Here is a 243,080-nt window from a genome sequence, read left to right as displayed (position 1 = left end):
ATTGCGAATGACCTGGCAGCAAAGTTTTTGCGTTTGACGTCAGGAACATTTAGTGTTTAGCGACACTAATTATGGAGCGAATGCTATATGGTGACAGCAAAATAACTTAACATATGCCTCAAATCCCTCCCCTCGTCCACTCCAACCCTGGTAAACCTAAATATCCCTGTGAATCTAATCATTCTCTCTCTCTTTGGAAAAAAATTCTGGACCCGCACATGAAAACTTTCCTTTAAGTCAAAGGATACGTTTTCTCCAAGTTGCGTTTTCTCCGGGGTACGATTTCGACAGGTACCTCTTTTCGCCCATCTAGCGTTTACTCAGTGCATGACTGTTGGTTTTACATCGGTGGTCGTTTGATTTGCATTGGTGTCTGTTGATTTTGCAATTGAGGCTGTTGGTTTTGTTTTAAGCTCATTTGTTTATTTTAGTTTGTTTTTAAAAATTCGTTGTTCGTTTTGCATAAGCGTCTTTTTTTTTTACCCTTTTCGCCGTCCATAGACGACTTACTTTTAAAATATATTTAAATATGAAATTAGTGCGGTTCTCAGAAAAACATCTTTTCGGTCCAATCAAGGAACTCATAAACAAACATTGCCGTTGACTTGAGTCGATGCTTTGGTTCGGGGTATGTAACTATTTTTTCGCCCAAAATGAAAGCAACGGGACCATTTATGCTGTACTTATTGTACACCACCTGTCGTCGAGACTCAATTATAAAAAGTAAGAATCTTTAAACTGTAATTTATTTGTTTGGTATCAATAGCACACACAATTTAATAACAAAAATTAAAAATAGAATATGTAAACGCAGGGTTCAATATGATAACAGAAGATGAGAAAGAAAATTTAATGCTAGTTCACAGCGTAGCGCATTTGGTAAGAACGATAACTACAAATCTGTAAGTCACGAATTTGCAGTCTGCTGGGGCTTTCATTAAATTTTCCCTTTCCTAAAAGTTAAAAAACATTTTTTGGTCAAATATTGTAAAATATGGTCATTCTAAAACAATGGAAATTTATTCAAAATGTACTTTTATTTACATTGAAATGAGCCATAATACCATCTTATTTTAATTTCGTAGTGCTGTATGTTATTCTACGGATGTTTCATGTCAGTGTGTGTGTGTGTGTGTGTGTGTGTGTGTGTGTGTGTGTGTGTGTGTGTGTGTGTGTCACCTTGCTAGGATTGTTTTATGATGTAATTCACTAAGTCTTGTCATATTTGTAAAATTTATCATGGTTTAAAGTATGATGAAAAAATGACAATAACAAACCGTCAACCATCTCAAAAATCCATAAAACGAATATGAAATACAAATTCAAAGCAGGACAACACGGACCTCCAAATAGATAGAAGTGGGATCAGGTGCCTAGGAAGAGTGTGCATCCTTTGCTGACCGGTCACACCCGCCGTGTGCTTTTTGTCGTAATCGGAAGAAAAACCGGAAAAGTCCGAAGTCAATTAGGTGATTAATTATGATCTAACAAATAGTATGAAAAACGTCAGTCAGCATGCGGCCCAGTGGAAGATTGTATTTGCTGACAATGTCGTTGTATCGACCATAGAAAAGATGACTTCAAACGAGACTGTTGATAGTCCTGTTTTATTAACTTGTTTGTCAGCAGCTTGCCTCGCCTTAGAAACTGTTCATACGAAGAGCAAGCCCTTGCGTATCGATTCAAATGAAGGACAAAAACACCATATGCAGGTGATGAAGGTATACTGCTACATAAGTAAGGAAAGTTGACTATAGAAAAATTGAAGTCATCGCGTTTATCATAAAGTTTTGTTGTTAGGTTCCAATCAATGTCCAATTCCAGTAAAATATCTAAATATGAAACAGATGACGCAGACTCTGTGGTATTCACTGGAATATATCGAGTCGACGTCGTCGATATACCTAAATGTTGAGTTGAAGGCCACAGCGAGTGATTTATTTTTTTAACGTACAAGTTTTTGAATAAATTCTGCTTCATAAGAATACAAAAATAGGTCAGCTAACAATGGAGCACAATTGGTACCCATGGGAATTCCAACGGGTTTCCAAACTCAAGAATCCTTTTAATGTCAACTTCAGAGTACTTGTGTGTGCAATCAGAATGGTTTTTAACAAAATAATTTTTAAGATTTCCAATGACAAGGTAAGCATTTTTATTGAAGAAACAACTGTCAATGATATCAAAAAGCCTAGATTTTAATTTGTCTTGGGGAATGGTTGTATAAAGCGTTTTAAAATCGTACGTTTTGATGTTATTGATTTTGATCCACATCTTATTCATACCACTTCTGGAGTATATTGAAGTACAGTACTCTTGAAGTTCTACTTCACTACTGTTAGAATTTAGTCAACAGAGAGTTTTGGTAGAACATTTACTGGAATCTGCTATATATCTCTGTTTGTAAGGACTTTTGTGAAGTTTTGATATCCAGTACAAATCAGGTAAATCAAATTCATTTTGTTTATTGAGGATATTTAAGATATCCATAATCGATTTATGATTTTGAAGTATTTCAAAAATTTACAAGTATTTGTTTCTCCGATAGGAAGTAAATGTCTCAATAAATGTCAACCAGCACTCGTGACGATACTAGTTAAGATGTACCTCATGTAGAATTGAATTCAATGATCAAAATCTTAATTATAAAAAGCATTTTCAAACGGTGAATTGTAAATACAGTTACATGTAGGTATTAACATGCAGTGCATTTATTAATATGATAAGAAATTCATAATAAGAAAAAGTTCAATGTCTCAGTTTTTGTTATTTTCTTTTCTCATAAAACTCTCCTCTGCATCAGCTAATTTTTTAAATCTAACTTACTCTGGGGTATCAAATATCTTGGATAAAAGAATAGAATATGAGATAATTAAACGCTTTAAATTGCTTTATTATTAATTTTCCAAAATACAGGTCATGGTCTACCGGGTATATCACCAGATTGGCAACCTGAAAAAAAAAAGAAATATGTAATGGATGAAAAATAAAATACAGGTCACTTATTTGACTATAAAATTTTTAAAACATATTAACAAATTCTTGCCTTTGTTTGACGATCATGCGCAGAGTTCCGTGAGCACAGCTTCGGAGATGGTGTCTAGAGCAATCAGTTCATTCACAAAGAAGACATTTCTTGGTCTACTGGCGTAGGTCTCCAGAGCATTGCGATCGGCTCCTTTCACCCCTGGAAACCGTCAAAGTAAAGATTTATCTTACTTAACAAGACACATTATCACCTTAAGTTTTCTTTGTGTTCATAGTAAATCGTGTCGATCATACGTATATATATAAAAACATCTAATTGTCTATAATTTTATGATTTTAAAAGGTCTTTTGACAACGGATAAAGATTTAAAATTGACAAGAAAACAATGAGGCACAACAAATGAAGTGTTAATGGTTTGTGGGGATTTGAGATATATATCGAATTAAGCTTTACAAATGTATTGAACATTGGACAGTCAATCAAACATCAAATATATCAGATTAATTGGGATGCTGAGCGCAATTGCAACGTATTGACAGTTGATGACTATAGATAGATCGATGTAATTTATTTAACATTTTAAAAATACACTCATAATATACATAATAGTACATGAAGCTATTCATGTTTTCTTACCTTTGTTGAAAAGTAAGATGGTGATGGCTTGATAAATGATTTTATATCTTACCGATTGCAAATATTTCGACACCGTTATTTTTCAATTTGTTGGCTTCAGATTCTGCTGTATAAGGATCGGTTGCCGATCCATCTGTTATCAATACAGCAATTTGGGGGACTAAACCTGGCCGACCGCCTTTTGCTGGAAGAAAACCCTCCCTCATGTCTGCAAAAGCTTTATCCATGTAGGTATTGCCTGTGTCCCATTTGAACTTGTGAATGGTATCAACAACAGAGTCGCGATTGGTGCCATCTCTGAGCTCCAGGCGTCGCTCTGAGTTGTCACTAAACACGACAGCGCCAATTCTAGTTTCATCAGAAGCAACGGCTAATTCTTTGATTAGATTGTTGACGAAATCAAGTTCAATGCTAAAATTTTTCTGGGAACCGATGCTTGTTGATTGGTCAAGGGCAAATATTATGTCAGCCTTTTTTTTCTCGCATTCTGTAAAAATATTATACCGGTATTCAGATATTACGGCAAATATACATCACATGCAAAATGTAGCTTTAAACTTGAACAAGTTCTAAAACAGAAGTCAAAAGCCTGGTTTCTCTAACATAAATAGTAAAAATGTAGCTTTAAACTTGAACACGAAAAGCCTGATTTATCTAATATAAATAGTAAAAGGGAAGATTGATTTTAGCATTAGTTAGAACAGGAATAATTTAAAATCTTGATTCCAGCAGGTTAACATATATAGACGATCGTGAATTTTCCACCTTATGCACACTTGCTTTCTTTTGGAGTAGCATTAAATACATATATTATTAAAAATAGCATATTCTTTATGGTAATTAGGTATATTGCACTCTTTTTAAATGGATTTATATCAAAGGAATTGTCAGGTACTTTGTAAAGTAAGGGAAACCTCAGTTTGTAAAAGGAAAGTAATTTGTCTATGTTTCTATTCAAATCCGCAAATGACACGTTCTGAAGCTTCTACCTCTCCGGCGAGAGATGACCTAAAAGCTATATCTTTTTATCGAATTATGTATGATACTGTCCTGATTTCACCTATGTGTACGTCTTACCCTAAACACTAAATCCATTATCTCTGAATCTGGTAACAACACCTTTAATATAGTGCAACGGCGTGCTATTTTGCTCCCTTTCCAATCCAGAGAAAACGTTTCCATAGAGGACATTACAGCATTTGTAAAGTTTAAAACACAATGCATGTTATAATTACTGGCGCTCTCGAGTAATTGTAACTCCATTAGTTTATATTTCTGGCGTATGCATGCTCGACTTCACGGTCAGGCATAATCGCAACTTCTTTGGCCTTTCCGGCAGAGCCCGGAAAAAACTTCGAATTCTATGACATCCCCACTTTTGATAAAACTTAATTTAAATACAACACAAATTACGGTCTGTTGAGATATGAGCTAGATTTTATTTAAAGCAATATGACCTGTATTTTTTTAAATTCTATTTTGCTGCAAAAACCTGCTAATATAATAAGTCTGCATGTATCTTAAACTTTTATGATAAAAAAAAATTGAAAGAATCTTGAATTTCGTCAGAAGAAAGATTTCTCTTCTGAGGAATATATAGAAGATCAATTTTTGTACAGGACGACAATAATTCAATTTTGCTTCAATTAAGGATTCTTTACGACTTTAGTAGAAAATAACATTTTCGTAAAAAAAAAATTCAGCATGAAAATTACAGCTCATATTGCTTTAACTTATGGTCTTTTATTAAACTTTATTATCGTTTTCCTTGCAATTGGAAGGCAGAATATTGAAATAATTTACAGTCTCCGGGTTGTGCACTTCCCTCCTTTTTTTACATGATTTGAAAATATACATTTATTTTATTGGTTGAAAAAGCTTGGCGTGAAGGAGATATATTTCTGATGATCTTTAAGCGTACAACTTAGCAATTTTTGTTGATTTCAAATCTTAAAAAGTGGGAAAACGAAAAAACAATCAAAATTGCTATAAATAAAATTCAGACTTTAATTTTTCAGTAGAACTAGTTGAAAACAATATTCTAAAATATCTATTGAAATATTTTGTTCTCTTCTTTTTGTATTGTTCATGTTAATACAAAAAAATGTGAATATTTGATACGGTATGACTAATATCAGTAAACAAGTTGAATATTAGATACGGTAAAAGTAATATCTGTAAAAAGATATGCTGAATGCTGGGTATAAACTTTATTCTTATTAAAATAAAACGACCATTTCTAAGATCTTTTTTCCCGACTTAGTCGATCTCACCAAACAAGCATGTGATACGCATTTCTTAATTTTAGGCACGCATGAAAAAGTTCCGCGTGATGAGAAATAGCCGACATTTAAATAAAAAAAATCAATTTTCTTTGATAACTTAATGCTGTTTAGAATTCGTTCTAAAGACGGTAAGCTAAACTTGTGATACAGTATAAAATGTATCAGAATTGATGGGAAGCGAATTCGATAATTTTTTTTATAAAATTCTACTACTCGGTAATGTTAATACATTGGAGATGTTTTTTTCTTAGCTCTGTCGAAAAGGTCAGAAAAGTTACGATTGGGTCGGTCCCTGTTAAGATAGACTGTACAATGACTATTTCGTTTTATAGGTAAAATAGGTATGATCCGAATTCTAAAGTTTCTTAATTTATCGTCCAACTTACACAAAAAAGTATCAAAAAATCATATGATGCCAATATTGTAGAGATCAATTGGTAAATCCTAGCTTTCCTTACAGTTATACCACCTTTCTATATAATGTAGCAACGCTCAGAAAAAAAACGGAATTTTTTTTCAGAGTATGTCAGAAAGTCAGGAAGCGATTGATAAAAAATAAAAGCAGAGAGAGAGAGAGAGAGAGAGAGAGAGAGAGAGAGAGAGAGAGAGAGAGAGAGAGAGGTGGTTTGAATGCCTCTTCTTTCAAAGGTGTTTTGCCTCTGCTGACGTGCCATGCACGATTTCTTACGGCTAATGGTTACGATGGAGGGTTGTAATTATTAAAAACTGTAAATATACTATCAGATCATGGGCTGTGTGCAGTCCATATTTTAAAAAATGATTTATATATATTACTTTAACGTCTTCAAACATTAACTTGGATGTCATTGCCTACCACATTTAGCCCCTCCCCTCAACTCGTACAGTACTACATACTTAAAAGTTAAAAAAATCCAGTTGAGTTCGAATCTTTCTTTGTGTGTATAAAAATGGCTAAGGTGCTAGTTAAACTAACTTTTAAATATAAAAGAAAAGTCTGTAGATTGTATTAATATAATTGCAATCAGAATCCTGGGACGTCAACTATGGAACCTGGGTCTAACGAGCTGTTTGCTGATGATAATATTTCTAGAATAAGTATACTTTACACATATATGGATTGGGATTTTCCTAATTCTTTAAGCGCAAATTGAATATAATTTAGTAATGCATTGAAATAAAAGAAATGGCATTATGCTTAACAAACAGAATTATCTCTTAAACTCTCCCTTGGAATTTTTTTCTTGGTCTACCCGCCAGTGGCGTAGTTATGCATATCTATTAGTCGTGTGGAATCAAGTATAGAATCAAATAAAAATAAATATTTAACTTACGAACATTGGGCGTGACTGGTGGAAGTGGTGTTTTCTCCCCAGCTAAAAAAAGAACAAATATAGTTAGAGAGAGTGGGGTTCATTTAAGTGTAAATCGAGTAAATTAAATTGTAGCAAGTTTTTAGTGAAGTGCTAATTATGGTTGTTGTTTCTTTAAATTCATATTCGACCATGAAAGTACAAAAGAAAAAAATCAACAAAATATACTAATAGTAGTACCTTCACATGTCAAATCTATCAATTTATCCTGTAGCTCGTTTTCTCTTAATTCTTCATAGGTATCCACCTTGATGACAGATTCTGGTCCACTGGCTATTCCCAGGAGTTCCTTAACAAGTCAAACCAAAGTATGCATTCACTGAACACAATTGAAGGGATTCAAAAATATGTCCAAATATTGAGTAAACCATAATATGAGCTGCAATTTTCGTGTCAAAAATTTCATTTGTGATTTTGTTATGTACTAATTCAATGATAGTTAGATAAGGTTTAAACTCAAAAGTATAATTGACTTTTGACGGAATAGTCTATATCTTATATTAAAAAAAACCAGAAATCTTTTTTTCTAATAACATATTAACTGTTTAATTTTATTACGAATAAATTATGTGCAGAAGTAACGTCACATTGGTTTTATTTTTGTTCTTTATACTCAGCACCGACTAGATCAAACTTAAATTGGTCACACGAAAATTGTGCAATGCTGGCATAATTATTATACTACTTTTAATCATTAAAATGTGCCCGCATAATAACAATAGGAATTTTATCAGAAAACAGTGTTTGTTCCTAGACCGAATACCTGGTCATTGACTTTTTGCCCAACTCCCACAGCAAAGACATAAACACCATTGTCTTTAGCTCGCTGTGCCTGTAGTAATGTCATTCTCTTTCCTTCTTCCGCTGTATAACTATCAGCGCCACCTGGGTTTGTTTCTCCGTCTGTGGTCACTACGGCAATTTTAATTGCGTCATTTCTCGCACCATTTTGAGAAGTAAAAATTTGATCGTTCATGTATTCCAAAGCCTTGTAAGTTCTAGTAGCATCGCCTTTTGTGTGTATGATGTTTTGTGTTGCACCGAGAACACCGGTTTTGTTTTTATATGTGTTGAATTGAAACTGTGGTGTGATGACGTTACTGTACGAAACGGCCGCAACCTGGGTTTTTGTTGGAGAAATATCAAAAGGGCTCAAGATATCGTAAAGAAAGTGGACCTGCGTATCAAAGTTAGGCGGCCAGATACTGCTTGAAGAATCGACAACAAAAGCTATATCTGCTTTTTTCAAACATTTTCCTGCAAAACAAATGTTTGTAGAATTTTGAATGTTACATGGTTCATTTATCAAGTTACGGGAAACTAATAATATCAAGTCCCATCAAGCTCGATGAAATATAGAAGGGATGGGTATAAATTTACTGACACGTCATAGGTACTAAAATGATTTGATTACTGCCTGAGTCAACTTCTGAATTCACATATAAATTTATATTTTACACTTTTTGATTAGGCTTCGGTGCAAAGAATTATGCTCAACATAGTGAAGATTGGCAGGGAGCAGAAAGCCGAATGAACTGTACAACAATATGCACTTTAAAATTATACTCACTTTGACAAAGATATCCTGCCACAAAACAGCTCTGCAAAAAAAAAAAGAATACTGGTAATTCCTTATTCTACGCGAGTACTTATTTACGCGATTCCGCCGTTTTGCATCAAATCGCGAGAATATAAAATCGCAATTACCAGTTTTTGTTATAATTTCCTATAGTTTAAAACTGTCTAAAATATAAAAGCGAGATTTTAAATTGGCAAGGATTGCCTCCCGCTACTTTACGCAGAAGTTAATTCCTCGTGTTTAATTAGAAATTTACAGTATAATGAAATACAAATCAATGAAGAGAATCTTTGCTTATATCTGTCTCGATTTTACCAAATCATAATGTAGACCTGAAAGCGCATCTTACCAAAACCAAAAGATGTAGAATCCTCATCTTCATGGAGAGACACAAGGAAAGTCGTGGACTAGTCGCACTACACTGTATAGAAACCTTTATAGAGAGCAGGTTATATAGGCCGTTTTACCATTGTTTATCGAGAAACATCAAAGAATAATAGCACAAATTTCATGATAATTTCATATTCAATTAACAATTTTGTCATTTAAAACTCCTCTTTCTTTATGAAAGTGGGCGAAGAATTTGGAAAATATTGCCGATAATCGCAAAACGAATATTAGTCATTGTTTTTACATGCATGACTCACTAATTATCAACTGTAATAATTCGACAATGTTTGAAAGGTTAAAAAACTCTTTATACCAAATACAACATTTTTCTCATACCATGCAATATGTAAATTGCTTTTAGCTGGTTAAATTCAACGTGGTTTTTTACGAGTACTGTAAAACTTAAATAGGAACATATATGTAAGCGTCTATTTTAAGTCACTTGGATAAAACCAAATACGTGAGTTGTATAACAGCGTCGCCCCAATAGTAGCTGGTCCCTCGAAGACTATCTATATATTTAAGGGAGAAACGCAACTTAGTCTACTAGTATAAAGTATATTCTCCGCATTATTAAGATTTCCATCCTACTTTTTCAGCTTGTTTAGATTTCTTCCCCAAGATTTTTGAAAATGTTTATTGAAAGCCAGTTAGAATTAAAATAGAATTAATAAGTTTGTGATAAAAGGTCTTTTTGAGATAACTTAGATTTTTTAGATTGTCATGTAGAGCTTCTGATGCTTACATAAATGTCCCAAAGTTGGAGTTTATGTGTGTAGGTTAAGGAAGATTATTGGAAGATGAAAGAGAATTAATTAATGTCACATAAACAATTATTTTGAAAATTCTTATCTTTTGGTAGAAAAAAAAGAGTGGGAAAAATTAAATTGAAGTTCAAAATATTTAACAAATCCTTTTATATAAAAAAGATAAACTATACTGTGTGTTATCTTGCCTACTTAGGTCTTACATGCCAATTTTTTTCTAAAAATGTAGCAAATAGCTTGATTTTCTTTGCTAATTCAAGCTCATTAAACAACATCGGATATGTTTTCGGAGTTTACCTGAAAGGCCCGAGAAAATACAATATGTACAAAACAGTACCGGTGGTTATATTGGTCTCTTATCTTTCACTTCAAAATTAAAAATCACAGTAAATACAAAATAATTAATAAAAGCACAATTAACGAGCTATGCCATTGCCGATGTGAAGCCCACTCTAGATTCACCATTCTGAATCAAGAGAATCCAACCCCATCCCAATACAATTCCAGTGCACCACCGTGTCTTCCTAATACTAAGTATTAATAAATCGATTTAGAAAATTATATCAGTTGTTTTGAGGTCTACTTTTGTGTTTGATGATGGCTACAGCGCTAGCTCAGCAATCTATTTAAAAGATAAGCTTGTTGTCATATAAAGCAATTGTTGGGAAAAATAGGAAATGGTGATTTAAGATTGATGACAGTAATTTGAGAATGCTGTCGCATCAATTTAAGTTTTTCAGCAAGTATTTGAATTAAATTTTTTAATTTAGAAATTATTATTTAATTATCATTTTATATTGAAATGTTTAGTGCATGGTATGCTTTGAAGGATAATATTAATTACAATGAAAATAGATACGATGTTTTTAAATACTGGTTGTTTTTCAATCCTAAAATTATTAAAAAGAACAAAACAATGTTATGGGTGTATTTTATAAGCTGTCATGTTGTAAATTTTGTATTTACACCCACCCAGTAAATTCAAATTTTACAACATGACACAATACACATATTAGAGACTTTAAATTTCAAATAAAGTAAAACCAAGGACTTTGTCTGAATTTTGTATGCCAGAGATGATACATGAATATAATAGGATGAAAGATGATTATGCAGCATCTGTTGTACCAGAAGAGTGTAAAAATATTGCTCACAAATATGTTTATGTTAAAAAAGCATTGCTTCCTTTTCGCTTTGTGTAGAAAAAAACCAAATATAGGTTTTTTTTATATACAGTAAAGAATTTTTATTAATTTTTAATACCCTCCAATATCAGACGAACATGGAAGACAAATTGCATAAAGATGATATTAGTACACTAGATGATACATGTAGATGGATTGTGCTGAAAGGTGTTGGTAAACCTCCAGATGTTGAACTTGATTTTAACAAGGCCGTGTCTAATTATTTCTACTCCAGATATTTTGATAAAATTTCTTTTATCTAGTTTTACTTCTAAATCAATTATCTTAACATCTAAAAAAATTATTATTACCACCCCGATTTTTCAAAGGGGTCGTCTCGAAAGTTAACAATTTTTACTGTTGACCCTTGTAATTTGTTAGAAATGTTGTAAATTTTCATATTTTCCCTATAATTTCTTTATTTTTGCCACAAGAATTTCTTTATCTTTTAAATATAAGACAAATATTGTGAAAAGTCACCAAATGGTGAAATTTAAAAAAAATGTTAACCTCCTGGTTTGGTCAGGGGTTGTATGAAAGTTGACCCCCCCCCCCCCAAAGTTTGCATATTGCAGTATGTATCAGCTGCGACATGAATGATTTTTAACAAAAGAATATTTTTGAATGCCCAGATGTTTCTTTTCATGTCATGTCAATAAATTCCTATTAAAAAATGCATTTTCGCCTCGAATAAATGAGCGAGTTCTGCTCTTTTTTTTGGGGGGGGGGGGGGTTGTTGCATAGTTTTAATAACGGGAAACGATAACACGTAAGGATCATAATAACATTTTACCCTATCGTGTCATAAAATTACAATTTCTCAACGCATAAACGTTACGTATAATGTTAATTTTATAGAAAGCCACAATAAAAAAGAAAATTATAACTTTGCACCAGATACGTAAAGTTAGCTACTAGTAACTGGCTACTAGTAATTGGCTACGAAAAGTAAGAAAAGCTAGCTACTAGTAACTGGCTACGGGATGAAATCAAAGTTGGCTACTTGTAACTGGCTACTAGTAACTGGCTTTGAGAAGTAAGAAAAGCTAGCTACTAGTAACTGGCTACGAGATGAAAGAAACTTGGCTTCTAGTTCCTAGTTACTGTCGAAGTGAGAAAACATACCTAGGATTTCTATTTGTGTTCATAAGATGTACATTGCACTATATTTATATTTACCAAGTATAATTTCCTCTATTTCTTACGGAAAGTTATAGTTAATTCATAGCTCTATAGAAACAGCCAGACTGAAATCTACACGCCCCATTTATTGACTGGTCGAAATCTACAGCGGCTGAAACTGATATGAAAGTGACAGGACTGAAATTGATACGCCCTGTTTATCGATTGGTCTGAACCTACAGCGACCTAGGAAATAATCATGATGATGTCAGACTCAAAGTCTCACAGAAGACGATTTGGTTGTTTCTTTTAGCTAACGTACTTATGTACGTTAACAGCAATTAAGTGAATTTTACTAACTTTTCATAATCAATTTATTAATTAGTTAAAAGAAAGATGTTAATATAAATAATAAAATGCTTTCTTTGATGATTCATGCGGGTTATGAAGGTAGCGTTCATTGCAGGAAAAATTTACATAACCCGCTAACGCGGGTTATGTATTTTTTCAGCAATGTCGCTACCTTCATATCCCGAATAAACCACCAAAGAAGGCATTTTACTGTTTAAATATCATTATTTACTCATATTCCTCTCATACTCTCATCGATAATTGGTACGTTTCGTTTAAAATATCTCTATTTTTGACAATATTGTCCAGTTGACTCAAGAAGCTGTACTTATAGATTGAAAATATCAACAAATGTTAATTAATTAATTATAACAATCTATCATGTCATCCGCTTAATATTACAACAAAAATACCCAGATCTTGTAGGCTACCAGTGCATTTCGTTTCAACAATTTCCATTTCAAAGACAATTTTTCATGCAACTCAAGTAGCCGTACATAAAGATTGAAGACATCTTCAAGGGTTGTTAATACCAACATTGTAACAGGTCACCTACAAGATAATACGATAGAAGTACGAAGATGTCTCTCTTTATGAAGTCAACTACAAATGCATTTTGTAACAAATAAAAAAAATAAAGATATTTTTAACAAAATGCACTAGTAGCTGACTACATTAAGAGAGATATCTGAGTAATTGTGTTGTAATATAATGTGGATGACTTGACAGAATGTTGACATTAGCATGTCTGGCATATATCTTCAATTTAAATATACAGCTACTTGATATATATTGACAAAACCGCCAAAAATTAAAGATATTTGTAACAAAATGTACAAGAAGCTGACTACATAAAGAGAGAAATCTGAGTAATTGTGTAGTAATATTATGTGGATGACTTGAAAGAATGTTGATATTAGCAAGACTGGCATATATCTTCAATATATATATATATATATATATATATATATATATATATATATTCAGCTACTTGAGATATAATGACAAAACCGCCAAAAAAAAAAAGATATTTGTAACAAAATGCACTATTAGCTGACTACATAAAGAAAGATGTATGAGTACTTGTGTCGTAATATTAAGTGGATAACCTGATACAATGTTGATATTAACAACTCTTGAAGATGTCTTCAATTTTTATGAACGGCTACTTTAGTTCCATGAAAAAATTGTCTTTAAAATAGAGATACTAAAATAAGTAGTTGAAACGAAATGCACTGGTAGATGACGAGATTAGAGATATCTTAGTAATTTTGTTGTTCTAGCATGCGATTAAATTGATAGATTGTTCAAAACAATTAAACTTGTTGATATTTTGAATCTATAAGTACAACTACTTGAGTCAACAATATTGTCTAAAATAGAGACATTTAAAACGAAATACATCAATTACCGATGAGAGTATGATAGGAATATGAGTAAATAATGATATAGTGCAATGTACATATTAAGAATACAAATAGAAATCCTAGGTATCTTTTCTCAATTGGACAGTTACTAGTAACTAGAAGCCAAGTTTCTTTCATCTCGTAGCCAGTTACTAGTAGCTAGCCTTTTCTTACTTCTCGTTGCCAGTTACTAGTAGCTAGCTTTACCTATTTCTTTGCACCTATGGCTGCATGAAAATAAAAAGATGTACAAAAGCATGCACACTAAAACTGTACTCGCCGTTGTAATAAAATTCATGATAGGATTTTACATATTTTGAAAAACTGTTCAAGAATGGTAAAACAAGTGTTCATTATGTAAAACAGAATGTAAAGATTCGTTGCACATGTTTGTAAAATGTGTAAGAGTACAAGCATTAAAAAAAGATTTTATAATATATCATTTGAAATCGTCCACAGGGATTTTATATTGCAAACGACACACAAGTTCCCGGAGAGTTTTTGTAGGAACAATTAATTGTGTGAAGTGTTCTGGAAATTTTCGAATGAATAAAGATGATTTTTTTTACATTGTGAATCACCTTATTAAGACTTGCCTATTTCTTAGGCTGGACGGGACATGTCAAAATTTTTTTTACAATGATACAATTCATCACTGGTCCTTTAATTTTGAAATTATTACATCAATAATAGAAGAGTAAGAGTGTTTATTTACCTCTTTATTGTTAAAGTATACAAAAATTCATTCTATATATGGTGTAGCGGCTTAGGTCAATATTTCAGCAAGATATTTCACTTGTGGATACAAGCATCAAATTTTGCATGAAGGTTTCTTGAACATTACTTGATCAAAAAATATCGTTGGCCACTCAAGTTTTGGTCATTTTCAAGATGGCCGCCTCTTCATTCAAAATAGCGTCTTTTTTCATAATGTTTTCATGATATTTTAAATATTTCTTGGTAATGTTTTTATTTTCTGTGAAATTATGAAGAAGAATCTGTTGTATGATATAATTTGATGTTAATTTCATATATGAACACTCTGCGCATGCGTTTAAAACATGCTGCAGCTCATTTTTGAATGTACATGATCTAATCATCTAAGCAGTTGCACTTCAAAGAGCAGTGCAAAATAATTCGGACTTGAAACATTTGCATTCCCCAGAACAACTAATATTACATCAACATTTCAGTAGTTTTTGAAATGAAGCCGCAGTTGATGGTAAGGATGTCCCGTGAGAAACCGATAAACCGCAATCTTATCCCAACCCTATCTGGAAGGGGATGCTGTGTTTTTTTTTTTGCTTATATAGTAACTGACCCAATGTATGTCAAGCTTGCAATATAAATCTCTTAATATGCTCTACAAGAGCAGCTCTTGAATGATCGGGGGATACCATTGTATGGAAGCTGGTTACGAGCAAAGAGGCCAAGGCGCGTGTCATTTACTCTATTGGTAGTGCTAGACCGAACGTACATGATGACTACAAATTCTGCTAGTTTATCAATTATATGTTCTGTCACACTGTCACAAGGAGAACTTAAGAATCTGAGTACCTCTGTTACGTTCTCAAACACATTTCAGCCTGCCATTCTGTCATTTTACCTGTCTCAACAAATGCGAACTCTGTATCCAAGTCCGTGAATGCACGAAAGAATGACAGCGCTTTGATATTGGACCCAGTGATCTAACAATGTCATGAACTGGTATACATCGCAAATGTCACCCATAACTCATCAACTTTTAAATCATCAAAAACAACCACACCTATAACAACAACAATCTGTATCCGAACTTACTACGATGATGGAATTACTACCCAAGGTTGCATGCTTTGCATTTGCATTTTGCATTGATTTGCATTTTTTCCTTTGTTACAACTATAGTAGTTTCTGTCGTAATAGTTGCAGATACGATTTGGTCTGCTTAAATCCAGATGGTCTTGTTTTGTTCTCGTTACACCGAAGAAAAGTGTTCCAAGAGTTTGGCGGTCTAGTGTCTCTAGTTATCTTCCGTCTAGATCTTATGCCTCGTTTTCTTCTTGTTTCACCTTTATGACTATCACCTTTGTAAACATCGAAGACAATATCTACTCTCCAATGGCCTTGCGCAAGATTTGATATTGTTCGGTTGTTTTGAAAGGACTAATGATGGGCCGTCAATAGCAAGTGAGGGAGCTGTCGGTACACTGTTGTGGAAATACTTGACTAGCTTCCAAAATAGGCATCGACTGAGATTTCACACCAGTATTAAAAAAACATTTTGAGAGAGCGAGGGGTAATTTCTGATTTTCATCTTCCAAAAATTCTTGTAAATCACATTGCTCTGACAGAAAATAAAAGTTTAGATAACAGGCTACAGTCATCTTCTAAATTTGCTAACTATGTCTTTGAAGAATCGGCTTTTTGTTTAGAAACTTTACCATTAGAAAAACTGAATCACTGAATTTTTCAAGCATAGCCATTGCAAAAGCCCATGAGCAGAACAGTGCAATTGTAAAAGGTGATGATGGTGCGATATTGTACGTTCGGTCTAGCACTACCAATAGAGTAAATGACACGCGCCTTGGCCTCTTTGCTCGTAACCAGCTTCCATACAATGGTATCCCCCGATCATTCAAGAGCTGCTCTTGTAGAGCATATTAAGAGATTTATATTGCAAGCTTGACATACATTGGGTCAGTTACTATATAAGCAAAAAAAAAACACAGCATCCCCTTCCAGATAGGGTTGGGATAAGATTGCGGTTTATCGGTTTCACACGGGACATCCTTACCATCAACTGCGGCTTCATTTCAAAAACTACTGAAATGTTGATGTAATATTAGTTGTTCTGGGGAATGCAAATGTTTCAAGTCCAAATTATTTTGCACTGCTCTTTGAAGTGCAACTGCTTAGATGATTAGATCATGTACATTCAAATATGAGCTGCAGCATGTTTTAAACGCATGCGCAGAGTGTTCATATATGAAATTAACATCAAATTATATCATACAACAGATTCTTCTTCATAATTTCACAGAAAATAAAAACATTACCAAGAAATATTTAAAATATCATGAAAACATTATGAAAAAAGACGCTATTTTGAATGAAGAGGCGGCCATCTTGAAAATGACCAAAACTTGAGTGGCCAACGATATTTTTTGATCAAGTAATGTTCAAGAAACCTTCATGCAAAATTTGGTGCTTGTATGCACAAGTGAAATATTTCATCCACTATCCGCTACACTAATAGTATGTACAGTATTTTCTTAGCGTGTTCCACTACTACACACACTCTTAGACAGGCGACTAACAATAGAAGACAGTCCCTCCAAACTGTTTACATCGAACACATGCTGAGACTGCGGATCACTGGACAACGCGTTCATTCCGACATCTTGGCGTCCTTCACACCTGGAATTTAATTAAATAAAATACCAGCATACCTATAAGCTACAAACTTCTACACCCAGGCTCTTGAGTATTTTCGCTTCTCCCACAGCTTTATACGGGTCTGTAGCGACCCCGTCCGTAAGAAGCACTGCAATTTGAGGAACCTGACCAGAGCGACCGCCATTTTCTTTTGAAAATCCTTCTCTCATCTTAGCAAATGCCTTGTCAATAAACGTGTTTCCTTTACCCCCACGTGATATTTTTGACGCGTTCCAGTGCGGCATCTTTCGACACTCCCTCTTGAAGGTCAAGGACACGTTCAGCCTCGTCACCAAACACTACAGCTCCCACGCGGGTCTCCTCCACACCCACGTCAAACGTTTTTAACACCTTACCAACAAAATCTAGCTCCAGATTGAAGTTGTTTTGTGTATCGATACTAGTTGATTGGTCAATGGCACATATTATATCAGCGACTAGTTCCCAACATTCTGAAAATTAGAAACAGTAAGATATGGACTTGGCAGATAAGGACAAAATTAAATGGTCTGTTTAAAGTGTTTTCATATGTAAAGTTAAATATATTTTGATATATACTTACCCTTTTCTTGTGGTTTCGGGGTTGTTGTTCGGCCAGCTGAAATAATAGAATTTATGAATAGTATAAAATATATTTCCTTCATTTTTACCAATTACAATTTATGCACTTATTCTAAAATATTCGTCACGATTTTTTGGTGGGGTCCAACATTCTTATGATCATGAGATTGAAGTCTGTCCGATCACATCAATCAAAGTCATTTTTTTTTTACAAGATAGCGCCTTTCTTATTTTGGTAGACTGAAAAGGTCAAAGTCACAAATCGATGACTTATTTATAGGTCAAAGTTCAAACTTAGTTCCAATACACTTGGTCTATTGTTTAAAAATGAATTCCTTACTGTTTTGATTTTACGACATTATAGAAATCTTCATTCTATTTTTAGCAGTCTCGTCACGCTCAAGTGACTTGGCGCGTAGCATAAACGTTTTTAATGTGTCATTTTAGTCCATTTCTACAGGCCCTATACAGTGCACTACATAATTTACATATCTGTCTATTTGTTATGTGATAATGTTATATGTATGTTTTGTTTCGTCATATACGTAATGTAATTAAATGCGATCTTGTAACGAACGTAATTCTTTAATAAAACAGCCCGTTCTATATACAATCAAACCCATTCCCTAAAAATAATAAACCAAAACAATGTACTTTTTATAATGTTCTAGCACTAACACGTCTGATTTAGTGGTCCCAGGTCCATTTCCATCTATACCTGACGATCGATGGCCGTTAAGTCACCTTTTACATAATGTTGGCCGTTTTCACACCTTTTACCTGATGATGGCCGTCATCTCACCTTTTACCTGATGATGGTCGTCACCTCACCTTTTACCTGATGATGGCTGTCAATTCACCTTATACCTGAGGATGGCCGTCATCTCACCTTTTACCTGATGATGGTCGTCACCAAATTTTTTACCTGACGGTGGCCCTCAATTCACCTTTATACTATCGCCAACACCAAGAGCAAACTTGTACACCCCGTTGCGTTTGGCTATCTTTGCCTTCATCTGGGTCTATTCTTTGACCTCTTCTGATGTCAGTTCGCCGTCATATAATCCGGGATTTGTTTCTCCGTCCGTCATTACTATTGCAATCTTGACGACACCATCTTGGGCGCCATTTGCTTTTGTAAACATGTTTTCGTTAGCGCTTTGTACATTCTTGTGGCGTCACCCTGTGTGTACCTGATCCTTTTTATGTCAGTCAGAACTCTGTTTAACTGCTGAATGTTTTAAAATGAAATTCGGGATTTATGATACTACCGTAAGACACTGCAGCGACCTGAGTTTTAAAGGGTGAAATGTCAAACGTGTTCAAAATGTTGTACAGAAAATCAATCTGAACTTGAAAGTTTGTTTTTTCCAAATACTTCTCTACGAATCAATAACAAAGGCGATGTCGGCCTCTTTGATGCACATTTCTTAAACAAAGCAAAACAGTTTATTTTTATAACATTCACAGATATATTTTTGAAAAGTTGAACAGAGTTCATTCTCAATTTCCCAAGTCGATAGTTTCTGGTCCACGCCGCTCTTTGAAGATGGTTCATCCTGACAACAACCGAGTATATGCCTCGCTTATAATAATACAGACTATAAGTCATTGGCCTTCTGTTATTTCCACATACCTTTGGCAATAAAACTTGAAAAACTTGAAACTTGAGAAAAAACTACAAAAATACATAAACTGATGTTATGGCAATAATTTAACGTTTTATTTTTCACATCTCAGAATGCGACAAAATTGAACAAAGGGGTTTGAACTGCAACTTTGACATATTTATTTATGCAGGTATTTATATTATTAGCTGAAAAATGAAATGTTTGTTAACTTTATTATGTGCTTATAATTCATTTTCAATTTTCTTTTTTCTTTTCCGAAAATGCAAAGGAAAAAAGCATTTATGCTCTTATGAGGACAGCTGGTTGTTGTAGGAAATATAGAGCGACAGTATAAAACGTATGCAAACCTATAAACATTACAAGACCAGCATTGAATATTGCATTATGATACAATATCAACACAAAAATAAATATCGTCTCCATAGATAAGTGGGTTAAAATAATTTAATCTATAATTCATGGACCCTACAACGCCATCATTATAACTACGTAGCTGTGTGCTAATGCTACACTTTGAGTAACAAGATTTCAATGATATTATATTGTGAGACTTTCATTCATTATATCATTTTCACTATTATATGCTTTGGTCTTTAATTGGGTATTTCTTGGTTTATCCTTTCAATCGTGTTTGATAATACGACTTAAATATAATTTGATATTAAAACTATATTGGTGCACCGAATGAAGTAAAAAGCGTTGTTTTTCGTTTGAAACCACAGCATTACTAAATCATCTCAAGCGCTTCGCCGCAACTAACTTCGTGTATCGATTCCGTAATTGCTCGAATCTATTGAAGAACAATACGTTTGATTTCTTTACTGTTAGATATTTAACATTATTTTACATTAAAATTTCTCGAAAGAGAGAAATATTAAATTATGTTCAGTAAACCTAGTGATACATGATACTAGTTTTAAAAATCTGATAAGATTTGCAGAATGTTACCGAGTTCATTACTTCCAGCTGCAAGAACAAACCAAAACATGTATACCATGGTAATCACTTATTGTGCAATTTTATTACATTTCAAATATTGTTTGTCCGCTACATTATATCACAAACATTTTCGTCACCCTTCCTAGCTCTGAAGGTGGAAGGGTAGCTATAAAGTGAGCTGATTGCAACTTCTAGGGCTTCCCCGACAAGCAAAAAAACAGCTCTGCCAGAAAGGCCAAAAAAATTTGTAATTGTACAATGAGCTTTATCCCAGAAAGGATATCCAACTGTCAAGCCTAGCTTACGTTGAAAAATTGCTAAAAGGGGGTGGGTGGTCAGTATATAGGCGGTAGTATCGAGATTACAAAAAACAGAATCATGTTCTGTTATATCCACCTCCTCCAGTTTACAAAAACATTCTGACAGTGTTGTACTGAAATGGGTTTCTATACAAAGGATGTGCTCATTTCATGAAAGGTAAACTGCTCATGCCAGTTTTCCTAAAAAGAAATTGTCTCTAAGTAAATTAACCAACTAAGTAATAATACACCAAAATCTATAGCCATCACATCCATACACGTACGCACGAACATGTGTACAAATGCTCTTATTCATTAATAGTTTATACACAGCATATTTAAAGAACATATCCCGCAAAACATCTTCCTCTGCTCTGCATAACTTTGATTAAAACTTGTACAAAACTGGAAACAAATTAAAAATACATACGCAAATCAAAGCAAGCTGAGTGAACACGGTCATTTCGTTCTATACCCCCATCAGAGAAATATTTGAATGTCTACAGATGCGGAGAAAGTTATATATGTAATCCCCAGCTTTTGAGCCTTGTGTTACTAATTGATTCTCCCAAATGAAAGTTATTTTGAGCAAGTTGATAATATGTTGCATATCTTAAAATCAGTGTTAAATATTAGAAACAATTGAAACATGCTACTAGATTGCCATGAAAAACTCAAAAACAAAGGCGCTAAGTTTTGTCTGGTAAAATTTATGTTTTAATTCTGCGTGACTAATATAATTCTTGCAATAAACATGTAATTGCACCTTCATAAGTGACAACTATTTCAGATATAAAGTAGGATAAATGTTTATTGTATTTTTTAAAGTTTTTATTTCAATATCATTTTACATTTATGATGAAGCTCTGACATTTCAAAGGAAATTTCTTCCCCAATTTTACATATGATCGTACAACAACTAGAATTATTAGGTTATACATTAAGTGCCGTCAATTACCATCAATCAGCACTGGATATACAATTACGTGTCTGCAGTGTTATTTCATCTGATAGACTATTTTTTTTTAGTTTTTGCTACACTTGTTGACTTTCGGCAGGCGCCTGGTCTGATTCATTGGTCAAACACCGGCTCTTCCATGACATACTGTATCTCAACCTCTCACTGGGCAATCACCGTTCAATATCCATACGTGTATTTGAATCAGCCTACATAATTCTAATAACACTCAAGCTTTTATGGGACTGTGTGACCATGGTGATAAGGATGTCAATATTTTCCACAACGCACAGTACCCACAAACATTTCCCTAGCACCCTGTGAGTTGAAGGGCCAGACAAATGCATGAGATTCTCACATATTTAAAAAAAAATACTTTTGTATGTTTTTGAGAGACCGAGTCTAGTCCAAATAAAACAATGCGGACAAAATGGATAAATTTAATGGTTTCGAGATATAGATACTTATGATTCAGTTTATCATAAACTACAGTACATAATAAAACATAAACCTACACATGGCCTACATTGTAAAATATACATTTTGAGATACCTTAAAATGTACATTTTCCCCATATTTTCTAGTTCAAATAGTTCATACATGTAACAAATAACGCTATCACAGATAAATATTTTCACAAAAAACATTAAAATTCATAACTAACTAAGCTAGTCTTTGCTGAAATGTATGGCTGTTTCATCACAGCAGCCACCAGTTTATCTGTATGTCACTGGGGACCGTCATTTGGAAATCCTGGGATCATAGGGATCTCTAACATTTGTTGAACTGTTTCCTGACATAATCTCCCTCTCTGAAAGTCACTTAAAGTTTACTTAAACAATAGTCTTCAAATAAATCACTCAATTATCGGGATTGTTATACTACAGTTTTTGTCAGATAATCATGTTAGATTAATAGATTCCAGAAAATTCAAATCTCTACAAATGCTGACACCCTATGAAATGTGTTAATTCCACCGTTATTACCTAAGTATCCACACAGACATGTCATACACATATGTTTACATTTTCAACTGTGTCTGTCTGTGATAACATTACGAATCAATTTTGAAGCCTATTGCTCAATAATTTCGTAAAAGATGAGCGACACTGAATGGTAGTCTTATGGCATAACCGAAAAAACAGTTCTGGCTGCTCCTTGTAGTAATACATACATGTAGCATGTGCTACATGACAAAATAGTGGTTTTAAAATGTTGTTTAAAAGTGTAGAAATTGGAAATAATAAAATTATAAGTAATAAGGAATCATTCTTTGAATATTATGAAGTGATAATTTCGGTCGGAGCATGGTCAATTCTTTCATAAAGCACTTTGGGCTTTATTGGATTTGACCAACCCCGACCAAAATTATCCCCTCACAATATTCAAAGAATGACTCCTTATTCCTTAAATATATACATATTTAGACTTACTGGGCATGGTAAGATTTGTTTTCCTGAGTCCTGCACTACCCCAATAGCAGTCATTTCTTCTCCTTTCAGCCTCTAATAAAGCAATAATTTAACACTGATTGTATTGTGCAGAAAAACAGAATATTTATTCCCTGCTTGATAATTTTCGTGTCCATAATAAGTCAAGTATATTGAAAAGTTATCACTTTACTTTGATAAAAATTACAGACAATGTATATGACCCTAGAACATTGAAATATCAGTGAAAGGATCATCAATGCTCATGTTATAAAATAAATGTCAGGCTTCTAGGCCCAACGTCATCACATATTGTAGATTCCTTATTACCTCCAGTATGTACTTAATTTCATAATTCTGTCGTTTTGTATTAAATACATGTAGCAAGAAGAAAAAGATGCAAGAAGCGCAAAATTTTCATTACGATTTCAAAATGTTCATATTCTCATGGAAATAAATACAAGATTTCAAAATCCGCGTTGGGTGCTTCCTACAAATTTACGCAGACATTAATTCCTCACATTTATTAGTAATCAACAGTAATGAAAAGTCATTGAAAAACTTTATTTATCCTTCAAATCTATGACCTCCATGATTTCTATCCAATTTTTGTACCATAATATATTCTATAATCGTATTATGTTATTCAATTTATACCTCTCACTAAAGTATATAATAATGTATTTTTACTCTGCTGTAACTCTCGTACCAATCTAATGGTATGAAAGAACATTATACTGGATTGAAACTGAGTACCTTAAGTAACTTTGTTATAATAAGATTGAATTTCAATAGATCTTTTACACATAGCACTATGGGGTGTTTATATACAAACCTGGTAAATCCTCTTTCTTGATATCCGATCTGAAAGAGTATGCTAAATCCTTGAAGTTCCTTAAGGCACAGGGATAACACACGGTTCTTTCTGATGTCAGATTCAATCGCATTTGGTCTATACAGAGAAAAGAAAGAGAGGCGCGTAGCAAGCCTCAGTTTATCTAGTCTTAAAATTCATAAACTCTAGATTAACCTGAACTTTTAATTAAAGTAATAAATGTAAGATATGACAGTAAGATATGATAATTTAATTATCATAATTTTAAATATGGTTGTTCTCATGATATAACAAATTGAAAATATTAAGCCTTAGAAAATAAACCATGATATACAAGAACAATACAGTATACACGCTTACAGCAAACATACCTATACTGAGTTGACTTTTATAGTGAAGTGATTTTCAGTCCCCCGGGGGTTTTAAACATATTTGAAGTTAACGGATATAATGAATTACGTTTTGAACGAAGCAAAATTACCCGTCCCCGGCACTTCGTTATAAGTGTGTTTTACTGTACTTGAAAGTGTAAATCGTTAAGTGTAAACATCTCATACTAATCAAATAATGCCTATATATACACACATTTGGAAGTAAATGTAGAATTCAGTGTAAGATTGTTATTTTGACATAGCAAATTCAGTGACCAATCTCATCTTTAATACAGTTACGGTATCATGACATCTAAACAATTTTAAAATTATCAAATATTGCAAAAAGTACTTACAATTGCTTTATATTACAATATATAACAGGAAACATTTTGTATAAACCATATTTACTGAATAATCAGACAGTAAACATCAATTTCATTGTCCCTTCCTCCCCCCTTAAGGTTGTCCTATACTTGGCACTAAATGGGCTTAATCATGGAAAGCCTAACTTAAAATTTTAGATATGTATTCTAATAATACATAAAAATGAGAAAAATTATTTGTTTACATGCAATTTATTTTGTAATCACCTCTCAAAAATGCGTACCCCCTTGCAAAAAATATTGACAGTGATAAGTCTTGAATTTCTAGAAATAATAAAAAAAAAAGTATTATTGATATTTTAGAACAATTTATAAATTATATTTATAAAATAAAGAATAAACAATAACACACTGGATTACTTTTTACAGCCAGTAGACCTTGAAGAAAATATTCAATAAAAATCATATTTTATTACATAGTTTTCCACTTAGGTCTGTCAACAATGTCGGAGTCTTTTAAACAATAGTTGATAAATGATTTATTAAATACCAAATAGCATCTGTCTCTAAAATTAAACTGGTTTCAGTTTACTGATTGAGCTAAAGAAGAGGGGGGCACCAACCTGTCAATCTAGACAAAGATAATGTTCATTTGTAATCGTGAGCCAGCTTATAATTAAGTTTGGTCAATTATGTATCGGGGACCATTGTATGCTAGAAATTTACAATAATCAAATCACTTACATCTTACTTCCAACAATGTATATTATGCAATTCTTATTTATACACACGAAGGGGTAAGGGTCATTACACTATGAATATACCAATTGAATGATACACCTAATCAATATTCAAATGTTAGAAATGATTCAATTTGTCATTTATTCTCCTTAAAGGGGCATGGTCACGATTTTGATCAAATTCTATCTTTCTATCTTTCTTATTCATAATGCTTTAGGAATGCATTTCTAGTTCTCAAGTGAAATTTGAGAGCCAGTCGTAGAGTTATTTGCAAGATACAGGGCTCACAATTCCTATTCATGTAAACAAGGCTCGTGTCCTGATTTTGTTTACATAGATTCAACATACCAATAACAATCTTTTTAAAGTTGATTGTCTGTCTTTTTATTTGTTTTAAGCATTAATAAACAGTTCTTAACATTTAACACATTCGTTTTAGGTCTAAAACTGGAATTTTCACTTTTTTTCATTTTTACGAGTTGACTTTTTGTATTCGACATGAACTATGTACGAAATGGACTCTGTGCGACTTGAATGGACACTGCGCATATTGCTACTCCAAAACGCATCCTTTCGTTTTTGTGCGTCTGCTTGTTTTATGTTGATGTCTGTTCGTTTTGCATGTATGTATGTTGGTTTTACATTTTGTTTGTTTGAATTGTATAAAGACACCTTTGTTGATTTTATGTATACTTATGTTGCAAAGAAGAAAGTTGGTTTTTCATTTATGATCATTGATGATATTAATTTGCATTGTTGAATTTAAATTATTGATTTTGTAAAAATGTATTTTTTTACCTTTCCGCTGCCCATAGCAATGCAAACTCTGTAACTCGCGTATAACTCAACAAATGGCACTCAAATTTTAAATGACTATTAAAAATGCTTTAGTGAAACATTGTAAACGTTAAGAAGGAGAATTTTTGACCAAAATCGTGACCATGCCCCTTTAAGGGAGCTTTATGTTCCAAGTTTCAACTATACATGTAGGTCTCAAATTGGTTGTGCAATGAAGCATACAAGTGGAGTTTTGTGGAAATGATAGTAAAACCATGTGTTGTAATTATCTGTAAGATTTCTGCTTCATAAGGATTTTCCAAGATAAGGTTCACAAGGTACTTTCTTCCTAAATTCATGTCTAGAGGAGAGAAATCGTGTAATTTGTATATGATTTGACAATTTACATTATTTCTAATATAATGCCCATAAACATTAATTTGTTTACAATATAATGTTAAAAATTTCATCGTTTTGATTAAAAAAGAAAAATGTTGTTTCTGTAAAAATGTGTTTAAGTGTGTACTGACAAGAAATTCTAAACTATTTTTATGTTAGGATAAGTCTTAAATACTTTAATTAAAAATGTTAAAAAAATATTAATAGTGATACATGTAATTACCTTTAAATCTTCCAATGCAACCCAGACATTCAGCTTTTTTACATCCCCAGTAGACATGGCAGAATGATCTTAGACACAGACAACCTATACATATCAATGACCATAACATTAATGATAATCCCACAACCGCTACTGTATAACAAGATAGCCGCCTGGTAGGCCATATTGTTGAGGTAGCAAGGTACAGTTTCGGATAAAATACCTGTCAATATTTGTGTAAAATTGAGAGTTGCTGTACTTGAAGGCTTATGAGTGTTGCTAAAATTCATGAAATGATTTTTTCTAATAATTATCATTAGTTAGAGGGATGGATGTCTCTTGTTGAAATTGATATGCAATATCTAGGCCCCATTTGTTAGGTACGTGAGAATCAGAAGTAAAATGCGAAACCTGCGGCTATGACTGTTGTGGTGACTTTACACAGTGAAATTGCAAGTTGCAGACGGGAGACAAAATAACACGAAAAGTAGGTGGATGGGACATTGTAAACTATACACCGGAAAGTTTCTGACATGTGATAGTGCAACATGCACGCGGTACGGAAGGTCAACCCTTTGCAGGGAATTAGCTGGGGGAGGTCTAAAAAGCTGAAAAATCATGAAAAATTAGCAAAAAATGAAAGGGTCAAAATCTCATAAAAACCAGTATGTAGAGAATTTTACAGGGTTTGACTAGTAATTTTCTTCAGAAATTGGTGATTGGCCTTATAAAGAGTGAATTAAAGGTATTTGTACTGAATGGGAACTGAGGAAAATCTAGTTACAGAGTTCCGACGACATGCATCCTTTGGCTACAATGAATTGTATCAAAAAAACTGTTCCGTGCCACCTGAGAAAAAGAGTTGCATCTGATAGAAGATTAAAAACATAGACTACAAAATTGACAAACCCTTTTACACTTTTTATTAATTAAAGTTATTTAAATTGACTAATATAAAGCAATGTCTATGTTTTACAAAATGGGGCAAACAGAGCAAAAAGATCCAAGTTTCATCTCAGAATGATGAGATGGAGAAAGATGCCTTGGTTGACTTCTTTAAATAACAAATCAAATAAAGAAACTGTTAATCACATTAACATCTATGTCTGTCTTTGTAAAGACTATTTAGCACAAAAAGATGGAGTTTTGTACAATTTATGACCCCATTCTGATAAATTAAAGAGTTAAATCAATTGTGAGTGAATATTTTTTAACTAACACATTTGAATAAGGCATTCAAGATTTATTCATGGCAATGAAGGTTTGCATTCCATTTGCATAATTCAAAAGAAGGTCTTTAATCTAAAATACTCATGTATACCCCAAATATTTCCACACATTGTTACCTATCATTGTCTATATACACATGCGTATGATACAATAACACACCATGGATTAAACCCTGTCTACTTACACTTCTTGCGCGTCTCCGGCAAATTCTGTCAGTCCGGCATTGGTTGTAAACAACACTAACATAGAATGTGGTTTTTGTTCACCGCACAGACATATTGCGGAGCTACAACCTCTGGTTTCATGTCATCTTTCTTCTTTCTCTCTTCAAAATCTAAACAATAAAAAGAACTCTCCAACATGTGATGATTCATAAACGAATAATCAATGTCTTGGCTGTGGATGAACTACTGTAGATTCTTTATTCAATGAAAGGAATAACAATCCGCGTAAAACCGCGAGAAGCACATCTCGTGAGTGTTAAAATCTAGCTTTTATTTTTTTGAAATAGTAAACTACATGAATCTATGATAAAAATTCGGCATTCATGAATATATGTTCTTGGGATTTGATGGAAAACGGTTGAATCGGGGAATTAAGTACTCGTGTAAATAAGGAATCTACAGTAATTTGGCTGTTTCATCTCTCTTTATCTAATCCTATATACAATCTTCTGAGGAGGTGGTGGGCTGGGTAGCCTCATTGTCATCTCCTGCGGTGTCTGGCTGGTTGGCAGTGGATGGCCCCGATACCTAGAGCAGTCAAAAACTGAAGAAATAAAAGATAAATTAGTCTGTTCATTGCATGTATTTTAATGAATATAAAAAGTATTATCATCATTTGGTCATTAAATCTTAATATTTCACTTACCCGTTCTTAAAACACCTGTCCCAGGTGTGTTTAGGTCACGGTAATTGGGACACTGACGACAGACAAATCCCACAGGGTTTCTAGTACAATGAAATGCACATGTATCTGATTTTAACTATTTGTTCACCAAGAATGAAAGCATCGGAACCATTTAGGCCGTACTTATTGTACGCCACCTGTCGTCGAGACTCAAATATAAAAAGTAAGAATCTTTAGATTGTAATTTGTTTGTTGGGTATCAATAGCACAAAAATTTTATTCACAAAAATTAAGAATACAGAGAATATGTAAACGCTGGTTTCTATATGATAACAGAAGATGAGAAAGAAAATTTAATGATAGTTCACAGCGTAGGGCAATTGGTAAGAGCGATAACTACAAATCTGTAAGTCGTGAATTTGCAATCTGCTGATTTTTTTCCCTTTCCTAAAAGTAAAAAAAAATATTTTTGGTCAAATATTGTAAAATATGGTCAGTCCAAAACGATGAAATCAATTTATTTAAAATGTACTTTTATTTACATTGAAATGTGCCCTAATACCGTCTTAATAATTGTCAACCAGCAGTCGTTACGATACTCGTTAAGTTGTACCTCATGTAAAATTAAATTAGATGAACAAAAATTTAATCTTAATTATAAAAAGTATTTTCAAACGGGGTAAATACAGTTACATGTAGGTATAAAGATGCAGTACATGTATTTCAATAGTACTATAAGAAATTCATAATAATAAAAAGTTCAATATCTCCGTTTTTGTTATTTTCTTTTTTCATAAAACTTTCCACTGCATCAGCTAATTTTTTTTAACTAACATGCTCTGTAGGTATCAAATATCTTGGATAAAAATAACAGGATATGATATAATTAAAATGCTTTATTATCAATTTTCCAAAAATACAGGTCAGGGTCTACCGGGTATATCACCAAATTGGTAACCTGAAAAGAAAGAATATTAATGAATGAAAAAGGAAAACAGGTTACTTATTTCACAATAAGATTTTTAAAACATATTAAGCTAAAAATTCTTGCCTTTGTTTGACGATCATTCGCAGAGTTCCGTGAGCACAGCGCCAGAGATGGTATTTAGAGCATTCAGATCATCCACAAAGAAGACATTACTTGGTCTACTAGCGTACCTCTCCAATTGTTTGCGATTGGCTCCTTTCACCCCTAAAAACCGCCAAAATACAGAGTAATCCAACTTAGCAAAACACATTATCACCTAACGTTTTTGTGTTCATAGTACATTGTGTCGATAATACGTGTATACCAATTTAATGATTCAATAAGACCTTTTGACAAGGATAAAGATCTAAAAATTGACAGGAAAACAATGAGGCACAACAAATGAAGTGTCAATGGTTTTGTGGGGAATTGAGGTATATATCGAGTTTAGCTTCACAAATGTATTGAACATTTTACAGTCAACATCAAATATATCAGATCAATTGTGATCCTTAGTGCAATTGCTACGTATTAACAGTAGATGACTAGATAGTTGTATTATATTTAATAATTTTTAAAATTCACTTATGATATACATAACAGTACGTGTAGCTTTTCATGTTTTATTACCTTTGTTGAAAAGTAAGATGTCAATGGCTTGATAAATGACTTAACATCTTACCAATTGCAAATATTTCGACACCGCTATTTCTCAATTTGTCGGCCTCAGGTTTTGCTTTAGTATTTTGATCGGTCGCCTCTCCATCTGTTATTAATACAGCAATTTGGGGGACTAAACCTGGCCGACCGCCTTTAGCTGGAAGAAACCCCTCCCTCATGTCTGCAAAAGCTTTACCAATATAGGTATCGCCAGTGCCATATTCAAACTTTTGAATTGTATCAATAACAGTCTCGCGATTGATGCCATCTCGGAGCTCCAGGCGGCGCTCTGAGTTGGTGCTAAACACGACAGCGCCAATTCTAGTTTGATCAGAAGCAACGTCCAGTTCTTTGATTAGACTGTTGACGAAATCAAGTTCAATTCTAAATTGTTTGTCGTCACCGATGCTTGATGATTGGTCAATGGCAAATATTATGTCAGCCTTTTTTTTCTCGCATTCTGTAAAAATATTATACTGGTATTCAGATACTAGTATTACGGCAAATGCATGTACATTACATGCAAAATGTTGCTTCAAACTTGAACGTTTTCAAAACAGAAGTCAAAAGTTCGGTTTCTCTAATATTAATAGTAAAAACCAAGATTGTTTGTAGCATTAGTTAAAACAGAAATAATTTAATATCTTCAACCCAGTAGGTTAACATATATAGACGATCATGCATTTTCCACCTTATGTACACTTGCTTTCTTTTGAATTTGTATTATATATATGTAGTACAGGAAAAAAGAACATATTTTGTGAGGAAGTAAGGTATAATGCACTTTTTTTTACAATGGAATTGTCAGGTACATTGTAAAGAAAAACTCAGTATGTAAAAGGAAGGTAATTTGTCTATGTTTCTATTCAAATCTGCAAATTACACGTTTTTAAGCTTCTACCTCTCCTGCGATAGATGACCTAAAAGCTATACCTTTTTTCAAATCATGTATGATACTGTCCAGATTTCACCCATGTGTACGTCTTACCCTAAACACTAAATCCATTGTCTCTGAATCTGGTAACAATACATTTAATATAGCGCAACTGCGTGCTATTTTGCTCCCTTTCCAATGCAGAGAAAGCGTTTCCAAAGAGGACATTACAGCATTTGAAAAGTTTAAAACACAATGCATACTATAATTACTGGCGCTCTCGAGTAATTGCAACACCATTAGTTTATATTTCTGGCGTACGCATGCTCGACTTCACGGTCAGGCATAATCGCAACTTCTCGGACCTTTCCGGCAGAACTCGGAAAAAAACTTCGAATTCTGTGACATACCCACTTTTGATAAAACTTAATTTAAATACAACACAAATTACGGTCTGTTGAGATGTGATCTAAACTTTTTTTAAAGTCTTATAAACTTTATTACCGTCTTTCTTGGAAGGCAGAATATTGAAATAATTTACAGTCTCATGGTTGTGCACTTCCCCTACTTTATGTACATGATGTGAAAAATTACATTTATTTCATTGGTTGAAAACTGTTCGGCGTGATAGAGATATATTTCTGATGATCTTTTTACGATCATTTAGCAATATATCTATAATATCTATTAAAATCTTTCGTTTTTTTCTTTTTGTATTGCTCATGTAAATACAAAAATGTGAATATTTGATACTGTATGGCTAATATCAGTAAAAAAGTTTTCATATTAGACACGGTAAAAGTAATATCTGTTAAAAAAGAAAAAAAGATGTTGAATGCTGGGTATAAACATTGATTTTATGAAAGTAAAACGACCCTTTTTACGATCTTTTCTCCCCAACTATAGTCGATCTCACTCAACAAGCACATGATACGCATTACTCAATTTTAAGCACGCACGATTTAATATTTCACGTCTAAAAAGTTCCTTGGTTGAGAAACAGGTGACATTTAATTTAGGTAATTATCCATACGTCACAAAAAACGTCATTCACGCGTTATTACGTCTTGTCCGTGCCCGATCTAAATGAGACCCAACGTTACAAGGCGTATTTCAAAACAAAAAAACCAAGCTGACGTAACATTGATTCAAAACAAATCTATTTAAAAACCTGTCAACTGCAATCCTTATTTTAAATTGATTAATGGCGTTTAGGGGTTAATAATATCAATATTTCAGAAAATTCTGTACGTAACTAAAATTACAAGAGCTTGAATTCTCTTTGAAAATTTATTTTATTTTATCTCATTTGTAAGCAGATTTATCTATTTTTTAAATAAATAAACGAGTGTAACATAAAATTATTCGTTTTGAAATAATGATTCCTTCATTTTAAATACAGTGTAGGATATAAGTCAGAAAATGGTTTTATGAAAACCAAATTTCCGGCTAAGGCTTATATTCTTTATGTATGAAAAAAGCGCCATTTTCCGAAATCGGTTCTTTTTTTAGCAACGGCCCGAGCTTTTACAATACCTATGGACCAGCCAACTAGATAAAATTTGATAAGAACATATCCTAAGATACATGTTTGAAAATTATGAAAAAAATTCTGAGTATATTTCATTTATCTAGTGGGTATGGACCATTACCTTAAATATAAAAAAATAAATTTACTTCGATAACTTAATTCTGTTTGGAATTCGTTCTAAAGACGGTAAGCTAAACTTGTGATACACTTAAAAAATATATCACGATTGATGGGAAGATGTTTTTCCTAGCTCTGTCAAAACGGTCAGAGAAGTTGCGACTGGGTCGGTCTCTGTTAAGATAGACTGTACAATGAAAATTTCGTTTTATAGGTAAAATAGGTATGATCAGAATATTTAAGCTTTTTAAGGGGGATGTGCGACCATCTTTTACATTTGAGGATAAAAATGTAAACATTTCTTGAACTGGCTTGTTTCTACCCAATATATATGAGGTCCTACATGTCATTTTGTTGGAAAAAAAACAACAAATGGTTGTAGACAGAACACCAATGAACCACATTCATATTTTTTTCAGATTTTTAAATCTTCAAAATACGTCTGTAGCTGTGCAGTTCGACAGCTGCTTTAAGTGATTAAAAGGCATTGTTCTGTTCTTGTTTTCATAATTTGCATACAAAAGAACATGTAGAATCTCATATTCAGCGCTTTTATATCTTTTGGCAACAGTGCAGTACTAAATATTTAAAATTAAACGTTTAAAAAAGCCAGTTAAGCACGAATCTTCCTTTGAGTGTATAAAAATGGCTAGGGCGCTAGCTCAACTATCTTGTTTTAATGACAAGTCTTAAGATTGTATCAATACAATTGCAGTCAGGATCCTGCTTCAAGTTGTCGACGTCGACGGAACCTGGGTCTAATGAATTGTTTGCTGACGTTAACATTACTGTAGACATATATGGATAAGGGTTTTCCTAAATCTTTAAGCGCGAATTGAATATATTTCAGTAAGGCATTGAAATAAAAGAAATCGCATGGCATTATGCTTAACAAACAGAATTATCTCTTAATCTCCTCTGGAAATTTTTCCTTGGTCTGCCCGCCAGTGGCGTAGTTATGCATGTCTATTAGTCGTGTTGAATCAAGCAAAGAATCAAATAAAAATAAATATTTAACTTACGAACATTGGGCGGGGCTGGTGGAAGTGTTGTTTTCTCCCCAGCTAAAGTAATAAACAAATATAGTTAAATAGTGTGAGGTTCATTTCAGTGTAAATCAAGTAATTTGTAGCAAGTTTCTAGTGAAGTGCTGATTATGTATTTTTTAATTCATATTTGACCATGAAAATACAAAAGAAAAAAACAACACAATATACTAGAAGTAGTACCTTCACATGTCCAATCTATCAATTTATCCTGTAGCTCGTTTTCTCTCAATTCTTTATAGGTATTCACCTTGATGACAGATTCTGGTCCACTGGCTATTCCCAGGAGTTCCTTAACAAGTCAAACCAAAGTATGCATTCACTGAACATAATAGAAGGGATTCAAAAATACGTCCCAAGTATTGAGTAAATCATAATATGAGCTGCAATTTTCGTGTCAAAAAATTCATTTGTAATTTTGTTATGTACTAATTCAATCATAGTTAGATAAGGTTTAAACTCAAAAATATTATTGATTTTTGAAATAATGGTCTATATTTTATATCCTTTAAACACAGAAATCTTTTATCTAATAACATTAACTGTTCCATTTTATAACGGATAACGAATTAGTTATCTACAGAAGGAACGTCACATTTGTTTAATTTTTATTCTTTATACTTAGCATCGACTAGATATATCTGTAATTGTTAGAAAAATTCGAAAATTGTGCAATGCTGGCATAAATATCATACTTCTTTTAAAACTGAAATGTGCCCGCATTATAACAGATGGAATTTTTAAAAAAACGGTGTTTGTTCCTAAACCGATTACCTGGTCATTGACGTCTTTTCCAACTCCCACAGCAAAGACATAGACACCATTGTCTTTGGCTCGCTGTGCCTGTAGTAATGTCATTTTCTTTCCTTCTTCCTTTGAATAACGATCATAACTACCTGGGTTTGTTTCTCCGTCTGTGGTCACTATGGCAATTTTAATTGCGTCATTTCTCGCACCATTTTTAGAAGTAAAAATTTGATCGTTCATGTATTCCAAAGCCTTGTAAGTTCTTGTCGCATCACCATTTGTTTGTGTGATGTTTTGTGTTGCACCGAGAACACTGGTTTTGTCTTTGTATGTGTTAAATTGAAACTCTGGTCTGATGAAGTTGCTGTACGAAACGGCGGCAACCTGGGTTTTTGTTGGAGAAATATCAAAGGGGCTCAAGATATCGTAAAGAAAGCGACGCTGCCTAACAAAGTTAAGATACCAGATACTGCTTGAAGAATCGACAACAAAAGCTATATCTGCTTTTTTCAAACATTTTCCTGCAAACCAGAAATATATGTAAAATTTAGAATTTTACATGGTTCATTTATCAACTTTAGGGAAACTGAATATAGTTTGTTTATGCAATCAAGTTCCATCAAACTCGACAAAATTTAGAAAGGATGGGTATAAATTTACTAGCTGCAATAATTTAGCCCTTTCCGAATTTTTTTTATATCTGATTGTTACTGGAGAGGAATACAATTCCATAGGATCGCTGTAATGGTGCAAAATTTATGTTTTAATGCGGCTGACTTCGGTCTGTATAGATCGCTTTTATATCTGACTTCCTTTATATAAAATGTTCTTTTTTATGGGATCTACACTTGGTGTTTTGATGGGCTTGATAACGTGACTGTCAGTGTAAATGAGCGATCTTACCGCGTTCTCTCACTTAAGCCTCTTTCACAATTGGCGTACGAGCAGAAGCGACAAAATATTTGTGCAACCAAAAAAATAAGATAAAGCCCCTTTCACGATTGGTGCACGAGCACTTAACAACACTTTGCGATCGGAATGTTATAGCTTCGCACGAGCACTCACATACGACGCGCGAGCCCTTGCTTACGTTGCACGAGCTCTCGCATTCGTTGCATACGTTTTACTGGTCCCATCAAGTCTCCTCAAAATAGTAGACATACACACTATTCAGACGCGACCGAATGCGATCAAAACTTTCGCAGTGCAACGCACAACCATTAGTACGAACGTTTTACAACGTTTTTTGTAATCGTAAGAGTGATGCACGATTTATAAAGATCGTAAGATAATTCGCTGCTGTTGCATGCGTGTGTTTTGTGACCATGAGACTGTTGCTCAAAGTGTCTCATGTAATCTTGCAACGGTTTACTATCATTGCACGATTTATAAGTTTTAGTTTGTAATGCTTTGCCTCTTGTATATATACACCGTATAAGCATACTTGTTTCACACCTTAATTGACCATGAATGCTGTTGCACCAATACCTCCTCGCCGTTTGCTAGGTTTGCTGAATATCCGAGCATAACTCCAAGAACTCCAGCAAAGACGTATTGGCGTGCTGGCGTCATTCATTCGTCGTCCACAAAGGTATGGAAGACGTCGGTGGGTCAAGCAATGTATTGAGAGGCGCATGTTATTTGACCAATATCACACATTGATGACGGAGATAGGGAGAGAATACCAGGGGGACTTTGTGAACTACATGAGAATGCCATCAGCCATGTTCTACGAGCTACTGCAGCGTATTACTTCAAGAATTCAGAAGAGTGAACGTAACAGACGGCAACTAGAGACAGGAATCACCCTTAGATATATAGTAACAGGGAATAGCTTCATGAGCCTCCAGTATTCCTTCCGTGTAGCTCTCAATACCATAGCATTGTTCATCAAGGAAGTGTGCCAGGCCACCATTGACGAGTATCAAAACAAAGTATTTGCCATTCCCACTAACCAAGAAGAGTGGCGAGATGTAGCACAGAAGTGTGGCGAAAGATGGAACTTTTACCACTCATGCAGAGCCTGGACGGTAAACGCTCATCGTCATGGCAGCCATATGCCTGCATAACCTGATGGCAACTATATCCCCGGGGTATGCAGAAACGACCGAGTTTTTCAAGATGTGGAAGCAGTTGGCAGAGGCAAATTGCCAAATCGGGAGGGCAAGAAAATCCGAACCTACCTGAAGCATTACTACAACAGCGTGGTTTGGAGCCTGCCGTGGCAGCAAAATATGATATTGTCTGTGATATTGATAATACATATGTGTCGATTTCTTCATATAAGAATGTAATTTGTACAGCAATAAAAAAACATTTATTTACTAAACAGTATAATGGGTTATAATTATCATTTATAACTAGTTTCTTTTTACAATACACTTTATGAAACTTTAATAAAACATATATACTAGTGGCAAAGCATGGAAACTGAAACCGATAAATATTGCAATGATAGTAAAACGTTGCAAGATTACATGAGACACGTTGAGCAACAGTCTCATGGTCGCACAACACGCATAATTAGGTGCGATTTATTTTACGATTTTTAAAAATCGTACAACACTCTTTCGAGTACACGAAACGTTGTAAAATGTTCGTACTAATGTACATGCATTGTATTGCAATAGTTTTGATCGCATTCGGTCGCGTCTGAATAGTATGCATGTCCACTATTTTGAGGAGGCTTGAAGCGAACACGAAAATGCATGCAAGGAATGGGAGAGCTCGTGCAACTTATGCGGTAGCTCGTACGAAGCTCAAATATTTCGATTGCTAAGAGTTGTAAAGTGCTTGTGCGCCAATTGCAATTCTGAAAGGGGCTTAAAACAACATTTAGAGAAATGTTATATAATGGAAAAGTCATACTAGTATTTACCGGAATAATTATGTTAAAAATAGGGGAATTCCTATATTCAGTTCAAGATCCGCTTCTGAATTCTCATTGGTTGTCCCAAAATGAAACCGATCAAGGTCAGTAAACACGGCGGACAAATTCAACTTATGTTGTTGACATACACGAAAAATCACCGATTTATGGATTATAGTTGATACTTTTAGCTAACCAATGCCATACAGAACTAAAATGTTTGAGTTCGGTAAGAAATGCAGATGTTATTGTCATTTATATACAATTTGAGCGGAAATCGTTGCATGAGTAAATCACTCCTGCACTTGCACAATTACGGAGATCCTATGGAGTTGTAGCCCTCTCCACCCCCCCCCCCCCAAAAAAAAATCTAGAGGGCTACATTATTGCAGCTAAAAATTACTGACACGTCATAGGTACTAAAATGTTTTGATAAAAGCTTGAGTCAACTTCTGAATTCACATATATTATATTTTACACTTTTTGATTAGGCTTCGGTGCAAAGAATTATGCTCATCATAGTGAAGATGTGGCAGGGAGCAGGAAGGCGAATAAACTGTAAAACAATATGCACTTTAAAATTATACTCACTTTGGCAAAGATATCCTGTCACAAAACAGCTCTGCAAGAAACAAAAAGAATATAATACAAATACAAATCAATGAAAAGAATCTTTGCTTATATCGATTATACCCAATCATGATGTAGACCTGAGAGCGCATCTTACCAAAACCAAAAGATGTAGAATCTTCATCTTGATGGAGAGACACAAGGAAAGTCGTGGACTAGACTCACTACTCTGTATAAAAACCTTTATAGAGAGCAGGTTATATAGGCCGTTTAATCATTGTTTATTGAGAAACATCAAAGAATAATAGCACAAATTTCATGATAATTTCATATTCTATTAACAATTTCGTCGTTTACACTTTCTCTTTCTTTATGAAAACGGGCAAAAAATTTGGGAAATATTACCGATAATCGGAAAACAAATATTAGACATTGTTTCTGCATGCATGACGCACTAATTTGTTTGAAAGGTTAAAAAGAATCATTATACCAAACACAATATTTTTTCATACCATGCGATAAGTAAATTGCTTTTAGCTGGTTAAATTCAACGTGGTTTTTCTACGAGTACTGTTAAAATCAAATAGGAACATATATGTAAGCGTCTATTTTAAATCACTTGCATAAAACCAAATACGTGAGTTGTACAACAGCCTCTCCTCGATAGTAACTGTTCCCCCGTAGACTATCTATATATTTAACGGAGAAAAGCAACTCTAAAGTATATTTTTTGGTTAGGTTTTCCCCCAAGACTTTTGAAAATGTTTATTGAATGCCTATCGAATTAAAATAGAATCAATAAGTTAGTGAGAGAGGTCTTTTTGAGATGATTATTAATAAGGTTTTTGAATTTAATGGAAGAGCTTCTGATGCCTACCTAAATGTTCTGAAGTCTGAAACTATGTGTGAAGGTTAAGGAAGATCATTGGAGGATGAATAAAACATAATTAATGTCACAAAAAGAATTATTTTAAAAGTTCTTGGACTTTCTTTTGGTAGAAACAAAAAAGAGTGGAACAATTTTAATTGGAAAAACAAAGTTTAAAATATTTAACAAATTCTGTATATGAAAAATATGGAACGCCAAATTAACATATATTCAAATATTTGTACCTATCTTCAAATAATTGTACCTATCTTCAATTCAATTGTACCTATCTTCAATTCAATTGTACCTATCTTCAAATTGAATTAGAGATAGGTACAATTCAATTATACCTATCTTTAATTCATTTGAAGATAGGTAAAATTGATTTGAAGATAGGTACAAATGCAATGAATTGGAGATAGGTACAATTGAATTAAAGATAGGTACAATTGAATTGAACCTATCTTCAATTACTAAAATATTGGCAATAATGAATACTCCCTGTATAGTACGCCATTTCCGTTACGTCACAACTGGCGCGAAAATTTATCAGTATACATTCTTTGATAAAATTATGGAAAAAAATAATGCCAGTTTTTTATATAGGTATATACTGACCCTAACTACGTCACTACCCTAACTCCGTCACTTTTGGGGTATTCGGGTATACATGTTTTTGGCTTACTTATTGATATACATGTATATTTTAATAATTAAATGATGCCTTTTGTAAATATATTGCACACACACACACACACACACACACACACACACACACACACACACACACACATATATTTCTTCTTTCATCTTCGTTGTTGGTGCTTCCCTCGTTTCCCTCCATGTTGAAATGTCTTCAAGGGAGCGTTCATTATTTTCAATAATACACAAAACGAATTGAACCTAGGTATAATTGAATTGTACCTATCTTCAAATCCTTTGTAGATATGTCTGAATTGAACCTATTTTCAAATCAATTGTACCTATCTTTAAATGAATTTTACCTATCTTCAAATGAATTAGAGATAGGTATAATTCAATTGAACCTATCTTTAATTGAATTGAAGATAGTATAATTCATTTGTACCTAGGTATAATTCATTTGTACCTAGGTATGATTATTTAGAGATAGGTATAACTATTTACACCTATCTTCAATTCAATTGTACCTATCTTCAAATAATTGTACCTATCTTTAATTCAATTGTACCTATCTTCAAATGATTTGAAGATAGGTACAATTAATTGAAGATAGGTACAATTATTTGAAGATAGATACAAATATTTGAATATATGTTAATTTGGCGTTCCATAGAAAAAGATAAACTGTACTGTGTGTCATCTAGCGTACATAGGTCTTATACCGGTATGCCACGTTATATCTAAAATTGTAGTAAATAGCGTGCTTTTCTTTGCAACTTCAAGATCCTAAAACAACATCGGATATGTTTTCCGAGTTTGCCGGAAAGGCCCGAGAAAATACGATGTCTACAAAACAGTACGGGTGGTTATACTGGTCTCTTATCTTTCACTTCAAAATTCAAAATCTCAGTAAAAGCACAGTTAGCGAAGAATGCCATTACTGATGTGAAGCCCACTCTAGATTCACCATTCTGAATCAAGAGAATTCCATCCCACCCTAATGCAATTCCAGTGCACCACTGCGTCTTCCTATTACTAAGTATTAATAAATCGATACAGAAATTATACCAATATTTTAGAGGTCTACTTTTGTGTTTGATGATGGCTACAGCGCTAGCTCACTAATCTTTTTAAAAGATAAGCTTGTTGTCATTTTAAGCAATTGTTGGAGAAAATAGAAAATGGTGATTTAAGATTGATGACAGTAATTTGAGAATGCTGTCATATTCATTATTTTATTATCAATTTATATTGAAATGTTTAGTGCATGGTATGCTTTGAAGGATAATATTAATTACAAAGAAAATAGAAACGATGTGCTTAATAACTGGTAGTTTTCCAATCCTAAAATTGTTAAAAAGAACAAAACACTGTTATGGGTACATTTTATAAAAGCAAGCATGACACATATTAGAGACTTTTCATATGAAGAAGTACCTGGGACTTTGTCTGAATTTTGTAGGCTAGAAATGATACATTAATATAATAGGATAATCAATTAAAGATGATTATGCAACATTAATATCTGTTGTACCAGAAGAGTGTAAAAATATTGCTCACAAATATGTTTATGTTAAAAAAGCAATCCTTCTTAATTTTTCGCTTTGTGTAGAAAAAAACCAAATATGGGTTTTCTTTATATACTGTAAAGAATTTTAATAAATGTTTAATCCCCTCCAATATCAGACGAATATGGAAGAAAAATTGCATAAAGATGATATTAGTACACTAGAAAATACATGTAGATGGATTATGCTGAAAGGAGTTGGTAAATCTCCAGATGTTGAACTTGATTTTAACGAGGCCGGGTCTTATTATTTCTACTCTTGATATTTTGATGAGTTTTTTTTATCTAGTTTAACTTCTAAATCAATTATCTTAACATCGAAAAATAATTTTATAACCACCACGATTTTTCGAAGGGGTCGTCTCCAAAGTTAACATTTTTACTGTTGACCCTTATGGTAAATTGTTAGAAATAATTTCATATTTTCCCCTTATTTTCTGTATTTTTACCACAGGGATTTCTTTATCTTTTAAATATAAGACAATTATTGTGAAAAGTCACCAAAAGGTGAAATTCAAAAAAATGTCAACCTCCTGGTTTGGTCCAGCGGTTGTATCAAAGTTGATCCCCCCAAATTTGGCATATTGTGGTATATATCGGTTGAGACATGAATAATTTTTAACGAAAGAATATTTATTTTTAAATGCCCAGATGTTTCTTTTCATATTATGTCAATAAATTCTTATTAAAAATGCATTTCCGCCTCGAATAAATGAGCGAGTCCTGCTCTTTGGGGGGGGGGGGGGGGTAATGCATAGTTTTAATACCGGGAAACGATGACACGTAAGGGCCATAATAACATTTTACCCTATCGTGTCATAAAATCACAATTTCTCAACTCATAAACGTTATCTATAATGTTAATTTTGTACAAAGCCACAATACAAAAGAAAATTATAACTTTGCACCTACGGCTGCAAGAAAATAGAAAGATGCACAAAGGCATGCGCACTAGAACTGTACTCAGCGTCGTAATAAAAAAACATGATAAGATTTTACATACGAAAAACTGTTCAGGAATGGTAAAACAGATTCAAACAAGTGTCAATTATGTAAAACGGAATGTGAAGATATATTGCACATGTTTGTAAAATGTGTAGAAGTACAGGAATTTAAAAAAAGATTTTATAATATATCATTTAAAATCGTCCACAGGGATTTTATATTGCAAACGACACACAAGTTCCCGGAGAGTTTTTGTAGGAACAATTAATTGTGCGAAGTGTTCTGGAAATTTCCGAATGAATAAAGATGATTTTTTTACATTATGAATCACCGTGTTAAGACTTGCCTATTTCTAACGCTAGAAGCGGCATGTCAAAAAAGAAAACTGTTACAATGATACAATTCATCACTGGTCTTTTATTTTTGAAATTATTACACCAATAATAGAAGAGTAAGAGTGTTTATTTGCCTCTTTATTGTGTAAATATACAAAGAATCATTCTATATAGTATGTACAGTATTTTCTTAGCGTGTTCCACTACTACACACACTCTTAGACAGGCGACTAACAATAGAAGACAGTCCCTCCAAACTGTCCACATCGAACACATGCTGAGACTGCGGATCACTGGACAACGCGTTCAATTCCGACATCTTGGCGTCCTTCACACCTGGAATTGAATTAAATGAAATACCAGTATACAAAATTAATTTTTTTTATTTAAATGATATTAAATCTAATGATGATATTCGAGATATGAAAGAGCTTATAAGCTACATGTAATTACCTATAGTAAACACTTCTACACCCAGGCTCTTTAGTTTTTTCGCTTCTTCCACAGCTTTATACGGGTCTGTAGCGACCCCGTCCGTAAGAAGCACTGCAATTTGAGGAACCTGACCAGGGCGACCACCATTTTCTTTGGAAAATCCTTCTCTCATCTTAGCAAATGCCTTGTCCATAAAAGTGTTCCCTTCACCCCACGTGATATTTTTGACGCGTTCCAGTGCGGCATCTTTCGACACTCCCTCTTTAAGGTCAAGGACACGTTCAGCCTCGTCACTGAACACTACAGCTCCCACGCGGGTCTCCTCCACACCCACGTCAAACGTTTTTAACACCTTACCAACAAAATCTAGCTCCAGATTGAAGTTTTTCTGCGTATTGATACTAGTTGATTGGTCAATGGCGAATATTACATCAGCGACCAGTTCCCAACATTCTGAAAATTAGAAACAGTAAGATATGGACTTGGCAGATAAGGACAAAATTAAATGGTTTGTTTAGAGTGTTTTCATATGTAAATTTGGATATATTTCGATACATACTTACCCTTTTCTTGTGGTTTCGGGGTTGTTGTTCGGCCAGCTACAATAATAGAATTTATGTATAGTCTAAAATATTCTTCCTTCATTTTTATCAATTAGAATTTATGCACATATTCTAAAATATTCATCAGGATTTGTTGGGGGGGGGGGGGGGGTCTAACATTCTTATGATCTCGAGATTGAAGTCTGTCCGATCACATCAATCAAAGTAACATTTGTTTTTTACGAATAAGCACATTTCTTCTCTTTTTTTGATAACTGAAGGGGTCAAGTCACAAATTGATGACTCATTTATAGGTCAATGTTCAAACTTAGTTCCGTTGGACTTGGTCTATTGTTTCGAAATGAATTTCTTAACGTTACATTACAGAAATCTTCATTCTATTTTTAGCAGTCTCGACACGCTCAAGTGACTTGGCTCGTAGCATAAATAGTTTTTCATGTGTCATTTTAGTCTCTTCCTGCCCTCCCCCTTCCCCTATACACTGTACTGCCTGATTTACATATCTCTCTATTTGTTATGTGATAGTGTTGTATATACGTTTTGTTTTGTTATATACGTAATGTGATTAAATGCGATCTTGTAGCGAACGCACCTACCAACTTTCATTAGTTGTTTTTCAAAGACGAGAAAAGATTTATTTTCGGAGGAGTAAAACGAGGGAGAAAATAACGATTGTTTCCTGCATGAACAAACACATAAAAAATGGAACAACAAGAATTACATGTTATCTTGTTTAACATGAACAATGTACCTGCACATGTCCTGTTTGTGAGAAGATCCTTGAGTTTATCCGTTTGAAATTCTTTGTATTCAGTAACCTTGATCATGTACTCTGACTTGGGTTCACTTGCGATACCATTAAGTTCCTAAAAGCAGTCAAATGTTTACATGATTCTGATAAATCGTTTTTGTCGCCATTTCAAAGCTAATTTTGCTTCAATCAGTACTTTTATTTGACATTTAACGTTAAATCTCGTTAATTAGAAATGAACAGTACCACACTGAAGATTCGTTAAGTTTTTTCCCCCAAAACTGTATGACAAAATACATAATGTTAATACATGGTTATTAATCAAATTCCTTAAAAATTATAGATCAATTTTAATTTCTTTAATAAAACAGCCCATTCCATATAAAATCAAAGCCATTCCCTAAAAATGAAAGACATAAAAAATGTATTTTTTATAACGTTCTAGCACTAACACGTCTGATTTGATAGTCTCGGGTCCATTTCCATCTATACCTGACGATCAATGGCCGTTACGTCACTTTTTACATAATGACCCTTTACCTGATGATGGCCGTCACCTGACAATTCTCTTGATGATGGCCATCATCTCACCTTTTACCTGATGATGGTCGTCACCTGACCTTCTACCTGATGATGGCCGTGACCTCACCTTTTCATTTATACGATCGCCAACACCAACAGCAAACAAGTACACCCCGTTGCTTTTGGCTCTCTTTGCCTCCACCTGGGTCCATTCTTTGGCCTCTTCCGATGTCAGTTCGCCGTCATATAATCCGGGATTTGTTTCTCCGTCCGTCATTACTATTGCAATCTTGACGACACTATCTCGGGCGCCATTTGCTTTAGTAAATATGTTTTCGTTCATGTACTTGAGTGCTTTGTACGTTCTTGTGGCGTCACCCTGTGTGTACCTGATCCTTTTTATGGCAGTCAGAACTCTGTTTTTACTGCTGAATGTTTTGAATTGAAATTCGGGATTTATGATATTACTGTAAGACACTGCAGCGACCTTCGTTTTGGAGGGGGAAATGTCAAACATGTTCAAAATATTGTACAGAAAATTAATCTGAACTTGAAAGTTTGGTTTCCAAATGCTGCTCGACGAATCAATAATGAAGGCGATGTCGGCCTCTTTGATGCACATTTCTTAAACAAAGCAAAACAGTTTTATTTTTATAACATTCGCAGATTTGTTTTTCAAAAGTTGGAGAGTCCATCCTAAACACAACCGAGTATAAGCCTCGCTTATTATAAAGACATATTATAAGTCATTGGCCTTCTCTTATTTCCACCTACCTTTGGCACATGTCAGTGAGAAAACCTACAAAAATACATAAACTGATATTATGGCAATAATTCAACGTTTTATCTTTTACATCTTAGAATGCGACAAAATGAACAAGGGGGTTTGAACTGCAACTGCTTCAATATTAAAACAAACTAAATATCGTCTCCATAGATAAGTTAGTTGAAATAATTCCATCTATAATTCATGGACCCTACAACGCCATCATTATAACCACGTAGCCGCGTGTTATTGCTAAATTTTGAGTAACACTTAAATTTTAATGATATTATATTGTGAGACTTTCATTCATTTTATCATTTTCACTATCATACTCTTTGGTCTTTTATTGGGTATTTCTTGGTTTATCCGTTCAATCATACGATTTAAATATAATTTGATATTAAAACTATATTGGTGCGAATGAATTTTAAAAAACCCTAGTTTTTTGCATGAAACCACTGCATTACTAGACAATTTCAAGCGCTTCGCCGCAACCAACAACTTCGTGTGTCGATTCTGCTACTAAAGTACATTGTATTGCTTGTTTGCTGTATTAAAGAACGAACTTTAATTTCTTTTCTGTTAGATATTTAACATTATTTTACTATAAAATTACACAAAAGAGAGAAATATCAAATTATGTTCAGTAAACCAAGTGATACATGACACTAGTTTTAAACATCTGATAAAATATTGCATAATTTTACTGAGCTCATTGGTTCCAGCTGCAAAAACAAAACATGTATACCGCGGTAATCACTTCTCGTGCGATTTTATAACATTTCAAATAATGTTTGTCCATTACATTATATCACAAACATTTTCGTCACCCTTCCTAGCTATGAAGGTGGAAGGGTAGCTATAAAGTAAACTAATTGCAACTTCTAGGGCCTCCCCGACAAGCGAAAAACAGCTCTGCCAGAAAGCCCAAAAAGTTGTAATTGTACAATCAGCTTTACCCCAGGATGGATATCCAATATTCTCTTTTGAGAAGTGGACAGGCATAGCCTACATCTATGTAGTTGTGGATGTAGGCTATGCCTGTCCACTTCTTAAAAGAGAATAGATATCCAACTGTCAAGCCTGGTTTATGTTGAAAAATTGCTATAAAAAGGGGGGGGGGGTCAGTATATAGGCGGAAGTATCGAGATCACTATAAAAAGAATCATGTTCTGTTATTATATTCACCTCCTCCACTTTCCAGCCATAGCTTTCCCTAACGAAAAACGGGCCTAGAATAAATATTCCCTTGACCTGAGAACAAGTCTCAATGCATTTAATATGTTTCCATTAGCTCAAATAATATACTCTTGGCAATTGCTGCAAACTAGTCAATTCAGTTCTGACAGGAAAAAAAGGATAGTGATATGAGACCTCAAATACATTCACATAAGATGTATAGGCTGCATGTATCATCAAAAATGAGATCTGTCTTTTTTTTTAAATGAAAAATAATAAGATATACATCCTTTCGGCAAATATATGTATCGCAGACATTAACAATTTACAAAACATTCTATCGTATTGAAATTGGTTTCTGTACAAAGGGTGTGCACATTTCATGAAACTTTAAGGTAAACTGCTCATGCCAGTTTTCCTAAAAAGGAAATCGTCTCTAAGTAAATTAATCAATTAAGTAATAAAACACCCAAATCTATAGCCACCACATCCACACAGGTACGCGCAAACATGTGTACACATGCTCTTATTCATAAATAGATTATACACAACATATTTAAAGAACACATCCCGCAAAATTAACATCTTCCTAAGGGTTTCTGATCCGCTACGCGAGTAGCGGAGCGGTTCCAAAACCCTTGATTTTGGAAGAAGCCCGCAAAATGGACTGTTCTCTTTCATTAATGTATTCACATTACTTTGATCAAAACTTGTACAAAACTGAAAAAATACACTCACGCAAATCAGAGCAAGCTGTGTAAACATGGTCATTTTGTACTTTATCTCCTCTCCGAGAAATGTTTGAATGTCTACAGATACGGAGAAAGTTATATATGTAATCCCCAAGCTTATGAGCCTTGTGTAACTAATTGATTCCCAAAATTTCCGTCCCTCCCAAATGAAAGTTATTTTGAGCACGTTGATAAAATCTAGTATATCTTAAAATCTAACCAGTGTTTAATATTAGAAACGATTGAAACATGCCACTAGATTGCCATGAAAAACTCAAAAACAATGCGCTCCATTTTAATTGGTCAGATTTATATTTTAATTCTGCATGACTAATATGATTCTTGCAATAAACATGTAATTGCACCTTTTTAAGTGACAATTATTTCAGATATAAAATGAGATAAATGTTTATTGTTTTTTCAAAGTTATTACTTCCGTATCATTTTACATTTATGATGAAGCTGACCAGATTTGACATTTCAAAGGAAATTTCTCCCCCAATTTTACATATGATCGTACAACAACTAGAATTATTAGGTTATACATTAAGTGCCGTCAATTACCATTAATCAGCACTGGATATACAATTACGTGTCTGCAGTGTTATTTGATCTGATAGACTATTTTATATTAATTTTTTTAGTTTTTGTTACACTTGTTGACATTCGGCAGGCGCCTGGTCTGATTCATTGGTCAAACATCGGCTCTTCCACGACCTACTGTATCTGAACCTCTCACTGGGCAATCACCGTTCAATATCCATACGTGTATTTGAATCAGCCTACATAATTCTAAATGAACACAAGCCTTTTATGGGGCTGTGTGACCATAATGATACAAATGTCTAAATATTCCACAACTCCCCCCCCCACACCCCCCTCGCAAATTAAACAAAATTAAACACAAAATAAGTTCCCTCATAAACTCCTCCTATTGTAAATATTCATACATGTATAAGCATACGTGTGGATGTTGGATGAACATCTATGGTTACAGAAGGAACTTTATTCTTCGGTTATGAAGAGTAGAGTGTTTAGATTAATTAAGAGATCAATTTAGATCAAATAGACATCACAGTACCCACAAGCATTCCCCTAGCACCCTGGAAGTTGAAGGCCCAGACAAATGCATGAGATTCTCACATATTTAAAAAAATACTTTTGTATGTGTTTGGAAGATCGAGTTTAGTCCAAATAAAAAAATGCGGAAAAATTGGATAAATTTAATGGTTTCTAGATAAAGATACTTATGATTCAGTTTATCATACGCTATAATAAAACACAAACCTACACATGGCCTACATTGCAAAATATACATTTTGTGATACATTAACATGTACATTTTCCCCATAATTTCTAGTTCAAACAGTTCTTAAAAGTAACAAATAACGCTATCACAGATAAATCTTTTCCAAAAAAAACCATTAAAATTCATAACTATAACTAAGCTAGTCTTTGATGAAATCTATGGCTGATTTATCACAGCAGCTACCAGTATAGCTGTATGTCACTGGGAACCGTCATCTGGAAATCCTGGGATCACAGGGATCTCTAACATTTGTTGAACTGTTTCCTGACATAATCTACCTCTCTGATTGAAGGTCATTATCCCAGTCACGCATCACTGACTCGGGTCACTCCCTTCTGCACACACATAACTAACCAAAACTGAAAACTGCCTTATCACATGCACATGGTTGGAATGTTTAGACAATAAAATTCCCCCAGTTCTATGATGTCCTAGTTTGTTCGCATATGTGGTTAAAATTTCTGGAAAAATAACAAAACATGATTTGTAACTATTGTAGTCTTCTTAAAGTTGTGACAAATGCTTCATTAAGTACATTTGAATTTATTATCTTTTTAATTTGTGGAAGTCAATTTTTAGGTTGCCAAAGACTTGCAGGTTTGTAGGGAATTTGTTAACTTAAACAATAGTCTTCAAATAAATCACTCAATTATCGAGATTGTTATACTACAGTTTTTGTCAGGTAATCATGTTAGATTAATAGATTCCAGAAAATTCAAATCTCTACAAATGCTGACACCCTATGAAATGTGTTAATTCCACCGTTATTACCTAAGTATCAAAACAGACATGTCATACACATATGTTTACATTTTCAACTGTGTCTGTCTGTGATAACATTACGAATCAATTTTGAAGCCTATTGCTCAATAATTTCGTAAAAGATGAGCGACACTGAATGGTAGTCTTATGGCATAACCGAAAAAACAGTTCTGGCTGCTCCTTGTAGTAATACATACATGTAGCATGTGCTACATGACAAAATAGTGGTTTTAAAATGTTGTTTAAAAGTGTAGAAATTGGAAATAATAAAATTATAAGTAATAAGGAATCATTCTTTGAATATTATGAAGTGATAATTTCGGTCGGAGCATGGTCAATTCTATCATAAAGCACTTTGGGCTTTATTGGATTTGACCAACCCCGAACAAAATTATCCCCTCACAATATTCAAAGAATGACTCCTTATTCCTTAAATATATACATATTTAGACTTACTGGGCATGGTGAGATTTGTTTTCCTGAGTCCTGCACTACCCCAATAGCAGTCATTTCTTCTCCTTTCAGCCTCTAATAAAGCAATAATTTAACACTGATTGTATTGTGCAGAAAAACAGAATATTTATTCCCTACTTGATAATTTTCGTGTCCATAATAAGTCAAGTATATTGAAAAGTTATCACTTTACTTTGATAAAAATTACAGTCAATGTATATGACCCTAGAACATTGAAATATCAGTGAAAGGATCATCAATGCTCATGTTATAAAATAAATGTCAGGCTTCTAGGCCCAACGTCATCACATATTGTAGATTCCTTATTACCTCCAGTATGTACTTAATTTCATAATTCTGTCGTTTTGTATTAAATACATGTAGCAAGAAGAAAAAGATGCAAGAAGCGCAAAATTTTCATTACGATTTCAAAATGTTCATATTCTCATGGAAATAAATACAAGATTTCAAAATCCGCGTTGGGTGCTTCCTACAAATTTACGCAGACATTAATTCCTCACATTTATTAGTAATCAACAGTAATGAAAAGTCATTGAAAAACTTTATTTATCCTTCAAATCTATGACCTCCATGATTTCTATCCAATTTTTGTACCATAATATATTCTATAATCGTATTATGTTATTCAATTTATACCTCTCACTAAAGTATATAATAATGTATTTTTACTCTGCTGTAACTCTCGTACCAATCTAATGGTATGAAAGAACATTATACTGGATTGAAACTGAGTACCTTAAGTAACTTTGTTATAATAAGATTGAATTTCAATAGATCTTTTACACATAGCACTATGGGGTGTTTATATACAAACCTGGTAAATCCTCTTTCTTGATATCCGATCTGAAAGAGTATGCTAAATCCTTGAAGTTCCTTAAGGCACAGGGATAACACACGGTTCTTTCTGATGTCAAATTCAATCGCATTTGGTCTATACCGAGAAAAGAAAGAGAGGCGCGTAGCAAGCCTCAGTTTATCTAGTCTTAAAATTCATAAACTCTAGATTAACCTGAACTTTTAATTAAAGTAATAAATGTAAGATATGACAGTAAGATATGATAATTTAATTATCATAATTTTAAATATGGTTGTTCTCATGATATAACAAATTGAAAATATTAAGCCTTAAAAAATAAACCATGATATACAAGAACAATACAGTATACACGCTTACAGCAAACATACCTATATTGAGTTGACTTTTATAGTGAAGTGATTTTCAGTCCCCCGGGGGTTTTAAACATATTTGAAGTTAACGGATATAATGAATTACGTTTTTAACGAAGCAAAATTACCCGTCCCTGGCACTTCGTTATAAGTGTGTTTTACTGTACTTGAAAGTGTAAATCGTTAAGTGTAAACATCTTATACTAATCAAATAATGCCTATAAATACACACATTTGGAAGTAAATGTAGAATTCAGTGTAAGATTGTTATTTTGACATAGCAAATTCAGAGACCAATCTCATCTTTAATACAGTTACGGTATCATGACATCTAAACAATTTTAAAATTATCAAATATTGCAAAAAGTACTTACAATTGCTTTATATTACAATATATAACAGGAAACATTTTGTATAAACCATATTTACTGAATAATCAGACAGTAAACATCAATTTCATTGTCCCTTCCTCCCCCCTTAAGGTAGTCCTATACTTGGCACTAAATGGGCTTAATCATGGAAAGCCTAACTTAAAATTTTAGATATGTATTCTAATAATACATAAAAATGAGAAAAATTATTTGTTTACATGCAATTTATTTTGTAATCACCTCTCAAAAATACGTACCCCCTTGCAAAAAATATTGACAATGATAAGTCTTGAATTTCTAGAAATAATTATAAAAAAAAGTATTATTGATATTTTAGAACAATTTATAAATTATATTTATAAAATAAAGAATAAACAATAACACATTGGATTACTTTTTACAGCCAGTAGACCTTGAAGAAAATATTCAATAAAAATCATATTTTATTACATAGTTTTCCACTTAGGTCTGTCAACAATGTCGGAGTCTTTTAAACAATAGTTGATAAATGATTTATTAAATACCAAATAGCATCTGTCTCTAAAATTAAACTGGTTTCAGTTCACTGATTGAGCTAAAGAAGAGGGGGGCACCAACCTGTCAATCAAGACAAAGATAATGTTCATTTGTAATCGTGAGCCAGCTTATAATTAAGTTTGGTCAATTATGTATCGGGGACCATTGTATGCTAGAAATTTACAATAATCAAATCACTTACATCTTACTTCCAACAATGTATATTATGCAATTCTTATTCATACACACGAAGGGGTAAGGGTCATTACACTATGAATATACCAATTGAATGATACACCTAATCAATATTCAAATGTTAGAAATGATTCAATTTGTCATTTATTCTCCTTAAAGGGGCATGGTCACGATTTTGATCAAATTCTATCTTTCTATCTTTCTTATTCATAATGCTTTAGGAATGCATTTCTAGTTCTCAAGTGAAATTTGAGAGCCAGTCGTAGAGTTATTTGCAAGATACAGGGCTCACAATTCCTATTCATGTAAACAAGGCTCGTGTCCTGATTTTGTTTACATAGATTCAACATACCAATAACAATCCTTTTAAAGTTGATTGTCTGTCTTTTTATTTGTTTTAAGCATTAATAAACAGTTCTTAACATTTAACACATTCGTTTTAGGTCTAAAACTGGAATTTTCACTTTTTTTCATTTTTACGAGTTGACTTTTTGTATTCGACATGAACTATGTACGAAATGGACTCTGTGCGACTTGAATGGACACTGCGCATATTGCTACTCCAAAACGCATCCTTTCGTTTTTGTGCGTCTGCTTGTTTTATGTTGATGTCTGTTCGTTTTGCATGTATGTATGTTGGTTTTTCTTTTTGTTTGTTTGAATTGTATAAAGACACCTTTGTTGATTTTATGTATATTTATGTTGCAAAGAAGAAAGTTGGTTTTTCATTTATGATCATTGATGATATTAATTTGCATTGTTGAATTTAAATTATTGATTTTGTAAAAATGTATTTTTTTACCTTTCCGCTGCCCATAGCAATGCAAACTCTGTAACTCGCGTATAACTCAACAAATGGCACTCAAATTTTAAATGACTATTAAAAATGCTTTAGTGAAACATTGTAAACGTTAAGAAGGAGAATTTTTGACCAAAATCGTGACCATGCCCCTTTAAGGGAGCTTTATGTTCCAAGTTTCAACTATACATGTAGGTCTCAAATTGGTTGTGCAATGAAGCATACAAGTGGAGTTTTGTGGAAATGATAGTAAAACCATGTGTTGTAATTATCTGTAAGATTTCTGCTTCATAAGGATTTTCCAAGATAAGGTTCACAAGGTACTTTCTTCCTAAATTCATGTCTAGAGGAGAGAAATCGTGTAATTTATATATGATTTGACAATTTACATTATTTCTAATATAATGCCCATAAACATTAATTTGTTTACAATATAATATTAAAAATTTCATCGTTTTGATTAAAAAAGAAAAATGTTGTTTCTGTAAAAATGTGTTTAAGTGTGTACTGACAAGAAATTCTAAACTATTTTTATGTTAGGATAAGTCTTAAATACTTTAATTAAAAATGTTAAAAAAATATTAATAGTGATACATGTAATTACCTTTAAATCTTCCAATGCAACCCAGACATTCAGCTTTTTTACATCCCCAGTAGACACGGCAGAATGATCTTAGACACAGACAACCTATACATATCAATGACCATAACATTAATGATAATCCCACAACCGCTACTGTATAACAAGATAGCCGCCTGGTAGGCCATATTGTTGAGGTAGCAAGGTACAGTTTCGGATAAAATACCTGTCAATATTTGTGTAAAATTGAGAGTTGCTGTACTTGAAGGCTTATGAGTGTTGCTAAAATTCATGAAATGATTTTTTCTAATAATTATCATTAGTAAGAGGGATGGATGTCTCTTGTTGAAATTGATATGCAATATCTAGGCCCCATTTGTTAGGTACGTGAGAATCAGAAGTAAAATGCGAAACCTGCGGCTATGACTGTTGTGGTGACTTTACACAGTGAAATTGCAAGTTGCAGACGGGAGACAAAATAACACGAAAAGTAGGTGGATGGGACATTGTAAACTATACACCGGAAAGTTTCTGACATGTGATAGTGCAACATGCACGCGGTACGGAAGGTCAACCCTTTGCAGGGAATTAGCTGGGGGAGGTCTAAAAAGCTGAAAAATCATGAAAAATTAGCAAAAAATGAAAGGGTCAAAATCTCATAAAAACCAGTATGTAGAGAATTTTACAGGGTTTGACTAGTAATTTTCTTCAGAAATTGGTGATTGGCCTTACAGAGAGTGAAGTAAAGGTATTTGTGCTGATTGGAAACTGAGGAAAATCTAGTTACAGAGTTCCGACGACATGCATCCTTTGGCTACAATGAATTGTATCCAAAAAACTGTTCCATGCCACCTGAGAAAAAGAGTTACATCTGATAGAAGATCAAAAACAAAGACTACAAAATTGACAAACCCTTTTACACTTTTTATTAATTAAAGTTATTTAAATTGACTAATATAAAGCAATGTCTATGTTTTACAAAATGGGGCAAACAGAGCAAAAAGATCCAAGTTTCATCTCAGAATGATGAGATGGAGAAAGATGCCTTGGTTGACTTCTTTAAATAACAAATCAAATAAAGAAACTGTTAATCACATTAACATCTATGTCTGTCTTTGTAAAGACTATTTAGCACAAAAAGATGGAGTTTTGTACAATTTATGACCCCATTCTGATAAATTAAAAAGTTAAATCAATTGTGAGTGAATATTTTTTAACTAACACATTTGAATAAGGCATTCAAGATTTATTCATGGCAATGAAGGTTTGCATTCCATTTGCATAATTCAAAAGAAGGTCTTTAATCTAAAATACTCATGTATACCCCAAATATTTCCACACATTGTTACCTATCATTGTCTATATACACATGCGTATGATACAATAACACACCATGGATTAAACCCTGTCTACTTACACTTCTTGCGCGTCTCCGGCAAATTCTGTCAGTCCGGCATTGGTTGTAAACAACACTAACATAGAATGTGGTTTTTGTTCACCGCACAGACATATTGCGGAGCTACAACCTCTGGTTTCATGTCATCTTTCTTCTTTCTCTCTTCAAAATCTAAACAATAAAAAGAACTCTCCAACATGTGATGATTCATAAACGAATAATCAATGTCTTGGCTGTGGATGAACTACTGTAGATTCTTTATTCAATGAAAGGAATAACAATCCGCGTAAAACCGCTCGTGAGTGTTAAAATCTAGCTTTTATTTTTTTGAAATAGTAAACTACATGAATCTATGATAAAAATTCGGCATTCATGAATATATGTTCTTGGGATTTGATGGAAAACGGTTGAATCGGGGAATTAAGTACTCGTGTAAATAAGGAATCTACAGTAATTTGGCTGTTTCATCTCTCTTTATCTAATCCTATATACAATCTTCTGAGGAGGTGGTGGGCTGGGTAGCCTCATTGTCATCTCCTGCGGTGTCTGGCTGGTTGGCAGTGGATGGCCCCGATACCTAGAGCAGTCAAAAACTGAAGAAATAAAAGATAAATTAGTCTGTTCATTGCATGTATTTTAATGAATATAAAAAGTATTATCATCATTTGGTCATTAAATCTTAATATTCCACTTACCCGTTCTTAAAACACCTGTCCCAGGTGTGTTTAGGTCACGGTAATTGGGACACTGACGACAGACAAATCCAACAGGGTTTCTAGTACAATGAAATGCACATGTATCTGATTTTAACTATTTGTTCACCAAGAATGAAAGCATCGGAACCATTTAGGCCGTACTTATTGTACGCCACCTGTCGTCGAGACTCAAATATAAAAAGTAAGAATCTTTAGATTGTAATTTGTTTGTTGGGTATCAATAGCACAAAAATTTTATTCACAAAAATTAAGAATACAGAGAATATGTAAACGCTGGTTTCTATATGATAACAGAAGATGAGAAAGAAAATTTAATGATAGTTCACAGCGTAGGGCAATTGGTAAGAGCGATAACTACAAATCTGTAAGTCGTGAATTTGCAATCTGCTGATTTTTTTCCCTTTCCTAAAAGTAAAAAAAAATATTTTTGGTCAAATATTGTAAAATATGGTCAGTCCAAAACGATGAAATCAATTTATTTAAAATGTACTTTTATTTACATTGAAATGTGCCCTAATACCGTCTTAATAATTGTCAACCAGCAGTCGTTACGATACTCGTTAAGTTGTACCTCATGTAAAATTAAATTAGATGAACAAAAATTTAATCTTAATTATAAAAAGTATTTTCAAACGGGGTAAATACAGTTACATGTAGGTATAAAGATGCAGTACATGTATTTAAATAGTACTATAAGAAATTCATAATAATAAAAAGTTCAATATCTCCGTTTTTGTTATTTTCTTTTTTCATAAAACTTTCCACTGCATCAGCTAATTTTTTTTAACTAACATGCTCTGTAGGTATCAAATATCTTGGATAAAAATAACAGGATATGATATAATTAAAATGCTTTATTATCAATTTTCCAAAATACAGGTCAGGGTCTACCGGGTATATCACCAAATTGGTAACCTGAAAAGAAAGAATATTAATGAATGAAAAAGGAAAACAGGTTACTTATTTCACCATAAGATTTTTAAAACATATTAAGCTAAAAATTCTTGCCTTTGTTTGACGATCATTCGCAGAGTTCCGTGAGCACAGCGCCAGAGATGGTATTTAGAGCATTCAGATCATCCACAAAGAAGACATTACTTGGTCTACTAGCGTACCTCTCCAATTGTTTGCGATTGGCTCCTTTCACCCCTAAAAACCGCCAAAATACAGAGTAATCCAACTTAGCAAAACACATTATCACCTAACGTTTTTGTGTTCATAGTACATTGTGTCGATAATACGTGTATACCAATTTAATGATTCAATAAGACCTTTTGACAAGGATAAAGATCTAAAAATTGACAGGAAAACAATGAGGCACAACAAATGAAGTGTCAATGGTTTTGTGGGGAATTGAGGTATATATCGAGTTTAGCTTCACAAATGTATTGAACATTTTATAGTCAAACATCAAATATATCAGATCAATTGTGATCCTTAGTGCAATTGCTACGTATTAACAGTAGATGACTAGATAGTTGTATTATATTTAATAATTTTTAAAATTCACTTATGATATACATAACAGTACGTGTAGCCTTTCATGTTTTATTACCTTTGTTGAAAAGTAAGATGTCAATGGCTTGATAAATGACTTAACATCTTACCAATTGCAAATATTTCGACACCGCTATTTCTCAATTTGTCGGCCTCAGGTTTTGCTTTAGTATTTTGATCGGTCGCCTCTCCATCTGTTATTAATACAGCAATTTGGGGGACTAAACCTGGCCGACCGCCTTTAGCTGGAAGAAAGCCCTCCCTCATGTCTGCAAAAGCTTTACCAATATAGGTATCGCCAGTGCCATATTCAAACTTTTGAATTGTATCAATAACAGTCTCGCGATTGATGCCATCTCGGAGCTCCAGGCGGCGCTCTGAGTTGGTGCTAAACACGACAGCGCCAATTCTAGTTTGATCAGAAGCAACGTCCAGTTCTTTGATTAGACTGTTGACGAAATCAAGTTCAATTCTAAATTGTTTGTCGTCACCGATGCTTGATGATTGGTCAATGGCAAATATTATGTCAGCCTTTTTTTTCTCGCATTCTGTAAAAATATTATACTGGTATTCAGATACTAGTATTACGGCAAATGCATGTACATTACATGCAAAATGTTGCTTCAAACTTGAACGTTTTCAAAACAGAAGTCAAAAGTTCGGTTTCTCTAATATTAATAGTAAAAACCAAGATTGTTTGTAGCATTAGTTAAAACAGAAATAATTTAATATCTTCAACCCAGTAGGTTAACATATATAGACGATCATGCATTTTCCACCTTATGTACACTTGCTTTCTTTTGAATTTGTATTATATATATGTAGTACAGGAAAAAAGAACATATTTTGTGAGGAAGTAAGGTATAATGCACTTTTTTTTACAATGGAATTGTCAGGTACATTGTAAAGTAAAGAAAAACTCAGTATGTAAAAGGAAGGTAATTTGTCTATGTTTCTATTCAAATCTGCAAATTACACGTTTTTAAGCTTCTACCTCTCCTGCGATAGATGACCTAAAAGCTATACCTTTTTTCAAATCATGTATGATACTGTCCAGATTTCACCCATGTGTACGTCTTACCCTAAACACTAAATCCATTGTCTCTGAATCTGGTAACAATACATTTAATATAGCGCAACTGCGTGCTATTTTGCTCCCTTTCCAATGCAGAGAAAGCGTTTCCAAAGAGGACATTACAGCATTTGAAAAGTTTAAAACACAATGCATACTATAATTACTGGCGCTCTCGAGTAATTGCAACACCATTAGTTTATATTTCTGGCGTACGCATGCTCGACTTCACGGTCAGGCATAATCGCAACTTCTCGGACCTTTCCGGCAGAACTCGGAAAAAAACTTCGAATTCTGTGACATACCCACTTTTGATAAAACTTAATTTAAATACAACACAAATTACGGTCTGTTGAGATGTGATCTAAACTTTTTTTAAAGTCTTATAAACTTTATTACCGTCTTTCTTGGAAGGCAGAATATTGAAATAATTTACAGTCTCATGGTTGTGCACTTCCCCTACTTTATGTACATGATGTGAAAAATTACATTTATTTCATTGGTTGAAAACTGTTCGGCGTGATAGAGATATATTTCTGATGATCTTTTTACGATCATTTAGCAATATATCTATAATATCTATTAAAATCTTTCGTTTTTTTCTTTTTGTATTGCTCATGTAAATACAAAAATGGAATATTTGATACTGTATGGCTAATATCAGTAAAAAAGTTTTCATATTAGACACGGTAAAAGTAATATCTGTTAAAAAAGAAAAGAAGATGTTGAATGCTGGGTATAAACATTGATTTTATGAAAGTAAAACGACCCTTTTTACGATCTTTTCTCCCCAACTATAGTCGATCTCACTCAACAAGCACATGATACGCATTACTCAATTTTAAGCACCCACGATTTAATATTTCACGTCTAAAAAGTTCCTTGGTTGAGAAACAGGTGACATTTAATTTAGGTAATTATCCATACGTCACAAAAAACGTCATTCACGCGTTATTACGTCTTGTCCGTGCCCGATCTAAATGAGACCCAACGTTACAAGGCGTATTTCAAAACAAAAAAACCAAGCTGACGTAACATTGATTCAAAACAAATCTATTTAAAAACCTGTCAACTGCAATCCTTATTTTAAATTGATTAATGGCGTTTAGGGGTAAATAATATCAATATTTCAGAAAATTCTGTACGTAACTAAAATTACAAGAGCTTGAATTCTCTTTGAAAATATATTTTATTTTATCTCATTTGTAAGCAGATGTATCTATTTTTTAAATAAATAAACGAGTGTAACATAAAATTATTCATTTTGAAATAATGATTCCTTCATTTTAAATACAGTGTAGGATATAAGTCAGAAAATGGTTTTATGAAAACCAAATTTCCGGCTAAGGCTTATATTCTTTATGTATGAAAAAAGCGCCATTTTCCGAAATCGGTTCTTTTTTTAGCAACGGCCCGAGCTTTCACAATACCTATGGACCAGCCAACTAGATAAAATTTGATAAGAACATATCCTAAGATACATGTTTGAAAATTATGAAAAAAATTCTGAGTACACTTCATTTACCTAGTGGGTATGGACCATTACCTTAAATATAAAAAAATAAATTTACTTCGATAACTTAATTCTGTTTGGAATTCGTTCTAAAGACGGTAAGCTAAACTTGTGATACACTTAAAAAATATATCACGATTGATGGGAAGATGTTTTTCCTAGCTCTGTCGAAACGGTCAGAGAAGTTGCGACTGGGTCGGTCTCTGTTAAGATAGACTGTACAATGAAAATTTCGTTTTATAGGTAAAATAGGTATGATCCGAATATTTAAGCTTTTTAAGGGGGATGTGCGACCATCTTTTACATTTGAGGATAAAAATGTAAACATTTCTTGAACTGGCTTGTTTCTACCCAATATATATGAGGTCCTACATGTCATTTTGTTGGAAAAAAAAAACAACAAATGGTTGTAGACAGAACACCAATGAACCACATTCATATTTTTTTCAGATTTTTAAATCTTCAAAATACGTCTGTAGCTGTGCAGTTCGACACCTGTTTTAAGTGATTAAAAGGCATTGTTCTGTTCTTGTTTTCATAATTTGCATACAAAACAACATGTAGAATCTCATATTCAGTGCTTTTATATCTTTTGGCAACAGTGCAGTACTAAATATTTAAAATTAAACGTTTAAAAAATCCAGTTAAGCACGAATCTTCCTTTGAGTGTATAAAAATGGCTAGGGCGCTAGCTCAACTATCTTGTTTTAATGACAAGTCTTAAGATTGTATCAATACAATTGCAGTCAGGATCCTGCTTCAAGTTGTCGACGTCGACGGAACCTGGGTCTAATGAATTGTTTGCTGACGTTAACATTACTGTAGACATATATGGATTAGGGTTTTCCTAAATCTTTAAGCGCGAATTGAATATATTTCAGTAAGGCATTGAAATAAAAGAAATCGCATGGCATTATGCTTAACAAACAGAATTATCTCTTAATCTCCTCTGGAAATTTTTCCTTGGTCTGCCCGCCAGTGGCGTAGTTATGCATGTCTATTAGTCGTGTTGAATCAAGCAAAGAATCAAATAAAAATAAATATTTAACTTACGAACATTGGGCGGGGCTGGTGGAAGTGTTGTTTTCTCCCCAGCTAAAGTAATAAACAAATATAGTTAAATAGTGTGAGGTTCATTTCAGTGTAAATCAAGTAATTTGTAGCAAGTTTCTAGTGAAGTGCTGATTATGTATTTTTTAATTCATATTTGACCATGAAAATACAAAAGAAAAAAACAACACAATATACTAGAAGTAGTACCTTCACATGTCCAATCTATCAATTTATCCTGTAGCTCGTTTTCTCTCAATTCTTCATAGGTATTCACCTTGATGACAGATTCTGGTCCACTGGCTATTCCCAGGAGTTCCTTAACAAGTCAAACCAAAGTATGCATTCACTGAACATAATAGAAAGGATTCAAAAATACGTCCCAAGTATTGAGTAAATCATAATATGAGCTGCAATTTTCGTGTCAAAAAATTCATTTGTAATTTTGTTATGTACTAATTCAATCATAGTTAGATAAGGTTTAAACTCAAAAATATTATTGATTTTTGAAAGAATGGTCTATATTTTATATCCTTTAAACACAGAAATCTTTTATCTAATAACATTAACTGTTCCATTTTATAACGGATAACGAATTAGTTATCTACAGAAGGAACGTCACATTTGTTTAATTTTTATTCTTTATACTTAGCATCTACTAGATATATCTGTAATTGTTAGAAAAATTCGAAAATTGTGCAATGCTGGCATAAATATTATACTTCTTTTAAACACTGAAATGTGCCCGCATTATAACAGATGGAATTTTTAAAAAAACGGTGTTTGTTCCTAAACCGATTACCTGGTCATTGACGTCTTTTCCAACTCCCACAGCAAAGACATAGACACCATTGTCTTTGGCTCGCTGTGCCTGTAGTAATGTCATTTTCTTTCCTTCTTCCTTTGAATAACGATCATAACTACCTGGGTTTGTTTCTCCGTCTGTGGTCACTATGGCAATTTTAATTGCGTCATTTCTCGCACCATTTTTAGAAGTAAAAATTTGATCGTTCATGTATTCCAAAGCCTTGTAAGTTCTTGTCGCATCACCATTTGTTTGTGTGATGTTTTGTGTTGCACCGAGAACACTGGTTTTGTCTTTATATGTATTAAATTGAAACTCTGGTCTGATGAAGTTGCTGTACGAAACGGCGGCAACCTGGGTTTTTGTTGGAGAAATATCAAAGGGGCTCAAGATATCGTAAAGAAAGCGACGCTGCCTAACAAAGTTAAGATACCAGATACTGCTTGAAGAATCGACAACAAAAGCTATATCTGCTTTTTTCAAACATTTTCCTGCAAACCAGAAATATATGTAAAATTTAGAATTTTACATGGTTCATTTATCAACTTTAGGGAAACTGAATATAGTTTGTTTATGCAATCAAGTTCCATCAAACTCGACAAAATTTAGAAAGGATGGGTATAAATTTACTAGCTGCAATAATTTAGCCCTTTCCGAATTTTTTTTATATCTGATTGTTACTGGAGAGGAATACAATTCCATAGGATCGCTGTAATGGTGCAAAATTTATGTTTTAATGCGGCTGACTTCGGTCTGTATAGATCGCTTTTATATCTGACTTCCTTTATATAAAATGTTCTTTTTATGGGATCTACACTTGGTGTTTTGATGGGCTTGATAACGTGACTGTCAGTGTAAATGAGCGATCTTACCGCGTTCTCTCACTTAAGCCTCTTTCACAATTGGCGTACGAGCAGAAGCGACAAAATATTTGTGCAACCAAAAAAATAAGATAAAGTCCCTTTCACGATTGGTGCACGAGCACTTAACAACACTTTGCGATCGGAATGTTATAGCTTCGCACGAGCACTCACATACCTCGCGCGAGCCCTTGCTTACGTTGCACGAGCTCTCGCATTCGTTGCATACGTTTTACTGGTCCCATCAAGTCTCCTCAAATTAGTAGACATACACACTATTCAGACGCGACCGAATGCGATCAAAACTTTCGCAGTGCAACGCACAACCATTAGTACGAACGTTTTACAACGTTTTTTGTAATCGTAAGAGTGATGCACGATTTATAAAGATCGTAAGATAATTCGCTGCTGTTGTATGCGTGTGTTTTGTGACCATGAGACTGTTGCTCAAAGTGTCTCATGTAATCTTGCAACGGTTTACTATCATTGCACGATTTATAAGTTTTAGTTTGTAATGCTTTGCCTCTTGTATATATACACCGTATAAGCATACTTGTTTCACACCTTAATTGACCATGAATGCTGTTGCACCAATACCTCCTCGCCGTTTGCTAGGTTTGCTGAATATCCGAGCATAACTCCAAGAACTCCAGCAAAGACGTATTGGCGTGCTGGCGTCATTCATTCGTCGTCCACAAAGGTATGGAAGACGTCGGTGGGTCAAGCAATGTATTGAGAGGCGCATGTTATTTGACCAATATCACACATTGATGACGGAGATAGGGAGAGAATACCAGGGGGACTTTGTGAACTACATGAGAATGCCATCAGCCATGTTCTACGAGCTACTGCAGCGTATTACTTCAAGAATTCAGAAGAGTGAACGTAACAGACGGCAACTAGAGACAGGACTGAAGCTGGCCATCACCCTTAGATATATAGTAACAGGGAATAGCTTCATGAGCCTCCAGTATTCCTTCCGTGTAGCTCTCAATACCATAGCATTGTTCATCAAGGAATTGTGCCAGGCCACCATTAACGAGTATCAGAACAAAGTATTTGCCATTCCCACTAACCAAGAAGAGTGGCGAGATGTAGCACAGAAGTGTGGCGAAAGATTGAACTTTTACCACTCATGCAGAGCCTGGACGGTAAACGCTCATCGTCATGGCAGCCATATGCCTGCATAACCTGATGGCAACTATATCCCCGGGGTATGCAGAAACGACCGAGTTTTTCAAGATGTGGAAGCAGTTGGCAGAGGCAAATTGCCAAATCGGGAGGGCAAGAAAATCCGAACCTACCTGAAGCATTACAACAACAGCGTGGTTTGGAGCCTGCCGTGGCAGCAAAATATGATATTGTCTGTGATATTGATAATACATATGTGTCGATTTCTTCATATAAGAATGTAATTTGTACAGCAATAAAAAAACATTTATTTACTAAACAGTATAATGGGTTATAATTATCATTTATAACTAGTTTCTTTTTACAATACACTTTATGAAACTTTAATAAAACATATATACTAGTGGCAAAGCATGGAAACTGAAACCGATAAATATTGCAATGATAGTAAAACGTTGCAAGATTACATGAGACACGTTGAGCAACAGTCTCATGGTCGCACAACACGCATAATTAGGTGCGATTTATTTTACGATTTTTAAAAATCGTACAACACTCTTTCGAGTACACGAAACGTTGTAAAATGTTCGTACTAATGTACATGCATTGTATTGCAATAGTTTTGATCGCATTCGGTCGCGTCTGAATAGTATGCATGTCCACTATTTTGAGGAGGCTTGAAGCGAACACGAAAATGCATGCAAGGAATGCGAGAGCTCGTGCAACGTATGCGGTAGCTCGTACGAAGCTCAAATATTTCGATTGCTAAGAGTTGTAAAGTGCTTGTGCGCCAATTGCAATTCTGAAAGGGGCTTAAAACAACATTTAGAGAAATGTTATATAATGGAAAAGTCATACTAGTATTTACCGGAATAATTATGTTAAAAATAGGGGAATTCCTATATTCAGTTCAAGATCCGCTTCTGAATTCTCATTGGTTGTCCCAAAATGAAACCGATCAAGGTCAGTAAACATGGCGGACAAATTCAACTTATGTTGTTGACATACACGAAAAATCACCGATTTATGGATTATAGTTGATACTTTTAGCTAACCAATGCCATACAGAACTAAAATGTTTGAGTTCGGTAAGAAATGCAGATGTTATTGTCATTTATATACAATTTGAGCGGAAATCGTTGCATGAGTAAATCACTCCCGCACTTGCACAATTACGGAGATCCTATGGAGTTGTAGCCCTCTCCACCCCCCCCCCCCAAAAAAAAAAATCTAGAGGGCTACATTATTGCAGCTAAAAATTACTGACACGTCATAGGTACTAAAATGTTTTGATAAAAGCTTGAGTCAACTTCTGAATTCACATATATTATATTTTACACTTTTTGATTAGGCTTCGGTGCAAAGAATTATGCTCATCATAGTGAAGATGTGGCAGGGAGCAGGAAGGCGAATAAACTGTAAAACAATATGCACTTTAAAATTATACTCACTTTGGCAAAGATATCCTGTCACAAAACAGCTCTGCAAGAAACAAAAAGAATATAATACAAATACAAATCAATGAAAAGAATCTTTGCTTATATCGATTATACCCAATCATGATGTAGACCTGAGAGCGCATCTTACCAAAACCAAAAGATGTAGAATCTTCATCTTGATGGAGAGACACAAGGAAAGTCGTGGACTAGACTCACTACTCTGTATAAAAACCTTTATAGAGAGCAGGTTATATAGGCCGTTTAATCATTGTTTATTGAGAAACATCAAAGAATAATAGCACAAATTTCATGATAATTTCATATTCTATTAACAATTTCGTCGTTTACACTTTCTCTTTCTTTATGAAAACGGGCAAAAAATTTGGGAAATATTACCGATAATCGGAAAACAAATATTAGACATTGTTTCTGCATGCATGACGCACTAATTTGTTTGAAAGGTTAAAAAAAAATCATTATACCAAACACAATATTTTTTCATACCATGCGATATGTAAATTGCTTTTAGCTGGTTAAATTCAACGTGGTTTTTCTACGAGTACTGTTAAAATCAAATAGGAACATATATGTAAGCGTCTATTTTAAATCACTTGCATAAAACCAAATACGTGAGTTGTACAACAGCCTCTCCTCGATAGTAACTGTTCCCCCGTAGACTATCTATATATTTAACGGAGAAAGGCAACTCTAAAGTATATTTTTTTGGTTAGGTTTTCCCCCAAGACTTTTGAAAATGTTTATTGAATGCCTATCGAATTAAAATAGAATCAATAAGTTAGTGAGAGAGGTCTTTTTGAGATGATTATTAATAAGGTTTTTGAATTCAATGGAAGAGCTTCTGATGCCTACCTAAATGTTCTGAAGTCTGAAACTATGTGTGAAGGTTAAGGAAGATCATTGGAGGATGAAAAAAACATAATTAATGTCACAAAAAGAATTATTTTGAAAGTTCTTGGACTTTCTTTTGGTAGAAACAAAAAAGAGTGGAACAATTTTAATTGGAAAAACAAAGTTTAAAATATTTAACAAATTCTGTATATGAAAAATATGGAACGCCAAATTAACATATATTCAAATATTTGAACCTATCTTCAAATAATTGTACCTATCTTCAATTCAATTGTACCTATCTTCAATTCAATTGTACCTATCTTCAAATTGAATTAGAGATAGGTACAATTCAATTATACATATCTTTAATTCATTTGAAGATAGGTAAAATTGATTTGAAGATAGGTACAAATGCAATGAATTGAAGATAGGTACAATTGAATTAAAGATAGGTACAATTGAATTGAACCTATCTTCAATTACTAAAATATTGGCAATAATGAATACTCCCTGTATAGTACGCCATTTCCGTTACGTCACAACTGGCGCGAAAATTTATCAGTATACATTCTTTGATAAAATTATGGAAAAAAATAATGCCAGTTTTTTATTTAGGTATATACTAACCCTAACTACGTCACTACCCTAACTCCGTCACTTTTGGGGTATTCGGGTATACATGTTTTTGGCTTACTTATTGATATACATGTATATTTTAATAAGTTAATGATGCCTTTTGCAAATATATTGCACACACACACACACACACACACACACACACACACACATATATTTCTTCTTTCATCTTCGTTGTTGGTGCTTCCCTCGTTTCCCTCCATGTTGAAATGTCTTCAAGGGAGCGTTCATTATTTTCAACAATACACAAAACGAATTGAACCTAGGTATAATTGAATTGTACCTATCTTCAAATCCTTTGTAGATATGTCTGAATTGAACCTATTTTCAAATCAATTGTACCTATCTTTAAATGAATTTTACCTATCTTCAAATGAATTAGAGATAGGTATAATTCAATTGAACCTATCTTTAATTGAATTGAAGATAGTATAATTCATTTGTACCTAGGTATAATTCATTTGTACTTAGGTATGATTATTTAGAGATAGGTATAATTATTTACACCTATCTTCAATTCAATTGTACCTATCTTCAAATAATTGTACCTAACTTTAATTCCATTGTACCTATCTTCAAATGATTTGAAGATAGGTACAATTAATTGAGGATAGGTACAATTATTTGAATATATGTTAATTTGGCGTTCCATAGAAAAAGATAAACTGTACTGTGTGTCATCTTGCGTACATAGGTCTTATACCGGTATGCCACGTTATATCTAAAATTGTAGTAAATAGCGTGCTTTTCTTTGCGACTTCAAGATCCTAAAACAACATCGGATATGTTTTTCGAGTTTGCCGGAAAGACCCGAGAAGATACGATGTCTACAAAACAGTACGGGTGGTTATACTGGTCTCTTATCTTTCACTTCAAAATTCAAAATCTCAGTAAAAGCACTGTTAGCGAAGTATGCCATTACTGATGTGAAGCCCACTCTAGATTCACCATTCTGAATCAAGAGAATTCCATCCCACCCTAATGCAATTCCAGTGCACCACTGCGTCTTCCTATTACTAAGTATTAATAAATCGATACAGAAATTATACCAATATTTTAGAGGTCTACTTTTGTGTTTGATGATGGCTAGCTCACTAATCTTTTTAAAAGATAAGCTTGTTGTCATTTTAAGCAATTGTTGGAGAAAATAGAAAATGGTGATTTAAGATTGATGACAGTAATGTGAGAATGCTGTCATATTCATTATTTTATTATCAATTTATATTGAAATGTTTAGTGCATGGTATGCTTTGAAGGATAATATTAATAACAAAGAAGATAGAAACGATGTGCTTAATAACTGGTAGTTTTCCAATCCTAAAATTGTTAAAAAGAACAAAACACTGTTATGGGTACATTTTATAAAAGCAAGCATGACACATATCAGAGACTTTTCATATGAAGAAGTACCTGGGACTTTGTCGGAATTTTGTAGGCTAGAAATGATACATTAATATAATAAGATAATCAATTAAAGATAATTATGCAACATTAATATCTGTTGTACCAGAAGAGTGTAAAAATATTGCTCACAAATATGTTTATGTTAAAAAAGCAATCCTTCTTAATTTTTCGCTTTGTGTAGAAAAAAAACCAAATATGGATTTCTTTATATACTGTAAAGAATTTTAATAAATGTTTAATACCCTCCAATATCAGACGAATATGGAAGAAAAATTGCATAAAGATGATATTAGTACACTAGAAAATACATGTAGATGGATTATGCTGAAAGGAGTTGGTAAATCTCCAGATGTTGAACTTGATTTTAACGAGGCCGGGTCTTATTATTTCTACTCATGATATTTTGATGAATTTTTTTTTTATCTAGTTTAACTTCTAAATTAATTATCTTAACATCGAAAAATAATTTTATAACCACCACGATTTTTCGAAGGGGTCGTCTCCAAAGTTAACATTTTTACTGTTGACCCTTATGGTAAATTGTTAGAAATAATTTCATATTTTCCCCTTATTTTCTGTATTTTTACCACAGGGATTTCTTTATCTTTTAAATATAAGACAAATATTGTGAAAAGTCACCAAAAGGTGAAATTCAAAAAAACTGTCAACCTCCTGGTTTGGTCCAGGGGTTGTATCAAAGTTGATCCCCCCTAATTTGGCATATTGCGGTATATATCGGTTGAGAATGAATAATTTTTAACGAAAGAATATTTTTAAATGCCCAGATGTTTCTTTTCATATTATGTCAATAAATTCTTATTAAAAATGCATTTCCGCCTCGAATAAATGAGCGAGTCCTGCTCTTTAGGGGGGGGGGGGGGGGGGGTATGCATAGTTTTAATACCGGGAAACGATGACACGTAAGGGCCATAATAACATTTTACCCTATCGTGTCATAAAATCACAATTTCTCAACTCATAAACGTTATCTATAATGTTAATTTTGTACAAAGCCACAATACAAAAGAAAATTATAACTTTGCACCTACGGCTGCAAGAAAATAGAAAGATGCACAAAGGCATGCGCACTAGAACTGTACTCAGCGTCGTAATAAAAAACATGATAAGATTTTACATACGAAAAACTGTTCAGGAATGGTAAAACAGATTCAAGCAAGTGTCAATTATGTAAAACAGAATGTGAAGATATATTGCACATGTTTGTAAAATGTGTAGAAGTACAAGAATTAAAAAAAAGATTTTATAATATATCATTTAAAATCGTCCACAGGGATTTTATATTGCAAACGACACACAAGTTCCCGGAGAGTTTTTGTAGGAACAATTAATTGTGCGAAGTGTTCTGGAAATTTCCGAATGAATAAAGATGATTTTTTTTACATTATGAATAACCGTGCTAAGACTTGCCTATTTCTAACGCTAGAAGCGGCATGTCAAAAAGGAAACTGTTACAATGATACAATTCATCACTGGTCTTTTATTTTTGAAATTATTACATCAATAATAGAAGAGTAAGAGTGTTTATTTGCCTCTTTATTGTGTAAATATACAAAGAATCATTCTATATAGTATGTACAGTATTTTCTTAGCGTGTTCCACTACTACACACACTCTTAGACAGGCGACTAACAATAGAAGACAGTCCCTCCAAACTGTCCACATCGAACACATGCTGAGACTGCGGATCACTGGACAACGCGTTCAATTCCGACATCTTGGCGTCCTTCACACCTGGAATTGAATTAAATGAAATACCAGTATACAAAATTAATTTTTTTTATTTAAATGATATTAAATCTAATGATGATATTCGAGATATGAAAGAGCTTATAAGCTACATGTAATTACCTATAGTAAACACTTCTACACCCAGGCTCTTTAGTTTTTTCGCTTCTTCCACAGCTTTATACGGGTCTGTAGCGACCCCGTCCGTAAGAAGCACTGCAATTTGAGGAACCTGACCAGGGCGACCGCCATTTTCTTTGGAAAATCCTTCTCTCATCTTAGCAAATGCCTTGTCCATAAAAGTGTTCCCTTTACCCCACGTGATATTTTTGACGCGTTCCAGTGCGGCATCTTTCGACACTCCCTCTTTAAGGTCAAGGACACGTTCAGCCTCGTCACTGAACACTACAGCTCCCACGCGGGTCTCCTCCACACCCACGTCAAACGTTTTTAACACCTTACCAACAAAATCTAGCTCCAGATTGAAGTTTTTCTGCGTATTGATACTAGTTGATTGGTCAATGGCGAATATTACATCAGCGACCAGTTCCCAACATTCTGAAAATTAGAAACAGTAAGATATGGACATGGCAGATAAGGACAAAATTAAATGGTCTGTTTAAAGTGTTTTCATATGTAAAGTTAAATATATTTCGATACATACTTACCCTTTTCTTGTGGTTTCGGGGTTGTTGTTCGGCCAGCTACAATAATAGAATTTATGTATAGTCTAAAATATTCTTCCTTCATTTTTATCAATTAGTATTTATGCACATATTCGAAAATATTCATCAGGATTTGTTGGGGGGGGGGGGTCTAACATTCTTATGATCTCGAGATTGAAGTCTGTCCGATCACATCAATCAAAGTAACATTTGTTTTTTACGAATAAGCACATTTCTTCTCTTTTTTTGATAACTGAAGGGGTCAAGTCACAAATTGATGACTCATTTATAGGTCAATGTTCAAACTTAGTTCCGTTGGACTTGGTCTATTGTTTCGAAATGAATTTCTTAACGTTACATTACAGAAATCTTCATTCTATTTTTAGCAGTCTCGACACGCTCAAGTGACTTGGCTCGTAGCATAAATAGTTTTTCATGTGTCATTTTAGTCTCTTCCTGCCCTTCCCCTTCCCCTATACACTGTACTGCCTAATTTACATATCTGTCTATTTGTTATGTGATAGTGTTGTATATACGTTTTGTTTCGTTATACACGTAATGTGATTAAATGCGATCTTGTAGCGAACGCACCTACCAACTTTCATTAGTTGTTTTTCAAAGACGAGAAAAGATTTATTTTCGGAGGAGTAAAACGAGGGAGAAAATAACGATTGTTTCCTGCATGAACAAACACATAAAAAATGGAACAACAAGAATTACATGTTATCTTGTTTAACATGAACAATGTACCTGCACATGTCCTGTTTGTGAGAAGATCCTTGAGTTTATCCGTTCGAAATTCTTTGTATTCAGTAACCTTGATCATGTACTCTGACTTGGGTTCACTTGCGATACCATTAAGTTCCTAAAAGCAGTCAAATGTTTACATGATTCTGATAAATCGTTTTTGTCGCCATTTCAAAGCTAATTTTGCTTCACTCAGTACTTTTATTTGACATTTAACGTTAAATCTCGTTAATTAGAAATGAACAGTACCACACTGAAGATTCGTTAAGTTTTTTCCCCCAAAACTGTATGACAAAATACATAATGTTAATACATGGTTATTAATCAAATTCCTTAAAAATTATAGATCAATTTTAATTTCTTTAATAAAACAGCCCATTCCATATAAAATCAAAGCCATTCCCTAAAAATAAAAGACATAAAAAATGTATTTTTTATAACGTTCTAGCACTAACACGTCTGATTTGATAGTCTCGGGTCCATTTCCATCTATACCTGACGATCAATGGCCGTTACGTCACTTTTTACATAATGACCCTTTACCTGATGATGGCCGTCACCTGACAATTTTCTTGATGATGGCCATCATCTCACCTTTTACCTGATGATGGTCGTCACCTGACCTTCTACCTGATGATGGCCGTGACCTCACCTTTTCATTTATACGATCGCCAACACCAACAGCAAACAAGTACACCCCGTTGCTTTTGGCTCTCTTTGCCTCCACCTGGGTCCATTCTTTGGCCTCTTCCGATGTCAGTTCGCCGTCATATAATCCGGGATTTGTTTCTCCGTCCGTCATTACTATTGCAATCTTGACGACACCATCTCGGGCGCCATTTGCTTTAGTAAATATGTTTTCGTTCATGTACTTGAGTGCTTTGTACGTTCTTGTGGCGTCACCCTGTGTGTACCTGATCCTTTTTATGGCAGTCAGAACTCTGTTTTTACTGCTGAATGTTTTGAATTGAAATTCGGGATTTATGATATTACTGTAAGACACTGCAGCGACCTGCGTTTTGGAGGGTGAAATGTCAAACATGTTCAAAAGATTGTACAGAAAATCAATCTGAACTTGAAAGTTTGGTTTCCAAATGCTGCTCGACGAATCAATAATGAAGGCAATGTCGGCCTCTTTGATGCACATTTCTTAAACAAAGCAAAACAGTTTTATTTTTATAACATTCGCAGATTTGTTTTTCAAAAGTTGGAGAGTCTATCCTAAACACAACCGAGTATATGCCTCGCTTATCATGAAGACATATTATAAGTCATTGGCCTTCTGTTATTTCAACCTACCTTTGGCACATGTCAGTGAGAAAACCTACAAAAATACATAAACTGATGTTATGGCAATAATTCAACGTTTTATCTTTTACATCTTAGAATGCGACAAAATGAACAAGGGGGTTTGAACTGCAACTGCTTCAATATTAAAACAAACTAAATATCGTCTCCATAGATAAGTTAGTTGAAATAATTCCATTCATGGACCCTACAACGCCATCATTATAACCACGTAGCCGCGTGTTATTGCTAAATTTTGAGTAACACTTAGATTTTAATGATATTATATTGTGAGACTTTCATTCATTTAATCATTTTCACTATCATACTCTTTGGTCTTTTATTGGGTATTTCTTGGTTTATCCGTTCAATCATACGATTTAAATATAATTTGATATTAAAACTATATTGGTGCGAATGAATTTAAAAAAACCCTAGTTTTTTTGCATGAAACCACTGCATTACTAGACAATTTCAAGCGCTTCGCCGCAACCAACAACTTCGTGTGTCGATTCTGCTACTAAAGTACATTGTATTGCTTGTTTGCTGTATTAAAGAACGAACTTTAATTTCTTTTCTGTTAGATATTTAACATTATTTTACTATAAAATTACACAAAAGAGAGAAATATCAAATTATGTTCAGTAAACCAAGTGATACATGACACTAGTTTTAAACATCTGATAAAATATTGCATAATTTTACTGAGCTCATTGGTTCCAGCTGCAAAAACAAAACATGTATACCGCGGTAATCACTTCTCGTGCGATTTTATAACATTTCAAATAATGTTTGTCCATTACATTATATCACAAACATTTTCGTCACCCTTCCTAGCTATGAAGGTGGAAGGGTAGCTATTAAGTAAACTAATTGCAACTTCTAGGGCCTCCCCGACAAGCGAAAAACAGCTCTGCCAGAAAGCCCAAAAAGTTGTAATTGTACAATCAGCTTTACCCCAGGATGGATATCCAATATTCTCTTTTGAGAAGTGGACAGGCATAGCCTACATCTATGTAGTTGTGGATGTAGGCTATGCCTGTCCACTTCTTAAAAGAGAATAGATATCCAACTGTCAAGCCTGGTTTATGTTGAAAAATTGCTATAAAAAGGGGGGGGGTCAGTATATAGGCGGAAGTATCGAGATCACTATAAAAAGAATCATGTTCTGTTATTATATTCACCTCCTCCACTTTCCAGCCATAGCTTTCCCTAACGTAAAACGGGCCTAGAATAAATACTCCCTTGACCTGAGAACAAGTCTCAATGCATTTAATATGTTTCCATTAGCTCAAATAATATACTCTTGGCAATTGCTGCAAACTAGTCAATTCAGTTCTGACAGGAAAAAAAGGATAGTGATATGAGACCTCAAATACATTCACATAAGATGTATAGGCTGCATGTATCATCAAAAATGAGATCTGCCTTTTTTTTTAAATGAAAAATAATAAGATATACATCCTTTCGGCAAATATATGTATCACAGACATTAACAATTTACAAAACATTCTATCGTATTGAAATTGGTTTCTATACAAAGGGTGTGCACATTTCATGAAACTTTAAGGTAAACTGCTCATGCCAGTTTTCCTAAAAAGGAAATCGTCTCTAAGTAAATTAATCAATTAAGTAATAAAACACCCAAATCTATAGCCACCACATCCACACAGGTACGCGCAAACATGTGTACACATGCTCTTATTCATAAATAGATTATACACAACATATTTAAAGAACACATCCCGCAAAATTAACATCTTCCTAAGGGTTTCTGATCCGCTACGCGAGTAGCGGAGCGGTTCCAAAACCCTTGATTTTGGAAGAAGCCCGCAAAATGGACTGTTCTCTTTCATTAATGTATTCACATTACTTTGATCAAAACTTGTACAAAACTGAAAAAATACACTCACGCAAATCAGAGCAAGCTGTGTAAACATGGTCATTTTGTTCTTTATCTCCTCTCCGAGAAATGTTTGAATGTCTACAGATACGGAGAAAGTTATATATGTAATCCCCAAGCTTATGAGCCTTGTGTAACTAATTGATTCCCAAAATTTCCGTCCCTCCCAAATGAAAGTTATTTTGAGCACGTTGATAAAATCTAGTATATCTTAAAATCTAACCAGTGTTTAATATTAGAAACGATTGAAACATGCCACTAGATTGCCATGAAAAACTCAAAAACAATGCGCTCCATTTTAATTGGTCAGATTTATATTTTAATTCTGCATGACTAATATGATTCTTGCAATAAACATGTAATTGCACCTTTTTAAGTGACAATTATTTCAGATATAAAATGAGATAAATGTTTATTGTTTTTTCAAAGTTATTACTTCCATATCATTTTACATTTATGATGAAGCTGACCAGATTTGACATTTCAAATGAAATTATCCCCCAATTTTACATATGATCGTACAACAACTAGAATTATTAGGTTATACATTAAGTGCCGTCAATTACCATTAATCAGCACTGGATATACAATTACGTGTCTGCAGTGTTATTTGATCTGATAGACTATTTTATATTATTTTTTTTAGTTTTTGTTACACTTGTTGACATTCGGCAGGCGCCTGGTCTGATTCATTGGTCAAACATCGGCTCTTCCACGACCTACTGTATTTGAACCTCTCACTGGGCAATCACCGTTCAGTATCCATACGTGTATTTGAATCAGCCTACATAATTCTAAATGAACACAAGCCTTTTATGGGACTGTGTGACCATAATGATACAAATGTCTAAATATTCCACAACTCCCCCCCCCCACCCCCCTCGCAAATTAAACAAAATTAAACACAAAATAAGGTCCCTCATAAACTCCTCCTATTGTAAATATTCATACATGGATAAGCATATGTGTGGATGTTGGATGAACATCTATGGTTACAGAAGGAACTTTATTCTTCGGTTATGAAGAGAAGAGTGTTTAGATTAATTCAGAGATCAATTTAGATCAAACAGACATCACAGTACCCACAAGCATTCCCCTAGCACCCTGTAAGTTGAAGGCCCAGATAAATGCATGAGATTCTCACATATTTAAAAGAATACTTTTGTATGTGTTTGGAAGATCAAGTTTAGTCCAAATAAAACAATGCGGACAAATTGGATAAATTTAATGGTTTCTAGATAAAGATACTTATGATTCAGTTTATCATAAACTACAGTACATAATAAAACACAAACCTACACATGGCCCACATTGTAAGATATACAATTTGTGATACATTAAGATGTACATTTTCCCCATAATTTCTAGTTCAAACAGTTCATAAAAGTAACAAATAACGCTATCACAGATAAATCTTCTCACAAAAAAAAACATTTAAATTCATAACTATATCTAAGCTAGTCTTTGATGAAATGTATGGTTGATTTATCACAGCAGCTACCAGTATATCTGTATGTCACTGGGGACCGTCATCTGGAAATCCTGGGATCATAGGGATCTCTAACATTTGTTGAACTGTTTCCTGACATAATCTCCCTCTCTGATTGAAGGTCATTATCTCAGTCACGCATCACTGACTCGGGTCACTCCCTTCTGCACACACATAACACACCAAAAATGAACATTGCCTAATCACATGCACATGGTTGGAATGTTTAGACAATAAAATTCCCCAAGTTCTATGATGTCCTAGTTTGTTCGCATACGTGGTTAAAATTTCTGGAAAAGAAACAAAACATGAATCGTACTTATTGTAGTCTTCTTAAAGTTGTGACAAATGCTTCATTAAGTACATTTGAATTTATTATCTTTTTAATTTGTGGAAGTCAATTTTTTAGGTTGCCAAAGACTTGCAGGTTTCTACGGATTTTGTTTACTTAAAAAATAGTCTTCAAATAAATCACTCAATACCGAGATTGTTATACTACAGTTTTTGTCAGGTAATCATGTTAGATTAATAGATTCCAGAAAATGTAAATCTCTAAAAATGCTGACACACTATGAAATGTGTTAATTCCACCATTATTAACTCAGTATCCACACAGACATGTTGTACACATATATTTACATTTTCAACTGTGTTTGTCTGTGATAACATTAAGAATCAATTTTGAAGCCTATAGCTCAATAATTTCATAAAAGATGAGCGACACTAAATGGTAGTGTCTTATGGCATAACCGAAAAAACAGTACTGGCTGCGCCGCGTAGTGATACATAGCATGTAATACATGACAAAATAGTGGTTTTAAAATATTGTTTTAAAGTGTAGATATTGGAAATATTATAAATATAAGTAATAATGAACCATTCTTTAAATATCATGAGGTGATAATTTTGGTCAGGGTGTGGTCAAATCTATCATAAAACCTTCGGGTTTTATTGGATTTGACCCCGCCCTGACCACAATTATCACCTCACAATTCTCAATGAATGATTCCTTATTCCTTAAATATACACATATTTAGACTTACTGAGCATGGTGAGGTTTGTTTTTCTGAGTCCTGCAGTTTTTACCCCAATAGCAGTCATTTCTTCTCCTTACAGCCTCTAATAAAACAACAATACAACATTTGTTGTATTATTCAGAAAAACAGAATATTTATTCCCTACTTGATAATTTTTGGGTCCATAATATGTCAAGTATATTGAAAAGTTATCACTTTACTTTAATAAAAATAACAGTCAATGTATATGATCCTAGAACATTGAAATATCAATGAAAGGATCATCAACGCTCATGTTATAAAATAAATGAAAGGCTTCTAGGCCCAACGTCATCACATATTGTAGATTCCTTATTACCTCCAGTACGTACTTAAGGTACTTCACTACACCGAGACTTATACTTTTTAAGTCACTACGTCACAAGATGGCGATTTAAATGTTTTGTTAAACTGTTTGTATCAATCGATTCAGATGTATATCGTCATAGCTCAGTGGTTAATGTATCAGGCTTGTGAACCGCAGGTCATGAGTTCGAATCCACCTGAGGCTTTTGTTTATGTTTACTGAATAAAATTTTTGAAAATACCATTTTTTTATCTAAAATTGCACATTTTTTCGCCTATTTGATATATATACTTCTTATCCATCATGCTTTCTATCATAATCAAGTAATTTCTGCTGATTTGAGAAACTATTTCCAGGTGTAGTGAGGCACCTTAATTTCATAATTCCGCCGTTTTGTATTAAATAGCAAGAAAATAAAATTGCAAGAAGTGAAAAAGTTTCATTACGATTGTATATTGTTCATATTCTCATGGAAATAAATGCAGGATTTCAAAATCCATGTTAGGTGCTTCCTGTGAATTTACACAGACATCAAAATTCCTCACATTTGGGTATATCCCTCTAACTATTTTTAGAATCGGTAGGACAACAAAGTAGTGCCTTTAAGCAAAATAGTCCCTATACTTGCAAAGTGTATATACATTTATTGGGACATTTTAAATCAGAATGCTTGACACATGTCAGAAAAGAGGATTTGCAATTTTTAAAACAAGTGTCAAAATTGAATTATCATTTGAAGAAAAGAATTGAAATTGTTTGATGTACACCCTTTCCAAAACTGAGAAATTCCCTACTTTTAATTTCATTTTCAGAGTTTTTCAATACAGACGCATTTTGCCGGAAAACGAATCTGACTTCAAACCACGAAATTTTAACAGGAAAGAGACAATTTGATGAGCTTTCATTCAAGAGGTCCCTCATTGCTGAACGAAAATTAGGGCCGGAGCTATGAACCATAACGTTAACATTACCGCCTATGGAAAATGCATTAGTGGACTATACCCATTTATTAGAAAACAACAGTAATGAATAGTCATTGAAAAACTTTGTTTATCCTTCAAATCTATGACCTCCATGATTTTCATCACCGTAATAAATCCTATATTAATCATATTATGTTATTCAATTTATACCTCTCACTAATGTACAATGAATATAATAATTTGTTTTCCCTTGGACTGAAATGTCACACTTTCATTGGTTTAAACACAGCACGTGATTGCCTCATATATCTCTATATTTGTTAGGTGAGAAATAATATTAGGCAATATGGCCGTCATTGGCCGACGCTTCGCCTACTCGTTTCGACATTTCATAGTATTTAATACACAAACCGCATGCCGTAAGTTCTTAAAGTATTTGGAGAAGTTGCCCTTTGACATTCTTTAAAATTAGAGTAGTTGCCCTTAGAATATGGACGTCACATTGTTTTGTCTGGAGCAGAACAAAATGGCAGCGTCGAAATTTGTCAAACCTCTGCCGAGGAAAGGGAGAAAACATTTAAAATTGAATAGCTGCATTAGCAACAAAACATTGTAAGTAAACATGGGTGAAGCAAAGATTTTTCAAGAGTATTTGAAAGGTGAGATTGAAAATTTTAGAGTTTAAATGAGTTAAATTGGACGAGATGTTAGGCATCTTGTACATGGCTTTGCGTAGATCATCGCTATCAAGCCTCATATTTATTCACAAATAGTATTTGTGAATAAGTATGAGGCTTGATAGTCCTCGGGAAAACAAAACACTTATTAGGTTAGTTACTGACTCACCACGGAAATATATTGGGTTGATCAATCTCATAGACGGCTCGGCTTCACCTCGCCATCTATGAGATTGATCAACCCAATATATTTCCATAGTGAGTCAATAACTAACCAAATACGTAATAGTATTTTTACTCTGCTGTAACTCACGTACTAATCTAATGGTATGAGAGAATATTTAACTGAATTGAAACTGAGTACTGTACCTTAAGTAACTTTGTTATAATAAGATTGAATTTCATTAGATCTTTAACACATAGCACTATGGGGTGTTTACATACAAACCTGGTAAATCTTCTTTCTTGATATCTGATCTGAAAGAGTATGCTAAATCCTTGAAGTTCCTCAAGGCACAGGGGTAACACACTGTACTTTCTGATGTCAGATTCAATCGCCTCTGGTCTATACCGAGAAAAGAAAGAGAGGCGTGTAGCAAGCCTCAATTTATCTAGTCTTAAAATCATAAACTCTAGATTAACCTGAACTTTTAATTAAAGTAATAAATGTAAAATATGATAATTTAATTATCATAATTTTAAATATGATTGTTCTCATGATATAACAAATTGAAAATATTAAGCCTTAAAAAATAAATCATGATATACAAGAACAATACAGTAAAACACTTTTTACGGCAAACACGCCTATAATAAGGTGACTTTAATTGTGAAATGATTTTCATTCCCCGAGGGTTTTAAACATATTTAAAGTTAACGGATATAATGAATTACGTTTTTAACAAAGCAAAAGTGCCAGTCCCTGTCACTTCGTATAAGTGTGTTTTTCTGTACTTGAAAGTGTAAATCTTTTAAGTGTAAACACCTCATACCTACAAACGCCCTTTGAGCTCATTTTCGTAGATAAAAAAAATATTTTTTTCGTGAATAAACGCATTACTTTCGCGAATAAACGCGCAACTTTCACGAATATACGGGAAACTTAAATATAATTTGTCATTTCAAACAAGAACCTCTTAAAGAACAATGACTGAAAACAAACATATAACTTATTACATAAAGATGTAAATGAATCAGATGCAACCTTGTACAAATTGATAAATTCAAACGTAGGAAATCTTTAAAAATTTAGTAATGATTTTCAAAGGAAATAATGCACCACGCTTCTCACATTCTCATGAGCGCTGTATTATAGAAAATTCGCTAAAGTTTCCCGTTTATTCGCGAAAGTAACACGTTACATTGCGAAAGTAACACGTTTATTCGTGAAATTTTCTATTAAATCCCGAAATTAACGCATTATATCGCGAAAGTTACGCATTTATTCGCAAAAGTTTCGCGTTTATTCGAGAAATTAACGCGTTAATTCGCGAAACTAATGCGTTATATTGCAAAAGTTTTGCGTTTATTTGCAAAAAAAAAAAAAATTACCTATGAAAATGAGCTCAATGGTCTTTCGTATTCAAGGAATAATTATCAAATAAAAATAATATTGATAATTTACCAGTAGAACAATTTATAAATTATGATTATAAAATAAAGAATAAACCATAACACATCGGATTACTTTTTACATTTTAAGCTCCTAAACAAGTAGTCCTTGAAAAAAAAAATCCATTAAAATCATATTTTATTACATAGTTTTCCATTAAGGTCTGTCAGAAATTTTGGAGTCTTTTAAACAATAGTTGATCAATGATTGATTAAATACCACATAGCATCTGTCTCTAAAGTTTAACTGGTTTCAGTTTATTGATCGAGCTAAAAAAGAAAAAGGGGGGGGCGCACCCACCTATTAATCAAGACAAAGACAATGTTCATGATTAAGTTTGGTCAATTATGTATCGGGGATCATTGTAGCTGCAGGACTGTAGCTCCCGGTCTGGAAAAAATTCGGATGGACGACCTGGGAGCTACAGTGCCTCCCATAGTAAAAAACTGCAATTTACGGCGCACAAAAAATTGCGCTAAGTTTGGACTTATTAACCTTATTTTCACACAAATTCTGTAAAAATAATTAGAACCATAAAATTCTTCAGCAAATTTACTACTAATATCATCACTTTACTTGCCTCAGACTTTCTCTTAAACATGATAACCGACCTCGGAAAATGAAGTATGTTAATTTACGTCGAGATCGAGAGTCGCCATTTTTAAATGTAAACAAACTTGCACCACTTTAATTAACAGGGCTGGGGATGGTGTTTAAAAGAATATCAGAGGCAAGTGAAGTGACAATATCTGTAGTAAAATGTCCGAGGAATTTTTTGGGATTAAATATTTGTACAGAATGTGATCGTAAATGATATTAATCAGTCAAAGCCTAGCGCATTTTTTTGTGCGCCGTAAATTGCAGTTTTTTACTATGGGAGGCACTGTAGCTCCCAGGTCGTCCATCCGAATTTTTTCAGACCGGGAGCTACAGTCCTGCAGCTAGGATCATTGTAGGCTAGAAATTTACAATAATCCAATCACTTACATCTTATTTCCAACAATGTATATTATGTAATTGTTCATTATACACACGAAGGGGTAAGGGTCATTTCGCTATGAATATACCAATTAAATGACACACTTAATCAATATTTCAAATGTTAGAAATGATTCAATTTGTCACTTATATTTATTCCCCTTTAGGGAGCTTTAAGTTCCAAGTTTCAACTATACATGTACATGTAGGTCTCCAATTGGTTGTGTAATGAAGCATACCTAACATCACGAATTTATAACCCTCAACAAAAGCAAATTTAGAAAGAGTTATCTTTGTTAATAAAACTGAAACCGACGCATCCAAGAAATTTCATCCCGACGAATAAGCAAAAAATTCATAATCCAGGAAAATTGGCCCCTACAAATTTAAATGATTCCACAGCATAAAAAATGCTATGTAAAACTCAACCCAATATTGTAAAATCCGGATTGTGACCAAGTGCGATAGACAGACTACTTTAAACATAAGTTTTTCACCATAGATTTATCAAATATATAAATCAAATACCTATGCACTTGTATGTTCCCTCATCCAACTTCTGCATACAGATATCTCTCATCTCATTCAAGGCCATTTTCTTCTCTTCAAGGTAATTCTAAAATTGAGAAGTTTATGATGTGAGATGACAGAAGTACCTGTACAATACAGTCTGTGGAGTTTTGTGGTATGATAGCAAAACCATGTGTTGTAATTACCTGTAAGATTTCTGATTCATAAGGATTTTCCAGAATAAGGTTCACGAGGCACTTTCTTCCTAAATTCATGTCTAGAGGAGAGAAATCTTGTAATTTATATATGATTTGACTATATTTACAATTTAATGCCAATAAACATAAATTTATTTACAAGATGATGTTAAAAATAATTTTAACTTCATCTTTTTATAGATTAAAAAAAAAGTAAAAATGTTGTTTCTGCAAAAATGTGTTCAAGTGTGTACTGACAAAATATTCTCAACTATTTTTGTGTTAGGATAAGTCTTAAATGCCTTAATCAAATTAAAAAATGTTAAAAAAATAATAATTGTGATAATTACCTTTAAATCTTCCAATGCAACCCAGACATTCAGCTTTTTTACATCCCCAGTAGGCATGGCAGAATGATCTTAGACACAGACAACCTATACACATCAATGACCATAACATTAATGATACTCCCACAATAATCAGCTTCTGCATAACAAGATAGTCACTTGGTAAGCCATATTAATATTGTTGTGAAAAATAATTACATCTGATTGAAGATCAAACTTGGAGACTACAGAAAAAACACACCCTTTTAAAGCTTTTATTAATTAAAGGCATTAGACTAATATAAAGAACTTTCTATGTTTTACAGAATGGGCCACACAAAGCAAAAAAGAACCAAGTTTTATCGGAGAACGATGAGATAAAAAAGATGCCTTGGTTGATTTCTTTTAAAACCCAATCAAATAAAAAAATGTTCATCACATGAACATCTATGTCTGTATTTGTAAAGGCTGTTAAGCACAATAAGAGTTTTGTACAACCTTTGACACCATACTGATAAATTAAGTTTATCCAATTGTAAGTTAATACATTTTAACTAACACATTTGAATAAGGCATCAAAGATTTAGTCCAGGCAATAGAGGTTTGTATTCCATTTGCATAATTCACAAGGTCTTCAATCTAAAATACTCATATATATCCCAAATATTTCCACACATTACTACCTGTCATTGTCTATATACACATGCCTATGATACAATAAAACATCAAGGACTAAACCCCGTCCACTTACACTGCTGGCGTGTCTCTGGCAATGTCCGTCTGTCCGGCATTGGTTGTAAACAACACTGACATAGAATGTGGTTTTGGTTCACCACACAGACATATTGCGGAGCTACAACCTCTGGTTTCATGTCATCTTTCTTCTTCCTCTCTTCAAAGTCTAAACAGTAAAAAGAACTCTCCAATATGTGATAATTCATAAGAGAAAGATCAATGTCTTGGCTGTGGATGAACTACTGTAGATTCTTTATTTAATGAAAGGAATAAAAATCCGCGTAAAATCGCGAGAAGCACATCTCGGGAATGTTTAAATCTTGCTTTTATTTTTTTTTAAATATGTAAACTACATGAATCTATGATAAAAATTTGGCATTCGTGAATTTATGTTCTCGCGATTTGATGGAAAACCGTTGAATCGGGGAATTAAGTAATCATCTAAAATAAGGAATCTACAGTATATTGGCTGTTTCATCTCTCTTTATTTAACCCTGTGTACCATCTTCTGTGGAGGTGGTGGGCTGGGTAGCCTCACTGTCATCTCCTGTGGTGTCTGGTTGGTCAGCAGTGGATGGCCCCGGTTGATTGCCTTCTGTAGTGGTCATGCCCTGGTTATTGCCCTGTGTATTTTGAGAATTGCCCTGATTGATACCTAGAGCAGTCCTCACAGTGTTAAAAACTGAAGAAATAAAGATAAATTAGTCTGTACATTGCATGTATTTGAATCAATATAAAGAGTATTATCATCATTTGGTCATTAAATCTAAACATTTCACCTACCTGTTCCTAAAACACCTGTCCCAGGTGTGTTTGGGTCACGGTAATTGGGACACTGACGACAGACAAATCTCACTGGGTTCCTATGACAATGAAATGTACATGTATCTAACTGTATCACAATTAAATTAATCAAAATAATGATTTAAAAAAAAAATTTATGCAAAGTCTGCAACTGACTTGATTACAAAAATACTTTGTCTCAAGATACCCATTTTGATTAATTTCTTGCTATTTATATACCTTAGGGTTCAAACAGTGTTCTTTCAGAAGCATAATAAAATTCCCCCCAAAGATTTCTCCTTTAAAAAACCCCTATGGCTTATCAGGTTTCAACATATGGCTAAAAATCAAAAAGTCTACAGGGATTTTGCTTTGCAAAAAACATGTAAGTACCTAAATAATAACATTGAGAAATTGTGCAATGTATTGCAAGTGACTTTGGGGTGACCTCCAAATGGAGAAAAGATGTCAACATTTTCAATCATAAATCTCCGTAAGAAATCTGTAATTGTTCCAGTGATTGTTTCCAAGTGAAAAATGATATCGTGTCAATGAAGATATTTTGGATATTTTCCCTTTCATCTATTTCAATTGTATTTCCTTCACAGATTTGTATATCTTTATCAAAAATTAAAATGTGATGGAATCATTATCTTGAGACTAACTTTAGATTGAATTTAGAACTATTTCACCATCAATAACATGTCTCAAAATGAGTTTACACAATCAATGAAAGATTGTAAATGCTACATAGAATTGCAAATAAAGATTTGGCATGATGCATCTTAGTAAACGCTCCCTTTACAAACACTTCTTCATTTTTCAATCATTTTGTGCTTCATGAATTATGATGAAAAGGGTTTTATAGTATAAAATTTATACCTGTAACTAAATTTAAATACATATACCTTATATACCATACACTAAGTGAATAAATGTAAGGTGAGCTAGGCATATAACCCTAACAAGAGACTATGCAAGTTTTGTTTGTTAAATCAATCATATAAGATACACTGGTTGGTACATAAAATGAAAATGCATACCAATTTCCAAACAGTCCACCACCATACTGAAAAGGAGGGACTGGAGCAGGTCTAAACACAGAAGTAGATATGGGTCCTCTGAAATTACCAGAAATCTTTGTGATCCTAGGTTTAAAATCCATTACACCAGTTTACATGAATAATATGAAATGCTTCTAAAATAAGTTAGAGACTATAGCTTATAGGAGAGCAAGGGGATATCTAAGTATCTTTTCAGTCTTTTCTAACAATTATCAACATTGAAAATAAAAAATAAACTGTTTGTGGAACAGTACATATTTGTATTATAATTCAATTCTTCTTTAACGTTTTTCTTGATATCACACAATAAACTGTGAAATAATATGACTTCGTGCAGTTGTAATTTATCTGGATTTTAATCTGACAAAATATACACAGACTGTGTATTACAATTCATAGAGTGTTATGGGTGTAATTGACATCTTAAAGAGTAGGCTTTAATTCCCCTAAGTGAGGGCATTTGACCCACTTACTGATTGTCCGCCTCATCAGAGTCCTCTTCATAATCGTCAGAATCCTCCACCTCTTCATCAGGGTCATATTCCTTGTCCTTCAACTCCTTCGGGTATAACTGACAAAACGTAAACTCAAACAATCACTGGCAAATCTGGTATAATATACTCTAATATAACTGACAAAACGTAAACTCAAACAATCACCGGTAAATCTGGTATAGTATACTCTAATATAACTGACAAAACGTAAACTCAAACAATCACCGGTAAATCTGGTATAGTATACTCTAATATAACTGACAAAACGTAAACTCAAACAATCACCAGTAAATCTGGTATAGTATACTCTAATATAACTGACAAAACGTAAACTCAAACAATCACCAGTAAATCTGGTATAATATACTCTAATATAACTGACAAAACGTAAACTCAAACAATCACCGGTAAATCTGGTATAATATACTCTAATATAACTGACAAAACGTAAACTCAAACAATCACCGGTAAATCTGGTATAATATACTCTAATATAACTGACAAAATGTAAACTCAAACAATCACCGGTAAATCTGGTATAGTTTACTCTAATATAACTGACAAAACGTAAACTCAAACAATCACCAGTAAATCTGGTATAGTATACTCTAATATAACTGACAAAACGTAAACTCAAACAATCACCAGTAAATCTGGTATAGTATTCTCTAATATAACTGACAAAACGTAAACTCAAACAATCACCAGTAAATCTGGTATAGTATAATTCTAATATAACTGACGAAACGTAAACTCAAACAATCACCGGTAAATCTGGTATAGTATACTCAAACAATCACCAGTAAATCTGGTATAGTATACTCTAATATAACTGACAAAACGTAAACTCAAACAATCACCAGTAAATCTGGTATAGTATAATTCTAATATAACTGACGAAACGTAAACTCAAACAATCACCGGTAAATCTGGTATAGTATACTCTAATATAACTGACAAAATGTAAACTCAAACAATCACCGGTAAATCTGGTATAGTATACTCTAATATAACTGACAAAACGTAAACTCAAACAATCACCAGTAAATCGGGTATAATATACTCTAATATAACTGACAAAACGTAAACTCAAACAATCACCAGTAAATCTGGTATAGTTTACTCTAATATAACTGACAAAACGTAAACTCAAACAATCACCAGTAAATCTGGTATAATATACTCTAATATAACTGACAAAACGTAAACTCAAACAATCACCAGTAAATCTGGTATAGTATACTCTTATATAACTGACAAAACGTAAACTCAAACAATCACCAGTAAATCTGGTATAGTATAATTCTAATATAACTGACAAAACGTAAACTCAAACAATCACCAGTAAATCTGGTATAATATACTCTAATATAACTGACAAAACGTAAACTCAAACAATCACCAGTAAATCTGGTATAGTATACTCTAATATAACTGACAAAACGTAAACTCAAACAATCACCAGTAAATCTGGTATAGTATAATTCTAATATAACTGACGAAACGTAAACTCAAACAATCACCGGTAAATCTGGTATAGTATAATTCTAATATAACTGACGAAACGTAAACTCAAACAATCACCGGTAAATCTGGTATAGTATACTCTAATATAACTGACGAAATGTAAACTCAAACAATCACCGGTAAATCTGGTATAGTATACTCTAATATAACTGACAAAACGTAAACTCAAACAATCACCAGTAAATCAGGTATAATTTACTCTAATATAACTGACAAAACGTAAACTCAAACAATCACCAGTAAATCTGGTATAATATACTCTAATATAACTGACAAAATGTAAACTCAAACAATCACCAGTAAATCTGGTATAATATACTCTAATATAACTGACAAAATGTAAACTCAAACAACCACCAGTAAATCTGGTATAAAATAATCAAATATAACTGACAAATAGTGAGACCATTAACTGTAAGTCTTACAATCAGTATACCTCAAAACATGAAAGTTTGCATTAAGTGTAAATGTAACTATCAATCACTGCTTTATGTGCAAGAGGAATAGATAAAGAGAAGAAAAATAAAGATAATTTTGTGTATTGGTCATAAATAAGATATCATTGTCAGTAGGTGTAATGAAAATGTCTACTTGGTTATGCAACAGTGGTTGAATACTGTAGAATCATTTTATTTCATGAGGGTCAATTTTATTTCATGAGGGTCAATGTTCGTGGGTAGCCAAAATGCAAAATTTTCTTAATTCGCATGGATGTACATGTAAATGTAATTTCATAGGTAGCAAGTTCAGGACAACTTTGATTAAAGCTGAACACCACTTGTAAATAGGCACTGTCCGCAATGTTCCTCTCTCACTACCATTATCCTACATCCCCTATATAAGTTGGAGACCTCAAAGCAGTTTAAAGTATTTTGCTGTAGAGGTCTCACCTGTGTGGACGTACATCTTGCCTGAGCACCGTGTTACTCGGTCGCAATGAAATTATAAAGTTTTACGCACTTTTTTCAAGCCAGGAGAATACTAACATCAATTAAACTGGTCAAAATACAATTCATAAACAGAATATGCACATAAAATAAAATAAAAATGCATAAATTCCAAAGACCACCAAAGGAATATTACAAGTTGGCCACGATTTTCAGGTTTGCAATTGGTTGTAACAAAATCGAAGGGTTTATATACCAGGTATCTGTGTGACGGTGCCTATTTATGAGCAGTGTTCAGCTTTAATATTAAACAAATGCTTGTGTATATGTTTGTGGGGATGTAAATTCCTGGGCAAGGGTTATCAACGAAAGCCACAAACATTGGGCCCCCATGAACAATGGTGAAAATATACCCTGCCATGCACACATCCAGTGTACCGGTACATCAATACATATACATACCATGTCTCTGCTTATTTGATTTTTGGCGTCAAGTTCTTTGATGTCTTCCTCTGATCTCTTTTTATCTACAGTAACAACGAACCACTGAATCAATTCATTTGTACATCTCCGGATTTCTGATCATTTACAGCATTACAGTAGATTCCTAGTTGAACGCGAGGAATTAATATCCGCATAAAATCGCAAGAAGCACCCCTTACATAATTTAAAATCTTGATTTTATTTTGTTAAAGTTGAGAACAATTAGAAATTAAAATAAAAAATTCTGTGTTCACTATTTTTTCTTCTCAAAATTTAATACAAAACGGGGAAATCGCTAAATTAAATACTCGCGTAAAATAAGATATCTACAGTATATCAATCCATTTGTACAAAAAAAACATCACTGACTTTCTTATCATTTACATACAATGTAAAATTGAAAGTGAATCCTGCTTTGTTTAAGTTTATTCACCATCGGATTGTTCAGTACACTGACCTGGGTGTTCCTTCAGATATGCCTCGATTAGGTTGTTCACTATATGGTTCCTGTTAATTCTATCCACCGTCATTCTGCACTGTAAATAAAACCGAAGGAGCATTTAGTACATCTCAGATGTGTCATCTGTCTGAACGATTGACATCTTCACAAACCACCCCCAGTATGTATAATTCTCTCTCATCTGGCCATGGTTGCATGAGACATTAAAATATTGACCAATGCAAGTAAAGCATACTACATAACACATGTTGTTTACTGCTGATGCGTTAACAGCGTGCTGCCTGCAGAATTAAAACAGGTTTAAACATGAAGTAACAGATGATGCGTGAGCATTGAACATTCCGCTTTACGATATTTTATGTGTTCAAACAGCCATGGGTAGGAGAGAGCTATGCCAACTCCAGACCATTGCTTGAGACAATGAACAACTGAGTTTTATTAAAAAGTAACAGGAGACTTAGGTACTTACAGAGGGGCACTCTGGGGATCGCTTCATCCAGTCTGAGTAACAGCCCGCACAGAATGTATGCATACAGGGCTGTAAACTGCAAATGGAGAAACAAATTTTACCATCCTATTTACACTACCATCATGAAACATTACTTTCACAGTAAAAATACCATATGTGATGGTTTCTTTGTTACATTTACCATACTTTTACATGTAAATTACTATCAAGTATTTTGTAAAGAATTCAGACTGTTTAAAAGCTGATATTTTTCTGAATTTTTCTAAGAAAAAAAATTAAATTTGTTAAAGTTCAATAGGAATATATCATTCCTATTTTCTAAAAGTTTATCATACATTTAATTTTTTTCATAGAAAATATGAAACATACAACACACAGTAGTACACATAGCACTGTAACAGACAATCAACTTTGAGGCTGTTCGGAATTAAAGTCTACAATGCAAGGGAAAATGAGGGATTCACACCTCTAAAGAGCAGAGAGGTAAGTCTGATCTGTGTTGCCTGTAAGTTCAGGATGTGGTGTAAGTATAAATGGCTCACCTGGTACAAGTACAGGCCTTTGTATTAATGGCTCACCTGGTACAGGTACAGGCCCTTGTATTGATGGCTCACCTGGTACAGGTACAGGCCCTTGTATTGATGGTGCACCTGGTACAAGTACAGGCTGCTGTATTGATGACTTACCTGATAATAGTAAAGGCTCCTGTATTGATGGCTCACCTGGTACAGGTACAGGCCCTTGTATTGATGGTGCACCTGGTACAAGTACAGGCTGCTGTATTGATGACTTACCTGATAATAGTAAAGGCTCCTGTATTGATGGCTCACCTGGTACAGGTACAGGCCCTTGTATTGATGGTGCACCTGGTACAAGTACAGGCTGCTGTATTGATGACCTACCTGATAATAGTAAAGGCTCCTGTATTGATGGCTCACCTGGTACAGGTACAGGCCCTTGTATTGATGGTGCACCTGGTACAAGTACAGGCTGCTGTATTGATGACTTACCTGATAATAGTAAAGGCCCCTGTATTGATGGCTCACCTGATACAAGTGCAGGCCCCTTTATTAATGGCTCACCTGATACAAGTACAGGCCCCTTTATTAATGGCTAATCTGATACCAGAACAGGCCCCTGTATTGATGGCTCACCTGATACAGTCGTGCATGATCTCCTGACAGATGATGCACACCAGCACTTCCTCCATTCCATCCTTAGACTCCACTGCAGTCCCTGGGCCTTTGTCCCCTGGGCACCTTTCCCCTGATTCTGTGTCAGCCTGAGCTGTCTTTTGCTCAGATTTAGAGGAATCTGCTTTTGTCTTCTTTGTAGACTCCTCTGATTTACAAGACTGAATTTCTGTCTTTTTCTCTGGATCTCTATCTAATTTCACCTTTTTTTCACTTTTAATTTTTTCCACTGGCTCTTCTGGTGATGATTCCTGAGAAGGTAAAGAACATTTCCCATTTTATATATGTACATGTATTACAAATATATACTGACTCAGTCTGTAAGAAATTTAAGTATGCATGATAGCATACGTAAGGCCTAAAAAAAAGTTGTGTGTTTAGGGTAACCCGACCTAACCTAAAAAAACCTAACCTAATTTTTTCATCAGTGTTACCCTAAACACACAATTTTTTTTATAGGCCTAACGAGATATAAACTGAACTCGAAAAACCATTGACCACGTTGCCCTGGATAACATGCTACATATATCATATTTCTAACAAACATACTGCTGGCCTTTTCTTTGGTTTAGGTGAGTCTTCTGTAGCTTCTATTTCATTGACACCATCATCTACATGCATAAATATACCCAAATCATTTCTACAATTAAACTTAAGAAAAAAAGATAACAAAATAAATGCTTTTAATATTTCATATCAAATTTCTTTTTCTATCATGATTTCCTATGAGCAAGAGCAATACTGTGGAATCATTAAATTTCGTGGGGGCCAATTTTCATGGATTGCTTAAATTTTACAGGTACGTTGGAACGTAATTTCGTGTATCCTCTTAAACCTACAAAGGAAATATGACTTTATTTCACTAATTTATTCATTCGTGGAGGATGTTAATATGGATGAAAGGTACCCACGAATTCCACGAAAATTGAGCCACCACGAAATCTAATGATTCCACAGTATTTACGAAATGGATAACACATCAAATTGATGTGTGAATAGAATCAGAGATTATCTAAAACTAGCATTAATGTGGTGGTTTTATTTACACATTGATACCTACCTGCCAAAGTGGCATCCAGAAATTCATTGTTAGAATACTCCTGTGTGTCTTCAAGACTTTCTTCAAGTTCTTTTTTTAGTTCTGCCATGCTTTGATAAATGTATCCAATGTCTGCAAGATAAATAGTGATATATACGCTATAAACAGAAAACTTCACAAGAAATTTTGTTACTAGCAATTCTTTACTTGAGTATGTGCATTCATCATAGCTATTCCATTATGTTTACATATTCCTTAACTACATGCATGCATTGCAAGTTCAATTTCAAATAAACACTAAAAAGGAAGTTAAAATAAAAGCAGTATATGAAAAAGGGAGAGATGAGAGAGAGAGAGGTGGGTTTTAATACCCCTAAGAAGGAGAAGGTGATACCCCTCAGAAGGAAAATGTGATTTCAGAATTTTGACAAAGAGAAAAACTAAATGTATAATATATCCATATGGTGAATGTTTACTTACTTAAATCCTCGTTATCTTTCTTATGGACCACATAAAATTCATCTCCATGACTCAATTTCTTCCCCTGAAATTCATGATTAAAAAATATTTTCATTTTCATTGTCTTTAAGAGTCAAAGCATGATTATTTTCTTCTCATGCTGAATCTTAAATGCATAAATGTATATCTCTTTCCATACCAGGTAAGGCTTGGGGATTAATAGAATTCACTGATATATTTGGGTAAAGTAAAATCCTATATCATCACAAATCTATATCAGTAATTGCATAAATGTGTCAGAAGTTCTTATGATTTTAATACCAATTTTATTGCACATACTATGCAAACCTTACGACATACTTACATTTCCTTTCGTGACTTTAACTTTCAAATTTAGGAGTGTTCCATTTGTACTAAAATAATAATAATAATGTTTACTAAACAAGTTAAAGAAATTGAGATATATATACACATATTATAAAACAAACAGTACCGACCAAACACAACCTATCACCAAAGCAGATCCCAAAAGCTAATCCCGAGTCTGCTTTGAGTCTGCTCTGGGTCTTTTTTTTTAAATTTGCATCTGTTCTTGGTCTGCTTGGGATCTGCTATAGGTTTACTTGAAGTCAGTTCTGATGGTCCACTTATGCACTGAAGTGTGAAGCAGATCTGTCCTTTTTCTTAGGCCTGTAAGCCAGCCTCCTGTATATTCCATATCAATTGAAAAGATACAGTGTATTTGGTCATTTTTCAGTGACAATTAAAAGGCCTGTTCTTAAATCAGAGTCTGCATTCTATGTTTGCCCTGGGTTAGTCTGAGGTCAGCTCTGGGTCAACCATTGCAGACCAAAAACAGACCCTGTGCAGACACAAAAAGCAAATCTGGGGTTTTGTGGGTCTGCTTTCTGTTAGGTTGGGTCTTGTCGGTACTGTACTTACATTTACTTGTGTTATGCCATAAACTTTTACAGCCTACATGTATCATTATAAAGTTTGATATATATTTACCTGGAATCTCGTAACCACACCTGTCCATCTTCATCTCTCTCCACACTACAATGATGGCCTGACACAAGTTTGTTTCCAGCGAATGAAATATCACAGTCTGAAACATCAGTTATAAACTTTATTGACACATATTTATCAGCTTATAGTAGGCTTAATAACAATATGTCATATATATGCACTTTAATTATGCATGAATAAAATTATTTATCATGTCTCTCCTTCAATCAGGTTTGTATAGTCAAAATAAACAAAACATCTACACCTAACACGTTACCTGGTGCTCGACCAATTGTCAGTCTGTCAGAAGTAATTAGCACGGGCTCTGATTCAACATCCGTCAGACTGACCAGCTGGCCCCATGCCTCTTCCATGACTTAGAAAGTTAAATAGGACCTATTTATTTTCAGTAATTTTAGCTTATTTTCAATTTTACAACTTCACAGAAAATTTATCAATAACACCGGAGTTTCTTTACGATAAGTAATTGTAAAACCAAACACGGAGATTCGGAATATTCCGATTGTCAAGCACCTTTTCTGATCACAAAGAAAGTAGAGCGTAGCGGATCAGAAACCCTTGACTTGGGAAAAGTTACCGTTGAAACAATGAATAGGACTTTGTTGCGGAAAAGGACAAACTGGGAACAAGTCTATAACTATGTATATTTTTCAGTTACGATAAATTTATTTTATGCAATTTATTGAAAATTATTTTTACAAGTATTGGTTTTTTTCAGTAGCATTTTACATATTTTCAAAAGTTCATGTTGTATAAAGAATAAACCCTGTCCGCAAATCATTGCGACACTTTAACTTGATTAGTTAGAACATCAAAAGAAATATACACCAAAAAACAAACAAACAAACAACACACAATGAATAAAATACCACTGTCAGAAATTCAGGTTTGGGATACAGGGGCAATAAAGCGTCCATGGGCCTTTCACTATTTTATGTTAACAATGACTAAAACTTGCTTTTCGTTGATTATGTAATTGATTGTTAACATTTGATGTTAAGAAAACTTAAAAAATGTCGGACTTATCCACTATGTTGAAAGCGGAAGGAAATAAAAAAATGTTGGTTTTTTTTTCATTATAAAATTGTAATTTAACCCTGTTACGTTGCTCTTGTGCAGGGCATATTCGGATTGTTATAAAGTTCAATGTCATGAGTAAAATTTGTTCTAAAACCAAAAAGCATTTATGAAATGAATTATTATTGAAATAACATTCGATATTTCTACTATATTAATGAATTAGGCTCAAGCAAAAATAGAATTTTAGCCAAACAGAGGAAATTTTGCAGATTTTGTTTTCCGCCAAAACATTTGGCAGTACTCTAATATTAAAAGTTAAGATTTAATGTTTAATCTATGTAATTTTGCATATTTTCTGTTGGTTTTCTTTCACCTATTCATTAAAATAATCGTAAGGCACGAATTGAAAAAATATTGAAAAATGCTTAAAAACGATAAAAGACACCATATCTAAAAATTTTGACCATTGACCTCATAAAAATTTTATGCCATCAGAATAAGGACAATATAAGTAGTTTAATACTATAAATGTTTTTGTATTATCGTCATTCAATTTTTTGTTAAATTGGATCAAAATAGATAGGGATTTTAAAACGGATAAAGAAATTCCGACTAGAATATTAAAAAAAAATGTTGCTAAAATTTTAATGCTTTTTATACAGGTATCTATTTAGAACCATTTTAACAAGAGCTTGGACTTTGGGTAGTGGTATCAAACAGCAATGTGACGTAGGCCTGTCTAATTAATTGCTGGCCACTCATCCATGGCTCTTTGAGATCAACAAGATTTGTCTGGGTTTTTTTTTTTTTGTAAAAGAAAAATAACACTACAATCAGTGGTTTATAACATACAATAGATGGCTTTTCATTATCAACAGTGGATTTTTTTTTTTTCATTTTGAGTAAACGTCATTCTTAACGAAGTTTTAGCTTATAGATATTTTATGACGTATATGACACGGTTGCCTTTACGTAATATTTAATATTCACTTAATACCGGTATAAATTATATGTAATATATATATATATATATATCAACCAACCTTGCAAAAGAGCAGTATCGCAGTTGCCGCAAAGTGACCAACAAAACTTATGGTTTGTAAACCGAATTCTGTTCTTTATAATTCTATGGGAAAAGCTATTCAGAAGTTCTTATCGTAGCCAAATTACAACATTGTCATCCTGTACAAACCACAATAGTAAGTATATGCTCTATTGTGCAAAAGTCTTTACTATAAGATATATCACATAACCTTCATATATATTTTGATAGAATTAGAATAAAAAAAATAATAAATGAATGAATAAATTAGAATAAAATAAAGATATGTTTTCATCATAAGCTCTGGATGTCGCGATCATGTATAAAAATTAAGTAAGAAAATATATTCCATTCCACAACAATCTGTACAATACGGTGTATTATACTGAATATCAATATGTACGGATTATTGCAATAAACTTTAAAGATACAGGGGCCCGTTTCACAAAGCTATCTTATGACAAATATCTGTCTTAAGACTAAAATTTGTCATAAGTTTTTATCATAGCTGTTTCACAAAAGTGTCTTAACTTATGATAATCTTAAGATTGTTCAAAATCTTAAGACACCCAGATACTTCTCTTAAGTCAATTTTAAACATGGCGGCGGCCTATGTTTTGATAAGAAATAGGCAACCTAAAAGGCGCGAGTGTGTATTCAGGGACAGAATCAACCCATTATATTATATGGACGATTGTGACATCTTAGAGAAGTTCCGTTTGCCACGACATGTTATCTTTGACTTATGTAATGAGCTTAATGATCGTTTAGAGCACCAAACCAAAATAACATGGCTTTGCCCTTCCAACATCATTGCAAGTCATTGTTGCGCTTCGCTTTTATGCAAGTTGAAGTTTTCAAGCTGCATGCGCAGATCTTCATGGTATAAGTAAAGCAAGTGTGTTCAGAATTGTTTACGCTGTTACATCTACTCTAGTTGCCCTAAGTCATGTCTACATTAAATTTCCTTCTACTGACAGAGATATAAACAATACTATACTGGACTTCGCTCATATATGTAATTTCCCAAATGTGATAGGGGCAATAGACGGGACACATATTCCTATTCAGGCACCTTCAACTCATGAGTATTTGTTTGTTAACAGAAAATACTTTCATTAAATAAATGTGATGGCAGTTTGCAATTCCAATTTGAAATTTTTGAATTTGAAGGCAAAGTGGCCTGGATCATCTAATGGCGCATTTGTGTTCTCAAATTCTGTTTTGTGTCAAATGTTTGAGAATGGCAACATTAACAGAGGTTGTCTAGTTGGTGACAGTGCGTGCCCGTTAAAGAATCACTTACTTACACCCGTCTTGAACAACCCCCATGAGGAGGCATACAATGATGCCCACGCTAAAACCAGGGCCCCCATTGAGCGAACGTTTGGCGTCCTTAAAATGAGGTTCCGATGCATCGAACGCTCCGGAGGGACCCTACTTTTCCGGCCCGAGAGAGCTTTTGGAATCGTGACTGCTTATGTGTTGCTACATAATATTTGCATCAAAAACAACGTCCATGTTCCTCGAAACATAAATAATTATCATGTTTTTCAACAACCAGACAATGTTATATTCCAAGGAGTAAACAATGACGGTGCCGAAGTTAGAAGATTAATTCAAACTCGATCTTGAGAACTAAGTAATTGCCATCTTTCCTTTGAATATTGTGTTCACTCAAATTTTATTAAAATTTCAAAATTGTTTCTGTTGCTTTATATACTGGTAATGATAAAGTAATAGTAATAGTAATTTAAAGATATTTCATCATTTTAATGCGAGACATGCATTTGTATACAGGTATTGAGGAGGCCAAATGGTCAGTAAATTACAATTTTGAATTACTATAGCAAAAAATTAAGATTCTATGGTTTCAAAATTATCATTTTACATTTTTATAGATTTATCTTTCAAACATTCAGCCTCCTTAATAATCATCAATCAATAAAAGAACACTATTTTCCTCACTGGTTTGTTTTTATTGTTCTTATCAAAAGAAAGTACAAAAACATACGGTACATTATAAAGTATCCAGTAATGTTATTAAATATATATTTATGCTGTAGATGTCGTAAATAAATTCTTTACTTAACAATTTACTGATTGAATTTTTATGTAATCGCTCCTATAATAATTATCTAATCTTAAGATAAGTTAAAGTTATGACAGCTTTGTGAAACAGCTATGTCATATCTTATGATTATCATAAGTCAAATCTTATGACAATCTTAAGACATGTCTTATGATAAATCTTATGACAACTTTGTGAAACACGTTTTGGCGGGAAAATAAGATTTATAAAAAATTCAGTTTATTTTTACGTTATATAAGATATTCCATCGATGACTATCATATTTTATATTTAATAGATTGCAAGTTTGATCATTAAAACCTCAGAGTGATTTTTTAGAGTTTATTAAATTTTAAAGATTCAACATAGAATTTTAGAATTTTTTTAAACAGTTACAAATTTATCACATCTTAAAGTTAACATTGAAGCCTATGGGAAAAGTAAATTTTTAAATACCGATAATCTTTTAAGAACAATTGATTTTATAACAAATCTCTTGGTAAAAAGTTGACAGTCCTTTTCCTTTCTTTGAAAATGCCAAACAATTCATAACCTACCGTTCATATTTTGAGGAAATGATTTTTTCCTTATTTTTATATAGGGAACTCTTTAAAAAGTTCTAATTGCAAAAACTTCTTTCAACTACATACATACTCCCAAATTCGGTTTATGTCAGCCTAAAAAGGATTTTAAAAGAGGTATTTAATGTAATTTAGATCAATCAAAATTATTAAATTCACCTCAGTTATGGATGAACTACCCTAAAAAATATTAACTACACATCCATTTAACGTTGTGTACTTAGTTTGATTTAATAAAATGGTCTAAGTACTGTAAATGTATATTGTAGAACCTTCTTATTAAAAAAAATTACAAGCATGGGGGGTGTGTCTTTTCCCGAGCCTAATCAATGCTGGCATAATTATGGATAAAAATGTTAAATACTATAAGCAATTGGAAAAACATGAACATCGAAAAGAAAAACAGTATGTTTTGTTTTTTACTCTTACAATCACAAAAATATGAGTGTTTTGTATATTCAAAATCTCAACACTCAAGCCTTTTACTCCTTGCAGACGCCTTCTCATAACTATGGGTTTAATTCTTTAGACATCACTCTTGCGGAAAAAAATTCTACATTTATCAAACCATCTTAGAAAGGTAAGGGAACACAAGGAAATATGTATGCTTCGATTAATTTTGAGTTCCATTTCGAGGCATCCATGTTTTGGTGGGGTTTTTTTTGTTTTTTTTTTTTTTGTTTTTTTTTGTTTTGTTTTTTTTTTGTTTTTGAAAGACTTAACGTTCTACATAGAATAATTTTTTTCATTGCAACATTGCTTTGAATTAAAGTATCAGCTCTATACAATCTTACAGAGGTCCAACGTACATGTAATTATGTACCGTCAAAACTTGGCTTCGTTTAGTTTTCATAGATCACTTTAACATACGCTGCTAATGGGTTTTTCTTTTTTACCTGTTTTGACTCTAACATTTGAAATGATCAATAAAAACAAAAGTTGGCGTGCTTGATGAATGACACATGCACCAGGTGCATTTGAAATTTTTGCATTAAAAAGAAAAGAGAAAAACCATTGCTTATGAACATGTACATATTGTATGCAGTCAAACAATAACCCACAAATACAAGAAAAGGGTTATCAAATAAAAGAAAAACGATTCCCCTTCTTTAGAATATTACTTATTTATATTTTATATGGGGTTGGGGGTTCTAATGATAATGTATACCCGAGGCAAACCTTGCACACAGAATTTGTAACGATTGGTGCATTTAAAATAGAAGACAGTACATTTGGGCATATGCTATCGAAGTGACCTTTCCCTTATTTTAAATAAACTAAATCCATTAAAAGGAAAAGTAAAATGTCACATTATAACGTATTCATACGGAAGATTTTGATCACTGAATCCACAGGCGAACAAGGTGTGTGTGTGTATGTTACCTGTCCAAGGTATACCATTATTTTTATTCAAACCTCACACTTAGAATGTGAGTACACATGTGCGAGTGTCATTAATAATGATACTGAGGTTTTATAATCTTCTGATTAAAAATGCTAAAGTGTGTACATCTTGATTATGATAAACATGATTATTATGCTGGTTTTTTTTTAAATAAGTAGAAGTCAAAAAGCTGTCTTATCGAGTTCCAAAGGACGTTATTTACGAATCTTTTTAATAATTTTAAACAGGAGCGGCTCACACAAAGTGTCGTAACATCAATCAAAGTAAACATGTCACCGAGATCAGCGCTGATTTTAACCGTGATCTGCCTTTCAATTATTAATGGTAAGTCAATTTTTATTGTTCTTAAAAGTAAATAGTATACAATCAAATATTTTACACCGAGAATTTTTCATCGTTTGTTTATTTTTAGACAAAATCTTGTTTATGTGAGTTAAATAAAAATTTAATTAAAGGGTAAGCATTGGTGATTTTACTTCCCGAGATAAAGACGTGTGTCATGTAATGCCATGATGAATGGCCATGCTTTTACATGTATATATATATATATATCTTGCGGTGATTCTGGTCCTTAAGATTTTACTGGTAAACGAATACTTTTATACATATATGTGTAAATAGAAGAGTGGTCATCAGAATTGAGTAAATCTACCTTAAAACAGAGACGAAATACGGAGATACGCATGTGAACTACGCTAGGTTTAATTAATTAACTTACATTATAAAAGCCACATATTTCACTGTTAGACTGAATAAATGAAAACATTGACCCAGATGTCAACAGCTCGGGATCACATAAACTTTTAAGCAAATAAACACAATGCCACATTTCTGTCGTGTTTTTTCCCCTGCATACAAAGTCAACCATATCCACCATATTTATGATGCGTAATTAAAAGTAAGACATTTTTGTTGTGTCAAATATTGAAAGGTGTTCCAGTTGATGGACAAAGTACCTCGATAAAGCTTCCGTCTATCTATTGTTGTCCGCTCCTCCATAATGTTTGTGTGAGGCCGCCCAAAGTTAATTCTAGGTTTAACGTCACCTTCAAAATACCAAACCTACGAGGGAGGGCGATAAAATTATTCAAACAATTACCGGGGTATTAGTTAATTAATACAAATACGGTGAGAATTCAAGCTACATGTAGGCTACCTCTTTAAGGATCTTTCCTATATGCTGTAAATCCCATTCAGTATCTGATGTATTCATGTTATCCATAATGTGCCATAACATTTTTAATTTCTACAGATTGCTGTATTATAGTTGCAAAAAGTAAAATCAAACTGGAAAAGATATAATTGAAATAGGGATTTGCATGTTTTTTAAACTCAGTTTCTCCTAAACCAACGCGCGTTTTATGGAATTAACTTTGGACAGCCTAAGTCTTGTATTTATTAATAAAACATATTAAAATGGAGTTTTTTTATTATCAAAATGTGTTGCAAACGCCATTAACTTAATTTGGCTCAGCGGATGAACAGTGAACCATATCCCGTTTGGTTGAAGGTTAGATCCGTGTTTGTGTCAGACCATTTTCTTGACTCATAGATCTCCATTTTTCCTTTATTGTTCATCATTTTTCTGGGGACATATTTTGTCTGTACTTCGTAATCTTACATCAAACATTTCGTTTGATAAAAGAACAGGAAGTACAAACAACACCACTGTTTGTGTCCGTCCCCTCAGTATCACCCCTCTCTTCTTGTAAACACTGTCAATGTGATATGTTCATTTTGACAGATTCAATTTTAATTTAAATTGCAAATGTTCACCATATTTCACATAACATTAAAAAAAAAGGTTCAATATGTTGGTAGTATGTCTCCTTAAGAGTGATCTTTATTCCAGATATTTTCAATTTGCTGATGAATATCTCTGGTAGATAATGGGTACATGCATTTTGGCTGAATGTATAGCTATATCTTTTTCTTCGGTTTAATTCATTTTATAGGTGTATACACTACTGATTGGAGTGGTATGGCCAAAACCACACTTAAATCTGCTCTTAAAATAAAACCCAACAACAGGATCGCTAAAAACGTCATCATTTTTATCGGTGACGGAATGGGCTTGTCTACCATTAATGCTGCTAGAATCTACAAAGGACAAAAGCTGGGCAACACAGGCGAGGAAACCATACTGGAGTACGAAACATTCCCCAACGTGGCCTTGTCCAAAGTAAGGATTTTTTTCTTATATCTAATTATGATTTAGGTGGTATGGGACACCTTGATATAAATGTAGATATCGATGCTCATAATATTTAGAATTTTTGGGTTGTACACAATTGACAATAAATTGCATGTTTTCAAAGACTACACAATCTATGCATATTTCACTTGACACCAGCGTCATTTTTAATTTGTTTTGATGCAAGAAATAGATAGTTACATGTATGTCCTACGTGTCTTGTTAAAATGGTTCTATCAAAATATAAACGTGAAATATCGATTTACAAGCCGAGATTCCTTGTTTTGTGTGTAAACTTAAAGATCAAGTTTTGTTCTTTTTTTTTTTTTACATATATGTAGTATTGTTAGAGCTTTCTATCAAGTCATACATTTTAAGTTGATATTATTTGTAAACGCATTAATATCAAATCAGTTTATTTATTTTGTTTGCTACCTGTCATTATGGTAAAAATTCTTTACGTGAACAATAAAAGATCATAACTCGATCTTGGTTTAAATTACAATGAATTCTGAGCTCGGCATCTCTTTTAAAATATCCTAATCGCAAATTGGGTCTAGGAAACTTTAATAAGGAAGCGATTTAAAATAACTAAATCCTAAGTACGAGATACTTAGTCGTATGTATGAGAAACTAAGTCGTTATAACGATGTATTATGTCGAATGTACGAGATGATATGTCGTTTTAACAAGGTAGAATGTGGTATGTACGAGATAATATGTCGTAATAACGAGTTATGAAATCGTAATAACGAGATAATATGTCCAACGTGCGTTATCATATGCTGTGCGTACCAGATATTAATTAGGTCGTGAAACGAGATAATATGTCGTACTTACGAGATAATAAACCGTAATAATCAGATAATAATTTGTAATAACGAGATACTCAGTCGCAATAACGAGATAATATGTCGTAATGACGAGATAATTAGTCATTATAACGAGTTGAAATGTTATTATAACGATATCACAATCTGGAGATGTTTAAGGATTCTTTTGACTTACCGAAGTTTTCGAATTTTTATAGCATGCGTACCATTTGACCCACAGGCGTTTGATAAGATATTTACCTAGAACTTTTTTATGATTATATATAAATAATTATAAAATCAAAAAGCCGTAAATTGTAATTTAGTAAGATTGACATTTTGCTACTTCTGCATATTTTTATGTTCAGAATTTTTTTTTTTTTTTTTTATACGGGGTTGTTTGTTTAATTGTTCGTTTTCCCTCTATGCAAATTTAACCTTGACCCTATCTTAAGGAATGAGTATTCTCGTTATCAAACATACTTCTTATTTTAAGAAATTCATAAAAATTTGATACAGTCAAACAGATTATTTAACCAAATGATTCTATCAGTTTAATCAAATTTGACTCTCTTGTTTTCACATAGAGGTCAGGTCAAGGTCACAACCTTTTTTTCTCAACTTATTAGATGATAAAAATTAAAGTTTTGATTTGCAATTATGTAGACATCTGTTGAAGATATTAAGATTCTATTCTTCAGTGAAATGATAGAATTTTAGAATATCTACCAGCTTATGCTATCAAATTGGAATAAATAACGAAACAACAATCGATATTGCTTAGCCCGCATTTCCTCCAATTATCTTAAATTTTGACGATATTTTGATTAATTTTTTTATGCTTCCAAAATCAAAATATTAATTTGATTTTTTACATATTATAAAGACTTTATATTAAGATATAAATTGACAGAAAGGCTTATATAATAACCGTTTAATAATAGAGAAAATCAGATTTTACTTATTTTTTACACAAATCTATGTATAGAATGAGCACTTAAAAAAAGCTAATAAAATGTAATTTGATTGGCAAATCCTATTTTAAAAGTATATTCAGAAACCCGAGATTTTTTATCATTAGTTCACATTGGTTTAAAAAATCCAACATTAATGGGATTGTTTCAAAAATGCTTAATAGACCCATGAATCGACAGCAACTCTGAATTGCAAATCAAAGTATGTGATATTTTCCTACGCCATAGCTCCGCCCAAAATATAGTCCTTGTTTGATTCTAAACTTTGATTTCCATTTCTATGCCAAGTTGTATAATAGTAAAGAAAAATTGAAAGAAAAATATGATATTTTATCTTGTTTAATGAACATTTAATCATATTTACTTTTGAGAAGTCAAAAGCGAAAACGAAATGTTTAATACGATTGTGATTTGATGAAAGGATGGAAACCTTCACCTGGCTTATAATATCACTACAGGTGTACGGGTCGGACAAACAGGTACCCGAGTCTGCACAGACAGCTACTGCCTTGCTATGTGGTGAAAAGACTAACTTTAATGTCGTTGGGTTAAAAGATTCTGTCGGAGCCTCTAACTGCAGTGCTTACATACGTCTGGGACAGGAAGCGGAAGTCAAATCCATAATAAGACACGCTATAAAACAAGGTAAAACTTGGATTTTTCATGGTGGGTGTATAAAATATTTTTATTTAGTAATTTGTCAAGCAAGTTCACAGGTAAACGGTTTTGTTTAAAGGTAAATCTACAGGAGTTGTGACGACTACTAGGGTCACCCACGCCACCCCCGCCGCTACATACGCCCACTCGCCACACCGGGATTGGGAATCGGACGCCGACATTAATGCCACACTTCACGGCGACTGCATGGATATTGCCCAACAACTAATTAACAGTAATCATGATATACAGGTAATTAAATGAAATCAAAACCGATGCTTTTAAAAGCACCTGTTGCATTAAACAAGAACTTTTCTTTGGATTTTATTTAATGGTTATAAATTAAAAGCATCCATAGACAAACAGGTATTTCAAAAGCCATTCCAAATTATTATCATTGATTTATTAAGGTTGTACTTGGAGGGGGTCGTAGAGCATTTCTTCCAGTAACCGAACCCGATCCAAAAACAAATCTCCCAGGTGTGAACTTACGATTGGACGGTCGAAACCTTGTCCAGAGATGGGAGTTACTACAGCAGGGGAAGAACAAAAAGTACAAATATGTCTGGAGAAAGCAAGACTTCGACGCCGTGGACCCCAATGACACAGATTATCTCTTGGGTAAAAAAACTGTAATGAAGGCTCTCATTGGTGTCTTTATATAAATCATAAACTACAAACGAAGAAGGCATATACACGTATATACCTTTACATTGTTAAGAGACTATACAATTTTCTTGACAGGACTATTTAGTCCATCCCACATGCAATATGAACTGGAGCGAGACACCAGCAGCGACGGGGAACCTTCTCTGACGGAGATGACGGACAAAGCCATCAAGATACTGAGTCGCAACAAAAAGGGATTCGTACTTATGGTTGAAGGTAGGTAGAAGCGTTTAATTTTATAATAATTTGACCTCCATATAAAGTAAAAACCCCAGTTCTGTTTACTTGGAAATGGTTTCGAGACTGGGGACTGGTAATGAAATAATAAATGGTTTAGTTTTGGTAAAACTTAAGTTTTTGCTACTGTTACCCTTCTAATAGGAGTTACAAGAGAACAGATTTTTTATGCTTTAGGTGGTCGAATTGACCATGCCCATCATGACACCACCGCAAAGAAAGCTCTAGTGGACGCAGTACAATTCGAGGAAGCGGTCAAAATGGCGGTGACCCTAACGAATAAGGATGATACTCTGGTAGTCGTGACGGCAGACCACTCTCATCCTTTCTCTTTGACTGGATACACAAACAGAGGAAATCCTATTCTTGGTAAAAACAAACAAACAAATCGATCCTTGGTTAAAATAATATTCTTCAATTAAAACGAGAGACACTGTTTACAGACCGGATCCATATTTGTAGGTCTCGTTGACCAAGAAAGTTTTGAATTGCAACCTACTTTAGATGATTTGCCATATACGTCACTCCTTTATGCTAATGGTCCAGGTTATACAACACCTCGTCAGAATCTCACCGGAATAAGAACAGGTTAATCTCTCTCTCTCTCTCTCTCTCTCTCTCTCTCTCTCTCTCTCTCTCTCTCTCTCTCTCTCTCTCAAGTTGGTTTTACACGTATATATTCACATTAATTTTGACTTTAGATGCAAATAATTACATGCAACAATCTGCTGTACCGCTTGATTCGGAGACACACAGCGGGGAGGATGTCGGGATATATGCGATGGGTCCCATGTCGCACCTGTTTCATGGCGTCCACGAGCAGCATTACGTCGCCCACGTGATCCAGTATGCTGCTTGTATTGGAGAGTACGCCAACGAGTGTGACAAGGACGCCCGGATGTCAATTAGTGCCGCACCAACATATTCCTTTAATTATATCATTCTTACTGTTTGTCTACTGTTTTCCTATTCATGACACATGAACGTGCATAATGCTTGATTATCTATTGACTTTATAAAAAAAAAAGAAGGAAAAACAACTTTAAATTTCATATTTCTCATTTCCTCAGGTTTTCTCATTATTGATCATGACTCTCTGGTAGTTTTTTTTTCTCTTCTTCTGATTTTATCATTTTAAAGTCCTCGTTAATCGTTTGAAAAGAAGTGGGAATAGACAACGAGTTCTACTCAAACATTTTAACTGTTCAAGTAAGTTTTCATAAAACTCTTCTACATTAAACATAAATTCGGGTCTGGTAACACTTGGTCAAACCTCATCTTTGAATTATGCATTTTCTACAAGTACGCTTAAAAGTATACTGAATATTGTATCATTTACGTTTGAAAAGGAAGCTTTTTAGCATCCGTTTATGTAGAATTTTGAGAGAAATATTAAATATATGGTAACCAGTACGATGGACCATTGCAAGAGTTTAACCACTTCGATTGTTGATTTATCTGACCTTGGAGCGGGTTCAAATAGACTTTGCCTGTTACCCATCCATTTGAATTTCCAATAAAAATATGTTTAAATTTAATAATAACACAAAACAAAAATTTTATAGATCTCTTAAATTCTTAAGCTTTGACATGTTATTAATCCACAAATAACGTTGTGTACGTCTATCTTGCGTTCTATGTAATCTGACATCTAAGGTAGTGATTAGTTATTTGTCATATTTCTACGAAATGACAACGAAATTAAGTTGGGGCTTTTAAATTAAATCCATATTTATGCACCGTTGACCGATTTCAAAAGTTAAACTACTATGTTCACTTTAGGATGTCTCGTTTAATCGATATTTCAAGATTTTATCTCCTCTGTGACATAACATTTTAATCCACCTCGACAAATATCATACAACACAGTCAAAGAAGTTTAAGACAAAATATGTAACAAGTAAACGTATGCAGTTTGTTTATTATTGATATGATATTCTTATGAATATGAAACCTTTTAGGAACAGAGCATTTTATCTATTAGATTGTGACGCTTCAAGGAATCGTAAACCAATCCTCAAAAAACAAAATATAACGTCATGATAACCAACATTTTACGTTCTAATTGCTATGACATGTTTCATGCCATCTGAGAAAAAGTAGTTGCTATACGCCGACTTTTGTTGATTTTTTCGTATTTTTCCAAAAGTAATTCATCTCTTTTTGTGGACATGTTTAATACATTCATAGAAGATCAAAGATATTCTTAACGTGAATAGATTGCATTGATATTCAAAATAAAAACTAACAAATGCAAATATTTTTTTGGCAAAAACACAATTACAACAAGAGCAAAGCTCGTTGCAAAGCAACGAGTGGGTCTTCCGTTAATCTCTGAAGTAAAGCTCGAAGTTCCTGTAAGAAGCAGAGCTCTTAAACCAATAACAAGAGTAACTAAAATAAAAAGATGAAAAAATCGAATTATTTCTGATACGACTTAACAAAATCCGAATGATTTTAAGTACGAATTAACAAAATCCTTTCTGATTTGAAGAACGACTTAACAAAAAAAATCCGAATGTGTTCAAGTACGACTTAACAACTATTTTTGGTACGAGTTAATTTTACTTTGAACATAACGCTATTTTTTTAACCATGGACGCGGATACAAAATTTCCGGAAAAATCCATTTTTAAACCCCGATATCTCTGTAATGCATCGTCCGATTTTAAAACGGCTTTCAGTGTTAGATTCAGCTTAATCAGCTATACAAACACATATTCATTTTTGATTTGATCAGAAAATTCATATTTTCGAAAAATTTGTTTCACTTCCGGTTTAGACCGGAAGTGACAGATTTTCATTTCGAACCTTATTAAAAAGGTAAATCGACCAAATCATAACTATTGAAAATTTCAAGCCTCTATCTTAAAGCGTTTTTGAGAAAAGTGCTGGACAAAATGACTTTTATAAATTTTTAAAAATGACGTCACATCAAAATGGAGGTGATGTTGCTTTAGAAACTTTAACATCTTTGTGGCATTATAATTGCACGTTATCTCTGAAAGTTTCATAAAAATCGGTTGAAAACTTTTTGAGTTATGAAGCCGAAAAGGAGTCAGAAAAAAAGAAAAAGTATAATAACTAGATACGATCTCGTTGCGAGCAACGAGGAGGTCTTCCGTCCGATTTTTAGAAAAAAATATGACATCATCAACTATGATTTTTGACAACAAAACATGATATGGAAAAAGGAGTGAACTACTAATGCTTTATTGTATCGCTTTTTATAAGTTCTATTACATTGCTTTTTAAAATACTTGCATTTTTTCCAATGAAGATTGAAAAGATTAAACTTGTTGACATCTGGTCCCAAAAAACCCTAATTGGGTAACGCAAGAGAAAATCATTATATTTTTAGGATATATAAACGTATTATACCTGATCTAGCTTTAATAACCTTTCACAAGATGGCTCTCATTAAAGGGCTATAGATAATTTTTTTAGAGCCCTTTGATCCCCTAATTTAAGGGACCTTTCATTTAATATCAAGAAAAATGTTTCTTGATGTTAAATGAAAGGTCATTTAATTCTGAACACATTTTGTCAACAAGTGTTTAAAAATTCGGTACCGTTCTGGAGATACATGAGAAAGAAGTTTTAAGGGGCTGATTCTTTATCTTCTTATAGGGACCGTTTACGAAAATTTAAAGGTTGCATATTGTTATGAAAATCATTTTGAACAATTTTTTTTTGTATTGCATTTCAAAATATTTTTCCTTTCTGAGATATGGGTGATCGAAATTTTGGATTTTTGGCCCCTAAAAACCCATAATTAAGTAACACATGATAAAATCATTACATTGCTTGAATACATAACTGTGAGATAAACATATTTGCTTCTATAACCTTTCACAAAATAACTCTCAGAAAAGGGCTACAGATTAAAGACTTATAGCCCTTTGGTCCCCTTTTTTGAGGGGCCAGCCCCTTTTTTTCTTGATATTAAATGACAGGTCATTTAATTCTAAACAAATTTTGTTCAACAAGTGTTTAGAAAACCGATACCGTTCTGGAGATATATGAGAAAGAAGGTTTTAGGGGCCGATCCCTTATCTCCTTAAAGGGGCCGTTTAACGAAATTTTGAAGATTGCATATTGTTTAAAACATTAATTTAAACAACTTTTCTTCTGCGTTGCATTACAAAATATTTTTCCTTTCTGAGATATTTGGGAAAGACATTTTGGACTTTTGGCCCCTAAAAACCCTTCATTACGTAACACATAATAAAATCATTACTTTGCTTGGATACATAACTGTGAGATAAACATATTTGCTTCTATAACCTTTCACATAATATGTTACAGTAAAGGGCTACATATTAAAGACTTTAGAGCCCTTTGGTCCCCTAGTTTTAGGGGCCAGCCCCTTTTTCTTGATATTAAATGAAGGGTTATTTAATTCTAAGCAATTTTTGTTCAACAAGTGTTCAGAAAATCGTTACCGTTCTGGAGATATATTAGAAAGAAGGTTTTAGGGGCCGATCCCTTATCTCCTTATAAGGGCCGTTTAACGAAAATTTGAAGGTTGCATATTGTAAAGAACATTAATTTGAACAACTTCTCCTCTGTTTTGCATTTCAATATATTTTTCCTTTCTGAGATATGGGTGATCGAAATTTGGGACTTTCGGCCCCTAAAAACCCTTAATTACGTAACACATGAGAAAATCATTACATTGCTTGGATACATTACTGTAAGATAAACACATTTGCTTTTATAATATTTTACAAAATATCTCTCAGTAAAGGGCTATAGATAAAAGACTTTCGAGCCCTTTGGTTCCTTAATTTTAGGGGCCAGCCCCTTTTTCTTGATATCAAATAAAAGGTCACTGAATTCTAAACACATTTTGTTCAACAAGTGTTTAGAAATCTGTTACCGTTCTAGAGATATATGAGAAAGAAGGTTTTAGGGGCCGATCCCTTATCTCCTTATAGGGGCCCTTTAACGAAATTTTGAAGGTTGCATATTGTTAAGAACATCATTTTGAACAACTTTTCTTCTATACTCGTTTCAAAATATTTTTCCTTTCCGAGATATGGGTGATCGAAATTTTGGACTTTTGGCCCCTAAAAACCCTTAATTACGTAACACATGGAAAAATCATTACATTGCTTGGATACATAACTGTAAGATGAACATATTTGCTTCTATAACATTTCACAAAATATCGTTCAGTAAAGGGCTACAGATTAAAGACTTTCGAGCCCCTTGGTCCTCTTATTTGAGGGACCAGCCCCTTTTTCTTGATTTTAAAGGAAAGGTAATGTAAGTAGAAACTATTTTTACTTTACATGTCTTAACAAAATATTTTTCAGAAAAGAGATAATTAAAAAAAAACCACGAAAAATTACGACGTTTTTTCCATCTCAATTTTCGGGTCCAGGCGAGCTTCGGCGCCTTTTAAGACAGATCAAAATGAAAATAAAATTACAAATCTACATTCTTTTGTCTACTATCCCTAAAAGTTTGAACTCGATATCTTTTATAGTTTAGGAGAAGTTCCACGGACAAGCAACCCCCCTAAAAATCGCTAAAACGTCAATTTCTCAAAAACGGAAGTGACGTCATCAATATAATAAAAAACCTATCAGGTTTTGATTATTATCTAACAGATCTGAAAGTTTCATGAAAATCGGCCGAGCCGTTTCAGAGAAATCGCGTGCACAAAAATTGTAAGAAAAAAAAGAAAAATAATAATAATAGGGAAAAAGAAATCGTACGAAAACAATAAGGTCTTCCGTTGGAAACGGAAGACCTTAATAATAATAGGGAAAAAGAAATCGTACGAAAACAATAAGGTCTTCCGTTGGAAACGGAAGACCTTAATAAAAAGAAACCGAAGAATAACAAGAGGGTCTTCCGTTGGAAACGGAAGACCCTAATAATTAGGCCTAGCAAAGGCTCAATGGATATACAAGAACATCATTGTACAAGGGTTGATCCAAAAGTAATGTCACACTATGCACCGCGTTTCACACTGGCGCTGTATTGTATAAAATGAAAAATCAAAACTTTCCTTATCAATGTTCTAATTTGAAGTAATATTTTATTAAATTTCGTTGAACACTTCAGAAGATATTGATGTTTATATCATGATATATACGTGACATCGCCATGTCATGAAATTACGTCTTTATCAAGGTTTGTATTTATGTCTAAATTGTCTGCTTCAACATTTAAAAAAAAACAAACAACACAATATTTTGAAACAGATATATCATAGACTTTTTCTAACTGTTTTAATAAGGGAACGTTACCGTCCATTTCGGATATATACGCAATGCCTTTTGTCTCTAGATCAAGGAATAAAAAAGACTGGACATGCGAATAGTGATAGGAGACATATTTTTGCTTCGATGGATGCATCTTCATGTATAAATCACTAGAAATTGTACTGGAATTGACATATCAGCCTAAAATTGAGAGCGAGTGAACAGGGTACCCTAAACGTGGTTCCGATATCTAATAAAAGCATATGTCATGTTAATAGATAAATTAAATAAATAGAAGATATACGCTCTGAAGGAAAGTTAAAACTAGGTTCTTACGTCATGAGCTATATCTTAAAGTTATGTTCATGGCTTCTTGAAGAGACATCGACAAACTGATCGCACATAAGATAATATCAAATTTACTCTCCCATCGATTACAAAGAAAGTAATTAGTTAATTTATGTAAAAAAAAAATGTAAAATAGAGCATCGTGGCCAATTTTTATAGAGTACTAAATTACGAAATCTACCAGAACGCCAAAGATCTAGAAATTACGTCGCTAGCGTGCGGCGACTATCCTCGCTTCACGCTAGAGACGAAATATATTATCTTTAGAAATATTTATCATAATGCATTAAAATTTTCAGATCTGAATTGAATTAGGTAGATATATATCTTAAAGCACAAGTTTTTGTCACTTTACGCGGATTTTTCACGATTTTATCGCATCTGTGACATTACTTTTGGATCAACCCTCGTATGTTTACAATAACTGCATGTACAGTATATATATATATATATATATATATATATATATATATATATATATATATATATATATATATATATATATATATATATATATATATATATATATATATATATATGAACAAGAGCTGTTTTATATTGCATAATTACATATTTTTATAATTCAATTTAAGTGAGTCAGTCCCATATCTTTTTAAATCAATATCGGTTTAAAAGATATAAAATATGATAACTATAGAAAATAAAAAGAAACTATTTGTTTTCACAAAAAATGTCCATTTGTGTGCGTCTCACACATCAGATAACCAGCACATGTAATCAATTTTCAAAGAACATGTAAATATAAAATCTACATTTCTTCGAAAAGCCTTCATCCATGGGATTAAATTGTTTCATCAGATACCGCCTTTTTGCATTCCAATGGTCCCGTGGGCTTAAGGTGAAATTTTTCTAACATATGGAAATACAGTGCATGTGACATTTCTTATTTATTAACATGAATTTATTTGTAAATCATATTTTTGCTTTTGAAGATACCATTACTAAATTCTTTTTTGATTCCTTATTAATAACTTTGAATAATAATAATGCATTCATATCAAAGCATATTTTTTACACAATCCGTGCATATTGAAAATGTAATTGTCACTAAAACTGTGAAGTCGTTTAAATGAAAAGTCGCATTTTTAAGAAAAGCGGTAGTGTTTTGCTGTAATTGCTCCCCCGTTCCGGTTTATGAAAATGTGCAGCAAGCTTAGCAAGATTGCGGGACGCTCAGAAACAAATTATAATGTGGAAATGAATTAATCGTTGAGATTTTCAAAGCACGCAGAAAAAAATAGTTCTCCAATTGCGAAACTAAATAGAATGCCTGTAAACCGCTCTCCGATGTCTAGCGTATGATGAGCGAGAGTTTGGTATTTTTGTTATCAGTCCTTACATAAGCTTGTAATATTTTAAATCTTAGACACCGATCAAGTATAAAACATAACAATATGACCCCCCCCCCCCAAAAAAAAAGATGTAATAAAGGTCTGGAAATTGAACTGATCGATATGAAAAATATGACACTTCTATGTATTTTACATTATTAAAATCAATATTAAATAAGTTTTATCACCTGTATTAGTTATGCAATGACAATGTAAAAGCTACACGTATAGACTATGAATTTTAGAAATTGTGCACCTTTTTGAAGATAAGGGTTTAGTAGGGAGATTAAGATGTGTCTGTTCGAAACAAAAGCCCTCTAACGTGGCCAAGCTTTAATTGGTGTGAACTACACTTTATATATACATATATATTTCTCTCCTTGTGTACCAACGACCGCTTTTTATTTATTTATTTATTTATTTATTTTTTTTTTATTTTAAATTATTTTAAATTTTATTTGTTATAAAGTAAATATTTTGGAAAAATAATGTTAAATGCTTAAGGTTCGCAGAAAGAAGGGACTATGATATTTTGAATTCGATGGGGAGGAGCCTGGAATTCCAAACTGATTCGATCAGCTCTATCTAGGATCATTTACAGGTGTAAAAATACCACGTGACTTACATAAAACCACAATGTATTTCAAATTGACACCTGAAATATTGTGACATCCAATCAAAAATTGACATAGCATCCATTATCTACTTCAAAGTTGTTGGGAGTTTTCACTTTGCACGTGATCCCAAGCCTGGTGTATAATAGCACATACATCGATTTGTTAATACCAGTTTCCGTTTGCAGTTTGGTATTAACCTTCAGTAAGTTTGATCCAGTAATATTTGTTTCTTTATACTTGTTAATGAGTAAAATTTAATAGATTTCTTAATCTCGTCATTCTTGTCCTTGTTTATCATTGTGTATCCATATAGATATCATTTAATAATACTTGTAAATATTATATAATAATAGGCTTGCATTTTCTAATAAACATCCATGCTCCCCAAAGTTGGAATGGCAACACTGATACTGTGGTTCGTTATCGGTATCTATGTCATCAAAGGTAAGTCTCCGTTGTTTTTATATTAAATTATTATCATTTAAGGTCGACCAAAGCTTAAATAAAGTCTTGGTAAAAAAATATTGTATTGTCTATTTAAAGCGCCGTAAACATATTTGTGTAAATGTAAAAACGTAGCAAAATGTAAAAACGTAGCAAAATTAATTAAAAAATCGAACATTGACCAGCGATATCCATTCCAAAAATTTTTCAAGAGGGGGCGAAGAGCCTGGAATCCCCAACCCCTCCGGAAATTTTAAATTTCTTAAATTTGCACATTAGAATTACCGAAAATAGCCTCCCTGGTAAACATAAATTTTCGTTGGATATCTCCCTCACCCCCCAATCGATAAAATTTTTGGAACCGCACATGGCTTTTCAGTTATTATCAGAAAGAAAGTTTCTCCTTAGTTGCAACTATTTCGGTTTCAACACAATGTATGAACTTATTTGTAGATGTTAACTCCACTAATTGGAACAAAATAGCGAAAGATACTCTTAATGAAGCCCTCAAAATAAAACCCAACAACAGGATCGCTAAAAATGTCATCATTTTTATCGGTGACGGAATGGGCTTGTCTACCATTAATGCTGCTAGAATCTACAAAGGACAAAAGCTGGGCAACACAGGCGAAGAAACCATACTGGAGTACGAAACATTCCCCAACGTGGCCTTAGCTAAAGTAAGATCACATTTTCAATCATCATTTTAGCTCACCTGACCTGAGAATTCTAATATAGTCAAAATTTACCAGAAAAAGCATGAAATAAAAATCATTTTTATTCGACATGAGAAGAAACAGCTTGTATTTAGTGGTATGACGCATGGATGGCGCATTTTTTCAAAAATTTTCAAAAATAGTTTTACAACAGAGGTATTAACTTACGCAAAACACAGTTGTTTGTTTGAGTCCTACGCAATCGATGCTTGTACATCCTTGTTTTGGTATGAAGATTTGCAATTATATTTGATATAAAATAACAACTTGTAACATCACTACAGGTGTACGGAACAGACAAACAGGTACCAGAGTCTGCGCAGACGGCCACGGCATTGTTATGTGGTGAAAAGACAAATTTCAATCTCTTAGGGTTAAAGGACTCTGTCGGGACCTCGGACTGCAGCGCTTATATTAGTCAAGGAGATGAAGCGGAAATCGACTCAATCATAAGACAAGCCATAGAACAAGGTAATAATTGGTTTTTTTCTTTTAAAGGGATTGGAAGAGAGTTTTGATTGATTTTTTAAACTGAAATTCGCGTTGTTTAACAGGTAAATCTGCGGGAGTTGTGACGACTGCTAGGCTCACCCACGCCACTCCCGCCGCTACATACGCCCACTCGCCGGATAGGAACTGGGAATCAGACGCCGACATTGGACCGGCAAACGGAGCCTGCAAAGACATTGCACAGCAGCTTATTGACAATAACCATGATATACAGGTAGTGAAGTGGGATAATTAAACTAATGGCTGTCCTTTCTCTGGATAGAGGAGAGTAATTTAGTGGCGTAGAAAATTTTGAAAAGCTAAAATAAATTTTCTATTACATCAAGGTTTTGCTTGGAGGGGGTCGCCGTGCCTTTCTACCAGTTTCCGAGCCCGATCCTGAAACAAATGCCCCAGGCGTTAACAAGCGGATGGATGGTCGAAATCTAGTGGAGGATTGGGAGTCAATACAACAAGGGAAAAACAATAATTACAGATATGTCTGGAAGAAGCAAGACTTTGACGATGTAGACCCTGATGAAGTAGATTTTCTTTTGGGTAGGAGGGACTCATGAACTTTTATTAAATTGTTCTATTGACCATGTTCATTTCTTTTCTTTTTTCTTTTTTTTTTGGGGGGGGGGGGTTACAATGATTAATTAACATTGTGACATTTTTAAGGGACTATACGGTTTTCTTAACAGGACTATTTAGTCCATCCCACATGCAATATGAACTGGAGCGAGACACCAGCGGCGACGGGGAACCTTCTTTGGCGGAGATGACGGACAAGGCCATCAAGATACTGAGGCGCAACAAAAACGGATTCGCACTTATGGTGGAAGGTAATAAGTTGTGTATCTTATATTTTGATTAAAGACGGTTCGTTTGTAATTTATATATCTGCTCTACAACCACCCAACATGTTAAAGGTTGGAATATCTTTTATCTTTAAACCGATACATCTCAATCTCGAAAGGAACGTGTATGAAAGTCAATCAATACGTAACAAAAAACCACAGCACGATATACGATTAACGTATTAAACTCATAAATCCCAAGAAATTATAATCTTTTTAAGATAACTTATAAATCATTATGAACAACAGTACAGAGAGAACAGTAAGTACCATTACCGCCATTTTATTTTTAGATAAACGCAATAACCATGATTACCAACCAAACGTGCACATAAAATACAACCATTAGGAAGTATTGATAAGGGATTTAAAATCTGATTAAGAATAACCTGTGGTTTTATCACTATTCATGGACATCATCCACTTTCGTTAATATTGTAAACCATCAAATCAACGAAATAACAAACTCCGCCCAAGGAACTGCACGATACTTGGTGCAGTACTCGGAATATATTTGATGAAACCACAGTACAATGATATAGACAAAAGCCATTAAAACATTCTATACCATATAAAACTAAACAAAATAAAATGTCTTGCTTTGTTGTAGGTGGTAGAATAGACCATGCCCACCATGAAAACAAGGCGAAGAAATCTTTAGAAGAGACGGTACAATTTGAGGAGGCAATCAAAATGGCGTTGTCATTAATAGATCAGAAGGACACTCTGGTAGTCGTGACGGCAGACCACTCTCATCCCTTCTCCTTGACTGGGTACACAAACAGGGGAAACCCTATTCTTGGTAAACATAACTTTTATATTATTATCATATAGCAAACCTCAAAAAATATATATATATACACATATATATATATATATATATATATATATATATATATATATATATATATATATATATATATATATATATATGGAGAGAGAGAGAGAGAGAGATAAAATCGAACTTTTTGTAGGTTTGGTTGATCCATTCGGAATTAATATTGAGCCCACCTTAGATGGTTTGCCATACACCTCACTTCTGTACGGCAATGGTCCTGGTTACACATCTCCACGTCAGGATCTAACTGGAGTAGATACAGGTAATTCACCCCCCCCCCCCCCTGGTTCTACACTGTCATCATCTCGCTCATGCACATGGCTTTCTTTAACATTTCACATATTGTGATTTTAGAAACAACAGACTTCATACAGCAGTCTGCCGTACCACTTGAATTCGACACACACAGCGGAGAGGATGTCGGGATATACGCGCTGGGTCCCATGTCGCATCTGTTTCATGGCGTCCACGAGCAGCATTACGTCGCCCACGTGATTCAGTACGCTGCTTGTATTGGAGAGTATGCCAAAAATTGTCGCAAGAAATCTGGAACATTGAGAAGCGTTATTCACGGAAACCCAGAAGTTTAAAAAATTCATGATACTAGTAATGAGGACTGTACTGTCATTGATTTTCAAAAAAGTTTTCAACAGCAGATTTATGCAATAAAGGGAGTTCCACAATGCATTTAAGTTAATCTGGTGTGCAGTAAGGTCTACTTCTCTTGATATCTTGCAGATCTAAAACCCTAATTGTAACCCTTTACTACAAGCTAACTTTTACATTCCATGTACAAATCATGCAATCTAATATTCATGAACAGAACTTCAACAAATCTAAGATTTAAACCCGGTACCTTATGTTACACGTTTTTAACCACTCGCGATCGGATTATTGTATGAATGAATTTGAAACACCAAACTTTCTTTCAACTTTCAATTTTTAAATGAAGAGTGACTCAATTTTATTCAGAGGTTTTACCTATAGAATTTATCACTTGATTTAGACATTACTAGATGATATCCCGGGAATTAACACTTTACACAATAATATGATACAATGCTTAATATGTTGGACCATATTTTTTTCATTTTTGTATATACTGTATCCGAAAATTTTCTTAACTTGGAATTGAAATAAAAAGCGAACTCCATGGCCTGATACTTAGAGGAGCGAACAATCTAAACTGAAATGGATGATATAATTATACACGTACGTGACCTTGATTCTTTTTGTCGCAGCTAACTGGAATATAACCCCCCAAAAAAACCCTTTTTTCTCAAACCAGTGAGTGGTCACTTAGTGAATCGTATTTCTAAGTTTGAAAAATATCAAATTTATTAAGCTAAAATCTATTAATTTTTTCTTAACTAAATAATAGTTAACAGCTTAAAACATAATATCTGAAAATTTAGCATTGATCTGATGGCTTATTTTTTTACCATCCAACTTCCATAACTTCGATAGTATTTTGTACTGAATGGCAAAAAGGATAATGTTTTGAAACATTATCAAATAAAGTTTACTACAAGTATTTACTTAAAATTTCTGAATGAGAATAGAGTACGTGTATATCCTTCAGATTTCAAACCCATAGAGTTACTAGTATCTGACGATTGGCCATGGAATGCATACACCGTTATTAAATAACGAATTGTTTTTAATTTCATACTATTATATCATGTTACTAAGTAATTTGAATCAGGGAATTCGTTTTGATAATATATAAATAGTGCTGTTTGGGAGGGTAACAGTTGAAATTGACACCCCGAGAAAACCATTGTCAACCGACGCAAAGCGGAGATTGACAATGGTTTTCTCGGGGTATTAATTTGTTTTGTTATACTGAATGTCTTAATTTTAAAGAAAACTTAAGGATGACGTTTACTCAGAATGAAAAAAAATTCCACTGATGATAATGAAAAACCAACTAGTGAGTGTTATAGACCTTTTATTGTAGTGTTATTTTTCATTTTCAAAAAAGTAGGTCAATGACCTACTTTTTGAGTTAATGTCCATTGTATATTTTTGGAAAATTAAAGGAAAATCACTGAAAATTTTATACTATGATTGAGATTTTCTTAATTGTGAAAATAATACAAATTGCTCAACACTTTTGAAAATGAAATACAATTTATGAATGGCAGTGACACTAAATACATACAAAGCATTAAGTTTTCCTTCACAATTTCTATAAATATTCCAGTCCGAATTTCCTCTATCACTTTTCAAATTCCTACCCATTTTTGATCCAATTTTACAAAAAATTGAATGATGATAATACAAAAACATTTATAGTATTAAACTACTTATATTGATCTTATTCTGTTGGCATATAATTTATATGAGGTCAATGATCAAAATTTTGAGATATGGTGTCTTTTCTCGTTTTTAAGCATATTTCAATATTTTTTAAATTCATGCCATACAGTAATTATAATGAATAAATGAGGTAAAACTACCAGAAAATATGCAAAATTTTATAGACTAAAATATAAAATCTTAGCTTTTAATATTACAGTACTTTCAAAAATGTTTTAGCAGAAAACAAAATCTGCAAAATTTAGTCCGAATTTCCTCTGTTTGGCTAAAAGTCTATTTTTGTTTTGGCATAATTCTATAATAAAGTAGAAATATCGAATGTTATCTCAATAATAATTCATTTCACAGATACTTTTTGTGTTTAGAACAAATTTTACTCATGACATTGAACTTTATAACAATCCGTATGCGAGAACTCAAACCCTGAGTAAACGTCATCCTTAACTGCTTTTACATAGGAATAACGTGAATTCTACGGCGAACCGTATGCGCATAATTTTCGCGCATGTAACAATTTTTAATGTTACCCGTTGCTAAGTGCGTTGCTAACGCTGATGGTAATAGAACAGATTATGAACTGCGTCTAAACCAATCAGATTTCAGTATTTAAGATAAAAGTATAACAAAAACATATGTTGACCAGCAAAACTTTTTATCGGCATATATAGAGGCTGCTTTCTAAAAAAGTTTAATTTTGATATGCTAGTATATAATTTGTTCTTGCATTCAAATTTTTATTTATATAAACATTTTAGCCTAAATAAGCCATACACATGTATATACATTTTATATGAATGAAAAAAGAACACAAATTGAAAAGTCACTTTATTCATGGGTGGAAGGGGTTTCCACTGCAGTTACCATAGTGAACAATATGTATGGAGCGATGCGTACACCGGGCTTTCTCAAACTCGCACCTGTAAATTTAACACATTTTACACATTACATTTTTTTTTTCAATAAGATGGTACATGTAAAACTGAAAAAAATTTTATAATCATGAATAACATTATAATCATGTCAAAAAAAGAAAAGAATAAGAAACGTTGATAAAGTGCGACAGTTAGATTTGGACGACTTTTGTTCGACTGATAACTACATTACCGTAGCATTCTGATACTCTCTATTTTTGGAAGACGGAATCATTCATTCAGTATTATGGGGTGATCAAATACAGTCGGGAGTTATCAAATCTATCGAAAAGCATTAGATTTTATCACCCAGATTGTCTTTGATCATCTCATAATATTCAAAGAATGATTTCTTTATTACTATTTCCAATTTTTACACTTTAAAACAACATTATTTAAAAACCACTTTTTTATGTAGCACATGCTCTGTATTACATGTACTACGCGATGCAGCCAATACCGTTTTCGGTTATGGTATAAGACACGCCCATTTTGTGGCACTCATGTTTTAAGAAGTTATCGGATATTAGGGTTCAACATTAATTCGTAATGTTATCACTGACAGATACAGTTGAAAATGTAAATATATGGTATTCGAGGAAAGAATCAGAGAGATTTCTGTAGATATAATTTTTATCCGCTCAATAAAAGTATTTGTATATGTAATAAGGTACATGTATACCATGATATATTACTTACGGATTATTGTAGGTTATCGTATCATTGCCACATACGGGGTTTGGTGCAGCATCACATGCTTTAAAGGCAAGATTAAAACAGAAAAAGTCCAGCACAGCCTCGCTTCCGTGCAAGATAGGGGCAAGAGTGCTCGGAAGAGGGTGGCTCGTCACAACACCGCCAGTTGGCGCGGTGGTAGGCGGTGGGACGGTAGTCGTTGGACAAGCTGAGTGCGATGCTACGTGGATAGATTTGTCATCACAGTGAGCCTTGGAAAAATCACACCTTGATTGAAAAAAGATTAAATTCATTACGTTTTTTGGGAGAAATTCTAAATATAAAAACCAGAATTAAGATTTGTTGCAATAACAAGGCAAATGCATTAATTCCCCCGGGAATTTCACACTTTTTCGCTGCAAAAAGTTACTTAAAGGCCTTGAACGCCTGACTCCTCCACCCCTCTAGCAAACAAAACTAAACTAAAACACAAACCCCCCTTTGAAAAAAATAAATTCTTGATCTACGTTCGGAAACTCTTTTTAAAAAATCGTCTAATCCCATACACAGTGTAACATAAATAGTTTTACTATCAAAATGAAATACGTGTAAATATTGATGGGATATTTTATTATTGACCTGTTCCTGTAGGTGACGCCATTTGAGCCACACTCAGGGTTACTGCCATATTGATAACAATCCTCTTTAAGAATACTGGCACACGTGTTGAAATTAAAGAACTGGGCACTCGCCACTGAAAATAAATTCCATAATATATATACTAGTTTGTTGCATAACCTCATATTGAAAATGTACATTCGATGGGTTTTTTAAAAGTTACAAACCTGAAATTAGTAGAACTGGGGCCAGAAATATCAAAAGAGCCATGTTGGTCAATGCAGTGTACTGTATTGTTGTGAAACAAAGATAAGAAAATTATGTCGGGAGATCACGAAGTTTGATTATACTCATGGTGATAATCAAAGGTTATGAAACGTGTGAGGATGGAGTAATTTTCTAACTTAACCATGATTTAAAAAAATAACTTTATGATCAATCACTATAACGAAACTTATGCAAAAAATGTAAGCATGCAAAGTTTGAAATCTCATGCTAAAATTGAAATCTAGATAAAACTTCGTTATTTAAATTCGGACAGAGAGAGAGAGGGGGGGGGGGGTGCGGGATTCGGTTTTTTTAACTTTTGACAGTTCTCAATTTCCCCCTATTATCAAGTGTCTCCTGCTTTTATACCAGTCGGTAATCAAGAGTTTGGGGTATTAATATTGCAGTGTTGCATTGCTTTATGATGAATCATTTCAAAAAACTTTTATACATGTAATTTGATCTTTTAACGCAACTTTACAAAACATCCTCAAATCCAAAGGGCAAGATTAAAAACTGTCTGTATACCATATACACATAGAAATAAGATACAGTGGAAATCTCGTTGATGGGCTCATACCAGGCTTGGTAAAATTGCATCATATTTTTCTTGATTCATTTGGCAACATCCGCAAGTGTAGACATTATGCCTTCACAAGCTGCATTACATTATGGGTAAAACTATCATCTTATAACAAACATGCAATACGCTTTAGTTGATCCTTGTGTTTTCATTGCATTGGTAAGACTTCTGACCATTATACGATACTGAATCTGTAACCAATATTATATATTGGTAATCTTCCTTGGGTTTGGCATCCATGCCAAACTGGCCATATGGTATCTTTAAAAAGAACCTTGTACTGTTAATGGATGCATTGGCGTATGTCGAGCTGATGTACATGTATCTCTCTAGAATAATCCTTTATAAGTTTTCGAGCCACAGAAACTGAGAAATGTTGTTATTCATGTTGCTAACGTGATAAATATTGGAGCGTTTGAAATATTTTTCTACGGATTCCTTTAATTTTATTCCGTTATGAGATATAATGTGTCCTAAATAAGTAACTTCTGGTTTTGTAAATGAACAAAAATTGCTACATTTGATTCTCGTAGACAATGAAATGTTCTCTCGCGTCAAACACAATTTTTGATTGAACGATTCGCTGGAAAGTCTCCAGAAATCCGAGAAACAGTGATTAATTTTCTATTAGGATTTGCAAATTTGTAAATTTCATTCGGCTAATTATGACATCCGGTAAAGCCAAAATTCATTTAATTCATATTATAACATTTGTTCAATTTGTTCATTTTTTTTCATTTTCTTTATTTTCTAGCTTTACATTATATACTTTGCAAAGGATTTCGCTTTTCATCTTTTGTTCTGTTATAGAATTATAATATCTGTTAATTTTCCGGTTCCAGCAAGTTATATATCCAAGGGAGCGTGTATTTATTTTGACAATCCAACCGTATACCTCAATCCAAAGAATACCTACCTCAAGATAGGACATTATTTACTGAAGCTTCCGGCGGTCAATTGAATGTTATTGTTAGAAACATTCGCGACTTGCATAAACATTCGCTTACTCGATTTATTTCTGTTTTGATGAGATATCTTCGTGTATTACCGGTTGGTTCTTACAAAATAGGCTTATGTCTGTTCAAGACAATTTGGTTCGATGATCTTTGTTATGAAATTCAAGATAGTAAATGAAACACATTAATGAAATTAAAACACCGTTTCGATTTTTTTATTAGCTCAATATGACCTTACCCCCCCCCCCCCTCCCCTCCCCCAATATGTAATTTAAAGTTATTTTCATTTTCATTCATTTAATTTTCTCAAACTGATTTTATTTTAAACAATATTCAAGTAGAGACAAGATTGTTATGCCGTAATAATGAGATATTTTTCGTAGTTAATTAAAAGTAATTTTTTATGGCGTTATTCGACTTTCGTGTTCAATATCAGTCATCACAATGTCAAATAATGTACATATAAATTGTTGTCATTGTCACAGCAGGAGTATATATTTTATGTGAAGAGATACTAGTTCTGTTGCCTCAGAATAATCGCCAGAATATTTAAAAGTTGAAGTAAAATGTTGAATCTAATATATAGCTTATTTTAGATATAAAGAATAACGTTCTTGTAAAACCGGGTTGAGATTGAAATATGAATTAGCGGAAAGTTAAACGAATTTGCAATGTGAATTATGTTCTATCATAATTTCTTTTGGGATTTTATGACCATGTCAGACACAACCGAATAAGCAGACAAAACACTCAATAATATTTAAGGATTTTCAAATAAAAAAGACTTGTTTGTTTTCTAGAGTGTGGCTTTTTCTTGCATGTATTGAAGTAAACTGGTTTCTCATGACAAGATAGTAAATCCTCAACACCTACTCGCAGAATGATGTACTCATTGTGGTAAAATCAGACATTAGAAATAAATATTAAAGTCTGTGGTACAGTTTGAATAGCACACCTGTGATGCCTTTTACTAGTATTCAGTTTTCAAAACGGGTTATTAACTATGTTGACTTCACATATCATTGAGTATTCCGTAAAATCAAACAGAAATTCATTCGGGTGGGGGGGGGGGTGGGTATCAATGGTGCATACGTATATCTACATTCATAAAACAAAGAAATAAAATACTGTCTATACCAAATATCTGTTACAAATTCATAAGACGCGGGATTTGGAAAAAAAATCGACCCTTGCATATATATACTAGTATATATATGCTCTTTTCTAAAATTTTTGGCTGCACGCATTTAGACATTATCGCTACCTATAGAACCCATCTTCTTTGTATACATAGCCATGGGCGATGATCCGCATTAAAGACTTTACGAGAGGAAGTGAGCGGATATTTCACCTTGGCTATTGGAGATGTTAAGAAATCCATGGTGTTCCAAGCAAATGAACTTATAGCACGGAGAACGTTTTGAAGTCTGCTCCGTGTGTTCTTCGTTTAAACCATTTAAATACATTTGATTTGTGGACCGCCGTAGTAAACAAAATGTGGCGAAGGTTGTTTGTTGTGTTGCTGCCTATTTTCGGTAAGTTACTTTTTATGTAATGAAACCTATATTTCGGGAATGTTAGGAACATGTAATTTATGAACTTAAAGAAAACATATGCAATATGCATATAGGCATTGTTCTTGGGTTGTCCCGACGATTTTCAAGCCAAGCATTTGCAAGAGATTGTAAATGCATTGGTTGAGCAGGCATTTGCAAGAGATTGTAAATGCATTGGTTGAGCAGCATAGTAGATGGAAGCTGTAATACCTACGTTGTTGTACATTTGCCAGGACTGTAACGATCATAAGTTGAATCTCTGATTATTGTTCTTTTAGAACCTTTCATTTAGAGTTGCTCTATCAGGATCGTTCACCTATTACCTGTTTCTCAATTCAACATCAATGTTTGTTAAATAGCATAAAATTTGTGTGTTTTCATGCCTACGCATGCGCTTTATACGGATTAAGTGATGGGTGTATGAGCAGGACATCTAGTGTCTGGGCCGATAGAATTTACATTTACAATCTAAATAGCGTACATTTAAACCTGCTTCTATAGTGCAAACAAAAAAACCCAATAAATATGAACTTTAAAAAGTAGACGATGTCAATGTTGGCACGACTTTTTTATAACGAGTTTTAAAGTTGTAAAAAAATGGGCATGCAGTGTTCAATGCACTCATAGTGTACAACGCAGTTTAAAAAACTACGCAATTGAATTTTTCTTTCAAAGTATGTTAATTTTGAGCCCAAGTCAACCCATTTTGAAAAAAAAAATAATTTCATTTCAAAGTGCATTTTATATCGCGGATAGTTTAGTAATACTTTTACTTACATGTACAATAAATAATTGTTTAACCTTGTTTAGTTCAATATATAAACTTGTCATTCGTTATTAGGATTTCCATGTAACAATTACTTTTAAAAATGTAAAATCATTTTGTTTAAAAGTTTATTAGATTTGTTTTCTTTTAAAGTACAGTCAATAAAGCGCTTTTGTAAAATTGTTATTCTTGATATCGTTTGTTGTCAGATGTATATGTAACTACTTTTTGTGTATATAGAACCAAACTGACTGTAAGGTGCCGTGGCTTGGGGTGCATATGGCCATGTTCACAAGTCTCTTGTCGTTGTCTTGACTTTAGGGCCGAGAGTCCGATACCCGCTGGTGGTGCATTTAGATTTTCCTTAAAACATCCGCCGTGTTCTATCTCGACATAATATGGTTACGCTGTATAAATCCTCTGCACATCATTCAAAAATAGAGGAGCAGTGTGTATATAGAGAAAACGTGACAGAAGTCATGATAAATAATGATAATACCCCATCATATACATTTGACATTGTGAAGCAATTTTTGTTGTCGGAGACGGTTTCCGTCTTGCCAAACCCACCATACTCTTCAGATCTAGGTGATATCACCTGTTCAAATAGATGATTAGTGATATCACCTATTTCAATAAATGATATCACTAAATGATAATAAATACTAAAACTACGCCTCATACCATCGTTTGGTCAACTCTTTTTTTCAATATCATCTTTATTTACAGCAAAGCTTATCCCTTTTCCAGTTTTTAACATATACTTAAATTTGTTTGCTGAATACAAGATGGTTAGGAGGTAAAGAGGGGGGGGGGGGTGAGGGATTCTTTCAGTGATCAATTTGAATTACGTATTGATGATTGAACTTTATCTTTGGTTGTCCTCTCTCCGTTTTTAAAGATGGTAAATCATATTTCCATTGCTGTTTACAAGTTATCACACTGTTAATGCGTTTGATTTAAACTGTATAATTTGCACAAAGTTTATAACTTTTGTAGCTTAACGGAAAATGTAGACATTTCTTTCTTTAACTACATGCTTCCTATGCAGTTTTCTCGAAGTTCTTATCGGAAAAGTCCGAGAATTCATATAAAAAATGTGCGTATTTCTAATACATAAAAGAAACTACTTGTTATGCAGAATAACATATCGTTGATTTAAAAGAAATAATAATCGATAAATCAACTCCCTTCAGTACCTCAGTACTTTGATTGTAGACGTATTTGCATAAAATCAAGATATGGAAGCATATTGGTAGTCTAGACAACCAAACATTATGGATATTGATCACTATTAATACTGCACGTTAATTTGTATAAAGATAGTTTTCTGATCTAAAGCAAACTAGATTTACACAAGCGTCAAAAGAATGTCCACAATTCATTTGTTTCCCTTTTATAAAATACGTATGCCTTAAAATGTTGAGTTGAAATGATTGCATTACATTGAAACAATTTTCACAGATATACAAACAAAGCGAATTTTTTTTTTTACTGATTACTGAACAAAACATAAGAGACAAAGACAAACACACAAACATACACTCATTCACTCACACACATTTAAAGTGTACAAAGTCAAATCAAAGTACTGAAGAACTGATGGGAGCTGATTTTGTCGATGTTTATTTATTTTAAAATCACTAATATGTTTTTTTGCATGACAAGTACATGTAGTTTCTAATTTGAATTACGCACATTTTTATCCATGAATTTTTGTACTTTTTCGACAAGAGTGTCGAGAAACCCCCATATGAGTCATGTTAAATAATATTTAAAGATAAAATTAATTCAATCAAACTATGTATCAGTAATAGAAATATTTCTCGAAAATTGCATGGATCCAAGCAATATTGAACTCTAGTCTCGTTCAACCAAACGCTCGACTGACACCGTAAAACTCCGACAAGGATTTACGGAGACAGCCGAGCGTCGAGTTGAACGAGACCATTTTGAACTCTGGCTTAGGAATACATACGAGTCGTAAAAAAAATCATACGCTAGTAATCATCATTTTGAAGGAAAAAAAAAATCCATTCTTAGTTATGCATACATGTAATTAAATTGTGTTTGGGTGATGTATTAAGGAGAGAGAGAGGGAAAAAAATACAAACCAATGTTATGCCAAAGCTATACATGTAGACGCTTTAATAATTTAATAACATGTCGTAACTCCAAAACTATAAGCCTGCAATTCAATTCATTGTATGCTTAGCTGCTTCTTTCTAAATTTACACCACTGAAGTATTATGGGGTGAAATTTCGATAAACTACTACCAATGACATTTTTTTAATGAATCTTCAATATTACATTCTTTGATTTGTTCTCAAATTACTATATGAATTAAGCTTTGGCTTGTTTGGGTGCAGTTTTTGGATTTTCAAAATTCATCCTGCCGGCATAAGTTCATATTAAGTGCTTTTTACTGGAGCATTTTAGTCTTATTATCGCCATATACAAACAAACTTTATTTTAAAGGGTTAAAAAAAAAGTAGTGCACGTACCTTTAGAATAAAATTTGTTGTGATTGACATGCAGAGCGTGACGGTGTCAAGTAAAACACGTTCTTATCATTCGCGTCTACTGGAAAGGTCGAAATATTTCTTGTCTTTTGGAGCGATAATCAGATTAAAAGTACATTTTATTTAGCATAATAAAAATAAATTCTTCTAAAACATTCTTATTAAACATGATATAACATTAATTGTAGCGATCGTTTTAAATATTTTTTGTTATAATGCAAAATTATGCAAATTATGCAAAATACCAAACATTATATAATCCAGAGACACTTTTTGGGTGTTTTTAAATGGCATTGGAAATATATGAAACGCTAGCCACTTTAATGCATATGCATATTGTCTTAAAAGATTGTAATGGGTTCTTGTAACTTTTAATTTAAATATTTCTTGAGCAAGTTTTAATTCCTGAAAAAATTTACAGGAGAGTCCCTTATCCCTACGTGTCATATTCTGCATATGAGCTGCAATTTCTATTTGCATTTTTTATTTGAAAATTGAAATTTACAAGTATGGTTGAAAAACTTGTATTGTGAATTGTTTCCTGAGAAAAGCCATAAAAAGACTGAAATTGAAGCAAAGTTACATTAATGCCATCCTGCACAAAAAATGAGGTAGCTAAATATACTCCATTATCATGCACGGATCCAGAGGGGGGGTCCGGGGGTCCGGACCCCCCCCCCCCCCCTCGAATTTTGCCAAAAAGGGGGTTATCAGATTCGATTGTATAAACAAAATTGAAAAACCACCACTATCCAGTATAGATCTGACAAGATGCCTATTAGGCTTGTCATTCCAAAAATTTGCGATGCAAAACAAAAGAAGAATGTTCGTCCTGCATCTTGAACTACTAGACCCGATAAGTCGGTTTGAAAGATTTTCACTACTGTTCGTACAGTAACTTGTATGCAGTTGCATGTTCATCCACACTGGCCACAAAGAACTTATATCCACCGTAAAAAAATATTTATATTCACTGTAGCAGGCGTTACATGTAAGTGCTTGTGTGGCGGCCATAAAATTACCCCCTTACTTCACCCTTAACAGTTATACTTACTTTCTGGTCTTTCGAGATCATAAGTCTGTTGTAATTCAATGATTTTGAAAACAGAATGCCGCTTAAGCCGGTGCTCTGGGGGCCCTGGCAGAGTGGCATATTTCAGTACTGTCAATCAAACATGTACTAAATAAAAATAAAAAATAAAAAAAATATAATAAAAAAAATAGAAAGGTCCTATTGTGGAGGCCTCCACGTGGCTAGAACTGGAAACATTTATATCTAATTAGCGGCTGACATCCACATTTCCTTGAAATAAGGTTGTATCTTTTACAATGCATCAATATGTTGGTAGGCTCTGTCGGACCCCCCCCCCCCGGGAAAAATGTCTGGATCCGCGCCTGATTATGCTGATTTTTATATTCCTAAAATATTATTAATATACAGAATCCATAAGTGCAATGTTCAGCATTGATTCACAAGAGTTGTCAAATATGCCAAAAAATATGTTGTGTTCCACGCAAAAGACTTTATGGCACAGTAAACCTCTAGCTTTCAGCTACGTGTTTAAGATTCAATCATTTTTAAAAATCAAGAAAAATGAACCTTTGGTTCGATGATCGCATACGTAAGGGGTGTTTGTTGCATTGCTGCCTATTTTTACTAAGTGATATTTTGGTGTAATGAATATTCATATTGTGGGAATTTTAAACATATGTATTTTGATGTAAAAAAAAAAAAAAAAAACCATACTATTTAGAAAAAAATAATGTATGAGTTAGTTCTTACAATAATAATAAATTCATTAATGTCAATATTGTTGAGATTTACATGATCAAGCCGTGAAAATTTCATATTTTAAATGTTATTATAAAATCAAATTAAAAATTACTATGACACATTGACTGAAAATATTGTATGACCTACTTCTACATCAATAACGACGGGATCATCTCTCTGTGGTCCCTTTTCTTTGTTTAGATGACTTTTCTCTGCCTCTGCTCTTATTGTCCAAAAGCTTTCAAACAGGCCTATGTAAGATATTGTTAATATCTGTTGAGCCATTGATAAAGATACGCAGTGAAACGGATTATGATGGAAACTGTAATACCTACATCTGCTAGGACTTCAACTGTAAAACCTACATTATTGTACATCTGTTAGGACTTTAACTGTAATACCTATATGTACATCTGCTAGGACTTCAACTGTAATACCTATATGTACATCTGCTAGGACTTTAACTGCAATACCTATATGTACATCTGCTAGGACTTTAACTGTAATACCTATATGTACATCTGCTAGGACTTTAACTGTAATACCTATATGTACATCTGCTAGGACTTTAACTGTAATACCTTTTTGTACATCTGCTAGGACTTTAACTGTTATACCTACATGTACATCTGCTAGGACTTTAACTGCAATACCTACATTATTGTACATTTGCCACGACTTTAAGTGCGATACATACATTATTGATAATTCATCAAATAAATGAATGACATTCTAAATTTTGATACATAATTATAAGTCATAAACATATAAATTTCTGTTTCAAATAACATTTGTCAATTAATCAAACACTGAAAACTCATGAATTGTTGATTCATGTTATTAATAACACTTACTTATAACTTAAATTGTTAAAGTAAAAATTTAAATTGTTAATTTTTAAACTTTTAATGTACAGGTAACACATAATTTATATTTTCAATTTACATCATTATTTTTATGCATTTTATATGGTTGAGTATGGTATGAAGTCATATAAAGTCATCTAAAGTAGTTTCAAAATCACTTTTGAATCGGTAAAGATAAAAAAAAAACTGACCCTTCAATAATTCTGAATATCTTTCTGTTTACTTATAGTTTGGGTGTGAGTTGGGTCTTTATATACAAGTTGTATCATTTTACTTTGATGCTCTTTTAAATAAGGTATATATACAGTACATGTACAGCATTGAAATAACAAAAACACGTAACAAATTGTTTTAAAAATGCAGGGCTTTGTTCTGAGGATTGGAACAGGATGGCCAAAGAGACGCTGACTTCTGCTATCAAGATGAAACCAAACACCGCAGTGGCAAAAAACGTCATCCTCTTCATCGGAGATGGACTGGGGGTATCCACGCTCAATGCTGCAAGGATATACCGGGGACAGAAAAACAACAAGACTGGAGAAGAAACTGTGCTAGAGTGGGAAAAGTTTCCTTATGCCGCCTTCTCCAAAGTGAGGCTTTTAAAGAAGAGATTCTACCAAGTTACATAATGAAGTTGTTTCATTTCAGTTTCAACTCATGTCCTTAATGTTGAGTATTACAGTAAAAAGGACTATTAATTGGGTGGAATGATACACATAATATTTGTTACAAGTACCTAAAAACTGTAATAAAATCAAAGAGTAAAGATAAGTAACACTGCATATGGCACGTAAGACAAATGCTTATGTTTTATTTGTTTAGATATATGGTGCAGACAAACAGATTCCCGATTCGGCGCAAACGGCGACCGCCATTCTAGGCGGGGTCAAGGTCAATTACAAAACTGTTGGGGTCACGGACGCTGTCCCGGGTGAAGGCTGTGATAAACTGTTAGAACTCGGAGAAGCAGGGAAAGTGGTATCTGTTCTCAGGAAAGCCCTCAGTGAAGGTGAGTTAACATATTCTTTCGATGATACACGAACAGAAACATGCAGCTTTTTCTATCAATTATTGCCATCGCTGATAATGGTTTGACATATGAAGGTAAGTCCACTGGAGTGGTCACCTCTACGAGGCTGACTCACGCGACTCCGGCCGCCACCTACGCCCACTCAGCTCACAGGAACTGGGAGTCGGATGTTGACGTCATTGATGAGGCACGCGGGAAGTGTCGCGATATCGCCTACCAGCTGATCCACAACAACAGCGACATCCAAGTACGTTAAGGATTGTTTCTATTCATAGCGTTTGTTGTTGTATTTACGCCTTATAAAAATTCAAAAGGACAGTATTTAGGACTGTAACGTGCTGGAATCAATTACAGTGTCACCACTTACAAAACGGAAAGACGATCTTAACTCAGTATAAAATAAACATTTTTACTATATGGAATACAAATGCAACTACGCCTTTCAAACTTTATTTGAATTGTTCGTAATTCTGACAAGAATTTATTCTGATATAACAAGTATACATATTCACGCCAAGTTTCACATCTATATACATGTATATTGAACTTAAGAAATATGAGCTGGTTTCATTTGTCACATATTGGCAATGCGATCTTCGTTATTTTGCTGTCATCTACAGCACTGAACTAACTCTGCATTCTCACTGGTATAAAGGTAAACATGATAATGTAATTTACAATAAGACACTTCATGATGATCTATCATCTATCACGGTATGAGGTGTTTAAAAACGGACATTTCCTCTATTATTCCTTTGATAATCATTTCGAAATTTAGAACAGCGTATGCTTGCATATAGTGTACTGTATATGGTTTGTTTCTTGTCATTGAAGTTCCTAAGGTGCTTGTTTCAACTAGATTTTCCAAATATCGATAGAGTTCCTCCAATCAGTCTTTAAAGAATACGTTTGAAACAACTGTATGTTTATTGTTAAAAGTGGTTTCTAATAAGTAATCCCTTTGTTTTACCAAAGGTGATAATGTTGAAACAACCAATTTCTGTTTTGTTATTTTGATTTATTTTCACCTGTTAGGTACTATTAGGTGGGGGGAGGAGAGCCTTCTATCCAACCAACTATTCTGACCCGGAAACAGGAAGAACGGATGTAAATAAAAGAAACGATACCTATAATCTTGTAGAAGACTGGCTAAATATACAGAGAGAAAAGAACAGGAAGCACAAGTTTGTGTGGAAAAAAGACGACTTTGATAACATTGACGTAAACAACGTCGATTATGTCCTAGGTGAGCGAATGATGTGGAATCGGAGGAAAACCAGTAGCGAAAAATACGTTTAGGATCTTAGGCGAAACACAATTAGTTCATTATGTATTGTGTGTCCATTGAAATCTAGTCTTAGTATACCAATAAAGAGTGGAAACTTTCTTTTAAATTTTCATCTATATATTTTCTAGGACTATTTAGTCCGTCACACATGGCGTATGAAATAGAGCGCGACAAGACCGGAAATGGAGAACCTTCATTATCGGAAATGACGTCAAAAGCAATAAACATTCTTAAAAGAAACAAAGATAAAGGATTCTTCTTACTAGTTGAAGGTAATGATTATAGTCAAATATTGCAGTATGCAAGCGTCCGATAGTATGCTATATAATATAGCTTTTTCTCATAATCGACCGCATAATTATATTTTATTTTCTTCTTTTAATGAAAGGCGGATTGATAGATATAGCTCACCATGACAGCCTCGCTAAGAAAGCACTAGAAGAAACTTTACAGTTTGAGGAGGCTGTGAAAGTAGCTGCATCAATGACCAATCAAGAAGATACTCTTCTGATTGTAACTGCAGATCACTCGCATCCATTTTCATTGGCTGGTTACACTAAGCGCGGAAATCCTGTTTTGGGTTTGAAAACCTTTTTTATAAGTTGATATAAGAATCGACTGGAGATGAATGCAAATATGTTTATTGATTTTGTATAACATTATCAATTCTAAGACGCAAGAAGAGCAATTGTTTCAAAACTAAAGACATGTTCGGTAACATATTTATGAGTGTATTTTATTCTGCAGGCTTGGTTGATGAAGAATCTGCCAGAATTGAACCTCCTTTAGACAAGAAACCATATACGGCCCTTGTGTATGGCAATGGTCCTGGATATAAAGCCGATAGAGAAAATTTGACGGGCGTAGACACTGGTATAGGTCTTCTTGTAAAACCTTTCAGAAAAAATTCTTTCGAAAATGATTTGCCATGCTCACATTAATGCATATTGATTCTATTTTAAGCTGCTGATAACTACATACAACAGTCGGCTGTTCCTTTAGAATACGAAACGCACAGCGCGGAGGATGTCGGGATATTTTCCCAGGGTCCCATGTCGCACCTGTTTCATGGCGTCCATGAACAGCACTACATAGCACACGTTATCCAGTATGCGGCCTGTATCGGGGACTACCGAGAGAATTGTGACAGAGAGGAGAGAAGCACCAGCGGCTCTACAGTCCCGGAAGTACTCGGCTGGCTTCTACTTGCATCGTTCTTGGCTTCCAGAATAGGGACTTAAAATCGGCTTAGAAAACGATATAAAAACCAAGTGTCTTCATTGCGATGGACAGAAAAGACACTGTTCTTTATAATTTGTTAGATATTAAACACATGTAAATTTATGAACAATTTATGCACAGTAAATCAGTACGGTCTATGTAAACCTTTAAACTTTACTAAAATCTTAGTTTACTTTGTGTTTTAATAAGAATGCTCTGATTCGATAATACTAACCAATGGGAATAACGGCCAATGATAGAGTAAAGAAAATTGTTCAACAACCCCATCCATGTGCGCACAAGAACTAGCGTAACTTAATTCATAAGTAGATATAGTAACTATATGCATTTGAAAAAAAACAAATTGTGTTGTATAAACGTTCAATAATAATGACTGTTTAATTACAAATTTGCCAACATTAAGAAATTAAAAGAAAGTAACTTGAAGATAACTGACCACCTCAAACGTAACATGAAGTTATCAAAATGTAAAGATGAACAAAAATCGAATTGTTATCACTTGAACACGTGCAATATTATTTTTTATTACTTCATATACAATTTTAACCACTTTTATGCATATTGTTACTTACATTTTAACTTTTCTTTTGTTATGACAAATGTGCCCACGCCAGGTTAATTTCATAAAATCATCATGTTGTTTTGATAACAGACATGTCTTCCTTCGATGGCAAACCTACGTCTATTCTACATTGTAAACATGTGTATACATACGTTTTGATTTTTATGTTATTCAATAAAAAATGATAATACCGTGTGTATTGTGCCCTCCCCCCTTTTCTTGAATTCTGATTAACATGCCCTGATCATATTTTCTAACCGGGGGTAAAACTATACTTTAAATTGATTTCGACCATCCAGACTCGATAAGGATGGGTCAATGTCATATATGTAACCCACAATCAGACCATGATAGTCTTTTTGCAAAGAAGGTATTTCAAATTATTCACAACAACGGAAAGATGACCCAACCCTTCCTTGCTAACCATGTGATCGTTAACCTTTGGCTAGAAAAGGTAGGCCAACCCAAGATTGCAAGAACAGACGACGGACGGCGTGGTTAGTTAAGAGACTAAGGATAGCATGGCCGGAAGGAGAAGATGTAGCAGTGTAGAGGTACTTCGATCACGATGACAGCAAGATCCCTGAGTTAACATTGCAAGGGACTGTTTTATGGAAGATTTTTAAAAATTACCAACATTGTGTACAACATAGGGAAAAAGAGATTTGTGACAAAAGGAAACCAGAGGAGCGAGCATAAAGAGCAGACCCCAAATAAACGTGAGATCAGAGAATGTCGCCAAGAACCTAAAGCGTTGAACAAACTGTTTAGAAGAGCGACTGGGAACTACTGTGAAAGCATTGATGACAAATGATATCAGATCAGAGCTATCAAGACTACGAAGAGCAAAGCTACTGAGGCAGAAAAAAAGGAAAAGAGAGAAGAGCTCTGCAAGATTTGTCAAGAACCTATTCAAATTTACCAAGGAGCTCCTACGAAAAGAAAGGTCAGGAACACTTCACTGTTCAAAGGAAGAAGTTGAGGAGTATCTACATGAAACACACTCTGACCCGATGAAAGAGGAGCAATTATAAGATGTGTCAAACGTTATTTGGGAAATTGTGGGAACTTTTCCGAGTGATCTGGAGAAAAGAAACAATACCAGCATGCTGGAGAGAGGCAGATATGGCACGCCAAATTCACAAAAGTGGGCTAATCGTAGTTTCACAGTCGATAAACTAAGTTTAATGGTTGTAAACTATAGTTTTCGAATAGAAAAACTATGGTTAACGACGATGATCTATACTTTACATCCGTATACCACAGTTAACGCGATCATCTGTTTCAGAAATGTAAAACTGTAATTAACACTGAAAACAACAATTTGCGATTGAAAGACATAGTTTATCTAATAAATATAAGTTCATGATTAACAACTCTTAACTATAGTTAACGAAGGTAAATAATAATTTTCAGATGTGACTCTATATAACAGTATATCAGCAAAATTTATCGTTAATGTTCTTTGCAGACATATCATCTTAGATTATCGTACGTAAACTAGTTTACAACCGTGAAACATAGTTTTATAGATAGATGAAACCTATAGTTAACGAATTGTTAACTATAGTTTGCGGTTCGTAAACTATAGTTAACAGTCGGTAAACCTGAATAATCAAATGTGAAACTTCGTTTAGCTCATTTTTGTGAATTTGGCGTGTCATAGGCAGAGAGGTGTTAGAACTCTAGACAATCAACGATATCTAATACTAGTACAACTTTGCTAAATGTGTTAAAAGAATATTCAGGACAGTACTAGCAAAGCTGATAAATAGATACATTCATACAGAAGGCTGACATAGCAGTGTTCTCCGGATGCATGGAACACACAAGTGTTGAAATCCAGCTCATTATGGAGAAAAGAATTTTGCAGCAGAATGGACCTAGCCAACGCCTAAAGATGTGTCCCCAACATGCTGACCGAGTCAGCAATAGAGCTATACCATGTACCTGGAGATGTGCAGGAGATTGTCAAGAGTTATTTCGGATGAATACAGATCCGGGTCACTGTTGACGATTTCACCCCATTGTCACCACAGGGTGTACAATCTCCAGTTCTCCAATATCCTGTTTGTAATGGGAATGTGGATACTGACCAGATCTACCAAAAGGGAGACAAGAGGGCCAAGGATTAAGTCAGGGATCTATCAACCACCAATAAGGACCTTCATGGATAACCTCACAACAACAACTTATATAGTTAAATAACTCATATACAAGCAGGATGTATTCTGTCAGCTTTGGGAGGTAGCGTTCCGTAAGTACGTTTGAAGTTCAGGCCAAAGAAATCTAGATGTATTAAGGAAGGGCTGTTTCAACAGACCTGTCAATATGCAAGATCAAGGAAAGGAAATCCAATTAAATGCTTGGGAAGATACAAAGAAGAGGTTAAAAACATGGCTGAAAATAGTTGACGGCAGTTGGTTACCAGGAAGGTATTAGGCGTGGGTATACCAGCATGGAATCTTGCCAAGACTTATGTGGCTGCTCCTTATATATTAAGTAACCATACTGCTACAGTTGAGGCCATGGAAAGGAAAGCGAGTGGGTAACTGAGGAAATGGCTTTGATTCCCATCATCGATTGGAATTTACGGCATCTCAACCAAATGAGGCATACCAGTATCCACAGTGGTGGAGGAGTTCAAGGTTGCAAATGTCCATTTGGTAATGGTTTAAGAGACTCGGCAAATGACAGGGCTGCTTGAGCAGGGATCCAGACAAGGACAGGAGGAAAGTGGTCAGCAAAAACATCAGTGGACCAAGCAGAGATTATGCGTCACTTACGAGATATCATTGGAAACACAAGACTTGTAAGACAAGACTTGGGACTGTCACATTTCCAGCAGTGGTCTAAAATATCAGCAGCAGAGAGGCGCACTATGGATCAGGCAGAAGTAAGGCGCACAGAGGATGATCAAAGGAAAGCAAGAGCTATTGAACTTGGAAAACAAGGGGTCTGGATAAAGTGGAACATGTGAGAGCGGGAGTTAACCTGGGCGGAACTGTGGAGGAAAAACCAGTTCAGGATATCGTTCCTCGTGTGGTCAGTATATGACGCACTACAATCTTCGGCAAACTTGCAACATTGGGGACTAAGTGAAGACTCAAACTGTAAGCTGTGTGGAAAGAGAAGGACCATGGCGCATGTTCTATCAGGGTGCCAAGTAGTCTGACTCAGGGGAGATATAGATGGCGATATGATAAACTCCTGCGGGAGTTGGTTGATATGCTGGAGGTGGAGAGGAAACGGTAACGACCATCAGACTCGAAGTAAAGACAGGTACAATTTGGGAGACGGTGAATATACAGCTGACACAAGTGGCATAACCGTACATCATTGCTGACAGAGGAAATGACAGGGACTCAGAGTGGATCTAAATAAAAAGTTAGTTTTCTCTAACTTCGTAGAAACTAACCTAAGACCAGATACAGTGTTAGTCTCCCAGAAGTCGAAGACACTAGTCAGAATTGACTTCTACGGGCTTCAATATACAAGTTAATAAATTCTTTGTAAAATTTAATTTTATTCCTTTTTCAAAAATATAAATCTTTCCTTTAATTTACTCAAAGCAGGAAAACCTGGGTATCGCATATTTTGATCATTTCAGAACCCGTAAATTTCAATAGTGTTTCTTCGACCTTTGAGCAATTTAGTTTATCGATCATTAAGAAAATATAACTTGTGGGGTTTTTTAGGAAAGGGACTGAAATTTGAACATAATCGGCACAAGTTTTCTGACGTTTTGTACATCGAATTTCAAAATCACATGAAAAGGTCAACAGGTGTATATTATGAGTTTTTTATGATTTTTATTAATTTCACTAATCTTTAAAGCTTAATTTAAATTCGCGGTCAAATTTTCATTATGTTGGTATCTACACCTGAATCAATAACGTAGGTAGTTATGATCATAATGATCTTCTTCATTTTTTAAACTTCTTTTTAGTGACCTATTAAACGTAGTGTTGGAAAATTTTGCAGAAGCAATATTTCAACTTTACGTTACATCCGAATTTACGGTAATATACCAGTTAGAATATATTTATAGATTATGTTTATAATTAAATTCGAGATCATCGCACACCCTTTGCCTCTATGGTTGTAGTAAAGGGAAAATAAACCGGTATGGCAAATGGGAAAACATAAGGTCCAGACAAGGACTATACGCAGTATGTTATGACCTTGACATTGAAGAAGAAACTTGGTACAGGGTCACTGCAGGCAATCATTTGGTAAAGTGTGGTCCATGGAGAGAAAATATTGTACGACAGGGATTTTTCTCAGATATCTCTATTACCTTGTACCTAGAAGCTGTATTCAACTTATCTACAAGCAGTCCTTGGTAAAGTTCAAGCAATACATGTATTAGGTTAAGATAAATAAATTTTAGTCAAAAACTTGATTTCAAATGTGTTTTGATCTTCTTTCTAAAACAAATTCAATGGCATTACACACCCTAATACAAAGACAATCTCTAAGTGAACTATAATCCACACTGGGTCAAGGTGAGAGATATGGCCCAACAATTATTTTGCACGTGTACTACGACCTTAACCTTTGATCTAGAAACTTGATTCAGTGTTTCTTCATTAAAAGGCACTCTGTGGTTGTTCAAGTAGGATCCAGATTGGGAAAAGGAAAATATATATGCTGCTCCAGACAAGTGAAGCCAAACTGATACAGCACTGGGTCCTTTATGGTAAGATGTTTGTGTGATGTTCTAGTCTGTAGTGATGGTATGCGTTGTGTCAAAGCGAAACAAACTAGAAGTACTGAAAATAGAAAACTACTTTTGACAACCCACATCGAGAGGCATCAAAGGATAGTATTTCGCGTTGGATTATATTACCTTTATCATCTAAAGCTGGCATTAAAGCTAGCAAGTTTTCTGGCCATAGCGCTGCAGCAAGTGCAGTTTCGCGTTACGGGTTTATAAGTTGACAATATTTTCCTTTCTGATTTAATTTATTTTTAACAAATTAACTTTACAACATGACTATTATAAATATCAAACAAGAGGCCCAGGGGCCACATCGCTCACCTGAGCAACAATTGCCTTAATTCTGATCAAATTAGCATTACAGTATCAAAATATCTTGACAACTAAGTACAGTAGATCTTGCTAAAAAAAAATAGAAAATCTGTCAATTTTTATCCACCTCTTTTTTTGGGTAAATACCAAGCCCCTTTTGTTGTTGTACCTGTAAGAAGATTTTTCTCTATTCCAATTTACCCCCCCCCCCCTCCATTTCGTGGCCCCCTTTTCTCTAGGGAATCATGGTTTCATCAAACTTAAATCTGCATAACCTGTGCTTTCACACTAAGTACTGAGTTTTGGACCGAAAACTTTCCCAGAATATTTTTAAAGATTTTTCTCTATATATTCCTATGTAAAAATTCAAACTGCCGTCACGGCCCAGCCCTATCACTAGGGACTGTGATTTTGCAAACTTGAATTTACACTATCCGAGGATGCCTCTACACAAGTTTAGGCTTTTCTGGCCAAATAGTCTTTAAAAAGAAGATATTAAAGATTTTCTCTATATATTCCTATGTAAAAATTCATCCCCCATTGTGGCCTCACCATACCCCATGACTATTATTTAAACAAACTTGAATCTTTACGATCTTGGGATGCTTCCACTTAAATTTGGGCTTTCCTGGCCTTATAGTTTTTTAGAAAAAGATTTTTAAAGATTTTCTCTATATATAAAAATTTATCCCCCATTGTGGCCCCGCCCTACCCCCAGGGACCATGATTTGAACAAACTTGAATCTACATTATCTGAGGATGGTTACAATTTGAGCTTTCTTGGCCATAAAGTTTTGAAAAGAAATTTTTTTAAAGATTTTCTCTATATATTCCTATATAAAAATTTATCCCCTAATTGTGGCCCCACCCTACCCCTGGGGACCATGATTTGAACAAACTTGAATCTACACTATCTGAGGATGCTTCCACTCAAATTTAAGCTTTTCTCGCCTTATAGTTTTTGAGAAGAAGATTTAAAAAAAAAAAATCGATATATTCCTATGTAAAACATGACCCCCCTCTTGTGGCCCCACCCTACCCCCGGGGACCATAATTTGAACAAACTTGAATCTACACTATCTGAGGATGCTTCCATTTTAATTTGAGCTTTTCTGGCCTGATAGTTTTTTAGAAGAAGATTTTTAAAGATTTTGTCTATATATTTCTATGTAAAACTTGATCCCCTAATTGTGGCCCCACCCTACCCCTGGGGACCATGATTTGAACAAACTTGAATCTACACTATCTGAGGATGCTTTCACTCAAATTTAAGCTTTTCTGACCTTATAGTTTTTGAGAAGAAGATTTTTAAAAAAAAATTCTGTATATTCCTATGTAAAACATGACCCCCCTCTTGTGGCCCCACCCTACCCCCGGGGACCATAATTTGAACAAACTTGAATCTACACTATCTGAGGATGCTTCCATTTTAATTTGAGCTTTTCTGGCCTAATAATTTTTTAGAAGAAGATTTTTAAAGATTTTTTCTATATATTCCTATGTAAAACTTGATCCCCCCATTGTGGCCCCACCCTACCCCTGGGGACCATGATTTGAACAAACTTGAATCTACACTACCTGAGGAAGCTTCCACTTTGATTTGAGCTTCTCTGGCCTAATAATGTTTTAGAAGAAGATTTTTAAAGATTTTCTCTATATATTCCTATGTAAAACTTGATCCCCCCATTGAGGCCCCACCCTACCCCCCGGGGCCATGATTTGAACAAACTTGAATCTACACTATCTGAGGAGGCTCCCATTTTAATTTGAGCTTTTCTGGCCTGATAGTTTTTTAGAAGAAGATTTTTAAGGATTTTGTCTATATATTTCTATGTAAAACTTGATCCCCCCATTGTGGCCCCTCCCTACCCCTGGGGACCATAATTTGAACAAACTTGAATCTACACTACCTGAGGATGCCGCCACACAAGTTTGAGCTTTTCAGGCCGAATAGTTTTTGAGAAGAAGATTTTTGAAAAATACCAACAAATTTTCAATAATTCTCAATTATCTCCCCTTTAAAGAGGGCGTGGCCCTTCATTTGAACAAACTTGGATCCCCTTCACCTAGTGGTGCTTTGTGCCAAATTTGGTTGAAATCTGCCCAGTGGTTCTTGAGAAGAAGATGAAAATGTGAAAAGTTTACAACGCCAACGCCGACAACGACAACGACAACGACGACAGACAACGGACAAATTGTGATCAGAAAAGCTCACTTGAGCCTTTGGCTCAGGTGAGCTAAAAAGGACAATATCATAGCACATGTAGGATGGTCAAATGATAATACCTTTGCCAAATTTTATGATAAAAAACGTTTTCAATGAGACGATCTTTTAATCTGCAGTGAGAGAGAGAGTGTGTGTGTGTGTGTGTGTGTGCGCGTGTGTGTTTTAACATTACTTTGTATTGACCATAAAATATTCAAATATTGAAATGAAATTAATACTGATCTGGGAGTATTCCTGCATATGTCACGTAATACCCAACGTTCTTTGGTGCTTCAGTTGTCCAATTCTTAATCTGCGACTTTATCAATCAGTGAACAAGAGGGGGGGGGGGGGGGGGGGGGGGGGGGGTTGTTGTTAAAACATTCCAACACTTTTCTCTACCAGTGCTTTTTTTTAATACATTCGATATAGAACACAAACATCTAAAATTGCCATACTATACAAGAAAGTAAAGTCTATTGATGTTTATCTGCCAATAAGGAAAGATGGCTAAACTTCAAATCACAAAAATAACAGAAAATATCCTTATGAAAATCAAAAATTAAAAACGGCTAAATATAGATAATGAAAATGAGGCAGAGTATACATAGATTTTACTTAATGAAAACATCTTGGAAAATGATATGTAAAAAATCAGTAAATAAATACAAACTTGAAATGAACAAAATAATGCATAGGTTCTCCAAGGGTGAGCAATAACCTATTGGTTTGCTGTAAAGTTTACATATACATAAGTTTAAATCTTCCACAGTGTTTACAAGCATTACAGTAATTATAGATATATACTGTGCCCCTGTACAAGAGCTGTCTTCTGTCTTAACTTCTCTGTGAGCAGGTACTAGTCATTCTACATGTATGTATTACCTGTATATCACACTTCAAGTAATTGGTATGCAACAGTTAATTTTTGCAAGCAGGGGCCTTTCGTATTTAAATAATATTTGCTTTATATTTATCATAATGAACAAATTTGATTGTTGATTGTGCAATTAACTATATCTTATGAAAGGAAAGATCTCAAATGTAGTTTCTGTAAATGTCCAGTATAGAAGTCTACAAATGCATGAAAAATCTCCCTGTACATAATAGATATGTGAAAACATGTAAAATAAATAAAACAATATGAAAAACAACAAATACATACAATGCAGTAGTAACAGTCTTAACAACAAATACTCTTAATTAAAGACTTCTGAGTGTGGCCTTTCAGTAGTTTCCATGCCAAAATACTCTATATCAAAAAATGATAAATGAAATATGACATATAACAGTCAAACTTCGTTATCTCAAACTAGATGGGACTGTTTATGTTTATAAAATTAGAGATATTGAGGGAAAAACACTTAAAAAGTAAGTGGTTGGGACTTACAAATCACTTTGACACATCTTTTGTATTCAAGATATCATTGTTTGAGATATCAGTCAAACTGTAATATGAATGATGACTATTTTTAAGCTGAAGAAGAATAACCCAAACTTTGATATAGAGCATTTGCATTGTGAAATGGTATGATCCTGCACAGAAAGCTAATTTCATAGCCGTTCTCTAACAAAAGGCTGGGTAATAAATTTAATAACTTTATCCCAAAAGGTTTTTTTTCCACATTCAGATATAATTTGTTAATGCTTTAGACTTTCTCCTAAACAACTTGTTGTCCTTTTCATATAAAAACTGTGTCCATTTCAATTAAAAGGTAAGATAATATACTTCCTTGCTCTCTTTTTTAAATTTAACATACCTCTATCTTATATATATTAAACAAAGAATCATAATGAAAACTTGGTTACAGAGATTTTGTCTATAAATGAAACATTTCATATAGAGTATGGCATCTAAAAAAATTGCAATAGCCCTCAACTGCAATTATTCAACTCGCTCACAAACAAACGCTATGTATTCTGATAAGCATAGGAGTACTTGACCACATTAGCAATTGTCAAAGACCTTATGATCACATGTGATACATCAGATCCATTGTACTAAACCACCACAGAACCAGACTGCAGTTTAGAAAAAGAACTTTGGACAAATTAATTAATTAATCAAATTAATTAATGCTAATTAATCACAAAATAATGTTTTAATCTAATGCCTGTAAAACATAATTTCAGATATGAAAATAAGTTGTAAATAAATGTTTTCATGTTAATTCAGTTCGTTTAAAGTGATTCCAGGAGACTGAAAATATTAACAACATTGCCGTAAGTTCTTTAGTAATATGAACCCTGGATTATATGTGTGTACTAGAACAGAAATGTATTAAACCAATTGGTAAGTACTAGATCAAATATATGTATCAGATGAGAGACTAGAAATCTGAGACAGTAATTAAAAAAAATTTACAAAACTCAGTAAGGAAATTTATCTGTAAACCATCTCCCATCACCTAAATTCTTGTTTTAATTTACCACAGGAAAACTTGGATCCCAATTAAAACCCCATTCCAAAATTCTGATTGAAACTTATGCTGTATCTATCTTGTGATTTGTAAACTGTCATGGATAAAAACTATGTCAGCCAAGATTAACTCAAGATTTATAAATTCAGAGGCAATTCTTTTCAACAACAAAACAAATATTACTTTGTCATGATCCATGAATAAACAACAAAGGTCAATTATATAATGCACAAGTGAAAACTTCATCACCAAACAGGAAATAAGGTAGGGAGGGGGCGGCTCCTTAAAGAGGTTTATCTTGTTAGGATTTTTTCTATTAAGAGACACTCACACTCTCAAATATCATACAAATACAATAAATTGTATTTCTTGATAAAATCCAACAATCTATAGATGAAAACTTCTATAGCATGATGAAGTGTGCAAAGACCAACTTTCATCAGAAAATCATTGCTATCAAATAACAAGGTTCTTGCAGTGGCAAGTAAGGGTAACATAAACAAAATACAATCTAAATGTAATGGGTATAACACGTAATGAATATCACTTCATCTGGAATGGATGTCAACAGATACACAAAACTAGTCTAATTCTAATTACAAGGTGGGCAAATATATTAATCAATGTTCAATTCACCTTCAAACAGCACTGATAATTGCAGATAAATAAATAAATATAAACAAGCATGAACAAACAAAAAAAAAATTTTAAGCACTGGGCACAGTATACTAGTAATTTCCTAAAAAAAACAAAGTCATATATTATTGTAATGTACATGTTTTATATTTTAATCTAATAACTTTCGAAAAGTCAATGCGTACTATTTCAATAAAATAATCACATCTATAATGCATGCACTCTTATAAGAAGGAGCAATAATAATACTATTGATAGTATCATAATAACAGAGTAGTGGTCATTTCAAACATACCTTTTCGTGACCTTATTAACACAGCAGTTTAAAATATAGACGTAGCAAAAGTTACAGTTACAAAAGAATTTGAAATAAATGTAATAGTTAATACAATATCAAGAAATGTATCAGTTTTATCAAAGTTTTTAGTTTCAAATGAATCTTTTCTATCGAACCTTTATGTTGAAATCTATGTCTTATATATTTGCTTTCTGAAAAGTAGGAAATCTTCTTTCAATTTTTTATGTAGAATTATTTTGGTAAAAATGGATTTCTTTGTAACATATAAAAATGAAAACATTATGCTTGCTTGCTTACAGTGTTTTTCAAGAACTGTACAATGTAGAGCTCAAAAGCTTATGCCTTTCCTGTCTCTGTTAAATCCAAGCCCACTCTGGTTGTAAATCATGGATGACAAACTTGCGTAGCTCTCAATCAAGATTGGCCCCTCCACTATAGTGATCTTTGCATCAGGTCGCTTCTCTTTGTAGCTGTTACTTATGGCTTGTATCAGGGACTCATAGAACTCGTCAACGTTATAAATGGCGGTCTCGTATTCCTTGGGGTTGTACAGCAGAGGATGATGGGACAGGTTGATCCACGGTATGCTGGCACACCAGGGGTTCCACACCTGGGCCCAAGTCGGCTGTTCTCCTTTGTTCCATCTGACCTGAATTCCACCATGTTGCCTTGGTCTGGAAAAAGTAAATAAACCACGGCTAAAAATTCATGGAGATATCTCTATAACAGATGCTGCAGTGATCCTCACAGGGTCAGGAGTCTGAGCCTACTTGTGGGTCATGAGGTCTTAGATATAATGTGAGAATGTCAGGTCTGTAAAAGGACAGCCTACCAACAACTTTTTCATGAATTAATCTTATTTAACTCGCTAACCTCTGCATAACTCCTTGACCTAAAAGTCATTTATTTATTAGAACCCTGTAAACAAAAATGCAGTTGTCTGTTATGCATCTAAAAACTTTTAAGGGCACTATAGCCATATGATATGTAACAAAGAAATTTTAATGTATTCTGAAATTCAATAGTTGATTGTACATTTTTTGGTCATTCTATCTAAGTTCAAATAAATTCCATTTGCATTTAGATCTGGAAGAAAAAGACCAAAAAAACAACCAAACTGTTGTTCATATTATTCATTAAGATTTTAACTTACGGCATCAGACTCTTGGGTGGGTACACAAAGTCTCCAACACAAATCGTGTCAATCAAGTGTAGCATGACCCGTTTAAAGTCCTCCATCTTGTGGATAATAAAATCATACTTATAGATAAGCATGCAGTTTTTGGTCAGGATGAGTAATCTTTCCCTCTCATTGTCCCAGTGGTCAATGCTAAAAGTATAGACAATGAAAACACAATACAATATCATTTTGGGACATTGTGCTAGTTCACAGTAAAGTAATCCTTGTTAAGTAGTTGCAAGGTCGATGCTATACTAATGTAATTTAATCTTGAACCTGTTATAGATCAATTAGTGATTGTGACCATCCCAAAGCACCAAGCTTTAAAAAATAGTTACTAAAGGATGAAAAGCATATTAAACTTTGCTTTGACTTTAACTCTGACATCCTTTATCCGACAAGAACTTTACTTGAGCAGTATAAGGTAAATAGAACCAAAAGGAAAGGCAATGGGGTACAGATAAGGATTTTACACAGAGGTCTGTTATGACCTTGACCTTTGGACTTATAGATGTGATTCAAGGCCACAGCATATCTTTTTCAAACTACTCTGTGGTTGAAGTTTGAGCCAGATCGGGTTACATGGAAAGAATATAATGGTATCATCTTGAACCTTATAATCACGTAGAAGAGGCATGCTTTGTAGCTGCTATACTGAAAGTGTAGCCTGGTTATGCTTAGATAATTTCTTCTAACATTTTATTGGGGTAACGGCATTAGTAATTGCAATATGACTGTCATATGCTGATGACATGCATCAAGTTACGTGATACTTTAATCAATACTCATCATACATGATACCGAGCGCAGCGAGAGGCGGGCAAAGCCCGCCTCGCGAAGCGAGGATTAATGGTAACACGTATATATAAGAAAATCAGTGAAAAATGAAAGTTGAATCAGGGGTACTAAGGCCAAAAAAATTTTCTTCCAGCCCTGGGCGCCGCCATATTGGCAGCCATTTTGTATTTAAAAAGTTAGTTCGATCATTGATTGACTGGTACTTATCGATGTTTATTGCCCCGAGACTCGATTAAATAAGTTCCAGTGTTTCGATATAAGGTAATTCGAATTAAAGAAATTAAAAAGGAAACCAGATAAGTTTCAAAAATGTTTTAATCAAGAAACATGACTTGTTCTATGTATGTCTTATCAAATTATCAGATGGAAAATAAAAAAATTAACGTCAAGGAATTGATCTCTAAGATACTGAATAAGGTATTCAATTTTATTGCAGCGGCATTCATATGAATTAAATTGATGAACAACAAAAGAAGAAATTTTAAAAAAATTGAAATCACGTAACTCTCTTCGGCTATTTCCGAGGACAAAACTTGAACGTTTTACGTCTGAAATATGACGTCATAATGTAGACTGAGCACGCGACGTTTAGTTTAACTTTGATGAATGATTTGAGTATATAGTCAACCATGCTGGCGGATCCTACTGTGTTTTAAATAGATTTTATTATACAAAAATCAAAATGCACTGTGTTAAATCTGCGCTCGGTCCAACGGTCATACCGTTTACATATTATCTACATTATTATGTATCCTCATATCCTATATTAAAAAAGTTTCTTCTTATTTACCAGGTCAGCAACCAGGCTCCGACGAAGTCACCATCAATGTCAGCCTTCAGTGTCTTCTTACATGTCTCAAGGGCTCTGTTGAAGTTCTCTTCCTGTTGAGAAATTATTTCGATCAATTCAGTTTATTGATTCACAACCATGTTGACATTCAACTTAAATTCCTTTGATTCCATTCTATACCCTTTTCGATTTATGTGGTCGATTAGTTGTTTGATCCAATAGTGAAATAATATTGATCAGTAAAAAGTATCACAATTGGTAATATTATTTTTGAAAAACGCATTGTTTGATAACAAAACTTTCAGAAAAGACATGATATGATGTAATAATGTATTTCTGAAGTTTACATGCATAACAAATAATGCAGTAAGTATTTTTCCAGCATTAATCAGCAAAAAACACAGTTATTATTGTAGAAAATCCCGGCCAGGGTATTGCTACTCATTTTAGTCACACTCAATAAATAGATATACCTTGTAGCTGAAGAAAGTGTCTGACTCCACGTCACTCTTGATGAACCCCGGCCGGACAGAGGTTCGACTGGTCGTACTCCGAATACTCTGCCGTCCATATACACTTCCGGGGCGATTCCTGTTGAAATTTGTACCTGACCCGACAAAGTCTACACCGGGCTCGTGTCCCGTTTGATTGTCAACGCCGTCGATTTGGAGCGTTGCCCCTGAAAATGTTTTCTGTTCCTCATCTGAAAGAACCTGGTTATGCGTCTCGGTGTTCGTCGCCATTTTGAATGTGTTTACGATCTCCTAGGAGAGTTATTTCCCTTGTTTATAAATGAATGCCGTACCCGATTGTCAATCCCCACAAGTTCAATCTGTAATGAATTATTTATAAACTCAAACACTTGTTTTGTGAGCGAAAGCAACATTACTTTCTATACAAGTAATAGATTTTGTTCAACCCCTACCTAAAGAATTAAGTAATGTAGCGTAAAAAGTCGATCTGCAATTTTATTGTAAACAATGTATTATAATAAAAATGATATATAGCCTATGCTTTTACAAAGTTAATGTCTGTAAAACATTCATTAAAAAAAATATTTACGTTTCCTTCCAACTTATTTAATTCGAACTGAATTCAATTTATTTTCTGAATACAAATCATTTTAATTGTTCCAAATCAGAACAACCTCTTAAAAAGAGTACGCAGAAATGAACGTTTTTTTTGTTCAATTTCAAAATCAGAATCCTTTCAGTCCCAAATAAATAAGAATACTAATTCTAATTCTTATTCATTTCTTAATTAATTCATATAACCATTAAAAATATTTTTCGTGGATCATGAAAAAAAATATTTTTCGAAAAACTATGCACTTATGAAACACGTGACAAACCCGGCGTTCGAATAAACATCTTATTCTTCTTACTCATAATAGCGAGGGAGCCGTGTATCAGATAAAAATTTGATCAATAATGTGTTAATAATTATCATGCGCTGATCCAGAAAAATTCCCCGGCCGGGGTCCAACTGATAATTTTCGTGAGTGGAAAGGGGGGCGAGGTCTTTGAACATTATGTAACTTTAGTATGTGATCTAAGAAGTTTGAATGTTCCTGGGAGGCATACCACCCTCCGATCCCCTCTATATTCGCGCATGGTTATGACCTCCATGTAGAAATATACAAAATGCATATTGCCCTCGGTACTTATGCCCAGTCGCATTTATGCACAAAGTAAAATATATATATTTACGCGTCTCTCTCACAGAAAGTAAATGAGTTTGGGTTTTTTTTTGATATTTAATTGATCAATATTTTGGGCGGGGATATGACACACCTGTACTCTAATTTATTTATTTTTTAATGTTTTGGGAGGTTTTTTTTTTTGGGGGGGGGGGTGACATAATGAAAAAGTCTTTGCACGGACTACGTCCACTGTATGTCAAATTTTATTTGGATAGTTAATGACAAAAAAATATAGCTCGTATATACAAATCAAATGCAAGTGCAACTTTGGTATTTTTGAAATTTAACTGTAGCCCCACCCCAAACCTTCCCTAAACTTAAAAAAACAAAAAACGGACGACAGACCATACTGTCTTCACTTAAATGTGCCGGTATTACTTGTCACTGAATATCATTTTGATGTAACAGCAGATACTAACCTAATTACAATGTAAATTGTTCGATTGGAGATTGCTTTGGTCACGAGGGAGGATCATTTTGAGTGTAACTAAATTTAATACCGCGTGTGTAGATTTTACGATAAATAGAGAACAATTTATGAGATGCTTATTTTGTTAAAACAGCCTGTGTATACCCGTTACTTGTGTCACAGAGTATAAGTACAATTTAATTCTGGATGGTCAGGTTTTGGGTAAAATTTTAATTGTCTTTATTTAAACAATAAAATGTTCACTTTGGTGATTCCTTTGGGATATGAAGGTAGCGACATTGCAGAAAAAATACATAACCCGCGTTAGCGGGTTATGTAAATTTTTTCTGCAATGATCGCTACCTTCATAACCCACATGAATCACCAAAAGTGAGCATTTTATTGTTTATATTAACATCTTTATTTTAAGTAATTAATAAATTGAGCGTAAAAAGTAAGTAAAATTCACTAAATTACTGTTAATGTACATAAGTACGTTAGCTAAAAGAAACAGCCAAATCGTCTCCAGTGAGACCTTGAGTCTGACATCATCATGGTTAGTTCGTGCAGTCCGTGATTTTTCTTAGGTAGTTGTAGGTCTCGACCAATCGATAAACAGGGCGTGTCAAATTCAATCCTGTCAGTTTCAGCCGCTGTAGATTTCGACCAATCGATAAACGGGGCGTGTAGATTTCAGTAAGGCTGTTTCTATAGAGCTATGAATTAACTGCAAGTTTCCGTAAGAAATAGAGGAAATAATACTTGGTGGATGTAAATATATTGTTGACAATGCTTTAATGTACCAGACGATTGTCTTAAAGAACTTGAATGACCAACCAGTATTTCAGTGCAAGTTGTAGAGTTATAAGCAAGATACAAGGGCTCGCAATTCTTTACTTAAGCGTTGTAATCATAAAATAAGGAAAAGTAAGCTTGGACCAAAATCATAACCATGTCCATTTAACGCTCAAATTCCAGCTACTTATTACTATCTCTATTTCGTGAAACTTGTTGCACATGTACATGTGTGGGGATTTTTCATTTGTCTTACAGTGCTAATCAAGCCATCCTTTCTTTCCTGTATTTTATGAATATATATAAAATGACGTTACTACAGTACACTGTCCCAGTATTTGATAAAATCCACTTTAATAGAACAGAGGAAGACTATGTCACTCAAGGCCACTCAGATTCTTTTCAATCTTCATCTCCAACCGCACCCCACATAAATTGCGTACCAGTACATGTGTATTATATGCAATACAAAGTTAACAAAAAACACAAAAGATGATTTTACATGTAATTGTATTTTTTAATCATTAATTAGTCCTTCATTTGACAAACTTCTAAGAACTAACACAATTCTGAACAAGAACAATGCAAAAACATGACAATGAGGAGATACACGGGGGGTGACACTATGGCACGACAGGACGATGATTGCATATAGCGGAGAGGCACCATATCCCTGCTCACAAACACACAGACCCACGGAGGACACAGAATGAACTAGCTCAAATTATTGCACGTTGTTATATATAGACTTACACTTAGTATGTACAAAGTATATACATAGAAATCTTCAAATAGGTTCCACTTTTCAGCAGGTTGACAGCACTAGCGGGTCGGTTTTGTTCGTTTTCCTTTGCAATCATGATGCTAATTTTACCAAAACATATATACTGTAGATATTTTCATAAGATACAAATAGCATTTCTTTTATTATATGTAATACAGTAGATATTGTAATACATTTTACAAGAGGATTGGTTATTGGAGTAGATACAGTCTATCTCGGTTATTATGCTACTTATTATAACATAGGTTCCATTGCATTGTACTGAATACAGGTACATGGGTGAAATAACTGGCAAGTAAATGGAAAGACTCCAAGTCAATTCAGCAATGAAATCATTTTCTGTTTTTACCTTTAAAAATGGTAACCTCCATTGCCTAAACTCTTTAGTGAGTTGAGCAATGTGTACCGGTGTGAGAAACAATTATTCTACAAGCACATAAATGTAGGTAATAGTAGCAGACTCCTTAGTTAATGCAATACAATTTTTTACATGAACATGCATTGATATAAAGCAACTTACAAAATAAAATAAAAGTTGCTACAAATGTTTTATCTCAAAAACATTGGTTTTTGTTGAAATGTCAATAAAAATAAATAATATTTAAGTATAATAAGCGCACAACCAATGGCAGCAGTGAACAGCTGTGAAGAATGCCGCATTATGACACTGAATCAGCAGAATAAGGTGCGATACTGTTCCAAGGTCAATAGTCAGAAAGTACATGTACATAAACATCACATTCAGTAAATGAGTATTGTTTTACACAGCTCTGTTAACAAGCGAGTAGTGTCAGGATATCAGGCTATATAAGAGCCCTTGTCGAGCCCCGAGCGTCACCTAAACGTCCACACACTCGGGACTGGGTGGGCCCTGGGAGAAGACGTAATCGACGGCCTGGGGGACGTCCCAGTCACAGGAGACCAGGGCCTCCTTACAGTGGTTGATGTCCCCCAGGTCCAGACTCAGCAGCTGTTTGAGCTTCAGATATTTGATGGCCATTAGTACGTCCCTCCCCGTATCTTCAAGGGCTGCCTTACAGTCCTGGACACTCACCTACACACAAAAACACAAGTTTCTCCCCTTAGCATTACTTTTTCATTATATAAAAGCCAAAATATTTTATATGAAAGGAAAAAAGAAACATTGAACTGCTTAGATAACTGCAAGACAAATGTGGTTTTATTTTTTCTTGTTTAATGATATAAAATTTTCCAGCATTGTTAACAGCCCTGAATGATACTTACTTCATTACAGAATACTTTAAGCATTGTCTCTATCTCCGGGCTGTTCTTCTCCCTAAAGTGAAAAAAAATCAAACTGGTCTTAAGTGTACGAAAATTGGGTCAACAAAATTTCAGTAAAAATTTCACTCTTGACCAAACAGAAAATGTTACTTACCCCCACTGCCCAATGAAAAATGTCTATATGAAAATACAGCCCACCCCAGTGACTTGTTTGACATGCTGTTAGGCACTGAATTTCTTGCTTGCTTTGTTAATTTAAATATCTTGGAATCGATCATCTCCAAACTCATGCATTTCAGTTATTTTCAATTTGTATGCATTTACCCGGTACGTTTTGTGACCAAGCCCCCAAATTTTCTTCACTTTTGATAAGCCCCATTGATGAAATGTGGCTACACATAGATACGAATGGCATTATCCTTTTACAACACACTACTGGTACTAGCAAATAATACAGGGGAAAATCATGCAAAAATGAACATTGATCACCAAAAGAAATATCCAATAACCAAATAATTAAAATGATGTTACCAAACACTACTCTACAGACAGTCAGGTGCAGTTGGTTAATAGAAATTAGAGACACAACATCAAATAGCTAGTAAGATGAAAGCTCTACCTTAGGAAGAAAGCATAATGGCCACACTTAAAGATCCAAATAAAATACTGAAACAAAACACAAGGAGAAATATTGATAACAGGCAGAGCATTCTGGGTCATTTCTGATGTCATGTTAGCATGCAATTTGCCAATTTATGACAAGAAAACTTTAGATTTGTCTTGTTAATCACAAAAAAACCAAACCAATCGGATTTTGTCAAAAGATGAGACTGTTTAATCACATAGACAGCAATCTCTAAAACTGAGGGGTGGATCTTATTGTGTTAACTGGGAGTGTATGTTACTTTTTTTGCTATCATGGGACACTTCTCTAGTTTTCCGAGTCAACAGAAATTCCCCGTGCAATGGTCTCCACATGAAAGATGGCTTTGAGCAGATTTGGAATATAAATGCTCTTTTCCTTTCAAGCATTGTATACACACCAAACCTGCTTCCATGTTATAAGAGCGGTGGCAAAGATATATACGTATACAAAACATATATGGTGAAGAGTTTAGATGAATATAATACACAGGAAGAGACATATAAAAAATGCCATACCTATCTAATGCAAAATCAAGCAAGTCTTCGTAACTAACACCGTCACTCGTTTTGTAGTTTGCAAGCATTAGTGGCGAGATTTCCTCAGAACTCCCAAGAGGGTCAGAATAATTACGACCTGCCACCACAAGAGATTTATCCCAGAAAGGATCAGGACGGTTATAAAATCCTAACTGTTCTAAATTACAGTTAACATTCTGAAGTCTATATTTGCCTCGAGGGAAAGTGGCTGCTTTGTTGGTACTAGAGCCATTTTGTAGTTTAACCGGTGAGTATTTATCTAAATCCAAAGAATTTGGACCTTTCTTTAGTCCTAATGGAGGAGGATGCATTGAAACATTTTGATTTAGATTAGAATGAGGTTCGAAATTGGACTGGGGGGCGTCGTCATCGACGATGAATACACTGTCATTGTCATCCTCCTCCTCACTAAGGTCCTTGTCATTACAGACACTTTTAGATCTCGGTAAGAGTGGTGGGGGAGCAGAGGAATCTACATCACAGTCATGCTTGGTCTGGGTATTTTGGGTGGACGACCGTGCAACATTCGATGAACAGCTAGTAGTGTGACCTGGGTCATCGTTAGGCAACAGAGGGTACTTTCGCTCCCGAGGTGGTGCGTTTAACGTTGATTTTCTAAGAGGCTTTCGTGGAGGCAGTGGAACTGGGTTCCTATGGGAACCAGCATCACTGATGCTGTAGGATCGCGGTGGAACAGCAGGGGGTTTGTTTAAGGACCGTTTGTTATGGTTATTATCAATTCCACAACTGGATTTGTCACCCTCATTCACATGCTCAACACGATTAGTCCCAGAGTCAACACTCAGCGAATGGTGCAGGGCAGGGAGTTTTACCCGTAATTTAGGAGGAACAGAAGAGACATTAGAAACCGTACCTTGTCCGACACGCCCTCCGCGGACTGTGGGGATAGCACCACCTCTTAACATGCGCAAGGGATTAGTATCCACCTCTTCATCATCATTTGCTGCACTGATTCCTTTGCCTGGTATTCCTTGTGGTTCTCTAATATTTCTTGATGGTCCAGAGTCCAGCCCATCACCTAGAGCCCCGCGCTGATGATCAAGGGATCTACGTATTCTGCTTTCTCTTGCCAACTTTGACATTATTTCACGAGGTGATGGTTCACTGAAGTCTTCACTCCACAATAAATCATTTTTAAATGAATCTTTGCGAGATGGTTCATTTCTTGAACATTCATCTTGCTGTGAATCTTTGGATGATGTGTCAGAGCTATTTCCCTTTCTCACATCATAAGAATCTGGTAAATCGATACGCAAGACATCAATCTGGTTTTTACTGTCCTCACTTTCTGAACTTGCTGTAGAATTGTGGTCACTAGTTGTGCTAAATCGCTTATTAACACCGTTCACTTTCTCTTCCGGCAAATCCACTTTCAGATCATAATCCATGGATTTGGGAATTGAGGGTGGTGGTCTCTGAGGACGCTGAACAGGCTCTACCCTCTGAACAATTTCTGCTCTTGGTTTAGGAGCTGGAACAGGGATTTCTGACCGATCAGCCCTGGGTTTTGGTGTTGGTCTGACCGGTTCCTCCAGTTGAGAATCCAGGAACACCTCTGCAGTGTTAGCTAGAGGAACTGCAGTCCTCTCACTCTTGCTCCTCCAGCTGTCCTGCCTGGCTGGACTCTCCCTCTTCATATTCCAGCTGTCTTGTCTTGCAGGACTTTCTCTCTTATAGCTCCAGCTCTCCTGATGAGCTGGAATATCCCTGTTACTCCAGCTATCCTGCCTGGATACAGTTTCAGGTGGTGATCTCCAGCTCTCCTGTCCGGAGGTGCTGGAAGAGTAACTGTTTATACTGTCCTGTCTGGCTGGGCTTGACCTCTGTAACCCGTAACTGTCCTGTTTCACACGGCTCTCCCGTTCACTTCCCCTATCTAATCGAAACTCTCTATCAAAGGACTTCTCCTCTGACTTTGATGTATCCTTGATGGAACCTCTCACAACTAGCATGTTATAGGCTTCCTGAGCTGCAGGAGGTACATCCTCCTCCAGGTCAGCCTTATTTGAAAATTCTTCAGAAAATGTTCTTTTCTTTTCAGCTTTTGGACTCTTTTTTATTGAGTTCTTTAGTTTTTTCATCAATTTTGGAGATTCAGAGTTTTCAGAGTCGAAAATGTTTTTATCACTGATAGGAGAAGTGGGAGGGCTTTGAGCATCAATCATATGACTTTTGGTGCTGTGTGCAGCAAATTCATTGGCCATTGCAATGGCACTTTCCATGCGTTTCTCATCTGAGGATGACATTGGTTTGACCTTAGCTTGTTTTCGAGGCTCAGGCTTTGGGGTCTCGCGTTTTGTTTCCTTCGAAGAAATGGAAAAGCAGTATGCAGAGAATGTTGATATACAAATCATTCAAGAAATATGTATATGAAAAGCAATTTATAAATCTTTCATTCATTGATCATGCCTTTAGAGAATTGAAAAATTATATATCATCAAATATTTCAGATAGAATTTTTTTGAAAAGAAATCATTTAAGTTCATGCCAAAGTCATTCAGATTATTACTTAATATTAAGAGATTTTACGGTTAAGATGAGTTGAAACTAATATACATATATGTATTTGTAGATTTCACATTTTTCTTATATTGCGATATATGAATTTGCTCTTGACCCTCTAACGAAAAAACCCTGTTTCATCTCCCCTTGTATTGCAGTATAGATTTAGGTGATTATACAATCATTCCAATGAATGTTCTCCCCAACATGAATACGAAACATGAAAAAAAAATCCCGACACCAGCAGCTAAACTGTGCAAATCTGTTACATGTCTGGTTACACATAGAGCCACTGAATATATGCTGCAATGTTATGGTGAGGTGCTACAGAACTCGGTTAGGGTTACAAGAGCAACTTCATAAATCACTCTGACCAAACTACAGAAGCATCACCCTACCATCCTGGGGGGCTGAGCCGGCAAGGGGGGAGGACTCTGTTTCTTTTCCTGGGTTTCCTCCCAGCTGAACTTGGTGTCTTCTTGTAATGGGGTGGTCTCTTTTTCTGGAGATTCCAGCTTAGACTCCTTTTCATTCAAAGCTCTAAGAACTTCGTCCATGAATGAAGGACCAAGGTCAAAAGAACTCTAAAAGAGAAAGAGAGATCAGCTATGATAGTAAAAGTGTTAAATAATACAACCTTTACCTTTTAATTTAAAAACATCTATGCAGTGTATATTTATAGAAACTCGAATCATCATTGGTAAATCACATCACAAATCTATATGATCCCTACATTCATTTGCATGTACATTTTTTACTTGTAATTAATTTCTTTCATCAGTTACTCACAGATATATCAGGCATCTTGAAATCTGCAAAAATGGAATCATCATCAATATCCGTGTACTCCATGCTCTTGTGGGGATTTTCATCACTTTTCAGTGCAAACGTACTGTCTATTGATTCCTGGCTTATCCTACAAGTAAATCAGAACAAAGGTTTATAAAGAGACCACTGCCCGAAAGGAATTCAGTACCATACTTTTTTCAATATTCATGTGTAGTTATAAAGGTTTCCTTCTCTCTCTAGATGTTCAACGAGAATATTCATTATAAAATTCTTTTTATTAAGCCAGATACTTTAATAAAGAAAACCAACACCATCTCTTTGTAATGCAACAATACCAGTTATTTCCCTTGCAAAGCATTTTTAAGCTCCATGATATCTTTCTTATCCTGTGAAGCCTGTCTAAACTATCACCCAAGTATTCGGTCACTCTAAACACTTTAAACTCAATTCCAATTATAGCTTTTCAATAATAAACATTTCTCTCTTACAGTAAATATAACATATTTGAAAAATCAAAAATAAAACCTAAATAGACAAGGTTTATTTAAATGTTCAAGCCTTAAAAATGATGTCCAATAATTTTGCATATTGATTTTAATTACCGTACCTCAATAAATGTAAACAAAAATTAAATAAATATGAAGTACATGTATTTGTCAAACTTTTAAACATTTACAGTTGTCTTGTCCATTCTTAAAGCTGTGCTGCTTATTAAATAATATACTTTTGAAGGGTTCACTTCTTATTTTTCACAATTTTTGTAGTAATCTAACTTTTGTAGTCTTATAATTGTTTTAAAGATATAGTTTTCCACTTCTGTTAAAACAAACTGGTGAAGTCAACTTGGTGATTTTAACAAAGTAATTACACAATTGTATGTCCAACAAAAAAATCAGTTCACTCAGCAGTGAAGGTGCAGTGTAAACAAAAAAGTCTTAGGTTTATTTCAAGCCAAATGAAAAATTAAAGACTGGAGATAAATCAATCAAATCTACACTATGAAGATATATTGTATTGTAATAAAATTTCATTGTAAAACTGACAACATCTAAATATAGTCACAGCTGATGACAACGAGGGATACTCGTACCTGTTCAACTCTTGAGGACTTTTCCATGAAGCAATGGAAATTTCAAGGAAACAATCGTAAATATCAAACAGATGTTGCATGTATCAGACACTTAACTTGACTAAAGTACCTTTATATAAAATCATTAAATAGGAATTAAGAAGCAATTTATATTTGGTATTGGACGCCTGGGTGAAATATTGATGGTTATCATACATAGATGTGGTTAAGCCAAAAAATTATAATACATGTAATGGTAATCTGGAAATTGGCTTGGAATATGGATAAATGGGACAATGTTTATGACAAGAAGCAGGTGTTCTTAATTCCCCACCACTGCATATTCTGTGAAGCAGGATCAAGGAAGGCTATACATGTCTTTTTAACAGCTAGATTAAACATAAAAGTTTGATGTATAAAAGACTGTTAAAAACTCAAAATACAGACTACATGCTACATGTATATACAATGGAGTGCCTCCAGATGTCAATAATGTGGACATTTCATTTTTCGACAAATGCTTATGTGTACCAATATTAAAGTGATACAAAATATTTTCACATCAGCAACTTATTTATGTAACAGCTTCAGTGTGCAGACAATTTGGTAAGGATCAAAAATGTCTTGACACCATCACATGCATATTTCATTCTTGATTTGAACTGATAACAATCTTTACAGTGAATTTATCCAGATTCTGTAGTTTATAGTCATGGACCATTTAAACTTCTAAACTTTAAACAAAACATCCTAAATATGGGCCACTTCACAAACTCTGATTTTATGGATCAACATACAAAATTTAATCCATGTATAGCCCTACTCAACCATCAAACAAAATATTAGCTGGTTAGAAAACTTAAAGCCACCTTACTTGTCATCCTTTTCACTGCTGTTTACAAAGAAAGTGACTACATTTTACAACAGATAGTATATCATCCTATAGAGATATAAGAGCAAATTAACATGGAAAAGAATACATCTGTACATCACCTGACCAAAAATGTATCGATCTCTACACTCTGTAATTATAGCAACATTTGTAACATGGTAATTTGTCTTACCATGAATGCCCAGATCCAAGATGGCCATTCATTGAAAATCCATCCTTATCAGGGCTGATTCTGTGAATCTCATTTATTTTACCTAAATAAATAAATAGAAAATATTACAAAAATGATAGAAAATACACAGAAAAACAATTTTACACCTTTTAAAAAAACCACTAAAATTAAGTTTCAATCCTTATTAGTTTCAGGAAAGGTATCAACATTGGTCATTCTTCTGAAGTTTGATTTGAAACTCTTTTGACGGATAAATCTACGGTGTGCTTACCAGTGCTGGAGACCTTGACCGGCAGTTTGTCATAGTTATCACCGATGAAGGACACGTCCCCGAACACTGCCCCATCATAACCTATGTGTCCCGTGTGTCTCAGGTCATTCTGTGGCCCACTGATCATAGCAGCACTCAGTAACTTGGCCTTGGAGTGTCTCTTGGATTCTATAATATTTATAAATGTTCTACTAGGCCTAATGACATGCATTTGTAAAGACAATTAATCAACCCATACACCAGAATGATGATTTCCTTTGTAACATTTCCCTTCATTTAAAATACCGGTAACTCAAATCATTGTTTGTGCTAACTTCAATTAAATCAACATGTAGTCCTACCAAATAGTCAAACAATAAACAAATGATCTACTGGTAAATTATGTCACAAGCTACTTATCCAAAAGACCATATTCTACCACACCTTTGTTATCAATTGAATTGTGCCTTTGTTTACTACCAATACCAACTACTGCTAATCACCAAGTACAGGACTAAAAAATTTTGTGAAAAAGTTTTGAAAATTCATCATACCTGGAATATATTTTATTGTAGTAATGAAGATTCATTTATAAGACATTAAAATACTTGTACTTTAAAAGGTTCTCTGATTCTCAGTTGCTAAAGGACTAAGTGCGGTTTTATGCAATTTTTGCCCCCCAAAATCAAAGTTTTAGAAAGAGCTTTAAAATAAGGTGAAAGATAGTTAAAATCATATTGGAAATAAAGGTGTATAAGGTTATCACCACAGTGACGTCATAATGTAGAAATGACGTCATGAATATTGCATTGTTTTGATAAATTGATGTTTTGTAGCAAAATATGGGTGTTTTCCGATGGTTTTTCGACTGGGAAACATCGAGCGCAGGCTTGCTCAAGTACCATATTTTAGTATTATGTGTATAACTATCTGAAGAAAAACATATGTTAAAATCGCACTTGAGCAGACCTGCGCTCTATACTTCCGAATGCAAAATATAGCGCAAAAATGAGAATATTTTCATTTGTTTGCAAATTTGCGGGAATTGGGCCATTTAGGTGACGTCATAGATACACAGCGAATGAGCAATGATGACTAAAATCATTATTAAAGTTATAGGCATCCTCTATACAATGATTTGTGAAGATTTTATTTTTATACGATACTATTTAAAAATTGGTTGAAATCGGGGGCAGATATTTGACCATACCGCACATAGTCCTTTCATAAAAATTTTTTGATCCAAAGAATGTTATCTGCTTTTCTTTATGGCATACATTTATAAATTGAAATAAAAGATTTTTATATGGTATCTTAGTGTTTTACCACTGAGACAAAATCATTCATATTTTCCAAATGAATCTTGAATACTTAAAGATATTGAACATTATGGTTTTAACCAATTAATACTACTCTAAGGACTTTGGATTGAGTTCTCTCCCCTATCCAGAGGACCCCAGTACCTTTGCGTGTTAGTGCTCTAGAGGCAGGGCTGGTGGGACTAGCACGGGTTTCTATGAAGGGAACAAAATTGGCTGGATCAAAATAACCTGATTTTCCATTGCTTAAAATGCCTTTCCACAGCCCAGGGGCAGGACTGTTAGATGTGCTGAAAGTCAAATGAACTCAAATTTAATCGGTTAATATACATGGCATGTTTTCAACAGTCTTCAATTAAAATCCTGACATTTTTATCATCTTAACCACAATAAAAAATTTCATGACTGGCATTTAATTTTTCTTTTATTATGAAAAGATTTTTTGGGGGGGCCCTAATGTAATGTATGTAATTATCAGTAGACAAAGGATGCTTTTGACAGCTAAGTGAAATTAAATATAAAAACAACTGCCCATTTCTTACTTTTTGTCAATAACATGGACAACATCATTAGCTTTATAGTAGAGATAATCTTTTGGCACAGTGACTTCTGGGAATTCCCTCGAGGCCTTCATCGTGATGGGTCGCATCTGAAACATATAGATACAAAAACTCATCCACAGAGAGGTAACATATCTTGTACAAAACCTATCTACTGCAATAAAGAGAAGCTTCTCACCACATATTATGAAAGTTTATATTCTTTTTATCTTGACGAAATGTTTGAATTCAGTGAAACTGGAGAGGCCTCATGATAACTCACATTCAAGCTGAGACAAAAAATAACTGCTAGCAGAATTGCAATACATTCACTTCCTTCAACAAATTAAAGCAAAGAAGATAATTCCGTCTCTGAATCAAAATATACAGGCAAACTTTTTGAACATAAAATCATGATACACAAGAGGTAACGAAGCAATCTGACAATTTATTCCTCTGTTAAGTGTTCCTGTTCCTGAATCTCTGTTCAGCATCTCACAACATTACACATACACCATGTACATAAATCACAACACACTGCACACTTACCCCTTCACATGCATTCTAAGGAAAACAGGTTAAGATATAGGAGAGCATTTAATGCGTTGAAGTGATGAGATGTGCAGTTACACACATATTTTGAACATGAATCACAGTCTTATCTGATTTAACATTTCACTGACAAGCCCAGACTTCATTTTTCCACCTAGATGTAGGTTTGACAGTGGTTGAAGTGAAACAATCTCCTCTTTAAATCAATTCACCAGCTATCGGCACTGTTAAGTGATTAAACGAGTGCCTCTGTTATCTATCTTTAAATCAATTTTAAATGTTTCAATTGAAATTTGAAGGTCTTGAACCCGTATTTATTTTCTGCAGTGTGCAGTGATGACCCTGTAGATTGTCACCTGTGTACACCTGGTGACCTCTCCGAGTACTACCTGTACAGTGACATACCTGGGGAAGCAGGATGCTGATTTCACTAAATGTGGGTCGTTTCTGGGGGTCGTGGTACCAACACTTCAGCATGAGATCATAATAGTCCTTGGGACAAAGGTCTGGGCACTCCAAGCGCTGGGAGTTGGGCGTGTCTATTGCTTCAAGGATCTATAAAGAATAAACATTACTATAAAGAATAATCATTACACTTCCAACAACCGACATCATTCTGACAAAGGAAAACAACTGTATGTTAATAAGCATGCTTAAAAATTGTAATGTCTGTTTAGAAGCCGAACCAATTGTCTTCAATGGATGAACAGTTATATTTCATAAGTTTGTGAATTAGTTTAAATTCTAAATAGATTACTGAGAACACCAACCTCCTGTCCATTGAGACCAGCCCATGGTTGGAAGCCATAAGTGAACATTTCCCAGAGTGTGACTCCATACGCCCACACATCACTGGCTGATGTGAACTTGAGATAATTTATACATTCTGGAGCACACCTTATCAATAAAAAATACAAGACCACATCATTTCACAGAAAAGGTGCAAGGTTTATATCTGTCATATCACAAAACCACACCTTGAAGAGTGGATGTTTACATACACTTACCATGCAATGGGCAATTTGAGATTAATACTGTATTTGCTTTGGTAGTAATCCTTCCCCACACCCAGGGCCCGGGATAATCCAAAATCACTAATTTTTACCTAAAGAGTATAAATCATTTACCGTATATAAAGTTGTAGAAATATTGTCTTAATCATATGTGTATCACTTAATTTCATCATGAATGGAAATGGTGTCACTTACTTTGTGTTTACTAAACACAAGAATATTCCTAGCTGCTAAATCCCTATGAATAAGGCGCTTGCTTTCTAAGTAACTCATTCCATCACAAATCTGTTGAGCAAAGTCACACAATCTTGAAAGAGGAAAGTCTAATCTTAGCGTTGGTTCTTTTAAACACTCCAGCAGGGATCTCATGGGAGCTAACTCTGTCACCTGTAAAAACAATGCAGGTATTCATACTCTTACTATAGACAAATTACCATATTCCTTCTTGAAGAATTAAAAGCATATCAAGTTGGTTGATTTTGACCATTCTCTGTAGAAATTCATGTTCTATCATTATTATAGATGTAAAATCTATATACTTACCAAAATTAAAGTATCATCTTTATCAATGACTACCCCAAACATTGCACAAATGTTATCATGATCAATGGTCTGCATGATGGCTGCCTCTTTCAGAAACTCTTGAGTCCCGTTTTCCATTCTCTCTTTACTAAGACACTTTAATGCCACTTGCACCTACAAAGCAAAATTAGCCAAACCAATTAAAAACTGTATCATGCATACTAAATATGTCATATATAACCAATAAAATATCTACCGGGGTATGTAAAACCTTTAAAATTCTATTGATTTGAAGTACCTTTTCCCCTCGCTCTGTGGTCCATACCCCCTGCTGTACCACCCCAAACTCTCCCTCCCCCAGGGATTTGTTGATGTGGATGGCCTCTGCTGGGATGATTTGCCGTCCCGGTGACACAATGTATGATGTGGGTCGTGACCTCTGTTCTGGAGGAGAGGGGCTGAGGGTGCGGCCAGGTCCATCTGACCGAGTGAGGATAGCCTAGAAAATATAGGATATCAGTGTTAGCTGAAATAAGATAAATCCCTAAAGAGTATCAAGATAGTCACCATCTTTCTCTGTACCTCCATCTTTATTGTTGTACAACTCAATGTATACTTGTCACAATATAAAACTGAGAAGGGGTGTGAAGTGATGACCTCACATTTTTGAGCCTGTGTGAAAACAGAGACCAGGCTCTTCTCAAATCATAAAGCCACAAATATGCATGTGGTGGTCTTATGTATGAAAGTTTTCCTCTGCAGTAATAACAACTGCATAAAATCTTCTAATTGTTACAGGCTGCTTATCTTAATCTGATACAAATCTTACAATTACTCTTTTATTCTCTTTATAAGATGATTATGCATATGATAAATAAGTTTTCAATAATGGCAATGGGTGATAAATACTGATGCAAGGTTAGTCATACATAGTGAATATAAGAACATGTTTACAATCGCAGTAGCATATATGACACAGTTCTGAATGTAATTGATGAAAAGCTAGCATGTACATCTACATATCATGCCTTTAGAAGTCAAGAGCATTTAAGTGGTTTAAGAGCTCGCTTCCTTTACCTGCTTCTTAACAAAAAAAGGGGAAGGAACTCTTACAGATCAAATGGTGTAGTCAGCATGCAATCAAAGTATGCTATTGACCTCACTAATTTTGTACAGTTAGTACCAACTATATCAATTAATACTAATGTCGAGCAAAAACTCCTTTATATTCACATGTACCTATGAAAACAAAAGTACTAATCTGCAGTACAAACAATTTCCTGTCTTACGGGAAAAATTGGGGCTGCTCCATCAAACATTGCTCACCTAAGTACACAATCATTTGATGTGCAGCCAAACAAAAGATAAAAACTGGGGGTCCTATAGTAATACTTATAAAAATGGAATAAATCTAGTCCTGTTTATTGGAAATCCTTATTACTGTTCTGCTATATACTGAAAATGATTGATGTATAAAAAAGAGTTTGCCAAAACAAGTTATTCAAAATGACTTCCTTTTTTGAAGGAACTCAAATCATTAATTTTCTGCACAGGAAATTTTTAAGTAGAACAAACATTTTTTCGCCCTTCATATGAATGTTTATACGTTTTAGAGCAACAGTAAGGATTATCAATAAGGATTTCCTATCGTTACATGTCAATTCTTACCACTTTAGAAGTAACTTTTGAATTAAGAGTGTTCACAAGAGCAAGTGTGTCCTGAAATTAATGGGAGGAGTAAAGTTATCAGTCATTCAAGTCATGCCCTGCTTAAGTAGAAGGGGAGATTAGCGGCTACATTAGGGATACCTCTGTGTCCTTTGATAAATCTAAAGAACTTCCTCCTGTAAACCGTAAGGATGCTCGCCGTACAGCATCTCTGGCCTGATAAAACAATTCAACTTCTAAATCACTACCAAGGAAATTCATAAATCACAAAACTTTTACATGGAGTTATGACTTGATGTGATGACTTTCAGATGTTTTACAGGAACACTTGATGTTCTGTGAGCTGTGTGCTAGGCATTTTCATGCTGGCTTACTCTGGGTTTTGACAAGTTTATTTATGAATTAATTCCTACAAGCCTTTGTTACCAGAAGTAAAGGCATTAGTAATTAGTTCTGGCTGATATCCAGACATAGCTCCTTCATTGGACTTGTAAAGTATATTAACATAATATCCTAATAAGGATATGCACTTTTAAAAGCCATTAAATTAATAACTACCGTGAATTCTGTGTCAGCTCATTGTGAGTAAACAGAATAAAGCAAAGTGTTCGTGTCATATTTTCATATGCTGATAAAAAGCCATCTTTCATGATTTTATAATTCTTAAAATTGCAAACTTATTTTTAGAAAACTTCAAAACTGAATATAACACCGCAGGATTTCTCTTGAACATTTGTGTTAAATACTCAGTTTGATGCTTTTTTTAAAAAGATGCTTATCTTGACAGACCAGACATGTAAAGTTTTTATGTTGATTAAAACAAACAGCTACAGATCTGAATGAACTGAAGTAAATGATCATATGTTAGATACAAGGATACACACCCAAAACAGAAAGAAGGGCTCTTTAATAATTATATGTTCTTCGTTATGTTTAATCAATCCTTTTAAGAAAATAAAAGATTGAAATGTCAATGATTATTCTTGCTATTGATCAAGTAAGTGTAAATGACTCATCTTGAAAAGAAAAAAAACTTTTAAAACAAAATTTATCCATCTTACGTAAGAATAGGATCAAAATACTTTAAATTCGAGGCAGTGTGCTTGCTGAGACTCTCCATGAAATAGCACAAGCCCCTAGACTTATTTCCTACATGATATCAAAATGTCACCTGATTACATCAGTTAGCTGCTGTTTCTCTTACCATATAACTCAGTACTTTGTTCTCTAGTGTGCTTTTAATGAACTGGGGATAATTCACTCTTCTCATTGCACATATAGCATTGTCAACAAATCCTGCTTGGTGCTTCCTTTTACCTTTTTGATTTTTCCTAGTGCTCCATGTGGACACTCTTTTTTGTATAACTTCTTGAGGCGCCTCATTTCCGGCTTGGACATGCCAATTCCTGCGAGGTCCTCCTCTTCCACATACTTTAGCTGAGGTACTGTGGAGATGCGCAGCTGGTTACAGAGGGCGCTGTAATAGTGGAGAAGTTCCGCCTCCTCCAAGAAATCGTGTAAATCACGAACTGTTCCCATGGTCACAGTCACCTAGCTTGACCTGAAAGTACAATGTCACTTCAATATGCAATTGCCAAAATGAATACATTTTTTTCACAGAAATTAGCATGAATTGATAACATTCTATCATGCGCTCATTGAAATATGCAAGTCAAAGATCTCATTAGACTTAAGTAGGCCGAGCTTATATCAAATTTATAAAAAACTTCAATGGAAACAGTTTTACACCCCAGAGAAGCTTCAGCAGGGGATGTGAATCATCTGTCAGAAGAAGATTATCAGATAATACACATCCTGTACATTCCATGAATTTTCCATTCCCACACTGTGAAATTGCTCCAAGATTAGAATGAAAACTCTCTACAAACTCAGTAGTCCACATTTAGCACACAAAACAGATTGTATACATTAGTACCAAGTACACATCTCTTTAGCCAGGTGCTTGGAAGCCTTTGTAAAACAATTCACTCTCAAGCATGAATGGAAACTATATACCTTTGCTACTACATAGGTACACGTTACTGAACCACTGCAGCCCTCAATGTTATGCCTTAATGTAAGCAAAAGGCTTTATCGGCTGACACCTATGACACTTTCTTTTAAATTAATTCAGTAAAAAAAAACAACCTAGAATAAATAAAACATGCAACTGAAATGCTATCTCTAGCTCTGTAGACACGGAAACCTAGACAGGCTTTCAACCCATGTAAGTAAATACAACAAATTTAAAGTGCATGTGTTTTCCAAAGCCACACATTTGATATGATTCAGTTTAGACAACTTGCATTAATGTGAAGATGGAAACAACCCAGAAAACTTCTACAAAAACACTTAAAAGTACATTATGTGATTCTTATACGATTGAAAGACAACCCAAATTGCTATGTCCAGTAAAATACATTGTTAGTTTTTCAATGAATTCAGTGCAAATGGCTGGCTCTGTTGATGGAATGTTTGGAGACAGATGTGGGATATTCAGAGTCTCAGGGCATTCAAAGAGAGCTATAAATAACTTGCTGCAGCTCACCAATCATGGCACTACAAGAGAGGAGATACAACTGGGATTTTCATCAAGTAATATTTATATAAAAAAAAAACCCTGGTTTTTGAGAAATCTGCCATACTTTGAAGATAAAATCTAGAAGCAGTTCATTTTATACATGACATGGTCTGTAAATTTTCTGTTTTTTACATGCTGCACATGCATGATCATGTTACATTATTTTCTTTTAACACAAGTGTGTCATCTTTACATAAAATGTTTTATTCAGCAGTGAATGTGGCTTGTCATAAAAAGGTGCAGGCATCCAATTCATAAAAATTTATTTTGAATCTGAAATTCTGTTTGCACTACGTGATACTCCAAGGCATCCATCCATCATACAGCAATGAACAACAAAACAATTCCACATGACACCCCCAATGATATAGATGTGTATGCCAGCTAGGGCATCAACTGATAACATCTGAGGAGAATCATTACACATTTTGGCAGAATAATAGGGACTATCATGAGGACCCATCTAATGTTGCCTATAATTTAGACAAATATTGTCACAGAGGATGCTTTGGTGTGCTACATTAACTGAATTCCTTATCTGGATGCACACAGCTATTTGCTGTAGGATCTGGGTTTTTTTTTAATGCATGCAGCAATCTGGGGGTATACAGAATAAATCAATACATTCCAGAGTCATCTCCTACCAGCAGGAGTAAATAAACTTCCAGCAGACAGAGATACTTAGCTTAATTCTTACATATGTACAAACCCAGGGCTTAGATGACAGCAATGACTAAATCTATTCCTTTATGTTAGCATTCCCAACAGGAACATGATTAAAATACATACATTCTAACGACCGAGTACTTTGAGCCATGTACTACTGTATTCTGCCTCCTTTCCTCACAATGACAACCAGGACAAATCCTCCTTAATGCACTTAGACAAAGACTTTACCATAATTCATGCAAATCTAACAATCCATGGTAAATGGACCAAATAACCATCCCACATTCATTAAATATGATGCCCAATTTAGCTCACTGATACCAGCATTGAACTTCATAACCTAAGGGTAGGCAAGGTCTTTGAATTCATAAAAGCAATTTCAACCAGCATTTGGATTACATTCTTTTACCAGACTATGAAGAGAGAACACTGGAAGTACTCAAAGCTTCCTTATATACGCAATTATGATGTAAATTAATACCATACTTAAAACAGTGAAACTATTAACAAAGCCCAGAATATGATATTTCTTATTTAACCTATCCGGCAACATTATACTTCATTTCACTTAATGGGCTCCATTTAAACTTTAATAGCATATATTATACCGAAAGTAGAAGCCAATTTATTCCTGAATAGATTTTTTGTTGGTGTCAGAAGTGAGAAGAAAACTGTAAAGCCTGGCATTTGTCAGACAGAGTAACACTTCATATCACTGGGATCCATCTACAATCACACAAAGCACAGCATTCACAGGGAACTGAGGCCAAATCCACACAGTTTACAGCATTAACACCATGCAGAAAGCCTTGTCACACTGCAAGCACTTTTTGCTGTAGCTCTTCACTCCTTGTTGCTGCCTCTCTTAAGCCTGGCTAACCAGTGGAACTGCAGCTTCTCAAACATCAGGAAGGCCAGATCACAGGGTGATAGTGTTTGTTTTTCTGAATCATTATCAACAGACAATCCACCTATGCAAGTAAATTACTGGGTCTTTGTGGACTCTGAGACCAACCCCTCTCTGAACTCTGAAAAGTGGCAGACACACACACTTTTCAAAAAGATTCAGGAAATATTTCTGAATAATATCTGAGCTCTGATTGGTTTTAATAAATTTCTGCTGTAATAACCTGGTATATTTATCCAAGATCACAATAGTCGTCCTATAAACCAATCAAGTAGGTAAGAGTATGAACTGTCTATTAAGGTCATCGAAGGTTGATAAGTAAACAGGTGTAACAAAATACCGGTAATTTTTGTTTGACACCATTGCTATTGATATACACCAAAGTATCTAGCTGTATTGATACATGTGAGTCTAGGCCCATACAATGATCATACAGTGGTATAGCAAACAGGAAACTGTTGTTTTCAATTTTTTAACTAATACTGAACTCCCAACATCTTATGAAAATATTGATATCTGTGTGTTCAATGTGCTGTTGTATTCCGGATGCTATACATCTGTTTAATCCATTGAGCACTTACATTTTACCTATCAGCAAGGACTATCAGACAGTAGTTAATGCATCTTTCACTGAACCTGTACCAAGGTACTTAGTATTCAAACAAAACACTAAAATGGCTTCTGCCTATAAAGTCCATCATTTAACTAAACATAGCCCAATAGTTTTGTTCAGTGTTTCGCAATTGACAACCTACAAATGTAACTTAATTGACATAAAATGATCACGGTATACTGCTAATTCCTAATTAAAAGCAAAAAATTAATATTCGCGTAAAATCGCGAGAATCACATCTCGCGGATTTTAAAACCTCGCCTTGATATTTCGGACGCATGTAAACCATAATAAATAATGATAAAAAGGTCTCGGTATTAAGTACTCGCGTAAAATAAGGAATCTACAGTACTGAAAGACAGACATGTTCTAGCTAACCTTTGAATGCAAAAGCCAAATGTCTGGATATCTTCTTCATAGGGGGCATGATGAGAATTTTTTCAAGTAAGAGTCTAATTGCACCTGCATAAAACGATTATTTCTGGTTCCGCATTAGTTTTTTTTACACAGTGCCAATTTGTGAATGGGTGATCAATTGTCTGAGAGCCAGAAATCAGTGACAGACTTTGATTTCTGATTCAGGTAAAGATTATCCCAGTCAATGGCAGAAATCAATGGCAGTGCAGGCAGAGATTAGGTCTGCCAGACTTCAGGGGCAGATCAATGCCTAATTAATGCAGATTTCATGGAAAATAAAGCATTTGTTATCAGATTTACCCACAGGATGAACTCTGGATGTGGCTTCCAAACAGAGAGGGATTATCTGAAGCTGGATTCTATGATCATAATTTTTCCTCTCTTGGATCTTCAACAGTTTGTATCTAGAGATCTGGCAATGAGACCCATCACTGATGTGCAAAACATATAGAGAACACAGACAAATAGACTGGTGGGGTTGGAAGTTCAAAAAACAAAAGTCTTGCCCGATTTGTATCTTGCCAGCATAATATTTTGATTGAAAACAGGTATCTGTACCAAGTCATGAAAATCCCTGTTGGCACAGATGATTAATGAGTTACAAGGGACCTTAAAAAAACTCTACAGTAAAATGTAATTAACTCTAGTGCACAGAAGATTTACAGAATGTATGTAACAGTAAAAAAAGTATTTGACATTACCATGATTACCTCAATGCATTTCAGAGACATAAATTATCTGAACTGTTAGTGTAAAACATCAAACCAACCACAGAAACAGATATATTAGATGACCAGGCATGAATAAGGGATATATCTCAGCCCAGCAGGTTGGAAAATTGTCTGTTGGTCCCATTTTTTTAAACAAAGGGTTAAGCTCTCATTACAGTATGGACCAAGACCTGCCTGGCATGACATCAACATCTGTCAATTCATGACACTTCAGAAATCTTCTCCTAACTACTCCTCCAGAAAACAATGTAAACACTGCTCGTCATTAAAGATGTTTTCATCAAACAGAAGCACTGAATAAAAATCCGGAGCTTATAAAGAATTGGATAGATACAGGTTATCTAGTTCTACGTGATAAAATACATCATACCACATAAACATCCAGATAAATGCAGAATTTGAAACCGTGCGGGATATCCACATGAAAAAAGCCAACCCACAAAGCAATGCGTGGTCCATAAAGCACGCATCAGTTTATGAGGTGTTTTGCTGTATGATTTTTTTATCTACAGAGAAATAACTTGGTTATGTTGACACTTGGATGATGGACGATGCCTCACTGCTTCACCTTGTTGTGTAAAAACCATTCCGGTGTCCGATACCACGACAGGTTAAGATGGCAGTCCTTGTCTAGTCCACCAGTCAGAAATCCCTCCCGAACAAAACATCCAGCAGGTTGTTTAACAACGATATAAATGTATTGATCCCGCAAACTCTTTACTGATTACAATGACAATCTGTTACATGGGTGTGACAATAAATATTTGATCCACATATCTCTTTAACGATAGCCTTGACATTTCATTGATTTTTACAAGATTTACTGAACTTGAAGTGTCAAGCACAGTGCAAAGATTATGATTACTATACATACATCCTTATACTGACCTCATAAAGTTATGAATTATTACACTGAGATTGATTGAGACTTACCTTAATCAGCAGAATGTCACAAACACACAGTGTACATAATGGGACAGCGATCAGCCTCTACAAAAAAACAAAGTTTGGTATAGTTCTGATTGGTCTCACAAGCTGTGTGTCTCATTGAGGACTGACTTAGCTATAGCAATGCCTGATGAGGAACAGACTCAGTTTTATGTCATAGGTCCTACTACCAAATAACCAATACATTTCCTTATTGGTAGCCCATGTAGTCAAATGTTAATCCCACTGATATTTTGGGGTCAAGTGTTATAGTCAACCCATGGTCGTAGATTGGGAAAGTTTAAATATTCCTTTACAAGTGATCTAATATCATTCAATAACAATTACTAGTAACTGTCTTTTCAAATGGCTTTTATCGTCCACTAAAAATTGAATTAGAGCAGAAAATCCACATTGTCAACAGATCTGAAGGTAATGGGGTTGTAGACTTACTGGTATTGCACACTTACATTGATTCAATCAGCTACAGACTGTAGAGGACATTTCTGGTCTAATTAAAGGAAGTCAAAAAAGGAGAAGCCCTAGCTCTAGACGAGGAACAGTTAAACAATGAATCACTCCCTCCATTAAGCTTTACATGACATATTTTGGTGTCTGTATATAAATGGCTGTGGTTGCTTCCCCTAGGGGAGACTTAAGACAGAAGGTGACAAATGATAAACACCTACATTTCACTGTAAACATTCTGTATGCACAACAAAGCTGCTAATCCCAAGATCAGATCACCTACAGATTATAAGGACGACCATATTCACATAAGTTAACCTCACCCCCTGTCCATTATATTAGCACTGAAGTGTCTTGTTTGGTAAAACATAAGCCAAATCTGACCTCCACTGTCTCCCATATAGAATCATAGCCCAGTCTATAGATCAATCTCTCTTATCTGATCCTGGCTCAAGTGTTTACTGTTTGTGTATCAGAATTACTTTAGTTGTCCATTATAGTGTTGTGTGTTTGTGGTTTGCTGATGTTGACTGAGGTTTTATAAAATGAGCCAGTGGCCAGGTGTAATGTCCAGATACTAACACAAGTTACACACAGTCTGTCTGACCACAATCACTCAAGGCTTTAATCTCCAAGGTATCAAGTTATACTTGAGCAACACAACTAATACTATCTAATCACTAGGATCAACTCATTTATGTGTATCTTAAATACAGCCTCAAACTATGCATGTTATAAAAAAGCAAATAAGTAAACATATAATAATGCAGGCCATGAAATGGGCTGCATACCACAGACATTATGATAAACCAGTTGTCCCAAATACATATACCCATCCACCTCAAGTCCTTGACCTTATCAACCCTCCATTATCATTTCAAGGTAGTCAGGGCCCTTTAATAACTGAGAACATATATTACTTAGTATTGTTGACATAGTGATGGCAAAATTCCTTGCTGTGAAATATCTCTATGACATTAAACTGTGTCCTATCTTTAAAAGGGGTTCCATCAACTAAATTTAATAGCACTGAGGCTCCTTTCATAGTGTAAAAAGCCACAGTAGCATTTACCCTCTTTAATTTGTATTGAACTTTGAAATCGTTCACATTTCACACTTTCAAACACAATACCTCAAAATGTCTACAGCACCTCTTCACTCAGTTGACACTTGCATTAAAAATTTTGAAATTGATTTATTCAATTTATTCAAAACACTGCCATAGTGGCAATGTCCACTGCAATTACCCCCCAACAATACCACAAAACATTTAGTATGTTGCACTGATTTCCAATGCATATACATGCTCAGGGTTCTCAAACTGTTGTACCCCCCACCCCCACCCCCCCCCCCCCCAAAAAAAAAAAAAATTATATGTGCTTGATAGGCTAAAGGTTTGGGAACACTTCTATGAAATTATTATCACAATACCGTCTTATACAAAATCAAGATACATCTGACACTTTTATTAGGGTATAGAAAAAGCATTTCAGTTAGTTGTTTACACCTGGTCTTGGCCATATTGAGCCAGGTGGCTGGATGTTCCAGTAAACCCTCCATTATAATGGCGCTCTGGTCATGCTTTTGACCCTCATCAAAGGATCAAGGAAATGCTCAGAGATTTATCTGTTCAATGAACATCTGAACAGTTTATAGTGTCAGAAAACAGGAAAATTCAGTCTAAATATTCCTTGCTTTAATTTTTACATTTTAGTTTATTTCCCTGACTTAATGATATTTTCCCAATTTTTAACCCTTCTTTGTATGTACATTATGAAATGTTTAAGTAGTAAAACACTCCATTTCTTACTGTATATCAGATAATCCCAATTACAAGTCAACTTATCTCCCATATCAATTAAAAGAAATTGATCCTATGATAGCAAGCTTAGTACAATGGAGGGATGAATGGGTTCACTGACCATAATATCTATAACAGTACTGTCAGATATAAATACATTGCCCCCTCAAGCCTATCCCATTACATCGTGAAATTCAATGAGTTTAGAATAGGATTGGGGGAATTAATGATCATTGAACAGCATTATAGACTGATTAGGAGGGGTGGAGATAGATCATCTTTGATTGAAATGATTAACTTTCATGTACCTCTGACATTCACCATGGCTTTGTGACATTATCTTACCCTAGCTGATCGATGTACAACTAACTCCAGAAACGCAATCTTAAAGCAAATATGGGCTGATATTGGAAAAGTGTGCCAAAGAAACAAGGTTTTCTTTTCCATTAATTTGAGACCAGGGAATCATACAGTAAAGTGCCAAGCTGATTCAGAGACAGGTGCAGAAACACACAGCATCTTGCAAATCTTAAGTGGTGTGATAAAAAAACCCAAATCCTATCGTTGTTAATGAGGAGGTCAAAGTACTGTACTAAACCTATTATATAAGCTCGAATAGTGCTGTTAGCTTGGAGGACCTTTGCAGCATTAGCCTAACAACTTGATACATGAAGCCTACCCTTTGCCTTGGAGGTATAAGATGTTCTTACACAGCTGGCCTCCTTCATCATCTGCATGCATTATACACTTCAGCCTTGTATTAACATTCTTGCTCTACTATACACCAGACAATGGCATGCAAATCCCTCCCAACATATGCTCTAGATGCTCATTACTATGTACAACTGCTGCTCTCAGGAAGAATGTTATGTCCCTATCTGGGCCAGCTCTCGATGCTGTCATCAGAAGATAACAATGTTTACACTGAACATGTTCAAGATTTCAAACTCCCAACTCCCTAACATGTGTAGTAAAACCCCCCTATGCCAAATGTTCACACCTTGTAACAGTAAACATATGGCAAACCCATTGCTATAATGGCGCATCTTCATATTATGTCTGTGGGCAAGCAAGCAAGAACATTGCAGACGTTCCTCAGGACAATCAATAATTTGTATTATCTGAGAAGACTATTGTTAAATAAAGCAATAATTAATTTGTCTGCTCAAGTATTGATTCAGATGGCCCAGTCTCACTCTTCAGATTTTCAAGAAATGAATACTCATGAAAGTTCTTGCAAGATCTAAATCATTATAAGCTTCCTAAAAAAAATCTAATACATTTGCAGTAATCAATCATACAAACTTTGTGCATCATTTAAGGAAATTTAATCTCATTGTTGCTAAATAAATACAAGCAGCGTAGAACTTCCATTTATTGAGAGGACTGACACTAATGCGCAATTTAATACTTACTTTGCGTCCACAGAAATGCCTCAAATAACAGAAATAATGTATCCCGTATCACAATTTCAGAAATAAATCCTTAAGAAATGGCACAGTTCTCAATATTCTGCAACATATGAAACAAGAAAAAAAGATTAGAGCTCTGCTGTAAGTTTAATATCCTTCTCTGAAGCTTGTATACTCTATTTTGCCCCAGCATCTACCATGTAACCCAATCCTTCCCTGCTTCCTCCCTCTTATCAAGGTGGGGTCCCAGGAAGGGAAATTGATAAATTTATGCCTAGTTCATCACATCATTAAAACAGAATGATGTAAGACTCATTAAAATAAAGACCTGAATTAATCACTTGTCCTCATTTTTCTGCATCTTAACTAGTGGACTTTAATATAAAGGGTATGACTGGACAACAATGTCATTCTAAATGACTAATCTATTGAGTATTATTAGAACAGAGATCAATAATTAATAATGATCATGCTTTCCACCCCCTGGCCCTGATGATAACACATTTGATGGAGGGTTGCAAGAGGGAGTCCTAGGGGTGCTCAGCAGCATGCTAAAGCTGGAGCTTCAAGTACTAGACAAATTCACACATAGCTCGAGAATGAAGTGTGCAAGAGATTGCTGCTGCACCATTAAAGACTGCTTGCATTCTGTTGAATAGAGAACTTCCTCCCTTTGGGCAGTGTTCTAGATTCAACAGTTAGAATTGTATATTTGAGGCAAACACATCAAAAGAATATTCTTGCTTGTTATATCAGGCAGAGCCAAGATCTAGCAGGTGCTTGCTCTGCAATAAAATGTCTAACATATTTGCTGTACATATTTCTGACTTTCCTTCAACTGCAAACGACCTAGTTTGACAATTTGCCTTTAGAGCCTACTTGCCATGGGGGTAGATTTTGAGGGTTAATTAACCCTGAAACAAAAATCAACAAACATTTTCAGCATGTCTAACTTAGCTCAAGAAAATTAAATCCATTTATTTGTGTAGTTAAGTATTCAAATGTTATCCATTAGTCACCTAGGAAAAGTACGTAGTTTACAATCCTGAAAAATTACTGTGTTACTACTTCATGTACCTAAAATAATGAAAAATAGAAAATCAACCCAAACGTTTATGTACATGTTCATCTCAATGTTAAACATCAAATGTCAACAAATTTTTTTTTCTTTTTTTAACTATATACAGGCAACTACAAGTTATGTATATTAAAATTACCACATGAAGGGTATCAATTACTCTGATTACATAGATGTCAACTCAAATACCATTAACATTACTTATCCTAATTACTAACATTTAACTAATTGCACCAATTCAGCAAGAGGTTGTTTTTTATCAGTGCACAGCACACATTTTCCTATTGTCTCTGTTTATCATCACAAATATCGGACCATTAACACATCAAACTACCTATCTACCGTGAAAATCTTAAGTTTGAACATAAAAAGAGAAACTTATATAGAGTTGTTTATCGGGGGCCTTGTCATTTTGCTGTCATAACTCCATCCCCTATAGGCCTGTATTGTCAGTTATACCTATTCGATCTATGTACAATGACTTAGGTAAAACAAATAAGGAAAAAATACAAACACATTGGCCCGATTTGATTACTTTCTTTTTCTTACACAGTTTTCCACTTTGTAGTGCAATTCTTTTTTCTCTCTGTCCTTTGACACAAAAAGATGTGTACCTGTTATTGTCAACAATTCACTTAGCAATCTTTTCAGAATTCTGATCATGGGCATCTCCAGTTAGAGGAAACAGAATCAAAAATTTGCAAGATTGAACTGACCAAGACAGGTCCCTTCTATCCAACAACCTATTGCAATTTCCAAACATGACTCAGTCGTATAACCACAATATTTACATAAAGGATCAGCACTGTCCATTCAGTAGACACAGGAGTCTGTACTCTGTTTTCACTATACAGAAATCTCTCTTAATCTTGTTTTTCCTTCTGGTGTCCATAAATATAGCAATATTGTCACTCAAAGATTAGATATTGATCCAGTCAAGTAAAATAACTTTCAACCATGACTAGATGCAAGTTTAACGCCTATACATAGATACAATTAGTAGGTACTTAAAAAAGTATTTCCGGTCACTATATACATATACTATTATACTTTTTTAAAAACAGAATTGTGTCCCTACACTTTCTTAATACTTTTTATCTCAAGTTCACCTTGAAACAGAAAAAGAACATTCTGCTATCAAACAGACTTGAGAGAAATTGTGTAATATATAAACTCAGATAACTTATAGGTAAATCAATGTCGCAGTGAGAGCCAAAAATAGATCTCATTATACATCTGAATATACTTACATCTGACCCTGTCACTGACCAGGTGAAATTTTACATCTACATCACTCAGGTGTAGTTCATTCACACACTTCCATTAAGCACCAATCAAAATACAACAACACTGTGTATCCTTTTTTAAAGAACTGCTACATACCAATTAATTACACCAGCTTAACACACTTAAAATATTTTAATCAGAAGTCGCCTGGAGCCATGTCTAATACTTATTAAATAACAAGTACCTGAGTGGGCATTTCACTGCTTTAAACAGCATTAGAATGAAGAACTTGTTAGTGTTCTTTAATACAGCATTTCCATACCATTAGATAATATCGGCCTTTTATCCAGCACTATGCCATTTAATCATCAGAGTCAATCCGGTTCATAACAACTCAAAATGCACCACATGTAAACAAATCAAGTCTTTATTTCACTCTAGCCCTCCTCTGTGTCGCCTTGGCCTGACACACCTGTTCAGCTAGGTACAACAGTGATTTAATCAGAGAAAAGATTCCAATTACCTCAATTCTTAGTCAACATCACAATTTCACTGTTGACTTACAAATCCAGACAAGTTCACTGGGTAAACCTCCCAAGTCATGTGTATACATCAATGCAAACAATTACCGGTATATATCACCTGGCATCAGTGAAATTCATATCCAATTTTAATTTTTACTTATCAAACATTATTAATACATGTACAAATAGCATGAATCCTTTTTAAATTTACTTCATATCAAGATGCTGCATACTTTTCATAAAGTCCAATTCAGACAGGTGTCTGTACTTATTAATAAACTATTAACAACAATTTTGGATTTGAGCCAAATTTTTCTCTTTATATATATCCCAGTTAATTTTAACATCTTCAAGGATACCCATAGTAATAAGCTTGGACCACAAAGTTAGAGTCCAGATATCCCAATTGATGATTACCGGTAAATTCTTGTCCTAGATTAAAGATTTGTAGCTTACCTGTCATCTAGGATGAGACCCCAATACTGTAACGTAGAACCTCTTGACAGAAGACTCTATTATACTGGAGAGAATACCTGCCCCTTTAATGTCAGATCTCATTGTGTATTGGGGTCTAGCCATCCTAATTTACTATACACAGAAATACAATTCATGGTCTACTTGACATAGGCTATGCATAGAATAAATACACACTCAAAGATTACAGAGCATGTAATACCAACAAAATACCAATGGAATTTTTAACAATGTCACATTTTTCACCTGAATTTCAAACATTTAATTATGCATTACTGAGGAAATTCTACAATCAAAATTAAAGAAAATAATACCGTGAATCGTTTGATATAAATTTATTCCACTTGACGTTGTAAGATTCCAGTTTACTGAGAGAGGATAGTAGCTAATATCCAAATAAGCTTGCTCGAACATTAAATTGCCTTACAAAAAACTTCCATAAATAATAACACTTAATGAACTATGTGTAAAAATAACATTTCACTGCAATTCTTTGAGCACATATGACAAGATATGCCATTTGTTAACTGTGCACACAAGTGGCATGCCGGGTGCATATGCAGAACAGGTCTCTGAATAAAATCAATATGAAGAGTGAGTCAACCTCTACTAGAAAATGTCTGCCAGAAGCATTGCCAATAAGGGGTGATCAATGATTTCCTGATTTTTCTTTATTAAACGGACAAATATGAAATTTAAATATAGTGTTTCTGGTTAACAGCTGACTGCTGTCACATTATCAGATTATAGCTTATGGTTAAAGTACAAAAATCGAATCCATACTATGATACATTAAGTTGTTGTTAATGAAAAAAAAGCAATATTACTTATTTAAAACATTCATTTGTTCATATCCACTGATATCATCTCAGTTCATGTGACAATTGAGTGTTTAAAAATTCCAAAGATGCAAGTTTTAGTACCCATACATATTAGAAAACAAGTCCTTTTAAACAGAAGAATTAATAAATAGGAAATTTGTTCAATTCAAATCAACATGTATTTAACTACAGGAAAAGGGTTGTTATATTGACAACAGGTTTTTGTTCATTATCATATGACAGCTTATTTTTTCTTTAACAGTCCATAAAGTACTGAGGTACAAATATGTATTATTTTTTTTCTTAAAAGATATATACGATGCACATTAATTTACGTACTCGTATTTTTTTTATCGCCCTCCATATTATAGACACTATCAAACTCACAACTATCATATAATACCAGTACCAGTCAGTCTCACTATTAAAAGAACCATGCCCCTGGATGAAGATGGAAAGCATGACCCATGATGGTCGATATCGTACGGTACATAGGGTATAAACAATACAGCTTTTTACGTTTTAAATTACATTGACATAAAATAATTTTAAATAGTTTTAACGAGCACCAAGGATTTGCTATTAACCGTCTAAAGATATTAATTTTTAAAGACCTACCAGATACATGTACCTGCACCTGTCTTGCAGTAGTCATCCGGAAGTTTCTCTACCGACAAACATTGTAATGAAGAGAAGATAACTCTCTTAACAAGCGCGGGAAATTCATTCTGCTAGAAGGGGAATAACTCCTCTACAATTCTTAACCAAACTTATATACTTAATAGACAGAGACTGACGAGAAATTCTAAAGTTTCGTAATATAAAAAAGAATAAAACAATATATCATGATCAGTAGCTTAGACCAGACGAGAGAAAAATATTAAATAAATAGAATAATACAGAAATATGGTAAGATATTAACTATAGAGTTGCTGTCAAAAATGAGTACCAACAGATATACAAACAGTATTAACAATATAAAATTTATCACAGATATAACGGCTTGCAGTTAGTGAAACATTGCAGCTAGAGTAGCATTATTAGCAAATCTACATGCAACTAAAACTTATTTGTATGTATATATTCATTAGTCTTTATATATTTAAATAGGTATTCTTTTAATTAAAAATGTTTTATCACAAAATTATGGGTTCCTATGATGTAAATGAATACATGTATATAAACTTTGTGTATAAATGACTAGTTACTAAATTTGTGATCGAAAATGATTTGTTGCTGTGAATCACTTTTTAATAAGTACAAAAAATGTAAATAAAATATCAATCAACCATAAATATAAATATGTGAGTGCAAAAAAACTGCATGGTAAGCAGTTTGGTTAAATGTTATACAATTTAGAAGATGAATTTACTAAGTAAATATCACTCTATTACAGATATCCAAGGTTACTATTTCCATCCCTTTTTCGTAGATTCATTTAATAAGTACTTAAAATATATCAGTGAAAAAAAAAGATCTATAAATTACCAAAATTCATGAAATTTCCTCTTTTACGCCTTCCCCTGTTGAGCATGTTAAGCCTGACTAGAAATTTTATTCACCTATACAGGAATATTTATTCCTAGGGTCTAAATTAAACAGTAAAATCTGACATCTTTTACCAATTCAGAAATTCTAAGGACTCCTAACTTGCACTACTTATCAACATTATCATCTGGGTACTTATATATTTTTTCATGTAGTTTGCAATGCAAGAACCCTGGTATTTTTTGCTGTGTATTAAAACTAGCTAAATTAAGCAACCAGCTGAACATTTCAAAACAGAAAAACTGTCCTTTTTTATTCTATAGTGGATGAATGCACTTTGGGCATGAAGTTGTAAACTATATAATTATAAAATATTAAGCACAAGGGGTGGAAACAGAAAATTTGGACAGAAAAGTTCTGAGTACACAACATGGTATTTATAATAATTCTTTGTAACAAATACACCACATGAACATATTCGCTCATTCACGTGCACTCAAGAGGTACCGTACATGTTTCCAATGTGCATGAGTATCAAAAAATCAAAAAAATATTTGTCACAGACATCAATAAATCATTTTATATATTACATAGAAATCTTATGAAATCTAGAGATAGGTATGATTTTTATTAATATCGTATTTGTTTAGTTACCAAGTTATATAAATAATCAAAGAACATATTTTTCAAAAATTTGTTATATAATACATATGCAAGAGGTCTGAAATACAGTACTCATCAAAATTTGTGTGATTTTATGATTCATAAAAATCATTGTCCTTATTCTAGTGACAATATTACTCATTAATTTCCATATATTCTCTACAACTAACCAGGTGGTACCTCTGGTTTATTTGTCATCATTTACATGCATGTACAGTAAAACACACTTATAATGAAGTCCAAGGGATGGGCAATTTTATTTCGTTATAAGCGAAATTCGTTATATCCGTCAAGTTTACAACATGTAATAAAGTCATGGGGAATGAAAATCACTTCGCTGTGTCAATTCATTATAAGCGTGTTCGCTATAACCGTGTTTTACTGTACCTTGTAGACACTTATAATGGGTACTTGTAAAATGGAAGTTATTTTGAAAATACATACATTTTTATAAATAGTTAGACAAGGGGTATTTCCATATTCCTCCTCTTTAATAATCTAGTCTCAGATACCAAAGATTTTACTATAGAAGCTGTCTGAACAATGAATACCAATTTGATAATTAAACATTTTTTCTTCATATCAACAGTCAACAAAACTGGTGATTCTTTCATAGTCATTGTGCATCAGTTATCAGTTCCATGGAATCGCAGTGTGGATAGATATGTGAGTAGTTGATGATGTGGATTTCATGTTATATTCACTCTGATGAAATTTACACTAAATAAATTCATAAATGTTGAATCATAAATCTGTTTTACACTCAGTTTGATGAAAGACAGATACCCAAGATCCCAACAATTTCAAACAGAGTTAATGTAAGATTATTTTTCTACATAGTATTCAATGTGTTGAAAATGGAAAAAGGCCCTTCCACAAAATGAATCTCCTACTAGGTAATGGTACAAACTTTGGAATCCTTGTTTTGTCTTTTGATGGTTTTGTTAAGTCCGGAATTTTTGTAAACATCTTTAGAGAAATTTACCAATCTGTCTGTAATATTGTTTGCTAACAGAGCAAGTCTGTCCTTAGTGTCCATAGAATAATCCGGCACCTGCAGTAACATAATCCTCCCATCTTCACACCCGACAATGATCAGCCCCCTGGTGGACACGCTCACACTAATGGGAATGCTATGCACTGGAAACACACTCTGCACAACTTTCTCTTTAACATTTCCCACTTTCACTAAACCTTCACGAATATTCAGCCACACAGCGAATTCACCATTTGGCATCATTTTAGGGGCTGTGGCTCTGATTTTGATATTTCTCAGCATTACTTCACTCTCTTCAGCATCAAACTGATGTACATGTTTCAAGGAATTCAAATCATACAAATTCAGTACCCTGTCAATTCCGTAATTCCCATCTTTGTCCAAGCTAATAAAAGAATTAGGCATGGGGCTTGTTTTCTCTCGTTTGGTGATTTTTCTTGCTTTTGTGTTGATGATGACAAGGTAATGTTCTTGATCTTCTGTTTGTTCTGCTAAAAACAAGTACCCGCTCTCTCCAATGGGCTGTATTCTAGCAGGATTAATGCCAGCCAATGAGTAAAGCTCCTCACCTGATCGTATATTCACCAACAAAAGATCACAATTGCCGACATCATCACCTTTCTGGTTTTTGGAAATCAAAATTTCATCATCCAAATGTGTCATTTCCAGAATAACTTCCCCTATATTTAAATGATTAAAATGAAAGTGGTGCAGGTTTTCCCCTGTTTTGATGTTCCAAAAACTAAAGTTACTGCCTCCCTCTGTATCACTTTTGACTAATACTCTAGAATTTGAACATTTGTAGTGTTTAACCATCAGACTGCTCAGTGGAAGTGAATTTAGCAACTTTCCAGTCTCTGTACTCCAAATCTTAATAACATTCTGTCCATCATATTCTCGTAGCACAGCATAAGCTCCGTCTGGTGATATTACTGGTCGCATCGTCTCATAGGCCTCCGATATGGTAACCTTAATCCTTCCATTTATCAAGTCCAAGACCACCACATCATTGGCTACAGTTCCTCTTACAACTGCTGTTTCACCAGTCTTGGAAACATCAAAGTACCTTGGACTTGTCTTCATCATCAGTGGCTGAAATTTGGAATCTGTTTTTTCCATGGCTCCCAAATTCCAAATCTGAATAGCATTGTTTCTTTTAGATGTAGTAATTGCCAGATTTCTAGCATTGTTGATGTCTAAGAAATTAATTTTTGACTTGCTGGCTTCTAAGCATGCTTTGAGAATTCCTTTAGCCACATCCCATACTACAAGATAACCTTCATACCCCACAACAAAAGTCTTGTCATCCATCTGTAGACTGCTAAACATGTCCAACACCCGGTGCTCAGGTTTGATATAGTTTGGAATTTTAAACTGTTTAAAAACTTTGTTTGACTTGTAATTCCATAACAAGAATCCCTCTTCTGTCCTCAAGATCAGGTAATTACCGCTGGTGGACATTTTTGCCTCTTGGATAGTTTGTCCGTCGGATGCACTGATTTTGCTCAGAACCTGCCCAACAGCTCCATCGTCTTTGTTAGTGTTTACCATGTGGACTTGGCCAGATTCTTTCAATAAAACAAATGCTTCATGGGTCGTGGGAGAAAAGATCAGTGACAGAGAGGGACCATCCACATCAAAGCGGTGAAGCTCGGACAAACTGGTTACACTGTACATGGTGTAAGTTGTTGTTGACTTCAGATGAAATACTGCCAGCTTTTTGTCTGGGGATATGACCATGTCATCTGCAGAAATACTAAAACTGTGTTCATGTTGACCAGTCTCCATGCTGAAAACATCAGCAGAATGTCCTTTGTGTAGGCAAAATATCCTTTGTTCTGTCAATCCATGTTTAAGAGAATCTGCCATTCCTACTGCAGGGTAACTCTTCCCAAGATTCAATGATCTCTTAATCTCTGATGTCACAATGTTCACAATGATGAAAGGATGCATCGTTTTTTGATAGGTTGATGAAAAGTACACCAAATCTTTACTACTTTCAGAGCCCAAAATATTCAGCTTGCTATCCTCTGGGTTTAGAGCTTGAAATTCACATTCCAGTTCTCCAACAGTCAAATCCCAGAAAAACACCAAATTATTTTCTGCCAGAGCTACAAGATGCTTCCCATCCTTGGAAGTTGCTACATTCATACACCCATAAGGCAGCTTATGATTTTGAAGCTTATACAGCAAAGCTTCACTGGGAACACTGTAGCATGTTATGTAAGGGGTAGGTTTCTTCGTCTCATCTGACACCTTTAGACACTCTGACACCAGGGTTTTCTCTGAACTAGGTTTCTTGTCCGTCAGATAAGACAACATATGTCCACAAATCTCAAATGCCAAGGAATCTGGGTATTGTTGGAGTGTGGTCTGACAAGACTTTAGAACTTTCTCTAAGACACCAGGCTTGCTGGATTTTCCCTTTTTTGTGTAATAAAAATCACTGATAACCTGTATTACAGATGTAGCTTTGATCTTAGCAATAATAAAATGAAAGTTGTACAGACAAACAGAATTGAGCTCATCCTCTCTATTTGCCTGTGCTAAATGGTATGGCAACTTGTTCAGCTTTCTTTTGTTAAATCTGATCTGAGGATTCCCATCTTTATCTCTGTAAATGAATTTTATTGGTTGCTCAGCAACTTTCCTGTCTGCTGAGGAGTCCAGTGTGGACATTCCATACTTCTTTGCTTGTTCTGGTGTATACCTAAATGGTTTAGAAACATTGAACCATTTTCCAAGAAAATAATCAGCAAGATTTGAATGAATTTCTGCTGCAAATTTTTCATCTTTAAGATAGCGTTCCTGGCTAGCTTCAATGAACTGCCGGTGGTACCAGAATGTTACACGAGTCTCATCTATTTCTTTATCTACAATGTATTTTTGTACATCATACTTCAACCTCACCCACAATAGGGAGGGAATTCTCCGCACTGGTGGCAGCTGGAATTTGAAGACTTCTGTCAGAAGGGAATCATCAATTGACATCACATCTTCAAATTCCAGTTCACTGAGACCTGATGCAGAGGCAGTGAGGTATGCAAAAGATCGCTCCACAAACATCTTCCCATGCTTATTCTCCAGTTGCCCAAGCAATGTGGAGATACTTTCTTGCAGCGTGGTTTGCAGGACACATCTATCTACTGGGGTGTATGATCTCCACATGAGGATATTTTCAAAAACCAGTTTTACATACAGAGGAAGGCTGCAGGCATGGAAAGCTTTCTGAACTATGTCAAATTGTTCAGAAGTCAAGGTTCTGTTACTTCCTTCTAACCAGACCTTCAAAATCTGAAAACCCAGTTCCTCTCCTAAATTGGGTACAACAATGAAACTTTTAGGGCTAAAAAATGCTTTCAAATTTGTCACAATCTCTAAAGTCTCAATGTAGGTAGACAATAAAATCCGTACATTGGGTTTCAATTTTCTAGGCAGCCATCTTAGTTTGTAGGATGAATGGTCTTGGTTGAGCTGGTCGAGTGAGTCCAGGATAATGACCAGAGGTTTCTTTGACTTGTACTCCTCTAAAAGACCTTGAAACAGAATGACTAACTCATCGAACTCTTCTGGAATATCATCAGCCTTTCCAACTGTGTTGTACAAGATTTGGCTGCAAATGCTTCGAAGCAGTCTGCGAAGGTTGCTGCTGTCAGGTGATGTACCCAGGAACCGCAGAATCACCACTGCGTCTTTGTGGTACACAAAGGGCACCTGTAAGCAAAAATGTTTGGTGTAAGAATGTTTCTTCTTTTTACTCAGATATGAAAGTCACTGCATTTTGAAAAAAATTAAATTTTATTTCTTTATGCATGTTTTAATGATTGAAGGGGTTATTGATTTGGTTATATGTATTTTTGGGAGGTATAATAGAAAATGATCCTTTACCTGTTGATTAAGGCTTACATGACATATTATTTCCAATCAAAATTTTGAATGCTTTTTATATTGCATATTAATACACGAATAATTAATCTTACTTTCTTACAGTTGAATTAAATTATGAAAAATATATCAAACCATACAAAAACAGTGGAAGAGATAGTAAGTCAGGAAAATTTTGTGATAAATACTAGATATTGAAATCCAACAATATTATAGTTATATTTATATCATTGTTTCTTCCCAGTCTCGAGCTCATGCACACTTCATACCAATACATCCAGAAAATGATGAATTTTCTAGCTATCAGTGAAAAGCTTGACTGTAATATTGATGTGATAAATAGAGGATATCTATATTGTGTGAGTTTATATTTTCTTTATCCAACGAGTTAAAATGGTGTATATATTCGCGAGGCTTGCCGAGCGAATATAACCATTTCAACGAGTTGGATAAAGCAAATATAAAATCACACAATTATAGATGTTCTATTTATCTCATACAATTTAATTTATATTATGAAGCTTTTGAGACAGTCCCTTATGTGACCCGAATTGGTTTTTTTTTCAAAGATAAAAACGATGATGCAACGTTGTGTTATGCTGCTATTGTGACCTTGCGCAATACAATTTAGTACGTCATTCCTGAGATAAATCTAACTGTTTTAATGGAAAGTTTCACTGAAAAAAACCTTAAAATAATTTTTTAGCTCTAAATAATTTTTCTTAGAGCTTATTCACTTGATTAAATGGAAATTCCAATTAGAAGACTTGAATAATCAAGTTTGTTGACATACACAAAGTTGCGAATGCTCGTTAGTTTGAATTGACTTGAACGAGGAACAGTTGTTGATGTTTAATAAAACAAACACTAGGCTAGCCTTATGATTCGAAATTTAAAAATAGTGAATAAGGATGCTTACTGGTGGTGGAATAAAAGTCTTATGAAACATTATTTTGGTAAGTTCTTGTATATTAACACAACCAGAGCGCTCTGTTTTCATCGCGTCGTCAGGATGAACTCCTTGATAGTTAACGTAATTTGCAGTTTTATTAACTTCACAAAGCAAACGGAAAGTTGGAAGTGGGCTAAACTTATCAAAAATCTTGACAAACAAGAAAAAAGGGTCTTGTGGTTACGGTTATGAACAACTTTGCAAAAAAAAGTGGGGGGGGGGGCAAACCCCCCCACCCCCCACTCACAATAGCCCCCCGGTTCCGACGCCTGTGCTACGCAGTAATGTGTTTTCCTTCATATTTGTAATCTAAATCTTTGACAAAATCAATTTTATATTAATTTTTGTAGTAGATATAGTTATGTTGAAAGTACAAGCAAATCTTCAAAAATAGGTCATTGAAGCGTTGAAGCGAGGGGTTGTGTCAAAAATAGTTCGGACCGGAAGTATTTGATAAAGCATCACCCGTTTGATATAGCAAAGGTTTATCACATGGGTAATATACACCACACGTATGAGATAAATGTATCTCTACTCCATTTCAAAAATGTAATTTATCAATATTTACGGCCTATATGGAATTTGAAAGCAACCTATATATAAGAGTACAGGGTGTGTTTAAATTGTAAAGGCAGATACATTTTTAAAAATCCCAAAGCATTTTATCAAATATCATTATTGCCTTTTTACTAGCTACTCTTTTCATAAACACATTGGCATCAAAAGCAAGCCAAATTGTACTTACGCCCGGTACATTAGAATCCAATCTTCTAACCAATCAAATAGCAAGTTACAATTGGAGTCAAAACAAATTTTATTTAAATTCTTTTTTATATTTGTCAGTATTAATTGTCATGATAAGATATTGGTACCTTTCTTGCAGCCTCTGCCATGATGGAGGTTTTGCCACTCCCCGATGGGCCATAGATGGTGAAGGGCTCAGGTTCTCCCTCCCTCAAGTAGGAAGCAATTTTTTCCAAAATATCTTGTCTACCATGAAACATGGAACATCGCTCTTTAGCCATAGTGAGATGTTGTAATGTCTGAAAAACCATGAAAATTACCTCTTTTTTTTATCTACAACATACAATTCTAAATTTGGGATTTAATAAAAGGTTCTCCCTCTGATAAAGTGAACATCTGAAAGGATCATTTTGCCATTGAGCGGTAATTAAAGTACCATAAAAGATATTTAATATACACAAATATTTAATCATGACTATGATTTAATTGAATATATCATTTTAGTAATCAATTCATAAAGCTTTCTGTGCTATTGCAAATTGTTTTTCCACATTGCTATTATTCTCTTAACATACCTCTATGTATAGATTATCCTTAGAGAGCTCAGTCTCCAGGGAGACGGATTTATCCAGCAGACTTCTGACTCCTTCGTAGAACTGCTTAGCAAAGCGCTCTAAGTAACTCTTGTGATCCTCCCTGTTAATTCCTTCTTTGTCACTCCACTTCACCAGAGACCTACAACAATATTTGTTCTTTTAATACAGTCATCTTCACTACAATACATGTTAGTACTTGAAAATATATGTAGGACTCCAAAGTGCGATGGGACTCTAAAATCCAATGGCCATGCCAAAGTCTGATGGTCTGAGCAAAACCTCGAGGGTGTGACATGCCAAAGCTTGATGGTTCGTGTGCAGTCCCCAAAGTCCGATGATGTGACATGCCAAAGTCCAATGGTTCTAGTTAGACTCATAAAGCACAAATGTTATGCATATGGTCTCTCTGTATGTGTAACTATAAACTACCGGTAGAAGGTCAATAAAATAAAATACATATGAAAGTAAAATGAAATGAGGATAGTTTTTAAAAAAAACTTACCTTATGGTGAAAACTATTTTATTTATCAACCCCTGCCACAAGTTTCCCCGCATACGTCTTACATGTAGATTGTCATCAACTCATTTAAAGCACATTTTAAAAGGGCAACATGTACAGATATTTTGACACAATACTTTTCGTTTTTGTTATCACAGCCTTTAACTGAAAACACTATTTAGAATTTTTGCATATTGTTTCAAACAGACAAAATATGCTCCGGGCTGACATCGTTAGTCTCTCTTTGTTCCACTCTTTGTCAAAAACTTTCCTGTTGATCGTCTAGACAGATGCTGCCATCTTGCTGCTTTTGAATTGCTAGTATGACATTACCTGTGACATCACCATAATGAGACGTCACAATGTTTTTCTGTTACCATCGAACTTTGGTGTCCATATCGGCAAAATACTATTGAACTTTGACACAGGTCGATGGACTTTGGCATGTCCATCGGGCTTTGGAGTGACCATCGGATTTTGGAGTCTTACATATTCAACTTATATCAAGTGTGTGAACATCTTGGAGTAAAATTAACTGGCTAGCTGACTCACTCCATTTCAATTTGCATTTGTCTCTTGGTCATAAAATCATAAATGTATCATTTACTTTGGAATCATCGTTTGTGGGTGACCAATGTTCGTGGCTTTAATGGGTAACTCCTGTCCAAGAAATATATCCCCACAAACCTATACACAATCATTTGTTTAAATATTGATTAGAATTATCCTGATTATACACTACCAATAAAATCATGTCCCCATGAACCAGGAAAATTTTGGCTACTTACGAACATTGAACCCCACTAAAAAAAAGATTCTGCAGTGCTTTACCATATTTCTTAAGTGTAATCAAAGTTCTGTCATGAGGAACAGCTTTTAAATATGTTTCTCTCTGAGTGGTCCAGTAAATCTATAGTGAATACTGTTGAAACTCATTTCAAGTTTTAACAAAATTGTAACAAAGTAGTAGATTGGTCTTTGATGCAACCTTGGAACTCCTGTTCAAAGTTAATCTAAAATGCTGATGCACATACAATGGCGGTGTCTATGCAGATTTTTTTTTTTATATGCACATTTCTTATACTTTTAATATAGATGAGAATTTCAGTTCTCCCAATTAGGTTTAGTAATATCAACACAGCTGTATACATGTACCATATTTGAACATAAAATCATGATATTTTGTCATCCCTGAACAGATTCAGCACTACCTTCTCTGCTTTTTTTTTTACATTCTAATGCCTTAATCATTTTCACTAACAACATTGCCTTGTTAACCATAGATGCCTTTAGATTTGCAATCTCTTACGTTTGTATTTTATCTTTACTGATGATTTTGGGAATTCGGTTCTCCCTGAGCTGGTTCAGTAGTGTCTGTGATTCCTGGTTAATTTCATTGCCTGTCATGTCAATGTATCGCCAAACCTTTGAATGACCAAGATTGTTATGGATATCCTCAATTATCCGGACAAAACATAAACAATGGTCCAATGGATTTCCTGGAGATTTTAAAATACCCTGTTCAATTTCCTCCTCTGTCACTGAAAGAATACAGTTATTATCAAGGTCATATAAAAGATTGAGCTTTTTTTTTGTATTAATTTTTATTATTATTCAACTGTACATGTACAACTATACACAAAGCTGTGAATCAAATTTACCTGACATAAAATACTTGTGTTTTTCTTCTTCAGTCATTTTCCCTTCATCAAAACACTTTTGACTGGCTAGTTTTAATTTGGATCGCATTTCCTCGGCAATCTTCTCCCACTTCTTAATTGCATCTGCATCCTAATATAATATCATTAGAACTTAGTCACTTTTCCACTTTATTCAATATATAACAGGAAAAATATTCTTTGGAACACTTTGTTCATGCTACCAAAATCAGTCTAGATGAGATATTTTTAATCTATGCTGAACCATCTGTTACCTGTGCTGAATTACTGGCTAGTGTCAAGGGGTCAATTATCTGGACAATAAGTGTAAAAAAAAATCTTTGACTTTTACTGTTTAAAAATAAGGCTGACCCTAAATGACCATGTCCTAATCCGTCTCTTAGAAATTGATAAAAATTAAAACTCATTAAATTTTGAATGAAGCCTTCAAACCTTAAAAATTTCCATAATTTTGTAATTTTTTTATTTTCAAATAAAACTTCCAACCATACATTTGTAAAAATTATCTAAACAATCATCAAAGAACCATAGTGAAATACTTCTTTTCAAATCAATGATTGATTTCTAACAACATATGGCACAAGAAAATAATCAATATCCTTTTTGTCATGTAAAAATGTCATTTATTGATGGCTTTCTGAAGGACAATAAAATAAACAGAATGAAAGTTTGCTTTGTTTTCATAAGAAAATGAAATTGTTTTTGATATGAGAGATGTCTTTCAAGAAAAATGGTCTGTTTTCAAATTAAGGAGACAAATTTTCCTGGAAAATTAATTATTTCATGAGCTAGCTAGGATGCAATGTTGTTGAAAATGTCTTGGAAAAACTTTCAAAATCAAATTATCTCTCATTCCGCAATCCCCTAGAGATGTGCTAACAAAATACTGAGTCCTAGTTATATTCAATATCCATTGATATATGATATTCTGGCACTGAATAATCACAGCGCTTGAAATTTTCAGAGAGTATACGTCTCTAGAAGTAAAGATATATGCATCATGCAGTAACTTACAGTGAAGCAGAAATTTAATTCATGTAAAAAAATAAAAACTATAGTGTACAGCTACTGTAGATTCCTAAATAATTTAATTCTGGTTGTAAGGCTGCATTTGATTGGATAGAAAAATTTAGTTAAATTTGTATAACCTGGTTTGCACGTCACAAGACACGTCACATTGCACCAACTTCAAAAACGTACTAATCTGCTTGACGTTACGTTTAAATTTTGAACAGATTAATATCATTTTTAAAAGTAAAACAGACTAAATTTGTACAGCAAATTACAGAAAATTAAATTATAGGGAATGAACTCAATATCTACCCAAGTTATGCTTTGCGGATTGTGAAGCGTAAATTACCTCAACCCAGGTTATACTAGTACATGTATAACTTGGGTAGACATTGACTTCATTTCTTAATTAAACGTGAGGAATTGATATCACCATAAAATCGCGAGAAGCACATCTTGCAAATTAATAAATGTCCCTTTTATTTTTTGGACATATGTTAACTACATGAAACTATGATAAAAATTCAATATTCACAATTTTATATTCTCGCGATATGAATCGCAAAATTAAGTACTCACATAAAATAAGGAATCTACAGTACACAAACAGTCTTTTAAATATCAATTTTAAAAATGCACTACCTTTGATTTGTAACTGGGTATGATACTGCTTATTTGCTGAAGGACAAAAACTGGGGGAACAGCATTGATGTCTTCTTTGTACCAGGCATCAAATACTGATAGATCCTCCCCCAATGATCTCAGCATCTCCATCATCTGGTTAAATTCTTTTTGTGGAATAGTTTGCTGAAGGGCTCTGTATCCATGCCGCTGGTTCAAAAATGTCTGAAATATTCACATTTATTATTGTGCATAATAAAAATGCCAAAAAGAAACGGTCATTTACAATAGTGGTTAGAATATCTTATAGATATACAATTAGCTATGTGTTTGTAAACACAATTAGTAAGCAGTAGGTAGTAACTAATCCAACTGTTATGATCTGAGTGACCATAATTTTGATGAATGACTTTGCAATTTTATTAACTAGTCTTTTCAATGAATGTCTGTTTTTAAGTGAAACAGGATTTATTTAACAGTTCTGAATCCAATAATATTACCACAAAATTTGGTCCAGTAGACAACTTTTGGCAGTTGAGGACCTCAGCCAGACAGAGTGAGGATGTGGAATGATCATCAGAGGCTTCCTCAGGGACCCCCCACCTCATGTCTACCACCTGTCACACACAAACGAATCAGTTAGACAAGTACTGGTACATGTAGCTGAAACCTGTATCTAATAGTAATATCTTTTGTACATTGGTACTACCTGTGCACAAAATAAACGATATCACATTCATGTATAAGGAATTACATGTACTAAATTTGTTTTGTATCATTTGTATTTTATTAGATAAAATTCTATTTTTTTTTTCTTTGTCTATATTACATGACGTTTTAATCATAATTGAATGTGGGGATAAATTACCTGAAATTCTAATCCATAGTTCTGCTTACAGTAAGACTGTAGTTTTGGATAAACTTCTTCAATCAGAATATTTCTTTCTTCTCTTGTATCTAAATGACATTATGACAATACTACCAATTAATTGTCATACAGAAGTACGCAACAGATTTGAAGAAAGTTTCAGAAAATGGAACAAAATCCTGTTATTCCTTTGCTAAATCATTCAGAATCTACCTGTAAATGTAGAACAGATAAATATCCTGACTACTCTTGAGTTTAAGGTGGGAAGATGATCCAAACATCCTTTCAGAATACTGTCTTTTAATTTGCTTGACATTGTGTCCTGAAAATAATAACCATTTGTATTCATAATTTGATATTAATATCATAAATTTATCAGTATATTAATCTGGAATTAACCAACTCTTATTCATTATAGTCTATTAGTCAGATATTTACCTCTCTAGAATTCAGTTTTGGTTATAACATCATATTTGACAGAATAAACAAATTCATCTACACATCTAATACATTGGTTATAACATCATGCATCATCTTGATATTAGGTAAATTTTGTAATTTGGTTGGAAAAACAATGATGGATAAGACCAGGAATCAAACCTAGTGGCCCCCTGAATCTCAAGTTAGATGATAGCTCCTTACTGAGCTAACTGGTGCTGGTTTTAGAATCCCAGTTTGGTCCATTATTATGTGATGGTCAGACTGGTTTGAATACTGGCACTAGTTAGCTCAGTTGGTAGAGCACCTGACTACAGATTCAGGGGGACTGGGTTTGAATCTCAGTCTGGGTTGTCCTTATTTCCATCCTGTTACATTTAGTGCCATGCCAAGCCCTGGAACTGACAAGTTAACTTCTGCAAGGGGAAAGAGCCTGGTAAGTCTTCAAGAATGGAGATCATTTAAGAGAAAAGAACACGACGGTCAGACAATTTGAATACTGGCGACAGATGGATCAGTCGGTAGAGCACCTGACCAGAGATTCACTGAAGTCTTTCCCACAGGTGCTTCAATACTTAATAATAAATCAAATTGCAACCAAATCTGTTTAATATCTTTGCTAATTGTTTATTTTTCATGTAAGAAAACTCAATTTGAATTTTTAAAGATGCATATGGTCTTGCTTGCAATTGTCAGTTATTGCACGAAACTATTTTTTAAAAATCTATTAATACCTGTTGTTTAATGGCACTGCCACCACATCAAGAAGAAAAACAACAAATGACAGCTAGGACAGTAATGTGTATATGCCTATATATAGTAGTCTAGGACTCATCAACTTATCATCTGCGAAACTTCATATATGAAAATCCTACGACAAACCACTGATTTGTGTTTTTGTATTTACATTGTACGAGTGACATATTTAGTCCAAGACATGTATACTATACGCGACTGTGAGGTGTATTTACAAATAGATGTGGCACGTTTTGCGGATTTGTTTGGGTTGTTGATGTGACAACTGTATTTACCTTCTTCTCTAGAGAGCACTTAATTCTAAAAACCGAGTCGAATACAATAATTTTTTCCGGGTCCCCCTCCAAAAATGAAAAGAGAGTAATTTCAGTGTTCGGTGACATGTTTCTTTGGATGGGTAGGTAGGACACTTGGTGATGCAAACATACATGTATTATCAATTCAAAAGGAATATTCTAGTTACTGAACACATAAAGGATAAATGGAAACAGCTTTTTTTACGGTCATATATAAACAGGTTATATTATATGATAGATTTTTAAATTTTATCGGACGTTAATATCATGATTTTCTAGTACAATGTTCATTAGGCCTACTTACGCTGCATTTTTTTTACTGTACGCGTATTTCTGACTTTTTTTTTTAAATAACATCTCTTAATCGGAATGAAAACCAGAAACAAAAGTGCGATCGGGGGTTCACCCTTAAAATACTTGAATTATAACTCTACGTCTGAAGAAGAGGTCTTCGTCGTTTTCATAATTTAACTATTTATATTAATATACATGTAATCTATCAAAAATATACATGTATCTATAGGCCACTAGGTATGCATTAAAGTCTCCATAAATACAGGTGCGGATCCAGGATTTTTTCAGATATCGGTGGTCCATCTACATCCCATCGTCGGATACCCATGGGTGTTCACGTCTTGATAAGTAAAAGACGCGATCATCCGCGGGTATCCGAGGATGCCTTTATCCACAATTAACCTGTCCCTACACCTGTCAATAAAATTGTCAGGGGAAAATCCGACTTTACTCCCCCTAAGAAATGAAATAAATAATTGGCGATGGGAAGGGGGAGGGAAACACTGAATTTAATTTATACGTGTATATTTATATTTTTTCTTGTTATTTACTTGTTAAAATTGTCCGTGTGTTTCTCAAGGAGGTGGAGGTCAATAATGTATTCCTCCTGGTAAAGTGTCTGTAACTATTTCTGCAAATCTGTGGATCGGGAAAACTCAACCCACCCACCCCACCCACCTACTTGATCCGCGCACGATACACGCATACACTTTTAGTGTTAAAAAAGAAATGATAAAGAATGTACGTGGAAAGTGAAAGCAAATAGTTCTCTTTATCAACCAGTGTGCATTTCGAAAAATTTTTTCCCTGTGTTATATCAATTAAAGAGACTTGGACACGATTTGAGATCAAAAATTATATTTTCATTTCTTATGTATAAAATGGTTTACTGGTGCATTTTAAACGATTGACCAAAATATTGAATGTTAAAGTCAAGTTACAAGCGAGATTCAGAGGTAAGAATTGGTTGTTATATTAACAAAGCTCGAGTCTTATAGTTGTTTACAAAAATGTAATATAAAGAATTATCATTTCTTAGACAATATGACATGTAAAAAACAATTTAAACTAACTCAATATCTTCATAAATACTAGTATCAACAAAAGAAAGATACATTTGATTGAAACTTACACCAATACAACATATGTAAAAAATGATATAATTCAAGCTTTGTTTACATAACAAAGAATTATGAACTCTGTATCTTGCTAATAACTTGATATTTGACTTAAAAAATTTGACATAGCATTAAAAACTTGTATATTTATCAGCATAAACATTAAAAAATGGAAAAATAAAATTTGAAAATTTTAAGTCAAATCGTGTCTAAGTCCCTTTAATGGAGTCATCTCCCATAGCAAACCAGGAGTGTCTACCAAGTGTAAAATAGGGCTGGATGTTCGAGTCAGTTTTAGGCTAGGTTAAGATATAGAAAAATGCTCAAATTTTAAAGCTAAATTATTCGGATCTTTTCTAAATTAACAATAGTTTGTGGTAAAAAAGATCATATTTTTAAAGTTTAAAGCTGATCTGATGGACAATATGTTTACCACTTTGCCTTCTTAAATAAATTATCTAGGAGCAGTGTATCAAGCATTAGAGAAGGTGAAATGGTAGTCATACTCTATTTTCAAACCTAGAACTGTCAATTCTGTTGGTGGTTGACGGAATCCGCCAGGAGGACACACATGTATAAGTGGCGTCGGAAGCAAATTGAAAGTGGGGGGGGGGGGGCTAGACTAATCATCAGAAATCTTGACAAGAATTCCCAAAATCATGAAAATCCTAATCCGTGGAGGGGGGGGGGGGTATACCTTTAACTCCAATCTTACCTGCCAATCCCCCCCCCCCCCCCCCCAATCATGAATTTCCAAATCCGTGGGGGGGGGACCCTCCATGATGCTATATTCCAAATGGTTAGGTCTACCTTTGTAAAAAAGTGGTGGGGGGAGGGGGGCTAAGAAGCCCCCCTCTAGCCCCCCCCCCCCCCCGTTCCGACGCCTATGCTGTATTTAATGGAAGGAAAAGAAGTTAGTGAATGAACGGGGAAGCTGGGGGGAACTCATTTTTTTTGCGCTATATCTGTATATAAATCATATAGGTCTTACTAGGAGTATGTCTACATGGGTGAGGTGGATCATATCACTTAGAATTGCACTCACGAAAATGAATGTTGAAAATCTAGTGCTCTCAAGGTGAAGTTTACCCCAGCAAACCTGAGAAAAAGAAAAACGATCTCTCTCTCTCCCTCTCTCTCTCTCTCTCTCTCTCTCTCTCTCTCTCTCTCTCTCTCTCTCTCTCTCTCTCTCTCTCTCTCTCTCTCCCCTACATTTCAAATTCCATGTTTGATTTGTGTTCAATACTGCACGTAAATATTGCCATTATCTGTTCCAGTATTATTTTTTGCAAGCTTGTCACTTTCCGCACACTTTGATACAAAGTAATCAACCGGCATAATAAATCTTACACACGAAGTGCTTCTTACATAATTTTTGCAAGAGGAAGAATTCCGTCAAGAATAGAACCAGTGATTATATGTAAGAGCTGGGACTCGCCGGGACGACACTTAAACCGTTTACCTACCGACGTTCTCACACAAGAGGCGTTTTTATCAAAGCCTGTCCGCTAATTAAGCATTCAGCGGATGATCGTCCCATCTAGACCTGTATGGATAATTGTGTATTAAATTATGTGACTGCCATATTCTATTTGGATTTCCTATTATATCCTATAATCCGGAGACGACCGAGTAATGAGTCGAAAAAGCAGAAAACATAATCTAGCTTTTTCTCTCGATGAAAATATAACAAGGCAAAAGGCTTGAATCGGACTATGTAATAAGACTTTGTTCATTGGTTTAAATTGGAATTTAAACTTTTTAAAACATCGTTAAAATCTGGGGGATGAGCGAGTACCAAATTATTTAAGCGTGTCGATCCGTGCGGATTGCGGAGTTTCTATCCGTCTCTAGCTACTTTGCGTCAATCTGACCATACATCCAGAACAATTGAACTGATCAGAGATTTAAAAAAAAATTTGATGCGTGGGTCTTTTTTCTTTAGATTCTTGTTTCATTTTCAGTGTAAGTGTTGAAACCACATGCATCAGTCTTTGACGGATTTATTTCCTATACAGTGAAATGAAGGGTGAAAAAATTCCATGAAATAGGTGAAAAACAGTAAAAGAATTTCTTATATTCTAAGAGTGAACAATGGATCTTCATTTCTGTGAGTTGTTTCTGTTAGTTTTTGTGATTGGAATTACGCCATCAAAAGGAACATACAATCTTAGAGCCGGAATGTAAGTCAATTTAAAAGTGATTCAAATTAACCGTTCATCTAAAAACTAGGAGGACAATATATTGAAAAATTGTATTTTTTTTTTACTTTGAAACTTCACAAATATACTAGGGTTTGTTTAAATAACATACAGTTAAAATAGTTTTACTAATGTAGTGTAGTGTTTACGCAAAAAACCAAATTAAATCACAAATCGGCCTATTAATTAAAGAATACTTATATTAATTTGCAACGAACACCCAAATACACGGACGACAACAAACATGTAGAAATCGGTCTTGAAATCACCTTTGAAAATACTTTAAATGTTCTTTGATTTCGTGGGAGAAAATAATTCACCAATCGTTCCTCACATTAAAACGTACTATAACGAAGACCTTGAAAATTATATTACTAAAAAGTAAAATGTTCTCAGACTAATGGCATGATTATATATTGTTGTACAAATCATCGGTGGATAAGGAAACTGTCCATTAGGAAAGTTAAAAATCTGCTTTGAATGTATTCATTTTGACAATTTTTATTTGTATTTATACGAGTTTGTAATAAACACCGGGATTCGACACACAAAACACTGTTCCACACTTTGGGGTAGTTTGTTCTTATATCATCCGGTAGTTGTTGTCCACACCTGTAATATATTACCATATTGTTTGTCAACCCTCACAATAGACCAGTTAACTTCAATGCTTCAAACGTTATTTAAAGACGTTTTTCCCACATTTAGATTCCGGTGTTGTTGATTAGAAAACAGGCACGTACCTTTGTATGTGAAGTAAAGTTTATTACTACTTATAACGTGTAGAAAGAGGCGAGCAAGTCGTAATAGAAAACCATTATAATCTATAAAAGATATTATGTCAAAATAAATTTATCAGATCTCGCGACAACGGATCTTGTGCACGGCAATTTTAAAATGTGCTGACAGAAGACTATGTAATAAATACACCTGCCGTTTTTCTTGTGTGCAGAATAATTTAAAATCAAACCATGCAAACAAGAGCGTAGAATTTTACAAACACGCCTTAAAATCGCTCATTCTTAACCAACAGAAGTCAAAATGTTAAATATATGCGGAATTTCTTTCATTTATAACGACATTGATATGACTTCACTCAAAGCCCGATTCTCTCTCTCTCTCTCTCTCTCTCTCTCTCTCTCTCTCATGACACAGCCATGTGTCAGAAAAAAGTGTCGCATCATCTTGACAAATATTTATAACTGTGCATACTAGGGCGTGACCCTCCGACAGAAGTTTGTTTTGTTCCCTCGGCCGTTCGCGGCCCCCTTTACAAGTCAACCGATGGCCCACTAGATATTCTGTCAGTCACGTCGCGTGCTGTAATCTATTAAAATATAATACGCCAAATCTTCCTTTTCTGAACGTAAAAAAGAACTCGGTATAAGAATGTCGAAATATTTCTGCACCTTTTTAATATTCAAATTAATTATGTGGAATGTTCTAATTCTGGTGTACGGTGTTTCCGAGTGCAGATTGTCACATAAATTGATCATCAAGATTTCTCCAAACATTTACTGTCATTGCAGTTGTAAATAGAGACAACAATCAAACAAGTAAAGAAGTAAACACACGTGGTTATAAAACGTGTACATCCTCACTCACACATACAAAGAGATAAAAACTAAAATTTTGATGGTATTACATTGCACCACTATTCTTACATATGAAATTATATATGGACCTAATTAACCATGCAGATCTTTGTTCTGTTCATATACCGAACAAGTTTGTTTTGTTCATAGACCAGAACATCAGACCAGAACATCTTTGTTTTGTTCATAGACTAGAACATCCTTGTTTTGTTCATAGACTAGAACATCTTTGTTTTGTTCATAGACTAGAACATCTTTGTTTTTTTCATAGACTAGAACATCTTTGTTTTGTTCATAGACTAGAACATCTTTGTTTTGTACATATACTAAAAATTTTTGTTTTGTTCGCAGGCCGAATGTCTGTCCGTTCCAAGACGTGGAGACGAGGCTGGTCCAAGTTCCGTGCAGACAAGCATTTACCAGGATAGCCAAGGTGTGGAAACCTGACTGTGGAAAATCCGGACACTGGTGCATTGGGCACGAACGAAGGTACACTACAGGGAGGGGGGTCCATACGGAATCAAGCCAACATCCTCTCTCTTTGACATGCACATGGTTCAAAACACGAATACTGGAAATTGATGTGCAAATGTTTATCAGTTGGTAGGCACATGGAAGCATGATTTTATGTCCAAATGCATCATCCAAAACTTAAAGAGAAGATTTCTAACTTCCTTTTTATCAATCGAGTATTTGCCTTCTTAGTTATATACCTGTATTCCAGACAATCGCAACTTCCTTTGCCTTTCTGGTAGAAAGACTCAAGAAGTTGCGATTGGTAATTCAGATACATACATATAAACTAAGAATGTTGGACTTTTGATATGTATATTCAATTAATGGATATCATACTCGGTGACACAGAGTAGATATCTAAGATAATGTCGGTGGCATCAACATATACCAACGAATCATATCGCTTTTTATGATGTAAGCAGATACGCTATGCTAAGTATGACAGACAGTTCCTTGATTTCCGACGATATATCAATTTGTAGATATCAAACTAGTTGTTAAAAGAGGGATATCAAACCGACTATAAGTTGGTGGATATCGAATTCAATTTGAGTAGGTAGATATCAAACCTATTAACAGTGCGAAGATGGATATAGAACTCACTGTTAATTGGTTTAATTTGTGGATGTCTTACTCGTTGTTATTGGATGGATGTCCGACGTATTGTTATTGGGTGGATGTCCGACGTATTGTTATTGGGTGGATGTCCGACTTATTGTTATTGGGTGGATGTCCGACTTATTGTTATTGGGTGGATGTCCGACTTATTGTTATTGGGTGGATGTCCGACTTATTTTTATTGGGTGGATGTCCAACTTATTGTTATTAGGTGGATGTCTGACTTATTTTTATTGGGTGGATGTCCGACTCATTGTTATTGGGTGGATGTCCGACTTATTTTTATTGGGTGAATGTCCGACTTATTGTTATTGGGTGGATGTCCGACTTATTGTTATTGGGTGGATGTTCAACTCATTATTAATGGGTGGATAACGAACTCAATGTACTAGTATGTGGGGAAATGAATTAACTTGTAAGATACATTATATTTATGAATTCATAATTTTGGCAATATTAATGCTGGGTTGACCAAGTTTGTATTTTACATATCATGCGATATCTAACTCCAGCTACTGAACATTAGTTTATCAAAACACTGAAATGACAGATCTTCAGTTCGAACTTTCTTCATTTCTATATCTATATTTAGCTACCGAAAGAGAAAGCGGTGTTCGGTTTAATTAAAGATTCCATGTTTTGTAAGTAAGAAAGTAACTTTTTTTTATCCCAAATGTCTGAGATGTGCGCGGTTTGACCTAATTAAGGTTCTATATTTCAGTTATCTAAATAGGGAGTGCGGGGTTTGGCCTATTTAAGGTCCCATATTTTAAGGTATCTAATGATGGGGCTCGGTATGTGATTACAGATCCAGTTTCCAGAAGAAAAAAAAATCTATAACGAGACGATACAGAAAACAAAGGGAGCAATTTAGATTTAACCAAAGCATCGATCCAATTACTTATAACAAGAAAAGCAGAAATTAAGGACCCCATCCAATAAGTAACGACTTCCAAAAAGATTAAGTATCGCTTCTCTCTGACGAAAACGCGGGGAATTGGCGTGATTTCCAGCTAATCACTGTCGTTTGATTTCATTTCTTTGTTTCAATAATAAATAAGTTACGAACTAGCAATGTCTATAAAGTCAGATACATAATTTATCGTACTCCAATTAGTTATCGAGAGAACGTGCACGCGTGCCAGTGGAAACGTAATGTACCCGCTGAGAAACAAATCGCTACAAAGGTCACATGTGGTTAAAAAAAATTAACTTCCTATTTTTGGTGCATGTATCAAATCAATAATAAATTGTTGATCAATTCTGAATGCTGGTACTCTCCGGGGTAACTGGTATTCTCATCGTTGAATACTAAAAATTTACATGTGTTATCAATTTTTTGGTATATACATATGGAAAGTCTATAATGAATTATAATGGGGAATCAGAAAAATACACATTAAATAGGAATATAATTATTTATACGATATCTTTTGCATTCGTAAGCGTCCTTTCCCCCGGAAATTATCCCACACAGGTTTTCTCTTTTATTTTTCTATTGACAATTTGGCGGGAAAAAAGCGGAAGAAGATACAAAATGTGTTGTTTCTTTAACTATGAAGTATGATTGAGATGTGTAAGTGATGTATTTTATAATTGCTTTATAATGTATTCAATCATTCAAATCAGGTTATGCGATTTTCCCCAAATAAAAAATATGTAGTTGGTTTAAAATTAGCGTCACATTGATGCATTATAACCATGAACAGTATAAGACGTCTTCGTTAGTGTTCGTGGACTTCATATTATGATACATCTAATTGCAATAACAAGTGTCAACTGTTATACTTGTGTTATACATGTACTTGTATATAAGAAATAGTTTTTGATATTACAGAACTCAGTACTTCACCACCTATAAGCAAGATTACAGGAGATTTGTTGTCACCAAATACCAGTGTTGTCATGGCTGGCAGCAACTGCACTCACAGGCTGGCTGCATGTACAGTAAGTACATAGGTTTATGCATGTACATACAATGCCAGTTATTATACAGAAGAACGGGTATTTGCATGCATGAATTAATATACAATGTCTGAATGACAGTTTAATATTGTATAGTAAGATTAAGTACATAGATGTATGCATGCATACCATGTAACCCACTTATTGCATGCTTTGGTTTTTATGTCCTCAGTGGATTCACCAAGTCATCGGATAATGGTATACTAAAATTTAATGATGACAAATTGAAATGACATAAGCTTTTAATTAATTTATACTGATTGAGATGAATTCAATTTTTAGCAGAGATGGATATCTGTAATAAAAAAATGTTCAACAGATGGAATATGTTTCATATATTTTAATATGTGAGGTTGAATTCAGTCACTAAGCTTTAAATTTTTCCATGATAAATAATTTTATTATGAAATCAAAATGTGTTCAGTTACTTCTGTTTAGAGAGGGATCGAGCAGGTTAATATTCAAGACAGTCAGGTGGTCGGCAGGTTCTTGCATCACTAACATCAGTGCTGAAATAAAATGTTTTCAAGATGATTTTGATTCCTTACTTTTCAAATAACAGCCATATCATTGGCATTTTAGCTCACTGAGATGAAGTCGGGGGAGCTTATGCTATACCCCTAGTGTCCAGACCTGATTTAAGTTTTTGGAGCAGGTCCTGTATCTAAGTACCAAACTTGCATGGATCAAGCATCTTAACCTATGCATGGACTTAACAGACTGGAATGCTGAATTTGGGCCATAAACTTCTGATGATGGAGGAGGTGAAGGATTTTGGAGCAGGTGCCCTTTGATGGTCATACCTCAGTTATGACTGGTCCTATCATCACAAAATGTTCATGGCTGGTGCATTATATGATACAACTGACAGGCTTGAATGCTGAAACTAAGGCATATGTTTCAGATGCTGTAGAAGGTGAATGGTTTTGGAGCAGGTTAAAGTTTTTGGAGCAAGTGCCCTTTGATGGCCAAGCCTAAGTTATTACTTTTCCTATCTTCACTACACTTGCATGGATGACATGCATCTTGTGACACTGGTGCTTTGATGCTAGATCTGAGCCACAGGTTTCAGATTCAGGAAGAGGTCAAGGTTTTTGGAACAGGACACATGTTTATGTAAATAATAGTATTTACTTATTCAAACTTGCATGGTTGATTTAACTTTATAACCTCTTTTATCATAATTTCTTCAATATAAAAAAATTCACTTTTATAGGTAATACGAAGAAGACTATGTATTTTGCTCTATATCTCTATTAGTTTAAGTTCTTCAATGAAATTCAAAAACAGTTTCAATGTTAATCCTTTACCCAGTACATTTACCAGTTAATGACAATCCTAACCATGTAACAATGCATCTGATATATCAGTTATGAGTTGTTTTTATTTTGATACATGAAATAGTGTAACTCTAGAGGTCAGAGACAGGCCTCTTTTCGGGGAGTGGGGATTGTGGGATGGGGGGGGGGGGGGATACATCTGCTTTATCAGTTATGAGTAAGTGAGTTGTTTGTGAACATTCTTTAGTGTAATGGAATCCTTTGACCTGGATTATATAGAACTAGGATCCCATGTTCCTGTGAGATCAATATATACACTCCATCGAGACGCGTTTCTTTGTAAAACATCAATTGATAAGAAAATGTTATTGTTTTGTTTGATCATTGAATGATTTTTAAACTCCTTGTTTCAGCCCACCAAATAGTGTTGTATTGTACTTGGTGATAGGAAGTGTTAATTGATCACTGATCAATGATAACTGCTTTTAATTGATTCTTTTACTGTAGTCTTACCACAAGGAGTCTCCACCAAATTATTTGATATTTCCTGTGAGTGTCTTACAAGACAATGGAAATGAATACTCATTCCCTCACCTCGGACGAACTATTGGTCCCCGGTCTACAAACACTCATTAACTTCCTGTATCCATTTAAAAGAAAATGTTAAGAACTCCGAAATGGTTTTTAGTAAAAAAAAGAAAGAAAAACAAAAAACAGGTGCAAATATGTTGTGCAATTTTTGAAAACACAGTATGTGTATGAATGTTTTTGTACCGTAATTGATTCCCAGTATATTTCTTCAAAATATTCACAAATTCAGTATGTGATTCTATAAAACTTTAAAAAATCATTAACTTAAAAGTTTGATTAGATTCACACCTCTTGTACATTTCAAGCAAAGAAAGGATGGCCAATATTATGAAACAAAGTTTGTTGTTAAGAAATATTAATGGCTTCTGTTATCCAACGATTAGTAAGCTTTGTTTGAAGAAAGCATCTAATGGTAATATTTGCTGGTTGGCCTCATTTATTCCTCTGTTTGATAGGGAGCCAAGTGACATCTAGATTCAAAGCAGAAAAGTTTTAATTAGTAGACTTCATTTTATTACGGGATTGGTTAGAGCTGATAATTCCAATGTTTAAGATACAAACAAAGTGTTGGCAACTTCTTTCAGATTTTTCAGAGTGGTTACATTTCTGTGTGTTTATTGATTAGAGAAATGGATTTATCAGCTAGTTTCAGCTGTCATCTATCAATATTTTCTCTGTGTTTTCAATATTTTAAGACAATCAATATCTCTTTATGATTTCTAGTAGTTGTTTCTTTTCTTACAATTAATTTGAAGAGGTTTAGGAAGCATGGGAATTTGGTGGACAATTATCCTTCTGTTAGGTAATTTCATATGTTTTAAGTGGTAAATGAAAATTTAAAAGTTTCAAAATGAAGTCTATACATAATAGAAGAAATATGGAAAGGAAAAGTTTTTATATATATTATATAGACTTTAAATTCTCTATGTACCGGTATATGTATTACATGTATTGCATTTTTGACAATTCTAAATTTATTTGCATGAAGTTCTAAACTGAAACAATGTAGATTCTAGGTAATTACAAAAAATGGGTGTATGAATAAAAGATGATAGATACATATTTATTTTCAATTTACTCTCTCTCTCTCTCTCTCTCTCTCTCTCTCTCTTTTAAGTAAAACTGAGCTTTGGGCTGTTTTTAGTCTAACGGCCACCTGCATAGGTGTAACTTCAACCTGAATCCAGTGTAACTGCCTTAATGTTCGAAGATTAGCCATGGATTTATGGGCCCTAAACTTCAAAGGAGTTTGACATTAATGAATATTTCATAGCATTTTTGGACCATTTGAAGTTATTAGATTTAATTCACATTCTCTGTACTTTGTTATATTTTAGCAGCTTGTTAAAGCACTGTTTTGTAGAATCAGTTTGTTTTATAGAAAGAAAATAGTGGCAAAATTGCTGAGAAAAGACACTAAAAACAAGTAAGGGTATTGAATGTGTGAACAAATTCAGATTCAAAACAGAAAATAGAAAGGGTCATTAAGTGTAAGAAAATCATTAAATAACAAGTTTCCTGTAATCAATCTGCAAGGACAAATATTTTTTGGCTTATATATGAACACACAAGATTATGAATTGACTAAGAAACTGCTTTATTTGTTCAGTGAATTTTCGTCTTTTTTTTCTTACAGTGATATATATACTTCCATTCCCATTGGGGTTAGGGACAACCTTTTTTGATACATGGCTCTACACAGTATTCTTGCAATATTATATACTGGTAGAGCTGTTAATATATCTTTATGTAACCTGATTGCTAGTAGACACATGCTTCATTAACAATGGTCAGAGATTGGAGCAGGTGCCATAACCTCCCTCACATGCACATTGTTTTAATTTGACAAAGTATGTGCAGCGGGCTCTTAAATTGCTCAGAAGACATATCAGATGTCCTCTAATTATTGTACGTCATTTATCACAAGGTGCCATCGCTCAGAGCTTAGGGAAAAAAATGTGGCCTTCACATATTTACCACCTCATTAAGATTAAAAAAAGGTTACATTTTTTTCTTCAATGTAATAAGCAGTATGTCTTCAACAAGCCGTCTTACAAGAAACCTAATCACATTGATAGATCAATCAGTTAAACTGATTAGGGGGATATTACATGGGCTGATTTAGATGTTAAACTAGTTATACCCTTATGGCCCTACAGTGTCTCCAACTATAGAACATTTTTTTGAAACTTTAGAAGGGTAGTATAATCAATATTAAAAGCAATTAATAGTAATCTGTCACAAACATTTGTAGAGTAAGTTGTTTAAGTCTGGTCAATATGTCTGTCTGTGACAGCTACAAAAAGGCCAAAAATTAAGCTGTCTGCGTCAAGATCATCAGATAAGGCAAGGTGTTTGAATTCCTGAAGAGAATTGATTGTCAAAGTTCAGGAAGGCTACCTCTGCATCAAATACTTTGTTGCTTTGAACTTGGTTTGAAGGCTTCTTGAGTAACCTTTGCATGTGTTGCTGTTGACAGCTGCCATATTTTCATTTTAAAATCAATTGAGCCCTAATTATTATGATGTTTCTAAATTGATACATATTAAGTCATTATTGATCATTACCAGGATTCTAAGGTGGAATGGATTTTTTTTCTATCTGCATGGACATAACAAATTACCAGGTAGCTTAAAATAGCATCTGTATTTCTTTATCAAATGTAAAGGTGCTTGGTAAACATTCCGTTTTGGATTCATTTGATCTAACTAACATAAAATCAGCAGCGCTAGTAAATGGTGGCTTAATGAAGTTGGTTTATTCCAATCTTCAATAACTTCTACAAAAATACATACATGTGATTTGTATTTCTAACTCCTGGGTTCATTATCTGTCCTCAAAAATCAAATATTGACTCTGCATGTTGCCCATTTAGAGATGATCAGTGGCCGACCCTGATTACAATGATAGATGTATATCAAAGCAATCAAAATGGAACTTTTTATGATGTAAGCATGTGTGGTCCCTGGACTGCCTCCTGTTTGGGTTTCTGCTTTCCTCATTGAGTTATTGACAAATGATCAGATTAGTCTCTTGGCCTTTACCTGGGCCAAATTGATAGACATGTATGCATTATAAAGAGATCAAGTTGACAGGTCGAATCTTCTTTCTGTGGAGGTCCATTGTTTCCCACCTGTCAAGTGCTACAAAAGTACAGGGGCTAACCCTGCAAGGGTCACGAGGAATTGTCTATAGGGCACTAGGCTAGCTTCTTTTACAGGGATCACATCAGCATCTTTTGTTCAATAGAATTAAATCTGGAAATTTTGATCATAAAATTACACATTATCTTTGATTTATAGGATAATATGTACCCTTTTATATATCTGGATTTATATGCTCTCATTATAAAATTGAATACAGATTCAGATCTTTGCATGGAGTTGCTAGCATAATAATAATAAAAAACCACTCTTTATACATTGGATTAAATAGAAATGTTGTTTATTCTTGTATCCAGATCAGTAGTTGGTTGTCAATTCAAGAAGCATGGATAATGTTGCTCTTTTGATTGAAGTCTGAACATTTGATATTTGTCTTCTTTGGTTCTAATTCTTAGCATTGCTAGTGACCTCCACTCAAGTAAAAATATACTAATTTAATGTATGAAAATTCTTTTATTTAAATAGCATTCAAATTGTATGTTTGTTGAAATTCTTTTACTGATATGTAATGAATATTATTTTTAAATCTAGAATGCAGTATATTTTCTCAACCATTTGTTTTGAATGAAAAAGTTTTAAGATTTTTAAAGTTTGATTTATAGAGGAAAACCATTCAAGTCTTTAAAACATTTATTTACCTAAACTTCCTTTGAAACCGAAAGAGGGCTGTAGGGAAATGTGTAGAATACCAAACATTTGTTGTTTGCTTGTGTAATCAAAATGCATTTAGTAAAAACAGGTGCTTTCTCTCTTGTTTTAAGGAACAAGAAATTCAATATGAAAGGGATTGAAAGTTGGTCATATGGAAGGAGAGACATTAGCAGGGTTAAGACAGCAACATGACAGGGTCCCTGACCCTGGTGACACAGCAATCCCCCCTCACTGTCCTAGCTATTGTTTCCTCTCCCTGATTGCTTACTCTGTGGTAAACTGACTCCATTCTTGAGAGAATCCTAAGAGCTTGTGTTACTCTCACTTTCTGGCAGGTGCCCCACAAAACACACTTTTTGGGTTTTAAAGAACCTGGGAAATAACACTTTACTTTGCATACAGGGGTTCATCTTTTTTCTTTTATTTACAATTCATATGCAAATTAAATTGAAATATTAAATTTAATGATGTGTGGTCCTTTGCTTATTTAATCATTTTTTACAAGTTGATAATTTATGTGGGTATATGAGCTATTTTTACGGTTGCCATAGAATTTTATCAAATGTTTTATGGGGTGTTTGAAGGTAAATATTGAAAACTTTGAAAGTAAACATCTCTTGAGGGTTTAAAGAAGTAATAGCGAGCGCAGCTCGCCAGCGCGCAGCGCCGGCTAGCGAAGCGAGCTCTAAGAACCAGTGTGCGCGGGAAAAAGAACGAGCTAAACCTACAGTTCTTCAAACAAAATTTTTTGTCTACGTCCCATAATGCTCTCTAATGTTTTCACCCGTGGTGCTATGCCAAAAATGGCCGACTTTTAACTCGTAATTTACGGTGACTAAAAGTTTGAAGACACGTTTTGAGTACCGCATATGCTTTGGCGAGACTCAAAAGATTTGTTACATGGTTCCATACCTTCGTATTGAGTCGAGAAACGTAAACAAAGACGAACAAAGTCATGGATGACGTCACAGTGCACTCGCGCCATATTTCCCGCGATAAATTTAGAGGTGGATCAAGCATCTGTAATGCGTGTACTGGCTATTTCAGTATAGTCTGCGATACCTGCCTCCTTGACATATGATTTGTTTTTAATCTTTTTTAATATAGAGATTTTATATATATATATACTAGCAAGAGCCATAATTTACTGTCATATCGATCCATTTTTAAGCTAATTGTGCATGCATGTACAGTAGGCAGGTAAGTATGTGAGTAGGGAGGAAATTAACAATAGGACATTTTGAACTAAATAAAAAGGAATAAAATGAAACAATAAACAGGTAAAAAAATTATGTAGATATTGCATATAGTCAGACCATTAAATTTAAAAGTGGGAAATTACACACCTACAAACAGGTAACGGGCTCTCTCTCTCTCTCTCTCTCTCTCTCTCTCTCTCTCTCTCTCTCTCTCTCTCTCTCTGGGTAGGGCGTTGCGCTGTATGTATCATGACCATTGAAATAAGTACCTTTGGCATACTCATTGTAGAGCAATACTCTCAAAAAAATTTCGACGTTCGTTGATACCTAAATAAAACTATAAGTTGACAATGATGCAAGGTATGTGTAATTCTTGCTGCGCTCGCCAGAACGGTAGCACCGTAAAACATATTAGATGAACCAGTACAGGATACAGGTCTGAGTATAGCTAATGTTTACTACTTTATTTTATATTTTTACTGGCCATAAACCTCTCTCCATTTCCTTTAAAGTTGATGCTTACAAAAATTAATGTCACACTTTAGTATGATTTAGTGGCGGTCTTAATTCTACTGTTACACGATGACAATGAGTTTTATGCTTTCAGATGCACAAGATACCTGGTGGTTTACAGAATTTCAACATTTTCACTTACACTGTTTATATTAATGTTGATAATCAACCGAGAAGACATGTGAAACAATATATGTAAATATAATCCCCCATGACAAATTCCTTACATTTACATATATACTGACACTAGTGACATCGTACGGAGATATACATTATATTGTCTTCATCATATGCCAGAGAACGTGAACATCCAGGAAACTATTCCAAAGTTCTGTCATTGCTGCAGACTCTTTGGGGACTGCACTGCCTTTACAGAATTTTCTTTATTATTCAGTACTTATTTAAAGAACTTATATTTTATTCAAATAATTATAGCTTTTATTTCCAGCATTTCATGAGGCAGAAATTCTGTTTGAAGCTGTCAAAGTTTATGTTAAAAATTGTCTTGTGAATATGGATTTATATTTAGTACAAGTATTTTAGGGGTAAATGACTTTTATAGAGACCTATGAGGGTGTGGTATCTATTTCTCATGATCTGCTCATCCCTGTAACAACAGACAAAGCTTTCAGACATCTGGACAGTTCATTACATTTGCTAAATATCATTCTCCGTTCCTTGGATGGTCATGCGTTAATGGATCGATTTACACCCTTTCTTGACTTTTGTTTTGGTATCTTAAGAGGTGTTGAATTTTAAAAAATCACTCTTTATCAGTGAAAAGTCACCTCCTGGAATTCACCTAAGCTGAATGGTTTACAAATTTTTCTCTTGTACTGGAACATATGATACTCTTCTGAAGGTCGAGGGTTAGGTTGAGGATTACCATAATGATGGTCCCCAGTAAGCGGCACATTGATACCATCAGATATTTTATGTCGTATGATTTAGCTTTCCTATGGACAAGTTGTGGTCTGTTTTTGTTGAAGTACTCAGGCAACAAATGATGAAACTTAAGAACTTTTTATGCCATTGTTGAATTTTTAGCTTTGAGGGATCAATTCATTATAATCTTATTTTTTATGTATTGGGTATTTTATCCCCCAAACTGAAAAAAAAAATTCACAGCACCTATATGTAATACCGTTACTGGTATGATTTATTAATACTACAGAGCATATAAATCAGGTAGAAATTCATGAGGCCTATACAAATCGAAAGCATTAGTTTTGGTTAGAGAGAGAGAGAGAGAGAGAGAGTAGTATTTGGTCTTAATAATGGAATGTTGAAGCTTTTGTACTGAACAATCAAAGAATGACATGGTCTGTGTTCATTAATTGTAAGTCTCCATTACATTACAGAGATATCAGTAGGCAGGGTCAGATTCCTCTTTGTGTTTGATGCATTGGGAATGATATATGGAGACCGGGGTTGCAAGCTAGCATTGATGGGTGAAATCTCTCAAGTAAAATTATGCAACATGGCATGAAATTCATCATAATGTAGATATTAAAAGATTCTGGACAGGAGAAATTGGTTTTCTTCTGGCTTCCAGTGAGAATTGGAGACCTTTGGTGCAGATAGGGTTATAAGTGAATCAGAGAAACCCTTCATCAGTTACTGCGAGCTCACTTTTAAGAAGGGATGATTCATGCAAAATCTGAGGGTCTTTTGATTTGTGTGAGGAAGAAATCATACATTGCTTACATAGAATTACTGTTAAGGTTATAATTAACAATGAAAGTACAAGTACCAGGAACACTTTAAGTATACTTCAGGTTATTTGTCCAATTTTTTAAAACATAAATGAGCATTCATTGTTGTGTGGTAAAAGTATTTTCATAAAAATATTAATGAACTGAATAAAAAATAACAATGAAATATTATGATAAATGCCATGATATATTTTTTGTAGTAGATGTGAATTTATGTGTTCAATATGTTAATTTAGTCTATTACAAACCTATCTTTCAGTTTCATAGTAACCTTGTACATGTCATCCAAAATTCCTCAGTATATAATTTTTATGAAAAATATATATGTGCGTTAATGGTGCTATTTTTCTTTACCAGGACAATGCAGCCAGACAGCCTGTTTGAATGGGGGCCGGTGTGTGGATGGAAACACCCAGAGATGTGTCTGTCCATCTGGGTTCCAGGGGTCGCGCTGTCAGTATGGTGAGTGAAGACAGGCAAACACTTTAAAAGAAAACTAAAAAACTTAACTGAACTTTATTTTACAACGAATGATAAACAAGTTCTACAACTTATATGAGTATCTCTCATTGGCACGGATGTTAGCATGAGGGGGTCATTGTTGTGGGAAGAAGCCAGAGTACCAGGAGAGAACCCACATGTCCAAGCGGGTCAAACACTCCATTTGTATTCACTATCTATTCACATTTACCAACACCAGATAGAAGAGTTTATGATATTGCATTTGCAATCTTATATATATCAGACCATTTAATAAATTTTTAAGATAAATGATATCAGTATGGTGAGTGAAGACAGTCAAACCATCCATTTATATTGCCATCAATTCATGGTTACTCATGATTATACCTACACCATGGAGAAGAATTTAATGATGTGAAATTGCAATCTATATAAAACCATTTGATAATTTTTTTTTATAGTAAATGTTACTTTCAAAAAGTGATTTATATATTAAGATGCTACAACATGACAAAATCTTTGGATCGAGATGTTATTATAGATGCATGGCTTCAAAGTGGTTTGCAAGAGTCGTTATGTTTTCCATTTGAAAGATTATCATTAGAAATTACGTTTAGTCCCTCTGACTCTACAATTTACAGGATTGTAAAAAGAGTTTTCTTGAAAATGTTAAAGCAATTTAACCTTTTCTGTAGATGTTCTTCTGTATGCATTTACTGTTTTAAAAAATGGTATAGAATTGGCACGATCAATTTTGTATGGGTTCTGTGGTTTCAAAAGATATCTACATGAACGAAACCTGTTTGAATTTAGAATTAACAGACCTTGGAATTGAGGTTTGGTGCATTTTGCTTACATCATTGCAGACATAGTGTCATTTAGGTGATGAAAACTCTGTTCATGTTGGTCTAAGGAACAACACAATGGAATTTAAATCATGACAGTTTTGTTTTGCGGTATCGTAATATGTAAATTGTCTTCTAGTTTACCAACATTTAGAGATGATTAAACTGCATGGCATTGTAAAGTTTGAATAGTTGATATGAATTTATAATCGTCCCCAAAACAGCTGTGATTGCATGCATTCTGTTGCATATTAAATGACTCCTTGAACCTCTCAAATTTTTTGTGCTCAAAGCTTTACCTTAGACAACTGTCAAGAAAAATAAAAGAGGCAATTGAGGTCTGTTTTGGATGAGAATAAACTGATCTGGCAAAGGGATTGTGTAGTTTACTACTCTTTGTTTAAAACAGACAACAGGGAAAATTTGTGTTCTAGCTCAAGTTCAGTATGATAGATATCTTTAAAGATACAATCTTGGAAAATGTTCATTCATTTAAACAGACAATGATTTCCTACAATAGTTAGTAAAGTGATCTTGACACGTATTTGCAAGAGAATCCAAGCATTCCCTGCCTAAGATACTTGTATATTTCAATGGTTCAGCCCTGTGAATAGTATAGTACGTTGCTTACAGACATTGTAAGAGAAAAACTTTAAAGCCTTAACTTACACACATGTGATAAGCATGAGAAATTTTTTTTGAAAAGTTTGGTTTTATACATCTGTACAGAAAATGTCTGTTGTTTGGTTACTTCTCAGTAGCCATGTTGGACATGTAAATAGAAAGATTTGAGAGCAGCATACTTTAAGATCTGTTTCATTCCTCTGTGGTCAATGTGTAGATGCATGAGTACCACTGATCTGTAGCTCTATGTCTGTATTGTAACAGTCATGCCTGCAAAATGGACCTCTTATGTATGTAAAGGTCATTAAAGGTTAAGTCATCTCAGTATCATGTCAAGCTGTCACCATAGTAACTCAATTCAGAGACCCTGATCAAAGACTTGCTCAACCACAAGCAGTAGTATATCTGGTCCCAGCACACAAACTTATCTCTTGTTTGATTTATTCTTGACTTCGTCAATTCACTCTCTAGTTTCTAGGGTTATTTTTCATTTCAGGGAAAGAAGAACAAATGGTGTTTTTTTTTTTGCTATATACATGAACATAAACAATTCTTAATCATGATATTTTTACGCTAAATTCTCTGCAAATGGAAATTTCAGGGCAAACTAACATTTTGCTAAGATGCAGCTGTTTATGTTTTATTGATAATTATAATTTTTAATAATGCATAAGAGTTTGATTTTTTTGTTTTCAAAAGGTCTTATATTAAAGATTTTTTGGTGCTTGCATTGTGGTTTTAGGCTATTACTTGAGTTAAATCGTTGCATTTTAGGCTTCAATTCCATTGGGAATTCCTATTCTATAGATGGAGTATTGATACCTTTTATGGAATTCCTTCAATTTATTTTGTTAGGTAATTGCACAGAAACAGTGTTGGGGCTATTTATCACTGGCGGGGATATTGATTGGGGGGATGAGGTTTCTGCTTCTGCACTGTCAGTGCCGTGGGAGGCAGGCTTTATCTCGAGACATTGGTCTGTGACAGAAGAGATTTCCACCCGAATCTCGCCAAGATAATTCATGACCAGATCATGTTTAAACTGTCTGGAAGATTCTTAGTGAATACACTGGTCATTTAAAGGATGTGACTAGATAAAGATCAGATAACTCTTCGATTGTTTAGCCCCAGCTTTATTATATTACTGCCAAATTAGGCCTGATATTATTAGAAATGTCAAGAAATGTTATATGCGTCAGTATTAAAAGAATACTCATTGTAAATATAAAGGGGTTAAGTGTTTAGACAGCAGGACTGTCCCCTTGAGGATATTCTACCATACTTAAGACAGAGTTAAGAAAGATTAGTAGCGGATACCTTATTATACCTGGAAGCTGTCCTGACCCCACCCTCTATAGATGAGGAATTCACACCTCTTCAGGTGTCAGCTCATTAGCTGCGACCTGTATCATCTTTTAGTGCCAGCTTGCTAGCACACAAACAGGTGTTTTGTTGGCATTCATTAATATATTTTTGGGATGTATTTAAGGTCAAGATGAAGAATTATTTCAACAGCCAAAAATGTATATATACTATTTATTTACTTGTATTGTTATTGGACATAAATGAATACAGGTATTAATGTAAACTTAGAGCCTTTGAGATGATTAAATTGATGTGGTTAAAAGTAAATAATATTTTAGATATAATCAGTAGTTTATCATACATATTCTATTTTAAAAATGCTCAATAAGTTGAAAGTAGTTAAAACCAATCAAAGCCATGCTGTCTTAAAATCACATTCTCTTAACAAGTGAAACAATGCTATTAGTAACCTGAGTGAGAAGGACTAGAATGTGGTAAAGATTGGTGAACCGTCTTGTTGTTTGAATTTAAAGAATACATTAAATCACAAATGTTGGTGTCCTATACTTTTTTAATTGAATAAAAAGAAATTCTTAACATTTTAAGTGCCTATCCCACACCCTTAACAATAAAAATATGTCTTATGGATCTAACATATTAGATAATTATTTTAGTGTGCTCTTAAACGTACAGTGATCTGAAATGAATCTTAATGTTTATTACATGTACCAGTATGTATTGTGTTGTTCATAATAATGTAAAAACAACAAAACAAATTCAAAATTACAATAATTTGTAGTTTAGTGTAAATCATCATAGTTTTTCTATGAATAAAAGATCTGTGAATCTTTACAAGTTTCCAAGAAAAATCAAGGGTCAATGTTTTGTAATCTAATTAGTAAGAAAAAGGAATGTAGACTAGAAAATGTCAATAAGTGTTCTATAAATGGACTAAATCAATGAGTCTGATTTACTGCCGGCCTGTTGTCATACATACTGGACAACATTAGGTTCTATCTGATAAAAATGGGAGTGATACTTAAAGTGTGTTATACACACTTCAATAATTCCCTCTATAGTTAATTAAAGGCCACTACTCTAGACACTGGTAAAAGTGGTATATGATGAAACTGTAACTTGATTTTACATACAGTTCTTTGTGTATTATATGGTAGTGAGCGTATACGTGTACAGTCAAACTTCATTATCTCAAACTAGATGGGACTGTTTAAGAACTTAGAGATATCCGTGTAAGGTAAAACAAAATAAGTGGTTTGGACTTACAAATCACAGCGACATATCCATTGTTTTCAAGATATCAGTGTATGAAATATCGAAGTTCAACTGTATTTTCATGGATGGTGTACATGTGATATATGTACTGGCAGTATGCAAAATGTACTGTTTTTTCAAACCCATGGAATCACGGCTGGACACTAAATTTCAATTATTGGGTCCTCAACTTATTGTATATATGTATAATACTCCATGAAGGAAACTTAATTTTAACTGTATATTATTTTGAAAATAACAGTAAGACTCTTATTAGTTGTTTTGAACCTTTGAACCATATTAAGTTTCAAGTGAGCTTTTTTTTTCGATCACCATGTTGGCTGTCTGTCCATCTGCCATCTTACTTATTACATTCTTATTTCACATTTTTGACATTAAGAACCACCCAGCCAATTTCAATAAAGCTTGCCACAAGTTTCCTTGAAACCAAGGAGCAAAAAGTAGCAAAACTTTTACATATTATTAAAGTACACTAAAGGATATGATTTGTTTTAGATCTTTCCCTTAATGATTATGGTTATAGTGTACTCCTATAAATACATTATTAATAATTTACATAGTGTATGCCATTTACAGCATGGAAGAGATTATTGTTCACATTTTTTCAATGATTTTTAAATTTCACCTAATCCATTAAAATCCATGATGATCTGCAAACATCTAGAATCTGATGTTTTTAAAAAGATTTAAAGTTCAAAAGTTCATCAATTTTACAACAAATGACTTTTAGCTTTGTTATCAGGAGAGGGTGTCCAAATATAATGGATTGGTCATGATAATGGGGATACATCCATACTTAACTCATATTCAAATGAAATAATCAAGCTTTCCAGAATAAAAGGACAGATAAAAACATGTTTATTGTAAGAGGTATGCTAGAAATTTGGTGAAGAAAAGAGATTTTGATGGATTTAATATTTCTGCTCAATTTTTAATGTGATATTTTAAATTTTATCAATTTTGAATAAGTTCATTCTCTCTCAGTCTCTGAATGTTATACAGCTTAAGAATTACTCCCATACCTTGTAACACACTATATTTAATTCATTGAAAAAATTAATGAAGTTTTCCTACAAAGTCTAAAAAGAAATTTTATTATTGTACATGTATTCTAATTGTTGCACATGCAGTTTCAGGATAAATGAAAATACTGTATGTACAGGGAAATATTCGCCCCTGTTTTATTTTCGCCCCTTTCGCCCTTGATGTCAGCGGGCAAGTTTAAGACTGGGCAAATTTCAATATTTTCAAATTATTTCTTTTTAAACATACTGTGTCTGGCCAGATTCAAGACATGATGAAACTGTTTGCAAGTGTAGAATGGCTTAAATTACACAGAGCGAAAATAACCCTGTATACAGAAATTCATCTTGAAAATATTTCATCTTGACCTAGAGGAATACATGTATATACATGTACAAGCTGTGGGCAGTCATTCCCTTAGTAAATCAAACAATTTTAAGATATTTAAAAATATATGAAATAGTCAAGATGTAACCTCATTTAATAAAACATTCAAAAGATTTCTTAAATTGGATTGTTTCAGCTCTGCAGTCTTTATCTGACGCAATCTTTATAAGTTACCCAATCAAGCTTTCAAACACCATCAAAATCCCAATAAGTCATTGGAAATTGCTGTTTTTACCTAATCAGTAGCAATTGAACAAAAAGATCTAGCGTTATTCAATTTGAGTTGACTTGATAAATCTGGTAAGTTTCTCACAAATGGCATTTCTGGGACTACTTCTGAGAAACCTAGACAAATGGTGGAGGGTCTTAGGATGCCTCAGTATTTCTCAGACTAAGGAGGCAATCTTAGGCAATTATGTGCCATTATATTCCAAAGCTTTTGAATCAAGTTTTTGCAACATATTGGCAGTTTCCATAGATTTGGCTGTCAATTTAGTCATGATGTATATAGAGGTGTAATCGAGGGTTAAAGAAAGCCAATGCACATGCCTGATTAACATCGAATGATCGGCTTGGGATTTAAGTATAAGGCGCGAGGAATATCAAAAGGCTGTAATTATTACAGCGATGGCTAGAAAGACCTGTTGAGTTCTCTCACAGCAATTTATCTCATCTTATTTAGTCACAAGATTGACCATTCTGTCTTAGATTGATTTCATTTTCTCTAATTCTCAAGTATTCTTCCGATTCCCCTCCAGACAACAAGATGACATTGTTAGCAGGCAGTTAAAGTGACTGAATTGTGTTTTCCTATGTAATAGGATTGCTGGGGCATTGGGTTGATATTTTATTTCATTCGTGTGAAATAGCACTGTAAAAGTTGTTGATGAGCCAATTTCAGATAATGAAAAAATTTATCAGAGAATTTAATCTCTCCACAGGTTTAGACATATTTTATTTTTACTCATCTAGTTTGCTTTTTGCACCAACATTTATTTCAATCATCTTCATGCTGTATGTATTACTAAGATCCAAAATTTCATCCACACCCTAGAATGCAGGTGTTACATAGAATTTCCCTATCATTCATTTTGTTAAAATATTTTTGGTAATAAATGTATATGGAAATAATTTTGATTTACCAATATTATTTTTGTGAATGATTTGGCTTCTAAGTGTGTTATTAAGTCAAAGACTCATGAAATTACATTATAATGTCCTCAAGGTTGTCTGGAAACTTGTGCATTGGAATATTCAGAGAATCAAATGTAATGATGTAAGATATAAAATGTACGTGTACAGCTTTCAAATTTTTGCAGTTTCAAATTTTTGGCTGTGTTTAATGATCTTCAACCTATGATCATCATATAAATGATCAATACACTATCAAGGTTAACTCACAAATAAACTTTTTTAAAATATGAAGGTCTACTGTGGGACTATTATTTATTTGCATATATCTCAGAATTTCTTATCTATTTTGATTTTACCAATTAATGCTGTCTTTGTTTTGGTTGTTAAATAGTTGCACAGACCAAACGTTTAAATATATTGTCAGAAATGGTGCTTTACCCATTCATTATGTCCAGCATGAACTGCATTTTTTGTCCTCATGGGTACTCCTTATTCTGATGTCTTGATTTAATTTTTCAGGTCACCATCTCTATGAAGTCTAGTTTATGTTAACAACCTGAGTTATTTCAGGGTGAGGTTAGGTCTATTGGGGATGTACTTTGTATGTTTTTATCTTGTTGCAGATGTAAATGAATGTACCAAGGGAATCAGTGGGTGTGACCAGGACTGTCTGAACACTATGGGATCCTTTCAGTGCAAATGTAGGCAGGGCTTTAGGCTGGGCAGGGACGGAAGGACTTGTGAAGGTAAGAGGTGATTGTCAGCATGTGCAGCATACAGACTGCAAAGACTGTAGGAATTGCTAAAATGAATCTACAGAGGAAATTTAAATGTCACTTTGAGGAAGATATAGAATAATTACATTTCATTTTATTGTTTATTTCGATAAACAATACGTCAGAACATGGAAGTGTCCCATATTACCTTAACAATCCATAGAAATTGGCCCCTGTAAATTTTAGTGATTCAACAGTTCACTTTTCAGCAACTGTAGCATACTTGAACACCAGGTCTGTCTGAAAGGCTGCAACAATTGCCAAATTGAAACTGCATACTGTATTGCACTGTAATTACAATATTAAGAGGAAACTATGATGCTGATCAGGCATTTCTTGAACAGACCACAGGAGCTGTACAAATTAAACAGGAATTTACGTAATTCATCCATTTATATTCCTCTAATTTCATGGTTACATAAACATACAATTAGATTATATATATGAATCCAAGGCTAAGTGAAAAATGAATGAAAGTAGAAGATATTTCTCTTGAAGGTCAGGAACGCTATCAGTAAAATAATCAAGTTAATGAAACTTACATTGAGGTGTTGAATTATCTGAGAGAGAGTTAAAACCTGAGCTATTCTTTCATTAAACTAATTTCATACAGATATCGGCTTTCGAATACCCCTGGTAGATGTTAAATTGATCATGTTATTTCCTGACATTAACAAAGCATTTTGAACAATGAATTTATGTCTCTTTCAAATATCTTGAAAATAAAAGTGATTGGTTTCAGATTTCATAATTGAAATGAATTAAAATTTTCCTGCAAATCTTTGTAGACATTAATGAATGTGACAATGGAAAAGGGGGATGCCAGCACGAATGTCATAACACCCACGGAGGGTACCAGTGTCTCTGTCCGGTAGGCTACCGGCTCAGGGCAGACGGTCGGAGCTGTGAGGGTAAGATTTCTGACCCCAGCGTTGTGACCAATTGTTACAATGTTTACTTTAAATCATTTCAGTTAATTGTCATATAGGACTAACAATCTGTTAATAAAATAGGATTAACAAGACTACTTCAGAAGACTTTAGAGATTTACATAGAGACTTTTTGCAATTTGATGAAAAATATTTTCATTGAAAAAGAGTTGGATATTAAGAAATTCTTCTTAGCTTCTGTATTATTAACTGCAGGATATCACGGGATACTGTGTTTATGTTAGCAGTGTGGAAGGAGGAATAAGATAAAGGATGTATAATCTCTGTATATGGTCTCATGGTACCCCATTAATCACCACATCACGCTCTCGTCCAAGTATCCTCACTGTCCCGTGCTTTCTTACTTCTCCACACTAACACTTTAGGGCCATAGTTGTTTATGGTAATATCCCCCATTTATGTTTCAGCATTATGTTAGGTATGAAAAGATGAAGCAAATCTCATCAATTTAAGTTTGAAAACTGTCCATTCCCAGCCATAAAGAAAATTGATAGGGAGGATGAAATCCATAGTGATACCAATCCTCAAAGGAGCATGGAGTAGAGGGGAAGCACTTAAACTAACTAGATTTTAGTGGATCTGAGAGGTTTTCTTTTTTTGTTGGTGTCCATATGGTTGTAACAAAGACATATTTATATAGATCAGCAGATAAAGTTACAGTGTATTGCTCACAAGCACAAAGTGGAAGAAATGTTAGGATCACGTCACGGTGTTGTATGGGGTATAGATGTAGGGGCACCTGTCTAGGGGTACCTGTCCACAGAATTTGTACCAGGCACATAGCTGGACTATCTCCCTCATCTACAAACTGCTTTGATTGCAGTGATAAGCATAGGCTTACCCTGCATATATGACATGCCTTCTTACAATTGTATATTATAATTTTTATGTGTCATAAACAAATATTTCAATTATGAAGACATACAATAACAGCAGCTGTATACATTTTATTGCCAAGGGAAGCATTTTGTACAGGAATATACCATGAAGCAATATATGCCATCTTGAATGATATTTTTTGTTAATGAGACTGTCTTAGTTTTATTGACAAGAAATCTCAGCTAGGATCACAAAAACACTGTTGTAAAATGTTGTCAAACAGTTTTATTTTTTAAATTCCAAAGTGCAATTATAAAAGGAACAGAAGAATTTTTTTCAATTACATCTTGCATTGTTAATTTTTTTTCATCAAGTTATTAGCAGCTTTACTGCAAACAAAATCTCCTGTGAAAACGAGGTGGACTTTGATACGGTGGTGTAATTAAATCCAAGGGATTGCTAATTTGGTGGAAGAAATTTAATGATTCTTCTTTTATATTGCCTTTACAAGCTGCTGGGATCGTGCGTAAGGAGAAAAATAAACTAGAAACAATTAACAGTTTTGTTGGAGAATTTGATAAAAATGGAGATATCTTTCAAAAATTAGTACAAGGAGTGGAAAATCGAAACCAGGAAAAAAAGTTGCATGATGAGCATTTTAACAAAAAATTGGCACAGAGAACTAGGAAGAGAGATGAGTTAACAGATTTGGCTTCTGTTTTCAAATCTCGGCGACTTCTGAATTACCAGGGTATCTCTCTGTCTGTTGTTCTTCTGAACTGAATTCTTTTCTTATTTATAGCAGGACAAAATTAGAATTCTATGTTTATTTTATTTTTTGTTGTTGCTGTCTTTAGTTTTGTTGTTGCTGTCTTTGGTTTCTATTAATTTAACAAGTTACACATGTTGTAAATACGTTGTAATATTAAATAGATACAATTAATAGATAAAAGAAGGGAGTTTTAGATAACATTCTTAAATTCACACTTTTACATCTTTGTACCTTTATTTGGTGAAAAAAATTGTTATCATGCAACTATTTGCTCTTAAAAATCTATGCATGATTTTAATTGCAGTTGTGGTAACATTTTATGAATCATTCCATTTATTTGCTTGTTAAGACATCTATTTTACATAGTTATTCCCTGCTTGACTAGCCATTACCCTATGTATATTTATGAATCACTGTTCTAGTACGTGTTGTGTATTCATTGTTACTCGCTGTCTCCTTTGCTTATTATAGTGTCCTAGAAATGTAGTCTAAATGCTTTCAGTAAGAGAGCAATATTTCTATTGGCTTACGGAGTAACTAAACCTCCAGGAGTTCACACGATCTGTTACCTCATAATTGACAATACACAAAATTTCAATTATGACAAACATCAATATGTTGGTTTCTATCAGAATAACTAGTTTGGTTGCATTATCAGAGAAACCCAGAGGAATTCCTGCACTTTGGAGATTAATGATGACTGCTAAAAAAAACGCAGATGTTGAAAACAAGAATAAAAGTATAGTGGAGAGCTCCTGACATTCAAGTTAAAAATAATTAAAAACAAGGAGTCAAATCTACATCTAACTTTCATCTTTCTTTGATTTTACAAGTATAATTAGCTAAACTCCAAACAGTGAGGCACGTGTCAAAAGAAGTGGCATTCAATTAGAAATGTGCAAGCTTGCAGAATGCACTCACTTTATGGAGTAAAATAATGCCTTGTACATTTTAACCATGGATGGCAACTCCAAACGCTCAGACAGCTCTGTCTTGACTATCATAGATTAAGTTTAGTGTTATTAGGAGCTCTCTAATCTGAGGAAGCATTAGACATTTCTTCAGTTATTTTCAGTGTTAAAAAAATAGTAATATTAAGAAAATCATTTCATTTTTGTATGATCTATTATAGAATTGCATATTTCAGATGATTTAAAACTTCAACTTTCAATAGGCATCATGAATTTAATTTTTTGTATTTAATTCTTTTTAATGGAAAAAAAATTGTACTATGTCTTAACAAATTAACAGATTGATAAAATGATTAAACAATAGTAAAAAAACTGCATGAATTTTTGATATAAATGATTTTTCAGTGGAATCGGCTTGCCGAGTAAACAATGGGGACTGTGAACAGGTGTGTCTGGAGGGCTCCGTTCGGGGACACTACAGGTGTGGCTGTAGAGAGGGCTACCAACTCAAAAGTGATAGTCGGACTTGTGAATGTAAGTATACACCAGAACAAGAGTTAGGATCTGACACTTAGTATGCATGTTAAGTCGTACTGCATTACTGAAAGGTTTATATATACATCTGAACCTATATGGTATTTGATAGTGTTGGAATAAAAACTCTTTGAAGTAGAGAAAATGGCTTAGTTACTATATATATATTGGGATGTCTTGGTTTAGCAGAGTTGTCTATCCTTATCTAAGCTAGTGTCGCCAATACACTGAAACACCCGTACTGCATTAAAAAAAAAGCAATCACAAAATAGCATGGTAACCACATAAAGTGATAAAATGATTTTGTAAACACTGTACATGGGGCTGCATTTCTATAATTTTGTTGCAGAAAATTCAATGTTGAACAAATCTTTCGAGTTAGACTATATTGTATGTTATATTAAAACTATGTGTATGTTATTTAGTGACTGATCCCTGCAGAAACAGAAATGGAGACTGTGAACATACATGCATCAATAACAATGGTAACAGAGTGTGTGAATGTTACCGTGGATACAAGTTATCAGCTGACCAGAGGCACTGTGAGGGTGAGTTATGAACTCATAGTACGTAGAGGTTGGTTTGATAGTATGAGGTACCATGATTGTCAGCTATGTTTGTTATCAGCTTGATAGATCTCAGTTGAGAAGTTAAGTAAATGAGAGAAATTATCAGTGATGTTTTCAATAAATTTTTTTAAAGATATTAATGAATGCTTGAACAACAATGGAGGCTGTAGTCAGGAGTGTGCCAACACGCAGGGTTCTTTCGAGTGTCGATGTCATCCAGGCTTCCAGCTGGGCATCAACAGGAAGTCATGCTACAGTCAGTACCCAAGTCATGTCCCTCTCTCATCTCATGCTCAGTTCAACCTATAGTTAGTTGTGCATGAAGACTTGAATCAGGAACAACAATTAAATGAGCTCATTTTTATGAAAATACTAAAAAGAACTTTATTTACAATCCCTTTTTAAAACTAGGCAATTATTATTTTTTTTGCATGTACTTGCAGTGCAAGTCAGCATATGTATTGTATTACAGAAATCTCAAACATCTGGTTGTGCATGTTCATCACTTTGTCAAACTAAGTGCTCCCATTTTTGTGTAATATTTCAAAACTGACATCATCCTGAGTGATTGTGTAGATATAGCGTTTGTCATGCTCACTCAATGATCCCCATCTCTTTTCTTGTGCTGCCCGGATTCCCTAACCTCTCACAGCCTCTTGTGTCTATGGTATGTGCTATTTATCCAGTACATCTCTCAAGGATATGAGTTTAGTATGCATTGCTTTAGTCTGATTTGACTCCAGTATATTAATCTTTATAATTATTTTTTAATGCTAACAAAACAGAGGTACGGAAAACTCTATCAGGGACGATTCATGTGCCAGGTATTGACAGAAACCGTAAAAGACACAATTACAATTTTAGTTCCGAAAATCAGTTTTCCCCTACTATGAGATCTTTTATCTTCAGTGCCAGTTGGTGTTTTCTAGATATACAGTTTATGTTGTTGAATCAATATATATTTTGACTATAGTATACTTTAAAACAACATTTATCAACTTGCAGGGAAATTTTAAAAGAATCTTGAGAGCATAGTTATTGCAAAAATTGCTTGCTACAAAGCATTTCTTGTCACTTGTAATTGTTTAGTATTATTGCAATAGGTTTGATAGCAAAAATGTCCATGTTTATCACGGGTTAATTGCAAAATGAAGTTGTTGTGAATTAAAGTTAGTATAAAGTATATTATTGTATCAATTGGTGATTTAATGGATGCCTGATTCTGTAGGGGTAGAACTGGAGCCAGTAGACAGCTGTGCCATCAACAATGGAGGATGTGCCCACAGTTGTCGCCACGAGGATGGAGGAGCCGTCTGCTCCTGTAGGAAAGGATACATCCTTCAGATAGACAAAAAGTCCTGTCTAGGTGAGTCAACAGGAACAGTTGCTGAAAATCAACAAGTCTTCAGTTGAGTTATAAACGTTTGGGTTTGTTGTAGTTGTAGATGTTGGGGTTTATTGTAGTTATATATGTTATTTACAAAAGGGAACTATTTTGTGTCTCTTGTGTTTTTATCAAGAAAAGTTAAAAAAACCTAAACCATGATGTGTTACATAGGTAAGATCTGTCTTTTCTGCCCTTGTAGATGCTGACGAGTGTGGCTTGGAGCAGGCTTGCTGTGCCCACCATTGCTCTAACAATCCAGGGGGCTACACATGCAGTTGTAGAAGTGGCTTTGCTCTGAATCGAAATGATGGCTGCTCGTGTGATGGTGAGTGTTTTGATGAATGAAGGCCTCTACAGTGCTGGTAAAGTGGCTCTTTGGCAGAAACAAGAATAACTCTTTGACACTGAGTCAGTTTAAGTACATTGGAGTGCATGCTGTTGGTGCAAAGAGGCTTTGCATAGCCATACTTTTGTTTTATCTTTAGATTCATACTGATGGTATTTCTGTATGATTTTGATATACTTATTCATCATGATTTTAAATTCTTTTAAAGATGTGAATGAGTGTTCGATGGATAATGGTGGTTGTGAACAGGAGTGTGTGAATAAGGAAGGTTCCTTCACATGTGTATGTAAACCAGGATACAGACTGGCCCCCAACAACAGGGGGTGTATCTGTAAGTACCAACTCACCTAACCCCTATAACAGTGAAAGTACCCCACCACCAAACCCCAACAAGTGCTCTACCACCTAACTCAAACTACATGTACCCCACCATCTATGCCAAACAACAGGAGGTGTATCTGCAAGTACCTCACCACCTACCCAATTAACAAGTACCCCACTATCTAACTCAAACAATAAGGACCACCTAACCCCAACAACAAGTACCCAGCTACCTTACCCAAAAAACAAGTACCCAACTACCTTACCCAAACAACAAGTACCCTACTACCTTACCCAAACAACAAGTACCCAACTACCTTACCCAAACAACAAGTACCCCAACTACTAGTACAACAGCAAACAACTGGACACATTCTAACCCATTAAAGCTGTATATATATATATTCATGAAATACCATCTTGATATCCAGGATTCTATTCAATACATTGTATTACAGTAAAACTTACTCAAAAATGATGTCATGGGGACCATATTATTTGGTTTATTTCATGACAGATGTATTATTTATTTTATATTTATTTAAAAAGCATTACAGATAATAAATAACAATGAGGATGCCATGGGGACAATATTTTTATGATTTCTTATCACAGATATAATATTTATTGTGTATCCAGTTATAAATAATACCGGTAATTGAACAATGAGGAACATTCTATAAAAAGTTTTTTTAACTTACATTTCCCTTTGTAAAGATTTCTAAAAAAAAGGATTTTTTTTAATGTTATTTGATATTTGCTTCTGAAATTAATTTTCCAAGCTATTCTTATGTTATTTATTAGTTTTATAGTTTTAGTAAATTTATGTCCTATAAAATTTTGATAGGTTTATCTATAGAAATTCTGTCTGTGCTAAACTACTTTTTTCACTTGTTAATTTCCTTTATTTTGGTTTACAGCCAGTTTTAGACACAACTGTTGATTTTGTTTTGGTTGGTTCTGTAGTGATAGATACTGGTCCCCACAGAGGGGACATCCCCTCCCCATTACAGTACAAGGCATCAATACGACCCCTCCCTCTGGTCGAAAGTCTCAAACTCCAAGATGAACTGATAGATGCTGATATCAAATATGGTAATTTTGCTTTCTGTCATCCATTTACTAATACTTTGAATATTCTATTTTAACATGCAGCTAGTAATGGAACATATCAAGGTTGGTTTTTATTATTTATTGTGATTTTTTAATGGACACGAAAGGGTAAACTGTCTAAACAACATTGACATATAATAATACAGATAATAACACATTCAAAGGCATTATGTCATTCCTGTTGCGGGAAATCAGATGATTTAAATATTATTTATTGGGCTAAGACATTGATTGAGTGGTAATTTATTGAATTATGACGTTGTAGAGTGTGTGCGAGGAAGTTTTGGCCCAGACTGTGAGTGGACCTGTGACAGCTGCCAGAATGGAGCCAGCTGTAACCATGACAACCCGGGCTGTCTGTGTGCCCCGGGGTGGCAGGGATTCCTCTGTAACCAGACCTGCCCACTGGTAACCTGATTACATAGCTTGTACCTGCTTTATGGACACCTCTATAACTTAGTTTTTGGATACAATTTTGTACCTTTATTATCCTATTTTGGTTGCAATTTTGTTTATGAAAAATATGATTCAATTTTTATGGTACTTCAACATCTTATTCAATTGATGACTGAAGCAGGATTCTGTCTTTGATCCAAATGGTTTAACTGTACTTGCATAAACATGAGTGAAAGTGATGGTTAAAATACATTTTTTTAAAAATACCATAAATGCCATTGACATGTAGTCTTTGTGTTCATGAGAAAAAAACATCGACCAATTATTTTGTAAACCCCAAGAAAAGAGTTCTTATTGTTTCTCTGAATTGAAAGGGAATTTTAGATAATTGAGTAAAGAACATGTATTTATTACTTGTAGGGGTTCTATGGCAGTGGATGCAGTAAGAACTGTACCTGTCAGAATGGTGGTACTTGTGACCATGTGACCGGGAGGTGTACCTGTCCCCCGGGGGTCAGAGGCGAGTCCTGTGAGGATGGCTGCCCTGCCGGGTTCTTTGGTAAAAACTGTGACAAGATCTGTTCTACACCTTGTCACAGTGGCCATTGCAATAGGTAAGAACTAATACAATTGTTGATGTATTTATAATGAATAAAAGAAGCCAGATGAGGCTATTTCCTTATTGCAACTATGATGAGACAACAAATAGTTTGGGGTGTTGAACACCTACATTACTGTTAGAAAATTGATATTTATTGTTACCATTCCAAAATCATGTAAGAGAGGTAAATCATTTACTCTCTGCTTAGATGTTTGAGGTAGGAAAATAGTTCAAGGGAATGACCCACTGAGAAAAAACTTGTCCTGGACAGTTTCTTCTTTCCCATGCCACTCTGAGTTGTACTTTTCTTACATAATTGGTTAGGGAGTACTGTAAACTTTTAAGAAATTCAGCCTTCCACAATGAGCTGGTAGCCATTGTTGATGTGACTTTTGATTGATGTTTTTATGGCTTTATTTTTTTTCAGGGAGTTTGGGTACTGTCAGTGTCCACCCGGATTTGTGGGACCCTACTGTAATGCTAGGTGTCCGTCCTTTAACTGGGGGTCAAACTGTGTTAACACATGTCGATGTAACAGGACCACAACAGATTACTGTAACCCAGAGGTAATTAATGGCTAACATTGTTTGCAAAATAAAAGTGGAAAAAATATACCCTTGTTTGCCTAAAAGTTGTTTCTTTATTTCTAAGTTAAGATATTGTAATTCATGTTTTATGTAATATTAACTTGTATTAATTTTTTCTTGCATGATCATTTGGATCTTTTGTGTCTAATATGATACCTATTGTTTATGATGATATGTGATGTTTTAGAATGGCAAATGCTCATGTAAGAAGGGTTTCCATGGTGACCAGTGTGAGTTTCGATGTTCGCAAGGGCATTATGGGAAAAACTGTGAAGAGAAATGTCATTGCAATAACAACCAGTCATGTGACCCAGAAAATGGCCGCTGCTACCTCAGATGTGCCCAAGGCAGAATGGGTGACAGCTGTGATCAAAGTAAGGACAAAGCTTTTGTATCTGCTGTGTTAGATATTTGTCTAGTAGCATTTACTCCTTTTGGGGGTTTTATTTTTATTTGGCTGTTCTTAAAGTAAAATTTAAGTTCTGTTTTCCTTAAGTTGAATGGTTTTTTTTCATTGTACTTTTGGTTGATGTAGATTTTTTGTTATAGTTTGTCCTCGTGGAAGTTTTGGTTTTAACTGTGAACAGAAATGTAATTGTCACAATAGTGAGTGTAGCCCAGAGACTGGGCGCTGTATTTGTAGAGCAGGCATGCGGGGAAGACATTGTAATAAGCGTAAGTAATGCTACTCCGATGATGAAGACTGATACTGTTACACAAAAACTCGGTTATAGCAAAGTCCTACGGACCAATGGATTTACTTAGTAATATCCGTAATCGTTATATCCATATAACGAAGTCATAATAATAACTGTAGCCAATTCACAATATACATGTTTTCTTTAACCAGACTGCAGTTTTTGCTAATTGAGGCTTAGAATGAAAATACATTCTTTTGATACCTTTAAAATTCGGATTATAAGTTCAAGAAGTTATGCGAAAATAATTTCATTCAAACCATTATGTTAAATGATAGTGCAAACTTTTTTAACTGTAAACAAAAGCGTTATAAAAGTGTTCAATTTTGTTATTATTCTCCTCTACGGGACTCAAAATCCATTTGCTATATCCGTAAATTTGTTATATCCTAATTCGTTATAACCGTAGAATTTTGCAAAGATTTCTCAAGAATTTTAATGGGGACTCAAAAAAACTTCGTTATATCCTTGTTTGTACCAAACAGGTTTAAGTGTACATGTATATATATTCAAGAAATTGTAAAAGAGTAGTGACTTGTTAGTTTATTTCATACAGTGTAGTTGTTTTTTAGTTGCCACTTTTCGTAGCTTTATTGCTGTATTTTACAGCTTGTCGTAATGGAACATGGGGAGTTAACTGCATGTATGAATGCACCTGCAAGAAAGGAGAGTGCGATAAGGTCACAGGGGAATGCATCTGTCCGGATGGATGGTATGGTCTTGAATGCCAAAATGGTAAGTTAATACTGGTAATGTCAATGCTATAGAATTTACAATTTTAATAGAAAAATTCAAGTCTTATCCATATAATTTATAAGAAAAAGAGGAAAAGGTGATGATACACTGATCAGCTCTTTACAGAGAAAAAACATAAAAGATATCAAGAGACTTAAATCCAGCTGATAACAAGGATGTTTCTGTTTGTTATAGCCTGTCCTCCAAATCGGTATGGTTTCCAGTGTTTGCTGCAGTGTAAGTGTGAGAACAACGCCATGTGTAACCCTACAGATGGCTCCTGTAAGTGTAAGGAGGGGTTCAGGGGCACCTTCTGTGACCAAGGTAAGAACTGCTACCCCCAGCTACTGAGTACTGACCATTGCTTTTATTGCATTTCTGTACAGTTGAATCTTCATTATTGTTGGTGGCTAAATTTATGTTGAATTCGTGTTGCACAAATGTTGATCCTCAACAATATATAATCTTTATTTATCATTCTTGAAAATTGAATTTATGACATCAAATACTCTTTCACATCTAAAAAAAAAAATGGGAACCCAAATAAATAGACCCGAAAAATTGAGATGAAATCACAGTATATCCAGTAATGCAAATGTTTGTACCTTTGCAGTGTGCCCCCCGGGGACGTATGGACCGGACTGTATCTACAGGTGTGCCTGTAAGAACGGGGCGGAGTGTGACCATATCACAGGGGAGTGTATCTGTGGGCCGGGCTGGAAGGGCGTAGGCTGTGATGAAAGTAAGCACACACTGACCCCTTCAATAGAGAAACTTTGATTATATTCAGTTATCATTGCAGAAATTGCAATTAAAAGTGTACAATGGTATAATACAAAGATGCTTTACTTATCTGTGTTTGTGCATTGTGTAGTGTGTGAGCCAGGCACTTATGGAGCAGGCTGTAAAGAAAAGTGTCGCTGTGCTAATGGGGCATCATGTGACCATATTGGAGGAGGGTGCACCTGTGACGAAGGTTGGCAGGGGAAGCATTGTGACAAGCCCTGCCCCCAGGGATTTTTTGGCATGGACTGTCGGGGGGTCTGTAACTGTGGCAACAATGGCGCAGAGTGTAACCATGTGACAGGGGAGTGCAAGTGTTCAGCAGGCTGGACGGGGATGGACTGCTCCAAGACCTGTCCCCTGGGGACCTTTGGGGAGGGGTGTCAGCACCAGTGTCACTGTGGTAACGGGGGTACCTGTGATCCTGTGTCTGGAGCCTGCGTGTGTGCGGCGGGATGGAGGGGCAATCACTGCGAGGAGGGTAAGCTGCAAGGGAATACTATTGAATAGTAACCATTCATTATAACCCTATATATATATAGAAAGGAATTTATGTGTTTTTTTTTATCAACAGTTTGGGTTCTAATTTTGTAGAGTGTCCTCGTGGATTTTATGGAATCAATTGTTTGTACCACTGCTTTTGTCGAAATGATGCCCCATGTAACAGCATCACGGGAGAATGTAACTGTACAAGTGGCTTCACTGGAACAGCCTGTGAAAAATGTGAGTTTTGCCTATTTTTTTCTTTAGTCTGGTGCCTTGTTTTAAGGTCTTTTTGATTGAAAGGTTGAGTTATCAAAGGAAGCCTTTCCTTTACTTCAGCAAGTTACGAGGGTTTCTATTTTTACTTCAGCATGTTACGAGGGTTTCTATGGCCCCAACTGTGTACATCAGTGCAAGTGTGTGCATGGAGAATCCTGTGACAAAGAGATAGGCAAATGTAAATGTCTGCCAGGATACCATGGAGAGTTCTGTGACAAAGGTACTTATATCGAAAGCTTTGCATTCCATTTACCCTGAATTCAGTTGTATCCACAATTCATATCATATCATTTCACAATTTTCACTTAAGCCAAAATATTCTTTCTGATATTTTAAACTTAAGATATGATACTCCCATTCATTTTAACACATCTGTTGTAATTTTTAAAGAAAAATGTGATCGATTTGTAGAGTGTCCACAGGGATTCTATGGGGAAGACTGTGATGAAGGTTGTGGGTGTCAGAATGGGGCGTCATGTCACCATGTTACCGGGACCTGTACGTGTACCGCTGGGTGGAGAGGCCGGCAGTGTCACCGACGTAAGTACTGATAAATCAATGAGTGACCACTGTAAAAGTCCTGTACCAAATATCAAGTGCTAATTATTACTCATCTGTTAAGTCAATGTGATAACTGTATACAGTAAAACTCGGATATAGCGAAGTCCTTGGGACCAATGGATTTTCTTCGTTATATCCATAAATCCGTATAACGAATTCGCAATAATATCTATAGCGAATTCACTAGATACATGTTTTCTTTCTCTAGACAATAATTTTTGCTAATTGAGGCTTAAAATAAAAATAAATTACTTTGATACCTTTAATAATTAGTGAATTGAAAAAATTATATGGAAATAAATTTATTCAAACTATTTTGTTATATGGTAGTGCTAACTTTTTTAAACTGTAAAGAAATTCGTTATAAAGGTGCTAGATTTTGTTATTATTCACCTCTACAGGACTCAAAATCAGTTCGCTACAACCGTAAATTCATTATATCCGAATTCGTTATAACCGTAAAATTTTGCAAAGATTTCTTAAGAATTTTTCCAATGACTAAAAAAACTTCACTATATCTGAGAATTTGTTATATCCGTGTTCGTACTAAACGAACTTTACTGTACAGGGTTATTTTCGCCAGATGTAATTTTTGCCCTTCTACATTTGCAAACAGTTTTGCCCTGTATTGAAATCTCTTAGACACTGCTGTGTTTTAAGAGAGATTTATGAGACATAGGAATTTGCCCAGTCTGAAATTTGCCTGCTGACAATGAGGGCGAAAGGGGCAAAAATAAGATTGGAACATTATTCCCCTGTATTGAGTATATTGCTATGTTTAAGAGTTGTCCATTTTCTCTATTGCATTTCATCCTTTTATTCCTTGAGCTTGGACGAAGTTTGAGACAGATTGGAATAATGTTTTGAATAATTGTATTGTATTTCAGCCTGCATGAGAGGATTTTATGGCAAAGACTGTATGGAGGTGTGCCGGTGTGAGGATGACAAGCCATGTGACCATGTCTCGGGGATATGTGAATGTCCACCAGGGTTCACCGGCAGCAGCTGTCAGGAGAGTAAGTATGATCTTGTCATGTGACAGTTGTCAGGACAGTAAATGTGATCTTGTCATTTGACAGTTGTAAGGACAGGATGATTTTGTCATTCGACAGTTGTCAGAACAGTAAGTGTGATCTTGTCACCAGACTGTGACAGTTGTCAGGACAGTAAGTTTGATCTTGTCATGTGACAGTTGTTGGGACTGATTTTGTCACATGACAGTGTAACAAGTATAACCTCAGTTTGTTCTTGTTACTGGACAGTTTGATAGCTGCAAGGCTGTAATGACAGTATTTATCATGTCATACCCGAAGAAACTTTGGTAATCCTTGACAATCACAGTAGTCAGGACAATAAGTATGGGTACTGTAAAGGTGGTTATTCATGCGTGGGGGATATTTACACTAGTAATGCGTTAAGCATCCAAGTATTTAATACCCAGGTGTATTGTTTGACCGTAGAAAACGCATACTTAAGCACCAGCTTAAGGTCTTTCGATTGTCGTGTGACGTCATTGTGAGCAATCCGGAATATTTTACCGTTATCGGTTATAATAATAGTGTTATGTGGTGCATAGTTTTGCCAATATTTCTTGATTTATACTTGTGTTTAACACATTTTAAGCTATGTAAAGTGAAATGACACCAATGTTTAACAATTCATAGAGAGTAGTTTGAGTTGAAATCGCTGAATTCAATGAAAAACTGATAAAACCGTATATAGGCAAACTTGACAGAGACCACAATTCATAATTTTTTACCAGGCAAGGTAAACATTTCTTTGCAGATTTCGATAGGATATATAATGAATTACAAATGTACCAATTTTCAGTGAGTTTGAACCATTATTTCAAAAGTTATAGACGTTTTATGTTGCTAAACTGTACTTATTCATGGTTGAAAAATCGTATCAAAATGCACTGTAAATGTGATAGCTTTCATACTGGCAATTTTAAATGGCCTTAAAATGTTAAAATACTTAAAATAAAGGATTGCGATTAATTTCTTTTAAAAATTGCTTTATTATATCGAAATTAGTGAAAATAAATGTGATGTTTGATAAGAGAGCAGTCGTTGCTATAACTGTCCTGATAGTGTACTTGTGTTAGCTCCTACAGCATGAACAAAATATTTGCAACATACCAATATTTAACTTTAATTTGATTGTTTGCATATTAATCATCAAATTTAAACAAAAATTACACAGATTAAACCATAAAAACATCGAGGGTGGAGAAACCTTAAGTAACCACTTTTACAGTATGCATTATTTGATTAATTAAAATGAGGATGATAAGAAAATAACAAGATAATATCATGTGACAGTGTGACATGTCAACACCTGTGATTGATTTTCTGTGACAGATTGTCCTGAGGGTCGGTTTGGGGAGGGATGTAACGAGACCTGTGACTGTGACCAGAACTCGGTCTGTGACCCAGTTACTGGGCGCTGCAGCTGTAGACCGGGCTACTCCGGCAAGAACTGCTCCAGAGGTAGATTCATGTTCATCACACCGCTTGTAGCTGACTGCTGATCGACTGTGTAGACTGATCGCATCGCATCTTAACAATCTTAATGAACCTATTCATGTGTGAAAGAGGCATTAACTTTTTCACTTGGTTTGCATCTCCTAGTTCATTGAAAACCTGTATGTTCTTCAATATATTAACTAGTTTTGAAAGAGATATTCATATAAAGAATGCTTCCATTTTACTTCATTTTATGCATTCAAATCTTAATGATTTACAGCAAAACTTGGTTATATTACAAATTTCAAAGTTTTTTTTATTACCACAGGAATTTGTTAGACATTCATAGCAAATCCTGACAAATTCATGTTTTGCTGTTGTTTGCTTAATATACTTGTAACTTATTACTTCGTTAATTGTGTCCTTTGTATGCATCATGATAAGTTTTTTTTTCTAACAGCTTGCATCTAATTTAGGGATGTATTTATTTTGAAATGCTTGATATAACATCTTCTTTGCTTCATCAAACATTACCTTTTGCTTAACCTAATATTTACCTTTCAACAGGGAAAAAGAATAGAAAAAATAGGAAAGCTCGAGGAAAGCAGAGAAATGAGAGAATATCAGTCGTGTCTTTTGAAAACAAACCCAAAGTGAGGCCCAACTCAGGTACAGAGAGATCTGTCTCCCATATGGGGTGTTAAGTTATGTCTGATTTCTGTCTGGTGAGGGATGATCAATGTAGAAGCCACTTTGCAAGCATGTGCAAGGTGATCTGATATTCTATTTTATCAAGATTTGAAAAAAAAATTGTATTATATTCCATGCAGAATCCTGGAGAACTGGTAATCTTCACTGTTGTAAACAGAAAAAAAAAATCCCCAACAATGTGTTGTAAAGTCTTGTGTTGTAATGCTTTTAGAGATTGTACTTCTGTAAATTTTATTTACCCAGTTTATTGCAAATTGTCCAGATAGATGAAATCTTCTGCAATAGTCCAAGGACTGGTACAAGTTACAATTTAAGTCAGTGTCTGGAATTGAGATATTATTCTGGAGAGGTGGATCTTGGAGAATTGTACCATCTTTATCAAGATATTATATATTTTGTTTCCATTAGGAAAATATAAGTTTAATTTGTAGTTGTTGAATTTATCATCCGTGCAGAATTAGTGGTTATTAAAGAAAAGGAAAAATTGTTATATTATTGTGAGGTAATGTACGGCCAAAAAAATCCATTTGAAATTTTAAAATTATGTAAAGATACCCTAACCAATTCATTGAATATCTTTTAACATGCATGTATACCAATGTAATTATTTCTGAGATATATATTAACCAGTGCTTAAAAAGTTTGTTAATGTGCTTGAGCAGAAATAAGATATACAACACATTTAGAACAGAGTCTCTGTTTATCTTTATACCCTTTTTTGTGCATAAATACAGCTTGAAATTGCTTTAAATCCTACTACATGTATTGAAATAAATGAACATCAATAGCAAAGACATAGTTGCAAAGAATTTGATATTTCCATTACACAGTCTTTTCAGTAGTGAGACATGGACTTTTCTCTCTAATGTTCAGGTTGTGAAGAGGGAATGTTTGGTGTAAGCTGTGAAAACAAGTGTAACTGTGAGAATGGGGCCACTTGTGACCCTACCACAGGGACATGCATGTGTCCTCTGGGTTATATCGGCCCCACCTGCTCTGAGCCCTGTCCCCGGGGATATACAGGTCAGGGCTGTAGACATGTCTGTAAGTGTAGAAATGAGGCAACCTGTGACCCAGAAAATGGCCGGTGTCTGTGTCCACCTGGTTACCATGGAGACAGATGCCAATTTAGTAAGTGTCTTATTCTACATCAGGCTGTTAACATTTGTAAAAATGAATTGCATAAAAAAATGCTGAGTGTATATTATATCGTGTCATATTGCTCATTTTAAACAGAATGTGATGAAAACAGTTTTGGCAAGGACTGCAGTGGAAATTGCAACTGTTCTGAAAATGGTCGCTGTGACCCGGTGACAGGTCAATGTCACTGTGACCTTGGCTGGATGGGGGACAGGTGCGATCAGCTGTGTCCATCGGGAAAGTTTGGGCCGGCCTGTGTCCACTCTTGTGTGTGTCAGAACAATGGGTCATGTGACCCAGTGAGCGGATGTTGCAGCTGCCTGCCAGGGTTCTATGGACAGAGCTGTGAATTCAGTACGCCACATTGCTACCATAAAGCCTTAGCTATGAGGATTGATAAATTGTTGTTTTGGATTGTATATTCTCTAAATTCTGGTACAAGTATTTTTAATTAATGTTTTTGTTTGTAGGCTGTCCTGAGGGAACTCATGGTCTGTACTGCCGTGAGACATGCAGCTGTAAAAACGGTGCCAAGTGTAATCCAATCAATGGCCAGTGTAGGTGTAAACCTGGCTACCATGGCGACAACTGCCAACACAGTGAGTTTCTTGTTCCTCTTGCTGCTGTTTAAAACCACTAAGCACTGCTTGATTGTCTGTTAGTACTTATACTAGGTGCATGTTCCAGAAGATTTTGTAACAATGATCAATGGTTTAAATTTCAGTGTGTTCACGAGGGTTCTATGGATCTAAGTGTAGAGAGGAGTGTCAGTGTGGCTCCTCCCACTGTGATCATGTGACAGGGGAGTGCTTCTGCCCTGTCGGACTGAAGGGGGCCAATTGCACAAACAGTAAGAATCTGTTGTGAAAAAATTCCTCTTGTAATCATATTTGCAAAAAATTTTGTATCAATCTTTTTTTTGTACTCTCTAGCTCATCAATCTTTTTCTTATGAAATGTCATGCCATTAATCACTTTTAATATCAGTGGATCGTAGAAATATTGAGAGCTTTAGTATTATTACTACATAATCTAGAAAAAATCATGAGATTTGTTTGTTCTTCAGTGTGCAAGCAAGGAAAGTATGGTCCAAACTGTGAGTTTTTCTGTGACTGTGATAACCAGGGATTCTGTGACCCTGAAAGTGGGGCCTGTGTGTGTCGGGGAGGCTTCACTGGCTCCAGGTGTCAGTACATCTCAGGTAGGTACTCACAATTAGTAACTCTGCTATGTGTCTGTCTTATTGAACCTTCTTAAGAAAGATTTGAATCTTCAATGTTTTTCCATTACTTGTATGTTTCTATTGTTCAGTTGCACACATATCTGACCTTGAACTTGATGATGAGTAAAGATGAGGGTAGGTCACAGACTGTGGCTTGTTAACATATCTCTAAAGCCTTGAACTGTTGTCATTTTGCTTAATTAATTTCTTATTATTTGCTGATATTAATTGTTTAGTGTGGAAACAAAAAAAATATGCAAAATGATTATTTTAATGCATGTATTGCTGTAGTTTAACAGTTATTTATCTACAGAAGCTTTACTGATAAAACAGTGTAAATAAATAGTTTACTACTTCAAGAGAGTGCATTCCAGAAATCACATGAATCCATATGCTTCTGTAGAGAATAACAAAGGAGCATATTTTAAAAGATAATGTGAAGTTACTTGCATCTCTATTATAAACAATATTGTCTTCATTGATTTTGAACTTTAAAATGGCAGCAATTTTTTAGCATACACAGTAAGCCTGATTGATAAAGGGATATGTTATGGCTGGTATTTTAAAAGCTAAAAAAACCATTCTTTACTTTCTTTAGCAAGAAGTGTTAAAATAATTTCTGCAGGTAAAGATTTTGTTTGGAATTCAAGCCCTTTATTTTTAGCTCATCTGAACCAAAGAAGTTTTATACATCTAAGCAATTTGGCCCATGGGCCTCTTGTTATTTTCATATTGTTTTTAAAATATAAAGCTGGGTTATTTACTTCCATGTACTCTTAAGACATAATGTAATATATGTAGATTTAATATGATAGGATTGAGATTTAATCATATGGAAAAGTGTATTCTATGAAATCAAGATTATTTATTTTGTTAATTTATGAATGAATTTAACAGCTTGTATATTTCATTAATAGATGAATATACATGAATGTACTAATTTACTAATAATGTATAGTTCTAGTTAACTTTCTTTTGTTATTATGCATGGTTTTAAAGGTTGATAAAGACAATAATTTGATATTTGTATAATTCAATTATGATTGACAACAATTGTAAAATTTGCTTCTTTTTTGATGAACTGTTTATTACTGGTAGTATTTGCAACTGCTAGACATTTATTTTCATATTGCGATTGTAAAGCTACATTTAGTGGGTTGGCCTGAGGACTCCCAAGGATCACCTTCTTTATTTCATTAATGTAAATGGGTCAAATATTTTTAATATGGTTGAGATTCCTATCCCTCAAAATATATTTACTTGTTGCTTTTGTCATGATGTAGTGAGTGGGTAGTAGGTAGTTATAGAACTGTCTTTTGCATTGATCTTAGCTTACACGGAGCTGTATTTACAGGGTTAAAATAAACTTATGTGACATTCAAAGTTCAGGATAATTACATTTATTTAGTACAAACTTTATGACCTGCAATAAAAACATGGTGCAAAGCCCCTGAGATCTGGTAACATATCAATGGTGCACCAAGTAATATATTTTAAAAAGTCAATTAATAAAATAAAAGTGGATAAAACTAAGCTGTCAATAAAATTGGGTTATTTTCTTTATTCAGCATCTTCCTCCACCAGAAGAGGAGACATTCCATGGAATGTACATTACTTTGGCAGGAGGTGACAGAAGCAGAGACATCTCACAGGTGCTTCTATAAATAGAACACTCCCCCATCCAATCACAGTGTTTAAAGGGAGACAATCTTTTTACCCAGAATTCCACTGCATCAATCACCACACCTCACACTTCATCCACCAGCTTTGATTGGATGTAAAACCTGTGCCAATAGATTTCTATTTTAAGATGCTGTTTGATAAAATGACAGATGTGTAATTGGCATTTCTAATACTTTTCTTTTTTTAATTAATTTAACATTTGTTCTAATTTATCGGGTTATATTTCCATCATTAATTTATGAGAATGTTTTATATGATAAGATTAGGGTATTTTTCTTTGCTTTTGACTTTCAATGAGCAACAATATTTGCTGTAGCCAAAAATATTTTATATTTTAACAACTATAAACATATGTATATTTGAGCTCACTCAATTTCAATGATAAGTAGATAAAAGTGTAAATATTTAAAAAATAGTGAAGTAATTTCCATTTCACAATTCTTACGTTGATTGACATTGAATAACTTTCATAGGAAAAGCATGTTGAGAAACTTGCTATAATACATGTTGTATCAAATTGTTGGTATGTTGGTTATAGCTGATTGAATGGTTGTTAAAAGATTTTAATGTGTGGGATCAATTTTGAGAATGTGTTCGATGTACTTGGTATTTTATTTTATTGAAGACCAAAGAAAATTACATTTTTAGCCTTTTAGAATCTTATGAATTGGTGCAATATATTTACCATTATTTAACTCCTAGTTGCCCTTTGTTTATATTTCATATCTATGTGTATGACAGGTGTTAATTGCATGGTTATATTGCTATAATGCTACATGTTTTGATTTATGTCATGGATGTATAGAATTATCACAATATTTATTTCATAAAAATACATGTGTTATCTGTGTACATCAATATCCACATTCAAATCATTCAATATGTATTATATTAATGATAAGTTAAAAGGGGTAATCATGATTTATAAATGATACACATATATGATCAAATGATGTCTATACATTGTATACCTCTTAACAAGACATGGACTTTAGGTAGTTTGTGTCAACAGCAGTTTGATTTAGGCCTGTTCATTGATATTGCCTATCAACAACATTTGTCAGACTCTTTGCCTGTGTAATTGGTTAAATCATATTTCACTTGAGGCCACTGTCATAGTAAAAGTCCATTGTTTTGTTAAAATAGCTTTGAATTACTTTATAATGTGATTATTGATGTGCATGAATGAAATAAATATTTTATAACACATTTATAGATGATTGTTCCACCATAGATATTTACATGATTTTGTTTACACCTATTTATGACATCCATTGCCAGTGTTTTAATTGTGATCATAAATATTATCATGTTGTAATTATATTGATTTATTTTCACATGTATTTTGTAGCTTCAAAAATACTCATTCAAAGCCTGATACCAAGTGGCTTGCTCGATTCTAGGTGATACCATATGTGTAATATATAGTACGATATAGTAGCATATACATAGTATATGTGTTGATATGAAGAATAACTTCGTGCTTATTATACCTCTATGGTAAATTGTTTCCTTTCCAGAAATTTGCTGTACTAGAGAATGACTGTTGTTATATTAAACATGAAAGTTGAAAGTCAATCCTTTGGGTAAATTTTCCTTAGAGGTGTGTTACTGTTAAACATGTAACAATATCCTCTGTATTTTTAAGTTTTGAAAATAGTCTCCACAATCTAGCTACAAGTTACTGTCTGTATGCAATGATTAAATTCAACATGGCTACTTCGGTTTTCATTAGTGTGTGTGTTTTTTTTATATAATGCAAATATCAGTGACATGGTAAACTGTAGTTTTCATCTGTAGAACTAAATTCAATGGTTGCAAACTGTTGTTTAGGAAGACAAATAACAGGGGCTTGTGTAAAACAAGAGGCCCATGGGCCACATCGCTCACCTGAGGAACAATAGGTATATGATAAAATCAGCTTAATGGGGTCATAATACAAACAATCTGGACAATGTACAATAATATATGTAGATCCTGTATAATTAAAATTCATTTTACCCCTGGATATTCTTATGTTTATAATCATT

General features: G+C 34.2%; 10 protein-coding genes and 2 pseudogenes across 33 annotated transcripts; 4 read left to right on the top strand and 8 right to left on the bottom strand.

Moving 5' to 3' along the window:
• Positions 1-2,872: 2,872 nt before the first annotated feature.
• Positions 2,873-28,438, bottom strand: LOC128187253 (collagen alpha-1(XII) chain-like; annotated as a pseudogene).
• Positions 28,439-29,907: 1,469 nt separating this feature from the next.
• LOC128187255 (collagen alpha-1(XII) chain-like) lies at positions 29,908-47,949 on the bottom strand (annotated as a pseudogene).
• Positions 47,950-48,920: 971 nt separating this feature from the next.
• Positions 48,921-93,747, bottom strand: LOC128187252 (E3 ubiquitin-protein ligase CHFR-like). 2 transcript variants are annotated; one of them, XM_052857553.1, is made up of 21 exons: positions 93,556-93,747; positions 93,282-93,378; positions 92,635-92,683; positions 92,292-92,355; positions 91,833-91,943; positions 91,322-91,383; positions 90,734-91,023; positions 89,580-89,655; positions 89,108-89,186; positions 88,630-88,694; positions 85,733-85,830; positions 85,239-85,316; positions 84,196-84,275; positions 83,915-84,094; positions 83,429-83,578; positions 82,702-82,785; positions 82,361-82,431; positions 82,173-82,260; positions 79,503-79,619; positions 77,136-77,211; positions 48,921-49,481 (listed from the first exon to the last, which is right to left on the bottom strand). In XM_052857553.1, exons 1-21 carry the CDS (start codon positions 93,650-93,652, stop codon positions 49,442-49,444), a joined length of 2,052 nt encoding a protein of 683 aa, XP_052713513.1. In that variant the 5' UTR covers positions 93,653-93,747; the 3' UTR covers positions 48,921-49,441. The 2 variants fall into 2 exon arrangements, with proteins under 2 accessions (XP_052713513.1, XP_052713511.1); XM_052857551.1 differs by lacking the exon at positions 48,921-49,481 and adding an exon at positions 75,816-76,382.
• Positions 56,838-74,825, bottom strand: LOC128187254 (collagen alpha-3(VI) chain-like). The gene is given in 14 exon segments (XM_052857554.1): positions 56,838-56,911; positions 57,005-57,145; positions 57,604-58,041; positions 61,132-61,173; positions 61,339-61,447; positions 61,931-62,424; positions 65,376-65,406; positions 69,853-70,007; positions 70,125-70,559; positions 70,670-70,705; positions 71,417-71,531; positions 72,066-72,562; positions 72,713-72,737; positions 74,614-74,825. Coding segments are annotated over 13 exon segments (2,538 nt in total). The 5' UTR covers positions 74,647-74,825; the 3' UTR covers positions 56,838-56,911; positions 57,005-57,017.
• Positions 93,748-99,386: 5,639 nt separating the features above from the next.
• Positions 99,387-107,233, top strand: LOC128188787 (alkaline phosphatase-like). The gene is made up of 10 exons (XM_052860054.1): positions 99,387-99,405; positions 99,646-99,742; positions 101,374-101,600; positions 103,857-104,043; positions 104,135-104,307; positions 104,466-104,676; positions 104,800-104,940; positions 105,139-105,330; positions 105,424-105,549; positions 105,663-107,233. The coding sequence occupies exons 2-10, from the start codon at positions 99,688-99,690 to the stop codon at positions 105,935-105,937; spliced, it is 1,587 nt and encodes a 528-aa protein (XP_052716014.1). The 5' UTR covers positions 99,387-99,405; positions 99,646-99,687; the 3' UTR covers positions 105,938-107,233.
• A 6,252-nt stretch (positions 107,234-113,485) lies between these two features.
• Positions 113,486-117,536, top strand: LOC128188789 (alkaline phosphatase-like). The gene is made up of 10 exons (XM_052860056.1): positions 113,486-113,698; positions 113,850-113,940; positions 114,394-114,620; positions 114,941-115,127; positions 115,211-115,380; positions 115,493-115,703; positions 115,850-115,990; positions 116,616-116,807; positions 116,980-117,105; positions 117,198-117,536. Exons 2-10 carry the CDS (start codon positions 113,874-113,876, stop codon positions 117,431-117,433), a joined length of 1,557 nt encoding a protein of 518 aa, XP_052716016.1. The 5' UTR covers positions 113,486-113,698; positions 113,850-113,873; the 3' UTR covers positions 117,434-117,536.
• Positions 117,537-119,977: 2,441 nt separating this feature from the next.
• On the bottom strand, positions 119,978-121,724 carry LOC128188790 (follistatin-related protein 3-like). The gene is made up of 4 exons (XM_052860057.1): positions 121,597-121,724; positions 121,391-121,505; positions 120,776-121,039; positions 119,978-120,082 (listed from the first exon to the last, which is right to left on the bottom strand). The coding sequence occupies exons 1-4, from the start codon at positions 121,637-121,639 to the stop codon at positions 119,995-119,997; spliced, it is 510 nt and encodes a 169-aa protein (XP_052716017.1). The 5' UTR covers positions 121,640-121,724; the 3' UTR covers positions 119,978-119,994.
• Positions 121,725-124,462: 2,738 nt separating this feature from the next.
• LOC128188788 (alkaline phosphatase, tissue-nonspecific isozyme-like) lies at positions 124,463-134,977 on the top strand. Its single transcript, XM_052860055.1, has 9 exons — positions 124,463-124,710; positions 131,024-131,250; positions 131,483-131,669; positions 131,765-131,937; positions 132,726-132,936; positions 133,107-133,250; positions 133,367-133,558; positions 133,726-133,851; positions 133,942-134,977. Exons 1-9 carry the CDS (start codon positions 124,671-124,673, stop codon positions 134,217-134,219), a joined length of 1,578 nt encoding a protein of 525 aa, XP_052716015.1. The 5' UTR covers positions 124,463-124,670; the 3' UTR covers positions 134,220-134,977.
• Positions 134,978-142,415: 7,438 nt separating this feature from the next.
• LOC128188985 (tumor protein p63-regulated gene 1-like protein) lies at positions 142,416-148,923 on the bottom strand. Its single transcript, XM_052860340.1, has 4 exons — positions 148,619-148,923; positions 148,146-148,237; positions 146,531-146,707; positions 142,416-146,051 (listed from the first exon to the last, which is right to left on the bottom strand). The coding sequence occupies exons 1-4, from the start codon at positions 148,886-148,888 to the stop codon at positions 145,706-145,708; spliced, it is 885 nt and encodes a 294-aa protein (XP_052716300.1). The 5' UTR covers positions 148,889-148,923; the 3' UTR covers positions 142,416-145,705.
• Positions 148,924-151,543: 2,620 nt separating this feature from the next.
• On the bottom strand, positions 151,544-180,921 carry LOC128186957 (activated Cdc42 kinase-like). Of its 12 annotated transcripts, none has more exons than XM_052856945.1 (22): positions 180,839-180,921; positions 176,100-176,196; positions 172,422-172,478; positions 166,888-167,131; positions 165,712-165,786; positions 164,201-164,401; positions 163,924-164,076; positions 163,576-163,767; positions 163,375-163,472; positions 163,138-163,264; positions 162,773-162,922; positions 161,819-161,925; positions 161,421-161,566; positions 159,979-160,146; positions 159,708-159,789; positions 159,518-159,535; positions 158,665-158,682; positions 157,575-157,701; positions 157,184-157,369; positions 154,242-156,586; positions 153,081-153,132; positions 151,544-152,889 (listed from the first exon to the last, which is right to left on the bottom strand). In XM_052856945.1, the coding sequence occupies exons 4-22, from the start codon at positions 167,107-167,109 to the stop codon at positions 152,674-152,676; spliced, it is 4,683 nt and encodes a 1,560-aa protein (XP_052712905.1). In that variant the 5' UTR covers positions 167,110-167,131; positions 172,422-172,478; positions 176,100-176,196; positions 180,839-180,921; the 3' UTR covers positions 151,544-152,673. The 12 variants fall into 12 exon arrangements, with proteins under 12 accessions (XP_052712905.1, XP_052712906.1, XP_052712908.1 ...); XM_052856946.1 differs by lacking the exon at positions 180,839-180,921 and adding an exon at positions 179,382-179,585; XM_052856948.1 differs by lacking the exon at positions 180,839-180,921 and adding an exon at positions 178,646-178,663.
• Positions 180,922-181,066: 145 nt separating this feature from the next.
• LOC128189119 (NACHT and WD repeat domain-containing protein 2-like) lies at positions 181,067-195,675 on the bottom strand. The gene is made up of 10 exons (XM_052860586.1): positions 195,396-195,675; positions 194,437-194,545; positions 194,224-194,312; positions 193,856-193,972; positions 193,377-193,580; positions 191,706-191,835; positions 191,354-191,585; positions 189,525-189,684; positions 189,078-189,248; positions 181,067-187,082 (listed from the first exon to the last, which is right to left on the bottom strand). Exons 2-10 carry the CDS (start codon positions 194,537-194,539, stop codon positions 183,264-183,266), a joined length of 5,025 nt encoding a protein of 1,674 aa, XP_052716546.1. The 5' UTR covers positions 194,540-194,545; positions 195,396-195,675; the 3' UTR covers positions 181,067-183,263.
• Positions 195,676-198,524: 2,849 nt separating this feature from the next.
• On the top strand, positions 198,525-242,781 carry LOC128187385 (multiple epidermal growth factor-like domains protein 6). 12 transcript variants are annotated; one of them, XM_052857820.1, is made up of 38 exons: positions 198,526-199,308; positions 201,273-201,410; positions 203,893-204,002; positions 213,491-213,595; positions 220,830-220,952; positions 221,771-221,893; positions 224,840-224,968; positions 225,394-225,516; positions 225,671-225,793; positions 226,190-226,204; positions 226,323-226,361; positions 226,766-226,903; positions 227,124-227,249; positions 227,479-227,601; positions 228,558-228,686; positions 228,970-229,112; positions 229,521-229,714; positions 230,129-230,267; positions 230,476-230,662; positions 230,838-230,963; positions 231,596-231,721; positions 231,917-232,045; positions 232,335-232,463; positions 232,596-232,985; positions 233,099-233,227; positions 233,358-233,486; positions 233,678-233,806; positions 234,715-234,843; positions 236,191-236,319; positions 236,863-236,964; positions 237,126-237,140; positions 237,880-238,137; positions 238,243-238,500; positions 238,617-238,745; positions 238,871-238,996; positions 239,212-239,346; positions 239,457-239,502; positions 240,936-242,781. In XM_052857820.1, exons 1-37 carry the CDS (start codon positions 199,220-199,222, stop codon positions 239,492-239,494), a joined length of 4,902 nt encoding a protein of 1,633 aa, XP_052713780.1. In that variant the 5' UTR covers positions 198,526-199,219; the 3' UTR covers positions 239,495-239,502; positions 240,936-242,781. The 12 variants fall into 12 exon arrangements, with proteins under 12 accessions (XP_052713782.1, XP_052713784.1, XP_052713780.1 ...); XM_052857822.1 differs by lacking the exons at positions 228,558-228,686; positions 239,457-239,502 and adding an exon at positions 228,747-228,767 and having other exon boundaries at positions 198,525-199,308; XM_052857817.1 differs by lacking the exon at positions 239,457-239,502.
• Positions 242,782-243,080: the final 299 nt, after the last annotated feature.

Source organism: Crassostrea angulata, chromosome 6 (genome assembly GCF_025612915.1).
Source record: "Crassostrea angulata isolate pt1a10 chromosome 6, ASM2561291v2, whole genome shotgun sequence".
Taxonomy (NCBI): domain Eukaryota; kingdom Metazoa; phylum Mollusca; class Bivalvia; order Ostreida; family Ostreidae; genus Magallana; species Magallana angulata.
The sequence above is the reverse complement of the archived record's forward strand: the minus strand, read 5'-3'. Positions and strand labels throughout refer to the sequence as shown.

What these genes read in the sequence shown, in the direction of transcription:
- LOC128186957 (XM_052856945.1), bottom strand. Translation starts at nt 167,109, where the DNA reads ATGGGAACAGTTCGTGATTTACACGATTTCTTGGAGGAGGCGGAACTT. An exon ending in CCACAGAGCGAGGGGAAAAG is followed by an intron (nt 164,077 to 164,200) that starts GTACTTCAAATC and finishes TTTGCTTTGTAG; the next exon opens with GTGCAAGTGGCATTAAAGTG. An exon ending in TTGTGTTTAGTAAACACAAA is followed by an intron (nt 163,473 to 163,575) that starts GTAAGTGACACC and finishes TATACTCTTTAG; the next exon opens with GTAAAAATTAGTGATTTTGG.
- LOC128187252 (XM_052857553.1), bottom strand. Translation starts at nt 93,652, where the DNA reads ATGGAAGAGGCATGGGGCCAGCTGGTCAGTCTGACGGATGTTGAATCA. An exon ending in TCTGGATGCCACTTTGGCAG is followed by an intron (nt 91,384 to 91,832) that starts GTAGGTATCAAT and finishes TTATGCATGTAG; the next exon opens with ATGATGGTGTCAATGAAATA. An exon ending in ATATCTGAAGGAACACCCAG is followed by an intron (nt 88,695 to 89,107) that starts GTCAGTGTACTG and finishes TTGTTACTGTAG; the next exon opens with ATAAAAAGAGATCAGAGGAA.
- LOC128188788 (XM_052860055.1), top strand. Translation starts at nt 124,671, where the DNA reads ATGTGGCGAAGGTTGTTTGTTGTGTTGCTGCCTATTTTCG. An exon ending in ATTCTTCTTACTAGTTGAAG is followed by an intron (nt 133,251 to 133,366) that starts GTAATGATTATA and finishes TTTTAATGAAAG; the next exon opens with GCGGATTGATAGATATAGCT. An exon ending in GCGCGGAAATCCTGTTTTGG is followed by an intron (nt 133,559 to 133,725) that starts GTTTGAAAACCT and finishes TTTATTCTGCAG; the next exon opens with GCTTGGTTGATGAAGAATCT.
- LOC128188787 (XM_052860054.1), top strand. Translation starts at nt 99,688, where the DNA reads ATGTCACCGAGATCAGCGCTGATTTTAACCGTGATCTGCCTTTCAATT. An exon ending in CCAACGTGGCCTTGTCCAAA is followed by an intron (nt 101,601 to 103,856) that starts GTAAGGATTTTT and finishes ATATCACTACAG; the next exon opens with GTGTACGGGTCGGACAAACA. An exon ending in TCTCACCGGAATAAGAACAG is followed by an intron (nt 105,550 to 105,662) that starts GTTAATCTCTCT and finishes TTTTGACTTTAG; the next exon opens with ATGCAAATAATTACATGCAA.
- LOC128189119 (XM_052860586.1), bottom strand. Translation starts at nt 194,539, where the DNA reads ATGTCAAGCAAATTAAAAGACAGTATTCTGAAAGGATGTTTGGATCAT. An exon ending in TATCTGTTCTACATTTACAG is followed by an intron (nt 194,313 to 194,436) that starts GTAGATTCTGAA and finishes AATGTCATTTAG; the next exon opens with ATACAAGAGAAGAAAGAAAT. An exon ending in CTACTGGACCAAATTTTGTG is followed by an intron (nt 193,581 to 193,855) that starts GTAATATTATTG and finishes TGAATATTTCAG; the next exon opens with ACATTTTTGAACCAGCGGCA.
- LOC128188789 (XM_052860056.1), top strand. Translation starts at nt 113,874, where the DNA reads ATGCTCCCCAAAGTTGGAATGGCAACACTGATACTGTGGTTCGTTATC. An exon ending in CCAACGTGGCCTTAGCTAAA is followed by an intron (nt 114,621 to 114,940) that starts GTAAGATCACAT and finishes ACATCACTACAG; the next exon opens with GTGTACGGAACAGACAAACA. An exon ending in AAGACAAGCCATAGAACAAG is followed by an intron (nt 115,128 to 115,210) that starts GTAATAATTGGT and finishes GTTGTTTAACAG; the next exon opens with GTAAATCTGCGGGAGTTGTG.
- LOC128188985 (XM_052860340.1), bottom strand. Translation starts at nt 148,888, where the DNA reads ATGGCGACGAACACCGAGACGCATAACCAGGTTCTTTCAGATGAGGAA. An exon ending in ACACTTTCTTCAGCTACAAG is followed by an intron (nt 148,238 to 148,618) that starts GTATATCTATTT and finishes ATTTCTCAACAG; the next exon opens with GAAGAGAACTTCAACAGAGC. An exon ending in CCACCCAAGAGTCTGATGCC is followed by an intron (nt 146,052 to 146,530) that starts GTAAGTTAAAAT and finishes TACTTTTTCCAG; the next exon opens with ACCAAGGCAACATGGTGGAA.
- LOC128188790 (XM_052860057.1), bottom strand. Translation starts at nt 121,639, where the DNA reads ATGGCTCTTTTGATATTTCTGGCCCCAGTTCTACTAATTTCAG. An exon ending in CCCAGTTCTACTAATTTCAG is followed by an intron (nt 121,506 to 121,596) that starts GTTTGTAACTTT and finishes ATTTATTTTCAG; the next exon opens with TGGCGAGTGCCCAGTTCTTT. An exon ending in ACGATAACCTACAATAATCC is followed by an intron (nt 120,083 to 120,775) that starts GTAAGTAATATA and finishes TTAAATTTACAG; the next exon opens with GTGCGAGTTTGAGAAAGCCC.
- LOC128187385 (XM_052857817.1), top strand. Translation starts at nt 199,220, where the DNA reads ATGGATCTTCATTTCTGTGAGTTGTTTCTGTTAGTTTTTGTGATTGGA. An exon ending in AGATGCTGATATCAAATATG is followed by an intron (nt 228,687 to 228,969) that starts GTAATTTTGCTT and finishes ATGACGTTGTAG; the next exon opens with AGTGTGTGCGAGGAAGTTTT. An exon ending in GGGAAGACATTGTAATAAGC is followed by an intron (nt 230,964 to 231,595) that starts GTAAGTAATGCT and finishes TGTATTTTACAG; the next exon opens with CTTGTCGTAATGGAACATGG.